The sequence below is a fragment of the Pteronotus mesoamericanus genome, unplaced genomic scaffold (assembly GCF_021234165.1).
Source record: "Pteronotus mesoamericanus isolate MK-2021 breed Mesoamerican mustached bat unplaced genomic scaffold, CSHL_Meso_final contig_166, whole genome shotgun sequence".
Classification (NCBI taxonomy): Eukaryota; Metazoa; Chordata; class Mammalia; order Chiroptera; family Mormoopidae; genus Pteronotus; species Pteronotus mesoamericanus.
In genome coordinates, this window is record NW_026555066.1 from 992,804 (window position 1) to 1,275,376 (window position 282,573).

General features: G+C 39.5%; 4 protein-coding genes and 4 pseudogenes across 4 annotated transcripts; 3 read left to right on the forward strand and 5 right to left on the reverse strand.

Annotated features, from left to right (window-relative positions):
- Positions 1-11,397: 11,397 nt before the first annotated feature.
- Positions 11,398-136,028, reverse strand: WNK3 (WNK lysine deficient protein kinase 3). Its single transcript, XM_054565693.1, is given in 23 exon segments — positions 11,398-11,727; positions 15,672-15,874; positions 23,649-23,657; positions 26,718-26,968; positions 29,003-29,625; positions 30,167-30,297; positions 30,707-30,938; positions 35,299-36,224; positions 36,583-36,720; positions 38,307-38,358; positions 38,440-38,595; positions 40,052-40,168; positions 43,168-43,315; positions 46,407-46,471; positions 93,541-93,678; positions 93,771-93,973; positions 96,711-97,005; positions 101,654-101,873; positions 104,978-105,066; positions 106,824-106,981; positions 107,688-107,908; positions 108,850-109,022; positions 135,504-136,028. Coding segments are annotated over 23 exon segments (5,403 nt in total).
- Positions 50,239-50,698, reverse strand: LOC129064552 (40S ribosomal protein S18-like; annotated as a pseudogene).
- LOC129064567 (protein L-Myc-like) lies at positions 89,698-91,428 on the reverse strand. The gene has a single exon (XM_054565703.1). The coding sequence runs from the start codon at positions 91,426-91,428 to the stop codon at positions 89,698-89,700; it is 1,731 nt and encodes a 576-aa protein (XP_054421678.1).
- A 30,078-nt stretch (positions 136,029-166,106) lies between the features above and the next one.
- On the forward strand, positions 166,107-166,557 carry LOC129064575 (transcription initiation factor IIA subunit 2-like; annotated as a pseudogene).
- A 13,168-nt stretch (positions 166,558-179,725) lies between these two features.
- Positions 179,726-180,341, forward strand: LOC129064576 (60S ribosomal protein L13a-like; annotated as a pseudogene).
- An 863-nt stretch (positions 180,342-181,204) lies between these two features.
- On the reverse strand, positions 181,205-181,732 carry LOC129064577 (FUN14 domain-containing protein 2-like; annotated as a pseudogene).
- Positions 181,733-222,680: 40,948 nt separating this feature from the next.
- TSR2 (TSR2 ribosome maturation factor) lies at positions 222,681-227,746 on the forward strand. The gene is made up of 5 exons (XM_054565730.1): positions 222,681-222,822; positions 223,007-223,097; positions 225,594-225,685; positions 226,260-226,430; positions 226,669-227,746. The coding sequence occupies exons 1-5, from the start codon at positions 222,694-222,696 to the stop codon at positions 226,801-226,803; spliced, it is 618 nt and encodes a 205-aa protein (XP_054421705.1). The 5' UTR covers positions 222,681-222,693; the 3' UTR covers positions 226,804-227,746.
- Positions 227,725-265,784, reverse strand: FGD1 (FYVE, RhoGEF and PH domain containing 1). The gene is made up of 18 exons (XM_054565731.1): positions 265,451-265,784; positions 248,639-248,812; positions 248,154-248,331; positions 247,588-248,029; positions 246,212-246,301; positions 245,382-245,530; positions 243,706-243,862; positions 243,461-243,599; positions 236,934-236,992; positions 236,651-236,797; positions 236,167-236,259; positions 235,925-236,004; positions 231,982-232,012; positions 231,183-231,284; positions 230,699-230,824; positions 230,360-230,521; positions 229,162-229,305; positions 227,725-228,625 (listed from the first exon to the last, which is right to left on the reverse strand). Exons 1-18 carry the CDS (start codon positions 265,755-265,757, stop codon positions 228,320-228,322), a joined length of 2,886 nt encoding a protein of 961 aa, XP_054421706.1. The 5' UTR covers positions 265,758-265,784; the 3' UTR covers positions 227,725-228,319.
- Positions 265,785-282,573: the final 16,789 nt, after the last annotated feature.

Here is a 282,573-nt window from a genome sequence, read left to right on the forward strand (position 1 = left end):
AGACACATCAATCAATTGCAAAGAATGGAACTTATTTAGAGTCTAATTTGAACAATAACTGTACAGAATAATTTATGAGAGAAAAATGCGAACACTCGCTGGATATTTGAGTACGGTAAGGAATTATTATTCCTTGATCTCATAATAGTAATGTGGCTATGTGGGTTTTAAAATAATTTTTATTGAATTTATCGGGGTGACATTGGTTAATAAAATTATAGGTTTCAGGGGTAAATTCTGTAATATATCACCTATATATTGTGTTGTGTGTTTACCACCCCAAGCCTCCTTTTATCACCATTTATTCCCCCTTTATCCTCTACTATCTCCCCCCACCCCCTTTCCCCTCTGGTAATCACCATACTGTTGTTCTGTCTATGGAGTTTGTTTTTTGTTTTTTGTTTATCAGTCCCTTCATCTTTTTCACCCAGTTTATAGCTCTTCCATACCCTCTCCTCTGGCAGTTGTCAGTCTGTTCCCTGCATCTATGAGCCTGTTTCTATGTTTTTTTGTTTAGGTTATTTTGTTCATTAGATTCCAAATATAAGAGAAATCATTTGCAATTTGTCTTTCACTGACTGGCTTATTCCACTTAGTATAATAGTCTTCAGATCCACCCATGCTGTCGCAAAAGGTAAAATTTCCTTCTTTTTTACAGCTGAGTAGTATTCCATTGTGTAAATGTACCACAGCTTTTTTTATCCACTCATCTGTTGATGGGCACTTGGGCTGCTTCCAAATCTTGGCTGTTGTAAATAACACTGATGTAGACATATAGGAGTGCATATACTCTTTACTGTTTCAGGTTCATTCAAATATATTCCCCGAAGTAGAATCACTGGGTAATTAAGCAGTTGCATTTTTAATTTTTTGAGGTAACTCAATACTGCCTTCCACCATGCCTGCACCAATCTACATTCCCACCAACAGTGCACAGGAGTTCTGTTTTCTTCACATTCTCGCCAACACTTGTTTGTTGATTTGTTGATGATAGCCATTTTGACAAGAGTGAAATGATATCTCATTGTGGTTTTAATTTGCATTTCTCTGATTAGTGACATTAAGCATTTTTCGTATGTCTATTGGCCATCTACATATCGTCTTTGGAGAAATGTCTATTCAGGTCCTTTGCCCACTTTTAATTGGATTTTTTTTTGGTGTCGAGTTTTATAAGTTCTTTATAAAGTTCAGATATTAACCCCTTATCATTGGCATATATATCCTCCCATTCAGTGTGTTGTTTTTTCATTTTGATAATGGTTTCCTTTGCTGTGCAAAAAACTTTTAGTTTTATATAGTTCCATTTGTTTATTTTTTGTTTCCATTGCCTGAGGTGATGTATCAGAAAACATATTGCTACGAGAAATGTCCAAGATATTACTGCCTGTGTTTTCTTTTAGGATTTTAATGGTTTCAAGTCTAACATTTAAGTATTTAACCCATTTGAGTTTATTCTTGTTTATGGTGTAAGAAGGTAGTCTAGTTTCATTTTTGGCACATATCTATCCAATTTTCCCAACACCATTCATTGAATACACCATCTTTATACCTTTGTATGTTCTTGTCTCCTTTGTCAAATATTAATTGACCATAAAGGTGTGAGTTTACTTATGGGCTATTCTGTTCATTGATCTATGTGTCTGTTTTCATGCCAGTATCATACTGTTTTGAATACTATGGCCTTGTAGTATAGTTTGATACCAGGTAGGATAATGCCTCCAAGTTTGTTCTTCTTTCTCAACATTGCTGTGGCTATTTGGGGTCTTTTGTAGTTCCATATAAATTTTTCTTATTGTTGTTCATCCATATATATTTTTGGAGTATTCTAGTTCTGTGAAATACACTGTTGATATCTTGATAGGAATTGCATTGAATGCAGGTTGCTTTAGGTTATATGGACATTTTAATGATGTTAATTCTCTCTATCTATGAACACGTACTACTTTTTAGTACCTTCTTCAATTTTTTTCTTTAGTTATAATTTTCCAAGTAAAGATCTTTTATATCCTTGGTTAAATTTATTCCTCGGTAATTTATTTATTTTTTGATGCAATTGTAAACGGGATTGCTTTCTTAGTTTGCTTTTCTCATAGTTCATTATTGGTGTAGAAAAATGTAACTGATTTCTGTGTATTTATTTTGTATCTTGATACTTTTCTGAATTCATTTATCAGTTTTTGCAGTTTTTGGTGAAATCTTTAGAGTTCTTTATATACAGTATCATGTTGTCTGCAAATATTGACCGTTCTCTTCTTTCCAATTGGATGCCTTTTACCTCTTCTTTTTAAAGATTTTATTTATTTTTAGAGAGAGGAAGAAGAGAGGGAAAGAAACATTAATGTGTGGTTGCCTCTCGCATGCCCCCAACTGGGGACCTGGCCCATAACGCAGGCATATGCCCTGACTGGGAATCGAACCAGCGACCCTTTGGTTTGCAGGCCAGCACTCAATCCAAGGAGCCACACCAGCCCGGGCTACTTCTTGTCTGATTATTGTGGCTAGGACTTCCAGTACTATGTTGAGTAAGAGCAGTGAAAGCAGACTTCCCTGTTTTGTTCCCAGACTTAAGAGAAAATGGTTTTAGTTTTTGTCCATTGAGTATGATGTTGGCTGGGGGTTTGTCATATATATTCACTCTTTTCCCACTTTGCTGAGTTTTTGTTATAAATGGGGGCTGGATTTTATCGAATGCTTTTTCTGCACCTCTTGATGTGATCATGTAATTTTTATCCATTATTTTAAAAATCTGAATGGTGGTTTTATTTTTGAGAGGGGAAGGAGAGGGAGAGAAACATGTGTGTGAGAGAAACACCAATCTGTTGTCTCTTGCACACCCATTCAGGGACCTGGCCTGCAACCTACATACGTTCCCTGACCAGGAATGGAACTAGTGAACTTTCGATTTGCTGGATGACACCCATCCCACTGAACTACACCAGTCATGGCAATCCTTCATTTTTCAAATGTGGTGTATCATGCTTACTGACTTGTGGATATTGTAACAGCCTTGCATCCCCAGAATCCCACTTGATCATGGAGTATGATCTTATGTATTGCTGGATCTGGTTTGCTAATATTTTGTTAATGATTATAGCATCTACGTTCATTAGGAATACTGGCTTATAATTTTCTCTTTGTAGTGTCTTTGTCTGGTTTTAGAATTAGGATAATGCTGGCCTCCTAAGAGCTTGGGAGTCTTCCATCTTCTTGAATTTTTTGAATAGTGTGAGGAAGATAGGTGTTAATTTTTTTGAATATTTGGTAAAATTCACCTGTGAAACCATCTGCTCCAGGACTTTTGCTTGTTGGGGGTTCTTTGATTACTGCTTAATTTCATTAATTGTAATTGGTTCAGATTTTCTGATTTTTCTTGATTCAGTTTTGGAAGACTGTTTCTAGGAATTTATCCATTTCTTCTAGATTGTCCAATTTTTTTGGCATATAGTTCATATTTTCTTTCAATCCTTTGTATTTCTGTGGTGTCAGTTTTTACTTCTCTTTCATTTCTGATTGTGTCCTTTTTTTCTTGATGATTCTGTTTAAAAGTTTGTAAATCTTTTTATCCTTTCAAAGAACAACCTTAAAACAATAGTGATTATAGTGATGGGATCCATACACTAACATTATTTTAAATTGTGGTCAAATATAGGTAACCTAAAACTTATCATTTTAATCTTCTAAAACAGTTCAGTAGTGTTAAGCGTATTCACATTTTTGTGCAACCAGGACTTCAATTTTTTAGTACTAGCTTACCAGGTGATTTTAATATGCATTCAGGGTTGAAAATATCTGAGCTAGAATGGGGGAATGGGGAAACCTTACAAATACTGGTTAAATTCCTGAGCCTATTTCCTCATTTGGAACATGCATGTGAGCTAGTCCTTTCCAACTCTTTATCTGTGTATCCCAAGGTCCTGATCCTGTGTGAACCATCATCTATGCTGTACTTCATTTCTATCTGCATTCCTGTCATAAGACCCACCTTCTTTTCCCTAACTACTATTCAGTGACTTCTAAACTGCTTAATCAGACTTCAATCTGCCATCTCATTCTTTCATGTAGTGGTGCTCACTAATGATGATACTTATTTTAAAAGATTTTATTTATTTTTAGAGAGTGGAAGGGAGGGAGAAACATCAATGTGTGGTTGCCTCTCACATGCCCCCTACTGGGGACCTGGCCTGCAACCCAGACATGTGCCCTAACCAGGAATCAAACCCACAACCCTTTGGTTTGCAGGCTGGTGCTTAATCCACTGAGCTACACCAGTCAGGGCTAGTGATGGCACATTTTAGTTTTATGTTATCACATCTGACTCTCACGTTATTACCTCATCTTGCACCTCTTCGGCCAGTACCTAATCTCTTCCAAGAGACCTCATGTAGACTCACAGGTTGGGCTCAGTTTTGTCACTTGTTTGACTATTTTGTTTATGTAAGGTCCCTTGAGCAGTCATTACTATTATCTGACCAAACCTATATGCCAGGCACAGTGCTAAGCCCTTTATTTGCCTTTTCATTTAGTCTTAAAACAGCTCCCCTGATGCAGTTCTCATTTTTACACATAAGGAGATTGAAGCTGAGAAGTTAAAATAATTTTCTTAAATTCACAAAGCTAGAATACAAATCCAGGTCTGCTGGACTCCAAAATGTATCTATATTAACTGTAATAAGAATCAGGACCCATTTCCAAACCAGCCTGATTTCCAAAATCTAAGTTTAGTGCGAAAGTCACCAGAGATGCATATCAATAAGCAGTCAGCAAATTAGGGACGGGGTGGCTGCCTTTACCTATCTCATATAATACAACCTTATTTTACAATGAGGAAATGGAAGTTTGAGAGGTCTGAGAATCAAAAACCCCATGATTGTTTCACTTTGTACCTTGTATCTTCAATAAGATAGAAAACCTGAGTCAGTGGGCCCATAAATCAAGGCAATTGTTTTTAAACACTAAAAATTCCTACCTGATCTTGAATATTTCTAGTAGGCCTTTTAACTCTTCTTCCATGGCTGTTTGCATAAACATATGCATAACTTTTCTACCTGAACTATGAAATGAACAAGTGATCCAATGTCATTTGATAGTCTCCTAAGCCACAGTAGTGTGGTGAATGAGATGTAGGAGGGAGATATCCAAATGCACTTTTTTCTAAATGTGAGCCATAGTAACTGTCAATATGACAGGAAATGAAATTCTCCTTAATAAGTTTGTGCAGAGGGCACATTTTGAATCCTTTCTTCACATATACTTCTCCTGAAATTATGAAACAAGTACTAGATATAACCTCATGTAAGATATGTAAAGAGTATATACTAATCCTAATAATTTGATGAAAATGTATTATACATGTATTTGTATTATTTTCATGCAGTACAATCTGAGAGTAAGGCCCAGGGTTTCTTCCATGAGCTTTGGAGTCAGACCTGGGTTTGGTTCCAGGATTCACCACTTACTAGTTGTGTTACCTTGGTAAATTCTTTATTCTCTCTGATCCTCAAATTTTCTCTGTAAAGTGTAGGTAGTAACAGACATAGCTTATATGATTGTTTTATGAAATATCACTGGTCAAAGCCTAGCTAACACAGTAGGTACTTAGTAAATCATAGTGACTCTGACAATTATCGCTCATTGACCAAGTGTGGAAAAGAACTTGAAATTTGTTGCCGGTATAAATCAAGAGGTAACACACAGTTTGGATAGTTTTTTCACCCAGCATAATCTACCGGACCAAATTTTTTAAAATCTGCTAAATTACATTTGGTAAATGAAGAATCAGTTTAAGCCAGATGACTGCAGTGACTCTAACAACATTTTAATAAGATGACATACTCATTTTATCACAGCCTTTATTTTCTGTTTGAAAACAAAATTTCCAGGAAACAAAATACTTAACAATGGTTGGGTACAAATGAAATAAAATCACAGTTTCGAAGAACAAAAATAAGACAACTGCTTAAAGGCAGATCACTTGGTTTAACCCCCCCCCAAAAAAACCCCATGAAAGAAAAAAAGTTAACGCCAAGAAGGATTAAAATTAACAACATTCTATATAATGCTACATTCCCCAATTAAGAGAGTTCACATATACAACTAAATGTTAAATGTAGAGAAGTGACTGAAATTCTGCATACTTCATAGTAAATTATGCATGAAAGTCTATTAATTGCATAAACTTCCTGAGTGGCTCCCATGCTGTACTAGGTCTACATGCTTAATACTCATTTCAAACAAAGCTTTATGTGATTGAGCATGACAGACCTTGAACAACTGCACTTTCTCATCAGTCACTATTTCTGCTGAGGGTATGTTCTGGACCACAAACCTCATCTGGAAATCTTCAAGATATTGTGAAAAAGAAATGCAACTTCAAGAAAAAAAAATGGAAGGATGACAAGCACGCATTTAGTCTATTTTACACTGGCACATTTTTTTCTCAAGAGCCCAGTTTCCCTCTTCCCTTCTTGCTTGACTTTCAACCTTTTTTTTTTTTTCCCTAATTAAAAGAAAACCTTCCAGCCCTGGCCAGGTGGCTCAGTCGGTTGGAGCATCGTCCTGTACACTGAAAGTTTGCAGACTTGATTCCTGTTCAGGGCGCCTACAGGAGGCAGCTGATCAATGTTTCTCTCTCTCTCTCACTCTCATATTCTCCCCCTTCCTCTCACTCTAATCAATGAGCAGATCCTCTGGTGAGGATTAAAAAAAAAAAGACGGGGTGGCACTGCCAGAATCCAGAAGCTGTGGTCACACGTAATGAGACCACAGGAGGAAGGTTGCTGGGCCAGAGCCAGGAAAGAGATGCCACCTGAGTCAGAGAGAGGAAGAAACACCTTTCTTCTTCCTTGGTTTCTTTCTTAAAAAAGAAAAAAGAAAAAAAGAAAAGAAAAACTTCCAGAATGGGAGCTGTTGGTCTATACACTCTTTTAGCCATCTCAGTTTAATATAACTTCACTGAAACCTAGTTACTATCAAGACATGACCAATGTTTGTGTTCATCCTTCACATAAAAGACTATGTCCAGGGTGATCTGAATGCATTTGGCTCCATAAAAATTTCATGCTCTTATAGACCAGGGGAGAAAATTTTTATAATTTCACTTCAAAGGATTTTAGCAAGTTTGACTGTCACCATTTTACAGTCTGTATTGTTTTAAAAAATCCAGTCCCAGAAATTACATTTACCAAACCAATGGCCTTTTCTATACCATCCCCCTTTCCTGTTTCATCTTCTAAACCAAGGGGGGATGGGGAAACAAGTCCCCAATAAACTGTAAAATGAAATATGAACAATCTATTCTAGAAAATGACCTGCATATCATTTCAAATATCTCAAGTTTTTCTGATCCAAAAAGATTAAAAAACTAAATCCCAAACTGATGGCAAATATACCTCAAGAGTGTACTTCTGCATGAAGCCTGAAATACAGTATTGACTACCATTAAATATGCTGCAGTGTTACACACAGTAAACATGTGAAACAATGAACTGTGGTTTACAAACATTTGCTGAGTTTTTTGGGAAAAAAAAGGAATGTATCATTTTCATCACTCAGAAAAGACAGCAAAGAAGAAAATCAATGCCTCCGATAAACTTTAGAGATTGACTAAAGTTACCACTGACTACAATTCAACTGAAAGCATACAGCTATTTTAAGGTAACAAAATATCTTTGCAAATATCTAGCAGTATGCTAATATGCTAAATGATAGGCCATTGCTGTAGGATTTGTCAACTATTTTCACTGTGGTAGTTAAAACAATTTCAACCCCTAGCCCTTTAGGCACACAGATAAGAAATGCATCTTCAATAAAAGATGCAAAGTTACAGGCACTGGACTGTCTAATGTAGGTATTTTCTTATCATTTGTTTATTTTATAACTAATTCCTACAACTAAGTCCTACATTGCCACCAGCTGGGTTTATTTCTCTTCTCTCCTTCCCCAAATCCCTAAAGCTTATTTCACAGAGGCACGTGGCTCTCATCGCTTAAACACAGATTGGTGGCAGAGTGATGGCCCCCTCATCTCAAACTCAATCGTTAATACTGGGACAAGGAGGCAGGCCAGGTTTATAGCCTGAAAGAATACTGAGAATCAAGGCAAAAAAAAGCAAGTTTCACAGGCAGTGTTTACTTGTGCACCCTAAAACAGCACTGAAAACGAGGTAGATAAACAAAAGTAACTGGACTGGAATTAAATCTAGGGTTCTAAAATGATACATCCCATCATATTGTACACTCAATACATTCTTCACTGAATCTAAAATTCGCAGTGGAAAAGTGCCTTTTAAACTTTCACAGATAATTTTGCTGTCAAGCCATTAGAGTTCATGCTCAATATAAAATTTGTAAGAAAAGGATGAAAACAGGATGGATACTTTTTATATTCTAGCAAATTACCTTAAATAGAGATTCAGGACTGCTACAAATATACATAGTGTAATTTTCATTAGATTTACACCAATACTGGTTTCATGTTCTTATGATGTTATACCCAACTTGACAAACATAGCAGCAGGTAATTCATGATGAAATGCTCACATTACCACATATGGGAGATACAGTACTATTCATCAGACTTGCACTTTGAGAAGTAAACATGGTGGTTGGACATACAGACTACCCCCCAAATAAACTTTACAAGCAGGATGGCTTAATACAACCTTTTTCTCTTCTAAAAGAAGGAAAATGAAAAGGACAGTTTGTATATTCTTTTTTTGGGGGGGGGGTAATGGGTAGAAGGCCCTTGTTATACAGTAGGTTCTTTGTTAAGTAAGAAGGGAATTTCTGAGCTTGATCTCAAGAATTAATTATTTCTGGGTTGGAAAAGTACCTCAGCAAGGATGCAAACAGCACTATTATATGATTTAGCAAAAGTTATGAAATAATGCAAAATCCCTAGGTAGAAAACTAGCCAATATTTACAGTCAAAGTGACTATAAGCTGAATCAAACATTTAAGTAATGGAAAAAAATAAATAAAAACCCACAGTGATGTGAATAACACTGTTTTCTTCATTTCAGCACAAACTCAGCTTTTCCATATTTTTAAACTTACACACATTACATATACATAATGTATACATAACATATATGTTAACCCAACTACTGCAGTCAGCATGGAGACAGCAGTACACTATTCACCAACTTTGAACTTTAGACTACTTTTCTTTCCAGCAAAAAATCTGAAAAGATTCTAAATATTACAAGGCACTGCAAAAGTCTGCAGGCAAATGAATGATGAATTATACATAAAACAGGTGGTGGCAAAATGTGGGACACATGATATAGAGCAGCCATTAATAAACGTAATTGTGCATGTCATCCATGGAACTTTTTTCATCTCGGGGTACACTGTCTAAAAGGGTTGTGACTACAGAAGAAGGGATCTTAAAACCTGCAGTATTTTCACTTTATAGGTTATAAGTCTCAATTTAATCACACAAAGCCAACTCTTATAATGAAACATGAGCAGCTTTCAAGAATTACAGATTTTAGGCACATTGTTTTTGTATACAAGGTAAAATAAACACTGGAATGCAAGCATTTGCATTACACTAATGTCCTAAAATTCAACTTGCAAACCAATATTGTAGAAGAAATTTGAAGAATCTGTACATAAGATTTAGAAAGACTCATCCAAACTAGAGTGTTTTATGAAAAGAAACTTTGGCTCTTACCAACAGCAGTTTTAAATGCTGCCCTACATGCCCCAAGTGATAGCAACAGAATCTTCATGATGTTGAGTGTGAATCTCAGGTAAGTATAAGACACATTTGTTTTGAAAAAGGGTACTGAACATCTCAAAGTAGACTGTGCAAAAAAAAAAAAAAGTACACCCATTAAATTTTTTTCATTACCTGGCAAGCTGATGGGGTAAAGTTTTAGTGGAATATGGAGGAAAATCTATGAACAGAAATGTTGGGTGATAATTTGGAATGTTTACCAGTAGACAGAACTTGTTATTAAGAGAAATGTGTGCTAGAAACAACCTTGAAATCATCAGAGGGTAAAGTAAGTATTTTAAATATGTATATGTAGTGGTCAATAAGTATCATTTAAGAATTCTGCTTGGGTTTCACAGACTGAGCATTAGGTAACTCTGTGAATAGCCTTTTAGGATCATTATAGTTAACCTTCCTGAAAACCAAGTGTTTATTTTGACATTGCCTCCCCTCCTCCTAAAACTGGATAAAACCCAGTAAAGTGCAACTTGACAGTGATATCTCTCTCAGATTCTAAAGAGGCTGCCAAAATCATCTAAGATCTAAAAATAAGATGCTATAGATACTAACTAGAAATTATAACAACTAAAAAAATGGTAGTTAAAAAAAAGGTAAGGGCAACTTAAATAGTATACTTCAAGGGTCTACTATATCACTGCAGGACAGTGTATACCCCACATCTCTTAGAACCCTGTAAAGCCAGTGTTTCATGTGTAAGTCTTAAAACCTACAAAACCTACTGTGTCAAGTAAATTTCATTTCGGAAGAATGGGTCAATAGAGGTGTAACTTGAATCCTCTTTGTTAGGAATACAAAGATTCCCCTCAAATGAGATTCATTTCAGCTGCAATATATCCCTTGCAAAAGAATGCAAGCCAAACCAATGCCTCTCAGATGCTCAAAAACAATGTAGTGTGCACAAGAGAAACAAGGAGATAGCTGCTTTGAATTACTATCAAAATCCTAAAACAGCTACAGTATCTGCAGAATCAAGGAACTGTTACAGTTCTGTTTTTTCCTTTCTTTCCGCCTCACCTAAAACAAAGCTTCACTCCTACAGCTGTGACGACGGGAAGAAAATCACATTAAAAAGGGCTCGTGTTCTCTATTGGTTGACAAAGTTATTCTAATTTTATATACCAAAATGTTTCCTGCAGCATTACCCTGCCTTCTGTGAAAGGTAAACCTAAGATAAACATGTGAAGAATCCCATAAGACTCCAGCTGTTGGAGGGTCACACTTCATCGACATTTGGGGAATATCAATTTAAATAGTTTTTTATACATTTTAAAGAAAAGTATCATCCAGCTGCAGACGGCAGCAGTAAAAAAATGGAAGCTTTTCAGCAATTTATGGAAAGTGTCCTAGAAATGGTAATGCTCAAGCTGAGCTTATTTAAAGCATTCTCAACAGTATTTTTAAAAAATCAAGTATCAAAGAGGATAGGATTTGAAGTGAAAAAACATTTCTGTGTGCAGTGTTCTATGTACAAACTGCACAGTTCTACAGAATGACGAGCTATATCAAATACTACATTGGAATAAAAAAAATACAGTGGAAAGTAAACTCAAATGATGGAAAATATGGCAAAACTCAAGAAAAGGAGTTTAATATCTCAGGTGCCCCAAAATAATTCTGAAAAAAAAAATCTCCCTATTCTTCATCATCTACTCTGATTCACTTGGGACCAGGAGGGATGGCGGATGGATTCTGCACAGATGAAGCTGGAAACGCCTGCAAACTCATCCCCGGCTGGAACGGTCCCCCAGGTTGGGTAGGAATTACTAAAGGCTGCTGTGGTGCTCCTGGAATTCCTACCCACTGTACTGGGTACCCTGGCCCCCCGACAGCATTGTACTGACAGACATGGGGCATTCCGTAGGATGACAATGGCCCAGGAAACGAAGGGAGTGGGAGTCCTTGTGGCAAGGAGGTTGGGACAGCTCCACGGATTTGGGACAGAGAAGAAATCCATGTTGGTGTGTAGCCCAGAGTAGATGGAGTAGTCTAATGAAAACAAAAATAAAAACAAAAGATCAGTATATCTGGTAGATGCTTCTATCCATCTATATATTCCTTCCTATTTTTTTTTTTTTGGCTAACTACTCCATTATTACTATGAGTGACTACCATTTTTGCAGCACCATTCTGTGTGCTAAGCATAGTTACATACCTTATCAATTTCATCTTCATAACTGCCTTGCAAGGTAGACATTTTCAGATGAGGAAACAGAAGCTCAAATTTGATAACACCTAACAAACACGCTATGCAAATTAATAGGTGAGGATCTGAACACAGTTCCAGCAAACTCCAAGGCCCCCGCTAAAAACATCTCTGTTCATTTTATTGTCTCCTTTCCTCAATCTAGCAGTACTTTTCTATTACCTTCTGCATTCTTATTCAGCACCACAGACAACAGCCTATCTTATTACAGTACGTAATTCTCTGGAGACAGAGGAGCATGATATAATGTGGCATGGGGGAAAGAGCTCGGCATACAGTAGGTGCTTAAAAAATGTCACCTCCCTGCCTTCTTCTACTCACTATCTTAAATAAAGTCTGACATTTCTGTTACATTTTTGGAAATTTAAACTCAAGAAAATTGTTTTTGGCAGTATTGAGAAAATACATTCCTGTCTGACTTACCATATTGTATTGTGATTGTGCGTACGTATACTGAAATCTTATGCATATGGGAATAAGTAGTCTAATGGAAGTAAATAATTCTCACTTAAAGGAGAGTTTGGTATCAGCCCCAAATGGTTAGTTCTTCTAGATTGAATGATCAAGTTAAAACCCTTTCAACTAAAGTTTCAAACTAAAGTTAGGGTAATTGAGCTTGACTCAAAAATAAATGACAATATTTCTTGACGTGAAAAAAATTTATTTAAATTTCAGCAATCCCTTCTTCATATCAGTGTTTTTGTTCTGTTCAAGTAAAATTAAATTTAGCCCTGGTTGCTGTGGCTCAGTGGATTGAGCACCGGCCTACGAATCAGAAGGTTGCTGGTTCGATTCCCAGTCAGCGCACATGCCTGGGTTGTGGGCCAGGTTCCCCAGTTTGGGGTGTGCGAGGCAACTGATCGATGTTTATCTCTTCGTCTTTCTCCCTCCCGTCCCCCTTCTCTGGAAATAAATAATAAAATCTTTAAAAAAATTAAATTTAATACTTCTGATTCAAAACAGCACGTATAGTATGATGGCATTTTTAGAAATGTATTTCCATGAATCCATATACAGACATAGAAAGATACCTGAAATGATGTTTATCTAAAATTAGTGACAATTATTTCTGGGTGGTGGGATTTAAAGGCATTATTTTTAAATTTGTGTTTTTCTGCACTGATTAAATTCTGTAACAAACATTATTTTACAAATAATAACAATGTGACTTTAATTTTTAAAAGACTGAATTGGAGATGACCTATTATACTTAACTTCTCTGGGATATTGCCAAAGGATCTCAGATTCATATGACCAAAACCAAACACAAGATCTTTCCTCTACCAAAACATATTACCTGCTCATATTCTCCATCTTGGTGATTGGTATGCTGGAATGATAGACACCTCCCCTCTGCCATACCTTCATTCCATCACTAAATATGGTCCCTTTTTATCTCTTAAACATTTCTTAGAATCTGTCTGCTCTTTCTATCTCAACTTCTCTTGATCTGAACTACTGTCACTTAACTCCTAATTGCTCTACCAACATCTTCCCTTACCCCCAATTTCCTTGTTTCATGCTTTAAGCCGGAGTGATCTTTTAAAAAAGCAAATCTAATCATGTCAGCCCTAGGACTTCAATGGCTATCCAACTTCCTTGAAATAAAGATAAAGTTCCTTATTTATCATTGCCACTTTTAAGACCCTCCCTACCTCCTTAGATTGACTGCGCACCAACTCCTCTCTGCTCTCTTCATGTAAGCCAAACTGGCCCACCTTCAGTCCCTTCATCCTCCCTTTCCCCATACAGGGCTTTTGCGTATGCTGTCCTTTTTGCTTGGAATCATATTCCCTCCTCCTTTCACCCAGTTAACACCTACTCATCCTTAAGATCTCTGCTCAATCATCACTTTTTCTGGGAAGTTTTCCTTGACTTACCTTTACTGGGTCAAATGTTCCTTACTGTATCTCCATTGTAGTCCTTATTATAATGTCAATTTTATATTTATTTATACAAGTCTATTCATGTCTAACTGTCCCACCAGAGTATAAGTTCCATGAGAACAGGGAACATATTTGTTCTTGCTCATCAGCCCAGGGCCTAGCAGAGAACTTGGCACATAGTAAGGGACCTGCCACATAATTGTGACAACATTTTCAAAGTAAGGCTACAGAACAGGAACATGCAAGAACATCAGATAGTGAGATGGACTCTCCACACAAAGACATAAGCAGCAGAACCTAAAAATAGTTACCATATAGTGTACTATTACGTGATAGTACTTAATAGGTGTTACATCATTTAATCCTCACAGCAATCCTGCAAGGCAGGTAGGTATTATCCCTGTTTTAAAGACATGAAGACTAAGGCACCGATCACTTGTCTAAAGTCACACAACCAGTTAATGACTGAGCTGACACCAGAATCTAAAGTCTGTTTAAAGACCTTCACCAACTTCTTTTTCACTCCATTTTCTACTGACTCTTCCTTCAAATATTCCCCATTATACTGCAATAAACCACCCTCCCGCTAGTTAACAAAAGCCTCCATTCACAGAGTACTAGGATGCCTGAATGGCAGCACAAATGTATTTATGCCTTGAAATTTGCCTCTAAAGGCTTCTAGTTTTTACAATGGTGATACTATCTGTGTATAAATCAATGCCAGGAATAAGATAAAGATACAGAGCCCCTAAGCATATACACTGTTTACTAGTTTGAGAATCTAGGCTTTTGAAAATTTTTATTCAACATTAACACTGAATGTATTTTCAGACTTTCTTTACCAAACTATATGCAATGACTATACATACATACATACATATATGTACACAGAAATAACAAACACACAGATATATCTTTTTCAATGATGAGGATACAGATTTGAAGCCCTGATTCACATTTTAATAGACCTAGTCGTGAAAAAATGATACTTACTTTAAAACTTCAACACTGAAAAGCACAAATTAAATAAGGCCCACAGTCCACCATCCAGCATACTGTTAATGTCTTCTCCTATCTCTATGCATATACACATATATCTAATATATACAATTATACACAAATACTATAGTATATATATATGTCTGTTCTATGAGCCTCTGTTCTCCCCACTCCAGAATTCACTGTGGAGATTTTTCTGCATTTCAATTGCATGTGTACCTGACTAAGGCCATATGCAATTAAGTAGGATTCGTGTCCATAAACTCAAGATGTCTTTAAAAACATTCCCGCTTAAAGAGCATTAAAATTCTTTTTCACACTGATTAAGTGAACTTATTGGCTCTAAGAATGCTGATGTAAACCTTAAGGTAACTTTCTGAAAATTAATAAACTCTTCTTTCACCATAGGATGGAATTAACTAACCCTCACTCCAGATGATTTCTTTTTTGATATTTGACTTTTTTTAGATATACAGTCTAAAACAGGGGTCAGCAGTCTAAGGCCTGCCACCTCTTTTTTGCAAACTGAATTTTGATGGAACAAAGCCACATGTATTATTTATATATTGTTTATAGCTGCTTTTGCACTAAAATGAGAGTTGAATAGCTGCAACCCCAAAGCTCGAACATAACTACTGACAACTTCGCAGAAAAAGTTTGCTGACCCCTGGTCTAAAAGATAATTTGTTTAAAATACATAATGAACCTAGACAAGGATGAAAGTCTGCATGCTGTCAAGTCACATCACTCTATCAATATTAACTATAACCTTATGCCTAAGCAAATAAACTTTTATGGTTTTAATTCTTATAAATAAAGAGGATTGGGTGTAAACAACTTACTTCATGTACTCTGTTCCAGTTATCTGTCTCTAATTTGTGTTGACTCTGCTTAAGTTGGTTTAAACTTGGCTTAATAAGAGAATTTCCTACTGTTTCCTTTGTCCAGTCATCCACCAGTTTGTGTAAGTCATCTGTGAACATCCCTTTTTTACTAGCTGAAGATTGCTGGCATGGTGTTGTATTACTCTCCACACATAGTGGATCTATAAGAAAAAAACAGGAAAACCATGAAAAGGAATTAAAACTGATAAATCAATAACCTTCCTTGGAGAGCAATGCAATTGACAGATAGGGTAACCAGACATTCTAGTTTAACTGGGGCAGTTCTGGTTTAAAGCTGTTGTCCTTGATTAATTAATTACTAACAGTACTCCTTTCACCCTCAAAAGTTTCTTCTTGTTTGGATGTCAAGTTATGGTCACCTTAGGTATAAATCAAATATAATAAATAGTATCTCTTAAAAATTAGCATCAACCCTAATGTTTTCATCAGTTTCCTAAGATAGATACTTAGAAGAGTTAAAAAAGTCTTATAATGTTAAAAGTACAAAGAACCTTAGAAGTCTAATCCAAACCACTCATTTTATAATGGAAATATGAGGCCCAGAAAAAGTAAACTAAAATGTCTGAGTTCTTGCAATTAGTTACCATCAGAACCAGGCCTGGAACTCTGAGGTCAAGATAAGGACTCTTTCTCTCTTTTCAGTATACCATACTGACTTGCAATAAGCTTCAGAAAACTAGAATCTTATTTAATTTTTTAACTGATATTTCTATTTGTTACAGATAAAAAGATGTATATCTAGATAGCAGAAACAAGGATGTAGATAGTTTGTGAGCTTCATGGGGTCTGGAGGACAAGATGTCCAAAAATATGAAAGGAATCAATTACAGATACCTACATCAGTGAAAAAATTTTTAAATCTGAACATCACACTAAGTCTTTAAATTATTTAGTACTTGTTAACCAATGTCATTCCAATAAATTTAATAAAAAGAAAAAAACAATTTAGTACTATTATACAAGCTTACTAAATCATTCACATAGAAAAGATTCATGGAGTTCCAATTCCTTTGATTGCAAGCCAAAACTTACAGAGTGGGTGTAAAATGAATATTAGGAAATACAGCTGTGAAATTTAAGCACAATAACATTTCCAAGGATTTAAGTAAACAAGCATGTGAAAACTTCTTGTCTATTTTTTAATTGTAAAAAAATACAGAAAATGCAAAAGATAATGAAAGAAGCCTCCATATAACACTTTCAAAGTACTTTATCTAATTTGAAACTCATAACAGGTCTGTAATACAGATTCAGCAAACATCACTCTGTTTTTTTTGGGGGGGTGGGAAGATAAGGATCCAGGGGGTAAAAAACTAGGGTTACACACGGGGGCTAGAACTGAGGTATCCTCACTGTTAAGGAACAGTGCCGTCCATTGCACCATGTGAACCCCTCCAAGAAACTGGGAAATGGATGCAGAAATTGCTTAATAAGGAAGAACATGATAATTTCAATAATTCCTTATATATATTCTGTAATTCTCTATGAACACTACAATACTAAAAGCTTGGATTCAAGGAGATTAAATATAAATAGAAACATAATAGTAAAAATTGCTTAAGAAGAGATTGATGAATTAACTAAAACATTCACATATACAAAAGTTTTATAAAAATAATGTTTACTAATTTGGGGCAACCATGACATTCCAAAATGATATTCCAATCTTGTTGTAATTCCTATTTTTCTTCCTAAGACTTAAAACTCAAAGACACACAAATCAGTCTGTAATAAAAATGCCACTTTTCCTGGTTATATCTCAGCACATTCATTTAATTCTCTGCCAACTTCAGTAAGGGAACAAATAGCACAACAATGTTGGGAAGACTTTGGAGCTAAAGCTTTTATATTGTATTCTTACCCTGGAAAAATGTCAGCAGGTAGGAATAAAAACGAGAAGATGGCCAGAAACATATACACACATTAGTGCCAGCATTTTTTGCCCACCCAGTTTTTCTTTTTCAAAAAAAATTTATTTATTTATTTATTTTAGAGAAAGGGATGAAGAAAGAGAGGGAGAGAAACATCAATGTATGGTTGCCTCTTGAGTGCCCCCAACTGGGGACCTGGCCCATAACCCAGACATGCGCCCTGACTGGGAATCGACCACCCAGCTTTTCTTAAGTAGTTTTGTGCTCATTTCCTTCGGTTCCTAAAAAATGTGTTGCATAGAGCTACGTTTGAATGTCATTCATTTAAGTACACCATGGACAAGATACCTAAGCTCATCAGTAAAATGTGGGTGACAACAGAATATCCCTCACAGGTTTGTTATGAGGATTAAATGGGTTAATGTGCATAGTGTTTTTAGAGCAATACCTTTTGCATACTAAGTGCTATATAAATGGTTGATAAATCAATCATTTTTAAAAAGAAAGGAAAGAACACTCTGCACTAAGGGAAAACCCAGCATCAGCATTCTTGTGCACAACTCTGGTGGAACAAGTGATCTTGAACTCTCAGTTGGTAGTGAAAAAGGGCTGCTGCACTAGTGGCACAATAGCCAACAGCAGAGGAAGAAATAATGAAAAAAACAAAACAAGGATTTAAATGAAACAAGAGCGGAGGCAAGACTACTCATAAGCAGGCAACTGAAAGATAGATCTATACACATATACCTTCCAAAAGTTACCAAAAACAATGTGCCATGTGAGAAGGAAAAAATGTTATTTGAATGTTATTCAATGCCTAACTATGTTTTACACATGGAAAAAAATCAACTAATTTCCTTTAAAAATTATTCCTATTGTACTATAAAATACCACCGTAAGTTCACAAACCAGAAGAGCAAATTTTTTTTTAATTAATCACACTGTCTTTATTTTTTTATATATGAATTTTTTCTTTTATTTTTATTTATTTATTTACTTTTTAAATACATTTGTCTCTGCCTCCCCCCCACCTCTTTCCCTTGCCCCCTCCCACCTTCCCTCCCTCAGCTCTTCCCCTCAGAAGAGCAAATTAATGCACATTAAAAGTACTCTACAAATGTGTTTTATGATAGATAGTAACATTATTTATCAACTTCAAAGGTGCTCTTCAATATTTATTTCTTATTGCTGAAAAGAATAAAAACTGAGTTCAGTCCTTGGTGGTTTTTATTCCCCCCTCAAAATGATGCTTACATTCAGATAGTTCCACGATCACCCAACTGCAAATGTTTCCATCTCTTATCTCAAACCTAAAACTGTATTCAAACCAATTTCATAACCAACTCTCAAATGTGTTTTTCCAGTTGGATGTCAATAAGTTATTTAATTCAATATACCTAGAGTCAAACCTACCATTGTCTTGGCATGACAATTTGCTTAAATGTCTTATTTCTGTTAAAGATACCACATTTTTTTCCAAACCACCCAGACTCAGTTCCTTTGGATTTCTCCACAAACACACACATATCCAGTTCATCAGCACCTCATGGCAATTCATCTTATATAATACCTCTGTCTACTTTCATCTCCACAAACCTCTAAGCTCTTATTTATATCATACATGGACTGCAATGATCTAATCAGACTCACTCCTTGGCTCTAGCCAGTACATTCTTCACAATGCCACCAGATTAATGTCTGTTAAATTCTGTTTTCAGCATTTTATTCTTCTGCTCAAAAATAACTTTTTGTCCTGGCCAGATAGCTCAGTTGGTTAGAGCATTGTCTTAATAATCCAAAGCTGTGGGTTCTACTCCCAGTCAGAGCACATACAATAAACAACCAATGAATACATAATAAGTGAAATAACAAATTGATGTTTCTCTCTTCCTCTGAAATAATTTTAAAAATTAAAAAATAAAAGCTTTAAATAGTTTTAATAGTTTCTTTTTTTAAAAAAATATTTATTTATTTATTTTTAGACAGAGGGGAAGGGAAGGAGAAAGAGAAGAGGAGAAACATTAATGTGTAGTTGCCTCTTGCGTGTCCCCCCTACCCCGCCCGGGGACCTGGCCTGCAACCCAGGCATGTGCCCTGACTGGCAATTGAACTGGTCATTCTTTGGTTTGCAGGCTGGTGCTCAGTTCACTGAGCCACACCAGCCAGGGCAATAGTTTCTTAATAGTAACAATAGTGAGTTTTCAACTGGTTTAGGAGGCAAAATCAAATCCTTGGTAGCCATGGTTGTCTTTGCAGAACAAATATTTATTATCCTTAAACAAATATATAATCTAATTTATTAGGCTTAAGTATATAATTATGTGTTAGGTCAGATACATAATCTTACTCCAAATTGTAGCACAGTATATCTGTGGCAGTGGCCAAAATATTAAAAAATGATTCTTTATTCATAAACTTGATGCATGTTTATAAAATTGACTGTACATTGATAAATAAAGCTGCAATAACTCACAACAATCAACAACTGAAGCAAAAAACAAAAATAAATTAAGCAAACAACTAGAACAGGAACAGAATCACAGAAATGGAGATCACATGGAGGGTTATCAGCAGGGAGGGAGAGGGAGTGTAGTGGGGGAAAAGGTACAGGGAATAAGAAACATAAACGTTGGGTACAAAATAGACAGGGGGAGGTTAAGAATAGTACAGGAATGGAGAAGCCAAAGAACTTATATGTATGATCCATGGACATGAACTAAGAGTGGGGGGATGCTGAACGGGGGGTGCAGGGCGGAGGAGGATAAAGGGGAGAAAAAAACGGGACAACTGTCATAGCATAATCAATAAAATAGACTTAAAAAACAAAAAGAAAAAAACAAAAAAGATAACTAAAATTACAGTTGAAAATGTATCAGAATTTTGTAGACTCTTAGAGATTCTTATATAATCTCTAGAACATCTACCTTAATAAAACTATGTATATACAAAAAAGAAAAAAAAGAAAGAAAGCATGTCAAATGTGCAGCTATCAATCTGCTATGACCCTGGCCAGGTGGCTCAGTTGATTAGTGTCATCCCATACACCAAAAGGTTGTGTCCCCCAGCCCTCCCCTTGATGCCAGACACTTCAGATCCTCCCCATATGCCACTGATGCCTTTCAAGCTGCTACCCTGGTGCCGGAGGTCAGAGGGAGTGAGTCTGAGTAAGTCATTGTGTGGGTTCTTTAAGAGGAACTGCTTGGGACTTGAGAAGTTTCTTCCACTGACTCAATCTCCACTGATTTTTGCAGCCAGAAGTTATAGGGCCTTGTTTTCCTGGCACTGGAACCCTGGGTTGGGAGATCTGGTGTGTGGCTGGGACTCCTCACTCCTGGATATCCCACCCGAATTTTTATCTACCACACATAGATGTGGGACCAACCAGTTCTGTGTCTCCACACCTCCTGACAGTCGGGATGGATGTGGTTTCTTTAATTCCATAGTTGTCAGACTTGATTCAACCTGATTTCTGACAGTTGTGAGTGATGGTTGTTCTATGGGTTAGTTGTAACTTTGATGTGGTCGTGTGAGGAGGTGAGCTATTGTTTACCTATACCACCATCTTGACTGGAAGTGGTTCTGAATATTCCAGTTTTTATGAACTTGTCATTTAGCCTCTTTGGCTGTTTTCTCACCTGATTTTGCCTGTTTGAAAACACTGCCATAGTAGAAAGCAAGCTGCCTCCAGTTCTTGCTGCTCCCAATTTTTTTTTTAAGTACAGGAAAAAAATCTTCTACTGTAAACCGTCTATGTCACTCAACTGATATATTCCTTTCTCCCAAATAACTCTTTCATTTTACCACTTCATGCCTTTATCTCATGTATTTCAATTAACAATACTCTTCCCATTCCATCAATTGTAATGCAGTCTGTCCATTTATTCTTCAAGACCAACTGAACTCTCTCTTGTATGAAGCAGTACCTTCCATTGCCTCCTCTCAACCCACTGCAAACACAACTTGTGGTACTGGGAGGCAATGCAGGATAATAGTAAAAAGCTAAGGTTTTGGATTCAGATATATATGGATTCCCTCTCTTATGAACCGAGTTTCTAGGGAAGTTGCTTAATCTCACTAACTTTAGTCTCCTTGCTTAGAAGAGACAGGAACTAAGTTCTACCTAAGAGTTGTTTTGAGAATTGAGTTTATGTAACATTATGTTTCAGGATCAAGAAGACCACACACAGACTCATGAATTCAATAGAAGATCTCACAGGTCTTAGCATATAGTTGTATTCATAGCTAAGTTTATAACGAAAAAAAGGATACATAATAGGATTGGCAAGAAAAAAAGACACAGGAATACAGAGAAATTCATGCATAGATTTCCTTATGTTCTCTTCCTATTGTGAAGGGGCACACTTGAGCATGCTACTTTCTCACAGCAACATATGTACAAGTTTCTGTCCAGGGAAGCTCATGAGAGACTCAGTGCCAAATGTCTTTATTGGGAACTAGTCATTTAGTCACCTTTCAACTAATATGTACCAAAATTCCAGACTCTATAAAGGAAACCAGGTGTTCAGCATAAATCACATTATTTGTACCAACAATCCAGGCAAAGTGAACTACATTTATCAGCTAGGGAAGAGAATCAAACCAAGTTCATACACATCAGCCAGGGGCAAAAATTTGGGAAGCAAAACTTTCTAAAGACAGCAGTCTTTGTACCTTTGGTTCACAGGCGGGGACGCAGTCCACTGAGCTACACGAGCCAGGTAGAACACAGCAGTCTTTGTGCCTGCTATGTTCTCTTTCCTGCACAGCTTAGCACAGTGCTCATGTTTTAAGGCAACTACACATCTATGTTGTGAATACCATTACACTGCAATACCAGACACCAGTTCACATTTGTCACAGAACAGACATTAATTTTGGGCAGGGAAGGATGGGTGTGGATCTCTGTATATATGTTAAAGCAGTGCTTCTTTTTTAAACAAAATTTAAATACTCATCCCAAGATACGTTTATTGATCAGGGGTGGGAGGTGGAGATGCGAGAGAGAAACATCAATCACCTGCATCCCATATGCTCCCAGACCGGATATCAAACCCACAACTTAGGTTTGTACCCTGGATGGGGATCGAACCCATAAACTTTTGTGTATGGGGTACCACTCTGACCAAGTGAGACACCCTACAGGGCAAGGCAGTGCTTCTTAAAATGTGTTTTGGGCATGTCATGGTGGGGAGAGACACACACCAGGCCTGTAACTTCTTTAGTGAAAGGTTTTCAAGCAAGCCCTATCCATTGTTCTTGTACATCTAGGTTAGTACAGGTTTGAAATGTCATTCATAATACCACTCGATGACATAACTACTCTGAAAGACAGCACATAATCTTAATTATCCTGTAATCCAATTCCTGCCTTGCTTTCAACCACCTTCATGTAAACTTCCTTGTGTTCCCTCCTTAATTTCAAGCACATAAAAGGAATTAAAAACTGTTATTCTCTGGAGCGCTTTAGATCTTGCTCCCCAGCAACTGTCTTCAGTTTGGGCTCAAATAAACTCTTAATAAAAATTCTTTAAGCGTTTGGACATTTCTTACATCAACACTACATACATGATTAAATTGATGAAAGTGTTTTTAGGTAAGGAATTTTTAGAATGAGAAATTGGAAAAGAGTAAACTAAACTTAAAGCAAGTAGGAAGAAGTAAATAATAAAGATTGGAGTGAAAATAAATGAAATAGAGAAGAGAAATGCAGTACAGAATCAATGAAACCAAAAGTTAATTCTGTGAAAAGATCAACAAAATTGACAAACATATATCTAAACTGACCAAGAAAAAGAGAAGACTCAAATTACTAAAATTAAAAATGAAAGAGGGGAAACCATTACAAATATTATAGAAGTAAAAAGAATGATAAGATAACATTATGAACAACTGTATGCCAATGAATTAGATAACTTACATGAAAGGGACAGATTTCTATATAATTGAAAACAAGAGAAAATCTTAATAGACCTTTAACAAGCAAAGGCTGAATTAGTATTTTTAAAATTTCCAACACATAACACCAAGACCCAGATGGCTTTACTGTTTAATTCTACCAAACATTTAGGAAAGAATTAACACCAATCCTTTATAAACCCTTTTAAAAAACAGGATACAAAAAAAGACAAGACATGTATAGACACTTCACCAGAGAGATATAAATTGCCAATAAGCACAAGAAAAAAATGTTCAACATCACTAACCACTAGGGAAATAAAAATTAAATCCACCATGTTATACCACCACACACCTAGTAGAATGGCTAAAATAGAGAATACCAGCCCTAACCGGTATGGCTCAGTTGGTTGGGTGCCGTCCTGCCAAGCAAAAGGTTACCAGTTCCATTCCTGGTCAGGGCACATGCTTGAGTGGCGGGTTCAATTTCTGGGCAGGGTGTGTACTACAGGCAACTGATAGATATTTCTTTCCCTCTCTTAAACTAAACTAAACTAAACTAAACAGAATTCCAATAATACCAAGTGTTGAAGAGTATCCAGAGAAACAAGAATTTTCATATATTGCTAATGGGAATGGAAAATGACATAGCTGCTTGGGAAAAGAGTTCCACAGTTTCTTAAAACATTTAAATGTACATACTGCATGTCTCAGCAATTTTGCTTCTGGGAATTTCATCCACATGTACTGAATACTTACGTTCACTCAGAAAAAAAAACTGTACATGAATATTTACAGCAACTTTATTGGTAAAACCCAACATTGGAAACAAATCAAATGTCCTTGAATAGGTGAATGGATTCCGTGGTACATCTATACTCTGAAATCTTACTCAGAAATAAAAAGGAACAAGCTATTACAAGATAAAGTAATTTTAAGAATTCAAAGACAATGTTCAGAGTTCCAATGCTTGTGAGTCTCAAAGAGCATGGTAACAATGAGATCCCTTGCCTTTGGCTATGGTTGATTAGAAAGAGCTGGTATAGTATAATTGCTTGAACATTAAGCTTCTGATTACTGAGGCATCCATTTCAAAGACATCCATGTCAAATATACACAGTCAACCACACAATTAGATAAAATATCATGAAATGAAATACCACCCATGAAATACCTTTTTTAGAAATCCCTGGTTGACCTAGCTATCTGATCATTTGAGTACTCTGCTTTTCCTTCCTGTACTTTAATTCCCACTCTTATGTTTTAAAGTCCCCAATGAAGAGTGAACCTGCAAAACCCTAAGCACCTCATCTTAGACCCTAATAAAGGCAGAACCACAGGTCTGCTTGAGCTCTCTCCCCGCTCCACCTCTTCCGTGGTGTACCCTTCAGGACCTGTGAATAATGACCTTTGTTTTTCAACATTCCCTGACTATTGTTGCTGAGGTGTGTCTTGCAATCATACTAAGAAACACAAGAGCTGGCTAACCCACAACATAGGCTCCAGTAGGGGCAAATGCCTGGATGGGCTTCCTACAAGCAACATGGGCCCAGGTGAGTGTCCTCAGGCATTCCTAGTTGCTAGCATCCCTACTGTAGGCTGAGACACAAGAAAGAACTGACTGGAGAAGAGTGATCACGGAACGAAAAAGATGAGCAGGGTCAGTCAAATTTTCTATATCTGGAATCTGACAAAGGCCAGTTAAGCAGTGACCTGAAAGTGAAAGAATGCTTTGGAATCATAACGACCCAAAGCCACCTGAAATTCAAAGTGCTGAAGAACAGAAACTACATAAAATGAGCAAGTCATTTGGGAACAAAACAGAATAAAATAAAGTATAGCAATCCACTGTAGAACATCAGATAGAACGTCCATATGCTTTTGCTATTAAACCTCCAAAGGTGCCCTCAATTCTATTTTTCAGTTCGATCTTTTTTTGTGGATCATCAAAGTACACTTTCTGTTTTTGAGTTCTGTGTTCATTTCTTATTGTTGCTGTAACTGATTACCACAGATTAGTGGCTTAAAACAACTCAAAATTTTAATTTTATAGTTCTGTAGGTTAGAAGTCTGACATGGGTCTTACTGGGCTACAATCAAGGTGTTGGCAGGATTGCATTGTCCTTCTGGGAGCTTTAGAGATCTCTTTCCAGGCCTTTTCCAGCTTCTAGGAGTTGTCCACATTCTTCAGTTTGTGGCCCTCTTCCTCCACCTTCAAAGCCAGCAGTATTCCATCTCTCTGACACTGCTTTCCTCCTCACATCTTCTCTCCAACACTCTCTTCTGTTTCCCTCTTCTACTTTAAAGGACCCTTGTGATAAGCCAGGAAAATCTCCCTATTTCAAACTCCATTGACTGGCACTCTTTTTTTAAATTTTAAAAAGATTTTATTCATTTATTTTTTGAGAGAGGGGAAAGGAGGAAGAAAGAGAGGGAAACATCAATGTGTGGTTGGCTCTCTGTGCGCCCCCTGTTGGGGACCTGGCCTGCAACCCAGGCACATGCCCTGACTGGGAATCAAGCCAGTGACCTTTTGGCTCACAGGCCAGCACTAGTCCACTGAGCCACACCAGCCAGGACTGATTAGCACTCTTAATCCCATCTATAACCTTAATTCCCCTTTGCCATGTACATGAACACAGTCACAGGTTCCATGGATCCATACACAGATATCTCTGTGGGGGATGATTCTTCCGCCTATCACAAATTCTGTTGAAGTTTCATATATAACCTTACAGTTCATCTTCAACCCCCACCTTGACTTTGCACATGTAACCAAGGAAGTCTGAGTTAATTAACCATGTCTTAATTAGTTAAGTAGAGACTGATCTTTTTGTAAAAAAAAAAAAAAGGTATGTTTTCTAATATTCTAATAAATAACAAAGATCTTATACCAAACTATATTTTTAGGATTATCTTTGTTAACGACAAACTCTTCAACAAACTCTAAATGTTAGACCAGCAGTTCTCATTTTGCTAAAATTTCATAATTATTCTGGTGATTGAAATTGGGCCTTCAGGTATTTATTTTCCAAATAAAAACATGAAACACACTTATCTGCTCTCAAAAACCTCTCATCTATCCTCACCATTATTTCATAAAAGACCACCACCAAAAAAGGTATAAAAGACTCTCAGAATGTGTATACATCTTGAAACCATCTTAGCTTAATAAAAATATATTATCATTATTTTTCTAATTTTGGTGATCTTTGACCATTTTTTAAAAAAATCACTTTCCAGATAGATTTACCTGTAGCAACTGCACCACTGTCCACATGTGTCAAGGACTGGGGGCGGCTTCGAAGTTTGCTTTTGAAAGATCTTGGTCTACGTGGCGGTGATACAGGTGGAAGGGCAATCTCTGAGGACTGGATTTTGCTATTTTTAATTGCTCGAAGGCGATCATAGAGATCCTGCAGCTCCTTATTCTGCTGGGTTTGAAGATTTACCACCTCCTGAATATGTCTAAATAAAAATGATGCAGAAATCTTTTTAACGGTACTGGTACCACACAGATGAGCTAAAAATACTACCCCAGTACAAGTAAAATTTAACATGGAATTTAGGTTAAGAATGTGGACATATAGAATTTTCCCAACAATTTTAAAATGGGAAATGTCTTCTTAAGCATACCATTAAATTGGTCAGACATAAAAGAAAAAGGTCAACAAAATGACAGGAACAAATTCCTAAAACTTCAATATAGTGAAAGACAGGAAAACAAAATTTAAAGTCACATAGCATTGATAATATTAACTGTCTCTTTATTATATACTGCAGGTATAAACAGGAAGTATTTGCATCATATAGTAAAGGGTTAATACTTAGAATATATAACTACCTTAAAAATCAGTAAGAAAAACAACCTTATAGAAAAGAGGGGAAATTATACGGAAAGGTGACTCCAAAGGAGATGAAATACCAATAGTCAATGAATATGAGCTGATGCACAATCTTAATTATGAGAATACAATTTTTAAAAAGTAATTAATCTGATTGTAATAAAACTGAATGGATCAATAATATCCAGTCCAATGCTGTTAAAAAGTAGAAAATAGACGCTTTCATATATTTTTGTTTGGTGTGCAAAATGGTATAATGGTATTTGACGACAATTTTAGCAATATTTATTAATTTAAAATGTGAACATCTTTTAACCCAGCAATTCTACTTTTAGGTACTGATACTATAAAAATAGTTGCATAAATATGTTAAAAATGAGGATGTTCACTTCAACATTGTTTACATAAGCAAAACATGGGATAAAACTAAAATGTCTATTAAGGAGAGAGTAAACAAACTTTAAATGGCTACATGCAATTTTAGTGTATGGAATAAAGATTATTTGTGCTAACACACATATATATGTGACAATGTTAAGTCAAAAAAACTAGAATAACATGTATATTATGATCTTATTTTTGTCAAAAGCAAAAACTATGTATTTGTAAATACACAGAAAAATTACAGGCAATATACATACACCTAAACAGTCCATTGTGGTTGCCTCTGAAAAATAAGATTAGGACACAAGAAATAGGAGGTTGTTTTTTGTGATTTTTTTAAGGTTGTGATTTTATGATTTATAATTTAAAAAATATATATACATGGTCCTTTTTCCCTTTTACTGGCACACAGCTCCTAAAACTCTTGCAATTTCCTAAGTGATAAGAGCAATAGGAGAATCTTTTGTTATGTTATTTGATTTTTTGTCCTCAAATAACTACAGTTCCTGAAATAGGTCCAGAGTGATAAATGGGAAAGGAGTGTCTTGTCATTTATAACAAGAGATGATGTACAACCTCACACTGGAGTCTAGGTTAATGAGTGACTTTTGGAAAAGCCCCTAAGGATCAGGGTTGGTTGCCAGAAGAACCATCCAAGTGATTACAAGGTGGGAATTTTCAGCCCCTTCTCTTCCACCCCTGATAAAAGCAGAGGTTGGAAGATTGAATTAATCACAAATGGATTTAATCAACCATACCTATCAAGATGAAGCTTCCATAAAAATTCCTGAATTACGAGGTTCGGAGAGCTTCCAGGTTGGTGAACACATAGAGGTGGGCAGGTGAGTGGAACTCATGAGAGGGCAAGGAAGTTCCATGCCCCGTCCCTTATACCTTGTCATCTGGCTGTTCTTGAGTTATATCCTCTTACAATAAACCTGTAAGTCTACTAAGTAAACTGGTTTCCTGAGTTGTGTAAGTCACTAGCAATTAATCAAACTGAGGAAAGATCTGTGGGAACCTCCAATTTATAACAGGCTAGTCAGAAGCATACGTAATGCTACCTGGATTTGTGATTGGCATCTAAGGGGCAGCAGTCTTGTGGGACTGATTTCATAACCTACTGGATCTGACGCTATCTTGGTAGTTTTGAATCATAGAAAAGTTTTCAGTCATTAAAATGTCACCAGTCCTAAATTAGCTAACAATCAAACACCTACTTCTATAAAACCCAGGGCAACTAGACAGGTGACAAAAGAGAAACTGTTCTTACTTTTCTCGTAATCTTTGAAGTTCCACCTTTAAGTCCTCATCCTCTATTTCTGATTCATCATCACTGCTCATTGGGGAAGATGGCGAATAGAAAAGTGAGCTCTGTCTTTGAGCATAGGCTTTTTCTTCATGGAATGGTAAGCACTGATCACTCTCTGGACAAGGTTTTGCCACTGAATGCCCTCTGCCAGCAAGAGAGGCTGAAAATTCACTATCAGAGCTAGGCTGTTTCCCAACAGTAAGTCTTTCTTTCTCTTTAGACCACAGATCAGATCCAGACTGCATGCTACTTCCTGTGGCTGAATTTTCTTCCAGTTCCTTTTCTGGGGTTACTGAAGATACATCAGTCTCACAAGCAATGCTGAAAGATGAGAAGTCGTCGCCTTGTTTAGGAATTCTTTTATCTTCCTTAAAGGTTTCATGAAGAGTTTGTAACTTCTGAGGAGAAAATAAAGTTTGTGGATTGTGTGTGGCAGGTTCCATTTCTACCAACTGAACCTTTGCTGCTTCAGTAGAGGCTAGAGTTTCTTCACTAGAATGGCTTGTCATTTCAGTGAAGGCTGGTCTGTGTTCTATCCCAAAAGATGCCACTTTCACTGACTGTTGCTGAGGAACTGTAATAACCTGAGATACAAAAAGGCAAAAGTGGCTGGCTCCACCTAACTAAACAGTAAACCCACAAAGAAATTCCATATTAATATATGGCACAGACAGTGGATGTTCTGCTTGTGATGTACACATATAGATAATAACAAAACTTTAAAATCCCATCTTTACTCCCCATATTCGAAATCTTTCAATTGGTCCGCTTGGATAAAGAGAGTTGGCTTCATATTGCTTACATTTAAGAAAATTCCACAATTAAAGATGCCAAGATTCTACAAGACATGAAATTATATTTATAAAAAAGATGAAATTGTATTTATAAAAAAGATGACCCAACCTCCCACAGAAAGTTATGATCCATTTCTGCCCTCTCTTCTAGCTACTAAAATCCCCATTTCTTTAGACACCTTTACTGGGTGGCTTCAGAAGGTAAGGGGATGCAAATTAAATATGAGAATGCTCTACATTTAAAATAAGTATCATCTACAGACCAATGTCTTCAATGCTGTTAACCTGTTCTAATGCCCCTGTAGATAAGGATTCAACCAAAAACACAAACCTGGAACCGACCCCGCTGAAATGGTCCACTCATTGCTTTACATCTACTCAAAGCCCTAGTATCAGCTGTAGACTCTCCTGTCAGAGGAATGGGATCAGGAGCAACTGCTGATCTCATATCTTCTGTTTCCACTGCAAGTTTTGCCAAATTGTAAGCAGAAAAGAGAAAATTGTTTAAGACTAAATTTGTTTACATTACCAAAAATGAAGAAAAGTAGAAAAAGCTGAACTCTGACTAGACAATTAAAAACTGTTAATGTAATAAGCAACATTATAGAAGCCCCTAACTCTAAATGAGACATTGCAAGATTTATCCCGAGACTTAGTATCTATATGAAATGAATAACTGTAAAAACAAATTATTTATAAAAGGAAAAATAAAAATGGCAATGACATTTATGGGATGTGTCACATACATGGGCTATGTGGAAATAGTGACAAGATTTGTGTATGAACAACAACAAAAAAACCCAAAAAACAAAACAGAAGTAAATGAAAAGTGATGTTACCTAGTCTATGTCCCTGACTGTAAGCACACTACCTTGACGGACTTTTGATCTCTTGAAAAAGCTGGTTGACTGCCGTAGCCTGTATGCCCAGCTTTTTAATTTGCGAGTCCAGGATTTCTTGCTAATAGGATTTTTGAGACTAGGACAAGTAAAGCTTAGGCCAAAATATCCACCTCCTGTCTGCAGACGAATGGCTCCACCTCTTGACACATCAGCAGGACAGGCCTCTGGATCCCCTGGAGGTGAAGCATCTGAGGACATCTCCTAATGGGGACAGAAAGAGAAAAACCAAAATGACAATAAATTAGGTAAGGTATAGCAGTTGTTTAGACCACTGCAATTTCCTGTATAGACTAATCAGCAATTAAAAATAAAATGCTATGTATACTTGCATTATAATACAATTTCAGATTCAATCTGAAGTATTCACTTATAGGAATTAAGTTTTCCCCTTACTTTAAAAATATTTAGATTTCAGATAAATAAAAGAACAGAATATTAACCTTCTACCTTAGAATATTTTCCTATAGCAAATTTGAAAAATTAAAATTATTTACTTCGCATGCACCAATTTTCTAAAAAAGGTTGCTGAAGCCCTATACTCAAACTGAAAACTTATATTTATGCTTGTTATTTAAGGGAGTTAAAGATGCCTGACATAAATGACAACATAGAAAAACAAGATGACTATACATTTAGATGTACAGGGAAATATTAACAAATCAAGTTTCTTTATGTAAGCACACAGAAATTTACAATGGACCTCAAAATTATTCCAATTATTTCAAATTCACACTCTAAAAATCGTTAACATCAGGTCATGGCTGGCAATAAAATCACACTTCCCTCTTCTTTTTTTTAGGGGGGTCCCCACTTTGGGCCCTGGGTACTGTGTTCCTGCCACTCGCTGGGCTCTGGGATTGGAGAGTGACCATTACACATCCTATGTATCCTTTGCACATCTCACTGAACTTTTTCAAAATTGCTCTTCCTCATAGTTTCTAGTCATGCACTGAATAACTATAAACAGTAATATGGGATGCTTTAAAAAGTGTTCGTATTGTATACCTCAGTGTGTACAGACCACATATATGCTTTGCAGTCAGGCACTGTATGTTTTTGGTATGTGTAAATTCTCATAGGAAAGACTTGGAAGAAAAAATATGTTGGGTGGTATCAGTAACAAGGATGACTCCCCTGCTCCCTCAACCCAGGGGTCAGCCTAAGAAAGTCTGGTCTTCCCCCTGATTGCGCCTGGTCCTTTTGCCTTTCTACAGCACTGCACTCACGGGCACTCCTGTACCTGTGAAGGTAGCTTCTAATTGCAGAAACCAGTAATGCTCTGGTCACTCCCCCCTCTTCTTGTCCTCCTATCCTTCCACTAAAAAAGGCAGAATTAACTGTTGTATTCTAAATGAGCACTTTAGAAATAAATTCCCTATAATAGGTAATATAAAAATTTAATATATACAATCAAAAATACTTTAGGAAACATGAGAATGGTCACTACTAATCTAGAAAGTTAAGAGTATTTAAGCCCTGCCTGGTGTGGCTCAGTGGATTGAGCACCAGCCTGTGAACCAAAGGGTTGCTTGTTCGATTCCCAGTCATGGTATGTGCCTGGATTGCGGGCCAGGTCCCCAGCTGGGGGAGTGCGAGAGGCAACTCATAGCTGTTTCTCCCACATATTGATGTTTCTCTACTTTTCTTCCTTTCTCCCTTCTCCTCTCTCTAAAAATAAATAAATGATTTTTTAAAAAAAAAGAATATTTAAACACCAAGGAATAGGACTTATCATTTCTCTGAAGGAAGACAGCCTAAGCGACACCAAGTATACTACAGTCTTGGGTAAGGACTATTGATACTTAGGGTAGATCAGCAATTATTGAAAATAAAATTCTGAACAATCAGTTTTTATTTTCCAAAGTCCCATTTTTGAATAGTAATAATACTACCTTCATGAAGAGGAAAAATATTATCAATAATGGTACAATTTAGAAAGTGTTACATTGGTCCCACTGAAATACAGAAAGATTTTTCATAAGTAATACCTATATCAATAAGTTCAACACAAGTTCTAGCATCCTTTACCAATTCAAATCCATAGACATGACACAAAAAAGAGACGTAGACTTATACATATGTAATTAAATGAGGAAAACACAGCCTATGACACATGCAGGAACTGTTTCAAAATGCTACAGTTTGAGTGGCAGATATGGGCAGCAGGAGAGAGTCCTGACCAACCAAAAGGATCAGTGGTTGGCTAGAATGCTTAGAAAGTTGTACATGATCTGTCTCCTACTGCCTCTTTAACATCATACCGTAACACCCTTCTACATATTGGCTTTATTTTGGTTCCCTGAACAGGTCTCCAACTGTGAATGTCACCACCACATACAAGTCCTTTCTTGACCACTGTATATAAAGTAATCCCCTAGTCTTTTTATCATAGCCCTGTACTTCAGTTACTTTATATTTTTAGGGTCTATCTTCCCCCACTAGAACGTGAGCTCCACAAAAACAGATCTTGACTTATTCACTGCTCAGTAGATATTCACTGAATGGAAGAGTGAACTGCTTGGGTACCAAAGAAGGAACAGCCAGACAGTTGAGGTCCTTCCCTCCCCACCTTCATAGAAAACAAAAGACAGCAGCGGTATCTGCTCCCAAGTAAGAGTAGTAAGATGAAAATGTCTGTGGCCAAGACAAAGGCCAGCAATGTAGGGAGGGGATAACATCCAGGAGGAAGGGGAAGCTCTTCTACCTTTGAAGACTAGCTACTGGGCCACGCTCCAGGCAGCATTACAGACAAGGTGCAATCCAATGCCAGGAACCATGTCACATGCCTTCCTTGAAATTACTGGAGGAAGGCTACAGTAACTACATATATTATTTACAGTGCAAAGAACAAGAAATCTTATGGGGGAAAAAGAAAAGATGAGCATGAAACTAAGAATCACCAAACACAGGAAATCAGTACAATAAAAAAGAACTCCACTAAACTCAACAAACAGAATAGCAAAGGACATACCATTAATAACATAGAATAAGACTTTAATATCTTCAAGAGATGTGTGAATATATGACATCCATAAGAAAAAGAATGAATTATAGTTACTAGAAATTAAAAACATAATCACCGGCATAAAAAATAGCTGAATAGGATATTGGAAACAACTTTAAAAAATGAGAAATTCTTCCACTACAAAAACCAAAAGGGACAGAGAAGGAAAGCATAAAATGAAAAGTTAATAGATAAGAAAAACAGGAAATGAAGAAATAAAACTACTACTATTCATAGATGATATGATCTTATATAGTATATAGAAAATCCAAAATAATACACCAAAAGCTCTTAGAGATAATAAAGAAACCCAGTAAAGTAGCAGGATACAACTTAAAACTAAAAAAAAAAAATCAGTTGTATTTCTATATACTAGCAATGAAAAATCTAAAAAGAAAATTAACAAAACAATTCCATTTATAACAACAGCAAAGAATAACAAGTGGTGCTGGAACAACTGGATAGCCATATACAAGATAAGGAAAGTGGACCCTTATCTCATAAAATATACAAAAATTAACTCAAAATGATCCTATCATATGTACTTAATCATGTGTGAAGCAAATTAAAGACATTTTTCACATAAAATAGTTTTATTGATACATGTTTCACATACTCTAAAGTTAACTCATTTAAACTATATAGTTTAGTGGGGTTTTTAAAATTGAATTTATTGGGGTGACATTACAAAACATATAGGTTTCAATTGCACAACTCAACAAAATATCAAGATTAAATTAAAACCATAATATTCTTAAAGAGAAAAATAATAACAAGCAGTTTTAAGTGGAAATTTAAGAGTACACTCTTCCATCTCTGACTGGTGTGATTCAGTTGGTGGGGTGTCATCCTGCAAAGCAAAAGGTTGCCAGTTCCACACCAGGTTAGGGCACATATGAGAGGCAACTAATTGATGTTTCTCTCTCATATTGATGTTTGTCTCCCTTCCTTTCTCCCTTCCCCCTTCTCTCTAAATATAAGTTAAGTTTTTAAAAATTTTTTAAAAATATTTTATTTATTTACTTTTAGAGAGAGAGGAAGAAAGGAAGAGAGAGAAACAGCAATGTTTGAGATACATGGTTGCCTCCTGCATACCCACAACTGGAGACCAGGCTTGCAATCCAGGCATGTGCCCTGACTGGGAATTGAACCTGCAACCTCTCGGTTTGCAGGCTGGCACTCAATCCACTGAGCCACACCAGCCAGGGCTAAAAATAAAGTTTTTTAATAAAAATAAATAAAATATAAAAGTAAGTTCTTTGTACCCACTAAAACTAAATCTATAAATTAGTCCTGTTCTTGTCATTAATACAAAAATAGACATTGCTCGCAAGTTCCTAGCTAATTCACCAGAGGGTTCTCTTACCAAAGATAAGTTCTACCATCTTTATTGAGAAGTTCGGTGCATTTGCACCTGAGTCAGGGCCTCCTTAAACACCTGTGACATCAGAATCTTGTGGCATACACAGCCTCATTCCAAATAACAAAACTTTAGAAAAGAATGCATTTCTTGAAAAGCGTAAGGATAAGGAATTGGTTAGAAAAAAGTATACTTACATGTAAACATAATTCGCTGGGTACAGAAGTTATCACATTCAGGTCCCTTTTGAACACTGATATGATAGCAGGCTGACTGGCAGCCACATTGGACAGAATCTTAGAGCCTGTCTGCTGAAAATTAGGGGACTGTGCAGGAGTGTCATGAATTCCACAGTGACTGATGGCTATGACTTCTGGCACTGGACATGAGACTGTATCTTCAGCACAGGAAGAAAAAGGAGAGTCTATGCTTTGGGTATCCTTCTGGCTCTCAGGATAGATGTTAGTTATGCTATGCTCCTGATAGAGCAAGTTTCTTAATTTTTCATCCAGAGTTTTAATTCGGTTATCTGCAAACTCCATTTTTGGAGGTCTTTCCCCATCTGATTCCAGGACAGTAGTGGGTAGAAAGGTAGTTGGTTCAAGGCTGGTGGTCTGAGTGGAAATGACCATCTTAGGAGAACTTGCTTCAGTGTTCACTGTGGTTTCTCCTTCTTGGGATATAAACTCTGCATCTATGGTTGGCTGCTGCTTCTGATCAGACACAAATGCTGAAGTTCTAAGAGAGTTACCAGCAATATGAGTTGACTCGCCAGCAGGTGCCATAAGTACATTAGGCTGACTGGCAGGTTGGTGACATGGATACACAGGTAGAAATATTCCTGCTTGGTTGGTGAGCCCCTCACATTCAGCTGGAACTGTAGGAACTGAAATAGCAGTATAAGTGGAACTACTGGCAACAGGTACTGCTATATGCCTGTCATCTTCCACTTGATAAAGTACAGCTGGCTGCCTAGTTTCTACACTGGCACATTCAGAAATCTTACCATCAACTACATCCTTGTGTTCTGAGTTGGAGGTAAAATGTACATGCTGGCATGGATTATTTTCTAGAGTAAGCAGTGTGTCCTGTGATATTTCCTTATCATTTATTTTTCTTGGACCTGGAACAATAACAAAGAATGGATAAGCATGTATTGGTAAGTACAAAGCATGCACTACTACCCAAACCCAAAGGGGACAGGAAAAGCAAGGGGCAAATGAGAACTTATGTGAAAGTACTTCTGTAAGACTCAAAATGCACAGAATTCAAGCTGTCAAGGAAAAAAAAAGTCTTTTCCTTTTTTACATAAATATTAAATAAAAATGGTCTAAGTTACACCCTGGTATTAACATCTTGAAAAGTGCTTATGAAAATTCTCATGCGCACAAAATACCCACATAAACAAGTTGAAGTATGGTCCATATTTTGCAGCCCTATTCTCCAACTTTGGATAAAGGTGGCAGGGAATAAATGCTTACTAGAAAGTGGATATAGCCCAGGAACTGTAGACATGGACTGCTGAAGAGAAGGAGGAGATTGAGCCTCACGGTTTCGTATTGTTTGATTGATACAAAATCGCCACCGACCAACTGGGGATGATTGAGGAACAGGTTCATCTGTAGAAAGAATTAGCAAAATGGAATATGCTAAGCAACTGTCAGTATGTTTACCTTATTGACTAAAGAAATCAGGTTAAACCACCAATTTCTCTTTTATCTCCATTTCCAACAGCACTAGGATGTGTGTAATTTATTAAGAGCATGCCTGCAATCCTGACAAATACTCTGAAGAACTAAGTAAGCATAAGATGTCGTTAAAGGAGGATTTTAGATTCTATGAACACAAACATTATATCAATAGGAGTTAGAAGCAAGGCACTTTTAGGGGGAAAAAATGGAAAGCACATTAACATTAAGACCTGCATTTCTTGTTCTATATGCCGATTATGGTGATGCCTACAGAAATCTACATGAGTATTAAATTGTACAGAACTGCACACCAAAAGAAAAAAGTCAATTTTACTGTATGACAACTTAAAAAATTAAGTAAAATAAGCCCCTACATCTTTATTCCTGCATTGTAAACTTATTCAAATAAGTAATTCTCCTTTAAAAGATACCATAGCTTGTCAGTCAGATATGTGCTCAGACTCCTGCTAATGAGAAAAAAGAACATAGAGGAAGACCCTGGCATTGCAACACAAATTACATTTCAGGGTAATGGTATCTGGTTCCATGACTCCCACACCACCTGTTGCTTCTTCATGTTGTTAAAATTCCTTCAGAGGTCCTCATCTGTCTATGTCTCTCCTCCCTCTCCCAGATACTCTAAATATATCTATGACCAGAGCTGAGAAGAATGGAGAGAGAAAGTCATCAGAAAGAAACAGAGGACCCCATTTTTAGTCCTTAGGTGTTTCTCTGGTACCTGACTTACAAAACTTAGTGATCAGAGCAAGGAGAAACATATAGCTGGTGGAATAAAATCACAATACCAATGACTATTAGAACATGAGGCAAACTTAGAACATAATAATCTTAGTTAATATTTCTGTCCACCCTGTCCAGTGTGGCTCCGTTGGCTGGGGCATGATCTCATAAGCTTTAAAAAACAAACAAACAAACAAACAAACAACTGCAGATTCAATCCCCAGTCAGGGCACTTGCCTGGTTTGTGGGTTTAGTTCTCAGTCAGGACACCTATGAGAGGCAACTGATTGATGTTTCTTTCTCACATCAATGTCTGTCTGTCTGTCTGTCTTTCTCTGCCTCCCTCCCTACCTTCTTATCTCTCTCTAAAATCAATAAGCATGTCCTTGGGTGAGGATAGAAAAAAAAATGTTTCTGTCCATTTCCTATCAGGGGTAAAAAAAAAAAAAACTTACCACTCAAGTTCAAACAGTAAAGCCATTAAAGCTACATCAGTACTCTGACTGCTTTTCAGGTAACATACCATGCAGCAACTCAGAAATAAATTAATCAGATAAAGAACAAACACCTGAAGAAAATTTAGAGAATGGTTTTACTTTGTCTATACTTTCTCCTAGGCTATAAAAGTCCTTTAAGGGGGCGAGAAAACCTACGTTAACAATTTATCAAATTCCTTTATTGGCTAACACCTTTGCAAATGAAGATGTGTAAATTCAAGTTTCCAAATGTCTCAATTCAAATGCCAAGTGGTAAATTTTATTAAATATACTTACTGCTGGTTTGAGTGGATGCAGAATTTATCTGTACTTGTTCAGATGATCCTGTCTGAATTAAAAATGAATAGATAAATGAAGAAGTTCCTGATACATATCCCAGAACACCTATTTGCTAAACAATTGATCTTACTTGGCTACTGTTGGGCTCCACAGTAACAGAGTCAACTCCAGTTGCTTTTTCTGCAGAACAGTGGACATGAAGAATCTCCTGGGCTTGACCTATGATAGCCCTTAATTCTTCTACAAATTTGTCTTTCTCACTTTCCAGCACAAAGTTATCTTCAACCTGCCCAAAAATAAAAGTAAGTCTATTTACAAGAGTGAATTTAGTTTCGTCAAAATAATAATATTGTACCAATGGTGTCAACCCTGAAGAAAAATACATTAAAATGAAATATATATCTCCCAGTGCCACAAGAGAATGAACAAAAACCAGCAATAGAAAGCAACATAACATATTAAATTAGTCTTTCTATTTTCAGACCACTGACATTTGTCAGGTTTGCATTACCTATAAGAAGCCACTATTTTAAAAACAATCTGGCATTCTATTAATTGTTTCTCATGAAAAATATAACTGAAGTAATGTTTATGCTTAAAACTAGATGTCCAAACCCAAAAGCTTTTAAATCACAAATCACAAAATGAAGCATCTCTAAAGATGATAAAGAATGGACTGGAGACAATTCAGAAAATACTATGTCAGACAAGAAGCAGACCTGACAAAATATTTAGTTTTTTTTTAATCTAGGGGTTTTAAAAGAGATTATTTATTTTTTAGAGAGAGGGGAAGGAAGGGAGGGAGAAAGACAGGGAGAGAAGCATCAATGTGTGGTTGCCTCTAGTGCATCCCCAACTGGGGACCTGGCCCGTAACCCAGGCATGTGCCCTAGACTGGGAATCGAACCAGAGACCTTTTGTTTTGCAGGCCGGTGCTGAATCCACTAAGCCATACCAGCAAGGGCTAAAATGTTTAATCTTTAAAATATTGAATATTGCTTGGACAGAAAAAATGTATCTCTAAATAAAACTGGCAGGAACAAAATCATTATGGCCCTGGCCATGTAGCTCAGATGGTTGGAGCATTGTTTCGATATGCCATGGTTGCAGGTTTGATCCCTGGTCAGGCCACATACAAGAAGCAACCAATGGATTCATAAATAAGTATAACAACAAATCGATGTTTCCCTCTCTCTCTAAAGTAAAATAAAAAAAAATACACCTACTCTTCCTGCCACCCTAACCTATCCCTATTTTTTAAAAGTGGAAAATTCTACCTTAAGCCTAACAATTCAAAGAAATATGAAAACTGAATGAAATAATGAATATTACTTAAATACCTAGATACAAGATGTTCTATCAGCAGCTAACACATTAGAATTACCTGGGGAACTTTACAAATGATAGATGCTTAGGCCTCATGTCCAAAGAGTCTGATTTAATTAAGGGCTTAGGGAATTGTTTTTTAGAAGTTCTTCAGGTAATTTTAACACGCATCCAGGGATAAAAACCACTGACCAAAAACATCTCTAATGAAACAGCTTCATATTTTGCAGATAAATATACTGAAACTGGAGAAGGTACACTGACTTCATCTTGACCATAACCAATTTAGTCCTGTACAATCTTTAAAAAAAAAAAAGCCCTAAAAAGAAGATGGCTTTGAATAAATGGGGGAAAGAGTTAGAATGAAAAAAAGAGCAAACACTAAAAGGAAACTGATTTAGTTTTATTGTACTTACCATATAGTCTACAATATCCTCTGGTGCATCACCATCAACATCAAACTTGAAGGTGACCATCTTGTTATTGTGTGTCTCCAGTTGACACTCTACCATGTTGTCTCCAGAGGTTGACACCTAGGCACAAACATTTCACCACCAGATTAAGAATCAATCATTACTGGAATAATCAACATAGTTAAAAGAGCCATCTTAACTAACAAAAATACAGATTTAATGTGTTCCAGTCAAAAATCCTACTGGCATTTTTTAAGGAAATAGAATAAAAAAGATCACCAGATTTGTATGGAACCACAAATGACCCCAAATAGCCAAAACGATCTTGAGTAAAAAGAACAAGGCTGGAGCTATCACACTCCCTGACTTCAAATTATACTACAAATTGACAATAATCTATACAACATGGTACTGGGGAAAACAAAACAGACACAGAGACCAATAGAATAGAATCGAGAGACCAGAAATAAACCCACATGTATATGGGCAAATACTTTTTGACAAATAAGCTAAAAACATACAACAGAGAAAAGAAAGCTTCTTCAATAAATGGTGCTAGGAAAAATGGAAAAGCCACATAAAAAAAGAATTAAACTAGACTGCAGCTTGTCACCATAAACAAAAATTGACTCAAAATGGATCAAAGATATACATATAAGACCTGAAACAATAAATTACACAGAGGAAAACATAGGTATTAAACTTATGGACCTTGATCTTAGAGAGGACCCTATGACTTTGACTTCAGAGGCAAGTGAAATAAAAGCAAAAATAAATGAATGGGAGTATTTCAAACTAAAAAGTTTCTGCATAGCAAAAGACACCATCAACAAAAACAAAAAGGAAACCAGCTGACTGTAAGAATGTATTTGCAAGCAATACCTCCAATAAGGGGTTAATATTCAAAATATATAAAGAGCTCATAAAACTCAACAAACAACCCAATTAAAAAACGGGCAGAGGGCCTTAACAGAAACTTCTCTCCCAAGAAGACATACAAATGGTCAACAGATACATGAAAAGATGTTCAATTTCACTAGCTATAAGGGAAATGCCAATCAAAACTATAATGAGCTACCACCTCACACCTGTTAGAATGGCTATGATCAACAAGGAAAGTAGTAACAAGTGTTGGAGAGGTTGTGGAAAAAAAGGAACCCTCATTCACTGCTAGTGGGAATGTGAACTAGCACAGCAACAATGGAAAACAGTATGGAAATTCCTCCAAAAAATTAGTAATAGAGCTATGGCATCTTATGAGTACCTACCCCAAAAATTTGGAAACATTTATTTACATAGGTATATGTACCCCTATGTTCATTGCAGCATTATTCACGGTGGCCAAGACATGGAAACAAGTGATGTGTACCCCAATAAAAGACTGGATGAAGATGTGGTACATAGAGACAATGAAATACTACTCAGCCATAAGAAAAGATGAAATACTGCATTTTGTGACAACATATAATATCATGCTAAGTGGAATAACTAACATAAAAAAAGTCAAGAACCATATGATTTCCCCCATATGTGGGGTAAAAATCTAAAAGCAACAAACGAACAAACAATAACTCCTAGATAGAGACAACAGTATGGTGGTTACCAAAGGGAAAGTGGGCGGGGGTAGGTAGTAAGGGGTAAAGGGGGTTAAATACATTGTGATGGAAGGAGATCTGACTTTAGGTGAACACACAAAGCAATATACAAATGATGTATTATAGAGTTGTACACCTTAAACCAATATAATTTTATTAACCAATGTCACCCCTATAAATTTAATGACAAAATTTTTCAAAAGAGTCAATCATTGTCTTCTCATTGCAAACAGTACAGGGAACATACATTACATGGGGAAAATGGTTTAAGTTGCCGAGAATCTAAAAAGACTGTTTTTCCCTTGCTGAAATACTGCCTACATAACCACTCTATGACAAATCTAAGTCTCAAATTACTCAGCAAAAAGTAAGTTACAAATGTGACCTGTGAGGAAGAAAAGAGAACACAACTCTCCTAAAAAGGCAAAAAAAAAAAAAATTATAATAGTCACTAAAGCTATCTGCAATGCAAAAATCTAAATTTTGTCATTCATTTCCAAAATTTTCTTAATCTCACACAAATGGACTCTTTAAATCAAAAGAAAATATACTGCTAAGGGAAATGTAAACTGGTCCAACCTTTCTGGACAGTGATCTAGCAACACGTAATCTTCATACTCTTTGACCCACTAATTCTACTTCTAGAAATCTAACATAAGGAAAAATCAGGGATAGGTATAAAGATATGTGCTCAAGGGTGTTTGTTGCAGAAATGGAGATAGAGAAACAGACAGACAAGAAGAGAAAAAGTAAGTTAGAAAAATGACCGACTGAAAGAAAGAGGCAGACAAATACAAAGAAAGAAACAACCTAAATAAAGAACAGAAGGAATGATTAAATTATTATATGTCTATAAAAGGGACTAAGGGAGCCATTTTAAATGTTATTTAAAAATTAATGATACAGTAAGTATATGTAATATATTAATTTTTTAAAAGGCAGGATATAAAATTATATATAAGGTTTTGCATTCATCTGAAACCTGTACTATATTGGATAGAGATATGGGCTTTAAAGTCTGATCTTGATTCAGATCTGATTATGGCTTGGTAGTTGAATGACCTTAAATTCTCATTTGTAAAGATAACTATACTACCACCTACCATACAAAGTTACTAAGAGATTAAATGATAATGATTCAATAAATAAGAATTTAAAAAGATTAAATGATAAAAACAAATGTATATGGTTTGGGGGGTCTACCACAAAATAATGTAATAAGTTTTCACTATTACTAGTACTCTTATGATCTTAATGTAAAACACTACACATATGTACAAAATAAGAAATGAACCAAACTAAAACATCAACAGGAACTGTATCTGAGAGTACAAGTGATTTTTATTTTCTTCCTTTCCTAAGTTTAAGAATTAATACATAATATTATCATCAGAAAAAATTGTTAATGGAGGAAAAGTTAATTTAGTTTCACAATACTCTACTTTAACAATAACAATGCCCCTCCCTCATCTCCCCGCCTCGAAGACCTCAACACACACTCTTAACCCATATTTACACACTGACCTGAAGAACAGTAAGCTGGAATTTAGTCCCTTTCTCTGGTCGAGGACAGGAAGCTCTTCTCTGTTTGATCCGATCTTGTTTGCCATTTCCACTTGGGTTATCAGAGGTACTGGTGTTTTCCTTCACAGCTGCTGCATCATGTTGCAAACTAGTAATTAAAAACGCAAAAGCAAAAGCAACTTGTATTCAGTTTCTCAGAGCAGACATTATTCTGTGATTCTCAAAGCCCAATATTTAACCCAAATCAGAGTTAACATCTGAAATTCCTTCATGGCCAGAGTCATTTCATTATGATAAAATTTTAAGAAAACCTCCAAATTATAAAATCAGAATTTATGAAAAACAAATAAGTAGTAGCTCAGTTGGTTAGAGCATCATCCTGATATTCCACAGTTGCAGGTTTGACCCTCAGTCAGGGCACATGTAAGAATCAACCATTGACATAAATAAGTAGAACAACAAATTGATGTCTCTTTGTCTCATCTCTGTCTGTCTCTCAAATCAATCAATAAAAAAAATTTTAATTTATGATTTCACAACTCTGAATATACTAAAAGTCACTGAACTGTATACTTTTAATGGGTGAATTTAATGGTATGTGAACTGTATCTCATTAAAGCTGTTTTTGTAAGTTATAAAAAACTGAGATTACATTGTATTTGTTTGAGAGACATTTTCTCACAGTAGTGGAAGACAAAAAAACTGACAGTGACAGGCCTCTATGGAAAATTTTATCAGAGGACCCTCTTGATTAATTTTATCTTGTTTGAATTTTCTTATTAAGATGTTCAAATAAAACCTCTAGAAATCAATCCTCACTAAAAATATACCTTTTTATGCAATGACAGACCAGGTGTGAAAGACAGAAATAGTACAGGAGGGCAGAACAAGAAATGGAAATAATATAAAGAAAATATGGTATATATTATACAATGAAATATCCGGTCATGAAAAAGAATGATATCTTGGCATTTGCAACAGCATGGGTAGACGTTGAGTGCATTATGCTAAGGGAAATAAGTCTGAAAAAAGAAAGACAAATACAAACAATCTCACTTATATGTGGAATCTAAAAACAAAAACAAAACCCAAGCTCATAGATACAGAGAACAGATTGTTGGTTGCCAGAAGTGTGTGGGAGGATGGAGGGATGAGGGTCGGAGGTAGGCAAAATAGGTAAAGGGAGTAAAAGGGTACACACTTCCCGTTACAAAACAAAGAAATAAGTCATGGGGATGTAATGTGCAGCATGGTGAGTATAGTTAATAAAACTGTGCTGTATATTTCCAAGTTGCTAAGAGAGTAAATCTTAAAAGTTCTTATCACAAGGAAAAAATTCTATAACTATGTGAAGTGATGCACGGATTTATTGTGGTAATCATTTCACAATATATACAATATTGAATCATTGTTATATACTTGAAATATAAGGTTGAGCATACCTCCTTATCAATCAAACGCACCAAAATTTTGGTTAAAAAAATGAAAATGAATGATGTCAAAAAAGTTTAACATGATTAATTGTAACTAGTTGTATTTTGCAGGTTCAAGTCAATATGATTATGAAAGGGAAGACTAACTTTCAATTTATCCATGTCAAGAACACTTTTCAGTTCTTTAATAACTTTGAGATTATTTCAATAAATACAACTGAAGCAAATAAGATCTATAAGCACCAAACAGATATATTTTAAATTAATTTTTAGGTAAAGACCTCCTAAATCAACTCATGAAGTATCTGCATAAAGATATATAAGAAAAGATAAAAATAACTCCTAATTTTTTTCTATGTCCATGTGAAAAAAACATGTTTCATAAATACAAGTGGTAGTAGAAGATGCATTAATATTGCTTAGTTTTTTAATACACAAAGAAATAGCAATAACATATAACACATTCAACAGTTAAAAGGGACATAATACTAGTCAGTAGGGCTGTATCATTCATTCACATTGCAGATTTATCTTAAAACACTAGTTTAGGATTTGGGACAAGAGAGCAGAAATTCATCTCTTCCTGTTTCTCTCTTCAAAATACAACTAAAAAATATGGAAATGTGATAGTAGACAATCACAGGATGGCACCAAAGGGTGAAAAGGTTAAGGCGGACTGGCTAGGGAATCCCCAGGGCTTAAGGAAAAAGATAATAGTTTGGCATCTCCTGATTACTCAGTGACAGAAGGTAGTCCAGACTCTGGGTCCAAAGGCAAAGGCAACCCACCCCCTGTGGTCTCTTGACCCCCAACCCAGCATGAGAAAATGGTTCAGGTAAGCCATTTCTCCCCTCTGCTCACTCTGGTGGGAACTCCACCAGCAGAATGTGACCAACTTAGAGAACTATATTGAGGCAGCAAGCCTAGAGAAGTGCTCTTCAACCCTTCCATAGAGAGGTGGGGCCCAGGTGTGCAAGGTGTTCCAAAGAAACCAGAGTACTCTGAAAACTAAATGATCATTACAACAGGGTGACTGCCAGATAAACTGTAATATTTAAATACAGAGTCTTCTAACACAGTATTCAAAAGCTCCAAAAGACAAATGAAAATTCCTTGTCATATCAAAAACCAGGAAAATCACAATTCGAATGTGGAAAGACAGTCAACAGATGCCAACACCAAGATGAATCAGATGTTGGAATTAACTGACAAGGATTTCAAAGCAGCCATCATCAAAATGTCAATAAGCAATTACAAATACTCTTGAAGTAAAGAAAAAAAACTCATTACAAATAGAAGACATTAAAAAAAAGAACCAAATGGAAATTATAGAACTATAAAGAACAATCATTAAAAAACAACTCATTGAATGGGCATAATAAATAAAAACAAGAAAGAACCAGTAACCTTGACAACAGAACAACAGGAATTACCCAATCTGAATAACACAGAAAAATATTAGTTTATAACTACCAAATAATAACACAATTATATATACATCTGGTTATAATTTATTTCTTTAGATTAGGTAGCATTTTATTCTACACTATTTATTTCCTTTTTTAATTCTTCTGAGCTTTTCTTAGGAACAGAAGGTTATAATGAGAAAAAGAAAATGGTCAATAATATCACAATCTATACGATCTTTATTAAAATAAGTAAAAATAATGCCTATTTTTATTGAACATATACATAAATACAAGAATGCAAAATCTTCTCTAGTCAAGATACAATGAGTTCCCAATTAATACAAATACCTCAACATGCACTTATCATTTCCATGGTATTAAATTTGAGGATACTCACCTTCTAACTAAATCCGGTTTTAGAAGAGTTGCTTGTTGTTCAACTCCAACTGGTTGGGATGTAGGCTGTAAATGATATAGAAATAAAAAATGATATGATAACAGCAAACTTTAAGCTAAAGATGAAATTTGCTATTTTGGGAAACATACTTGTGACATAACATTTTGATTACCTCACAAACCAGGTAGAACATCTACACTACTGAATGTCTATATCAATCTCATTATTGATTTTACTACCAAAGATAAAGAAAAATAAACCATAGCAATACTCATATTCATTAACATTTTTCATTAAGAAAAGAGAACATTGTTTTATATGCTTTTGCTCGTGTTATTTTTCAACAGAAAACACTGACATTCAGCTTCCAATCCTGGTTATAAAACTACTCCTAAAGGAAGAGTTACTGCCATTACACAAACAGATAAATCAGTGACACAAGCTTTAAATATTGTGTGGTCTCATAATTCTTGCTCTCTTTTTTCACAAAACTACTGCCAATTATCCCTTTGGGGTGTTAGTATTGGAGAGCTGGAATACTGATTTCAAGGAGAAAAGTATAAACCCCCTAAGAAGGCAAATGCGAACCCTGCTGGAAAACAATTTAGGTTCTTTTGGATGGCAAATAAAAGTCCTCAGTGAACTACTACTCCCTGCCTCATTCTCTAGCCTCTTCTCTGCTCAAAGCCACACTGAAGGACTTGGACTTTTCCATATACTGTGACTCTACTTCTGCTCCTTCACCTCCCTGGATTACTACAACTCCTCCTTAAGTCCTGTCCATTTAGCAAATATCTAGGTGGAACTCCTATATAAAAAAGCCTCTATTACAGTGGGTTCCAGACACCAACAAAATCACCTTGGGGATGCTAAAAAAGTTATGCCTTAGTTCATATCTTGGTTTCTAAACTAAAAGGGATGAAGGTTCCTTACAGAAATGGTTGATTTTGGTGTTGGGGCAAGGAAAGTTACAGATGAACCCGGATCATGTTGCTATACCAAAAAGTAAAGAACTGCTCGAAGGATGATGGGAACATATCAAAGGCAGACAAAAGCCAGCTTGAAGGGGTTCCCACAGCCCAAAATTTGGGCATGAAAATAAATAATGATAGTAACAGAATATAACCAATTCAATAAAATAAGAATCCATGAAGTCATACTAATACAAACAAAAAAGGAAAGCTCTTCCAGTACAAGGCCAAGTAATAAATATAAGGACTAAAGAAGTCAGAAAATCATCGATGGATGATAAAACTAATGGGTAAATGTTGCATGAGGAACAGGATATTTACAGTTTCAAAATATTTCCTCATAGATTGTTTATTAATTACAAAAGCAAAAAACAAAACAAAAACAAAAAACGATCACTTTACAGTAGAACTTGGCAGGCCCAACCTTAACCAAGTAATCATATTTAACCCCAGCAATATAGGGACAAATGGACATCACATGCCTCCTAATATGACATGATGTGCAAATAACACAATATTACGTAACATGTTATTCCTGACAAAAATGCATGATCTGAATCACATTGTATAAAACAGCTGACCTTCATTTTTCAAAAATACCAATGTTGTGAAAGACACAAGCTGAGAAACTGTGTCAGATTTAAAGGGACAAAACAAGACAAACAATACAACTAAAGGAAATGCATGATCTTCCATTAGATCCTGGATTGCGGGAGGGGGTTGCCATTAAGGACATTATTTGGATAATTGGTGGAATTTTAATGTGAAGAACATATTAAATAGTACTATACTAATGTTAAATTACCTGGACTTGGTCATTGTATTGGATTAAGAAAATGTCCTTGTTCTCATACAGAAATATTTACAGGTAAAAGGCATCCTGTTTGCAATGAGTTCTCCCATGCTTCAGAGGGAAAGTCATATGAGGATGAATAGTAGATGTATCAACGGATGGACAGAGATGGACACAACAACCAATAGACAGATCACCATTCAGTTATGTCTTTTATCATGTCCCTCTTACGTCTGACACCAGGGATTATGTATAATTTATCTTTGTATTCTCTGTGCCTCCTAACACAGTGCCTAACACATTTTAGGCTTCCAATAAATGCTTGAAAGGACAAAGTAAGAAAACTGACATAAGAAAGAATGTGCCATGAAAATGTTTGTGATCCAGTATTACCAATCCTTGGCATCAGTTTGGAAGAAATACGAAAAAAGAAAAAAGTACAAAGTATCATAGTAAATGGTGACTATGTCTGTTTTTGTGATATTACATATAATAAATATTGCTCGGCTATGAAAAAGAAGAAAATCTTACCATTTCTGACAGCATGGATAAACCTAGATGGTATTATGCTCAGTGAAATAAGTCAGTCAGAGAAAGACAAATATCATATGATTTCACTTATATGAGGAATCTAAAGAACAAAATAAATCAACAAACAAAATTGAAACAGAGTAATAGACACAGAGTAGACTTATAGTTGCCAGGGGGGAAGGAATTTGGGGGATTGGGTGAAAGAGACACAGAGATTAATAGTACAGACTGGTAGGTTACTAAATTGTTATGGGGGTGTAAAACAAAGCACAGGGACTATAGTCAATAATATTGACTATATATGATAACAGATGGCTATGAGAAATATTGAGGGGAACACTATATAAACCATATGACTGGCTAACCACTAGGATGTACACCTGAAGCCAATAAAAAAATAAAACTAAAAAAAAAAAAAAAAGAAAAAAACTGATAGCTAGTTAGTTGTCCAGGAACAGGGAAAGAGGTAATTATGAATACTTACTGCATTAACATGTGACCATTGAAAATCATGTATTAAAAATGCCATCAATTTGAGTATTGATTTTGTACCTGGCTACTTTGTTGAATTCATTACCTCTAGTAGATTTTTGGTGGACTCTTTAGTTTTCTATGTACATCATATTTGCGTTGTGAGTTTTACTTCCGCCTCTCCCATTTAGATGCCTCTTATTTCTTCTTCTTGTCTGACTGCTGTGGTCAGAACTTCCAGTACTATGTTGAATGAAAAGTGGTTAAAGTAGACATCCCTATCTTGACCCTGATCTTAAGGGGAGATGCCTTTACTTTTTGCCAACTGATTATGATGTTGGCTGTAGGTTTTTCATTTATGGCCTTTATTATGTTGAGGTATCATTCCTTTATTCCCAATTTCCTCAAAGTTTTTATCATAAATGGGTGCTGGATTTTATCAAATGATTTGTCTTTCATATTCTTTATGTGATGTATCACATGATTTGGAAATATTGTACCATCCTTGCACCTTCAGGATAAATCCCACTTGATCATACTTTATGATTTTTTAATGTATTGCTGGATCTGATTTGATGATATTTTGTTGAGCATTTTAGCATCCATGTTCATCAGGGATATTGCCCTATAATTTCCGTTCTTTGTTGTGTCTTTATCTGGTTTCGGAATTAGGATATTGCTGTCCTCATAAAAAAAAGTCTGGAAGTCTTCACTCCTCTTAAATTTTTTGGAATAGTTTCAAAAGGTGTTAGTTCTTCTCTGAATGATTGGTAAAAATCGTCTGTGAAGCCATCTGGCCCAGGACTTTTGTTTGCTGGGAGTATTTTTTTTAATTACTGCTTTAATTTCATTAGTTGTTATCTGTCTATTCAGGTTTTCTGATTCTTCCTGATTCAGTTTTGGAAGATTGTATACTGCTAGAAATGTATCCATTTCACTGAAGTTGTCTAATTTCTTTCTTTTCTTCTCTTCTCTTCTCTTCTCTTCTCTTCTCTCTCTCTCTCTCTCTCTCTCTCTCTCTTTCTTTTGTGTATAAACTATTTACTGACAGACAAGGACTACAGATTTATTTCTTCTTGGACACACCCACACTGCAACCCTGGCTGCCTGTGGTCTTGGTGTGCTGGCCTCAAACACAAAGACCCCAGAAGTGGCACAAGCCTCTGTGGGTGCGAATTTTCTTCAGCCACTCCAGGTCTTCACAAAGCTTGTTGTCCAGGCCATTGGCCAGGACCTGGCTGTATTTCCCATCTTTCACATCCTTCTGTCTGTTCAAGAACCAGTCTGGAACCTTGTATTGACGTGGGCTCTGCATAATAGTAATCACCCATTGCATCTCATCCTCTGTAAATTCTCCTGTCCTCTTGGTGAGGTTGATGTCTGCTTTCCTCAACACCACACGAGCATTATCTTTGCCCCACACCGTTAATTGCAGTGATGGCAAAGGTGATTTTCCATCGCCCATCAATATTGGCATTGAGTACTCGCAAAATGTGCTCGAACTTCTCAGGAATCACTAGAAACATGGCTGTAGAGGTGTGTAGGTCTCCTGTGGAAGAGCTGAAGTTGTCCAATTTCTTAGTACATAGTTGTTCATCATATTTTCTTACAAACCTTTGTATTTCTGTGATATCAGTTGTTACCTCTCTTCTTTCATTTCTAATTTCATTTGGGTCCCCTCTCTTTTTTACTTGATGAGCCTGGTTAAAGGCTTATCAATCTTGTTTATCTTTTCAAATAAACAGCTCCTAGTTTCATTGGTCTTTTTTTAAATTATATTTTATTGTTTATACCACTACACTTGTACCAACTTTTTCCTCATGGGCCTGCCTCTAACAAGCTCACCCCCACACACTCCCCACACCATTGTCTGTGTCTTCGTGTCATGTAAATATGCTTTTAGGCTAATCCCTTCACCTTCTTTCATCCACTCTCCAACACCCCTTTGGGCTCCAACAGCTGCCAGTCTCTTCGATGTATCTATGCCTATTTCTACTTTGTTCATTACATTGCACATATAAAAGGGATATATGGTATTTGTTGTCTTTCACTGACTGGATTATTTCACGTAGCATAATAATTCCTAGGTCCACTTATCTTTTGTTTCAGCCTCTATGTCATTTATTTCCTGTCATATGTTATTTCCTCTTTGATCTTGATTATTTCCTTTCTTCACCTGACTCTGGGTTTTGTTAGTTGTTTTTATGGTTCTTTTAGGTGTATGGTTAGATTGTTTATTTGAGATTTTCTTGCTTCTTGAGGTACACCAGTAGTCCTATTAACTTCCCTCTCAGGACTACTTGCACTGTGTCCCATATATTTTGCCTTGTTGTGTGTTCATTTGTTTCCAGATAATGTTTAATTGCTTCCTTGATCTCATTCATAACCCATTTATTATTTAATAACGTGCAATTTATCCCTTATGCATTGAATATTTGGGTTTTTTCATTGAGGTTGATTTCAAGTTTTATTCCATTGTAATCTGAGAAAATGCTTGATATGATTTCAATCTTCCTGAATTTGTTAAGACTTATTTTCTGTCTTAATATCTAGCCTATCTTTGCAAATACTCTATGTACACTTGAGAAGAATGTATATTTTGCTGCTTGGAGATGGAATGTTTTATAAATATCAACTAAATCCATTTGATCTAGTGTGTTATGTAGAAGTCACAGTTTTCCTGCTGATTTTTCATATGGAAGATCTGTCCATTAATGACAGTGGAGTGTTAAAATCCACTGCCATAACTGTATTTCTGTTGATCTCTCCTTTTATGTCCACCAACATTTTCTTTATATATTTAGGTGATTCCTATATTGAGTGCATATATGTTTACAACTGTTATATCCTCTTGCTGGATCAACACCTTTACTATTATGTAGTGACCTTCTTTTCCACTTGTCATGGTTTTTGTTTTGAAGTCTATTTTGTCAGATAGAAGTATTACTACCTTAGCTTTTTTTGTTTGTTTCCCTTTGCATGGAATATTTTCCTCCATATTTCACTTTCAGCCTGTGTAAACTGTTGTTCTCAGGTGGGTCTCTTGTAGACACCATATATATGGGTCATGTTTCTTATTCATTCAATTACTCTGTGTCTTTTGACTGGAGTATTTCTCCATTTACATTTAAGGTTATTATAAATAGGTACTTATTTATTGTGACTTTTTTTCACTGGGCTTATCTTCCTCTATTTCTTCTTCTTAAAGCAGGTCCTTTAACATTTTCTGCAATGCTGGTTTGGTGGTAATTAACAACTTTTAACCTTTTTTTGGTCTGGGAAGTTCTTTATTTCTCCTTCAATTTTAAATGATAGCCTTGCTGGGTGGGTAGAGTATTCTTGGTTACAGGTCCTTATTTTTCATCATGTTCAATACTTCATGCCAATCCCTTCTGGCGAGAGGCGTTTCTGTTAAGAAATCAGCTGACAGCCTTATGGGAGCTCCTTTTAGGCAACTGTTTCTTTCTTGCTGACTTTAAGATTCTCTCTCTGTCTTTATTCTTTGCCACTGTAATTATGATGTGTCTTGATGGGGGTTTCTTTGGGTTCATCTTGATTGGGATCTCTGTTTTTCCTGAATTTGTGTGACTTTTTTTCTTCACCAGATTAGGTAAGATTTCCGCCATTATTTTTTTCAGTTTCTCTATACCTTGCTGTTTTTCTTTGCTTTCCTATACCCCTATGATGTAGATATTTTTACATATCATGTTGTCCAAAGACCCCTTAAACTATCCTGTGTTTTTTAATTCTTTTTTCCTTTTGCTACTCTGTTTGAGTGCGTTTGTCTACCTCATCTTTCAATTTGCTAATTCGATCTTCTGCTTCATCCAATCTACTGATTATTTCTGCCAGTGTATTCATTTCAGATATGTTACTCTTTTTTCTGCCTGGTTATGTTTCATGGTTCCTACATCCTTTTTCTTTTAACAGCATTTTCTTTTCAACAGCATTTTAAAGATGCTGTTGAGCATCTTTATAAACAGTACTTTGAATACTGAGTCTGATAAATTGCTTAACTCGATTTCATGTAGTTCTTTTACTAGAATTTTCTCCTGTTCTTTCATTTAAGGCCTGTTTCTTTATTTTCCCATTTTGGCTGTCCCTTTGTGTTTGTTTGTGTGTATTAAATATAACTTCTATGACTCCCAAAATTGGTGGGGTGGCCTTCTGTAGTACTTGTCTTGTGGGACCCAGTGGTCCACTCTCCTTGATCACCTGAACTTGGTGCTCTGGAAATGACCATTGGGTGAGTTATGTGGGCCCTCCTGTTGTAATTCATTCTTGATTGCTATTGTCCTGTTCGTGGGATATCTTAACTCTCGGGCTGGTTGACTGTGAGGTTCAACAAATCATTGCACAGGTGATGACCAAACAAAACAAAACAAAACAAAAACAAGTCAACAGAAAAAGAAACAAACACCACCAACAAAAAGAATCAGAAATGAAAACCAAGACAAAAGAAAAAAAAAGAAGAAAAATAATAGAAATAAAGAGAAAAGAAGAAGAATGAAAGAAACAAAAGAACTAGAGAATGAAAAAAGAAACAGAAAAGAGAATATGAAATAAAGAAGAGGAAAGAAATTATTATAGCTAAAAATAAAAATAAATATATAGGGAAAGACCCCTGGCTGGTGTGGCTCAGTGGACTAAGTGCTGGCTTGCAAACTCAAAGGTCGCCAATTCGATTCCCAGTCAGGGCACATATCTGAGTTGTGGGCCAGATCTCCAGTTGGAGGTGTGCAAGAGACAACCACACATTGATGTTTCTCTCCCTCTCTTTCTCACTCCCTGCCCCCTCTGTAAAAGTAAATAAATAAAATCTTAACACATATATTTTTATGTTAAAATATATATATTTATAATATATTATTTCTATATTTATAATATGTTTTCCTTTCCATATTTACAGAAAGGAAAAACTAACTAAAATAAAGAATACAAAAGGAAAAACAGGAAGAAAAAAGAATAAAAAATAGGAAAAAAATAAAATGAGAATAGGAAAAAGAGAATAAGAGATATGAAGGCAAAAAAAAAGAGAGGGAGAAAGTGAAAGAAGAATAGAACAAAAAATGAGGGAGAAAAGAGAAAACAAAGAAAAGATTGAAAAAGAAAAGGTGTTGTTTGCCTCAGCAGTTTGCTGTGCCTGGTGCGATCAGCCTCTGGGTACGCTAAATGTGGAGTTTCTTGAATTCTGCTGTGTGGTTTTTGGAAGCTGGCCACTTGCTGGACCAGGTCAGGGCCACCCAAGAGGTTTACTGTTGCAAGTCAATGTCAAATGCTGTCTCTGCTGCCCTGCTCTCTGCAAATTTTTCAGGGCAAAGTTTCTAGTAGACCAGCTTGTGGGGCTTCCAGAGCCTAGAGGTTGGGTCTGCCTTGGGTCTTGCCCTTAGAATCTTTCCACTGTGAGTTGCTGTCCCTTCTCCACTCAAAGGTGCTCAGTGGGGGTAAGCAAGACCTGGAAGGGGTGATTAAACAAACTCAAGAGTGAAGCCCTCACTCCGTAGGAGGTGGGGGTGGGCACTTCTCCTTCCTGTGACTGCGCTGTTGAACTCACTGGGAAGCTCAGCTCTGCTTCCACATATAGAAGCCACAGTGCAAAGCCCCTGCCCATCTGCCTCATGGATAAAAATCAGCCTCGGGATGCAATCGCAAAAGCCAAGCTCTATGTGTCTTGTTGGCACCTCCACAATGCCCATTCATGCAAGAGGAGATGAAAGAAAAGAAAGGAAAAGAGGGAGAAGGAGAAAGGAAGGAAGGAAGGGAGGACATATCTATGTGGTCAACCACAAAAGGGCTGACCAAAACTCCCAGCTCTCAGGGCCAAATGTCCCATTCCTCCACACAGTGTAACTGAGCAGAGAGGGGTAAACATTTCCAGTCCAGCACCACCATATTCCTTTGCCAAGGGGCTGACACAATATCACCCAAGGTGGAAGAGTGTCATGACCTAGCGCTTGATGTAGATGAGAGCAGTACTCTTCCTCAAGCCTCAATGCCCAGGCTTTGACTGGCTCTCTGCCCAAAGGCCTTCAGGAGAACAGAGAACTGCTGGGTGTATGGATCAGGTCACTCCTCCATAACTCCCAAAATGCTGCCTGGCCCTCCCAGCAGTCACAGATGAGGCAAACTCCCCAGGCTGATGTTGTAACAATGGGCTCTATCCTTTCCTGGGATGGTGCACTCAGAGCCTCCCAGGTATACTGAATCCCCATTGCTCCACACTACCCAACGCTACACAAGCTCCCCTTCCCATCTCTTATTGCTCTGGTTTGGGAACCCCTGAGTGCGGCTGAGACTGCACATTCCCAGGGGAACAGAGTTCCCCTTCCACAGCATCCCTTACCTTCTCAGTCTCCATATTTGTGTGAGGGGGCTCATCCTGGCCTCTCTTCCCATCTTTCCCTGTGTTCCTGTTTATAAATTTCCAAATCAACTATACTTCAACTGGTTTTTTTTTAAATTAATAATTGCTCTGAAGTTTATCTGCAAGTGCAGTCCAGGTCTGGAAAGAAGCAAACAGAGTTTCCAGCTACTCTGCAGCCATCTTGAAACCTCTCCCCATTATTTCAATGCACATTACGGTAGTTTTAGACAAAAGAACGAAACATTTCACTGAAATTGAAAGACATCAGTAAAAATGCCCCTGCATGTATTTGTAAATGTTAGTTTTGAAACTCCAAGAAATATTATGACAGGCCTTAATTTGAAACCATCATGTAAAAAAGCAGATAAACCAAACCATTAGCCATGATTCTGTGGGCTAAAACAAGTAGCATTAATAATCCTGTTAATAATTACAAGTCATTATAAAATACAATTCCAGGTTGTTGTCATAACATTTATATTTTGTTTCTTTTAATATATAGGCTTGCCTCCAGATTTATGCTTCAGGACACCATGTTACTGCTCCATCTTGCTAGGACCCACCATAATTCTTTTAAAATTCTGCAATACAAACATTTGTTATGTTGGCTATATTTTGTTGACTCTTGCATGTACAAAAAAAATAAATCTCTTAGCCCAAGTAATTGCTTTCAATGCTTAAACAATGATTATATCAAAGAGTTAACTACCTAAACTATAATTAGAAGCTAATATAATTTATCCACCAAAACCCCCCCTCAGTATGGGTTCACTAAGATGGAGGAGAAAGTAGAAGGTAGGAATGGTATGTTGTATTAATCTCTCCCTCACCTCCCCACCTTCAAATCCAAATGAAAGAAATGGGACCAATCTATTTTCCTAAGGAGACCATGGTATCCGGATACCTGAGACCTTGATAACTTTCTAGCAAAAAGTTCAATAAAACTAAAATACCTCTGGACATTCTCAGACTGAGGACAAGGCCAAAATAAGAAGAAAAACTAGGCCTAGATTCCATGGGCCACACTATTCTCTCCTCTCTATCTTGGCACTTGAAGCTCTCATTTAAACTTGCTTCTAGATCTTTCTCACAAATGATACTGGGTGCTCTTGGAGAGGAGAAGCCATATGTGTAAGATTTATCATAATATTTCCAGTGCCTAACCAATACCTAAAAAGGAAATGGCTGCTCAAAAACACCTTTCATTATTATGATGTTCTTGTTTTTATTATAGAAATAAAACAACCACTATTTTGAGCATTTATTAAGTACTAAGAACTTATATGCATTATTTAACTAAATTCAACTCTTATGACAACTCTAAGTGGTAGGAATTATCTTCATTTTTCAAACAACGAAGCTGAGGCTATAAAAGATGGAGGTAAAAACTGAGTTAGTAAAAGAAAATGAATGAATAAATAACTCCACAGAGTTCTGAAGCATAGCAGGGGCTTTTCTGTTACTCTCTGTGGGTTCCTAACACTTCTTTCTCCTTTATTATTATTTGCTCTCCTTCCTGCAGTGGTTTTCCACCCTGGGTGCACTTTATAATATTGAGGGAAGGAAAGGAGGAATAGAGAAAGGGAGGAGGGGCGGAAGAAATAGAAAAAAGAAAATCCAAGGTCACGTACAATATTCCAGAGATTCTCATTCAGTTGTTCTGGAGTGAATGAGACCAGTAAAACTAGGAAGTACTTTTAAACATTTCATAAACTGCATTATTGTATGATCAACATTATAAAGCATGTCTCTCCCACAAAGAGACAACCACTATTTACTGAGCACTTACTACATTCCAGGCATTTCTTATATATATCTCATCTAATCCTAATAAGCCGGTAAGATAGGCATTTTTTTCTGACACAGAAGTTAAACAATTGTTCAGTGAAAACCCATATATCCAGCACCCACAGACTACAGCATTTTACTAAATTTGTATTAATATGTTTATCCAGAAATCCATTTTAGGTTTTATGCATTTCAAAATAAGTTCCAAATGAAAGATATATTAAAACTTCATTTTATAAATTGAGAGGGCCAAAGTTAAAAAAAGTTAATACCCTTCAAAGAGCCAGAGTTCAAACTCAGGTCTAACTAAAGATACAAACTGGCTCAAACCTATAGTGTATGCTGCGTATACTTTTTAACAGTGAAAATATTGCTTATTTAATTAAAGAAAGTTATTACTGTGCATGAATGCCCACTTTAATATTTTTATATTTATAAAGAACCCTTCAGCCCTGGCTGGTATGGTTCAGTGGACTGACTGCCGATCTGTGAAGCAAAGCGTTGCTAGTTTGATTCCTAGTCAGGGCACATGCCTGGGTTGTGGGTCAGGTCCCCAGTAGGGGGCATGCAAGAGGCAACTACACATCGATGTTTCTCTCCCTTTGTCCTTCTCTTCCAATCTAAAGATAAATAAATGAATGAAATATATTTTTTAAAAAGAACCCTTCATCGATAAAGTAATTGTTTATCTAAGCCTAATTCTCTCCCAACCTTATATTCTGAATAATGAATTTACCCTAAGAAATAACTTATCCACAGCAGAGTTCCTTAGATAGACTCACATAATGACACCGAGGCTATTAAAAAGGCAAAAAAAAAAAAAACCCCAAAAAACAACATGAAAACACAACAGTACCACAAATACTGACAGAAAAGAGGGATAGAAACTATAAAGAAGTTTCATTAATTATAAGGCAGACAGAACTGGACTGGAGAAAAAAAATTACCTGGGCTTAACTCCGAGGTCTCCCTGGGATATCACCTCATGAAACGGAACCTAACTGAAAGTAGACTTATACATCACACTTTCCCCGTATCTGCCCTCAGCTGAGTTATCAAGAATCTGTAACAACCAGCAAATTGACCAGGCACTGCTCTTGTCACAGCCCTCCAAGCTTTCTACAGTAATTTAGAGAGAACAACAATTTTTTTTAAGTGGCAGGAGTGAGTGCATATTGGAGATGAAAAAGAGGGAATTAACTGAGCCATTTGGCAGTCTGGGAAGCATACTCCCTACAAATAAAGCCAAATTATCAATAAAAAAGAAATTCTTTAAAAAGCTGGGATGATCCTATTCTAATGAAATAAATACTAAAAATGCCTTTGTGTACATGCATAGAAACATGTCTGGAAAACATTAAATGTTTTGTTTCTGAGACATAGGATAACAGATGAATTTCAACTTTCTACTTTTCTGTATTTTTAAAAAGTATTTATTAGAAGAAAAATTATTTTTAAAAAGCAACTGTAATAAGAGGAAATAACCTTACCAACACATATAAAAGATACATAACAAATTTTTTCACTTATGAGGAAAACAAATGCCAACTATAAACACTTGGGAGGAAAAAGGAAGCAAAAGTCTGACTGACTGTAGGCTTCTCTTCTGAAGCATTAACTAGAAGTCAACAGTACAAAATATCTTGTAGAAGGAAAGAAAAGATGGTCAACTGATATTTTTTCTATCTAGCCACATTAATTTGCGAATGTATATGAAAGGTAAGTTTCAGATACCCAAAGAATCAAAAATAGCACACCGAAGTAACCTTGAAAAATTCCACAAAGCCGTTTTCTAAACTACAGTTTCACTTAGAAAAACTTAAGAATCAAAAATAGGAAAGTTGTGGCTTAAAAACTGGTGCCATATACTAAAACCAGCAATAAGTATTGTCCAAATTGTTAAAACTGTTTCAAAATTGACTGTATACATAAAAACTGAAAATTTCACATGTATAGTATAAAATAAAAAAAAACACCTTTCATACTATCCCCCCCAAACAACTGTTTCCTTTTTCCTTAAATACTTTATAATAGCAACCCACAGATAATGAGACTCTTATCTCATTCCACCAATCTCCTCAATTAAAGATTTCAACTGTGTTGTTATTTCATAGGTTGGTTCCTTCGTGGAGAATGAGATCAACCAGAAAGGTTCCCATTCCTTCAATATCCTCAATGCTTTAATTAATTTACATTAGAAAAGAAAGAGGGCTGGAAAATGTCCCTGTAAACTAATCCAAATGACTGATGACCCTGGACATTATAAAGCTATACTAAGTAACATGGGCCTTTTGGGAACATTTTTTGGACAATGTTCGGCAAACATACCTGATACTTAGACTAATTTCCCTTTGATTAGAGTAAATTAATTTCACATAAAACACAATTGTACTAAATAGCATTTTTACATAAATAGCCAGAATCACTCTCTCTAGAGAAACAAGGCATCACTTTAATCCTCAATTTTTACATAAAGATTTTCATTTAATAGAATTAACTACTTTATAGAGGAAGTTACAGAGAAGATTAAATAAGGTGACATTGTCTGGTCCTCAATGTCAGCTCCCTAAATATGAGATTTATTCCTTTAGAATATCTCAGAAAAATGGTTGCATGATATATTAAAACTGTCTTTACCAGAATAAACTTGATTGTTTTAATCATATTCACACACAGTAGGCCCAAGAGCGTTTCTCAACAAAATGAACATAGAGATTCTTTTGCCTATTAATATCAACATTATAAACATCAACAAAGTCCATTCTTCATATAGTTTCTGTACTGTCTTAAAAACAGTAGAATAGAAACATAACCAGAGACAAAGTAAACATCTCAAAGGTACTACTATCTTCAATAATTACCTTCCTGGGCCTTAAACATACCTTGATAGAATTAAAATCACTAAGTGTAAATCATAAAGATATTAATTACTTCACTGATTAAGAAAGTGGAGCTGAAATTTATGTTACTAAGATCAGCTATGAAACAGTAGTAAAATAGGAAATGCTAATAAGAACTGAAATTTCTAGCCCTGGCTGGTGTGGCTCAGTGGATTGACCTGTGAACCAAAGGGTCGCCTGTTCGATTCCCAACCAGGGCACCTGACTGGGTTGCGGGCCAGGTCCCTGGTGGGGACATGCAAGAAACAACTCAAACATATTTCTCGCACATCAATGTTTCCCGCCCTCTCTTTTTCCCTTCCTTCCCTTCTAAAAATAAATAAACAAAACCTTTAAAAAATGGGTAGAGACCCTGTACAGACACTTCTTCAAGGAGGACATAAAGAGGGCCCATAGGTATATGAAAGGATGCTCAACATGACAAGCCATCAAAGAGGTGCACATTAAAACCACAATGAGAAATCAACTCACACCAGGCAGAATGGCCATCATAAACAAATCAACAAAAAACAAGTGCTAGTTAGGATGCGGAGAAAAGGAAACCCCAGTGCACACTGTTGGTGGGAATGCAGACTGATGTGGCCACTGTGGAAATTCCTCAGAAAATTAAAATGGAACTGCCTTTTTACCCAGCAATTCCACTGCTGTGATTATACCCTCAGAACCCTGAAACACCAATTCAAAAGAACCTGTGCACCTCAATGTTCACAGCAGCATTATTTACAATAGCCAAGTGCTGGAAACAGCCTAAGTGCCCATCACTAAATGAGTGGATCAAAAAACTGTAGTACAACTACGCAATGGAATACTATGCAGCAGAAAGAAAGAAGGAACTCCTACCCTTCGCAACAGCATAGATGGAAGTGGAGAGCATTATGCTAAGTGCAATAAGAAGGCTTTGAAAGACAAATACCATATGATCTCATCTATAAATGGAACCTAATCAACAAAACAAACAAAAGAGCAAAATAGGCCCAGAGGCATGGAAACAAGGAACAGACTGACAGCGATCAGAGGAGAGAGGGGAGGGGAGGTAACAAGGGAAAGGAGGGGAAGGGTCTAGTCAAGGAATATGTATAAAGGACCCATGAACATAAACAACTGGTTGGGGACTGACTCTGGGCGGGGGGCAGGGGAGAGCAATGGGGGAAAATTGGGACAACTTTAATAGGAAAAAAAAAAAGAGCACCATCCACAATCTGTAAAAGATGGACAATATCCAAGGGAACCGAAACCAACAGATGACATCCATAGGGAAACAGAATCTATGGAAAAACTAAAACATAGAAAAAGATAAGCACCAAACTAACAGAGATATATTAGGTCTTTGGGAGAATGAACTTCAAGTAGGTACTTAATGCTGCCTGGCAATCTTACTACCATTCATTCTACCATTCTCCTAGAAAACTACTTTATACCTTCAACTCTTTCCTTAAACTTTTCATACCCACTCCCTTCCCCAAACTCATGCTCAGAAGATGACCCTGCATCTATTTCAAAGGGAATATAAAAAGCAACAAAGAAGATATTGTCCATAAGCTCCCACTATCACATCTGCTCACTAATAGCATCTGCGCCCATACTCTCTGCCTTTGCCTGTATTTTAGAAAAACCTGTCTGGGCTCCTATGCTAAGGCCAATCCCTCTATTTAGAAACTAAACTTGTAGTTCCGCTCACCTTCTTAAGGACATCTCTCCAGTAATTCTCCTTTCTCCTATCTCACCATTTTTTCTCTCACTCCTAAATCATTCCTGTTATAAATATGAGATTGTATCTCCATTAAAATAAAACATTTCAACCAGAGCTTATTGAGATATGATTAATTCTGAAGCTGGGGAAGAGAGGAATAGGATAGTTCTGGAACATCTCTGTGTAAAGCTAAATCCAAAGCATTATGGGGACAAGTCAAAAGGACGAAGGAACCAGCTTGTAGAGGATCTCACTAGCCAAGTCTGAGACTATTGGTGCATCAAAATAAATGATACTAATTAATTATAATGCATAGAATAAATCTATCATTTTATTTAAGTACATAAACATAAATAAGTAGTAAGAAATAGAAAGCTCTATTCCAAAAAATACATATGGGATTCGAAAACCACAATTTGGCAATCACCAAAGTAACAAATGTTACAGGCAAGAACCTTAAATGGCTGCAAAAACTATGGGTAAAAGTATTATGATAAACATAATCTCAAAGTAACTCTCCACAAATTACTTAATTGCAAAGTGAAAAATAATAACTTTTCAGTGGAAAAACCTGGTAAGACACCACCTTAACCCAGTTATCAGAATTAATATCACTACTAGGACTACCGGCAAAGATGGAGGCTTATGTAGATACACTTTACCTCCTCGCACAACCAAAAGAAGGATAAAAACAAATTTAAAAACAAAAAAATAACAAGAACTATCAGAAAATTGAACTGTATGGAAGTCTGACAACCAAGGAGCTAAAGAAGAAACGTTCATACAGACCGGTAGGAGGGCAGAGATGGGAAGCCGGGGCAGAAAGGATGTGTGGCAAGGCAGTGGCTGACAATCTGGGCAGTCCCACATTTGCGTGGGGATAAACCCTGATGAAAAGCTGGGGAGCGAGACAGGTTGCGCAATCCAGGATTCCGGCATGGGAAAAGAAAGCCTCAAAACCTCTACTTATAAAAATCTGTGGAAGTTTCAGTGGCAGGAAAAACTCCCAGCCTCATAGGAGAGTCCGTGGGAGAGACCCAAGAGGTCCTAGAACATACACAAACCCACCCACCTGGGAATCAGCACTAGAAGGGCCCAATTTGCTTGTGGGTAGCAGGGGAAGTGACTGAAAGCCAGCCAAGAGCAGAGCAAGCAGCATTTCCCCCCTCTCAGACCCCTCCCCCACATACAGTGTCACAACTCAGTCACCTGGGTTGCCCCACCCTGGCAAATGCCTAAGGCTCCGCCCCTCCCAACGTAACAGGTGTGCTGACACAAAGAAATATGGCCCTAATGAAAGAACAGATCAAAGCTCCAAAAACAAAACTAAGTGATGAACAGAGAGCCAACCTATCAGATGCACATTTCAAAACACTGGTAATCTGGATGCTCACTGAATTGATTGAGTATGGTCACAAAATGGAGGAAAAAGTGAAGGCTATGCAAAGTGAAACAGAAAAATATACAGGGAACCAACAGTAAAGGGAGGGAAACCGGGACTCAAATCAATGATTGGGAGCAGAAGGAAGAGATAAACATTCAAGCAGAACAGAATGAAGAAACGAGAATTCAAAAAAATGGGGAGAGGCTTAGGAACCTCTGGGACAACTTTAAATGTTCCACCATCCAAATCATGGGGGTACCAGAAGGAGACGAGGAAGAGCAAGAAATTGAAAACTCATTTGAAAAAATAATAAAGGAGAACTTCCTCAATCTGGCGAAAGAAATAGACTCCCAGGAGACCCAGGAAGCTCAGAGTCCCAAAGAAGTTGGACCCAAGGAAGCACACACCAAGGCACATCATAATTAGGTTACCCAAGATTAAAGATAAGGAGAGAATCTTAAAAGCAGCAAGAGAAAAGGAGACAGTTACCTACAAAGGAATTCCCATAAGGCTATCAGATGATTTGTCAAAAGAAACCTTCAGGCAAGAAGGGGCTGCAAAGAAGTATTCAAACTCATGAAAGATAAGGACCTACATCCAAGATTACTCTCTCCAGCAAAGCTATCATTTAGAATGGAAGGGCAGAAAAAGTGCTTCTCAGATAAGGTCAAATTAAAGGAGTTCATCATCACCAAGCACTTATCAAAGGAAATGTTAGGGGACTAATCTAAGAAAAAGATAAAAAACTATGAATAATAAAATGACAAACTTACAACTATCAACAATTGAATCTATAAAAACAAAAACAAAAACAAAAAACAAGCTAAGCAAACACCTAGAACAGGAACAGAATCACAGAATTGGAGATCAGAAGGGAGGATGAGAGGGAAAAATGGGGTGAAAGGAACAGGGAATAAGCAGCCTAAATAATAGGTATAAAATAGTTAGGGGGAGGTTAAGAATAGTATAGGAAATGGAGAAGCCAAAGAACTTATATGTACAATCCATGGACATGAAATGAACTAAGGGGTGGAGGGAATGCTGGGGGGAATGTGTGGTATAGGATGGGGGGGAAAAAGAAGAAAAAGAAGGTAATATCACTACTCATAAGACAATGAACATCATGTGCTTCCTGATATGAACACTGAAAAGAACCCAACATCACTTTTATGGTATTCCTGCAAGAAATGCATAACCTGAATCTAACCCTGTGGAAACATCAGACTAACCCATTTTGAATAATACCTTACAATATAACTGGCCTATACTCATCAAAAACATCAAAATCATTAAAGACAAAGGCTCAGTAAATTGTTTTAGATTATAAGAAACTATTTAGGAAGCATAACAATAATGTGGAAACATTTGTCTTGGGTTGGATCCTGAATCACAATTTTTTTCCATTAGAGTATTAAAAATAATATTGATATACTTAGAAGAAATCTTTGGACAGGAGTTAAATGTTAAGAATCTCAGAGACTTCTAGAACACTCCTTAAACATCTCACACAGCACTGCTAACTACAAAAGATCTCATTACTACTTCAGGCATTCTAAAGATGTGAGGTGAGTCACGGTTAATCTAAAAGTCACAAAGCTTATGAACTTTAATTAAGAAATGTCAAATCAGCCACCAATGTCCACCAATCAGAAGTTCATTTTAAATTTTAAGAAACAGCCAGAAAATTATTAAGCATGGGAGGAGATTTAGCAATCACAATATAAATAATACTCTATCCCAAAGGAATAGAACAGGAATGCAGAAATAAGCAAATTATTGGAAAGAATTCAATTATACATGAATGGGAGAAAGGGAAATATGAATAAGCTAGAGCTACATACATCAACATGGATGAATCTCATAAACAATGTTGAGTTTTTTAATTGCAGAAAAATGCATATGCTAGGATACCACTTACATAAACTTTTAAATCTTACAGAAAAAAAATTAAGTCTCCCAGGGACTGCAAATACACTGATAATTTTTTTTTATCTTAAGCTGGGTGATGGGTATGTATATATGTTTCTTGTATTGTTCTTGATATCCTTGTACATATCATAAAGATTTTGGTATAAATATTTTAAATCAAGAATGCAGGTTAAATACTGAAATATTTTAGCAATATTCAATCATCTACATGATCTACAGAGCTTTTACTCATACCAATAATGTAATCCTCAATATTTAAAAAAATGCACCTGCCTTTAAAAATAAAAGAAACTATCAATATTCTCATCAGCTTAAGTCAAGATCGCCACCAAATAAATTTGGCAACAACTGCAGGAAAATTCTTTCAGTATCTAGAGACTTTAGAATTCAGGTATTAAGGACCTACAAATAGGAAGAAATAGAGAAAGCCACAATTATAGGAGGATACTTCAATTCGGTTTTTCTCAGAAAGTGAAAGAGCAATTGAACAATAAAAGTTAGGATATCAAGAATTGGAACATTATCATTAAAATGTATGATGTAATAAACATACAGAAAACTTAGAATACTCCCCCCAGAATAGAAAATATGAATCCTGCCCTGGCTGGTGTGGCTCAGTGGACAGGGCGCCGGCCTGCAAACCAAAAGGTCACTGGTTTGATTCCCAGTCAGGGCACATGCCTGGGTTGCGGGCCAGGTCCCTGGTTGCAGGTATGAGAGAGGCAACCACACAGTGATGTTTCTCGCCCTCTCTTCCTTCCTTCCCATGTCTAAAAATAAATAAATAAAATATTAAAAAAAATAAATCATTAACAAATAGAGCACAAAAATATCAAATTCCAAAAAGTAGAAAGCATGGTCTGACTATAATGCCATAAATATAAAAATTAACAATAAAAATCTATCCAATTCAAAATTAAACATTAACCTCTGTTGAAGAGGAAATCAAAGCAAAAGTTTTAAACTTCTTATAAATAAAGAATGAATAATTATAAAACTAGATCATTGGTATAAGAATAAAGGTCAAAGGAAGAAAACAGTTGAGAAATGACCAAAGAATGTATAGTAACCTCAGATATGATAGAGATGGCATTTCAGATCAGTGTGGAAACAGTGGACTCTTTAATAAATATGTTGTGAGAAATGTCTATTAACTTTGAAAAGAAACACAGCTAGATCTTTCTCACAGCTATCACACAACCCACAGAAAGACAAAAATCCAAATGAATTACAGAACTAAGCAAAGACAAAATTAAGTATCAGAATAAAATACAGAAGACTATTTTATGTTCATAAACCTTCCTAAGCAAGACACAAAATAAAAAAAAATGAATATATTTGATGTGCTTGAAAAGGATAAATGCTTCTCTGTGACAAAGACACTATAAGCAAATTAGAGACACCCTTGGAGAAAGGATTGCCAGTTCGATTCCCAATCAGGGCACATGCCTTGGTTGCAGGCCAGTTCCCCAGTAGGGGGCGCACGAGAGGCAAACACCCACTGATGTTTCTCTCCCTCCCTTTCTCTTCCCTTCCCTTCTGTCTATAAATAAAACCTTTTTTTTTAAAGGAACTACTCATACACATAACTTTAATGGATGTCAAGTCGATTTCAAAGGGTTACATATTGTATGATTCCAGTTATATAACATTCTTGAAAGGACAACAGATCAGCGATAGCCAGGGGTTAGAGGTGGAGGGATGACGATAAATGGATAGCTCCAAGGAGGTTTTTTGCGGTGAAGGATCTGTTCTGTATCCTGATTGTGGCGATTATAATATAAATCTATACATGAAATAAATCCATAGAATACAGACACACAAAATACGTGAATGTTTGTGAAAATTGGTAAAAGCCAAATAAGGTTTGCAGTTTAGTTAATAGTATTGTTCCACTGTCAATGTTCTGGTTTTGATGATTGCTATATATATGGGAAAGCTGAGTGAAGGGTACACAGCATCTCTCTGTACTATTTTGGCAAGCTCAGTGAGTCTAAAATCATACCAGAAAAAAAATTAAAGATAAATAAACAGTGAAGACATGCTTATTATCTCTAGTAATCAGGAAATGCAAATTAAAACTATATTATTTCTTAATCATCAGCCTGACCAAAAAAAAATCCAAATTATCATATATTGACAATAAGATTATACCGCTGGCTCATGAAAATTTAAATTGGTCTAGTCCTTTTGGAAAGCAATTTGGTAATATGTATTAAAATTAAAAAATGTGTAGAACCTATGTTCTAGTGCTTTTGCCCCAGTGTCTCCTCTACCATGATCTACTACTGTAACATTAGCTTAAATGGTGAAAAGTTGGAAAAAGCCAAAATGTCCATTAGTAGGAGACATAGCTAAATAAGCTACAGTGTGGTCTTACAAATGAACACTATGGGGCAATGACATAAAATCAAGTATTATCTCTATGTAATAAGAGACATATTTGTAGGACACATAATTGAATAAAAAACACAAAGTGACACATATGGTATGATCTCTTTTATGTGCTTAAAGACAAACAACAAACCAGAAAACAATACTAAATGGTCTAAGGGTACATAACTACATATGTAACTACACTGAAAAAAAGTCTGGAAGGACACACACCAAACTGATAACAGAAGGCAACAGGACATAGAGAGATAAGGGGTGAAATAAGACTTTTCTACATTGTTTCAAATTTTTTCCAGGAGTATATAGTCGCATATTATCTATGTAATTAAAGAAATCAGAAAAAGTTTTTAAAATAACACAAATATTGTGGTTGAGAATTAAAGTAATATTCAAACACTGTACTGAGTATGGATAAAACTGTAAAGAAAAATGCTGAGGTTTAGTATTTCTCTCCAGAGGCTGAAAATGAAACCTTCTAAACAAATGTTTGATCAGACCACAAAGTCAACTGAAAAGGAATCAATCTCACCCATCAAAAGTACTAATGGACTACTGATAACACATCACAGAACAGGAGGTTAAAAATGCTGACCTCAGTGGTAGATAAAAAAATCAGAATAAGTGGTTTTCCATATTATTGGACAAAACAATCAAAACCACAATGGACACATCTGAACTCATGATTCACTTTCTGTCTCTTATATGCACTAGTCCTTTCCTACATAGAGAAATAAAGTGCAGAAATACAAACAGATCTTAAGTTGTCCACCTATACAGGTTCATTATCAATTTAGAAGTCCTGACTAGGCAACAAGAATGGTAAACATCAACAAAGGATCCTTACTTACAGTAAGACTGGTTGACAGTAATATCTATAGCCAGTCTTATTTATTAATTTATTCAACAAACATGTCAAGAAGCAACTGTTTGTGTGCAAGGTACTAGGAATAGAGATAAATCAGTTATAGATCTTGCTGCAAAGAACTTTCAGTTTTTTGGGGGACACAGACACAAAATATAAGAACAGTTGCTACTTGAGCTCAAGTGTCTTCTTCCCTTTCGCTAGGCAGAAAAAATAATCAGAAATTCACTCCATCCTTTTGTCATCTATTCTTCAGGGATTACTGATAGGCATATAGAGCTTCCCTCAATTTTAAGTCAGGGATGACATTTTGGAAGAACAAAAATTAGGAAACAAAGGTTCTACTTCTGGTAAGGATCCCATCAGATCAAACCCCTGTAGATACCAACAAAAAGTGCTGGACAAATATATTTTAAAAACTGACTGAAGGCAGCCCTGGCTGGTGTGGCTCAGGGGATTGAGTGCCGGCCTGCAAACAAAAGGGTCGCCAGTTGGATTCCCAGACAGGGCACACGCTTGGGCTGCGAGCTAGGTCCCCAGCAGGGGGCGCACGAGAGGCAACCCACACATCGATGTTTATCTCCCTCTCTCCTTTTCCCTCTCTAAAAATAAAATAAATAAAATCTCTTAAAAAACTGCCTGAACTCAAACAAAAGCAGATAGAAACTGGTAAGAAGGCACCACTCGGACAGTGGATGAATTTACCATTTTTAGGTTTTTCTCCTGGGGAAAGCCTTATAAAAGCTAAAGCTCAGGAGAAACCCCGTATTCTTACAGGATTGAAGAAAAAAAGGAAGCAGTCTGGTAGCACAGAGACTTCCAAGCCCAGGAAGCTTAGGGTGTTCCACCATTCAGTAGAGAAAGGTCCAGGACAGGCATTCCCTGACTCTTTACCCAAGGACAAAAGGCAACTCAGAGCGTTATGTCCCAAATCTCTACCCAGTAGTAAAGAGCCAGGCAGGCTCTGCAACTGCTGATGTTCTAACCAGCATTGGATGGAGGCCGGTTAAGTGCTTTCAGTACTTCCATAGCCCTACTGCCCATATCTAACACTTGAAAGCACAAAGGAGCACCTCCAATCCTACAGGAAGCACCAGTAGGATACAGTGAGTGCACAGCCAGAGCCAGAAGACAGAGGAGACCTGAATAACATTACAAGAGCTCAGAAATCTAAATTAGCATTAGAACTACAGCCCACAAAGTAGGATAAAATCTACAGGCGAAATTTAACAGGGCAAGTGTCTGCTAAAATGGATTTAAATATGATAAAAATTCTCTAACTGTATCCAGAAGATTCAGGATACAATAAAAGTCACTTGTCATACCAAGAACAAGAAATAGCACAACTCAAATGAGGAAAGAAACTCAACACACTAATACCAAGATGATTCAGATGTTGGAATTATCTGATAAGGATTATACAGCAACCATTAAAAAAAAGACTCTGAGTAATTATTATTTATCTGGAAACAAATGAAAAATAGAAAACTTCAAAAACAATTGAATTAATAAAAAATATAGGAACAGTTAAACTGAAAAATATAATAATGTAAGTTTAAAACTGCCCTGGCTGGTGTGGCTCAGTGGGTTGAGCATGGCCTGTGAACCAAAGGGTCACCAATTTGATTCCCAGTCTGGGCACATGCCTGGGTTGCAGGCCAGGTCCCCAGCAGGGGATGTGCAAGAGGCAACTACACATTCATGTTCCTCTCCCTCTCTAAAAATAAACAAATAAATAAATAAAAACTTTATTAAAAAACTACCTGGGCGGGCTAAATGGTAGACTGGGAATGACAGAAAAGAGAACCAGTGAACTTGAGGACAAATTAATATTTTTTCTACTCGATTGGAACAACAGAAGGAAAAAGATTGAAAGAAAATGAACAGGGCCTCTTAAACCTGTGAACAGCAGAAAAAGGTTGAAAATTCACATAATTGGATCCCTGGAAGGAGACAAGCAAGAATGTTGAATAAAAAAAAAAAAGCAATATTCAAAGAAATAATGGCTGAAAACTCCCAAAATTTGGCTAAAGACATAAAACAGATTCATAAAGCTAAGCAAACTTTAAATAGGATAAATCCAAAGAAATCCATGGCAAGATACAGCACAATGAAACTACTGAAAATCAAATTTTAACATCCACCAGGAAGTAAGAACATATAACTGATAGGGAAACACTAATTTGAATGACAGCGAATTTCTCATCTGAAAACATAGAGGCCAGAAAGAAGTAGCAAAATATTATTCAAATTCTGAAAGAAAATAACTTTTAACCAGGAATTCCATATCACCCAAAATATATATTAGAAAATAAATGAGAAAGAAAAGATATACTCAGACATAAGTAGAACAATCCATTGCTATCAGATTTATCCTTAAAGAATGAGTGAAGGAGGCATTCCAAAAAGAAAGGAAATAATAGAAGGAAGCTTGGAATTTCAGAAAGAAAAACAATGCAATGGGTAAAACTGAGGGTAAAATGCAGTCGGCTATTTTCCTTGTAAGTTTCTTAATCATATTTAATGGTTAAGACAAAATTTATAACATCTTCAAAGGGGGACCCAAAAACCTGAGAATTTATAAATAAAATATTCTCTATTTATTCTTAAATATTTAAACTTCAGTCACCATCAAAGCACTTTCCATTTGACTCTATACACCTGTCATGATGTTTTTTCTTTTCTTTTCAATAATGTTTATTCTAATAATGTCTCAATTTTTCCCCCTTTGCCCTCCTTCACCCATCCCACTCCGCCCCTCTCTCCCACAGTCAATTCCCACTCTGTTGTCCATGTCCATGAGTCATTCATACATGTTCTTTGTTTAGTCCCCTCTCCTTCTTTCCACAATTTTCCTCCTTCCCCTTCCCCTCTGGTCACTTTCAGTCTGCTCCATGTTTCAATGCCTGTGGTTTATTTTATTCATTAGTTTATTTTGTTGAATAGAATCCACTTATACGTGAGATCATATGGTATTTGTCTTTCACCGACTGGCTCATTTCACTTAGCATAATATTCTCCAGTTCCATTCATGTTGTTGCAAAAGGTAGGAGTTCCTTCTATCTTTCTTTTGTAAAATATAGATTGATTTTATTTATTTTTTAAAGGTCAAAATCCATTATAAAATATTTAAAAATTTAAATCCATTATAAAGTCTCAGCAATTCAAGAACATGACACCAGCGCAGAAATAATCAAATAGATGAATGAAATAAAATGAGCAATCTAGAAACAAATGTATATATCTAACAACGTAATATGATTAAATTGGTATTTCAAATAAATGGGGAAAATAAGGTTATTCAAATAAGGTGCATGAACCAATATAACTTGAAATAAAACAAATATAGAGCTCTATTTCACACATACAAAATATATTCAGGTGAGTTAAAAATCAATATGTAAAATCTAAGGAGTTTTCGGAGAAAATACATAATAATATTTTTCTTACTCTGAAGTAAAATATTCAAACCCAGAATCTATAAAGTAAAAAATTGACAACATGACTATATAAAACATTTAAGACTATACAGTAATATACATATAAAAAAAGGTAAAGGACTAGTAATAGAATAAGAAAGTATTTGCAACACATCTAAAAAAGGGTTAATAGATTTTGGGGGTTTTTTCAGGGGAAAAAAATCTACAAACATTTAATCAAAAATGGTTAAGAATACCAAAACATCATTGAAAACTTTTTTAAAATAATAGAAATAGGCAAGAAATATGCAAAAACAGGTTTAGTTTCAACAAATAATAAATTAACAATTAAAATAACACATCATTGTCACAATCATATTACTAAGTATTAAAAATATTAGTAATATCAAGTATTGGTAACTGTGAAAGGAACTGGGCATTTATAGATTCTTTTTCGTCATCTTCTTAATGCGGTCCCTTGAGCATATCTTTGTATGCTGGCTTGGTGGAGGTGTATTCTTTTAGCGTTCTTTGTCTGGGAAACTCCTTATTTTTGCCTTCCATTTTAATTGAGAGCTTCGCGGGGTAGAGCAGTCTTGGTTGAAGGCCTTTGCTTTTTATTACCTGGAATATTTCTTGCCACTCCCTTCCGGTTTGTAGTGTTTCTATTGAGAAGTCAGCTGCTTGCCGAAATGGGGCTCCCTTATAAGTTACTACCTGTTTCTCCCTTGCTTCCTTTAGGATTCTCTGTTTGTCTTTGATATTTGCCATTTTAATGATGATGTGTCTTGGAATGGGCCTCATTGGGTTCTTCTTGAGTGGGATCCTCTGTGCTTCCTGGACTTGTGTGACTTTTTCTCTCCTCCAGTTAGGGAAGTTTTCCATCATGACTTTTTCAAAGAGGTTCTCTATCCCTTCCTCCTCTTCTTCTCCTTCTGGTATCCCTACTATATGGATATTATTGTGTTTCAGGTTGTCCTGCATTGCCTTAAACGCCTCTTCATTCTTTTGGAGTTTTTTTTCATTTTCTTACCCTTCCTGGAAGCTTTTTTCTACCTTATCTTCCAGCTTACGTACTTGTTCCTCTGCTTTATTAAGCCTCCTTTTGATTCCTTCTACTGTGTTCTTCAGTTCAGAAATTGTATTCTTCAGTTCAGAAATTGTATTCTTCATTTCTTCTCATCTCTTATTGATAGTTTCTATGTCCTTTTTCATACTGATAGAGTTCACAGTAAGTTCCTTGTAGTTTTTTGTATTTCTCTCTGAGCTCACTGAGCTCACTGAGCTCATTGAGCTTCCCCATAACTGTTGTTTGGAACTCAATCTGATAGCTTACTTGCCTCTATTTCATCTAGTCCTCTTTCTGGTGATTCCTCCATTCCTTTTGACTGAGAGGTGTTTCTTTGTCTTCCCATTACTTGTGAGACTCTCCTTTTCTGCTTCTGCTTCTTAAATTGATCTGTCTTGATTTCCTGACTTTGTGGTATGAACTTCTATGGTCAGAGACCACTGTTTTCTCTTTCTGGTTCCACCTCTGATGATGTCAGATGTTGACCCTAATTTTAGTCAGTCTGTTCAAGACTTCCAGGAATCTGCTGTCTGTGGCTGTCTCTTTCAGTTGTTAATATAGTCACTCTGAACTCAGCAGTCAGGCTTAGAAACCACAGGGCAGGGCGGAGCCCCTTCTGGGGGTGGGGTTATTGGGTCGTCTCATGCTGCTGCTACTCCGGGGAGTGGTCTGCCTGAGCAAGATGGCTGCTGATGTACAGGGGAGGATTCCACACCAGGTTCCCGCTGGCTACTCTCTCCGTTTGCTCCCTAAGGCCTTCTTCCGCAGTCTCTCCTCAGGTGTCTCTAGCCCACTCTGTCCCTGCCTATGCCAGAGACTAAGGTAAGTGGCTGCAAATAAAAATTTATGCGGTGGCCCTTTAAAAGGCTTTTTGTATTTCCAGCCTCCCGTCTCTGGCAGAGAGCAACCCTGCTGCTTTTTGCAGATGGCTGTTATCTGCGTATTTTTTGAGCTCTGGTGCTATACGATGGAGATCCCCACTTATGGTTTAGATCCCGCTCTTCTCAGGGGGATCCAACTGACCATTTCAATATCCTTCTTGTGCTGCCTCCTGTGGGAACCCCCCCCCACCTTCTTGCATCTCTAATGCACTCCTTACCAGTTAGGTTGTGATAAAGCTGATTCTTTTGTCTATCCGATATTATAAGGCTCCTCTCTCGCTATTGTTCAGTTGTTTGTTCCAGGTGTTTTTCCACAGTTGAGTTGTAATTCCAGATTGGTCCTGGGAGAAGGTCAGTGTGACTTACAGTTATTCTTCCGTCATCTTAATTCTTCAAGACATTTTTTTCTCACTGTTCAAAACAGTCCTTGAACTCATCGATTTTGATGCCTTTTAGTGCTTCTGCCATTTTTTGTTTTGCCTCTTTTACATTGGCAAAACCTTTCCCTTTGAAGAATTTTTTCACCCAGAGAAGCTTGAGTAGGGAGGGTGGGGAGTGGGGTCATGCCATTTTAGGTCAAAAACTGCTGAACACTCAGCATGGTGTGGGCAAGTGTGCTCCTAAATCACCCATCATGAAATGGGCAAATACACTGAAATAGTCTTCAAAAAAAAAATATTTCACTGAAGCCACACAAAGCCCCTCAGAACAACGCCAGCAGATGCCCTGATACAGATGTGTTCCTAAAACACTTTACCTAGCAAGGAAAGCCAGTACTACATAGGGCCCTCCCTCCAGAAGATAGTTCCTTTTTTTTGCGGGGGGTTCCTCCCTTGTATAATGTGCATAACATATGTAGAAGTAATACTTCAAACAATTATATATTTTAAAAGTGGGAAGAGTAAAGGGATCTAATGAAAATAATGTTTCAATACTTAACTTGAAGTGGTAAAATGTCCATACCAGTAGAGCGTGATAAGTTATACCTAAATCAACTATTAAGTAAACTATATAACACAATATACTCAAAACAGTATCAATATAACAAGAAAGAATCCTATGAAACTTGCAAGTATTTCACAGGAAGGCAAGAATAAAAGAAACAGAGGTAAGAGAAACGAAGGAAATAAACAAAAAGCAAATACTAAAATGACAGACTTAGTCCTAAGATATTAATAATTATTTTAAATATAAGTGATTGAAATATACCAATTTACAGGGAGATATTGGTAGAGGAGATAAAAGCCAACTATATGCTTTTTACAAAAAACTAACTTCAAACACAAAATAAATAGGTTCAAAGTAGAAGTACAGAAAAAGATATGCTAACATTATTCAAAAGAAAGCAGGAGTATGTCTACAATATCAGATAATTTAGACTTCAGAGAAAAGAATATTACTAAGGATAAAGAGGGACATAATATAAAGATAAAAAGAACAATTCACCAAAAAGACACAGCATCCTAAATGTGGATGCACCAAACAAAAAGGCCATCAAACAAGTGGGAAAAAAACCAACTGACCTAAATGGAGAAATACATAAATCCACAATTATAGTTAGGAACTTCAACCCTACTCACAGTAATTGGTTGAGCCTCTAGACAGAAAATTAGCAAACACATAGAATAAATGAATTACTGACTAATATCTATGATGAATTTAAGATTAGAAAAATTCCTAAAAAAAATTAGTAAATTGGATCCAACAAGGTATACAAAGACTAATATATTATGACCAAATGGGTTTATTCCAAGGATGCAAGGCTATTTCAACAGTCAAAATAAATCAATGTAACCCACTTATTAATAGGTGAAATAAAAATCATATGATCACATTAACTCAGAAAAGGCATTTCTCCAGGAGTCAGGAATAGCGGAACTAACTCAACTTGATAAAGAACATGTATGAAAAATGTATAACTTATATCATAGCTAATGGTGAAAGACTTAATGCTTTCCCCTAAGTCTGGGAACAAAGTAAGCATATTCATTCTTACCACTCTCATTCTACATAGTGATCATAATTCTAGTCAGCACAATAAAAGAAAAATAAGAACTAAATGGCATACAAATTAGAAAGAGATTAAACTCTCTCTACTTTGGAGATTACATGATTGTCTACCTGAAGAAGTCCTAAAGATTCTATCAGGGGAAAAAAAAAACCTTACTCGAACTAACAATAAGTTCAACAAGATCATAGGACACACACACACACGGACACACACACACACACACACACAAATGAACTGCATTTCTATGTACTAATAATGAACATGTGGAAACTGAAATTTTACAATCCCTCCTAAGAAAATTAAATACTTAGAGATAAATTTAGCTAATAAATCAAAGTAGACCTCAATAAATGGAGAGACATATACTGTATTCATGTACTGAAGGACACAATATAATGAAGATGTCAGTTCTCCCCATTTCATATATAGAATGTAATTCCTATCAAAATCCACACAAATAAGCCCCACTGATTTTTCACAAAAGCGTAAAGAAGAATTCAACAAATGAATAGTCTTATCAACAAATGGCATGGCACTGGAACAATTGCACATGGATAGGCAAAGAAAAGGAAAAGAAAAAGAAAAACTCTCAATCTAAACCTTGCAACTTATTTAAAAAAATGACAAATTAACAGAGGTCATATAGTTCATAAATGAAAAACCATAAAATCATAAAACTTTTAAAAAACAGAACAAAATCTCCAGGGTCTAAGGCTAAGCAGAGTTAGACTTCATATCAAAGGCACAATCAATACACAATCAATACAAAAAAAACTGAAAGTGAAATAAGCCAGTCGGTGAAAGACAAATACCACTTATACGAGTAATCTCATGAACAAAATAAACTAATGAGCAAAATAGAACTAGAGGCATAGAAACATGGAACAGACTGACGGTGGCCAGAGGGGAGGGAGCAGGGATAATGGTGGAAAGAAGGGGAAGGGACTAGTCAAGGAACATGTATGAATGACCAACCCATGGACATGGACAACAGGATGGGGACTGACTGTGGAAGCAGGTGGTGGGCTGGGTAGAGGAGGGCAAAGGGGGGAAAACTGGGACAACTGCAGTAGAATAACAATAAAAAGGAAGTATAAAAAGAAAAAAATTGAATTTTTCCCTTTTAATTTCTTGAAAAATGCATGTTTATATAAGGGAGAAATTATAACATTGCATTGTGTGGTTTATAAAATCTATATGAAATAACTATAGCTTAAAGCCTGAAGGGAATAAATGATTGTTGCATGATTCTTATATTTTACATGATACACTATGAAATATAATATTAAATCTACATAAAAACAGAAGAGTTAAGAATATAAATTAAAATCCCTAGGATAACCACAACAAAAAATACTGAAAATGGACAAGAAACTTTTGGGGGCTTGGGATATGGTCACTACTTTTATTGTCGCATGTATTTGTCAACTCATTGAATTGTATGCTATAAATACATGCAACTTATTGTAAATAAATTATAGCTACATAAAGTTGGTTAAACATGGAAAGATCCACAGCTAAAATCATACTTAATGGTTAAAGACTGAAAGCTTTCCAACTAAGATCAGGAACAACATAAGGATACCCCATCGCACCACTTCCATTCAACATGACACTGGACATTTTAGCAAGAGCAATTGGCGGGGGGAAAGAAATAAAAGGTATCCAAATTGGGAAAAAAATTAAACCACATTACCAGATGATGTGACTTATATACAGAAAATCCTGAAGAATGACTCCCAAAATGTATTAGAGCTAATAAACTAATTTAGCAAAGTTTCAGAGTACAAGAGCAACACACAAATATAAGTTATACTTCTATAATTAGCAATGAAGAATCCAAAAATGAAATTAAAAAGATTCCATTTACAAAAATATAAAAGGTATAATTTAGGTATAAACTTAACAAGGTGGTATAATAAGTTTTCTATGCTGAAAAGCACAAAATGTTGCTACAAGAAATTAAAGAACACCAAATTTAAGGAAAAGTCATTCAAAATTCATGGATTGGAAGACTCACTATTATTAAGAGACAATACTACCTAAAGCAATATTCAGAGTTCACACAATCTTTATTAAAATCCCAGTTGACCTTTTGGAAAAAAATATAACAAGATGGTCCTAAAATCATATGAAAATTCAAGTGATCAGGATAAACCAAAACAGTCCTGAAAAAACAAAACGAAGCCAAAGATCTCATAGTTTTATCGTCAATTAATTTGCAACATGGGTGTCAAGTCTATTCAAAGGTCTTTAATAAATAGAGCTAGGAAAACTGGATAGCAACATGAAAAGAATGAAATTGGACACCTATGTCAAACTTTATATAAAAAATAACGTAATAAATCAAAGGCCTAAAACTTAAAAACTCTTTGAAGAAAACAGGAGAAAATTTATATAACCTTGGATTAGGCAATGGTTTCTTAGATATAACCACAAAAACACAGTAAAGCAAGCAAATATAGATAAATGGAATTTATCAAAATTTTTAAAAATTTATGCTGCGGACATTATCAAATAAGTGAAAAGATAACCCACAAAATGGGAGAAAATATTTGCAAATCACATATCTGATAAGGGTCTAGCATCTATAATATATAAAGAACTCTTACAAATCAACAATAAAAAGACCAAAAAGAAAACCCCCCAAAAAATGGTGAAGGTTTGGATAGCTACTTCTCCTAAGAAGATAAATATATAAAGGGTCCATAAGCATATGAAAAGATGCTTAACATCATTAGCCTTCACAGAAATGCAAATAAAAACCACTAGGAGATACCACTTCACACCCACTAGGATGCAACAAAGAAAAAGACAAATAACAAGTGCTGACAAGGATGTGTAGAAACTGGTGGGAATATAAAATGGTATAGCTGCTCTGGGAAATTTGGCAGTTGCTCAAAAAGTTAAACAGAGTTGCCATATGGCTCAGGATTTTACCACAGAAATAAATGTTCACACAAAAACTTGTACAAAAATATTCACAGAATCATTATTCATAACAACAAAAAAGTAGAATATATCCAAATATGATCAAATGACAAATGGGTATACAGAATGTACCATAATCTATTCAATGCAATATTATTTGGCAATAAGAATAAAGTACTGATAATTCTACTACATAAACCTTGAAAACTTAATCATAAGTGAAAAAAGCCAGACAGAAATGGCCATATACTGTATGATTTCATTTACGTGAAATGCCTAGAACAGGCAAATACACAGAAAGTAGATAAGTGAAAGCCGGAGGCTAGGGAGTTAGGGATCAAGAATGAAGAATGAGTCCTGGCTTGTGTGGCTCAGTGGACTGAGCATTGGCCAGCAAGGCCAGCGAGCAACCGGAAAGTCTCCTGGATGATTCCCAGTCAGGGCACATACCTGGGTTGCCGGCCAGGGCCCAAGTAGGGGCTTATGAGAGGCGAATGATCGATGTTTCAAATATTCTGGAATTAGTGGTGATACTCACACAACTTGTGAATACACAAAAAACCACTGAACTGTATACTTTAAAAGGGGGAATTTTATGGTGTATGAATTATATTAGGATAAAAAAAGCCTAGATAAATGTTTGGATAGGAATCGTTAAAACATAAAAGCATATATTGCTAAAAGAGCTAAAAAAATTAAAAGTGTATTCTTAAAAAATTTTTACCCGCCCTGACTAGTGTGACTCAGTGGATTGAGCATTGGCCTGAGAAACAAAAGATTGCCAGTTTGATTCCCTGTCAGGGAATATGCCTGGGTTGCAGGATGCGAACCCATTTAGGGGAGAATAACAGGCAACCAACTGATGTTTCTCTTCCTCTCTTTCTCCCTCCCTTCTCTCTCTGAAAATAAATAAATAACATCTAAAAAAACCCCTGATATTCTTAAAATTTTTTTCCCAAATAATAATAATTATAAACAGAAGGGCAAAGATAAAACATTAAAATGGTATGTGTAAATCTAACCATATTATTCATGCCATATCACCATTTCAGTAGATACAGAAAAAATATTTGATAAAATTCAACATCAACATTATCAACAAGATAAAAATTCTTAGCAAATTAAGAATAAAGGGAAAATTCCTCATCCAATAAAGAGCATCTAGAAAATCCTGTAACTGACAACATACTTAATGAAATATTGAGCATTTTCTCCCTGATATCAGAAACAAGACAAAATGTCTAGTATCTTCTTTACTATTTAACACTGTACTGGAGTTTGTGACCAGTGAAATAAGGCAAAAACAAAAATAAAAAGCATAAATATTGGTAAAGAATAAGTAAAACTGCCACTATAGGCAGATTATATAATCGTTTACATTGAAAATCCCTAGAAATAAAAAAAAATAACAAGAAGTAATATTGAATACACTGAAGTTTAGCAAAGTCATAGAATACGGGAACAATACACAAAAAACAATTTTATTTTATACACAAATAGCAGAAAAATAAATTTAATTTAAAAAGCAATTCCATTAATAGTACTGTCAAAACAAAACATTCAGAAGTAAGTTTACCAAAATATGCCTCTCCATACACATGCAAAAAAAAAATGTGCTAAAACCTAAATATTACAAAATATTGCTGAGAAATTAAAGAAATCATAAATAAATGGAGAAATATGCCATGTTCCTGTGTTGGAAGGTTCAATATTGTTACAATATTCTTTCTCCTCAAATTGATCTATGGATTTTACATAACCCTTATTAAAATTCCACCATTTCTTTGTAGAAATTATACATCTGATTCTAAGACTTACATGGAAATACAAAGGTCCTAGAATATCCAAAGAAATCTTAAAAAAGCAAAACAGAATATAAATATTTGTACTACCTAACTTCAAGACATACAATAAAGCTATGGCAATCAAGACATTGTGGTACTGGCTTATAGGTGGACAAATAGATCAGTTCAACAGGATATACAGTTCAGAAACAGATCCACATTTATATGGTAATTTGCTGTTGACAAAGCTGCCAAAACAATCTGATGGAAAAGAAAATATTTTCAACAACTAGAGCTTGAACAATGGGATGTTCATATCGAGAGAAAAAAGAACTTTGATCCCCTGCCTCACATCATTCATAAAAACTAATTCAAAATGGACTACAGAGTTGCATCTAAAACCTAAAACCACAAAACAGGAGAGCATCTTTGTAATGTGGGTATAAACAAAGGTTTCTGAAGCTACAGAAAGCAAGAAACACAACAGAAAATTTTGATGAATTAGACTTCACCAATAATAAACACATTGTCTCATCAAATGAAACTGAGGCAGAATAGTAAGAAGCTAGGAAAATTCCTTCACAAGTGGAGCAGGGAAACTGAGACAGATAGCTGGACAAAACAGTCAAGCTATTTACAGCCAGGTGCAGATGGTCACCTGCCTAGAGATGACAACATCTAGGCCTCAGTTGTATTTCAGCTCCAGGGCCAGCTACAATGACTAATGACCCCCTGCCCTATCACTGACCAGTCAGTAGGGACCAAGATCCTGAAAGGGTGCACATGCAAAACTGCTGAATATTCTGCTGAACCCTCCCCCTGAGACCTCCCCTAAGATTCCCACCTGCAAGAGAGAGAGAAAAGCCTCAAGACAAAGGACCCAGCACAAGACACCAAGGCGAGGTGAGATCTCCCTCTGAGGAGCAGCCTGCACTATTCCCTTTTCCCCCCTTCTTCACTCTCTTCTTCACACAAAGGCACACATTTCCTAACAATAAGGGACCCAGAGACTTTCAATCAGAGAGCAATGGGCAACAGCAGCTCTTCCCAGACTAATCCCCTGAATCTGTGCCCTAGGCCTCCCAGTGAATTAAGGCAGCCCACCCTAGGCTCTCCTGTTGCTTCTTCTATGCTAATAAGCCCTTCCTTGTTTTGCTGTCCCCCAGCTTTAATAAACATACCTTAATAGTCACCTGGATTGGTGTTGTGAAATCTTCCCTACACAAAGTCAAGAACCCACACACTACCCCTATCCCTAAGTAGACCCCTTTAGGGCAAGGTCCCCTCTCTGGTAAAAAAAAAAATTACAAAAATGAAAGCAATGTACAGACAGGAGAATATATTGTAAAGTATTTATCTGACAAAGAACTAGTACCCAGAATATATAAGAACTCCTATAAGTCAATAACAGCAAGGCAAACAACAAGCAAAATAAAATGGGCAAATGCCCTGTAAAGACACTTCAAAAAAAAAGATTTATCAATACAAAGCCAATAAATACACAAAATAGTGTTCAGCATCATAGTCATTAGGTATATGGAAATGAAACCACAATGAGATACCAGTATGCACCCACCAGAACAGTTAAAATAATGTTGGTGAGGGTGTGGAACTCTCATATACTGCTGATGTTAGTGTTAAATGGTGCAGCCAACTTGGAAAACTGGCTATTTCTTTAAAAGTTAAATAACTATTCTAAGACCTAGCAATACCTACTCTTAGGTATCATCCAGGAGAAATGGTAACATAACAAAAAACTTATAAAAGAATGTTCAGACCTGGCTGGTGTGGCTCAGTGGATTGAGTGCCTGCCTACGAACCAAAAAGTGGCTGGTTCGATTCCCAGTTAAGGCACATGCCTGTGTGGTGGGCTAGGTCTCTGTTAAGGGGTGCATGAGACGTAACCACACATTGACGTTTCTATCCCTCTTTCTCCCTCCCCTCCCCTCTCTCTCTAAAAATAAATAAAATCTTTTTTAAAAATGTTCATAGCAGCTTTATTCATAACAGATGAAAACTAGAAAACTCAGGTGTTCACAAATAGTAAAATAGATGAAAATTTTGGTATATTCATACAATGGGATAATACTGTGTAGTAAAAAAAATAACAAACTATTGATACACACAACATAGATCAATCTAAAACGTGCTGACAGAAACCTTACACGAGAGTACATATTGCATGATTCCATTTGTATGAAGGTCTAGAACAGACTAATCTATGGTGAAAAAAATACACAGTTGGTGGCCTGTGGTAGGGACTGACTGGGAAGGGCATGAGGGAACTTTCTGCAGTAATGGCAGTATTCTATATCAGGTGGGCAAACTATATACAGCCTGCAGGACAAATCTGGCCCACCACCTGTTTTTGTGAATAAATTGTATTGGAACACAGCCAAAGCCATTCTTTTACATTGTTGCCTATGGCTGTTTTCATGCATACAATAAGAAAGTTGAGTCCTTGTAACAGAGACTCTAAAGCCCACAAAGCCTTAGTTAGCCTTAAAGGTCTAGTTAAAGCCTTAAAGGTCTACTATTGTAGACCTTTAAAGAAAAGGCTTGCCAACTTGATAGTGGCTTGGGTTACACAGGTGTAATCATTTGTCAAAACGCAGTAAATTAACCCTGGCTGTTGTGGCTTAGTGGATTGAGTCCGGCCTGAGAACCAAAGGGTCACTAGTTTGATTTCCAGTCTAGGGCACATGCCTGGGTTGCAGGCCAGGTCCCCAGTAGGGGGCGCGTGAGAGGCAATCGTACATTGCTGTTTTCTACTCTCCCTCCCTTCTCTAAAAATAAATAAAATCTTTAAAAAAACTCAGTAAATTATAATTTGTGCATTTTACTGCACTTAAATGTAAACTAAAAAAAATATAAATACTGAGTTTTACTCAATGATATGAAGTATTTTCAGGATGAAGCATACTGATGTCCGCAACTTTAATTTTGAAATGTACCAGAAAAATAAAGTGAACTGATAAATGCATAAAGGGATCGCTAGAGCAAATACAGCAAAAGCTAACTGTATAATCTAGTTGGTAACTATATGGCTATTCACGCTACAATATTTTCAAGTTTTCTGTAAAATTTCAAAAATTTCTTTGAAATTTTTCTTAATAATATTTTGGGAAAATTCTTTTAATTAGGTAAGGAAAGGATATAACACATGGCCACAGAAATGAATATTCCAAAACAAAATACTCTGTGAATAACTCTATTCAAAAGAAATAAATCCCAGAAAAACATGCCTTGTCTGGAAAAAGTGATCATCCCTGTTAGGAATCAGCACACACACATAGGAATTCATTATAATTTATGCCAGCGATTTTCAACCAGTGTGGTGTGCCACAAGAATTTTGAAAACATGAATTGAGTATTTAGTCGAGGCACTGACCTTTTTTCCCTTAGACTGTCAAATAAAAAAATAACAACAGCCAACACAATAGCCATGCAGTGTGAATGAATCAAAATAATTCCTATTTTTTGTCCGATTGGAAAAAAAACATTTTTTGGTATACTGCAGAATTTTAGTAATTAGTTTATGCATGCCATCAAATGAAAATGGTTGAAAATGGCTGATGTATGCCCTTCATTAAGAGGGAATTTTATAAAACACACAGTATTTGAGATAATAGCTCTTTGTAACAATATATCATCATTAAAAAACTCTTATAGTACAGCATACCTTTTATCTAAGAACCTCAAGCATTTTATTAGCCAAACTCAATAAATTCGGGGACTTTAGGGTTATCTAAAGCATAACAGAAGATCAAGAAAGGAGTGAACTTAAATTCTCAGTTCCTTCCTTTAATTATTTCAAATCAATCACCCAAGTTAAAGACATCTCACTGAAGTCATTATACCCCTTTTCTCCAATTCTGGCAGAAAAGATACGATAGCTATCTTACAAAGATAGCTATCTGAATGGTGTAATGATTAATGCCACAGCTTCTGCAGCCAGGTAGTCTGAGTTCAAATCCTGACCCTCCTGTATGACATTGGGAAAGTAACTTAACCTCTCTGGGCCTCAGTTTCCTCACCTGTAAAATGGGGGTAATGACAGCTACTATTCATAGGGTTGTTGTGACGATAGTACATGTCAAGCTGTTAGAGAACAGTATTTGGCACCTAGGAATCACACAATAGTGATCATTAGTATCATTTCAAAAAGGCAAATGCTTTATTATAAATGTAGAACAATAAGATAGGCTCCTAACATTTTAGGACTAACAAATATACTGGCCTCCTTGCTATACTTCAAACATGCCAGACATACCATATTTTGCCTTGTATAATGCGCTCCCGTGTATAATGTGCACCCACGTTTTTGGCCCAAACTTTCAGGAAAAAAAATCTTTCATTTTAATTTTTGATTCAATTTTTATTTATTTATATTTAGAAACAAAACTGATTATCATATTCCAGGATATTATTTTGCATACGGATATTGTTATTGCTTTCTAGAGTTACAATTTTAATGCATAAGCATAAATAAAAGAATTAAAACATTTATATATATGTGGAATTAGTACTACCCATGTATAATGCACATCCTTATTTTTCCCTCAAAAATTTGGACAAAAATGTGCGCATTATACATGGTAAAATACAGTACCTCGTACTCCTCCCTCAGGACCTTTCCACTGATTACTGCCTCTGCCTGGAATGTACACTGTGGGCTCCCCCTCACACCTTCAGGTATTTGCTCAAAAGTCACCTTTTCAATAAGGCCTAACCTGATCACCACCTTATTGAATATTGCAACCCACTTTCCTTCTTACCCTGCTCTACATTTCCCTGATATTCTTCTACAATATTACATAACTTACTTTTTATTATGCTGTCTCCCCTCGATTAGGCAACTTAACTCAGTGATAGAAAGTAAATAACATTTTTGTTGTTTTTTTAAAACTTTTGTTTTTTATTCACTGACATATCCCAAGTAGGTGCTGAAATTTTTTTTTTGTTATCATCATTGGGTCTAATCCCTTCACTTTACAGATAAGGAAAATCCGAAGAGACTTTGATCAAGGCCACCCAGTGAGTAAGGGAAAGAGCCAGAAACAGGGACTGACTCCCAGTTCAGTGCCATTTCTACCATAGCTCACTATCTCACTGACCCTTGAACATTACAGAAAAATTACAATCATCCACCATTTTTTCCCCCAGGAGAATTTACCTTTGGAATGTCTTGGCTTTGCAAATGCTGCTGTGTCTGAAACAAAGAAATGCTTTGAAAGGCAGTGGAAGCCTGTAATGGAATTCTAAGTGTTGATAGATGAGCAGAGAAGACGGCTGATTTAGAAGGGCTATCCCAAAGCTTTGAAAGAGGGTCTGCTGTTGTAATTCATTTTGATGACCCAGAAACAAGTGCCAAGTTAGAAGATGGTTGACACTGGCTAGATAGCAGAATGATGCTATCCATACATGCTAGCTGGTGCTGTGCTAGGTTTTTCTGCAGGAGAAAAGACTGAGGACTGCTCTCTAATGCCTGAAGAAATTGAGGCTGCTCTAAAATTTGTATTACATATTGTGGTTCCATCCCTGCTGTTTGTAACCATTGTTGCAAAGGAGGTGTAATCTAGACTGTGTTTGTAATGGTCTTTCGAATACCTGGAAATGCATGAACTTGGTTAGGTGCCTGTGAATGAGGTACCTGCTGCTGGAAAACAGCATGTCGGCTACACAAAGAATGCTGTTGATTTATGTGACCTTCTTGAGTAGACAACTGACGGCTTTTCTGTGTTTGTCCATGAGGTGAATGAATTATCTGCTGATGCAGAATGAAAGCTGACTGAGAAAGCTGGCTTGGTGTTAGATGTGACTTGGAAAGCTGTGCAAAGAAGTATGAAGGCTGGATCTGGGCCTTAACGGGGCCTGTTGAATGAACGACATTTGTGCAGGGTGTTGAAACTGGCTTTCCATGGCCCTCTCAGATGTAAAGCTAGTTGACTGGACTTTTAGCTACTGTTGTCCTAAATTGATGTCTACTTGGAATGGAGCTTCAGAATGCTAGAAACTAAACAAAAGCTCTGTAGAATGTGTCTGTGTATCTAAGGTTGATGTTAAGTATGTCTTTTGTTGAAGAATTATTACCTTGGGGCTGTGTTAAATAGGCTGGTTGTTCAGATGTCTGTGCTATACAAGGTGTACCTGAGTATAACTTCTATTATTTTAATTTACTCCTCACTCAAGGACATTCTTTCACTGCTCTTATGGGGTGGGGTGGGGGAAAGGGGGAGAGAGGGGGAGAGAGGGGGAGAGGGAGAGAGAGAGAGAGAGAGAGAGAGACAGAGACAGAGACAGAGAGACAGAGATACATTGATGCGAGACAGAAACATCAACAGGCTGTCTTCCATATGCACCCGGACCAAGGATTGAACCTGCAAACTAGGCCTGTGCCCTGACCAGGAATTGAATCTGCAACCTTTCAGTGCATGGGACAAAGCTCCAACCAACTGAGTCACAGTGGCCAGGGCTGAGTATAACTTCTGATTGGCAGAGTTTGTAATTAATATGTACCTTTTTACTATTAGAAGGGTTCACTGTGTATATCTGCAGGGTTATGAAGGTTGTCTGTTCAGCTGTCTGGATGGTGGAAAGTTTGTCCTGCATAAGGGACTTGCTTCAGATGCAGTGCCTGGTAAGCAGGCTGTTCCATAGGTTGCACAGTGTAAGCTACTTGGATCCCATGTTGGCTGGTCTAGAAAAGATGTCTAAACAAGAGGTTGCACTGGATAAGCAGGCTTCCCTTGGGTTCGGGCTGAGTAAGGGGGCTCAACTGATGAGTGGACATGGATAAGAAATCTGCATATGGTCAGTTGGCTGTGATCCTAGTGGTTGCACAGTATAAAGAGAATGCTCTGGGGATGGCAGTGAGCAAAAGGGCTGTGCTGGAGTCTAGACTGGGCAAGTTGATTATGATGAGTAAGAAGCTTGTTCTTGGGGATGTATCACAAAGGGCAGCTGCTCAGGAGTCTTTAATAGGAAGGATGGAATTTCTGTAGGTGGTCCTAGGTAAGAGCGTTGAACAGAATAAGATGGCTGTTCCAATTTTTTAAAAAAAGTTGCCCAAGAGGTTTTTCCTTGTACAAAAACCAGCACTTTGTAAAAAGTATACAAAAATACAATATATAAAAGAAAAAGACTGCTCTCAGCATAAACCCAACAGCAGCTTATAAAACATAAACTATTCAGGTGAGACATCACTATCCTACTTCCCACCGATTCTCCAAAGACAGTTCCAGAAGTCAGTTGGCTACTGAAAACCATATTCCAGAAGGTACAGAGGCTTTTTTCACATTTCCACAGGGGTTTTCTGGTGCCAAGAAGCAACCTCAGAAATAGACCATCATGCACAGTAGGTTTAGAAGTTGCAGGTGGCTTTCCAAGGCCACAAACAGTCCTCTAACATCCTTCTTCCCCCGCTTTCAAATCCACAGCCAGCAGATACCTGCTGTCCTGGGCAGAGTTCTGGAGGAGGGCTGGTCCCTCTTACAGAGTCAGGGCTCCTGAGGTTTCCCACAGGACACTACAGGGTTGGCTGCCTTTTACAGACTGGAGGCTGCACCTGGAATCCACTTGAAAGTGCCCACCTGGGGCAAAACCAATCATGGTCCACTAAGCAGAGTTCCCACCATGAGGCTAGGCCACCTTTTGGAAGACTGGATGAGTACCAGCAGCTCTCCTAGTAAAAACTTCAATAAGACCCAGATTCTGGGACAGGGATCTGACTCATTCCAGGCTGGCAGGTGGCCCAAGGGTGGCTGCAGAGACAGCAAGCTCCTTGGAGTTGCAAGAGAAGGGACAGGTTTGCATGGTTCTAGCAGAACTTCAAACTTAGCCCTCAGGGACTGAGATGAGAGGGACCTGAGAAATAAGAACTGGTACGTGCAGTTCTCCCTCCTGAGGTGCCTGACATCTGCCTTGAGAAAAGATTCCAAGGTGGAAGACACCTGAGTAGGGAACAAATCCATAGCCAGGACCCCAAGCCATCTCCAGGCTATGACCCATTTCCCTGTGTCTGGGAGAAACACTTCTGATTTGTGGGAAAGGGGTGCTGTAGAACCCTTTGCATAACAAAGGTGGAAGGAAACATAAAAAGTCCCTTATGAGGACAGAATGGTCTCTCCCTCAGAGGAAAGGGCCCAGAGGGCTTTGAGACAAAGAATCTAGAGGCTAAGCTCTTTAAATATTCTCAAGGTTGCACGGCATTGAGAGTGGGAGGAAGGGAATCATCTAACGTCATAATATATATGCATATATTAAAAGTTTCCAACTCCTCATCTACTGTAAAGTGTCTGACAGTAAGGTAACGGTCCATGTTGATCAAGTCTGTGAGCTTGTCTTCACCCAAGACAGCTCGTATGTCTCCTGGAAAAAGGAGCCTCACGGACAGAATCCAGGCCCAGCTGTCCGATCATCACCCCAGAGACAGCAGCAGGAACATCTTTTCCCAGACTAATGCTCATCTGCAGTGTGACATTTCATGCAGGTTAGAGGTCCTGACCACATCCACCACCTGCTACATAGCATCTGTCAGACTTTTCTCCAAAGCTAGTAAACTAGGTAGACTGCAGGGCTCCCCAGTCAGCTACCTGCCTGAGAAGCCAAAGGCACTAGAGAAGACCCAATGCTCCCATGAGTTAGGGAAGAGGGAGAGCCAGGGTTCTAGGTTTCCAAGAATGCAAGCCCTTATTGTGTGCACCGGCTGCAAAGCATCCTGAGATCTATTGTCCAGACTTTCCTACTCATAACCAAAATGTGCAAATTACTGAAGGGGGAGAAAAGGTTAAAAAATAAACTCCAGCCCTGGCCGGTACAACTCAGTTGGTTGGAGTGTTGTCCCATGAACCAAAAGGTCCTGGTTTGATTCCTGGGTAGGGTACATGCCTAGGTTGCAGGTTTGGTCCCTATTAGGGGTACATGCAAGGCAACCAATCAATGTTTCTCTCACACATCACTGTTTCTCTCCCTCTCTATCTCCCCCCTTTCCTTCTCTCTAATATCAATAAGCATGTTCTCGAGTGAAGACAAAAAAAAAACTTTTTTAATAAAAAATAAAAATAAAATTAAAAAATAAAATAAACTCGTAAGAAAGAGCAGTCAGGCTTTTTGGTCTGTTAGTAGCTACTGAGGTATGCAATTCTTTTCTGCAGCTGCTGCTGCCGGGATCGGAGCTGCCTTTTCTCTGTAGCCAATCTCTTCTCGGCCCCAACCAGGGCTTGCACATATTCCAACGCCTTTCTTAGGATCACCACTTTGGGAGCCTTAGAGCAGCTGGCCAGGGCAGGTATCTGGTTCCTCAGGGCCAAGAACCTCCAACGAAGGTCATTCCGCCTTTTACGCTCCAGGAGGTTGTGTTTCTCCCTCTTGGTCACATCCTCAGTATCAGAATTGAGAGGTTTGGGATGGCAGGACTGGGGAGCATCACTTTCTATAGCCAGGGGGCTCACAACCTCTTCAAGTACCTCATCTTCCTTTTCCTCTGGATCATCTCTCTCCAGAGCCTCTTCTTGGGGACCTCTCTTTGGAGCCCCTCCATCGGAGCAGCTTTCTGGAGGCAAACGGGCAGCATAGTTGTGTTGTTGCTGATGGACAGAGATGTGGAAGTGTCTCATGCAGGGGTCCAAAGGGTCTGCTTGCACCATGATGGTGACCGGTTTCCGTACATCCAGGGGCTGTTTCTGCTTCATTGTCACAACATCATTTCCTTCACCCTCCAAGTCGCTAGGGCTCTCAGACCCCGAGCAAGCCTGGGTCTTGGGCTCGCCCAATGGACAAAGGGCAGTGGGCACTGGGTTGCCGACTTCATGGCTGGGAGTGCAGTCCGGGATACCGGGCACCTTGGATGGGTTCCCCCGGGGCACACCAGTGGTGAGCCTGTTGCTCACCACTCTCTCTAGCCGTTCCAGGGCTGAGAAGCCACTCCACATGCAGTCACGGCGGATGATGGAGGCATAGTTCCTGCCCCAAACTTTTGAGTGGCCCCGGGATTCTGCCTCATCCCCTGTGCCCCCTCCGGGCCACAGCTCTGTGGAACCAATTCCAGGGGCCAGGTCCCTGGCACAGGGACCTGCACCCCAGGACGGCAACGTAGGGGGTGATGGCACCAGCTCGAATTTCTTCCAGATGTCTTCGCTGGGCAACCTGGAACGGTAGAAATCCTCCCCGCAGTCATAGTCATAGAAATAGTGTTGGTACGAGTTGAACTCCACATCCTCTCCCTCACACCTACCACCTGCCACCGGGAGTGGACCCACTCCAGGTCGTTGAATCACATTTTCAGTACCACCCTTTGGCTGCCGCCGACTTGCGTGAGCTTCAGACTCCCACAGAATACAATCTTGCTGAACATTTTTCTGTGGTGATGCCATAATCTTAGGTTGTAAAATTAATGACTGCTGCTGAACAGAGGCTTGGAAACAAGGCTTCTTGAAATGCATAATTTGACTTTGTGGCACAGAAGAACCTGGAGTTATAGACTCATGATGTGCTACTGGGTATGGCTGGGATACTGAGTGTATCTTTTGTGAAGGCTGATGGGCCCCTGAATGGCCCTCAATGGAACTAGAAAGGAGCTGTGCTGTACCAGCAGCATTCTGTGCACTGCTCACATATTGAGCAGAAGAATGATTTGACAAAACTTGAGGGTGATTAACCAGTAAGAAATTAGAAGTCTGATTGGCATCTGGTGATTTCGTTAATGCCTGATTCCAATTTCTAGGACCAGGCTCAAGTTGAAGACCAACTGTTGGATGCTGGGAAGTAACATGTGTAGCAGGCAATGTGTGAGGAGAAACTGCAGAAAAGACTGGTTGTGGAACTCCAGTAACTGGCAAGTCTAAAATCATAGGTTGGGATGAAGTTTGTCCATCTGCTCCATAGCTCAGCTGTAGTTCCTGGTGCTGGTGCAAGGAAAATTTATATTATGAATGCATAGAACAAGCCCATTTTAATGGGACTGTCCCAGACAAAATGATAGATGAAATAATGCTATGTTCCAAAAATTTCATCAAGTTACCAAAAAGATGCTGGACATAACATTAATCCTATAAAAATCCCAATGCCATGAGTAAATATTAGTTGAATACACTAATGAGCTGAGACCAGTCTCAGCAATATATGTTCATGAATTCCCATTTATTGCAACTGCCACATTACTCATTCAAAACCTGGTTGAGATTCAGTGTAACTGAACCTGACATCATCACACACCATACAGTGGAAGTTCCAAGAAGAGGCTCAAAAGGATTTCAGCATAATAGCTAAAATGAACATAGAAGATCACTTAAAAGGACAGGGAAAAGTTGGATGAATAAATATAGGTTCGCTGCAATGAGTCCTAGAACTTGAACCACTACACTGATAAAAGACCCCCAATGGCCCTGGCTGGTGTGACTCAGGAGATTGAGTGCCGGCCTGCGAACCAAAGGGTTGCCAGTTTGATTCCCAGTCAGGGCACATGCCTGGGTTGCAGGCCAGGGCCCCAGTAGGGGTGTGTGAGAGGCAACCACACCTTGATGTTTCTCTCCCTCTCTTTCCCTCTCTAAAAATAGATAAATAAAATCTTAAAAAATAAAAGATCTTAATGGTCAAAGTGCTTTCTTATGTGGCTTCAACATAATAGGTGGAACAGGCAGGCTACAAAATAGTATGTGATGTTTGTGCTTAACAATAGTATATATGTATACATAGAAAATCTACCCCCAAAATGTAAAAAATAAATTCTCCCTAATTAGAGGGATAAGAGGTGATTTTTACTGTCTTCTTTACAACTTTATGGGCTTTATTTTTTAAGTAAGTAACACCTTTAAAATAACTTTTTAAATATTTTTTTTAATTTTGGAAACACATTTTAAAATACACATAACTGTATAGTTAAGTGGTTGAACCTAAATTAATTTAAATATCCACTCAACGCACTTTGCATTATAGTCTTAGAGACAAATCAAACCACAACATGAGCTCAGTTACAAATATGTACCATATCACGTACAAACACTATCAAATACCAGGCACTGTCAATTATATCAAATTAAATCTGCCCCTGGCTGATTTTAAGGGTATCAGGCATTTGTCAAATATGTGTATGCTTTCCCCTACAAGACTATGAACTCCTTGAGAGCAAGGACCATTATTTTATTTTTATTTTATTTCTTTTATTTCCTCAGAGATGGCAGTCATTAAAAGTTTATTGATGAATTATGACAGACCATGTATCAATCTCTTAAAAGAAACAGATGAACAAGCTGCTAACTAAATCATATACAGAGAATGCCTACTAGCTTAGACCATCTCATTCCCAAAAGCAGAAGGCACATGCACACAGGGGATGGTGAGGTTGAGGAAAGAAAATGAAGTGATGGCAAAGAAAAACCCAACCAAGTGTCCAGGGCCCATAAAATAGGGAACCAGGATATAGTCTGGAAAATATGAACTCTCACAAAGACTGTTTACTTATTGCCAGAAATGAGTAACACTGACTTTGAGAATGTAAAAGACAGAAGCACTTATTTTTCCTACAGAGATAAACATGAATCAAAAAAGTCAAGAATTTATAGGAAAGTGCTAAAAATTATAAGAGGCTATTAAAAATACTATTTTTAATCTAAAAGATATCCTCCCACATTCAAACCGGGCTGGCAAAGCCCAATACAAAGAACAAACAATCATTACCAAGAGAGAGACATCTAAGTCCTAACTACATTTTGTTATCTCATATACACAGTTCAGTTTCTTTTCCAATCATAAAAGCAGTGTCTCAAGAATCTAGTTACACAATGTTAGTTTAGGTACATCCTCAAGAAAAATGTCTTAGGTGAAGGAAAGCATAAATAACTTAGCTTTCAGTGACTTTTATATAAACTATGGTGAATTTATGAAAGAAAGCCTTTGCCTGTCAGAAAATCTAGGCAGTGTTAGATATGTTTAACTGAATACAGAACCTCCAAAGTGTATCTTACCTTTATCTGTGAGACCTTCTGGACAGTTAATGGGGACACCAGGGGTTGTGAGACAACTGGCGGTCCAAGGACATGTACAGGCAAAACAGTGGACTGACCTTGAGCCAAAGGCAAAATTTGGGGCTGAGTCAGCTTTGGCTGCTTCTGCAACAATTAAATAAGAAAAAAAGGTTAAAGATAAACTCTCCCATTTACAGTAAATATACTGATTATATATTTAAAAATGTAACAGCTCATCTCACCACTGAAACCTGCTGGTACTGTCCTACAAGCTGCTGGGATGGATAAATCTTCCCTGGAACATTTATTTCAGCCTGTGGGATGTTAGAAACCATTTGAGAACCCATCATCTGGTCTAAGGAATAGGCTGTACTGGGCTGATTTGTATCTGAGTGTATAACAGATCCAGCTCCTGCCTCCAACAAAGTGTCACCTACAACAAAGAAAATAAGCAACAGGTAGAAGTAAAAAGTTGAAGCACCAGGTCCAAATGGTAAGTGTTTCTTTACTTTTTTTACACTAATAACCTGAGACATCTTCAAATAAAATATGTACACTGCAGAATTAATTAAAAACTATCATGTGAATTCTCTATGCTGACACTATACTATAACAAAAATTTTCTTACTACAGCAAAATGTAACAACAAAGAATCACATAAAAATTCAACTCCATTTGCTGGCCATTTTATATATATCCCTAATTAATCTATACCTGGCATTAGGATTTCAGTAAAATCTAATTATCATATTCTTTCTCATTCTCCTAGAAACTGGCTAGAGAATAATACTGTCTTTATACAGCAATTAATTATTACTATGAAAATACTATGTCCTTCTAGAGAAGAGAATGCATTACAACAGAAAAAAATTAGAGAAACTGTGTTAATTTTATACTGGAGTCCAAAATACAAAGGGTCTAAAAGTCTAAAATATTCCTTCTTGAATACATTATAGCTTCAGTTCCTAATTTTATTTTTTAAAGGATTTATTTTATACTCTTAAGATGGTAAAAATAAAACTATTATAATCCTTATGCCACTAGCACCTTGGTCAATTCACTTAACAGAAGTTTAACTTTAAAATAAAACTAGCGGATCACTTCTCAGTCTTCTGGTTCTAAGATCAAGTGTAAAATAAAACTAGCTGGCTGGTCTCTTTCAAGAATTTTGGGATTTTTTGTTTTTTTAATATATATTTTATTGATTATGCTATTACACTTGTCCCATTTTTTTCTCCCCTTTATTCTCCTCCACCCTGCACCAACCCTCCTCCCAGCATTCCCCTCCCCTCCCCTTAGTTCATGTCCATGGGCCATACATATCAGTTCTTTGGCTTCTCCATTTCTTACACTATTCTTAACCTTTGCCTGCCTATTTTGTACCTACAATTAATGCTGCTTATACCTTTTCCACCATTCTTCCCCCTCACTCTCCCCTCTGATCTCCATTTCTGTGATTCTGTTCCTGTTCTAGTTATTTGCTTAGTTTTCTTTTGTTTTTCACGTTCAGTTGCTGATAGTTGTGAGTCTGTTGTCATTTTACTGTTGATAGTTTTTGATCTTCTTCTTTTTCTTAGATAAGTCCCCTTAGCATTCATATAGTAAGGGTTTGGTGAAGATGAACTCCTTTAGCTTGACCTTATCTGGGAAGCACTTTACCTGCTCTTCCATTCCAAAGGAAAGCTTTGCTGGATAGAGTCATCTTGGATGTAGGTCCTTGCTTTTCATGACCTTGAATACTTCTTTGCAGCCCCTTCTTGCTTGCAGGGTTTCTTTTGAGAAATCAGCTGATAGTCTTATGGGAACTCCTTTGTAGGTAACTCCTTTTCTCTTGCTGCTTTTAAGATTTTTTCCTTATCTTTAATCTTAGGTAACCTAATTATGATGTGCCTTGATGTGTGCTTCCTTGGGTCCAACTTCTTTGGGACTCTCTGAGCCTCCTGGATCTCCTTGAAGTCTATTTCCTTGATCAGATTGGGAAAGTTCTCCTTCATTATTTGTTCAAATAAGTTTTCAATTTCTTGCTCTTCCTCGTCTCCTTCTGGTACCCCCATGATTTGGATGGTGGAACATTTAAAGTTGTCCCAGAGGTTCCTAAGCCTCTCCCCATTTCTTTGAATTCTTGTTTCTTCATTCTGTTCCGCTTGAATGTTTATCTCTTCCTTCTGCTCCCAACCAATGATCTGAGTCCCAGTTTCCTTCCCTTTACTCCTGTTTCCCTGTATATTTTTCTTTATTTCACTTTGCATAGCCTTCACTTTTTCCTCCATTTTGTGACCATACTCAGTCAATTCAGTGAGCGTCTAGATTCCCAGTGTTTTGAACTGTGCATCTGATAGGTTGGCTCTCTGTTCATCGCTTAGTTCTGTTTTTGGAGCTTTGATCTGTTCTTTCATTTGGGCCATATTTCTTTGTCTCCACACGCCTGTTACGTTGGGAGGGGCGGAACCTTAGGCATTTGCCAGGGTGGGGCAACCCAGGTGACTGAGTTGTGACACTATACGTGAAGGAGGGGTCCGAAGGGGAAAATGCTGCTTGCTCTGCTCTCCGCCAGCTTTCAGTCACCTCCCCCGCTACCCACAAGCAAATTGGGCCTTTCTAGTGCTGAATCCTGAGTGGGTGGGTGTGTGTACATTCTAGGACCCTGTGGGTCTGTCCCACGGACTCTCCTGTGAGGCTGGGAGTTTTTCCTGCTGTCACAACCCCCACAGATTTTTGAGGCTTTGAGGCTTTCTTTTCTCGTGCTGGAAACTTGGATTGTGCAATCTGTTTCGCTCCCCAGCTGTTCCTCCTTGTTTATCTGCACACAGCTGTGGGACCACCCGGATCACCAGCCACTGCCTTGCCGTGCATCCTTTCCGCCCCTCCTACCTGTCTGGGTGAATGTTTCTTCTTTAGTTCCTTGGTTGTCAGACTTCCATACAGTTTGATTTTGTAGCAATTCTGGTTATTTTTTGTTTTTAAATTTGTTGTTGTCTTTCTTTTGGTTGTGTGAGGGGGCAAAATGTATCTACCTATGCTTCCGTCTTGGCTGGAAGTCCTCTTCCAAGGATTTGTAAAAAGACTGATAAAATGATAGATAACATAATGCTTTGAAAAATATAAAAGTACTATTTAAAGATAAGGGAACATAATTACACATTTGTTTTTATAAGTTATAACTGTGTTACCTATAACAGAGGAGCAGTGCTGTTGTGGTTTTCTTTGTAGAAGCTGTTGCCGAACTTGTTGATCAACTTCAGTTTCTTCACATTCAGCCACAGTGTGCTGAGCAGGAGCAAAGGACAAAGTTGTACTCTGGGGTTGAGGAAAAACATTCCCCACAGACTTGCACTGAGAATCCCTGCGTTCTTCCAAACAGCCAGCTGGTTTCTTCTCTCTTGTCTTCTTTATCAGGGTAACCCGGTCTCTAATGGACTTAGCAACAGCTTTGGAATCACTTTCATGGAAGAATCCTGACTTGACCTACAAACAAAACATAATAAGCAAACTACATCTTTAACATTTAAAATTTTAACCCTTTTATTACTCGTGGAGTTACTTTATGCCCCCAAATTCCAAATGTTATTAAATAACAGTCTCTATGTTCTTCTTAATCAGACATATGTAAATGTCAAGACTTTAATCAGGATAAGAAAAATAATATCAAGCATTGCTGAAATAATTCTGGCCTTAAACAAAACAAGCAAATAGCTTGACGTTTCAGTACATGCAGTCTTATTACAAGTCATTTATGACTGCCATTAAGTTTTGTGAAAGATTAAAATTTTCCTTATTCAGCAACATTAAGTGCTTACAATTGACTCCTTGTAATTGGTGACACACAGGTGATTAAGTTGGCCCTTTGTCCTTTATGAGCACAAAATCTTGTTGTGAGGGATGGACACAAATTTAACTTAAAAGGAAATAAGAGGTAAAAAATGAGCGGCTGCAAAAGCCCTAAAGGAGCATATGCATCTCTGGAAGGAGTAGAGAAGTATCACAGAGGAAGGTAAATTCTGACCTGGATTGAAACAAACAAACTAAAAAAGGAACTAACATATTACTAAGTGTAGCAGTTTAGAGAACAACACTATAGGCAGAGAGAAGTATGCTAACAGCAAAGTACTACAGCTTACTAGGAGTTAGTGGAGTGAGAAATTAAAAACTTGTCTGAGAGAACCAGGGCTGAGGAGCAGAAAAGACTTGAGGAGGTACCATGGCATATCATTCTCAGTCCTACAATCTGTTTTTTTAAAACATGTCATGGGGGTGTGCAGACTTTGGGAAATTTCATGGTAGTTGAAAAATGATTAATATTTAAATGGACCCCCACTGGTGTGGCTTGTTTGGGAGTTGTTCCACAAGGCAAGGGATCGCCCTTTCGATTACTGATGAGGGTATATGCCTGGATTACAGTTTCAGTGCTAGGTCTGGGCACATACAAGAGGCAACCGAATGACGTTTCTCTCTTACACTGATGTTTCTCTCCCTGTCTTTCTTCCTCCCCTCCCCATCTCTAAAAATAAATAAAGGTTATTTTTTTTAAAAAAGGTCAGTTTTCTTTACAAAAGCAATGTTAGATGGAGTCCAAATATTTAATTTCACACCCTTTGAAAGTGCCAAAAAAGAAACCCAAAGTAAATGGATTTTTAAGTTATAAACCCACACGAACAGGGAGAATAAGACAAAGACGACGACAACATTTTGGACTCTTTCAAATATGGAAAACAAATGGGTAAATAAAAACTGACCTAGCAGACCTGAAAAAGGTCAATTAGAGAAAACTGATAATCATTCCCATATGCTGAATAATGGTCATGAAACACAGGGACTGGTAGTACCAGGTACTTCCAAAACTCAGTAAAGTCAAAAGAGATGACTAAAATAGGGAAGACTAAGTGAAAGCATTTTGAGAAGTAGATATTTAGTTTCCTGTGCCCCACCCTCCATTCCACACCTTTCAATGATTACTTCTCTCCTACCAGGGAAGCCTAAAGTTTAGTCCTCTGGAGAGGGTAAAAGTTCTCTGGACTATGGAACACCACGCATAGTAGAAGATATGGCTATCAAGTGGAAAACAAAAAGATTAAATGACCATATGCATGTTGAATGCCATATGCAGAAACTTCCAGCCTTCTTTCCTACTTGGCTACCAAAATATCAGTAACCAGACCATTACCCTCCAGGAAGGACATTGAAAGATGCCACCCTAGGAAATCTGAGCAATCCAAAAGGCAAGACCTACAAATATTGACATCAGAGATTCCCCAAATAATGGCCCATCCAGATACCCTACAGTAGAGGTCAAAGTTAGTAAGTCCGACACAAGCAATCATACAGTCAATTGGCTTGTTAGTCTCCATGGTAGGAGAAATTGTGACCCCTAAAAAATGTCTGATCCTAATCTTTAAACCTGTGAATGAGATGAGATACCAATGTGCTATGAACAGTTGACCTTAAGGTAGGGAGATTTTCTGGGTGAGCCTTTTACCAGCTGGTGATACTAGAAGGATTTAACATGTCATTGCTAACTTTGGGATGAAGTAGGGGCATGTGAAAGGACTGAAGAACAGCCTCTAAGAGCGGAAAGTGACCCCTAGCTAACAGCCAGTAAGGAAATAGGGACCTTAGTCTTAAAACTGAATGGAATTACTAGATGAGCCCAAAAGCAGATTCTTCCTCAGAGCCTACAGATAACAGACTAGGCAGCCAACACCTTGACTTCAGCCCGTGAAACTCCAAGCAGAGAATCCAGTGAAGTCCGATAGGACTTCTGACCTACAGAACTGAGATAATAAATGAGTGTTATTTTAAGCCACTAAGTTTGTGGTAATTGGTCACAAAGCAATAGAAAACTAATACAGTCTCCCACTATTAATCATGAACAGCTGGTGAAGAATTACAAAAAATATGAGGAAAACCTTTAACAAGAAGGAGGAGCACAAAACTAACAGAGGAAAAAACAGCAACTTGGAGAAAATAGACTGCAGGGAGAAAAAGAAATGTCAAAAGCATTCCCTTTATGAATGTTATAAAAAGATACAATAATATTGTATCCACAAAACAAAGAACAAGATTTTTACTCTGAAAAACAGACAAAAAATAAAGGAACTCAAAATTAAAAATATGATAGCAGAAATGAAAAACTCAATGGAAAAGTTAGAAGATAAAAGTGATAATATCTGCCAAAAAGGAGAATAAAAAGACGAAAAAGATGAAAATTAGAAAAGATAAGAAGATTGGAGAAACAGTTCAAGAGGTCCAACATCCACATAATAGCAGTCCAGAAAGAGAAAACAAAGGGAAAAAAAATCATCAATAAAATACTTCAAGAAATCTCCCAGAACCTCAAGAGTATGAGTTGACAGATTGGAAGGGTCCATTGAGTGTCCAATGTAGTAAATGAAAATAGACTCAAATCAAGACACATCATTGTGAAATTTTAAAATACTAAGAAAAAAGATTACAAGCTTCCAGAGAGGAAACAATGGGTCACATGCAAAAGATCCAGAAAACAGAACCCTGTGCTTCTCAATATCAATACTGAAAGTTAGAAAAGCATGGAGTAATGACTCTAATTTTTTTTAATCACCAACCTAAAATGCCTTAACCAGCCAAATAATCAGTTAAAAATAAAGATAAAATAAAGGCACTTTTAATACATGCAAGTCTCAAAGAATTTATCTCCCATGTACCCTTTCATAGAAGCTAACAAATGAAGCCATGACTGGAGTGGCTCAGTGGGTTGGGCATTGACTTGCAAACTGATAGCTCACTGGACAGGGCACATGCCTGGGCTGCAGGCCAATCCTCAGTTGAGGGACGTGCAAGAGGCAACCAATCAATGTTTTTCTCACACATCAAAGTTTTTCTCCCTCTCTCCCTCCCTCCCTTCCACTGTCTCTAAAAAAAAATAAATCTTTTTTAAAAGAAGCTAACAAAGGAAGTATAACACTAAAACAAAAGAGTAAGCCAAGAAAGAGAAAGACGTGGCATTTAGGAAACATTAAGTCCAATACAGGAGAGAGGCAGAGAAGTCTATGAAGGCAGTAAAGGGAAACACCAGGATGATAGTTATGTACCAGATGTCCAAAGATAATCATTCCAGAGTAGAACAGTGTGACTACAAAGACAGATGTGTTAAAGACTTTCATTTCCAAGATCCCCACTGTCATTGTATGATTATTCTTGTTAACTTCAGGATAGAATTCCCGGGTTTGCTGCTTCACAGTGTCTGTACTGGGCTAAACTGGAACACGTGCTGCTGAAGCTCCTGCAAGCCCTCCCTTTTCAGCACTGCAGCAGCCTGGATCCGGGGTGGACACGCATTCTACCCCACAGAAGTTATCTGCTGTCATCTGCTCTTGGGGGGAAGAGGTTAAGGTGAGATTAGAAGTAGATAGAGGGGCCCACTCCCTGTCAAACCATACTGTTACCAGACAACTCGTTTCTGGTCCACACAACAGCCCCGCCAGTGCACTGACTGTGGTGAGCCAAGTGTTTATTGCCCTGGACTCACACATGACCTCACCCACTGACTTCCTCAGAAGCAGCTCTTGCAAACCCTTCGGGAAGCTGAAGTCAGACTGTGACTGAGAGACTCTGTTCAGCTCATCCTCTCCTGGGCATCTTCACCTAAGAGTAACTTCAGTAACCAGCACGGTGTGTGCATGCCACTCAGGTTTTCAAAACAAAACAATATATTACTTAGGTAAATTATAATGAAAAGCAAAGGAATGAATAACACAAAAGTCAGAATAGATATTGCCTGTGGTGATGAGGAAGGGGAATGCAACCAGGAGGGGAACATAGGAGGTTTCTAGGATACCAACTGCATTCTATTTCTTGTTTTCCTTTTTATTGAATTTCTTGGGGTGACACTGGTTAACAAAATTATACAGATTTCAGGTGCACAATTCTATGCATTCTATTTCTTAAGAAAGGTAGTATATTATCAATCTCTATATAATACATACAAATTTAATATACTCTGCTGTAGAGATACATTTCATAGTAAAATATCAATTTAAATAAAGAAAAGGAGAAAGTAACAAAGAAAGGAATGAGAAAGAGAAAGAAAGTCAATCCTGATACTATAGGGGCAGGAGAAATAGCAGTAGAATTCACTTACCATTTCATATGCAACTTCCTCAGGTGTATCCATTTCTAAATTAAAACAGAATTCAATAGCTTCATTGTCTTTGTGCTTGCCTTTCAATTTTTTAGGGTCCTCCACCCACAGTCTTAAAGCCAGGGATGAATTTGAGCAATCATCTTCTTCTGCTAGCTCCACCCTCAGTCCAGTATCCTCAGCAAAAAATGTGTGGTTAAGTAGGTTCCTGATAGACAACCTAATAAACAAAATTCCTATCTCATTATCAATTCTTCCAATCATAAGATATAGAACCTTTAAAATTAATTGTATCAAAGTAAAAGTCTTATTTTAAAATTTCTTTTAATTAAACCATTATTCTTTGTCATAAAAACAAAATATTATATCTAACTTATTGCTATCAAGGATGCAAAAATTTCCAACTAACATGCATTTGTAGTGACATTAATTAAAGATTATTATTAGTAATATATCTAGATACTGAAGTTTAACATACCTAAAAGTATGCCTAAAGAGAGTAGGAGAAGTGCTTCAGTACATGCTATGTGGACTGAGGAGTTTCCCTAAACCACTGGCTTAAGTTACTAAGACTCAAACAACAGATTCTGTGCAAAGAAAATAAAAACTTTTCAAAATATGTAAACCGTAAATTGAAGTTAAAACTCTTTACAAATGTTACAAATTGAACTCGTAGACTTCATTAGGAATAATCTCATCACTGTATGTCACTCTTTGGAGAGTTCCATGGGTGAAGCTAATTTATAATTTAGTTCAGCAAAGTCCCATGCATGGTTTTCTTAAAGTATTTCTGTCTAATGTTTTAGGCCAAAGTTTACATACAATGGATACAAGACTAGCCTAGTATCAGAGATTAACCATCTCTGAAAAGAAAAAAGTACAGGGGTTCAAAAGATTCTTTTACAAGCTGGGGCAGTTAATTTCCTCTTCTTTGACCAACTTCTAAAACAGATATATCTAATCTATCTGTATTACAGGCTAGAGAGAACTAAAACTGATGTATTCTATAATGTCTGTGTAGAAAGCCCCTCCTTTGCTATTTATAACAGATAACAAAAGTCATCCTGTAAATTAAGGATTTAAACCCTCTACATTTTTAGTGATCGAGAGACAAATACTTAACTGAGACAGTGTTATAAAAAAGAATAATCTTGCTCAGACTAGTTTTAAGGTTAAGGCGAGATGTGTTCAAGAAAGCACAACCAAGTTAAGCCCTCTGACTCACAATGAAAATTTTACGTATTTTACTAAGGAATAGCTATAGAAACAGCAGCAGAAGATACCATTCATTAATACTTATTACTGTTAGGTTATTTTATATGTTTTCATTCTCTTTTTACTCATAAAAATAATACCTGTTTTGAGTAACAGTTAGGTAACATCCTCAATATCACACTGGCTAAGTGACTCCAGATTTGAATCTTATTCTCACATTGAAGCCTGTGCTCTTTCCAATAAATTAATATGGCCTATTGAATATTCCAGTATTCTTCAGTAATCAATCATAATTAGTGATGAGATTGTATAAACAACAATCAGAATCCAAACTGAAATGGCTACTTCAACATAGTATTTTTAGCCTTGCTTAAAAAAAAAGCATGACTAAACTCCTGTAACTCAAAAAGAACAACAAAAATAAATGAAACAATTTTTTTAAAGGGCAAATGACTTGAACAGACATTTTTCAAAAGATATACAAATGCACAAAAATATACTCAACATCATTAGTCATTAGGGAAAAGCAAATCAAAACCACAAGGAGGTACTACTTCACAACCATTAGGATGACCATTACCAAAAACAAAACAAACAAACAAACAAAAACAGAAAACAACAAGGGTTGGGGAGGATGCCGAGAAATTGCAACCTTCCTATATTGCTGGAGGGAATGTAAAATGGTACAGACACTGTGGAAAAAGCTTGGTGGCTCTTCAAAAAATTAAACATAGTATTACCATATGACCCAGTAATTCCACTCCTATGTAAACACCAAAAAGAATGGAAAGCAGAAATTCAAGCAAATATTTGTACACCAATTTTCATGCAGCATTATTAATAATTGACAAAAGGCAGAAATAACCCAAGTATCCATCAACAGATAAATAAACAAAAGGTGCTATGTGTGTGTAATATTTAGCCTTAAAAAGGAAGGAAATTCTGATACACACGACAACATGAACCAACCTTGAAAACTATGCTAAATGAAATAACCCACACACAAAAGGAGAAATATTGTATGATTACACTTACATGAGATACCTTCAATAAACAAATTCATAGAGACAGAGAATGGACTAGAGGTTACCAAGAATTGAAGAGAGAATGAAGTTGTTAAATGGGTACAGAGTTTCTGTTTGAGATGATGAAAAAGTTCTGGAAGTAGATAGTAGTGATGGTTGTACTGTGAATGTACTTAATGCCACGGAATTGTAACACATAAAAAAAGACTAAAATGATAAATCTTATGCTATATACATTTCACGATAATAAAAACAAATATATACCTAGATATAGCCTGTTGGTATAGACATTAATAATGTTCTATAATGAAGCTATAATTAAACAGGCCTTACCTTAGTGGCTTTATGTATTCTCAGAAAAGCAACACTAAACTCAGATAGAAAAATAATAAAAATAGGAGATAGTCAATCAAATGCTGGTAAAAATAATTTCTATAAAGGGCCTGTCACCTTTATTAATCATAATCAATTGGAAGGTAAAAACCAAATGATTAATCCTTTAACTTGTCAGCACCTGTTCAAAGCTCAAATTGAAGAGAAATACAAGCTAAAACTAAAAGGAGTTGTCCACAACAAAACCACAAATTGTGATACAAATAATCTAGAATACTAATTCTTGAACAAAAATAGCCCTATCAACTTTACTATCATAATACAAGGACATATTGTAAAAAAAAATCCGGTGAGTTGATGATCACTTTTTATTAACTATCATAAAAAACCATTTAAATGGTACTTACCTGAAGGTGATACTACAGAAGCTCTCTACTTCATCAATTTTACTAGCAAGTTAACCTGGGGGGAAGGGGCCCACTGACTTAATCGGAGGCCTCAAAGTGATGAAAGCTTGTCACAAAACACACAAACACAACTCAAATTTTGCTTCAAGGAAAATTCAGCACATGATTATCAAAGTCTAAAATTGCAAACAAAATGCACCAAAATACACTTTACTAAAGACAGTATGGTTTGTCTTCCACTCAAAATCATACCAAGCATAATTCAAAGGTCAAAAAATGACCCAGTGCAAAGTAAGAGAAAAATGCATCTATCGGTTATGTCACTTCAGTACATTTGCACCCACCTTTCAGATTTGTTTTGACGAATACAACCTTCAATGATTTCTTTCACTTCGGGATCAGTGACTTTATTGAAACTAGCTGGTTTTATGCCCTAGGAGGAGAAAAATGGTTTCCAGTCACATATTAAGCAATTGAAAGCCCCAATCAACATGACGTTTATTAACATAATGATTTTTACCACTAAACCATATTCAAGTTTTAAATGAGATATACATAATATAAGTTTAACAGCTTTTTTGACAAGGATTTTGTTATAGTTCTACAAATAATAGTGAAAATTGTAAATAATCTAAAATCAACAAAGTGTATATATTAGTGTATATATTAGTGTAATATGTATTACTGTAATATATACACTAACATGCAGAAATTAAAAATGTTCTCAAAAGCCATTAACAACATGGAGAATTCTCACAGTGCAACATTAAGTAGGGGAAAAACTAGGATCCCAAAATGTACATACAGCATAACCCCAATTAGTAAAATACAATAAAAAAGTATTCTTTGAAACCAGAAAAAAAAGTTATTTAAAAACCTTTTTTTATCCTCACCTGAGGACATTTTCATTTGCTTTTTTACAGGGAGAGGAGAGGGAGACACATCGGTAAGAGGGAAGCATCAATTGGTTGCCTTTGCACACACCAAGGATCCGCATTGGGACCAGGGATTGTAAGCATCCAGCCAGGGATTGCACACACCTGCGCCTGAACCGGGACTGAACCTGCAACCCAGGTATGTACCCTGACAGGGAATTGAATCTGCAACCATTCAGCTATTGGATGATGCCCCAACCACTGAGCCACACCAGCCAGGGCTATTTAAAAACTTCTGAAAATCCCTAAGAAGTGTTTCTCTATTGCAAACATTCCAAATCAATATTATTTCAGTCTTCTAGAATGGCTAGAAGAAATGAACAAATTGATTTGTTAGAGAAACTAGGTCACTTGTCCTATAGAATATCCCATATTCTGAATATCAGCCTTATTTCTTATGTCTTCCTACACAAACCTCTGGAGTCAGACTTGGAGTCAAAATCTGGCATTACTAGTAGCTGTGTGAATTTGGATAACTCACAACCTCTGATTTTCAGTCCCATCATTTATAAACTGAAGATAGCACCATCTTGCAAGGATATAAAGATGAAAGCATGCAGCATACATTTAAAAACAGTACCTCTTAGCCTTAGTTATCTGAAACACTCTAACAATCTTCTTTCCAGCCTATCTGAGCCACCCAATTGTGTATGAAGTATACCTCTTTTGAATAATCCTAGCATTTTGCTTCTACCACCCTCATGTCCCTTTACAATACTTCCATCCTCTTATTTTTATGGATATTTGTGAATTTATATTACTGTCCTACTACAAATGTAAGCTCTTTGTGGGTAGCAGATGCTTTTTTCTTCATCCATGCACTCCTTGTAATTTCTTAAAAACTACACATAGCAAGAATCAAACACTGTATCTGTTGAACTATATTTTGAATGCCCTTTTACAATCAGGCTTTTAGAACTAAAAGAAACCTTCAAACCATTTAGCCAATCTTTATTATTCAAATTAGGAAAATAAAATCCATCATATAAATATCTAAAATTTCTTTACAAACAAATGCATGTGCATGATATCTCTATGTTTCCCAAAAATACTGACACACAGCATTTTATATGACTCCAATAGAGTATAGGTATATATTACAGCCTAAATCTAAAGCTTGTTTCATTACAATTATGTAAAATTTTGCACTGTTATACAAAGCTAAACCAAAATTGAGTTTTACTGAGTTGACTTAAACCAACTTCAACATGAAATATGGCAATTTGTGAAGTAAAAAGAGTAAAGTTATACCTACACTAGTTACTTTACGGTATATTTGAGCTGCATTTTGGCACTCAGAATAAGGGTACTCCGAAGTTGCCATTTCCAGCATACACATTCCAAAAGCATAGACATCTACAGATTCATCATAGTGCTCTTCATACATCTCTGGAGCCATAAACTCAGGAGTCCCTACAAAATAACACAACAATATTTTTATTAAAAAAAAACTGTATTCAACAAGGTTACTTTATTTTTGCCATAAGGACTACCTGAGTTAATTTCCACTCCCTAAAAGAAATTTTTAAAATGTAAAAAATTTGTTGAATATTTGATCTATCTAATATAAAGCATTTAAAGAATTTCCTTAACTTTCCATACTGACAAAGTACAATCTATAATGTTCAAGATTAGGTAATGATCATTAAAATGTCTTTATTTCTATCATTTTTTTTTAGTTACTGAAATTTTTTCATAATTAGTAAATTCTCTTTCTTAATCCTCAGAAACTTTCAATAATCTTAACTATATCCCACAAAAGAAATACACGAGGATGTCTCCAAAATAAGGCAATATAGAACACGTATTGCAAAGCTAATTCACATTCCACGCCAGGGATCAGCAAACTTCTCTGTAAAGGGCCAGATGGTAAATATGTCAGGCTCTGCCATCCATATATTCTCTGTAACAACTATTCAACTCTGCCACTGTAGTACAAAAGCAGCCATAGACACTACATGAACAAGTGGGTATAGCTGTGTTCCAATAAAGTTTTATTTCCAAAAATAGGCAGCAGGGCCAGATTTGGCCATGAGCTGTAGTTTGCTGCTCTCTGTTCTAGACATATACAATGAACAACTCTCTTTACTCAACTAATAAACTATAAAATGTTAATCACCAATGACACTCTTAGCAAATGATGTGCGCATTAATGTGGCTAGGCCTAGATCACCAATCTTCACAGATCCAGTAGGTCCCGTGATGAAAATATTGTCACACTTCAGATCCCGGTGAATAATTGGAGGAGTCCTAGTGTGCAAGAACTGCAACCCTTTTAAAATTTGCCTGCACCAGCTCCTTAGGACCTTTGGTTTCATAACTTTAAAACGTTTTAAGTACCTATACAAAGAAAATAAAAAGACCACGTTAATAAGAATACCTAACTTATATGAACACTACACAAGGGTAAATAATTTAAGCTAGCAGATATTATACATGCTGTACTACGACTGCCATCACTAAGTTGTTTTTTCATTGTTTGTTATGGCAAATCTAAGATCTCATTCTTAAAGAAGACATCTTACCAAGTTTAGTATTTTTAATTTACAACAAGAATCATTCCAATCAGAGTGGCCTTTTGTGAAACAGCAGCACAATTTAAAAAGCCCTTCTCTACCTCCTGAGTCAGCAGAGGGTTTAACTGTGTAAAATTGTAGTGTAAAAATGGTAAGAAACACAAAATGTATACCCCACATTTAACAGAAATAAGTGATTATGCTATCAAATGAAAAACTGTTGCCTGAGACAAAACAACAGACTAAATATGTGAACCTAGGCACACCACCAACTTTTCAGTGTCTTTTACAAAATGACAATACATTATCTCTATAATGATTTCTAATTCCATAGTCCTATGCTATCCCACAAATATTAATTTCTAAACATTGTATTTTCTTTTTTAATTGGTTTTAGGGAGAGAGAGGGGAAGGGAGAGGAGACAGGGCAAGAAAGAAAGAGAGAGACATCAGTTTGTTTTTCTACTTTATGCATTCATTCCTTGCTTCTTGTATGTGCCATGACCTGAGAAGAGATCTAACCCAAAGCCTTGGTGTATCAAGACGATGTTCTCACCAACTGAGCAGCCAGGGCTTCAACACTGTATTTTCTAACAAATTTTATTGACATCCTACTTCTTTAACGTGCCCTGAAGTATAGTCACTAGATTCAGGATTCTACAAATTCTTTAATCAAGTAGTGTTATTTTACAAGCAACTTTTATGACTGCTGAAAATTATTTGGAAAAAGAACCCCAGTAGCAAGCACTATCAGGGTGAACTTACGTCTTTAATGTTCCTGATGTCATAAGTTCGGTCACTAATACAATGCATTTCTTTCCTTTTAATATAGACTCCCAGGAATCATAAAACCGAACTATATTGGGATGTTGGAGACCCTTTAACATCTCTGCTTCTTCCTTGAACCTTTGCTGCTCAGCTTTGGTTAATTTCCGGTCCTGAAATGTAGGAAAAAGTTCCAAATTAAAGCACAGAAATTTTCATGCACATTTCTAATACCAATAAAATGAGTGCTTTACTGTATTGTATTTATTTATATATGTATTTATTTTTATCTGGCAACTCTTTTCTCAGGACCTATGTAATCACTGATATCCTCTGTTAGTTACTTTGACTCCTCCCATACAGCAATGCAGCAGTTTCTAAATTTCATAACTATGTTATAAACCCACCTACATAATAAATCAATACCTTAAAAAACATCTTGGAAGTTAACTTTTACTGAAAATCATTTTGATAGATATATTAAATTATGTTGTATACCTCAAATTTATACATTGTTGTATGTCAATTATATCTCAATGAAACTGGAAAAATAAATGAAATTTCCATTGTTTAAAAAGAAAGTCATATCTAGGGAAGGGTCAGGTCAAGGATCATATATAAAGGACCCACGGACAAAGACAACGTGGGGAGGACTGCATGTGGGAGGTGGGAGTGGGTAGGGCAGGGGAGAGTAATGGGGGGGAAATGGGGACGGTTGTAATTGAACAACAAAAAAATTTAAAAAGTAAATCATTATCTAAAAATGAGAAAAAGTAATAATCAAAACAAATAATATGAAAGGTTCCTTAAGAAACCACGAAATTTCTACAACTAAAAGATCTATAATGTCAAGACAGGAATAATCAAATGTTAGACACCTAAACATTTATTCTGCTCAAATATATTAATTGCCAACATATTTCCAAACAGAAATAGAAGGTTACCAACCAATGAAAGAAAGACCTTCTAAGAGGATTTGGATCTCTAATATGCTATATTAAATGCTAGAAGTCAAAAGAGTAATGTTCGAACCAATGTCACCCTAATCAATTCAATTTTTAAAAATCTTATTTTGAGCCCTGGCTGGTGTGGCTCAGTGGATTGAGTGCCAGCCTGAGAACCAGAGGGTCTCCAGTCTGATTCCCAGTCAGGGCACATGCCTGGGTTGCAGGCCAGGTCCCCATTGAGGGGTGTGTGAGAGGCAACCACACATTGAGGTTTCTCTCCTGTCTTTCTCCCTCCCTTCCCCTTTCTCTAAAAATAAATAAATGAAATCTTTTTTTTACCCAATTCTGAGGGAAGACTAAAATTCTGAACCCAGATAAACTATCAATCAAGTTTATAATGGAAAAGTACACACATTTCCAAGAAAACCAGGACACAGAAAGTATAGGACACCACAATCCCTCAAACCTTTTCTAAAAATAAGTCAAAAAATTTCTATTAAAATGTGGCCAACTAAAGTCACTAGAAAAGAAGGATGTGGCATACAATAAGTAATAAGACATTTCCAATAATGTTTATTTAGAGTTTAATTTAAGTAATTGGGGCTTATGTGGCTGGTAAGTTTCAATGAATTTTCTAAACAGGAATTAAAATAGAAGATATATAATGCAAAGAAAACAGTCTGGAATTGAAATTCCAGATTACTTCATTAAAATATGATAGACAAGAAAGAGTAAAAATTTTTCTCTCCTGCAAAGGGGAGCAGGAGAGAAGGGAGTGACGACAGAACTATTTTAAGTTTTGGTGTTGATAGAGAAATAATCAAGTACACTAGTTAAAAATTTAGGTATGATTTCCATTTCAAGATGGTTGACAACATATTAAGTTCCCCTACCTTCCTAAATCCCAACAAAATGAAAAGAAATATATAAACAAATCCATAGTAGTGATAAGAATTCAAACAAAATATTTTTTAAATGTAAAGATAAATATTTTGATAGGATATTTTTTATGAAACTGAAGAGAGTAAAAGAAATGGCAACTTGATAGAAGCAAAAGACTTCTTTGATAGAAGCAAAAGACTTCTGTTACAGACTTTTGTTAATACATAACAACAACCCTTATAAAGCAGCATAAAAGAGCTCTGGCAATTTTATTTTTGTTTACTGTTTTCATTCTTTGATGGGTATACTCTTTGATGGGTATAAGGAAATATGTAAAAGGATATTCAATGCAGCATGGTTTATAATTGTGAAAACTTAGACACAACCAGAATGTCAATAACAAAGTTTATTACATGCTAAGCACTTTTCATTTCTGTACATGCAGTATTTTCATTTAGATGGTTAATCAATTGTGCAAGTACCACTTAAAACTAATTCTTTCTCACTGGTGTAAAGAACATGTTTTTTGTATATTAAGCTTCCACCTATGTTGGGTTTTGCTTCCTTCCACCAATCTGTCTATTCCAGGGGCTTCCAGTAGATTTAATAATTGGTAAGGCAATCAAATTTCCTATTCATTATTTTATTGGCTATTCTCACCTATTTTTATTTCATATAAACATTAAAATCCTTTCTCCAATTAAAATAATAGTTTGCAATCTTATTTGTAATTATATTAAATATATATATTAATTTGGAAAAAAGTAGTATCTAAAAGCAATCTAAGAATCTGGAACATATCTTCCCATTTGTCCAGAGTTTCAGTAAGACTTTTTGTGCAGGCGGGGTCAGGGAGAAGTGAGCTGATACTCTCTCAACTTCTTTTTTTCTGAGCCACATATTTAATTTTTATTTATTTTAAAATTTACATTTAGTGAAGTTAACTCTTTTTGGTGTACAGTTCCACAAGTTTCAACAAATTCGTAGTCATGTAACTACTGCCACAATTTAAATACAAAACAATTCCTCCATCCCTTTATAATCAAACCCTCTCCTCACTCTTACATTCTGGAATATGTAATTCCTAATTTTGCCTTTTCCAGAAAGTCTTATAAATGGGAAAGTGGGTATCTATATAGCCTTTTGAGTCTGGCATGTTCCACTTAGCATAATGGCTTTTAAATTGATTGATGTTGCTGCAAGTGTCAACAGTTTGTCACGTTTAATTGTTGAATAGTATTTCACCTGTGAGTGTTCCAGTTTGCCTTTCCATTCCCTGCATGAAGGGCATTTGGGTGGTTTCCTGTTTGGGGCAATTACAATAAAGCTACTATAAACCATTCAAGTATAGGTGTTTGAGTGAACATAGGTTTCCTTGGGTAAATATCTCAAGGAGGATTGATGGGTCATGTTTAACTTTCAGGAAACTGACAAAGTGAAAAATAGTTCTAGATTTTGTTTTCTCACCAACAACATGAAGCCTATCTGGATAAAGTCCAGCTGTTGTTAATATAACGAGAAGACTTTGCACAACATCAATGTTGCCTGGCAGCCAAGGAGAGTGGATTGAAATGCACATGCATGAACAATGACGACTTCACTATACTAGTCAGTGGGGGTGGTAGATGCCACTGACTGAGCATGTATGCTGTGTGGCCACCGCATTCAAAATGACTGAGCGAGCAGAACAAAACTGCATCAAATTTTGCATTAAGCTTGAACATTCCTCCCCATAAACTGTTGGGGGTGATTCAGAAGGCTGCAGCTATGGGCAATTGATGATTGGCAGCCCACTCATATATCATGAATCGTGCAGTGTTTTTTGATGAAACATCAAATCACCCAGGTGACTCAACCCCCCTACAACCCAAATTTGGCATCCTGTGACTTCTGGCTCTTCCCAAAACTAAAATCACCTTTGAAAGGGAAGAGATTTCAGACTGTCAATGAGATTCAGGAAAATACAACATGGGTAGCTGATGGTGATTGGGAGAACTGTATGAGGCCCCAAGGTGTCTACTTTGAGGGGGACTGATACATCATTGCCCTATGTACAATGTTTCTTGCATCTTCTTCAGTTTTTCTCATTACATGGCTGGATACCTTCTGGGCAGACCTTGTATAAGAGTTTCTCCACATACATCATTCTCACCAGCAGTCACGATTTTTTTGTTTGTTTGTTTGTTTGTTTGTTTGGCTGGTTGGTTGGTCGGTCGGTTGGTTTTTAGCCATTCTAATAGGTATATTGGGGGTATAAGATTATAGCTTTAATTTCCACTTCTGTAAAGACTGATGGTATTGAGCATTTTTTCATGTGCTTACTTGCCATACATCTATCTGTCTTTAGTGAAATGTTTGTTCAAATCTTTACTTTTAAATTGGCTTTTATTATCCAGTTGTGTTTTGAGATTCTTTATAGATTCTCGATATTAGTTCTTTGTCACATATGTGATCTGAAAATAATCTCTGCCAGTTTGTGAACTGTATTTTCATTCTCTTAACAATTTATTTTTTTAATTGCAATTGCATTCACCATGAAATTTTTAACATTTTTATTGAACTTATTGGGGTGACATTAGTTAATAAAACTACATAGGTTTCAGGTGTATAATTCTAGAATAAATAATCTGTATATTGTAGTATGTGTCAATTTATTTTTTTTCTTTTATGGATCATGTTTCTGTTATTTCCAACAACTCTTTACCTAAACAAAAATCAAAAGAATTTTCTCATGTTTTCTTCTAGAAGTTTTACAATTTTGTTATACTTTTAGGCCTATCATCTATTTTGAGTTAAACTATTATATGTGTAAGAGTTACACTAAGGTTCATTTTTTTGAATACGTATGTCCAATTTTTGCAGCATCTTTTGTTGAAAAGACTACCCTTTCTATACTGAATTGCCATCACACCTTTTTTTCTTTTTTAAATCAGTTGACTATATTTGTTTGGATCTATTTCTGAACTCTATTCTGTTCCAGTGATCTGTGTACCTATCTTTCTGCCAATGCCATACACGTCCTAATTACTGCACCTTTAGAGTAAGTCTAGAAATCGGTTAACACAAATTTTTTAACCATGATATTTTTCATCAAAATTGTTTTAGCTATTCTAATTCCTTGCTTTTCTATATTAATTTTGGAATCATATTGTTAACATCTATAAAAATTCCTACTATGATTTTGATGTAATTGTCCTGAATTTCTAGGTCTTATGGAGAGAACTGACAACTTAACAACATTGTCTTCCAACCAACCAACCAAACCATTAATTTAGGTTTCTTTTGATTTTTTAAATTAGTTTTGAGCAGATTCTGCACATAGTTTTTATATTTATACTTATGTATTCTATTTTTGGCACTATTATAAATGGTGCTTTTTAAAAATTGCAATTTCCAATTATGCACTGCTAGTGTATAGAGATATAATTGGTTTTTGTATATTATCCATGTATCCTGCAACCTTGCTAAACTCACTTATTAATTCCAGGGTGGTTTTTGGATTCCTTGGGATTTTCTATGTAGGTAATCATGTCATCAATAAGTAAAGAATTTTATTTCTTCTGTTCCAATCTACATTCCTTTTATTTCTTTTTTATGCCTGATTTCACTGACTAGAACTCTAAGTATGATATTGAGAGCATCATAGTGAATGTAGTAAGAGCAGACATTCTTGCCCTGTTAGAGAAAATGCATTCAGTCTTCATCATTTAGTAACAATGTCAGTTGTAGGACATTAAAAAAAAAAAAAAAGATGCCCTTTATCAGTTTAAGGAGGTTCCCTTCTATTGCAAGTTTGCTAAGTTTTTTTTTATTCTTAAGTGGATACTGAATTTCTTCAAGTGCTTTTTCTGCAATGTTTAAATGATCATGTTTTTTCTTCTGCAGTCTGTTAATATGTCAAATTACATTAATTTTCAAATGTTGAACAATTCTTGCATTCCTAGGAAAACCCCACATAGTCATCAAGTGTTATCCTTTTCATATATTGCTGGATTTGATGTGCTAGTATTATGTCAAACATTTTTTTCATCTCTGTTCATGAGGGATATTGGTCTGTAGTTTTATTTTCTTATAATGTCTTTATCTGGTTTTGGTATTAAGTCAATGGGCTTGGGCTTGATTCTTGCTCTGCTGTTTTGAGGCAATCACTTCTCTGAAAATGAGAAGTGGCTTGAGGCCCACTTTGTCATCCTCTACTTTCCAAATTCCTTCCCAGGAGTCTTCTAGAAAGGATATATTAGAGACTGAGATTTTCCAGTAATTAAATTTTATCATCAGCAGGGAAGATAAAAAATTATCTTTCTCAATGTTTATACTGTTAATTTTCTCATTTATTAATTTGCTAAAATATCCACAGCAATAATGGTGAATGAAAAAATAACAGTCACCAGTGCCTTTCATTGTATTTTAATAAAAATAGCTGTATTATCTCATAGCTTAGAATGTTTACTGAGTTTTGTTTGTGTTTTCGAAAATAGTTTAACATGTTGAAGTCATTTCCATGTACTCCTACTTTACTTTTGTTTTTTAATGAGGAGTGGCTGTTGAATTTTTATTAAATGTTTTCTCGGTACCTACTGATATGATCATATGGATTATTGATAGGTAATTGATACAGGCCTATTCTTAAAATCTTAAAACAAAGCCAACCTAGTTGTGGGATATTATTCTTTCGATCAATGGTGAATTCTATTTGCCCATAGTTTGTGAGATTAAGAAGTTTTAACATTTGGCATTTGACTTCACCTGGGGGAAAAAGACAGTAAGAAGAACCAGGTCTCTCCTGTCAACAGAATTGGTGCTGAAAACCTGGACTTAGACTTGGATCTCGCCCTTTGTCTCCAGCTGTTGGGAACGTTTGGGACGCAGGTGAAGCCGACTTGTGTTGAGGCAGACCTCTCCCCAGACCAGCAGAGGAATCCGGGCTCCACCCACACTGACCCGGCGGATGACCTCAAGCTGCTTTTCTACAGGACTACTCTTGTGTCTGATAAGTTGCTTTCTAGTTTACCCCTTAACCCCTTTAGCTTATGTTCAGCCATTGGAACCAGCACAATGGGGAACCGTCTCCATTACCCTGGACAAAAAGACTGTATATTCCAGTCCATGGGGCATTATAGCTACTCAGAACCTTGCTAAGCTATTGCCCAGGACTTGCTCCCCTAGCAGTCAGCGCTCCCCTAGAGGGTCTGTGTTGTCTCTCTTAACAAACCATCTTCAGGTCAGCTACCCCTTCTGTATCGTCAGTAACACTCCAGGAGGCACGCCCGTGGGAGAGCTTGCTGACAGCCAGTGCCTACAAAAGTTTCTAGTCTCGGAGCCCCCTCTCACAAACACCACTTGTGGAATTCCCCTCGCGGCAGTACCCTACATCTCTGGGGGCATTCCTAACCCGGGGGACGAAACGAACTTCATACACACCTGCTTTCCAAAGCCAGCTGTTCCTAGCCCGCCTTTGGACAAAAACACCAAGAACAGCTTACTTCCAAGGCAGGCGGTCCTACCCAGTTAATGAATTCCTCCCACAGGAAGAGGAGGACTGTATCATTCTGCACCACAGCTCTCGGGCTGCCCTACACTTTGGAATGAAGAGGGGCTCTCTCTTTACTGAATTTGTACATAAACCAGATTTCCACAGTCCCATAATAGACGCCCTGGCTGCAGCCTTGCTGGTAGCACAAGGATTGCAATGATGGGGCACTAAATACCCACGGACCAAATAGCTAGTCAAAGGCAGATATGCCTCTGTAGAAACCCAGCCGGTCAAGCTGGCAGAGATCACTCTGATGGCAGAAACACCCAATTCAACAAGAATCTATTGGATCTGTGGGTTCCACGCAGACCATACCCTCCCTCCACAGTGGAGGGGAATCTGCTCCCTCGGATATGTTTCCAAAGGGTCACTTCCCTGCACCTTCTCTGACCAACATGCAGCATCCCTGGCGGTCTCAGACATTCTTCTCCAGCTCCCAGACAGGACAGGGCAAGTGTTTCATGGTTCTCAGCAGGCAGAGTCAACTGTCCCTCCAAGCCTGAAGCAGCTATGGAAAATGGACCTTCAACCCTCAGCAACCCGAAAAGGAATTTTTGAGAACCATGTCTCTCAGGGGGAAATGAGGCAGGAGATAGCACAGGAAGAACTCTGAGACCGCGCTGCTGTTTCTGGCCAGCGGCTGGTGTCCTGGTTGCCAGGGCACACGTTTTATCACTTAGGCAGAATGAATAGCAAACCAAGGCAGGGAGGAGGGAGCTGTGTCTCCCTGACTAACTCAGCCGTCCTGAGCCTGGTCTGGTAATATTGCCATGTAATCCAACAGCACAAGAAACTCTACGTTAGCAAGGAAGGAGGAAAGTCCTTGAAATTCAAAGTAGTGTTTTCATTATCTGGGGAAGAAAGCCTTGAAACTGTGCTTTCATCCCAAGGTCTGAAATGCAGGAGAGGGCCCATAGTGCCCAAAGAAGAGGCCATAAATAACTTTGGGTAACTGCCCCAACTTTATTAACTGCTCCCTCTCATTTGTCTGTTTTACAACAAGATGAACAAATGGGGTCTGGAGGTACTGCCCACACCTACCTAGTTTGGGCACTCATGTCCCCCTGGGAAAGCTGGCACCACATTTACCTGTCAATCAATATGTAACTTTTTTGTAATCCACCAACTGTGTAAGTCCTTGGAGCAAAGGGCTAGCTCTCTGGGTGCTCTTGGCTCTCTGGCTGCCCGGCTGCAGACCACCCAGGGGCTGGCCACCCTGGCCTACAGCCACCCATGCTTTTTCCGCCCTGCTTTGCCCTGAACCTCTGCCCTTAACACCCCAGCCCTAGTGAGGCCCGTTCTCTCCCATGGGAACAGATCGCTAATAAACTGATTGCACGCTACCAGATTTGCTGACTTGTAATTCTTTACATGGGTCCATAAAAAGAACCAGTTCTCTCCCATCAACACTGGGACCAGAAGGGTGGAAAAGTGAGAGCAGGTGGGACTTTGCAGATGCCCTGTGAGACAGGAAGGTAAATGACATCCCACTACGTCTACCCATCATCTTTCTAAAAAGGTTTGTGCAAATGAGCCTTTCATCTTTTGAAAGAAAAAAGGAAGTAGGTTATAGAAAAGTGGAATGTTGGAGTTCAAAGTCCTTAATTGTAAAGGTCCTTTTTGCTAAGTTTTTATTAAAAAGTACTCCACTCATTTAAAAAAAAGTTTTAACATTGGGCATTGGGATACCACTTCATACCAGTCAGAATGGCCATCATAAACAAATCAAGAAACAAGTGTTGGTGATGATGTGGAGATAAGAGAACCCTAGTACATTGTTGGTGGGAATGCAGACTGGTGCAGCCACTGTGGAAAACAGTATGCTATTTCCTCAGAAAACTAAGATGGAACTGCCTTTTGAACCAGCAATTCCACTGCTGGGATTATACCCTAAAAATCCTGAAACACCAACTCAAAAGAACCTATGCACCCCAATGTTCATAGCAGCACTATTTACAAAAGCCAAATGCTGCAAGCAACCTAAGTACCTATCAATATATAAATGGATCAAAAAAGTATGATACATTTATGCAATGGAATACTATGTAGCAGAAGGAAAGAAGGAACTCCTACCCTTCCCAAGAGTATTATGTTAAGTGAAATAAACCAGGTGGTGAAAAACAAGTACCATATGATCTCACCTATAAGTGGAAACTAATCAACAAAACAAACAAGCCAGCAAAATATAACCAGAGACAAGGAAGAAAAAAGAATGAACTGACTGTGACCAGAGGAGAGGGGTGAGGGGGATAATAGGGAAAAGAAAGGGAAGGGTCATCAAGGAATGTGTATAAAGGACCCATGAACAAAGCCAAAGGGGGTGGTAAGATTGAAGGTGGAAGGTCGAGGTGGGTGGGGCAGGGGAGAGTGGCAGGGGTGGGGTGGGGAATGGAGACAACTATACTTGGACAACATTAAAAAATAAAAAGAAGTTTTAACATTGGAATCACTTGTCGTTTAAAGGTTACCTAGAAATCAAGCTCTGAATCAACTTGTTCCTGGTAGGATTTTTTCCCTCTATTTTTAAATTTTAAAAAAATCAGACACAAAGAATAGCCTTAGCTGGTGTGGTTCAGTGGATTGAATGCTAGCCAGAGGACCCAAGGGTCACCAGCTGGATTCCCAATCAGGGCACATGCCTGGGCTGCAGGCAAAGTCCCCAGTAGGGGGCATACGAGAGGTAACCCACACATTGATGTTTCTCGCCCTCTCTCCCTCCTTTCCCCTCTCTCTAAAAAATAAATAAATAAAATCTTTAAAAAGGAGAGAATAAGGTACTAACAACCAATCTCTTTTTGACATTTTAACAAGTTTTCTTCCATCTTAACAAGACGTTACCAATATAGTTGAAGTCCCCTAGATATCCCTCCTTGATTTTATGTGTTCTTTTGCAAATTATTTTGCTCAATATTATATTCTAATACTAACCTATATGTATAGTTATAATTTAACTATTGTTCAGTATCTCATCATATAGCTTACCACAATTTATCCCTTCACCTATTGGTGAACATTTAGGTTGTTCATGTTTTCTCCATTATCAACAATGCTGTACTACATATTCTTGGATGCCTCCCTCTTTTGGTGTCAAGAAAAAAAACTTAAATCATTGTACTATATCTTTTATAATAAATGGCCTATTAAATTTTTCTTTTTCTTGTATACATTTTTGACATATTTTGTTTAGGAGTAATCCATTACTTAGAATTTCAAATGTGTGATCAATGTTAAAGGTAAAATCTAGATGGCAGGTATTAAAGATTCTCAGAAAATCTTTCAACTTTTCCCTATATTTGAAATGTTTCATACTTAAAATGCTAGGAAAAATATGTTTTCAAAGTTGCAGATGGTATTCTTTTATTATTCTTTTCCAGAGCATAATTACGTTTCATTTCTCATTTCTTCTCTCATTATTTTGCCCTCTTATTTTTCTTCCTCAGGTTCATTAATCCTTTTACAGAGAGCCAAAGAGATTTACTCTGTTTTTATGTTTATAATTTTTATTAATTTCAGTTATCTTTATTCCCTCTTCCTTTATTTTGCTTTCTTTTCCTGTTATTTCCCTAATGTCATAGAATGAGTACTAAATTCCTCCTAGGTGTTATTAATTAATAATGAAGACATTTTAGGAGATACATTTTCTTTGTTATCAACTTTTACAAGGACTTATAAGTTTTGTTGTAATGTGTTCTCTTTTTCATTGTGTTCTAGATAGTTTATAATTTCAGTTTTGATTTTTCTTCTTGATCCAAAATTTATCTAGGAGTGTGGTTTCTAATCTCCAATTAAAAATATATCTTTGGCTGTGGCCGGGTGCTCAGTTGTTAGAACACTGTCCTGGAAATGCCAATGTTGCAGGTTAGATCCCCTCCCCAGTCACGGCAATACAAGATTCAACCAATGAAATATATCTGCAAGTGGAACAATAAATCTCTCTCTCAACCTTTCTCTCTCCCTCTCTCTCAAATCAATAAATTAAAAAAATATTTTGGTCACTTGTTTCATTATTTATTTACAATTTTATTGAGAAATGGATAATATATGATCCCTTTTCTTAAACTGAAGGTTTTCTTTGGGTCACATATGCAACGAACCTTTTTAATGGCTTATAGACTATAAAAATATATGTCCCCTATTTCAAATATTTAAGGATATATATAACATATATATACACACACACATACACCCACACATACACATCAAATGGAGTTTATGGATTATATTACCCAATTCCTCTATATTTATTCACTTCTTGTTTGCTAGATCTGTACTATTTGGAAAGAAAGGCACCTGAAATTTCCTACTATAGCTAATATTTATCTCTTTTCCTTGAATCTATTAGAGGTTCTAAGTTTAAATAATTAGCAAAAATGTTTTTAGTGCCTACAGTTCTTTGATAAAACTTCTTAATCTGTTAAGTAAACAACTTCATAATATCCTGTTTAATGCTTTAACTTTATTTTCTTCCTTCTGAGACAGATATTAACATTGCCATTCCTGCCTGTTCTTTGCTTGCTTATACCTTTATCTTAGCCTTTCTTCATCACTGTTTTAAGTATGTTTTTATAAACAACACATACAGGTTTTGTCTTCTAACCCCATCTGACGTTCTGAGTTCTTTCAACAAGCAAATGCAATATGTCTACATTTGATATAGCAAATGATATATTTAAATTTTACTACTTCCATCTTATTTTAGGTTCTTTGTTGTTTCCTCTGTTCCTGTTAATTTAGAATTATCATATTTTTTTACTAGTGTTTGGCTTCCTTTTTCTGACATTCAAAATCAAACACTAATAAATTCAGCAAAGTTGCAGGAAACAAAATCAATACAACATTTAAAAATCTGTTATATATCTATACACTGAAATAAATAATCCAAAAAGGAAATTAAGGAAACAACTCCACTTAAAATTGCATCAAAAAGAACAAAATTAAGGAGACAAAAGACATGTAACACTGAAAATTACAAAACATTGCTAAAATAAAAGACATAAGTAAATGGAAACACATCCTGTATTTATGATTGTTATACTTAATATTGTTCAGATATCAATGCCAAAAAGATCTGTAGATTCAGTGAGATCCTTAATAAAATTCCAGTGACATTTTTCTCACAAATACAAACAATCCTAAAATTCATATGAAATCTCAAAGAATTTCAAAGACCCAAAACAATCTTGCAAAAGAAGAAACTTCAAGTTCCTGATTTCAAAATGTACTACACAAAGCTACAGTAATCAAAACAGTATGATACTGGCATAAATACAGACATAAAAATCAATGAAATAGACTACAGAGCCTGAAATAAACCTTCATCTATATAAGCAAATAGATTATTTTTGACAAGGATACCAAGAACATTTGATGGCAAAAAGATATTCTCTTCAACAAATGGTGGGGGAAACGCGTATTCACATGCAAAAGAATAAAGTTGAACCCTTACCTTATACCATATATAAAAATTAACTTAAAGTGCATCGAAGACCTAAATATAAGAGCTAAAATTGTAAAACTTTTGGAAGAAAACATAAGGGAAAACGTCATGATAGTGGATTTAGCAATGAATTTTTTGATATGATACTAAAAGTACACAGGTAAAAGATACAATAGCCCTGGCTGGTGTGGCTTGGGGGATTGAGCGCGGACTGCCAACCAAAGGGTCTTTGGTTCCCAGTCAGGGCACATGCCTGGGTTGCAGGTCAGGTACCCAGTAGAGGGCGTGCGAGAAGCAACCACACATTGATGTTTCTCTCCCTCTCCCTACCTCCCTTCCCCTCCCTCGAAAAAAAATAAAATCTTGAAAAGAAAAATAGATAAATTGGACCTAATTAAAATTAAAAACTTTTGTGCATCAAAGGCATATTAAGAAAGTGAAAAGGCAATCTATAAAATGGGTGCAAGTATTTGCAATTCTTATCTGATTAGTGATTAATACTCAGAATACATATATAAAAACTACTACAACTCAAGAACAAACAGACAAACAACCCAATTCAACAACTGGCAAAGGACTTGAATAAGTATTTCTCTAAAGAAGAAATACAAGTTGTCATTAAAAAAATGAAGAGGTTCAACTTCATTAAGAATTAGGTAAATGTAAATTAAAACCAGAATGAGATACTACTTCACACCACTTAGGGTAGCTATGAAAAAAAGGCAACAAATGTTGACAATGATGTGGAGAAATTGGAGCCCTTGTGTATTGTCGGTGGGAATGTAAAATGGTACAGCCACTGTGGAAAAGTGTGGCAATTCCTAAAAGATTAAACATAGAATTACCATACACTCCAGTAATTTCACTTCTAGGTATATACCAGAAAGAATTAAAAGGGACTTGAACAGATATTTTTGCAACAATGTTCATAGCAGCATTATTCACAATAGTCAAAAAGTGGAAATAACACAAATGGCCATCAGCGGATGGATGGATAAAACAAATGTGGTCTATACATACAATGGGATATTATTCAGCCTTAAAAAGGAATGGAATTCTGATACATGCTACTACACAGATGAATCCTGAAAATATTTTGCTAAATGAAATAACCCACAGACAAAAGAACAAATACTATATGATTGCACTTACATGACGTACCTAGAATAAATTCACAGAGACAGAAAGAATAGTGGTTACTAGGGGCTGGGGAAAGTGAGGAAATGAGAGTTGTTATTTAATAGATATAGAGTTTCAGAAAAAATTCTGAAGATGGATGATAGCGATGGTTGTACAACCATGTGAATGTACTTAATACCACTGAATTGCACACTTAAAATGGTTCAAATGGTAAATTTTATGTTACGCACATTTGACACAGTAAAAGATATTTTTAAAATATTTGAGACCCCGGCTGGTGTGGCTTAGTTTGTTGGAGCATCGTTCCCTAACCACAAGGTTACAGGTGCAATCCCCAGTCCGGGTGCATACAATTGCTGGTCCAGGCACATATGGGAAGCAACCAATCAATGTTTCTCTCTCACACTGATGTTTTTCTCTCTCCTTTCCTCTCTCTAAAAGCAAGGAAAGCCCTGGCTGGTGTGGCTCAGTGGATTGTGTGCCGACCTGAGAACCAAAAGGTTGCCGGTTCAATTTCCAGTCTAGGACACATGCCTGGGTTGCAGGCCAGGTCCCCAGCGGCGGGGGGGGTACATGAGAAGCAACCACACAGTGATGTTTCTCTCACTTTCTTTCTCTCTCCTTCCCCCCCTCTGAAAATAAATAAATAAAATCTTTAAAAAATAAAAGCGAGGAAAAGAGTGTCTTCAGGTGAAGATTTAAAAAAAAGGGGGGTGGGGTTTAGGGAACTCATACAGTATTTGTCTTTATCTGTTGGACTTCTCACTTAGCATGCCTTCAAGATTTATCTTGCTGTTTTCCTTCTTTCTCATAGCTGAAAAATATTCCTGTGTGTGTGCATATCACATCTTCTTTCTCCATTAATCCACTGATGGACACTTAGGTTGTAGCCACTTAGGTTGGCTATTATGAATAATGCTGAAATGAACATAGGTTGGAAGGTATCCCTTTGATAAACAAATACTGTATGTTATTTATGTGTGAAATCTTAAAAATTTGAAATTATAAAAGCAGAAGTAGAATAATAGTTACCAGGGGCTGGAGGGTGGGGGGATTTGGGAGGTGTTATTTAAGGATAGAAACTTACAACTACAGTCAAACCCTCAGTTATTGAATGTCTCCCATCTCGAATAATTTGGTTCTCAATCAAGTTGTTCACAGAAAAAAATGCCTCAGTTGTTAAATAAAACCGGTTCTCAACCTGACAACCCTTTCACGTTGATACCCGTATAATCAGTCATGCGTCTTGGAGGTGACAAAGGAGATTCAGTTTTCAAACAAATCACTTCTTGAACAGCCTTCTGGAACAAATTAAGTTCGAGAACCAAGGTTCCACTGTAGTAAATAAATAAGTTCTGGAGATCTAATGTACCATATAGTGATTATAGTCAATAATACTGTATTAGAAACTTCAAAGTTGCTGAGACTAAATGTTAATTGTTCTCAACACACAAAAAGTGATAATTATATGGCATGGTGGTGATGCTAGCTAATGTTCCATTGGTAATCAAATAGCAATAGATAAAATACATCAAATCAACATACTGTATACCTTAAACTTACACAATGTTATATGTTAATTATATCTAATTAAAAAAGGCTTAAAAAGAATTAAGGAACTCAAAGAACAAACGCAAGAAATACTAAACTTGAGATTTAATGACAAGTGTTTATGATTTTCTATCTAACCTATGATGACTAATAAGTCCTAAGTGTCCCTATAATTAACTAGAAGGCCTCCCCTTGTGATAGATCAGCAGATCTTCTCTGAAGAATAGTGAATGAATTTTGATGCTCTCTAATTAAATTAGTAAATACTTAGTAAATACAAGTCTTTCCTGTGTCAAGATAAACTACTTCATTTTACCTTTTGATCCTATGGTTAAAAGTAGTCAGCACTGGGAATAAACAACTTAAAAAAGTTAAGAACTGCTATCCCAGACATATTGTTGGAGGTAAAAATCCACTAAAAACGTACGGTCACTTCTAACTCGGTGAGTCAAAAGTAAACCTGTCAACCTTGCACCCAAATCCAGAGGAGAGCTTTCAGCTAATATAATAACCCTCCTTTAAGCACAGACAGACACACACACACTGTTGTATAAATGATAACCACTTTGATAAGGTAACTTTCACACATTGTCAGAGTTCTCACACAACAAAGGGATGATGAACCAGAAAGGGCAAATGAGAAAGCAGTGACAGCTAATGGAGTTGACACAGTCAGAAGCCAGGAAAATGATAGTCTACAAAAATGATCCCTTAATCTTACTGTCTCTAGGTAAGTGCACCTCCCCCCAAAAAACATCAAATATCAAATTTTCAGTGTTATAAATATTAACTTATATGGATGATAAATATAATAGAGGTCAAATAAAAATTTACCAAATAGTTTTCAACCACTACACCACTACTTTAAAAAGATTTACTATCCTTTTATAAATGTTAACTAAATACAATCTATTATAATATATGGCATGCTAAAAATGTACACAAAACCTTTCCTGAGACAAGGCACAATACCAACATGACTAACCTGCATATGTATTTATTCAAGATAAGAAGCATTTCATTTCCAAAAGGTAAACTATGGCCTTATCAGCTATGTCTCTTAATGCAAACACCAACAATGAAGAACAGAACCAGGTCAGAGGGTATATAGATCTGTTTCTGCAAACATGAAAGGAGGAAGAAATGAACAACGTTATAAAAGCTGTATTATAAAATAACTTGTTCAAATAAGGATGAACACTGTGAAGGCTTCAAAATAGTGCTTACTTTACAAAGCAGTCTATCAATGACTATTTTGGATAAACATGAGGTTGCTCAGTATTTTATCACTATCACTTAATGAACATTCAAATATGTACCACATGCTTTATAAGCATTATCTCTAATCAACATTTTGTTTCTGAAGCTGAGTAGTAGGTACACAGGTTCCACTGTGCTAGTCTCTATTCTATTTTTTGTGTTATCAGAAATATTTATTATATTTTTTAAAAGTGAAAAACTAGCCCTGGCTGGTTGACTCAATTGATTAGAGTGTCGTCCAGTACACCAAAAGGCTGTAGGTTCAATCCAGTCAAGGCACATGCCTAGGTTGTCAGTTCAATCCCCAGTCAGGGAGTGTATGGGAGGCAACCCATAGATGTTTCTCTCAAATCAATGTCTATCTGTCTTTCTCTGTTTCTCTCTCTCTCTCCCCCTCTTCCTCTCTCTCTAAAATCAATAAACATATGCTTGGGCCAGGATTTTTTTTTAAGTGAAAAACTATCCCTTCAAAATGTTAAGTAGCTTAGCTTGCCCAAGGTACCTAACTGGTACAGGCAACACTGGAACCCAGGTCTCCTGTATTCGGATACCCAAGCAATCTCCAATTCATCACTCTACCTCTCAGAGACAGAATTCACAGTGATGACTGAAGATACCTCACTAAGAAGCCACTTTCCATGGAGAGGCCATGTAGCCCCCAGAACTACAGTTAAATAAAATAGTCACACACTCAGGCAATGGCAATTTGTAAATGATAACACCAAAGAATTAACCAAGAAATCAACAACATATGGCCCTGGCTGGTGTGGCTCAGAGGACTGAGTGCCAGCCTGTGAACCAAAAGGTCGCCAGTTCAATTCCCAGCCAGGGCACATGCCTGGGTTGCGGGCCAGGTCCCCAGTTGGGGGTGCACAAGAGGCAACGACACATTGATGTTTCTTTCACACATCAATGTTTCTCTCCCTCGCTTTCTCTCTCCCTTCCCTTTTCTAAAAATAAATAAATATTTTTTAAATTAAAAAAATAAAGAAATCAACATATAATAGTCATAGTCTGGCAATAGCATATTAAAGCATTTAGACACCCATGGTATTAATAACTAAAGAAAAATGCTCATCAGCAGTGGTCAGGATAATACATGGAAAAGGGAATGAAATTCATACAGAACCAGGTTCACCTGTCTTCCAGTACTGTTGAACAAAGAATATGTCCTCATCCAGTCAGGACCTGACCCTTCAGTTCATTTGGTTGGTCTGCTGTCTTAGCAGGAGGACACAGAGAAACATCTATTTCCTATATTTACCAAGCCAGCTTCTGACTGTAGTTGTTTCTCATGCATCTAGCCTACAGCTCAGCAAGCGCATTTTACCTAACAACTATTCTTCATTGTGAATTAATAAACTTGTGTCCTAGATATAAGCCTTTAAGTTAGCACGTGTCAGTCCCCAATGTGTCCAACACTGATAAAAGATGAAGGCCAGACTTTGAACCATGGCAACACAACAACGAAACTGTTCCTCAAGCCATGGAATGTCCTTAAATGACATTATTAATTAGTACCCCTTGAGCTTCACCAGTTTAATGTTAAGATCCTTATTTTAGCCCTGGCCAGTGTGGCTCAGTTTGTTAGAGCATCATCCCATACACCAAAAGGCTGTGGGTGCCGTCCCCAGTTGGGGAGTATATGGGAGGCAGCCATTGATGTTTGTCTCTCACATCCATGTTTGTGCTTTTCTTTCTCTCTCTTTCCCCACTCCTCTCTTTCTCCCCTCTTCCCCCTCCTCTCTCTCTAAAAGGAATGAAAAAATGCCCTCAGGTGAGGATTAAAAAGAAAGAACCTTATATTAAACAGGGTTCATTTAAGGAATAATTTGTTCAAAAATGGTTTAAAAACGTAAAAGAATGATTTGCTCAAGTAACTAATGAGGGGGAATTTCGTAAGTCATCTATGCAAATGTTTTATATATAACTGATGGACTATAAATTCCTGCTCTGCCCCTCTGGGCAAGTTACTTAATGTATCTAAACCTTAGTTCTAGCATCTGAAAACTAATCATCCCTACCTAATGTAACTATTGCAAGGATTAAGCAAAATATTCAAATTTAGTACCTGTATAAGTGCTCAATTAACATTAATTTTGATAAAAAGAAAGCGTATGTACAATTATTAATAACTTAAGATATACTAAAATTTCTCAACCACAAATTCCCTAATTTGGGGGTTTTCAGAAACTCAACAGTCATATTTAGGAAGAGACCACATAAAACAAAGAGGTAATTCCAATTAATAGATGTAGAAGGAATTTGGGAAATAGAAAATCACCATTATAACACCAGAGTAATACTCACTACAGGTAAAATACACCAATGGCTGTCGAAACAATGGGGAAAACTTTGAGGAGAAACAGATTTTTGCATAATCTCAAAGTATCTACACCCAAGATATTTATTATCTACAAAGGGAAAAATATTTAACAGTATAAAACACCTATCATATTGCTACCCTAAGCAACTGATCAAGGTAATAATCAGCAGTAACCCACATAGACAACATGTATACCCCCTGCTACAATGCGCTGAGAAGGGTGCATCACTCCTGTGGTATCTTTGCCACAATTTACAACCTAAATCAAATCACGAGAAACCGTAAGATAAACCCAAATTAAGGGACATTCTACAAATTAACTGAGCAGTACTCCTCAAAAGCTCAAGATCACGGAAAACAAGGATAGACTAAAGAAGTATTACATCTTGGAAGAGACTAAGGGGACATAACTAAACGCAGTGTGGAACCCTGGAGTGAATCATAGCAATGAGAAAGGACATCAGTGGAAAAACTGGTGAAATCCAAATAAGACCCATACTTTAGTTTATAGGGTTGTGCAAACAATAATTTCTTACACTTTGATAAATAACCTCTGGTTAAGATATTAACATAAGGGAAAACTGAGTGGCGGGCATACAGGAACTTTTCTATGTTATCTTTGAAAATCTTCTGTTAGTAGCAAATTATTTCAGAATAAAAAGTTAAAAAGAAAAAAACTAAGTAGTGAAGGAGTGGTATCCCTGTTGCCTGCTCCTCACAACCCTACCATTTCCTTCAAACAAACCTGTATTTTAACAGCCCTTTCATCTGATTTTCACTAATTCCCATCTCCAAATCTTCTCCTTACTGACTATAAACTCCCTCTACTTACGCTATATGAAAATTGGGCATATGGCTCCTTTTTCTCCATTATGTCCCTATCACTAAGCACAGTTCTGGCACATTATAGACACGAAATATTTATTTGTTGAATGAATGAACAAATGAATGGCAGCTGTGTATACTGTATTCATTTCCTATTGCTATTGTAACAAATTACCAGAAATTCTGTGGCTTAAAAACAACACAACTTTATTACCTTCCAGTTGTGTAGATCAGAAGTCCAAAATGAGTCTCATTGGACTAAAATCAAGTTGTTGGCACGGCTGCATTCCTACTGTACACTTTAGGGAAGAATTAATCTGTTTCCTTGCCTTTCCCAGCTTTTAGAGGTTGCCCACATTCCTTGGCCTATTTCCAACAGCTGCATCACTCCAATCTCTACTTCCATCAGATCTCTTTCTGACTATGGCCATCCTTCCCACTCTTATAAGGGCCCTTGCCCAAGCTAGATAATCCAGGATAATCTACCAAAATCTTTAATTGCATCTCAAAGTTCTTTTTGTAATGTAAGGTAACATTCATAGGTTCCAGGGATTAGGTCACGGTCATCTTTGAGGTGCAATTATTCAGCCTGCTAGATGTATCAATTTGTTATCTATCAAGCAGAAAGCTCAAAACTCACCCTTTGAAGTAACTGGGAAAATGAATATTTCAAACCAAGTCTGTCTCCTGGTGCTCCCATCCTGTCATTTTATGAAAGTGTCTGCCTTTGATTTATACTTAATAAAGTTATTTGACTAGTTTTGTTGGTTTTTTTGGAGATTTTATTTATTTATTTTTAGAGAGAAGGGAAGGGAGAAAGAGGGATAAAAACATCAATGTATGGTTGCCTCTTGAGCACCCCCTACTGGGGACCTGGCCCACAACCTAGGCATGTGCCCTGACTGGGAATCGAACCAGAGACCCTTTGGTTCACGGACCCACACTCAATTCACTGAGCTACACCAGCTTTTAAACAGAAACTAGAAGGTACATATTTAAGCAAATTGTATCCCTTTACTTCAATGAGAGTATTACATTTTGAAGTCTGGGTCTAGGTAAGACAATGGGAAATCAAATTGAGTAACACTTTTTGGGGTGTGAATATATGAAATGAAGCATTTTCTTGTATGGCTCAAACAGAATCTGGAAACATTTCCAAGAGGGTCATAACAAAAATGTTTTGATAGCAAAAAACATCCCAGAGTGATTACTTTGAACAACAATATGTATTCAGAAAGAGAAATTCCAGCATGTATTTTTTAAATTACTTTTTTGTTTATTGGAAACTCAGCTATTTTCGTGTTATTATCTAATTCTAATTTCACAATTAAATGTAGGTTTGAGGTCTAAATATATGCTTCTCAATGATTTTGATAGAAGCTTTCATTGTAAAAGTATGAATCTTTAAACTGTTTCTTCCATTGCATTGCTTTGAATATATTCACTACTGTAATGAAAAGTGTCAACATATCAACCTGTTAAGTCAATTGTGTCTTTTTTTCCTTTATTTCTATTATTGACACTAATACATGCTCCACTTTTCCTCCTTTCCTCTGGCGATTGTGTCTTTTTTTAATCTTTCTTTCAGTGATGTTTTGGTTGAATTCAGAGACTATAGCTAGACTTTTTAAAGAAGGCCTGTTTAATTACCCCAAGAAGCACACAATCACATGTGACCCTACCATGCAGCTTATTGCAGATGCATTCAGTTATATGTTAGAAACAAATAAACATTTTCAGATATCTATGATGTTCTTTCATTTAAAAAAATAGTCCCATTAAATGAAACTCAGTTCCATCAAGAAAACAAATGACAACTGTACTAGTGGAAATATTTTTCCAAGTTATAGCAAAGTAAAAACTGGTTGTCTCCATGTGTAAAAGCAGAGTGCTGCTGATTCTGAAGTTGCTAGTGGAGGAGAAAACTATTAAAAACTCTTGTGATTGACTTCTTCTAAGTTGGTAAACAGGCCTTTCAGTAACTTCTGACCAGGTCTTTCAACATCATGAACTGAAATAACGTCTTTTAAATAGAAATTATGACTTATTGCCCTCCCTAACAGTAAATTACCAATATAGCAAGGAATTACCAACTAATTTACTAAATTCTTTACAAAGAATAGGTCAAAATATTTCCACAAATGTGTAAATAATAAAGTATGGAAACCATAAAATATGAAATGCAGATGTTTATGACCTAATCCTAAATCTAATCTACATCAAAGGGTTTGTTTGTTTTTGTTTTAACATCTTCAAATTCAAATATCAGCAGTAAAATCTCTATATTTGTTCTTTGCACTGCCATAATACTCTAAACAAATGGATATGGTGCTTTTAAGAATTGTTACACAAGGCTCAAATATCCACAAATGACAGGGGTGGTGGGGGGGAAGCCATCAAGAGAAGAAGGTATAAAAACCTTTTGTAGAGCTGTGAATTTCAAATAAAACATATAAAATAATATTTAAAAAGAACAGAGCAGCCTAATTTCAGGGCAGAAGTCTAAGCAAGAGGTGGTGTGAATGTATTACAGTTCACACATTTTAATGATGTTAATAAATACATATCAAACCCATTATAAGACAGAAGTATTGATGTATCAATTTTATATAATACATGTACATAAACAAAAATTGGAAGAGAACCTAGAATAATTTAAACATTTAAACTACTTGCTGTGGTGTTTATCTACAAAATTGTTTAAATATATAATAAAGAAGACTTTATGAAAAAAATACAAGAAATTGCCCATTACAAGCTACATAATACAGTAAAGTAATTAAAAGGATGCCCTTATCTTTCTGGGATTCTCAATAAGTTAGGTTTTTTTAAGTATATTTTATTGATTATGCTATTACAGTTGTCCCATTTTTTTCTCTCCCCTTTATTTTCCTCCACCCTGCTCCCCCCCCTTACCAGCATTCTCCTCCCCACTTAGTTCATGTCCATGGGTCCTACATATAAGTTCTCCATTTCCTGTACTATTCTTAACCTCCCCCTGTCTATTTTGTACCCACCATTCATGCTTCTCATTCCCTTTTCCCCCATTCTCCCCCACCCCGCTCCCTCCCTGCTGATAACCCTCCATGTGATCTCCATTTCTGTGATTCTGTTCCTGTTCTGGTTGTTTGCTTAGCTCGTTTTTTGTTTTTAGGTTCAGTTGTTGATAGCTTTGAGTTTGTTGTCAATAAGTTAGTTTTTCTTAATTCCAATTTAGCAGAAAATGAAATCATATCCAACATTTAAATCAACTAAATCCACTAATTCTGATATTCCTTTCATAATAGAAAATTGCAATTGTTGTTCTCTGTATAAATTAAAATGTACTAATTTACAGCATCTGCTCTACATGAGCGAGTCCCAAATCTGGCTACGTATCCAATTACCTGGGGAACCCTTTATTTTTTTGCTTTTTTTTGTTTTGTTTTTATTGAATTTATTGGGGTGACTTTGGTTAATAAAATTATATAGGTTTCAGGTGTACAATTCTATAATCTACCATCTGTATATTGTATTGTGAATTCACCACCCCAAGTCAAGTCTCCTTCCACCACCATTTATCCCTCCTCACTTCCTTGTGCTTCCCCAACCCCTCTTCCCCTCCCCCTCAGGTAATCACCATACTATTGTCTGTGTCTATGAGGCTTTTTTTCCTCTTTGCTTAATCCCTAAACCAGTCAGAAAAAGACAAGTACCATATGACCACTTATAAGTTGAATCTAATGAACAAAATAAACTAACAAAATAGAAACAGACTGACAGCTGTCAGAGGGAAAAGGTGATGGGGGCTGCGTGAAAAACGTGATGGGGAACATTTAAAAAATAAATTCTTAGCCCTAACCCATGTGGCTTGATTGGTTAGCCATAGTCCCACAAAGTGAAAGGTCACCGGTTAGAGCCCAGGTCCTGGAACACACCTGGGTTGCAGGTTATGTCTCTCATCAGGGCAGGGCATATAAGAGAGGCAACAAATTGATGTTTGTCTCTCACATAGATGTTTCTCTCCTTCTCTTTCTCCCTCCCTTCCCCTCTCTAAGAAAATAAATATATAAAATCTTTAATAAAAAAATAAGTTCCTGGGTCCCATTTCCAGGAGATTATGATTTGTAAAGTCTGGAGTAAATGCAAGGAATCAGTATTTATCATATAATATAGAAAAGGTCATGTTAGTGTACTCATGGACTTCCTTCTCTGGTTCAGCTAGTTCTTGGGCCCGTTCCCTTATTTCAGGGCTTTTCAAACTCTTCTGTACATATAAACCACCTGCAGATGTTATTACCAGGCAGACTGTGATTCAGTAGGTCTGGAATGAGGCCTAGGAACATGCAATTCAAACAAGCTCCCAGGTGACAGTCCATGCTGCTGGTCCAGGGACCACACTTTGCATAGTGAAACCTTATGGGAACTTTCAGTTTTTCCACAGGTGAATAATAGGTGGCAGGTGTTATCACTTAGACTATTTTCTTCAAGTTTTACCTAACCATAATTAAGCATAGCTAGAGTGCACAATCTGTAAACTACTTGACCTATCTTTACTATGGAGCCATCTACCAAGGGAATGGAAATGACTTAAGTGTTACCACTGTCATGATGCAGAAGTGAAATTAAAATTTACATAATTTCCAGTATATATACAAGGATGTTGACCACAACCATAGTTGTAATAGTAAAATACTGGAGAAAAATCTAGATGTCCAATAATAGAAGACTGATTAAATAACTTATAAGGGCATCTATTAAAATAATGATGTAAATGTACAGTTAATGGTAATGAAAAGATGTTAGTGGTGAGTTTTTTTAAAAGGTTTTGTAAAACCTTATAGTTTGATTCCACTTTGTAGGGGAGAAAATATACAAAGAGTCATATATATATTCATGCAAAAGAATCCAGAAAGATTTATACTAAGTTGCTTAAAGCATCCTCAAAGTAGTAGAATTTCAAGTGGTTTTGATGTTTGTTTCCTCACATTATCTAATATTTCCACTGTGACACAGATCTTATAAAATTCTTAAAGGGTATGAAGAGGGCGAGAAGAAAATCAAGCAAACTGCATACCTGCATACACCTTTCAAAAACTACTAGAATGGCTCTAGCGCTAGGTAATTTGCATTCCACAGAATCTTCAAGGGACTTCCTACATACAAAGCACTTTGAAAGCCTGTTAAATTGTTGTTTTGCATCTCATCCAGACTTACTGAGCCTGAATCTCTGACAATAAACTCTGGAATTTGCATATGAAGCAAACAATGACTTTTACACAGTAAAGTTTGGAAACCAGGTGTTAAAACAGCTTCCTTAAAATGCAGGGACTTGAACTAAATTTCAACCTGCCTAAATGGCAACCTATAGCATATTCAGAGTGGGTGAGATCTTGTACACCCACATGCAGAGACCACTAGAATTTGAACAACCTGCATTGAACTACTGGCTTTATTCAGTGTTAATTTTAAGCATCTCATGTGAATACTGACTACTTCTCACAGGCTGAATGAGGTCACAAATGTTTTCTTTATATTTGATCTACACCTGTCTGAAACTATTCATATTATAACTCCTTCTATGATACTTGACCCCTGTTTTGTCATTCATCAGTTAGAAGTCCACATAAACATTTATTATGGAACCAAATACCTAGGTGACTTAACTACAGTCCTGTTGGTTTCATTGCTCCTTTCTAAGCGCATTTCATTTGACCAACAACCCCAGTAGATTCTGCTGATTATTTCTTCAAGAGAACTTCTTTGAGGTAAACTCAAAGGTATGGAGGAGTTTATATTAATAGAAGTCAAGAAGAGCATTCCTTGAACTAAATAACATTACATGAACCCCCCAAAATTTGTTCAAAGAAAAAAGAAAACGGAGCATTCAAGAAGAATCAAGAAGAGCATTCCTTGAACTAAATAACATTACATGAACCCCCCCAAAATCTGTTCAAAGAAAAAAGAAAACGGAGATTTCACACAATATACAGGGTCCGGCAGAAGTAACACCACTGAGTTGTGGTTGATAGGAATGTCTCATGTGAATGTCTCACACGAAATAAGATAGCATTTTGAATATTTCACCTAAAATGTCATATGATATGCTTGAGTGTGATATTGTTATCTTACAGAATTACATGTTTATGATTTTGTAATAAAAGGCTTTTATGTAATAAAAAAGGGGCGTTATTTGTGCTGGGCCCTGTATTTCTAACATATCACAGTCTAAAGTACTTATAAACAGTCAGCTCATAAGGCATAAATTTAGAAAAAGTTTTCAAAAATGAGACTTTAAGAGTTTCAGGAAATTTCCTGCCCTAGCTGGTGTGGCTCAGTGGATTGAGCACTGGCCTGCAAACCAAGGGGTTGCCAGTTTGATTCCCAGTGTAGGGCAAGTGCCTGGGTTGCACGCCAGGTCCCCAGTAGGGGGCATGCAAGAGGCAACCACACACTGATGTTTCGTTCCCTTTCTCCCTCCCCCCCTCTAAAAAAATAAATATTTTTAAACAAATAAATAAATAAAAGAAGCAGTTTCCCCAAAGAAAGCCACAATAAAGCCCCACCCTCTCAAAAAAGAGGAAAAAGCAACAGGAGAAAAAAAGTTGGGGTGAGCTCCCAAGAGGATCCAGAGAGGGAGCATTAATCTCAAAAAGGTTAGAGACAAACCCTTAATTTTATTTTAATTTGTGATAAATTTTAATCCTGGATCACTCAGAAGTCCAGGTCAACTAAAACAGGAATTTACTAGAACCAAGAAGATTATATACCCACCTGCAACTCACACCAAGCAACCTCAACCCATGTTTCAGTGTCCAATCCTTTATATACTGTTTTAAACGCTCCTCTTCCCAACTCTATGTCGAATTTCAGGAACCTTCCACTAGGAGAAGTAGCTACAGCCTTCATTTCTGCTTCTTCTTCCATTTCCTTTTCATTTTTCTCCTTGAAACACTCTTTTGAGGAATCGGAAGCTGCCTTTGAACATTGCGCATATTTAACTTCTTGCTCACCTCTTAGCACATTTGTAGGAAGCTTCTCTACTCTTGGAATGTTTGTTGCAGTCTTTGTCCTCTCATCTTTGGAAGAAGAGTCAATGACTTTGTCATCGACACTCTTTCGGAAAAATCTCTTCCTTTCTACAGTTTCTCCAGCAGCAGAGATGTTACTGTCTTTTTCCTTTCGTCTAGTTTCCACTGTCAAAATTGTTGCCATCTGATGAACTCTGTTTTCAAATGAAACTCCATCAGGTTTCTCAGAATCCTCTGTGCTAGCTGGCTCCCCTGAATCAGTAGCCATTGTAATTAAGGATGGCACTAATTTTTTTTCCTGTTCTACTCTTTAGTCCAGTTACATCTCAGGTATCAGAATTATGAGAATGGACTTTCTTTTATGTGGTCATGTTTCCATAGTAACCTAAAGGAGAAAAAAAGGATATTTTTAAATCACCCCACAAAGGAAATCATTAAGGAGAAAACAGGCCACCTGATTGTTTAATCCATTTTTTCTTAATAAGAAGTTTGTTCTTTTTTCTGTCCAATCTTAGCAACCAGCAGACTCCAGGGACTGTGTCTTACTTATCTTGTTTACCACTGTAGTCCTCAGTGCCTAGCAGCAGGCTGCTTGGCACATAGCTCAGTAAGTCTTCATACTGAATGAATGTTGGTTAGGAACCTAGTGCTCAGTCCCATCTATCAATGCAATCCATCATATTTAAAACAAGTATCTAAACCCTGAGTTCACTTAGCGACAAGGTAACACACACAGTATGTAAAACAAGTACATAATTTCTCAGTGGTGGTTTTTGTCTAAAATTCTGGAATTAACTCAATAGGTTTTTTATTGTGGTAAAATATACTTATATCAAATTTACTATTTTACCCGTTATCAGTGTACAATTCAATGATTTTAAGTTCATCTACAATGGTGTGCAATCATCACCATGACCTATTTCCAGAATGCTTCATCATCCCAAATCGAAATTTTGTATCCCTAATACAGTAACTCTTCATCTCCCCAGTCCCTAAGTAATCTCTATCCCACTTTCTGTCTCTATGAATTTGTTTATTCTAGGTACTTCATATAAGTGGAATCATACAATATTTTCCACTTTGTGTCTGGCTTATTTCACGCAACATAGTGTTTGCAAGGTTCAGTGATGTTGCAGCATGTATCAGAATTTTGTTCCTTTTGAAGGTTGAGCAGTATTACATTGTATGTATATACCACATTTTGTTTATCCATTCGTCTGGTTAGTGGACTGGGTTGTTTCCACCTTTTGACTACTATGAATAATGCTGCTATAAACATCCAGTAGTTCAGAGTAATACAAATACTTGTTTATGAGCTTGCCTTGAGATTTTAGCAGAAGCTACTGTAAAATATGAATGCATTGTACTAAAAAATTAACACACTATACTAAATCTTTTAAGAAAGGCGTTAAAATATGCATCCTCTTGAACCAGCAATTCTACTTCTAGGAACTTGTCTTAGAAAATAGTCAATTGCCCTGGCTGGTATGGCTCAGTGGATTGAGTGCTGGCCTGTGAACCAAAGGGTAATTGGTTCGATTCCCAGTCAGGGCACATGCCTGGGATGCAGGCCAGCTTCCTGGTGGGGGGTGCACAAGAGGCAACCACACATTGATGTTTCTCTCCCTCTCTTTCCCCTTTACTTCCCCTCTCTCTAAACATAAATACATAAAATATTTTTTAAAAATAAAATAGTCAATTTGTGCAAAGATTTAATTACAAAGACATTCATTACAGCACTTATAATTTGGAGTAACTGTAACTAAACACAAGCCTAATAGGGATTTCATTAAATATCTCAAAATGAGATAGGATACAGTATTTAAGAAAAACACTTGTTTTTAGTGAGATAAAGAGACATTCCATACACATTATATGGCTAAACAAAATATATATAGGAAGCTTCCATACATACATATATACACACACATGCAATATTAATTCTGAAAGGTGTAATTATGGACTTTCTGCTTTTCTGTATTTTCTAAAACGTTCCACAAAGAACACATGGAAATATGTGAGAACAGATAAGGAAAAAACTTGTATTAAAAATTTTTTTTTAAGATTTCATTTATTTATTTTTGACACAGGGGAAGAAAAGGAGAAAGAAGGAAACAACAACGTGTGGTTGCCTCTCATATGCCCCCTACTGGGGACCTGGCCCGCAACCCAGGCATGTGCCCTGACTGGGAATCAAACCAGTGACCCTTTGGTTTGCAGGCCAGCGCTCAATCCACTGTGCCACACCAGTCAGGGCTACTTTTAACTTTTTTTAATTTTTATTTTTTAATTACAGCTTACATTCAGTATTATTTTATGTTAGATTCAGGGGTACAGCCAAATATTGAGGGGACCATTTTGTAAAGTACATGATTGCCTAAGGAAAAAGTTTGTCAAATGAATCGTCAAATCACCAATAAGAAATCTCTTCTCACCACTAACATGCATCGCAAAGTCTGTATACCATTATCATGTTATATACCTTAGAAGGCATAATTTTTCATATCAAAAATATACACAGAAATATCAAATTTGAAAAACTGAGAACAACCATTAACTAAAAGAAACAAAATGAGGACAAATGCCCCAAATTGTTCTATGTATTCAATACAATTCCTACCAACATCCCTGCTGGTTTATTTGCAGAAGTTAACAAACTGATCCTAAAACTCAAAAAAGTTCAAGGGACCCAGAATAGCCAAAGCCATACTTCCCAATTTTAAAACCTACCACAAAGCTATAGTATTAAGATGGTGTGGTAGTGGCATAAGGATAAATGGAAAGAAAATAGAGAATCCAGAAATAAACCCACATATCTATTGTCAGTTGATTTTCAATGAGGGTGCCAAAACATTTCAGTGGGGAAAGAACACTCTTTTCAACACATGGTGCTGGGGCAACTTGATACCTATATGCAAAAGAATGAAGGTTTACTGGGAAAAAATGCTGGAATTGAGTCTCAAATAAAGAAATTGGCTGATACAAGCAGAGGGAAGATAACAAAGTCATGAAACAGCATAAAGTAGGTATACGAATGGTACCGTGAACAGTTTACTTGCGTATTAGAAGCAGGCAGAAGAGGACAAAGGGACAGATAGTCACCACGGAATTCTACGCCATACAATATAAAATAAGACCAGTTAGAAATCTACTGCAATAATCCAGGAAAGAGATACTGAGGTTTGAATCAAAATATTGGCAAGGATAGACCCAAGATACAATAAACAAAGTTCTAAATTCAAGATTTACTGCCCGAATGAGTATGGTTGTGAGGGGAAAGGAAGAACCTGTAACTCCCAGAAATTTGCCTATAAGATGGCAATACTAGGACAAATCTGTGTTAATACCAGGGCTAAGAATTATAGTCATGTATTTCATAATGACCTTTTGGTGAACAACAGACCACATATATCATATAGCCGAGATGTCTAGTAGACTATACCATTTAGGTTTCTGTAAGTACACTCTATAATGTTCACAGAGATGAAATTGCCTAACGACACATTTCTCAGAACATATCCCTGTTGTTAAATGGTACATGACTGCAAACTAAGGACTCATGAACCACTTTATGAGGTTACATTGAGAAATCAATATATTTCTAAAGTCACAGAATAAGACTAGTATTGCCTGGAAGTAAGAAAAGGTAACTAAAAACGTCTCAGGTGGAGATTTTTTCTTTAACTTATTTTAACAAAATTTGGACTTGGAAAATAGTATACAAAGAATCCAATATACTCTTCACTCAAATTTCCCCAAAATGTTAACATTTTAGGTGACATTCTTAAGAATAATATTATTCACTTCACTTAACTAAAGGTCACTTATCCAGAAACCTCAAGAGTGGAGGATCCATAAGACAAAAGGACATCTAAAAAGACAAAAATAGGTAAAAGCAGAGGATTTAAACTACAGAACCTCTTATTTTTTAATTTTTAAAAATATTATATTTATTTATTTTTAGAGAGAAGGGAAGGAAGGGATAGAGACAGAGAGAAACATCAGTGTGCGAGAGATAATTGATCAGTTGCCTCTCACATGTCCCCAGCTGGGGACCTGGCCTGCAACCCAGTGTCCCTGCCTGGGAATCAAACCAGTAACGTTTCAGTTAGCAGGCAGGCACTCAGTCCACTGAGCCACACCAGCCAGGGCAGAATAACCTCTCTTTTAAAAAATGAAATCTTACTCAGAACCCTAATATAAAAATAGAGGGGCAAGTAGTGCTGCTCTGGTATAATTCTAACATGTTTGGTCACCTGGTTTCCCAAACTATAGGGTAAGAAGCAGAAAATAAGAGAGATCGTGGAAAGAAGTGTTCCCTCAGTCTTTTAAAAACCAACCATAAGAGGAGGGGAAGACTGGAAGGAAAAAAGTGAAGGGATTCGCCAAAGAACATATATGCAAGGACCGCAGACAAAGACAGAGGTGTGGTGATGGCCTGAGTAGGGGGGCAGGGGCTGGGTGGAGACTGGAAAAGTAGGGAAAAGTGGGAACAACTATAATAGTGTAAACAACAAAAATAAAGAAAAAAAGAAAAAAGCGGAATACAAAACTGAATCTACTGTGTAATTGCAACTATAGAAAATTTAGTATACATGCAAACAAGATTGGGGGGTGGGAATACAAAATACGATTTGTTAAGGAAGTAGAGTGGAGGAGTGTCTTTTTTAAAAAAAACTTCTATATTTCTTATACCATTAATTGTACAATTTTCAAAAATATTAAAATTATTTTGGGGAAGAAAAAAACTAACCCTAAGACAAAGAGTTATTAGAGACATTTTAAAAGTATTCATTTTGTAAGTATGAAAAGATTAATTGATCAGGACAATGTAACAATTATATACATATAACAACAGAGCCCCAAAATACATTAAATTAAAACGGACAAGACTGAAGAAATAAACAATTCAGTAATAACAGAAGATTATAATACCCCACTCTCAATAATGGAGAGAACTAGACAAAAGTAGCAAGAAATCTGAAAAACTTAACCAATAGTATCAACCAGCTTGACCTAACTACCACCTATTTAACACTCCACCCAACAAAAGCAAAATACACATTCTTTTCAATTACATATAGAAAAATCTCCAGCACAGATCATATACTATATAACAATAAATCTCAATAAATTTAAAATGACTGAAATCAGTTTATTCTATTACCACAAAAGAATTAAATTAGAAATAAACAGAATAAGAAAAATATATAGATCAATGCAATAAAATTGAGAATCCAAAAGTAAACCTTAACATTTCTGATAAATTTCTTTTCACCAAAGATGCCAAGACCATTCAATGGGGAAAAATAATCTTTTACACAAAAGGTGCTGGAACAACTGAATATGCACACAGAAAATAATGAAGTTGGACCCCTACCTCACACCATACAAGAAATATACTCGACGTAGGTCACAGACCTAAATGTAAGAGCTAAAACTATAAAACTCTTAGAAGAAAATATTCAAGTAAATCTTAGTGACACTAGGTTAAGCAATGATTTCCCAGATACAACAACAAAAATACACAAATGATAAAACAGAAAATTGACAAGATAGACATAGTCAAAATTTAAAATTTTGTGCTTCAGAAGATGCTACCAAGAAAGTGAGAAGCAAAAAGGCTTAGAGAAAATATGTGTAAATCATATATCTAATAAGAGACTGGTATTCAGAATATATAAAAATTCTTATGAATCAATAATGAAAAGACAATCCAATAGGCTGAAGATCTGAGTCGACATTTCTCTGAAGAAGATATACAAATTACCAATAAACACATGAAAAGATGTTCCACATCATTACTCACTAGAGAAATGTAAATCAAAACAAAAATGAGCCCTGGCTGGTGTGACTCAGTGGATTGACTGCCAGCCTGAAAACCAAGGGGTCGCTGGTTTGATTCGCATTCAGGGCACATGCCTGGGTTGCAGGCCAGGTCCCCAGAAAGGGGCATGCAAGAGGCAACCACACACTGATGTTTCTCTTCCTCTCTTTCTCCCTCCCTTCCCCTCTCTCTAAAAATAAAGAAAGAAAATATATTTTTTGAAAAAAATGAAATACTACTTCATACTCATAAGGATGGTTACAATGAAAAACGTAAACAATAACAAGTGTTGGTGAGCATGTAGAGGAAATGGGCCCCTTAAATATTGCTCCTGGGAATGCAAAATGGTGCAGCTGCCTTGGAACAGAGTATGGCAGTTCCTCAAATTAACAGAGTTACTATTTGATACCATCTACCCAAGTGAAATGAAAACACAAAATGTCCATACAAAAAATTGTACACAAGTGTTTATGGCAGCTCTATTCACAATAGCCAAAAGATGGAAATATCTATCAGTTGATGGCTAAACAAAATGTGTTATATCCATGCAATTGAACATTATTCACAATAAAAAAGAATGAGGTATCAATGCCTACTACTAGAATGAAACTTGAAAACATTATGCTAAGTGAAAGAAGCCAGAGGAAAAGACCACATACTGTATGGTTCCATTTACATGAAATGTCTGGAATGTGGCAATCTACAGAGACAGAAAATGGATTAGTTGTTTACTGGGGCTGGGGCACATCAAGAGCACTAACTTAAAACCAGCACAAGAGATCTTTTGGGGGTGATGGAAATGTTCTAAAATTAGATTGTAATCAAGGTTATACAACTCTATAAACTGACTAAAACTCATTGACATTTATAGGTGAATTTTATGGTAATGTAAATTTATCTCAATAAAATATGATGTCCTCCTTTAAGATCTTAAAATGTTTTGACTAAAATCAAAGCCATCAGCCCTGGCTGGTGTGGCTCAGTGGATTGAGTGCCGCCTGTGAACCAAAGGGTTGCTGGTTCAATTCCCAGTCAGGGTACATGCCTGGGTTGTGAGCCAGATCCCCAGTTAGGGCAGTAAGAGGCAACCACACATTGATGTTTCTCTCCCTCTCTTTCTCCCTCCCTTCCTCTCTCTAAAAATAAATAAAATCTTTTAAAAAATCAAATCAAATCAAAGCCATAATATAAAATATGACTTTTTAAAACTATATTCTCTACCCCCTGCTTCTGTCTACTCTCCTCATCTTCAGCCTGGCCTCCTGGGTTGAGAATCACTGTTGTGAAAGGAAAAGACCTGACAACAATATAATGTAATAGCGGGTAGCTTAAAGGTAAACAACAAAAAAGAGAAAAAATTAACTGGGCAAGAAATTCACTAAGCATAGTGTATCTGGGGCCTTTTCATCATGGGTCCACTAGCTTCTTGAACATAAAACAGAGTTTCAGAACACATGCTTTGGAGTGGGAGAAAACCTGGAATCAAACCTTGGTTCTGTCTCTCACTCCTAAGAGAAGATTTGAGGCAAATAACTCAACCTCATTAATTCTTGATTTCATTTGTGAAATCTCACAGGACTGATATTAAAATATACATACAAACTACTTAGCATGGTGTTTGGCACAATGTAATAATCAATAAATGTAAGTGTTTGTTTCCTATCTCTTAATAACCCTAGCAACAGCTCTATATTAAAGCACTATTCAACAATACTCAAGAAAATAATGATTTTCAGGAGATTCTATTCAGTAAGGTCAAAAAGTATATAGCACATTCTTTTAAAGCTTTCCAGTAATAAACCATGTTGGCACTGCTAAAGGGCTACACTGCAGTGACTACGATAATATCTCTTCTACATTCAGCAATGCAGAAACATAGCTCAGTGAAATAATCTACAAAAATCAGGTCTCAAACAGGAACTCTTACTGAGTTCAACACCTATATATCATAACCTATGTGTAGCCGTATTTTCTTTCATAAAGTGGTGACACACTGCTCTAAGACCTATGGATATGTACAAAGGTAACTGCCAAAGCACTTCTACAGACACTGAAAGTACAGGAAAAACCTCACTAGTTTGTACCCAATATCCACTCCTTCAACATATTTGATATATAAGCTTTGAGTTGAGTAAAAAGTTTAAAATAATTTTCCCCTGTAGTTTATCATGGTTTTCTCCATGGGAAATCCAGCATAGAATTAGTACTTTGTCTAATCAATAGGTCAAGAATTTCTTCAGCCCTGCATGATGTAGCTCTGTGGGCTAGGGGATCGTCTTGCAAACAGAAAGGTCTCCGGTTTGATTCCCAGTCAGGGCACATGCCTGGGTTGAAGGCCAGGCCCCTGGTTGGGGGCATGTGAGAGACAACCAATCAATCAATGTTTCTCTTACACATCAATGTTTCTTTCCCTCTCTTTCTCCCTGCCTTCTTCCTCCCTCTCTAAAAATGAATAAATAAAATCTTTTTAAATTTTTTTAATTTAAGAAAATAAAAAATAAAGAATTTCTTCAACTTTTTGGAAGCAGCAATTGAAAGAATGCATATTTAGTCAAAATTACACAGTAAATTTTCATATACATGTTCATGCCAATAAAAATTTACCAAATGCCAAGCACTGTGTCAGGGTCTGAGGATAAAAGAACAAAATTCAATCCTTGTCTTTGAGGAGCATACAAATTTATCCAAGCTTAAGTTATACTACTGTTGACTTCTGATTCCAGAAGGTGAATTGAACACCTTTAGCACTTGTACTTCCCAAGACCCTGGAAAAGTGATGGCAAAAGAGTACAAAAGTATAAATCATGAGTCAGGGGACATGAATGGAAAACATACAAGATTTCAACAATTTCTGACAAAGAGCTGACAGAAAAGAAATGGCTGATAACACAAATCAAAGGATGCTATAACCTCAAGTATGTTAATAGAAAGGGTTCCAACACAAGAGGAAGTGGATTTGCAAGGCAAGACCCCAGAGGGGCTCCACATGCAAAGACTGATCCTAAAGAGGGCCAGGGTGAGAAAAAGGCTGAAAACGAGGATTAACTGATGATCTGAATTATGACTCAGTTGATGAACTCTCCCCCTGAAATAAAGAAATCCCTGCATGCAGAATACCAAAATCAACAAACTAAGAAGAACAGGGGCATCCAAGGTCAAAGCCCTGTGCTCTCTGGCATTTGGGTCCTCCGAATATAATAGCCAGCTACCCACCCACTGACCCCCAAAATAAAGCCTACCTAGGTACAAAGAATTCCCAATCAGCCCCTCTACTAGCTCATTTTAAGTAAGAAAAGAAGCAAGAGGCAGCCGTTTGAAGAAAACCTGTAACACAGAAGGGAAAGAAAAAATATCCTTGGAGAAGCTGAAGTAATTCAAGAAACCATTTTTAACTTGATTTTTAAAAATATAGTAAGATTCAGAAACCAAAGAAAGAGGTATGCAATGGACAAGTTCACTCCCAACCTCGTTTCCCCCACTCCCCTAACAAGTAACCACTCATTAAATTCTTGTGTAATTCTCTGGAGTTTCTTTAGGCAAAAGAGAAAATATAAATTATCTTCTCTTCCTTTCCACACAAAAAGTAGCATAGTACATACTAAGTTTTTTTTATAGTCACAATAGTCACAATACTTTTCCCCTGTCAGTACACAGAGGTTCCTCATTCTTACTTTTACTACTATATAGTATTCAATTATTTGTTATGACAGATAACACTGCATATTTCATTTTGCATACATGTGTATACATATATGTAAATTTTCTGAAATGGGATTCCTGGATAAAAGAAAATTTGTATATTTATAACATATTGAAACATACTAATATATCTGGAAGGGTACATATTATACAAAGTGTATCGTAATATAATGCTGCCAAATTGCCTTCCATGAGCATCGCACCAATTTAAAGTCTCACCTGAAATGTGAGTGTCTTTTATTCCATGGCCTTGACAACAGAAAAAGTGTTATCAAACTTTTTCATTTTTAACACTTTTTTTAGGTTTAAAAAAGGAATCTCTGTATAGTTTCAATTAGCATTTATCTTATAAGTGAGGTTAAGCATCTTTCACATAAACAATAATTAAAGTCAGGAATAAGCCAGGAATCCCTATTATCAGTGCTGCCACTTAAAGAAATACAAGATCTACAAATATTGTAAAGTAGGAGACAAAACTCAAAACTTGCAGACTATATGATTATCCATCTAGAAAATCCAAGCAAATCAACTAAAAACTATAACGGAAACTAAACGAGAGCTCAGCAGAAATGCCAAAGACAAAATCAACAAACAGAAATCAACAGCTTTCCTAAACATCAGCAATAATCAATTAGAAAATGAGACAAAAAAACCCAACTATCTTAAGGTGAGGGCGCAGATGGGGAAGAGGGTACAACTGAAGGGCTTGGTCAGAAAGGTACCCTGGAAGGAGGGTGGATGAGTGCGATTTTTTAAAAATATTTTTAAAAAAGTATCCTGTTCATAAGAGCAACAAAGCTATAAAATAGTCATCTAGGAATAAATACATGAAGAAATATGCAACACCTATGTAAAGAAAACTGTAAAATTTTACTAAAGTACATGAAGTACACTTTTCCTTGGTATAAATATCCAATATCAGCATCTTTACACACTTCCCCAGTCCCAATTATTCGAAGACAATGAAAAGCCAATCAAAATCTCATATATTTTTTGTCCAAAATTGAAAAGTTGATTCTAAAAGAATATGAGGGAAGCCAAGAAAATCTTGAAAATGAACAATGAGAACTTGCCTTACTAGATGTTACATATAATACAGTAAAATAACAGTGTAGTTTCAGCACAGAAACGGACACATTATGTATGGGTGTGTAGTCTATGGTAAAGATGGCATTTCAAATTTGTGAAGAACAGATAGAATAATAAATGGTGTCAGAATAACTGGCTACCCATTGCGGGCGGGCGGTTACAGCCCTACTTAAGACCAGTCACAAAAATAAATTCCGGGAACATTAAAGAGCTAAATATAAAAAACAAAACCATAATTATTAAAAGAAAATATGACAGTATATTTCTAACCTGAAGACCTTCTTAAATAGACAAAATGCAAAGACCATTAACAAAAAAGCTAATACATTTGGCCATTTGACCATGAACAAAATTTAAAAAGATGAGCAACACACTGGGAGCCAGCACTTGCAACATGTATAGCAAAGCATTAATATTCAGAATGTACGAAGAACTAAAAAAAATCAGTGAGAAGAAACACAAATGGCCAATACATGTATGGTAGAAGGATAGCTCAAGCTCTTTAGTAAGCAGAGATGCAAACTCAAATAATTCAATATAACATTTTGTCCACCAGATAAGCAAAATAAATCTGTTAATATCATGTTTTGAAAAATGTATGAGAAATTCTGCGCTTGGTAGGTAAACTGGAATAGCCTTTTCATAGGGCAATTCCACGTATCTAATGTGTACTTGTCACCCAGAAATTCTATTTCTTCGTATTTACCTGAGAAATATTCTTGTATGCGTACAAATATATTATATACAGGGATTTTTTTAAAATGGAGTATTGTTTGAAATAGCAAAAAAAAAAACCTGAAAAAAACTTAAATATCTTTAAAGGAATGGTGAAATAAACAGTGATATATCTGTATTGTTTAATAATATGCATGTTTTTAAAATAAGAGATGGATATATAATAATCTACACATATATACTGAGAAAAGCAAGTTGCAGTACAACACATAAATTACATCTATACAGTGGCAGCTTGGTTCTCAAACTTCATTCGTTCTGGAAGGCTGTTTGAGAAGTTGATGTGTTTGAAAATCAAATCATTTTTTCCAATTAGAAATAACATAAATTGAATTAATCCATTCCAAACCCTCCAAATGATTCCCTTTTTTAACCTTTTTTATATACAGTACATGTCTAATGTACTGTTTAATCTATAATACTTTTTAAAAGGACATGAAATGTAAATGAAAATTTAACAGAAAAGGAAATGTACAGTGAAAAATGAAAATTTACATACACACTAGAACTCACCTTTAACGTTGAGAGATATTCCTGACTAAATTTAGAGAGGAGGGATGGAGGAATGTTACTGTTTGGAAGGGGAGCCCCCTTCCATAAAAATGTCAGGTGACTCTGATTGTACTGGAGTTCTTTCTTTTTTGTCTCTTGTTCCATTAGAACTTGCTTCAGGCTCACTGGCCCTCTGGCCCTCTCTCACTAAAAACCTATTCAATGATGTTTGTTTTTGCCTGCATTCTAACACTTGCCTGAAGTGAAACACTGCATTATCATTGAAAAAGTTTATGCTAGCTTTGCTACTTCTTTGAAAACTTTGCATTTCTCCCCATTACCCAAGCATTTCCTTAATTAGTGAAGTAGGAATACCCTCCCTTCCCTCTTTTTCTACCTCTTCAATTGCAAATTGCATGAAGTTCAAGAAGCGAGGTCAGGTCAACTTTATCAGCGCCGAAAGGGTTGTCTGGTCAAGAACCAAAGTTTTGTTCAACAAAGGAAACATTTTTTTCTCCATTAACAACTTGGCCAAGCACCAAACTGTTTGAGATGGGAGATGGGAGATGTTTGAGAACTGAGGTTTGACTGTGTCATTTCTGTAAAAAAAAAAACCCTCACACAAAACTTTATATCCCTGTATGTCTGTATGTACTCGTGTGTGTGTGTGTGTGTGTGTGTGTGTGTGTGTGTGTGTGTGTGTGTGTACTGGAAGGATTGATATGCTCTAAATTGACCCTAGTGTTTAAAGAAGCATGTAGTATGAAATACTATTAATCATTAAAAAGAATGAAGTGAGCATATACATCCTGACATATGTACATAAAGACAGAGAAAAGGGACTGTACAAGTTCACCGTCAACTCTTAACAGTTACTCAATGCATTCAGGGCAGGAAATTGGGTAAAGGGGAACCTTATGGCTTTAATCTACTTCTATATTATTTTAATCCTTTAAAGCAGAATTGTCCATCAACAACCTTTATAAAAAAACCAGTTAAGATACAAATTTTTTAAATAACCAAAGAACCAAATTAATAATTATGTACAACATATATTCAAATGAATATTATTAGTTTACACATATTGAGTGTTTTGTGTCTAGCACCGTAAGCATTCTCTCAGGTAATCATCACAAGAATGTCAAGGTAAATAATATTTTTATTCTCATTTTACAAATGAGGAAGCTAGGCTCAAAAAATTAAGATCACCTAGCCAGTAAAAACCCAGGCCAGATTTCAACCCAGGCATCTGACTCCCAAGTCCACTTTTAACTACTCATAATAGGGGGCCATGAATAACTTGGAGCTAGATGTACACATTATCTACAACCCTGAATTGCATATATACATATACTGTACAACCACATCACAGTCCTTAAGAATGTATAACACTAAAACTATTTTCTTCTTCACTTCCATCCTCCAGTTTTCCTTTGGCAAGGTCATTTCCTCCATTAAAGATGTCCATTTTATGTGAAAAAAAAAGTATGGGTCCAAATTAGAAAAGGGGTTGAAATCATCTCTATCTTCTTTCATCATCATAATCTAACAATCTGTTTATCAATCACCCACCCTCAAATCCTTAATTAACACCTTATTCTGCCTAACCGTTTATAACAGTGGTGGCCAAGCTACAAACAGCACCCAAGCCAGACCTATCTTCACCTTACTGCCTGTTTTTGCGCAGCATGTGAGCTGAGAAAGATGTTTATTCTTTTAAATGACTGGGAAATAATTAAAATAGCATTTTATGACACATGAAAATTATTCAAAAATAGTATTTCAGTGTTCATAGTTTTATTGGATTACAGTCACATTCATTAATTTACATATTGCTTATAGCTGCTATAACAGCCACCAAGTTGTTGCAACAGAGACTCCATGGTCCACAAAGCCTAAAATATGTGTTATCTGGTCCTTTACAGAGAAAGTTTATCAAAACTTGCTTTATAGTTTCCAAATGAACTTCATCTATTTAACTCAATTATTCCTAACAAAAACCCTGAGAACTACTTGGTATTAGCCTGAATTCCAAAAATTAGCAAGGCTCAGAGAAGTTTTGTGTCTTGCCAAAGTCATAGAGTTAGAAAATGAAGGTGATAATTCTAGAACCCTGGTTTTCTAGTTCCAAATCCAACATACTTTCTACCACACTACCACTTTCTAAGAACCCAACCCATTCTGATTAATCAATGAGTTTAGACATTTAGTACTAAAATTTACCAGATAGGTAGAGACCAAGAAGCTTTAAATTGGTGGGAAAACATTCATCAATTAAGAAACTTTGACTCAAAAATATATTAATAGAATGCAATGTATTTCATATGTATTTGTATAATTTGTAAAGTATATTTTCTCATTTAATTAGCACAGGAATCCTAAAAAATAGATAGGGTTTTTATTTTGTTTAGTAGCAATTATGGAAATAGATGCTTTGGACTCATGCAAGATTATACTGAGGCCAAGACCAGAAAAATCCAGGTTGCCTCCTACTCCAGTGACACTTCCACTCTGGAACACAATGGTTTCTCCTCCTAAGGAGTGTACCTGTTTTTCCTCCTTAAAAACAAAAAGCAGTAACTCACACATTTTAAATAAAAGACTTTCATAAATACCTAAAGTATTCTTTTAGAAGGGATAAATTAACAATTTAACAAAATAATGATCAGAAAGAATAGCAAAAATTTCTGGTCTCTTAACATTTGGATCTCTGTTTGAAATCAACTCCTCAAACTGACCACCTGAGCCCAATAGACTCATCCCCAACATCCCAACAGCCTTTTACAATTTTCTTTTTAGCATTTATTTTCTGAAATTATGTGTTGGCCGTCTGTCATCCTCCTCTGTAATGTAAGCTCAAAGAGGGCACTGCTTGCTTTGCTTCCTTTGCATCTATTCCCAAACACAACATCCTAGCTCACTGGAGGAATGCAATAAATATTTGTTGAATGAATGGTAGAACCTACAAATTCTTTGGATAAGTCATACTCTACAATTCGCTTGAGCTAACAGCTTCAGAGTAAGTTACCAGTGCATTTGAAAGCTTCGTTAGCAAATGAACCGGAAAGGGTTTTTTCTCTTGCCAGAAACCTTCAAAGGCTAACTCTGAATGGAAATGCCACAGTACCCCAGCAGCACAAAAATTATTCTCTGGGCAGCAGTGAATAAAATCAGACCTGAGCTATCACCTCATACATCCTGGGGCTGATCAAGAGGGTTTTCCCATTCTTGTAGTAAAACACATCACCTAGTTTTTTTAAAATTTCAAATTAATGTCATTATTTTAATTATACTTAACTACAGGCTGAGATTTAGGAACCAATTGTGCTGCACTAAATTTTCATCCTCATTTTTACAAGTAACTAAATTAAAATAATCTTAAGTAAACAGAATAACATATGGTTAATTATAGCCTAAGCTGCAAGTAAAAGGTCTCCACAAAGTACTGATTGATACACATTTTGGTCAACAAGTTGGCTCACAATCATAAGCTATATAACACATAAAGATGATTTTAGGATAAGTCTAATACCAACTTCTGATTAATTACAGTCTACATGTGCTTTTCCCCTAGTTTTAAGTAAGGATTTCACCCTTCACAAACAATGTAAAAACAAAAACAATATTCTTTATTTTAAATCACTTATGTAACTTCAGCATAAGGATAGTCTAGCTTGCCATAATGAATTTTCCTGACTTTCATAAAGACCTTTGGAATATCCCACACTTCAAATATAAGGCATGGCCCTGACCAGTGTGGCTCAGTTGGTTGGGCATCGTCCTGCAAAACAGAAGATCGCTGGTTCGATTCCCAGTCAGGGAGCGAGCCTGGGTTGCAGGTTCGGTCCCCTGTTGGAGTACATACAGCTGAGGCGCATACAGTCATGAGGCACACGAGAGAGGCAGCCAATCAATGTTTCTCTCTCTCTCACATCAATGTTTCTCTCCCTTTCTTTCTCCCTCCCTTCCCCTCTATCTAAAAATAAATGAAATCTTTTAAAATTTTATTTAAAAGATGCACATTATACATGGATAGTACCTGAAATGCCTTGTATCTCTGTTCTTGTGTTTTGTAATTATTTGTTACAGAAAATTTCTTGGACCATAATATGTTCAAAAATAAATGCTAAAATTCCTTTATAATACAAAAAAAGTATCTAAATATAAATAAATAAACAAATAAATAAAATTTTTAAATCAAAACAAAAGGTTTTTTTCCTGAAAGTTTGGGCAAAAAAACTGGGTGCACATTATACGTGGGAGTGCATTATACCCGGCAAAATACAGTAACTAATATACACATATAGTATTGTGCACTATGTATTTTATAGTTTAAAAACATTAAGTTAATCCACTTGTGAAAGAATGAAGCTGGACTGTTACTTCATACCATATACAAAAATTAACTCAAATGGATCTAAATAGACCTAACTCAAAGACCTAAATATTAAAGCTAAAACTATAAAACTCTTCAGAGAAAACATAGGAGTAAGTCTCCATGATCTTGGATTTGGCAACAATTTCTTAAATAACAATAAAATGATAATCAGTCTGATTTGAAAATGGGCAAGTGACTTAAAGAGACATTTCTCCAAAAAAGACATTCAAATAATCAATGACCACATAAAAAGAAATGCATCATTAAGTCATTAAAGAAATGCAAATCAAAACCACAATGAGACACTGCTTCACACCTAGCATGGCCATAAAGCATGCACACACACAGAAAGTAACAAATGGTGAAGATGTGGAAAAATTGGAATCCTTATACATTGCCTTTGGCAATGTAAAATGGTGCAGCCACTGTGGAAAACACTTTGGTAGTTCCTTAACAGGTTAAGCATAGAATTACCATATGAACCAGAAATTCCACTACTCAGTACATACCCAAAAAAGTTTAAGACAAGTGTTCAAACAAAGCCTGTACACAAATATTCATACCAAAAGAGAGGGCTTCTGGTCAAGATGGTGGAGTAGGTAAACAATACTCTCATTGTCTCCCACAACCACATCAAAATTACAACTAAATTGCCCAGGCTAGTGTGGCACAGTGGATTGAGCACTGGTCTATGAACCAAAGGGTCACCGGTTCGATTCCCAGTCAGGGCACATGCCTGTTTTGTGGGCCAGGCCCCCAGCTGAAGGTGTGCCAGAGGCAACCACACATTGATGTTTCTCTTCCTCTATTTCTCCCTCCCTTCCCCTCTCTCTAAAAATAAATAAAATCTTTTTTAAAAATTATAATTATAAAACAACTATCATTAAGAGCCACCATAAGTCTAGCTGAACAGGTCCTGTAACCAAGGATATACAGAAGAAGCAACACAGAAACTGGAAGGATGGGCAAGATGCCAGAACAGGCTAGTCCCACATCCACATGTGTAGTTTAAAAATTGGGAGGGATACCTCAATTGTGGAAGTCCCCTCTGAAGAGCCCTGGTTCCCAGCCCCACACTAGGCCCCCCAATCCAGGATTCCAGTGCCAAGAAGAGGAATCCCCATAACTTCTAGCTGTGAAAACCAGCAGGAATTGTGGCTGAGTGAGACGGCTTATGGAGTCTAGGCATTCCTCTTAAAGGGCCAGCAGACAGACAAACTGGGACTCACAGAAGCTCAAAAGGTGCCAGGGACATACAGGGTAGAACTGAATTGTCCAGCAAGGACTGAAAGGGCAGCTTCCTCCCAGAAAGAAGTGCTGGCAGAAGCCATTGTCCCTTTTCTGAGCCCTCTTCCCACAAAGCCAGCAGCCTGGTGCTTTATCTGAGTCTCTATCAACCTGGCTACCTCTGTTCACCCTGGTGATTCCCTGAGACCTCACCCCACCCAATTTACCAGCCCACCCAAGCCATTTTCAGTGGCCTTTCCATATAAACAGCCAATCTTGGCTCATGCTGTGGACTTTCTTAAAATATCTCAAATAAGCAGCATCTGCTGTCTGCATGCCCTGTACCTCTTGCTAAGTGCCTCCGCCAAGCCTGGCACTATAGTATCTGGCCTTATTCAGCAGCTTGGTCTTTCCTGGACACCTCCAAACCCAGCACAAGTAGCAGCCATCTGCAGATCACTTTGTACCTCTTACCCAGTGGCCCAGAGCAGGGCACAGGTGGCAGCTGACCTTAGCCTGCACTTCCCAGGAGGCCCCAGAGCCAGCACACACAGTGGCCAGCTTCGGACTATGCCGAAGCACCACCCAGCCATCTTCACACTCAGGGGGATGACTTAGCAGGTACCAGAGTCTCAGAGAAGCCAGTCCTTCTTCGTGGGGTTGGCCCCTACACAGCAGATCCTCCATGGTGATCACGACCAGTTCTTGTAGCCAATCAGCTTTGGGGTAAATCCCTCCCATTGGGATACCAACATTAATCAAGGCTCAACTGCCCAAGGTTGGTGGGGGGAGGCACACTTGGAGCACCAAGCTCAGGTGACCAGGGAGGCTACACCACTGGGCCCTACACAACAACTACTATGTAAGGCCACTCTACCAAGACGAGGAGACATAGCAGCCCTACAGGGAGGCAGCCAAAATGAAGAGACAAAGAAACATGTCCCAAATGAAAGAACAGAACAACTCCAGAAAAAGAACTAAACAAAATGGAGACAAACAATCTACAAAATGCAAAGTTCAAAACACTGGTTATAGGAATGTTCAATGATCTCAGTGAGAGATTTAACAAAGAGATAAGTAACATAAAAATAGAGATAAAACATTAAAAAAGGACCAGTAAGAAATGAAGAATACAATAACTAAAATGAAGAATACATTATAGGGAATCAACATCAAAGATGAAGCAAAGTATCAAATTAGTGATTTAGAAGATAAGGAAACAGAAAACACTTAATCATTAACAGCAAAAAGAAAAAGGAATCAAGAAAATGAGGATAATATAAATAGGAATCTCTGGAACAACTTCAAGTGTACCAACATGTACATCATAGGGGGTGTCACAGAAGGAGAAGAGCGAGAACAAGGAACTGAAAACCTATTTGAAGCCCTTGTCGGGTGGTTCAGTTGGTTTAAACATCATCCTATACACCAAAAGGTTTTGGGTTTGGCTCCCACTCAGAGTACATATCTAGGTTGCAGTTTCAATCCCCAGTCAGGATGTGTATGGGAGGCAACAATCAATGTTTCTCTCTCATACTTAAGTTTCTCTCTTTCTCTCTCGCCCCGCCCCTCTTTATCTCTCTCTAAAATAAATAAAAACATATCCTCATGTGAAGGTTTTAAAAAAAAAGAAAAAACCTTTTTGAAAATATGATGAAAAAGTCGTAAAATAAAGCTTTGACTGGTGTGGTTCAGTGGACTGGACATCCTCCTGCAAACCAAAGGGTTGTCAGTTCAATTCCCAGTCAGGGCACATGCCTAGGTTGTGGGCCTGGTCCCAGTTGGGGATGTGATAGAGGCAAACGATAGATGTTTCTCTCCCTTTCTTTCTCCCTCCCTTCCCCTCTCTCTAAAAAAAAAAAACAAACAAAAAAAAACAACTTTTTTGAAAACTCATAAAATAGTTTTCAAATATACAAAATCCAATGAAAATAATATATTTCTATGTATTTTTAATAATTTTTGCAAATAACAGTTTAACACTTTAATCATTAAAATGACATGGAAACAAAAAGTCAAAAGACTGAAAATCCCAAATGTCTATGAACTGATGAACAAACAATATGTAGTATATACACACAATGCAATATTATTGAACAATAAAAAAGGAATGAAGTACTGATACATGCCACAACGTGGAGTGACCCTCAAGAATATGCAAAGTAAAAGAAGCCAGACACAAAAGGCCATGTATGATTTCATTTATCCAAAATATCCAGAATAGGCAAATCCATAGAGAAAACATATTAGTGGTTGCCAGGGGCTGAGAGAAAAGGGCAATGGGAAGTGACCGCTTAATGGGTACAGGGTTTGCTTTTGGGGTGATAAAAATGTTTGGGAACTAGATGTGCAACATCATGAAGTACTTTAATGCTACTGAACTGTATGCTGTAAGTGGTAAATTTTATATAATGTGAATTTTGTCACAATAAAAAAGTTAGCAGACAAAACACAGGAAGTAATGTTACTGTATTTCTATTTTTAGAAGTTCATGAAAAAATTATATAGCCCGGGAAGAAAGGGGCATTAAAGGCTCATTTCTGTAATGAGTTAATTGCAATGTTTTTAAACCAATTATCTCATGACAAGCTCTATTAAACAATTAAAAATGGCATCAGATTCTACGTTTGAAACTTTGGGAATTTCTGAATGAATGCCTTATAGATGACCCTTACAGTCACCAAATATCTCCTATCAGCACCATAAATTTTATAATTTCAAACCAAAATGGAAAAGACCCACCCTTCTGAAAGTATTCTGGTTTTTAGCAGAGACATAATCAAGCATATCTGCAAATGGAGCTGGTCTACTTATATTAAGATGGGAGGCTGAGAAAGGAAGGTTTTTTTCCTTACATACAACCCCCTCCAAATATACACAAAAATTTTGGCCTTCTGTGAATTATTTTTTAGTAAATTATCTGATTAGGAATCTGATAGTAATATAACAGTTCTCATTTTCTTTGCTCCTGACTGTTTCCTTTACTTCTGACTCTGATTCATTGTAACCATTGGCTTTATCATTTACTGGCTAAATGATGGGATGCCCTAATAAAAAGAAATCCCTCCACTTTACAGAAGAAAATTAAAGTCCACATTACAGAAATTCAACTCCTAAAACCCTACAGAATAATTACATCAACAAATGTAGACTTGTGATATTAGGATCAACATTGTTCTAGAAGTCAGAACTCCAGGGTCTACCACTTGCTTTACTAGGGCAAGTCTTATTTTTCTGAGCTTTATTTTCTCTCTCAGGTATAAAAAGGAAAATAACTTTTCTGCTTGTCTCCCAGAAGAAGTACAGTAATAAAAATATGTACAAGGTGTGTTGAGACTACTAAAGAAGGGCATGTAACCTAGCCTGCTGTATGCCGCCGCCGATAAAAGGATAAAAGGGGGGAGCAGGAAAGGCTTTCAGGAATAGCTAATGAATTCAAATTCACAGGGAGGGGAAGAGAGAGCATTCCAGGTGGGGGTAGGGGGCATGAGAAGCAAAGACAATGAGATGAACACCACAAATCTGCTCTTGTTTCTCCCCTTCTTAAACATTCAAGGGCTCCTAAGTCTTCAGTGCAGTCCTTCACCCTGGCCTCAATCTAAGATTCCAGCCTTATCTCATTCTACTCCCCAAATATACAATGCTTACTCTTTCCAAATACTTGAGTGTTCTTCTACTCCAGGAACATCTAGTTCAAAATTGGGAGAATACCTTGTCTGTGAGAGTGCGTGCAACACTTGCAGGCTGCCACCATGCTTTGATACTTCTACTCTACCTCCTAATAATGAAGTATTTGTCTTAACCCTAGGTAGCCAAAAGCAAGGATTATTCTTTCCAACATCAAAGCAGAATGAAAGGAAAAAAGCCTAAGGATGTTCTCAAATTTGCAACATTTCCAAGATAAACAAATATATGTCAGTAAATTTTGTAAAAAGTAATCATGAAAAATGTAAAGTCCATAAACTATTAATCTCTACCCAGAACAGAATGAGACCATCACAAGACATCCTTACCAGATAAGTAATGTATTCCAAGAACAAAGTGTTCAAGTAATCTGCTATAATTTAAACTCACATAAAAAAATCAAGTGCCAATTTTCCAAACACCATAAATTCAGAGTGACAAAAAAATCATGTATAATTCTTTAGCACTCAAAATCAGCTTCAGTGGATTTTAGCTACTCTTAAATGCATGGTAACTTTCTTTTGGACTGTTCAGTTTAAACAATTTTTAAACTCATCAGTCCAGAGTATAGAGACTGTCTAAAAGACACCTGCCGTTCTGTGTCATATACTGAGACCTCTTCAAAAGTTTTCTTGGTATCACAATTTACTATATATGAAAAACAGGTAACAATGCCTCCCAAAATTGAATGCAATCACTATTGTACAGAAGATTTTCAAAACTTTAAACACTATTATTCATATAATTGCTTCAGTAAACAGTAACTCAAGAAGGGCTAGCCATACCATTCCTATCTGTTTTGAGGGTTCAATTTCATTTTAACAAGGTCTATCAACTCCCAAGATACGGAGACACAAACGTGCATATTTCCACCCACACCCCACTACATAAATGTTTCACGACTCTTAACTACTCAAACAAAACCTCTTTCAGTACAGTGAAGCCAGATCACCACTTTTATCCAACACCATCATACCATCTCCTCCTCATCCCCAACCTGTCAGTCACATAACACACCACCCGGTCCCAAATAACACCTCTCAATCTCCTTGAACCTATCCCACTTACACAACGAGCCAGCAGTAACCCTTACCCCGATCCATTCCTACCGACCTTCACACATTAACTGAATCTCTAAATTAAACCCACTTTCCCCCACCCCATTACCCACTGAAACCCAACTTCCCATACCCAGAGCGATCTTCCCTTTCAGTAACCTCAATCTCATTTAAAAGATCGCTCAGTCCTTTGTCAACCGTCTCCGCCGCCCCCATGTATCCTCCTCACCTTTTCTGTCCCCTAGGTCTTTCATCAACTCCCAAAGTTGCCACCCCCAACAAAAATAAGAAAAGACAAAAAAACGCATCTCAACCTCAAACCTGCCCTACCCCACTTTCCCCTTCTTAATTTTCCTCTCCGCCTGTTTGCTCACACCGACAACAGCTCCGACAACCCCTAAGACCCGAGCCCGGCCTCATCCCATACCTCTTGGGGACCGCAATCACCTCGTCTCGGTCAAACCGCCCCCCACTAGGGCGCTTACTCTTAACAGACTCTTGGCCGCCGCTGCCTCCCTCCATTCATCCCCAGCCCATTCATCTCTCAGCCCGATCCCAGACACGCCCCCCGGCCTCCTCCCTCTCTCCGTGCGCTCCAGCCGGCCCGGGACCCTCACCAGATTAGAGGCTTTCACAGAGGGAGACTCGGACTCTTTTCCCTTCTCCTTCGTCCTCTTTCAAGCCTCCCCTCGCCCCTCGATGAGCCACACCGTAGAACATACACAGACGCACACGTCGCCTCCTCCTCTATCGCCTCCGATGCTTCTTACTCCCCTCCACGATGTCTGGAGCTCCGCTCCGCGTCCTGTGCGCGTGCGCGCGCGAGTGTCTCCCCACGAGCCCACCGGGCCAACTACCGCCGGTAGGTAAAGAGCGGGCGGGGTTCGGGGAAGCGGGGAACGAGCCCAAGCTCGCGCTCGCCTGGGAGCTGAGCAAGCGCACGCGTACTCCAGCCAGTGAATTTAGCTGGAGAAGAGGGGGGGGGGTGGAGGGGGCGGGGTAGGGAGGGGAGGAAAAGAAAGGGGGAGGGGCGGAGAAAGCCGACGGAGCAGCCACTACTCCTAACGGCCCCGAGCGCTGGGAAGTGCCGAGCGGCTAGCCAACTAGAGCGTGCGCGCTCCTCCCCCGCCCTTTTCAGCACAGCGGGAGAGAGAGATGCGCGTCGAGGAGAACGGTTCCTCTCCTTTCCAAGAAGAAAAATCTCAGTGAAGAGCCACGCGTGACACCCCCTGTGTGTTCAGAAGCTCTCCACGGGTGCTTTATCCTCTTCCTTTCAGAAAATAAGTCCAAGCATACACAACTTCAGCCACCCACCACCCACTCTCAGTTTTTCACATGCTTCTAAATGCGGTAGCTCTGTCGAAATTTGGTACCCTCCCGCACCTTTACAACCGGCACCCCTAACTCCCTTTTTCCAACTCCCGGCTTTTCTCGCGAGACCCATACCTGCCGGCTTTGGGATTAGAAGTCGAAGCACAGATTTACAAATACCGGTCTCTCGGTTACGTTGCGAGGGCAACGGCCACGGCATGTTTCCCCCACCACCCAGGACTGCAGTGCGCGCGCGCGGGGGCTGGGCAACAGCGAAAGCAGGGATGGGAAAGGGAAGCTATGAAAGGGATTTTTGACGGCATGTAACCGCTAGGCCTAGGCACGTGCCCTGCGCCTCGCGGGCAGGTGCAGTGTACCCTGGGAATTGTAGTTTTTGTTCCCACCTCCAGTTCCACTCCCACCCTCAGCTTTACTTAGGCCTCTGGCCGGGAGGGGGATTACCGACGCCATTTTGCCAGGAACAATGGCCCTCGGCCCAGGCGGTGGAGGGTGGGGGAGGGAGGAAGGTTTTAAGGGTTCAGTTAACCTCCCTTGGCCCCTCGGTGCCATAGCAACCCCTTCAGAGACCCAGCCCTGCCCCCTCGCTGCTCCGCAGGGCTCCTAGAGTGTGAGCTTCCGGACAGGCCAACTCCCCCTGAGGCTGGCTGTCACCATCTCCTACCATCCACCTCCCAGATCTTTTGGTTGATATGAATGGTACCTCCCCAGCTTTTGCTACACGTTAACCTTGGTGTAGCAGCTTTGTTTAAGAACTGCTTCCCGCACTCTATGAGGCGCAAAACAAAATTGTTTCTGCCATTCTTACAAGAACAATCCTGGCTCCACAGAAGAAGAAACTGAGGCTCAGGAAAGGAAAATGAGCATGACCTGCTCAAGTTCACACAACTGTGTGTTCAAGAGTCAGAACTTGCACCCAAATGTGTTCACTTTAGAACCCATGCATTTTCAACCCACCAGGATGCATCTGATGTTACAGCCCCAGATTCCTTAAGGTCAGGATTTCTTTCCCAATGACCCTCAAGCCTTAGTAGGATGCGCTGAGGATAGGAGATTGGTAAATGCCAGGCTAGTATTTTCAACTGCACAGCCTAAGGGCCCTATCACTGAGTCATACCAATCTCTCTTTAACACTTTTTTTCTATTCCTACTGTAGGCCTCAGAACCTCAGCCTTTTTCAGCTCTTCAAAAAACTATCAATAAATTTAACTTTCTAGAGTCCAAATAGAATGGAATGGTGGTCCTGCATCTTGTCTCTGCATCTTTCCTCTCAAAGGTCACTTTTTAATCCCAGTATTGCCAGAACATGCAAGGAAACCAGACTTTACCCTTAATAAATTCAAACCCCTGTTTCTCGATTTTGACAATGGAGGGAGACTCTGAGGGAACAAAATTCAGGGTTATGAGATCCAGCTATTCCACCTTTGGAGATCTTCCTTCCTGGCTAAATTTGAAAGAACATGTTTCTCCAAATAGTGCCACCACCCTACCTTAGAGGTCTCTGCATTCCAAATTAGCTGTAGAATGGATGAGGTCTCCCCAATTCCTTCTTTTCTCACTGCCCCTGAAGATTCTCCCTTTTCCTTGTTGAATTGTTGACTACTGTGAGGCAGCATAGCCAAATACCCACTTAAGGACAGTATCAAAGGTGATCAAGTTATTCCAAGTTGTTGCAGGTCCTGACTCCCACTGGGATGGTAACTAGAAACTTGTGTTGACCATTTCTATATTCCAGTGTCACTCAACTCCCACCACCACCACATACAGTCCGCCTTTAGGAAAAAAGTAACAGGTACCTCTCTTGGGGTTGTGACATTCTCATCTTTCTTTGTTTCTGAGCCTGATGATGTAATCAACACAGAACAATACTTGGAAGCATTATCCCTTCAACCTGCTCAGATGTGAACCCTTCTGAGAAACCCTTCTTTGACAGTCAAACATTTGCTAAATAAATCTAAAGTAGGTTACTTTTATAAACTTCAGAAATTAAAAAATCAGACAAGACTGCTCCCCATCAAAGCACAGGCCTTTCTCAATTTAGGCCTTTTATTGACATATGTGCTCTTCTGTTTAAAACAACCTGTCCATAGCATAGCACATTTGCCACTATAGACAGAAAAGGTAGTTGGCAATTATAGCTAGTCAACAAGGACCATACAGCAGAGAACATTCCCTTCTTCTCCACTGGTTTCCACTGTTTCTGTTCATCAAATAGAAAATTTGGCTTATATTAACCACTCGTATTTGGCTTTAAATTATTCTAGGGCTCTGGTGCCAAGAAATTAAAAAAAACTTCACTGAATCCATTTTTAGGCCCCACATTCTTCAGGAATGGAGATGGGGGGTTAGTTTCATGGCCCTGCTAGCTGCTGATCTTTTCCCTACCACACAGGATAGTAACTCCTTAAGTCAAGATGGAACCCAGATGAAACTCAAAGTTAACAGTCAGCTGACTACTGTAGCCATTGATAAGAGTTGTGACTATTTTTAGAGCCCAGTTTTTGACCCTGATATCCCTCTTTTTACCAAGTTATTGGGAAAACAAAATGAATATTCTTGATGTTCATTTCCTTTATCCCAGGTGATGTCATATTTTGGTGATCTTATGTAGTGCTCAGGCACATGAGTGGGTGGAGTAAATGTATCTGCTTGCAGATCCTTAGATTTTGTCAGTTACTGCTGAGCCCTCTTCCCACATGAGTCTTTTCAAGTGCTGTGGTCCTCTCCAACATCTCTGACACATTTAGGACAGAACTCATTGCCAAAGTCACCTGTTGGTCCATCTACCTAGACATTCCATACAACCCTTCCTCTCTCAAGTCTTCCTGCCAGCCAAGGGTTGCTTCTGCGAGTATATGCTGTTTGAGCTCCCACAGAATTCTCTCTGCCTCTTCTCCCAAAGGAGAAGAGAGTGAGAAAGAGAAGAATCTTTTTATAGGCTTATACAAATCTTTCTTCCTTTTAGTTTTCTGGCCCAGATACTTTGTCTCTGCCCCTACACCCTTAATCCCCTTCCTTAGGGCTTACAAGTTTGGAACAAAAAAGCAAGAGAGACTGGCAGAGTATTTATTTTCCTTACTTACCACCTCCTTACCCTGAGATATGCCACAAAGCTGACAACTTTGGGGTGGGGGTGAGAGTCAGAGAAAAGGGGAAAAGACAAAAGAAAAGGATTCATTTATATATCAAAATAATATTGTAGCCACATTCTCCCTCTTTAAAATTTTAGTATCTCAGCAAAGAAAATTTACTTCTCATCCAGATTCCCCCTGCTCAAGACAGTAACTGCAAGGACTCATATCTTTTTTCCAGTCAAACCTTGACACTGAGGGAATTTCCACCTGGATCATCTAAGGGCTGTTAATGTCCTCCCAGGAGGCTCTCTCCTCCCGGCACAAGTTGCGTGTCCCCTGAGTAATAATAAGCATCTCCTACCTCAGAAGTGAGCAGCTATCTTTGGTTTAATGACTGACTTAGAAACACTCCACCTTTCACATTGGACAGTGGAATTTCTCAAGCCTTGCTATGGAGTCTGAGCTCCTCCTCCTAGACACAGTCTTTTCTCATGTGGTCCAGGTAATATATCTGGAGCAGCAGAGGGGGGCAACCGACTCTTGGAGAGCCTAAAAAGTGTAAGTCCATATTGTTTCTCTAAAATATGCTAAGCGACAGAATCTTAACTTCTCTTTTAAGTCCTCATGTGGACAGAATACAGAGCCTGACTTGAGGTTGCTAGAAAACTCTTTTCCTCTCCAGGAGATCGGTTCTTTAAAAAATGTACAGTATAACAGTATATTCTTCTAGGAATCAGAGAATTCAGTCACCTGGGATATCTAACAAGGCTGCATTTGCCTGCCTCCCTTTCCTTCTTCTCTTATTTCTTCTCTCCTTTCCACTAACCCCTCTGAATTTGTTCCAACATTCCATAATAATTTTTCAAAGCAGTCTTGCTACAAATCCTTCATGTAGCGGAAATGAATCAGAGTCTGCCACTAAGATGTATAATAATAATAAAAATAACTAATAATTAAATATATTTACTACGTGATTTATATAATGTAATTGAATGCTGTGGAGTAAGTGCCATTATTAACACCATTTTTCTGTTTGCTGTAACACACCCACCCCACTAAGCCACACCAATCAGGGCTAACGCCTTTTTTCAAATTGGTAAACCAAAGCATAAAGAGGTTAAGTAACTTGCCCAGAGTAGCACAGCAAATAGGATGGCAGAGCCAGATTTGAACACAGTTTATTTCAGAGCCCATGCCCTTAATCACTTTACTATATCTTTCTTTCTTGCCTATGATTCCATTTTATTATTTTTTTACTCTTCAGCCAAGGATATGTTTGTTGATATTTTAGAGAGAGAGGAAGTGGGGGTGGAGAGAGAGAAACATCGATATGAGAAAGAAACATCAAGCAGTTACTCCTGTAAGTACCCCAACCAAAACTGAATCTGCAACCTACGTATGTGCTCTGACTGGGAATTGAATCTGGAACCTTTTGGTGTATAGGCTGATGCTTCAACCAACTTAGCCACCTGGTCATGGAAATTTTATTTATTTTTTATTCCCTTTTTATTTTCAATTACAGCTTGCATTCAATTCTGCGGAAAAAGGACAATTTGTTTACTGAAATGATGCTTTCAAAATTGGTCATCCAGCTAGAATAAAGCAGAGATCCCTACCTTATGCCATATACTAAAATAAATTCCAAATAAATGTCATTTCCCCACTTCCATCCATTCCAATAGAAGTATGGCTCACTACTACCTTTTCTTTCCCATGGTAATCTGGAAGAATCTAACAAAACTAAAAATCTACTATTGAACATATGTCAAGTGCCTACTAATATGCTACATACTCCTGTAGGTGTTCATTTATCAGTATTATTATCTGTAATTATCTGAAACATACAGATATTTAGCCTTTAAATGAAAATAAATGCCAAGGAATTGGCGATATCTCTTCAAAAATAATTAAAATTTACATTATCAGTTCAGAATGGTTTGGGCTACAAGTGACAGAAAATCTGACTAATAGTGGCTTAAACAAGTAGAGGTTTGTTTTTCTTTCTCACATAATAAGAATCTGAAGGGGCACATGCTAGCACTGGATCAGCTGTTCAACAAGGTCTCAAGAATGTAGGCTTTTTCCATTCTTCTATTCCACCGTTCTTGACATGTTGGCATTTTGTGTTTAGGCTTTTTACTTCCCTAGACTTGCAAGATGGGCTGCTGGATCTAGATATCACACCTGCATTCAAGAGCAGAAAAAGGGAATGACAGTGGCCAGGGAAGCAAGAGAGGTGCCACTTTCCTTTTTTCAGGGAAAACATTTTTTTTCCAGACATCCACCATCAAACTTACACATATGTCTCTGTTGCCATAACTGAATCACATGTCATGTACAGACTGGGAAGTGGAACCCCCTTCTTTGATATTGGGGTTCTTTGCCTCATACCTGCACAAAATTAGCATTCTCTTGGCAGGAAAGAAGGGGGAAACTGTCAGCTGATTAGGCAACCAGTATCTGCTACATATACTTACCCTTTGACCAAGCTGTTCGGAGTCTATCCTACAGAAAGAAACCTGCATGCCCATCAATACAATCATGATTGAATAAATTGTGCTGTATCCACCCTAAAGCATATTATGCAACTATTAAAAATCATGAGTTAACCCTGACCTGTGTGACTCAGCTAGTTTGGTGTCATCCTACAAATCAAAAGGTCACCGGTTTAATTCCTGGTCAGGGCACATACCTGGGTTGCAGGTTTGATCCCAGTTGGGGTGTGTCTGAGAGGCAGCCGATCGATGTTTCTCTCTCACATAGATGTTTCACTCCCTCTCTTTCTCCTTCCCTTCCCCTCTCTCTAAATAAATAAATTAATTAAATCTTTTTAAAAAATCATGAGTTATATTTATTTATGTTGACCTGGAGAAAATTGTGAAAGAGTCCACAGCATAATTTTAGTAATGGTTACCTCATTTCGGATTTTGTACAATTAGGGATAGTTAGCACATGTTATTATATAGCAAAAAATTTATCTAGCTGAAATGGAAATGGCATAATGAAGTCTTGTACCATAATTCGTTGATAGAAAATTGTGTTTGATTTGCACAGTGTTAAACCATGCATGCCTTTTCAAGAATACATCCTTGTATATACAAAGGAGTACTTGTAATTACCTTAGTAAACTTTTTCTATTAATGTTGGTTAGAGGTATAGTTAAAAAGAGTATTGGAGCCCTGGCTTCCTGGCTCTGTTGTTTGGAGTGTTGTCTCACACCAAAAGGTTGCAAGTCTGACCCCTAGTAAGGGCACCTACCTAGGTTGTGGGGTCCTAACCCTGGTTGGGGCACATACGTGAGGCAACCGCTCAATGTTTCTCTCACATCGACGTGAGCATGTTAAGGAGAAAAATGAAAGATATTTTTAAAAGACCCAAATTGAACTTCCAGAGATAAAAAAATTCATTGTGATGAAAAATACAGTAGGTGGGATTAATAACCTCATCATTTTCCAACAAATATTTGCTCACATCCATAGGAGAGATACCACAGTCCTTGAAAGTACAGTGCTTTCAAGTGTAAGGTTTACTTGTGAAGGGAACTTCTGTTCCCAGTAGGTTACATTGTCTTCAACAAGAAGTCTGCTATCATCCTTATCATTGTTCTGTACATAAAGCATGTTTTTTTAAAAAACAGGCTGCTTTGTTTGTTGGCCAAATTCTGCAGTTTCTGCGGCTGTGGAAGAGGTGGTGGGAAAAGAGGTGGACATCAATGTCAGACTGCATAAGAAAAACAGTTTATTCCTCCTAAGTTATGGTATATCAGTTATACAGAAATACCACTTTGGTAAACAGTCTTCAGGAAAGCCTCGATGAGTTCATAGAGTCCCATACAGATTACCCCACAACTTGCCCTTTAAGTTCTACTTCAGTTTGATAAGGCTATAAATTCAGCATTGGCTTAGAGGGTCAGGAACAGAGTCAATTTTAGGGGCTCTCTAAATACATACAGATTCTGTGATAATGTGTGAACATTTGTATTGAATGATGTTAAATTCAGAAAGGTGACAGAACTTATTAAAGTGGATAAGGTGAAAATTGTAGCCTGTGATAGTAAAAGTACTAGCTCCATAACTACCATTTTCTGTTATTACTCATCACTTTTTAAAGAGAAGCATAGAAGAGACTTTTTATTTATTCTAGCATTGCAGAAATCACTACACTGTGCTATACTATCAGAGAATCCAGTAGAAAGAAACTTCTAACTTTGTATATTCTTATACTACATGAAGAAACAGAACTTTTTTAAATGACAAATAAAAAGTTGTTGTCTTCCCAATAACATTCTTTAATAAACTCATTTTAGAACTCAAAATACTTTTTAAAAAGCTGTTTTAAGATTTTCTGGGACATTGGACATATCAGAAGAAAATATTAATGTCCTTTAAAACACAGTAATAGAAACTATCCAAGATTAAACCCACCGACAGACTGAAGAAATGGACAGAGCATTAGTGAACTGTGAGACAACTTAGAGGGGCCTTAATAGAACTATAATTGGAGTCCCAGAAAGAGAGTGGAGGCAGAAAAGAATTGGAGAACTATTGGCTGAAACTTTTCAAAATTTATTGAAAATTAGGAAACCACAAATCCAGGAAGCTTGAATTTTAAAGCTGTTTTAAAAAGATATTTTATGCAGAGAACAATAAGAATGATGGCAGGCTTCTTCTTGGAAACAATATAACCTATTGGAAACAGAAATCTCCCTTCACAAGTAAGCCTTACACTTGAAGCATTGTACTTTGAACAACCGTGTTATCTCTTCTATACACCTCAACAAAATATTTGTTGGAAAATAATGAGGTTCATTTATGTATTACATTCATTATTTTAACACATTTTGTGCTCAGCTAAAGTGAGAAACCAGGACAGAAGGCTAAGCACTTGATCTTACACTTTAGTCAGGGCCCCCCGAAAAAGATCTGTGGTTTTATAGTTTTCAACATTTTGAAAATTTTTGGTTATTCTTCAAACATTTTTGGTCTTATTTCTGAGAAGGATTTGTTAGATAATGACTTTCAAAAGATTGAGAGGAAATTTTTATGTTGATTTTGAGGTGTCTTTTCAACTCTTTTGACAAGTTTGTCCAAAAGAAGTCTAACACCAGCCTTCTTTTTCATTTTATAACATTGTATGTAGTAAATTGTGCCCCAGTCAATAACTCTGTGAAACTGTGAAGATCTCTAATTCTGGGGGGAAAAATATATATCAGTCCAAAATCTAAACAGCAAAATGTCTCCATTTCCTTTGTCATTACACTATAACTTTTTAACACAATTTTCCTTTTTAATTTAATTTATAGTGGTGACACTGATTAATAAGATCATATAAGTTTGAACTGTATGATTCTGTAATACATTATCTGTGTATTGCATTGGGAGCTCACCATCCAAAGTTTAGTCTCCTTCCATCACCATATATTTGACCCCCATTACCTTCTTTAACCTCTCCCCACCCCTCCTTTTCCTCTGTTAACCCACCATATTGTTGTCTGTGTCTATGAATTTTGTTTGTTTGTTCATTTGTTGCTTTCTGTTTTATCCCACATGAGTGAAATCATATGGTTCTTGTCCTTTTCCATTTGACTTATTCCACTTAACATGATACTCTAAAGATCTATCTATGTTGTCACAAATGGGAGCATTTCATCTTTTCTCTCTTTTTTAAAGATTTTATTTATTCACTTTTTAGAGAGAGGGAAAGGAAGAGAGAAAGAGAGGGAGAGAAACATCAATGTGCAAGAGATACATTGATCTGTTGCCTCTTCCACACCCCCTACCGGAGACCCGGCCCTCAACCCAGGCATGTTGCCCAAACTGGGAGTTGAGCCAGTGACTCTTCGGTTTGCAGGCTGGCACTCAATCCACTGAGCCACGTGAGCCAGGGCTCATCTTTTCTTATGGCGGAGTAGTAGCCCATTGTGTTCCCATACCACATCTTTATCCAATCATTCATTGAAGGACACTTAGGTTGTTTCTGTATCCTGGATACTGTGAATAATGCTACAATAAACATAGAGTACATATAATGGAGAAAAGAAAGCTTCTTCGGTAAATGGTGCTGGGAAAATTAGAAAGCCACATGCAAGAGAGTGAAACTAAATTGTTATTTAACATTACACACAAAAATTAATCAAAAAATGTATCAAAGACCTAAATATAAGGCCTAAGGTAATAAAATACATAGAAGAAAACATAGGTACTAAACTTCCAGACCTTGGGACACTGGCTGGTATTTCAGTTGGTAAGAGCATCATCCTGATAGCCAAGTTTGTGGGTTTGATTCCTGGTCAGGGTCCATGCAAGAATCAACCAATAAATGCATAAATAAGTGAGAAATTCTCTCTCTCTCTCTCTCTCTCTCTCTCTCTCCCCCCCCCCTCCCTCTCCCTCTCTCTCTTTCCGCCCCTCACCTCTCCCCTTCGCCCTCCCTTCCTCTTTCTCTATAAAATCAGTTTTTTAAAAAAGTAAGAATCTTGGTCTCAGAGAGGATTTTATGAATTTGATTCCAAAGGCAAGGGAAGTAAAAGAAAAATAAAGGAATGGGACTACGTCAAACTAAAAAGATTCTGCACAGAAAAAGAAACCATTAACAAAACAAAAAACGCAATCTACCAAATGGTAGAAGATATTTGCAAACAATGCCAAGGGGCAAGAAGACATACAAATGGCCATCGGATCTATGAAAAGATACTCAATTTTACTAGCTTTAAGGGAAATGCAAATCAGTACCACAATGAGATATCACCTCACACTGTTAGAATGGCTATTATCAACAAGACCAGAAATAGCAAGTGTTAAAGATGAGGAGAAAAAGGAGACTTCATACACTGCTACTGGGAATGTAAATTGGAACAGCCACTATGTTAAATAGCATGAAATTCCTGAAAAAAAAACTAAGAATAGAGCTAGCATATGACCCAGAAATCCCTCATCTGGGTACCTACCCAAAAAATTGGGAAACATATATTTATAAAGAGATGTTCACTCATTTTTCAATGCTATGTTTTCTTTTTTTTTTGCATTGATATATATTTTATTGATTATGCTATTACAGTTGTCCCATTTTTTTTCTCCCCTTTATTCCCCTCCACCCTGAACCCTCCCCCTCCTCACAGCAATTCCCCGCTCCTTAGTTCATGCCCATGGTTGTACATATAAGTTCTTTGGCTTCTCCATTTCCTATACTATTCTTAACCTGCCTGTTTTGTACCTACTGTTTACGCTGCTTATTCCCTGTACCTTCCCCCCATTCTCCCCGCTCACCCTCCCCTCTGATCTCCATTTCTGTGATTCTGTTCCTGTTTTAGTTGTTTGCTTAGTTTGTTTCTGTTATTTTTGGTTCAGATGTTGATAGTTGTTGAGTTTGTTGCCATTTTCCTGTTCATAGTTTTTGATCTTCTTTTTCTTAGATAAGTCCCTTTAACATTTCATATAAGGGCTTAGTGATGATGAACTCCTTTAGCTTGACCTTATCTGGGAAGCGCTTTACCTGCCTTTCCATTCTAAATGATAGCTTTGCTGGATAGAGTAATCTTGGATGTAGGTCCTTGCTTTTCATGACTTTAAATATTTTTTTCCAGCCCCTTCTGGCACGCAAGGTTCCTTTTGAGAAATCAGCTGATAGTTTTATGGGAACTCCTTTGTAGGTAATTCTCTCCTTTTCTCTTGCTGCTTTTAAAATTCTCTCCTTATCTTTAATCTAGGGTAATGTAATTATGATGTGCCTTGGTGTGTGCTTCTTGGGTCCAACTTCTTTGGGACTCTCTGAGCTTCCTGGATCTCCTGCAAGTCTATTTCCTTTGCCACATTGGGAAAGTTCTCCTTAATTATTTTTTCAAATAAGTTTTCAATTTCTTGCTCTTCCTCGTCTCCTTCTGGTATCCCTATGATTCGGATGTTGAACATTTAAAGTTATCCGAGAGGTTCCTAAGCCTCTCCTCATTTTTTTGAATTCTTCTTTCTTCATTCTGTTCTGGTTGAATGTTTCTCTCTTCCTTCTGCTCCAAATCATTGATCTGAGTCCTGTTGATCTGACTTCCCTTTATTGTTGATTCCCTGTATATTTTTCTTTATTTCACTTTGTATAGCCTTCGCTTTTTCCTCCGTTTTTTGACCCTACTCGACCATTTCAGTGAGCATCCTGACTACCAGTGTTTTGAACTGTGCATCTGATAGGTTGACTATCTATTTATTGCTTAGTTCTATTTTTGGAGTTTTGATCTGTTCTTTCATTTGGGCCATATTTCTTTGTCTCAGTGTGCCTGTTACGTTGGGAAGGGCAGAGCCTAGGTATGTGCCAGGGCGGGACAACCCAGGTTGTTGTGTTATGGTGCTGTCTATAGGGGAGGGGTCTAAGAGGGAACAATGCTGCTTACTCGGCCCTCAGCCGGCTTTCAGTCACTTTCCCTGCTATCCACAAACAAATTGGGCCCTTGTAGTGCTTGTTCCAGGGTAGGTGTGTTTGTGTGCATTCTAGGACCCTGTGGGTCTCTCCAATAAACTCCCCTGTAAGGCAGGAAGTTTCTCCTGCTGCCGCCTCCCACACAGGTTTTTACAGGCAGAGGTTTTGAGGCTTTCTTTTCCTGCACTGGAACCCTGGATTGTGCGGTCTGTATGACTCCCCAGCTGTGCCTCCCAGTTTAATCTGCATGCAAATGTGGGACTGCCTGGTTAGTCAGCTGCCGCCTAGCCTTCCCAATCCGCCAGCCACCACTTTGTTGCATGTCCTCTCCACCCTGCCTGCCCACCTCCGCCCCTCCTACCCCTCTGGATGAATGTTTTTTCTTTAACTCCTTGGTTATCGGACTTGGTTGTCTGGCAGCTCTGGTTATTTTTTGTTTTTAAATTTGTTGTTGTCCTCTTTTTAGTTATGCAATGGGGCAAAGTGTATCTACCTAGTCTCCATCTTGGCTGGAAGTCCAAAGAACTCAATGATATATTTTCAATCATCTGTACATATTTTTACCTTTTTTTCCTTAAAAATTGAATCCCCTGTTGACCAGCTGCTCTAATATGCTTATCTCAAGAGTCACAACTTTTGACATGTTTAATGTTATTAGTCTGTCAAAATTGTAGTATTAGACTTTTTACTATTTTGCTTTTCCATTTGTATTTTTATAAAATAATAAGAAAAATATAGTAAAATGTTTGAATCACTGCAAAATCTGCTCTATCAACATGACTTCATTGTAGGAACTGGAGGGTTGGCTGGCAGGATAGCTTGAAATCTTTGTTGTATGATGTATTCAAGTCCAAATTCAGCCCAAAGGAGATGGTTTGGATATATTAATATATAATACATGACAGTGGAGATTTTATAAAAGTCTAATGTATAAAAGTAAAAAACCTCCTGTGAAATCAAATAACTCTAATACAAAGTAGATAATAATGTGTGCTATAAAAAGATATCTAACTCAGAAGAGCTAGGGGAGTTATGGGTCATTAGGTAGAGACAACACTCATGAGGGCCTTGAAAGATTTAGACAGGCCAAGATGGTGGGAAAGGACATTCTAGGTGGAAGCAAAGACTTGGATATTGAAAGTTTGCAACTTACTTGGGTTAGCGGGGAAAGTTCAAGTTTTCCTTATGCCCACTTATTCCCGATACGAAGATCTTGTGATAATGTTTAAGGACATATAAGTGAATCACTTTCATGGGGTGGAGTTTTATGAAGTAAGAACTGTAAGCTTAAAAGATGTTGCTGTGGGGGTCTCTCCTTTGGCATAACTTTATCTTCAGCTCTCCCTTGCTTGGACATCTTTCTCTCTCTAGTTAAGCTGTTGGATTGTGCCTTTTTTCCTTTGCAGGTGGTATGGTAAACATGCCCGTTCCTGGACTATTATTCCTCACTGAGCAGACTAAGTGGGAACTCAGATGGAGTCCAAAAGATTGGAGGCCTGGAAATGGGGAGTATAAGTAAGGCATGTTCTGCTCTAAACTTTTTAAGCCAGGATTTCTCAACTTCAGTACTATGGACACTCTGCTGTAGAGGCTTTTCTGTGCATTACAGGATATTTAGAAACATTTCTGGTCTCTACAAAGTAGATGCCAATAGCATCTCCCCACACACACTTGTGAAAACCAGATAATGTCTATAAGCATTACCAAATGTCCTCTGGTCATGGAGGGAGGGGAAAAAATAGCCCCGGGATGAGAACCACTGCTCTAAGCCTTCTGAAAGATTTTTTATGCCTGCTAGTGCTCATAGGCTAGGCAATAAATTTGAAAGGGACAGAATCCAGGGTATGAGTCCAGAGGAAAGGACCAAGGAGCTTAATTGTCCAGTCTCTAGTTTGGATTTTAAGCTGGAAAGATTCATCCCTTTTATTTACTTATTTTTAATATTTTATTGATTATACTATTACAGTTGTCCTGATTTTTCCCCTTTGTTCCCCTGCACCCAACACCCCCTAATATCCCCCCTCGGGCTATCCCCTCACCCTTTTTCATGTCCATGGGTCATGTATATAAGTTCCTTGGCTACTCCATTTCCCATACTGTACTTGACATCCCTATGGCTATTGTGTAACTTCCTCTTTGTATTTCTTAATCCCCTCACCTCTCACCCATTCTCCCACACCCACCCTCCCATCTCATTATCTTTAACCTTCAACATTTTAATTATGATAAGTCTTGGTGGGCCTCCTTGCATCCATCTTGCTTGGGCTTTTCTGTGCTTCCTGGACTTGCTTGTCTACTTCCTTCACCAAGTTAGGGAAGTTTTCTTTCATTATTTTTTCAAATAGATTTCCAGTTTCTTCCTCTTTCTCTTCTCCTTCTGGCACCTCTATGATGTGAATGTTGGATTGCTTTAAGTTATCCCACAGGCTGCTTACACTATCCTCATTTTTTTTTATTCTTTTTTCTGCTTGCTGTTCTCATTGGTTGTTTTTTGCTTCTGTATGTTTCAAATCATTGATTTGATCCTTGGCTTCATCCACTCTGCTGTTGATTCCCGGTAAATGGTTCTTTATTTCAATTAGTGTATCCTTAGTTTCTGACTGGATCTTCTTCATGCTGTTAAGGTCCTCACTAAGTTACTTGAGCATCCTTATAACCAGTGTTTTGAGCTCTGTATCTGATAGATTGCTTATCTCCATTTTGTTTAGTTTTTTTTTTTTCCTGGAGTTTTGGTCTGTCCTTTCATTTGGGCCATTTTTCTTTATCTCCTCATTATGGCAGCCTCTCTGTGTTTGTTTCTATGTATTAGGTAGAGCTGCTTTGACTCCATGACTTGGTAGTGTGGCCTAATGTAGCAAGTGTCCTGTAGGGTCCAGTGGCTCAGCCTCCCCTATCGCCCAAGCTGGGTACTCAAGGAGTGCCCTTCATGTGGGCTGAGTACACCCTCCTCTTGTAGTTGAGGCTTGGTAGCTGTTGGCAGGTCAATGGGAGGGATTTACCCAGGCCAGTCAGTGGCAAAGATTGACTGTGACCACTGGCCACCAACCTCTGCCCTCCGTGTAGGATTGGCTGTGCAGCGACAGGGTGGTGGTGCTCTGATGTAGTCCATAGCTGTCCACTAGGTGCACAGGTCCTGGGGTTTCCCAGGTGGTGCAGGCCAAGATCAGCCCCCACCTGTGTTTTGCTCAGGGCCACTCTGCCTGAGTTATAAAACAATCTGAGATGGCCGCTACTTGTGCTGGGCTTGGAGATTTCCAGGCACAGCCAAGCTGTGAATGTAGGCTGCTTCGGGCCTGGAGCTTACTGAGGCCAGCTGCTGCTTGTTTGAGAGGATTTAGGAAGTTGTGAAGCATGAGCCAAGACCAGCCACTCTTATGGAAAAGCAGCTTGGGTGGGCCCATAAACTGGGTGTGACGGAGTCTCTGGGTATGTGCAAGGCGGGTCAAACAGTGTTAGCCAGGTTGGTGAAGACTCAGATATGGCACCCACTTGCCAGGTCTGTGGGGGGAGAGTTTAGAAAAAGGGACAATGGCCTCTGCTCTCCTTGAGGCCAGACTCTTCGGTTCTTCCCTATATAACACAGGTGCCTTTGAAGCTGCTACTCCAGTGCTGGAGCTCAGAGAGAATGAGTCTGAATAGGTGAGTCCGTGTGTGGGCTCTTTAAGAGGAACTGCTTGGGGCTCAGAAGTCTCGTCTGCTGACCCAATCCCCATCTGCTTTTGCAGCCAGAAGTTGTGGGGACTTACCTTCCTGGCACTGGAACCCGGGGCTGGGGGGCCTAATGTGAGGCTGGGAGTCCTCCTGAGATACCCTTCCTGAATTTTTATCTACCACAACTGGGCGAGGTTCTGTGTCTGCGCCCCTCCTACCAGTCTGGATGGATGTGGTTTCTTTAATGCTATGGTTGTCAGACTTCCATTCAACTTGGTTTCTGACAGTTCTGAGTGATGGCTATTTTAGTTGTAATTTTGATGTGGTTGTACAAAGTGGCAAGCCATGTCTGCTGCCCATGCTTCCATCTTGGCCAGAAGTCCATGAAGTGCTGTGTTTAGGTCAATTTTCTAATGGATTATCTGCATTTTTCTTACTGATTTGTGAGACATTGTATATTCTTTTTAAGCTTTTATTTATTGAGTTTTAGAGAGAGGAAGGAAGAGAGAAAGAGAGAAATATTGATTTGTCGTTTCACTTATTGATACATTTATTGGTTGCTTCTTGTACGTACCCTGACCAGAGATCAAACCCACAACCTTGGTGTATTGGGGTGATGCTCTAACTATGGTACCTGAAGAGGGCTAGGGCATTATATGTTCTTAACATGAATCCTTTGTTGGATATATGTATTTCAAATCTCTTCTTTTTGTCTTGCCTTTTCACTCTTTAAAAACAAGTTTATTTACTTATTTTTAAAGAGAGGGCAAGGGAGGGAGAAAGAGAGGAAGAGCAAATATCAATGTGAGAGGGAAACATCTATTGGATATGTGCCCCGACCAGAACCAAACCCACAACTCAGGCATGTGCCCTGTCTGGGAATCGAACTGGCGACCTGTAGGTTTGCGGGACAACACCCAACCACTTGAGCCATACTGGTCAGGGCACATTTTTACTTTTTTAAACAGTATCTTTTCCTAAACAACGTTTCTTTATTTTAAGAAGTCTAAGTATTCCCTCTATGATGAACAATATTTCGAGTCCTATTTTAAAAACCTTTGCTTATCTCTGGATAATATTTTGAAGTATAAGGATTTTTTTTCTCCTTGAATTTCACCTTTTTCTTTTCTCCCTTTCTGGCACATAGCAGACTCTGTGCTTCATTGCTTTCTAGGAAGTATGTGGCTGATCTGAAAGCAGATTAGCTTGCAAGTTATTCGAGCTTTCTTTTCTAAAAGTTCAAGTGCATTAAGGAAAATTGTATTCTTCCACCAAATGGGACTTCCACCAAATTCAAAAAAATATCCCTTGAGCTGGGGTGAGAGAAAGTGGAAGAAGTCAACTGGGACCTGGGCCTTGCTTCCCACAGCCTCCTGATGAGGCCCTAGAGAGGAATAGTTGCTTTAATGAACTTGAGGGATTGAGAGGCAAGACCAGGGATTGCAAACATTATAAGGTACTTCTGTGTCCCAAGGATGCCACAGAAGCCACAAAGAGACTGCCAGTCTACAGATGACAATTGGACAATATTCCCCAGTAATAACCTGTGAGAATCCTTCTCAATTCCTATCCAAGGCTTGGCATTACATAAACCCCAGAACCAGTTAAGGAAGCCCCAAGAGTATAACTTAGACTGACCCCCTTCTAGCCCCAACAGAAGTAGCTCTATCTACTTCCTTATATGGCAGTTTCTGAAGTTTGAGATTAATTTGAGAATGGAGAGCATTAAGAACTATTTAAAGATGTAGATACAGAACATGGATGGAAATTACTTGATGTGAACTGCAGGTGAAAGTATAATCTTCTTAATAAATTCCAGTTTTAGCCAGCATTGCTTCCTGAATGATCTAGGATTAAAATAATAACATGGTTTAAAATGGAAGATTTTTTTCTTTTTCCCTGAATTGTATTCCTTTTCTTGATCCTCTTAGGAGCTCACTAAACTTTTCTTCCTCCTGTATTTTTCCTATTAGAAAATGAACTTTGTTGCTTTCTTTAGATGTAAAAACACTCTTAATTTTCCATTATAAAAATTAAAATACTAAATAATTTGTAAAATACTTTAAATGAAGTAACATTTGAGTACAGAATAATATTTATAACTTATGTTTGTTATAAAGCTTAATAATGAAATAAATACCCATGAACCTACCACTCAACTTAAAAATTAGAACATTATCAATAACTTGCATTTATCTGAATATTTCTCTCTATCTCATATTCTGCCTCTTTACATAACTAACCACTATTTTGAATTTTATATTTATCATTTGTTTTAAAAAGTTCTATTTCCTATGTATGTTTTCATAAAAAATATATTGCTTAGTTTTTCTAATTTTTAACTTTATAAATATATATGCTCTACATAAGCATCTTGCTCTTTTCACTCAACATTATGTCTAAGGTTCAACTGTTTTGTTATATATATATAATTGTAGTTCATTCATTTCCAAAGATATATAATAGTCATTAGTGTGTACTTATCACAATTTATTTTTATCTCAGTGGACATTTGAGTTCTTTTCATGTTTTTGATATTACCAAAAATGTTGCTATGACTGTGTCTCATAGTGCATACATAAAAGACTTTCCAGGATATATACCTAAGATTGGAATGTCCTGGTTGTAGGATATGGGCATGCTCAACTTTATTAGTTAGGTAATACCAAAATGTTTCTGAAGTGGTTGTCCCAGTTTACATTCCCACCAGCAGTATATAAGCATTCTTCTTCCTGTCATTTTGTAGTGGCAGACTTTTTAACTTTTGGCAATCTAATGAGTGAAAATGGTACCTCATTGAGGTGTGAGTTTGCCTTGTTCTTATTCCTAATGAGGTTGAGTGTTCTTTCATATGTTTATTTAACATTCCTGTTTCCCACTCTGAAATGCCTGTCCTGGTGTTTTGCCTATTTTTCTACTGAGTCATTTTTTTTCCCCATTTTGATCTGTGGAAGTTCTTGATTTATATTCTGGCTACCAGTCCTTCATCAAGCATGTGTATTGCAAATATATATTCTCTTCACAATTTACAGGATTGTGATTTCACTTTAATTACATGTCTTTTAATAAACAAAAATTCTTAATTTTAATGTGGTCTGTATTAGTTATTTATGAATATGCAATATATTACCTTAAAACTTAACAGCTTAAAAAATTTTATCTCACATTTTTCTGAGGGTCAGGAATTCAAACATGGTTTAGCCTCTGGCTAAGGTCTCTTATGAGATTGCTGGGAAGCTGTCAAGTGGGGTTCATCTGAAAGACTGAGTAAGGGAGGACCAACTTACAAACTCATTTTTTCCTTATTATTGAATTTATTGGGGTGACACTGGTTAACAAAATTATACAGGTTTTAGGTGCATTATTCTACAACATATAATCTGTACTGTATAATGTGTTCAGCACCCCAAGTCAAGTCTCCTTCCATCACCATTTATCCCCCCATATGCTCCTCCAGCTCCTCCCAGCTGGCCATCACCGCTGGCCATCACCACTCTGTTGTCCATGTCCATGAGTTTTTCTCTTTTTTTTGCTCAATCCTTCCACCTCCAAACAATTTATGTGGTGGTCAATAGACCTTGGTGTCTTGTAATGAGTGCCTCTTCATAGAGCTGTCTCAGGACAGTAACTGGCTTCTCTCAGGGTGAGCAATAAGAGAGGGGGAGGAGAGGGGGGAGAGAGAGAGAGAGAGAGAGAGAGAGAGAGAGAGAGAGAGAGAGAGAGACTGATTAGCCAAGACAGAGCCACAGAGTATTTATGACCTAATCTCAGAAGAAACATCCTATCACTTATGCCCTATTGTATTCATTAGAAACAAGTAACTACATCCAGTCCACTCCCAAGGTGGGGGATTTTACAAGAGTGTAAAAACTATGAGGAGAGAATTATTGGGACCACCTCAGAGGCTGCCTACCACACACTCAAATTTATCAATTTTATCTTATATTGTTAGTGCTTTTGTGTCTTGCTTAAGAAATACTTCATCACCACAAATAAAATATATTCTCCAATATTCTCTTCTAAATGTTTTTAAGTTGTCAATGGCTTCCAGCCAAAGACCTCCAATAACACATCTGTAGTTTAACAAGTTGGGTTCATTACCATTGTATAAGGAAAAACACGCACCATGAGGAACCAAAGAGTATCTCAGTAAGACTATATTAGAAAAGACCTTTAATTGGAATTGAACTTGGGTTGAATGATTTGGAAGAGGGTCTAAAAAAGTGGAAGTTGGTCTAGATTGGATGCTATCAGAAGTTAGGGCAATTCTATGATCAAGTATCTCAATAAATCTTATTTATGGGAAAGGAAGAAAAGTATAAGGCTAAAGCTATAATTGGTAAAGAAGTCACTCATTTTGGCCAAGAGAAGAGGTGTTTGGTACTTTGTGAGTGGCACAGTACTTATATGAAGTGACCTTGCTTTTTCTCAATTTATTGTGGTCTCCAAGCAACCTTGTCTAAGGTTGGTATTCTATGTTTATGTCTAAATAAGAGAATAACATGACATAGATACATGTGCCAGGCCAGCTTATTAATATCAGGGACTGCTCTTTTTTTTTCTTTCTCAAAATTTTGCCTTATTTTTAAGTGTCTAATAAACCTGGAGTTAGATTTTATATATGAGATATATATAGTATAAGAATCCAATTTTATTTTTCTTTTCAAAAATATGTTATTTACTTATTTTTAGAGAGAGTGGAAAGGAAAGAGAAAAACATTATCATTCAGCTGGCTGCCTCTCACACATCCCCAACTGGGGACCTGGCCCACAACCCAGGCATGTGCCCTGACTGGGAATCAAACCAGCCACCTTTCAGTTTGCAGACTGCACCCAATCCACTGAGCCACATCAGCCAGGGGTTATTATTTTCTTATGTATAACCAATTGTCTAACTATTACTTGCTGCCAAATTTCTGGTCTTTAACTCCCTGTTTTGAGAGCTTTTAGTAAAGTTGTTATGGGTTTATTGTTTTACTAATACTTGAGTGTGTAATATATTAGAGATATCACACCACTTAGCAATTGGCTAAGTCAGAACCAGGCAGTGTGACTCTAAAGTCTGTCCTCTTAATCTGTATGGTATTATACATTGCCTCCCAAGAAGAAACAAAGATCTTGGCTAATATGCACTGATCTTGCATGGTGCCAGGTGGGATTGTAGAGCTGATGTCACATTCCTTACTCTCCTCAGCCTATTATAAGTAGGTACTACTCCCCACCTATCCAGTGAAATTGCCCTTGGCAAGGTCACTGATGAACTCTAAGTTGCCAACAGCGTTCCATACTTCTTTATCCTTTCCAAGGCAGCTGCAGAAGATGGCAGAGGGGCAGGTCCTGGTGCTTGATGGCCAAAATCATCGTCTGGGCCACCTGGCAGCCACTGTGGCCAAGCCACTGTGGCTAAGCCACTGCTGCTGGGTCAGAAGATGGTGGTTGTGCACAGTGAGGGCATCAACATATCTGGCAACTTTTACAGAAACAAGCTGAAGTACCTGGCCTTCCTCTGTAAGCAGATGAACACCACCCCATTGTGCAGCCCTTACCACTTCTGAGCCCCCAGCTGTATCTTTTGGTGGACCATGCTGCACCACAAAAGCAAGCGAGGCCAGGCTGCCTTGGACCACCTCAAGGTGTTTGATGGCATCCCGCCGCCCTATGACAAGAAAAAGTGAATGGTGGATCACATGGCCCTCAAGGTTGTACATCTGAAGCCTACACAGAAGTTTGCCTCCCTAGGGCCCCTGGCCCATGAGGTTGTCTGGAAGTACCAGGCAGTCACAGCCAGTCTGGAGGAGAAGAGGAAGGAGAAGGCCAAGATCCATTACCAGAAGTAAAAGCAACTCATGAGGCTATGGAAACAAGCCAAAAAGAAGTGGAGAAGAAAATTGACAGATACACAGAGTTCCTCAAGTCTCCTGGACTCCTAGCCTGAGCCCAATAACATTGACTGTTAATTCCATACTTCTTTATCCTAATTTTACTCAATAATTTACCAACTTAACAGTTGGACTGAATGTTTATGGTCCCTCAAAATTCATATGTTGAAATCCTAAGCCCCAATATATGATATTAGAAGGTAGGCCTTTTGGGGGCTGATCAGGTCATAAAGATGAAGCCCTCACAAATAGGAATTGTGCTCTTGTAAAGGAGACCCCAGAAAATTCTCTTGCCCTATCCACCATGTAAGGATATAAGGAGAAAATAGCTATCTGCTATAACCCCAAAGAGGACCCTCACCAGAACCCAACTAAGCTGTCTGCCTGCCTGATCTTGGACTTCTACCTACATAACTGTGAGAAAGAAACAAATTCCTGTCATTTGTAAGTCACCCAGTCTATGGTATTCTGTTATTTTTTTCATGCTTAAAGGCAAATGTATCCATTTCCTTTCCATGCAACACATAATGTGGTAGCTATGTGTTTATTATGCCTTTTCTAAATTGTTTGGGACAACCTTTGAGGATCCACTCAACCACCACAGTGAGCCATTTTGCAGTATGTTCTTGTAAGTATCTTATGTAGGGTGAAAAGGAACGTTGTTGCTGACCTACACATTAGTCAAATGGGGAGTGTTCTGGGAGGAGAGTTAATATCTATTGCCTCTCCCATTGTTGTCATGAGGCTCACTGCAGGGCTGTATCAATTTGTACCAACAGATGCCTATAGAAGCCATTCAGACATTCTGCAGCAGGGAGGAAGGCACAGGAAAAGAGGAGGAGGAAGAGGAGACTCAATGTCCTATGATGGAGTGAAGAGGCTGCTAGTTGGAAAAAGCAGGGACAAAGAGCTGCCCTCCTTAGGATGCCATGCCTCCAGTCACTAGAATAGTCTTCTTCACAAATGACACCATCTCCTCAGCTTTGCCTTTCACCTCCATTGATAAGTGGTTGCTCTTATGGATCTTCATCTGATCCTTGGCTCTCTTCATGTCCTTCTCTACTTGTTGCCATTCAACTTTGATGTACCCATTATGGTTTTCAAGCTGAAGGAGAAAAAAATCCTTCCATAGCTGTTGCAGCCAACTTTCCAACCTGCTGGGATATAAAACACGTGCACGATCCAGTGACACCTCCAATTAACAGCTGGGTTGCCATGCTATTCTTTTCAGCTGGAGGCGCAGAATCGTGGCCAAACAGCTCACACCATCATGGCTGCTTTTTAGCAAATTAGCAAGGTCCAATGAGTCAAAACTTCCTTGACTGGATGTAGCCAGTTCAACAATCTTGTCTTGTGATACCCGCAGAGGCTTGGTGCTGTAGGACACAGAGTAGCGTGCTATTGTTGCCACAAACTGGCTTCTGGCACATGGGGCAGATGATTCCATTTCCAAGGCCACAGTAGAAAAGGCATAAGGTAGCTGAATGGTTAAGAAAATATGACCTGTATATATGCTGTCTAGAAGAGACCCACCTCAGAACAAAAGATCTATACAGGCTGAAAGTGAAGGGTAGGAAAAAATATTTGAAGCAAATGTTCATGATAAAAAAGTTGGGGTAGGAATACCTTTATCAGACAAAATAGACTTCAAAACAAAGGCCCTAACAAGAGACAAAGAGGTCACTACATAATACGTAAGGGAGTTGTCCATCAAGAGGATATAACCCCTGTAAACATATATGCATCCAACATAAAAACACCTAAATATATAAAGAAAACCTTGGAGGACTTTAAAAACAAGATCGGCAGCAATATGGTCATTGTAGGGGATTTAAACACCCCACTATTAACAATGCATAGATCGTCCAAACAAAAAATCAACAAGGATATTGTAGCATTCAATGACACTCCAGATCAAATGGACTTAATTGATATTTACAGAGCATTTTACCCGAAAGAAGCAAAATATACATTCTTTTCAAACGGATATGGATCATTTTCAAAGATAGACCACATGGTAGGACACAAAACAAGCCTCAACAAATTCAAGAAAATTGAAATCATGTCAAGCATCTTCTCGGATCACAGTGGCTTGAAACTAGAAACCAACCTCAATGAAAAAACTCAAAAACATTCAAATACATGGAGGCTGTATAACATGTTATTAAATAATGAATGGGTTAACAATGAGACCTTCCATTCTTACAATACTTTCTTTTCTTAGTCTTCATGACACTAAAGCTCATAGTGTTCCTCTTATCTCACTGGCTGGTACTTCACACTGTCTTATGCTGACTCCATTTTTCCCCCAGCCTTCAAACTTTGGAGTGTTTAGGGTTCAGTCCTCAGACATTTCTCTCAGTAATCACATCTGGTCCTCATGCTTTAACTATCATCTCTATACTAATTTCTTTCAAATAGACATCCCTTGCCTCATATCCTGAACTCCACATTTGTATATTCAATTGCCTGCTTGAACTTTCCACTTGGATGTTTTTAATTTAGCATATCCAAAATAGAATTTTGGTTTTCCCACCACCACAAACCTGCTCCTACTGCAGCCTTCCCCATCTTGGTTAATGACAACTCCATTTTTCCAGTTGCTCAGACTGAAAACCTAGGAGTCATCCTTGATACCTCCCTTTCCTTGACACTCTACATCAAATCCATCATCAAGTCCTCTCAGCTCTATCTCCAAAATATATCCTAAATCTAGATTCTCACCATCTACACTGAAAAATCTTGGGAATCATTGATAAGAAAAGTAAAAGAAGGAGCATTTGTATTTTCCCTAATCAGAGAATAGCACATTCCTCATACACATGGCAAATGAGCCAGGGGTGGGGAATGAAAAGCATCAGAGTGTCTCCTGCCATTAATAATAATTGAAGTCCACAGTGTGATAAGCTCTCTATTAGTCTCTTTGTTCATTTATTCAAAGGAATATTTTATTTTTCCTGATTTTTAAATTGTGTTTTTCAATTATATTTTACATTCAATATCATTTTGTATTAGTTTCAGGTGTACAGCATAATAGTTAGGCAATCATAAACTTTACAAAGTGATCCCCTCGGTAGTTCCAGTGCCCACCTGGCACCATACATAGTTATTACAATATTGTTGACTATGTTCCCTATGCTGTACTTTACCCTGCCCCTGTGATTATTTTGTGGCTACCAATATGTACTTCTTAGTCCCCTCATCTTTTTCATCCAGTCTCCCAAACCCTCTCCCCTCTGGCAACCATCAGTCTGTTCTTTGTATCTATGAGTGTGTTTCAAGTTTGTTTGTTTGTCTGTTTGTTTTGTTCTTTAGATTCCACAAATAAGTGAAATCATAATACCCCTTAGGTCCATCCATGCTATTGCAAATGGTAAGATTACATTTTTTCATGGTTGAGTAATATTCCATTGTATATATATGTACCACAACTTTTTTATCCACTTGTCTGTTGATGGGTACTTGAGTTGCTTCCATATTTTGGCTATTGTAAATAACACTGCAATAAACAGGGGTGCATATATTCTTTCAAATTAGTATTTTGAGTTTCTTCAGATATGTACCAAAAAGTGGAGTTTCTGGGTCCTAAAGCAGTTCTATTTTTAATTTTTTGAAGACCCACCATACTATTTTCTATAGTGGCTACACCAATCTGCATTCCCACTAACAGTGCATGAGGGTTCCCTTTTCTTCAAGCCATATATATATATATATATATATATATATAAATATATATATATATGTATATATATATATGTATATATATATATTTTTTTTAACCCTTACCTGAGGATATGTTCATTGACTTAAGAGAATGAGAGAGAGAGAGAGAGAGAGAGAGAGAGAGAGAGAGAGAGAAACATTGATGTGAGAGAGAAACATCGATCGGCCGCCTCCCGCATATACCTCAACTGCGGATTAAACCCCCAACCTAGGTTACATGCTCCAACTGGGAATCGAACCCACAACCCTTTGGTGTATGGGACAACATTCCGACCAAAGTAGCCAGCCAGCTAGGTCTCAAAGAATATTTTTAAAAATCCTCAGAAGCATCACACACCTTGCCCTCTAAGGAGTTAAAGAGTGTTCTTTTGCCTTTGTCTATTTACATGTGTTCTCTCACCTGCAATTTCCTCCTCATACTTGTCTGTATAGCCAACTCTTAAGTTTTCCTTCAAGTTTTAGTCCAAATTTAATTTTCTCTAATAACTATTTATTAAATGGTATCTAGAAACCAGTCTATAGCTTTAGGTGTTAGAGAGATAAAGATAAATAAGATTCTGTCTATTTTCAAGTAGTTTCACAGGTTGGTACAGAAAAAAAACAGATAAGAATAGATGTGACAAGGAGTTGTAGATGCTATAACAGAAATCTAAATAAAGTTCAATATAGTCATGTCCCAATTCTACCTGAGGGTATCAGCTGAGTCTGGAAAATAAATCGATTTTCACCAGGTGCGGAGAGAAGTAAGAGAAGAGATACAAAGGTAGAAACATCCTGGTGAATCCAAGACTGTTGAACCATTCAAAATGAATAGGACATTAGGTGGTAGTTTGGGTCGTTTGATGAAAATGGTAAAGTCTGAGATGAGTTTGGTGAAGCCTTTAATGACTAAATCACACACACAAAAAAATTGTGAATGCTGATCTGAAGAACATGGGTTTTATCTTGTGGGTAAGGAAAAGTCCTTGAAGTTTTCATCCAGGGAGGGACCTGGTCAAATCTGCATGTTACAGAGATTCAGTTGTGCCAGAGGTTTTCTGGAGCTAGCTCCTACCAGTTACCAAGAGGCAGTTTCTTAAAATTTCAGGAACTTTGCAAGCCAACTTACATGTTAGTAGCTTGAAATCAGTCATGATGGGAATTTTTACATCATGGAAATCAGCAAATGCTACAAATCAGAGCTCTTTTCCTAGAGAGCCTGTTGTTAAACATTCACCAGGACACAACTGGTCAATGCAACAAGGCGGGTGAAGGAGGAAAATTGGAGTGAAAGAGGCAAATGCAAAAATTAAGAAGAGAGTGTTGAGTTAGGAGGGTGCTGTGGGAGTAGAAAAGAGGGGAATGGTTTGATATACCTTTAGTTGTAGAGTCATCAGGACTTAATTGGAGGAACTGGACAAGGAGCAAGAGAGACAACTGCAAAGTTCCTGGCTTTGGTCATTGTGTGGATGGTAATGCCACCAGTTAAGGTAGGAAATGTGAGGAAAGAGTTCTGTGAGACTTGTTGAATTTTAAGTGCTTATGATATATTCCCAGGGAGATGTTCAGTAGGCAGTTGGAGATCTGGGCCTGGAGCTCAGGAGCAAAACCTGGGCTGGAAATAAAGACTGGGCATCATCTGCATGAACAACCATGATCTATGGCCTTTGTTCTGTTCCCTGACTTCTTTAAGAATCTCATGCCAGCTCTGGACTTTAAGAAAATGCACATTAACCCTAATTTTATGTATTTAATTTTTCTTAGAAGAATGAAGAAAATTAATCTTTTCAAATAATTATCTTTCTCACTCATTTGTTATGCAAAAAATAAGGCCAAGTTTCTAGGGGTATGGGTTGGGGTAGAAAGAAAGTAAAAGTAAAGAAATCAAAGTTCTGAAATTAAAACAAATACAAAATATCCTCTAATTCTACTCAAAAGTCAATTTAAACCAACAATGTATAAAAATAACTACAACCAGGACTCAGTGGAATTTATTTCAGGTATTCATGGCTGGTACAACATAAGAAAATAATCAGTATAATCTATCATATCAACAAACTAAAGATGAAAACTCATATGATCATATCAATTGGCACAGAAAAAGCATTTTCAAAACTCCAACACCCATTCATGAAAAAAACCCTCAGTAAGCTAGGAATACAGGGGAAGTATCTTAATTTGATAAAGCAAAAGACCCCTCTGTTTTATAGGTGCCATAATTGCCTATCTAAAAAATCACAAGCAGTCTATCAAAAAAGGAGCCCCAAAACTAATGTGTGGATTCAGCAGCAAGGTTGAAGGATATGAGAACAACACACAAAAATCAATCACATTGCTATATACTAACAATACAGAACCCAATATTAAAAATACAATATGACTTAAAGTCATTCCAAAGAAAATGAAATACTTAAGAGATACACTTAATGAAACATGTACAATATTTCTGTGCTGAAAATTATAAACTACTGATGAAAGAAATTAAAGAAGACCTAAAATAAAAGAGAGTAATACTATGTCCATGGATTGAGAAGCTCAATATAGTGAAGATGCCAATTCTCCCTAAATTAATCTATAGGATTAGTGCAATTCCAGTCAAACTCCTAGTAACACTTTTGTAGCCATAGACCAGCTTATTTTAAAATGTATGTAAGAAGGCACAAGCTAAACAATAGCTTAAAAACCTGGAAAAAGAATAATAAAGTGAGAGGAATCAGTTTGCACAACTTCAAGGCTCACTATATAGCTACAGTAATCACGACTCTGTAGTATTGGCAGGATAGACACATAGATCAATGGAACAGAATAGAGAATCCAGAAATAGACCCACATAAATATACCCAACTGATTTTTGACAAAGGAGCAAAAGTAATTCAATGCAGAGATAGTCTTTCAACAAATGGTGCAGGAACAATTAGATATCCATACACAAAACTGCAAACCTTGACTTAAGTGTCACACCTTATATGAAAATTAACTCAAAATGAAACATAGATTTAAATGTAAAGCATAAAAGTACAATACTTTTAGGAAAAAAATCTTTGAGATCTAAGGCTAAATCAAACTCTTAGATTTGACATCAAAAGTACAATCCATAAAAGGAAAATCTGATAAATTGAATCATCAAAATTAAAAATGTTTGCTCTTTGAAAGTCCCTGTTGAGAGTGTATGGAAGGTGCTGAGTGGAGGGGGCGAAAGGGGAAGAATTGGGACAACTTTAATAGCATAATCAATAATATATAATAAAGAGTATATGAAAAGAAAAAAAACAAACAAAAGCCCCCCAAACACAATAAAAGAGTATATGGAAGGCGACTAGATGACAGGTAGTGAACATACAATAAACATACAATAAAGTATATAGATGGTGTATTACAAAGTTGTACACCTGAAATTTACATAATGTTATTAACCAATGTTACAACAATAACTTTAAAAACTATAAAGAGTATGAAAAGACAAGCTAGAGACTGGAAGAAAATATTTGCTATCCGCATGTTCAACAAAGAACTAGTATGTAGAATAAAATAAAGAGCTCTCAAATCGCAGTAGTTAAAAAACAAACAACAAGGAAAAATACGATTCAACTAGAAGGTGGACAAAAGATGTGAGGAGACATTTCACTTAAGAGGACATAGAGATGGCAAAGAAGCACTTGAACAAGATGCTCAGTGTCATTAGCTATTAGGGAAATGCAAATTAAAACTACAGTGAGGTTTTACTGCAGATCTATTAGAATGTGTAAAATAAAAATGGTGACAATATCCCTGACTAGTATGGCTTAGTGGGGTGGGCATCATCCTGCAAACCAAAGGTTGCTGGTTCAGTTTCCCGTCGGGGCACATACCTGGGTCGTGAGCCAGGTCCCTGGTTGGGGGTGTGGAAGAGGAACCCATCAATGTTTCTCTCACCATGCTAGAAAAAGAGTTGGGCCGTCTCTTAACAAAACTAAATATGCAAGTTGCCTATGACCCAGTAATTGTATTTATAGGCATTTATCCCAAAGTAATGAAAATTTATGTTCACACAAAAACCTGTACATGAATGTTCATAGCAATTTTATTTTTATTTTTTAAGATTTTATTTATTTGTTTTTAGAGAGAGGGGAAGCAAGGGAGAAAGAGAGGGAGAGGAACATCAACATGAGAGAGAAACATCCATCTGTTACCTCTCAGAGGCACCCTGACCAGGGACCCAACCCACAACCTGGGCATGTGCCCTGACCTAGAATCAAACCAGCAACCTTTCGATTTGCAGGATGATGTCCAACCCACTGAGCCACACTGGTCAGGGCCAACTTTATTTTTAATAGCCAAAAGCTAGAATTAATCCAGATGTCTTTCAGTAGGTCAATGATTATATTAACGGTGGGACAGTAAAAAGGAATACATGCAACAACTTGGATGAATCTCCATGGAATTATGAAGAGTGAAAATAGCCAGTTCCCAAAGGTTATGTACTGTATGATTTAATTAATATAACATTTTTCAAATGGCAACATTTTATAATTGGAGGGCAGAGTAGTGTTTGCAAGAGTGGGAAAGGGACACAGTAGGAAGGTAGGGATGGTTATAAAAGAGCAACATGAGAGGTCCTGCAGTGATGGAATTCTTCTGTACACTGACTGTGGTGGTAGGCACATGAACCTACACAAGTAATAAGATTGTATAGAATTTAATCACACAAACACATAAATGAGTATTAACAAAACTGAGAAAATCTGAATAAAATCAGTGGATTGTATCGATGTCAATATCCTGAATGTTGTATTATATTATAGTTTTGCAAAATGTTGCCATTGGGGGAAACTAGACAAAGTATATAATGGATCTCTCTGTATTATTCCTCACAACTGCATGTAAATCTACAATTATGTAAGAACATTTTTCAATTTAAAAATGTTTAAAGTAAATTTAGTAAGAATGCTGTTGCTGTTATTTGTCATAAGTTATAGAGTGATCTTCAATATGGCAATCAATTCTAACTTTTTTCATGAAAACAAGAAGAAAAACATAAGCCTAGCTACAAATGTAACCAACAGCTCAGAGCTCCCACAGCTCACTTTGCTAGATGAGAATGCTATGTCAGGAGAAAGCAGCTTCTCCAGGCTTTTTGGACTGAATTCAGTTTGGACTGAGTCTGTGTTGCTCAAATAAATGAAGTCTAAATTTGTATCAGCAACAAAATGATTGCAACTTCATGTTTCAATTTTTAGGCTACCTGGAAGAAGTAAGCTTCAAAAACACTTACATAGCATTTGCAGGTGACTGTATAATTTTTTTAACCAGAGAAATCAGCTGGGCATTGCCACTCTCAACTCTAGCCTATGAATACTCATCAACACTAGAAGCTTAGCAGGATTATAGATCTCAATCTGCTGTAAAACAAGGGAATTGTATGATTCTTCCTGAAAGCCCAAACTAACTGTAGGCTACAGAAAGTGATGTAGGCAGTGGATATTAAAAATTAAAACAGTCTTCTGAATAGCTCAAAAGAATCTTGAAAAAGAACACAGTTGGGTACTCACACTTCCTGATTTCAAAACTTACTACTATACTACAGTAATCAAAACAGTTCAGCATGGGATAGAATTGAGAGTCCAGAAATAAACCCATACATCTGGGTCAATTGATTTCCAACAAGGTTTCCAAGCCCATTTGATGGGGAAAGAACAGTCTTTTCAAAAAATAGTGGTAGGCCCTAGCTGGTGTGGCTCAATTGGTCAGGCATCAACCTGCAAACTAAACCAAAAGGCTGCCAGTTTGATTCCAAGTCAGGGCATATGCCTGGATTGCAGGTTTGGTCCCAGGCTGGGGCACATATGAGAGGCAACCAACCAATGTTTCTCTCCCTCTTTTTCACCTTCTCTTCCCCTCTCTCTAAAAATAAACAAATAAAATCTTTTAAAAAGTGGTGCTGAGAGAACTGGACATTCACATTCAAAAGAATGAAATTGCTCCATTGCCTCACACCATACACAAAAATGAATTAAAAATGGATCTGAAGCCCATATAAAAAACAATACAACAATTAGGGGCAGGGGAAAGTGGTGGTGGGTAAAGGGAGACAAATGTATTTGAACAATAAAAATTAACAGAAAAACCAATATAACAATTAAAACTATAAAATTATTTCAAGAAAACATAGGAGGAAAACCTTTTAACCTTTGAATATAGCAATGGTGTCTTAGGTATGACACCAAAAGCACAAGCAACAAAACTTAAAAAATAGATATATTAGACTTTATCAAAATTAAAGCATCATCAACCGTCCCCTCCACCCATGGAACAGTTGACTTGTCAGGCAAATACTGGCAAAGAAGTTCCACAGAGATGACCACAGGAAAAAAATTAAAGCATCAAAGAACACTATCAGGAGAGTGAAAAGACAACTCACAGAGTGGGAGAGTAAATTTGCAAATCATGCATCTGAAAAGAAACTAGTATTTAGACTGTATAACAAACACCTGCAGCTTAACTGCAAAGACAAATTACCCGATTATAAACAGGCAAATGACTTGATAGACATTTATCCAAGGAAGATAAACAAATGCAAATCCAAACCCCAATGAGATACTACCTTCCGCCCACCAGAATGGCTTTAATTAAAAAGAAAGCAGAAATTAACAAGTATTGGTGAGGATATGGAGAAACTGGAACACTCTTATATTTTTGGTGGTAATGTAAAATAGTGCAGCCACTATGGAAAACACTTAGGTGATTCCTCAGCAAGTTAAACACAGAATTACGATACGACCAAGAAGTTCTACCCCTAGGTACATACCCAAAAGAGCTGAAAACAGGTTTTCAAACAAAACCTCGTACACCAATATTTAGAGCACCAGTATTCACAAAAACCAAAAGGTAGAAACATCTCAAATGTCCATGAACTGATGGGTAGACAATCAAACTATAGTATATCCATATATTGGAGTATTATTCAGCTGTTAAAAGAAATGAAGTACTGATACCTGCTACAATATGGCTGAAACTTGAAAACATTATGCTAGATGAAGAAGCCGGACACAAAAGGCCACATAGAAAAAAGAGCCACATAGTGCATGGCGTATGATTCCATATATAAAACATCCAGAATAGACAAATCCAAAGAGACAGAAAGCATATTTTTGGTTTCAGCAGCTGGTGGGGAGAAACCAATTGGGGTGACTGATTATTGGACATGGGGTTTTCCATTTGGGGTAATGAAAATGTTCTGGAAATAATGGTAATGGTTGTACTTAATGCTATTCAATTGTACACTTTAAAATAGTTAAAATGGAAGATTTTATGTTATGTGTTTTTTACCACAATAAAAAATGGGGGAAAAAAGAAAATACCGGAGATCTTGCCGACACAGCTAAACTAAACATAATTGTCCCCTAAGCCACAGTACAGAATGGTATGTGACATACCAAATAGGGTAAACAATGGTCCAGAAACTTGTGAGTTCTTGCAGAGGTGGTAAAATTGACAGCATAAGCAAGTTTCAATGGTGTAAATGTGGAAGATATTCGTATGAAGATAGGACCATCCTCCTTAAAAAAACGACCTAAAAACACTCATGTATGTGCCAGAAACTGTTCTAAGCTGTTAACAAAATTAAACCCATGGTATCCTTATAACAACTTCATGAGGAAAGTGGTATTATTATCTCCATGTGGTACCATGTCTGAATTGATGATGAAGCCACTAAGTAGTAGGATTGCATTCATTTTCTATTGCTGCATAATAAATGACCATAAATTTAGTGGCTTAAAACAACATATACATTTATTTATTATCTCCAGTGTCTGTGGGTCAAGAGTCTCAGCATAGCTAAGCTGAGTTCTCTGCTTCAGAGTCTCACCAGGTGCACGACGGGTGCTGGCATCTTCAGAACCAGCAAGGGAGAGTTCCTCTGACTTCAGTCTTATAAGGCAGAGTCATGTATAACATTTTCAGGGGAGTGACAACCCATCCTTTTTGCCATGTTCTATTGGTTAGAAGTGTGTTATAAGTTCTGCCTGAACAAATGCACAGACATTAGAAGGTGGAATTTTGGGGAGACCATCCTTGAGTCTATCTGCCACGATGATTAAATAAATCAATACAATCCTGGGTCTCAGAGAGCCAAGACTTAAAAGAATTTTGAAGGATTTTTAAAATTAAAAAAATTTCAAAAGAAAAAAATTCCCCAGAGGAGATCTGTCTTCAGCTTGGTGACAGGAAGACTCTATAGGCCCTTTGCTTCCTTGACCAGTTTTGACACTTGCTCTGGTTTTGGCTTTGTATTTCCTGCCAAGGTGGCCATACAACCAGTACCTTTAAGGACCTCACCACCTCCCTTCCATGGCCTCATGGAAATTGTCAAGTGATTGCTTCAGACTGTCTCCAACGTCATTGTCTAAAAACATGACAGTTGTTGTTTTTAGGGCTATCCAGTTTCATACTTTCCACTGTGTGTAGTCTTAACAGGAGGGGAATTCCCACCACCTGCTTCCCACTGCTGGCTCCTGTTACAAAAGCCAATGGGGCCAGATCTTTTTATATTTTACCTCCCCTGGTATAGATACCATATAGGTACTTGACCCAAATTTGGCTCTCTTTTAGGACTTTGAATCCTGAATGAGTGATGCAATGATGAAGGAAACTTTGGAAATGAGAATGTTTGCTGCAATTCAAATGATGTTACAAATTTTTTTCCTGTCCACTCCTCAGGATCAATAATCAAAGAAACTTGTGCTCTGGGTACTAATGTGGGACTTACAGAACCGAGAGTATCCTACATCTGTTCCCTAAATATCAGCTTTGTTCCCCTGTAGGGGTGAGCATATTATATGAGACCCTCTAGCAGAGGCCACTTTTCACTGCCAAGGAAAAAACATAGATTAGTTCATTCAACATACATTTACTCAGCATCTGTTTTGGACCAGGCACTGTTCTAGATGCCGTAGAGACAATGAAGTACAAGGCAGATGTGGGGGTCAGCTCTAATTAGGTTGCTTACTGGTGGGTCAAGACAAATAATAAGTTCAGAGAGTAATAAGTTATGTGAAGAAAATAAATAAATAAAAATGTAATAAAGTGTAACTTGGAGTTGGAGTGGGAAGAACCATGTTAAGCAGTCAGGGAAGGCCTCTAAGGAGATCTGAGACCTGAAGGATGAGGAGTTGGTGATGGATATCTGGAGGAAAAGAATTCCAGGCAGAGGGAATGGTTTTGGTGTGTTTAAGAAACTGAAAGAAGTCCAGTGCAACTGGGTTAGAGTACCTAGAGGGTTGGGGGTTAGGAGTTAAGATTATAGACTGGTGTGGCTCAGTGGATTGGGCGGAGTTCTGCAAACCAAAAGGTGGCTGGTTTGATTCCGGTCAGGGCCCCTGCTGGGTTGTGAGCCAGGTCCTTGGTTGGGGGTGTGTGAGAGGCAACTGATCTATGTTTCTCTCCCTTTCTTTCTCCCTCCCGTTCGCCATCTCTAAAAATAAATTAATTAATTAAATATTTAAAAAAAATATTATAGTGGTTTCAGGAGGCCAGATAAAGTGGTGCCTACTAGGCCACTATAAGAACTTTGGTTTTGACTCTAAATGAAGTGTGAGCTGTGGGAGTATTTTGAACAATACTCCCACAGCTCAGGGTGGAGGGAGGAAAATGCACAAGGAGTACGCTGAGGAATCCTTAGCCCTGGTTCCCAGCCTTAGCCCTAGAAAGAATTTGAATGATATTGCTTCTCTAAAAGCACCCCTAATGGCCAAAAAACATGTAAGCTCAGACTCATTACAGCCCTAACTGACTCTTCCAAGGGAGGGGTTGGGGTTGTTACTCCGGGAGGGGGAGGAGCTTTGGCCCCCAGCAAGGATGACAGCCTTGGCTGTCTTTCCAAGGGAGTCCAGGGGCAGTTGTGCATCTCTGCAAATTGTGAGAAATGAGGATATTAATCCCTACTTAATGTTATAAGGTCGTTGTGAGAATAAAATATACTCGTATATTCAAAGCAGCTTAAGTGAACCCCGCACTTAGTAAGCACTAGGACTAAGTAGTCCTGAGGAATTTTAGACAAATCACTTTCTGAGACTCAGTTTCTTCATTTGTACAATGAATATACTATTTCCTGCAAAGACGAAGTTGATGGAGCAGATAGAATAAAACCCTGTATATGAGGGAAGTTCTTGGAAAGCTGGCCATGTGGTAACTGGTGGCATCACGTTGTTGCAGCCCTTCTTTCTCTCCTCACTGACCCACTAGTCTAGTTCTTGTCCCTTTTGCCAGGATTTCTGAAAAGGCCTTCTAGCTGGTTACTCCACCTTTGGTCTCCTTGCTGCCTGATCTAGTTTTCCTGAATCTCAGCTCTAGGTATGTCTGCCTTTGTTCCAAATCTACATTGGCTCTGTAAAGCCCAGTGAATTTGTAAGGAGAGGTAAGAGTTTGGTGCCCTACAAGGACTTGGACATGACAGAAATGAGATTGCTCTAAAAACATTTAGTGAAGTGGTACTCAGAAAATGGTAATCATTCCCCTACATGGGGGTTAGAAGAGCCAGTTCTACCCACTTTTCTTTACTCTTTCTGGTCTTCCTTTATTTCTGTCTCTACTTCTCTTTGTCTTTCTCTGAACTTTTCTCCTTCCTCCCCTCTCTTTGTGTTGCCCCTTTTTCTTTGCTGCGATTCAAATTTCTGCTTTTCTGTTTCTCTGTCTCTCTCTTCTCTTCAATGGATTGCTCTTTGGGTCAGTCTAACTCTTCACCCATCCCCACCCCCAACCTCACCCCCAACCTCACCCCCACCCCCAGCTCTGTCTCCAGTGTCTGCCCCACCCCCACTCTACCCTTCTTCCGTCCTCCCTGGTTTAAGGATGAGCAACCTCTGAGAATCTGGCGCTTCCGCAGCTGTTCTGAGCCACTGGGGCCTCCCACCTCCCAGGCCTTCTGAATAAGGCTGATCCTCAGGAGGGACCGAGGGGGAGGGGTAGCAGGAAAAAGGGGGCGTTGTTACACTTTTGGTTTCCTTTTTTGCCTTTTATTTTGGAGGGGAAGAGTGAAAAAAACCCAGGAATTTAAAACTTCCCCTTTTGTCTTGCCCCAAATGCAGTTAATGATGGTCTAAGAGCTTGGTTTGACTTTCTAAGAAAGAAAACTCCTCTAAGAAACCACATCATTTAAACACTAAGTTTGACTGGACCACAGCATCTGATAAGACAATCAAAACAGGAAAGGCTTTTAAAACCAATTTAACCCACACACAAATGTAATTCTAATGAAGAATCGATAGTCTGGTGAATTATTTTCCCTGTGACTCCTTGGAGAAGCTTAAAGAGATTCTCAATCAATGGGGTGAATAGTAAATAAAATGTTCTTTTTGAAATAAATTGAGTTGATTTAATGATAAACATTAAATAAATAATAGCCAAAGTGGTACTTGGTCTTGGCAAACATTCTAAGGTAGTTCTGCAGTGGCTGCTCCTTAGGAAACACTGATCTAATGAAATCAATATATAATAGGAGATGGCCAAATGCCTACACAAATTCACCAGGGCTATGAACACATCTGAAGGAAGAAGGTTCTACAGACAAGCGTGCACAGCCTTGGAAAGGAGAGAAGCAGCCTTGAGTGTGGCTAGTCATGTCTAGGGAAGAGAAATTTGAGGATATTACTTATTGATTTTTGGTTGCCCAGACCACTTCTTCACTTTCTTTCTTGTCTTTGCGGAATTCCCTCTGACCTACTGTACCAGGCCCTGTAAGTAGGCCCTCTTCTTCCAAGCTGTCAGGGCCTTGCTTTGGTTCCAGGGCCCACTCTTCTCTGTGACTCAGAACTGAGTCCTAATTGATTTAAGCCAGATGTTTTCCAAGTGTGGTCTGGAACTCTGGGAGGGGTACAGGTATCCCCAAGACCCTTTCAGACTGAAGTTCAAAATTCTTCATGAGGTTCTTTTCTTTTTCTCTTTTTTTATTCTTTAAGTTTTCCATTTTTAATGGGAAAAAATCAAAAGATATCTTTCAGAAATTTTTGTTGAAGGCAAATATTTATAACAAATGCTTTATGGGTTTTTTTTTTTTTGCAGTGATCTTCATTTTTATTTATTTATTTTTTATTTTTCTTGTTTTAATAGTTTATCTTTTATTATATTTTTCCATTACCATTTATCCCCTTTATACACTCTTCCACCTCTACCCACCCCCTTCCCCCTGCAGTCACCACACTGTTGTCCCTGTCCATGAGTTCCTTCTCCTTTTTGCTCCACCCCTCCACCTCTTAATCCCCTCCCCGCAGAGCTGTCAGTCTGCTCTCTGTCTATGGTCTGTCTTTATTTTGCTTGTTAGTTCAGTTTGTTCATTAGGTTCATTATATAAATGAAATCATACGGTACTTGTCATTCTCTGACTGGTTTATTTCACTTAGCATAATGTTCTCCAGGTCCATCCATACCATTGTAAAGGGTGAAACTCTATTTTATGGCTTAGTAGAAATGTATCAAGTCTGTTTTATCCACTCATCTACTGGGCTGCTGCCCATGTTATGTTCCTTTTTCACTCTCATTATTTCACAGGTATACGGTAGAGTTTTCCAGAGGTTATATGATATATCATGATGCCATCACTCTGACAGTTAATAGAACATGTTTGTGTATCCTCATATTTTATAGAACTCTACTGTTTAACATATGTTATGTGTTTTTACAGATTAATTCCATTTGATTATGGTATTACTGTGTTATTAGCTGTCTTCAGTTGTAGCTGCTGTAATCTCTATAACCGTATTATCATCCAATATATCACTACTTTTAAATCTCAAAGTTTTCCTTGTATCTACATGAAAACACACAAGTTATTATATTTTGTTGTTTTGTTTTGCAATCATTTTTCAGAATTTCTGTTTTAATTTCTAATATTATAAAAATTGGCAGCTATTGCTCATATAAACAAAAGCTCTTTGAGGTCCTCAATAATTTTTAAGAGTATGAAGACGTCCTGAGGCCAAGAAGTTTGAGAACTATTGGTTTAACCCAATGATGGAGGTCCCATTTCTCTTTTCAGCAATTGGATAAAGAAGAATGTGACACTGTCCTGACTCATAAGACAGAAAGAGAGGTCCACTGTAGAGTGGTATTATGGAAAAGGCTTCCTTGATCTAAAAAGAAAACACACAAGGAAGCAACCATTCCCTGATTTCTCTTTTGATACTGCCCTACCAGGAAGCGATGCTGAAGCACGACAGCCAGCAAGGCAAGGTAGCTTCTAAAAACAAAGTCAAGGCACTGAGTTTCACAGCCTGGCAAGGTATAAAGAACTGGGACCTTGAGGTACTAAATTAACCAACCTAGAAACCCCTGTGCCTTTGGACTTCATGTTTTGTAAAATAATACATTTCTTTGTTATTTAAGCCAGTTGAGTATGGTTTGAAGTTACTTGCACCTTAATAATTAATTAATTAATTAATATACCCATTGTATGTATATTTAGTGGGACACTAAAACCCACTATGAAACCTGAATAGGCTAGGTAATACCTTGTTTCTCTCTCGTGTGTTGAGGGGAGCATGCTTATAACCTAAGCTTAGCCAACCAGACGCTCTTTCCATTATGAGCAAAGAGTACAGGGATGAGGCAAGAGCATGCAGTTGCTCACTCCCTATAGCATTCCTGTGGCTCCATTATTTTCTGCCCTGACCTCAGCCTGATCCTCCAGTCACACATGGATTGTACAAGCACAGAGTTGATTTCTTTTGTTCGCAACCAACAACATTAGCAGAGATGCAAGGTCAGAAAGAGAAAAATACCAAGCACTAAGAAATGTTCTCTGTTTCATTTCGTTTTATCAGGAAAATACATCTTTCATGGCACTGGTTCTCTGCTCAGCCAGGCTCCATAAATTAATTAAATGGCATCTGTTTTGTGGTGTAATTGAGTGCACTATTTGCTTGTGTCACCTAGCTGAGTTGGATTGGGTCTGTGTGTTCTTCAAAGTCAGGTCTGAAGACCCATGTGGCTGAGGCTCACAAGTATTAGACTACTGAAGGTGAGGAGCTTGAGTCAGCAATGAATGGGTCATTCATTCAGACAGTGAACAAATGTTTACTGAATATCTAACTGTTCTAGGATAGTGATACAGCAGTAGCCAAATAGACACTCCTTGATTAGAGCAGAATGTGTGTCCTTGTGGAGTTGACATTCTAATTGGAGACATAGACATGAAACAATTGATTGCACAGGTATTTAACTGCAACCAACAATAGGAAGGAAAAGTACATGGTGCCTTAAGAATGTGCAGTTGGGCCTCAAGCTGGCCTGTAGTGTCAAGGCAGGGTTTGTCGTGAGAAAGGGACATTCAAAATTAGGCAGAGAGAGTAGCATCTTGTCAATGTCCACGTTGGTATGCTAAGGAACAGAAAGAAACCCCTGGTTATTGGAGCACAAAGTGAGGAGAAGAATGAGGGTAGAGAGGTGTCAGGGGCCAGAAGTGACTTTGTAGGCTAGCCCTTCTTTTTTATTTTTTAATTTATTTTTAATTTTTAAACTAATTTTAGAGAGAGAGAGGGAGAGAGAAAAAGAAATAAAGAGAGAGACATTGATTTGTTGTTTCATGCATTTATGCATTCATTGGTTGATTCTTGTATGTGCCCTGACCAGGGATTGAACTCGCAACATTCACATATCAGGACGACACTCTAAGCAACTGAGCTACCTGGCCAGGGCTGGCCCTTCTTTTTTAATATTTTAATTGTGGTTAAGGTACATCTTAACCACTAAGTTAAGTGTACAGTTCAGTGCATTAAGTACATTCACAATGTTGTGCAACCATCACCACCATCCATCTCCAGAACTCTTCCCATCTGGTAAAACTGAAACTCTATAGTCATTAAACAGTAACTTTTCACTCCCCCATCTCTTCAGCCCTGGCACCCACATTGTACTTTCTGTCTTTATAAATTTGCCTACCCTACATACCTCATAAAAGTGGGATTATACAGTATTTGCCTTCTCGTGACTGGCTTATTGCACTTAGCATAATGCCCTCAAAGTTTATCCATGCTATAGTATGAGTCAGAATTCCCTTAAACTGTGATTCAGCAGCTTCTTGGACCCACTTTAATTAGTAAGCTTGTAGGCCATGCTAAAAATCTCAAGATAAGATCTTGAAATCTTAACTTTTCTGCTTTTCTTATTTGCCTTACCTTTTCTAACTCTTCCACTACAAAACAAGAGCATCCATATTTGTATTAGCTTCCTAGGGATGCCATAACAAATATCATAAACTGGATGGCTGAAGACAACAGAAATTTATCCTCTCACAGTTTACAAGGCCAGAAGTCCAAAATCAAGGTGTCGGTGAGTTAGTTCCTTCAAAAGGCTCTGAGGCAGAGTCTGGTCCATGCTTTTCTCCTAGTTTCCAGAGGTTACTGGCAATCCTTGGTGTTCCTTGGCTTGTAAATCCATCACACCAATCTTTGTCTCCATCTTCACATGATCTTCTCCTTGTGTGTCTATCTTTTGTGTCCCTCTGTCTAAAATTCCCTATTCTTATAAGGACACGAGTCATAGTATCTGACTAATTCTGAACCTGTATGATCTCTTCTTAACTCGATTACACCTGCAAAGACCATATTTCCAAATAAGATCACATTCATAGGTTCCAGGTGAACATAAATTTGGGACGAAGAAACTATTCAATGCAGTACGTTGTTTCTAAGGGAATTTGAAATTAAGATTGTTAGAGAGGGAACATAAAGAGAAAGAGGTAGAAAACGTTCAGTTCTTTGTTTCGTTTTGCTCCTGATTTAGACTTTTATACAAAGTTAATGCACTTTGACTTTGTGCAAAAGAGAACTCTCTGATTGGAGCAGAACATATTATAATAAAGATTGGAAAGAGAGAGAGGGAAAACTGGAGGTGGTTTCTACCCCCCTCCAGTTTTTTTAAATGTGTACCTTAATTTCTTAATTATATTTTATTGATTATGCTATTATAGTTGTCCTGATTTCCCCCCTCCCCCCAGTATCCCTGACCATTGTTCATGCCCATGGGACATGTGTATAAGTTCTTTGGCTATTCCATTTCCTATTCTGTACTTTATATCCCCATGGCTATTCTGTAACTACCTATTTGCACTTCTTAATCCCCTCACCTCTTTACCTATTCCTCCACACCCTTCTACCATCTGGAAACCATCAAAACCCTTTCTGTATCCATGATTTTCTGTTCTTATTTGCTTAGTTTGTTTTTTAGATTCAATTGTTGATAGATATGTATATGTTGACATTTTATTGTTCATATTTTTGATCTTCTTCTTAAAGAAGACCCTTTAACATTTCATATAATAATGTTTTGGTGATGATGAACTCCTATAGTTTTTCCATGTCTGGGAAGCTCTTTATCTGCCCTTTAATTCAAAATTTAGCTTTGCTGGGTGAGCGGTCTTGGCTGTAGGTCCCTGATTTTCATATTTCATGCCAGTCCCTTCTAGCTTGCAAAGTTTCTTTTCAGAAATCAGCTGAGTCTTATGGGAACTCCCCTGTAGATAGCTAACTTCTTTTCTCTTGCTGCTTTTAAGATTCTCTCTTTATCTTTAACCTTTGGCATTTTAATTATGATGTGTCTTGGAGTGGGCCTCTTTGGGTCCATCTTGTTTGGGCTTTTCTGTGCTTCCTGGACTTGCTTGTCTACTTCCTTCACCAAGTTAGGGAAGTTTTCTTTCATTATTTTTTCAAATAGATTTCCAGTTTCTTCCTCTTTCTCTTCTCCTTCTGGCACCTCTATGATGTGAATGTTGGATTGCTTTAAGTTATCCCACAGGCTGCTTACACTATCCTCATTTTTTTTTATTCTTTTTTCTGCTTGCTGTTCTCATTGGTTGTTTTTTGCTTCTGTATGTTTCAAATCATTGATTTGATCCTTGGCTTCATCCACTCTGCTGTTGATTCCCGGTAAATGGTTCTTTATTTCAATTAGTGTATCCTTAGTTTCTGACTGGATCTTCTTCATGCTGTTAAGGTCCTCACTGAGTTACTTGAGCATCCTTATAACCAGTGTTTTGAGCTCTGTATCTGATAGATTGCTTATCTCCATTTTGTTTAGTTTTTTTTTTTTTCCTGGAGTTTTGGTCTGTCCTTTCATTTGGGCCATTTTTCTTTATCTCCTCATTATGGCAGCGTCTCTGTGTTTGTTTCTATGTATTAGGTAGAGCTGCTTTGACTCCATGACTTGGTAGTGTGGCCTAATGTAGCAAGTGTCCTGTAGGGTCCAGTGGCTCAGCCTCCCCTATCGCCCAAGCTGGGTACTCAAGGAGTGCCCTTCATGTGGGCTGAGTACACCCTCCTCTTGTAGTTGAGGCTTGGTAGCTGTTGGCAGGTCAATGGGAGGGATTTACCCAGGCCAGTCAGTGGCAAAGATTGACTGTGACCACTGGCCACCAACCTCTGCCCTCCGTGTAGGATTGGCTGTGCAGCGACAGGGTGGTGGTGCTCTGATGTAGTCCATAGCTGTCCACTAGGTGCACAGGTCCTGGGGTTTCCCAGGTGGTGCAGGCCAAGATCAGCCCCCACCTGTGTTTTGCTCAGGGCCACTCTGCCTGAGTTATAAAACAATCTGAGATGGCCGCTACTTGTGCTGGGCTTGGAGATTTCCAGGCACAGCCAAGCTGTGAATGTAGGCTGCTTCGGGCCTGGAGCTTACTGAGGCCAGCTGCTGCTTGTTTGAGAGGATTTAGGAAGTTGTGAAGCATGAGCCAAGACCAGCCACTCTTATGGAAAAGCAGCTTGGGTGGGCCCATAAACTGGGTGTGACGGAGTCTCTGGGTATGTGCAAGGCGGGTCAAACAGTGTTAGCCAGGTTGGTGAAGACTCAGATATGGCACCCACTTGCCAGGTCTGTGGGGGGAGAGTTTAGAAAAAGGGACAATGGCCTCTGCTCTCCTTGAGGCCAGACTCTTCGGTTCTTCCCTATATAACACAGGTGCCTTTGAAGCTGCTACTCCAGTGCTGGAGCTCAGAGAGAATGAGTCTGAATAGGTGAGTCCGTGTGTGGGCTCTTTAAGAGGAACTGCTTGGGGCTCAGAAGTCTCGTCTGCTGACCCAATCCCCGTCTGCTTTTGCAGCCAGAAGTTGTGGGGACTTACCTTCCTGGCACTGGAGTCCTGGGCTGTGGAGCCTAGTGTGAGGCTGGGACTCCTCGCTCCCAAGATATCTCTCCCATATTTTTATCCACCACATGTGGGTGTGGGACAAGCCCATTCCACATCTGCACCCCTCCTACCAGTCTGGATGGATGTGGTTTCTTTAATTCTATAGTTGTCAGACTTCCATTCAACTTGATTTCTGCCAGTGCTGAGTGATGGTTGTTCTTTATTTTAGTTGTAATTTTGATATGATTGTGTGAAGAGGTGAGCCATGTCTGCGTATGCCTCCATCTTGCCCAGGAGTCTCCACCAGTTACTACTTGAGAATCACTTGATCTGATAAGAGGAAGAAAAGAATAGTGACAGTGATCTTAGAGGAAGCCAAGAGTCCTAAGAAGAAAGGATTGAATGGCATCATCATGAAGAGGAACAGGAATGGTGTGAAAACAGTGCCAAGCAGTGTTGGTGGAAGCTCAGGGAAGGCTCCGGGGAAAAGAAATGGCCCTGGTGTATATAGCAACAAGAGTGGCTATGGTACCTAGCAGGGCAGCGTATAGTAGCATAAGGGCCCATAACAATTAGGAAATTTGGTCAGGATAAATGAGATTATTCTGCAAAGAATCTTTAAAGATATTGGGGAGATTCTGGATTTTCCAAGTGGCTAGGAATTGAGCCACTTTATGAGAATGTTAAAGAAGTGGAAGATCCTATCAGGTTGTAGTTTTTTGGTACCTCAATGCAGAAAGCATGTAGATGACTTTCGGGTTTGTCCAATGTGAATGCATTGTGTTGAAGCCACTACAACATCAGCACCCCATCACATTCATTTATTCAATAAATGTTTGTTGAGCACCTACTATGGATTGGGTTCTGGGGATGTAGGGATAAATAAGACAGGCAAAGTCCCTGTCGTCCTTGGGTGTTTTCTGGTTGGGAAGAGAGACACTCAATTAATAATTGAATAAAAATATATGTAAACTGTATGAATAAGTTTACAACTTTTTTTTTTGACAGATCCTGCCTCAGGTTTATTTGTATAAATACCACAGGAGGACATCAGCCCCGTGCATATAGCAGCTCAGGTGTCATACCAGTCCTTTTGTTCCCACATCAGCGGACAGAGGCCTCTATTCTGGATCCTGCACGGGGCCCTGGGCACTTTTGGGAGCCTGAACAAGAACCTGACCCAGAGCTGGAGCGTGAGTCACAGCAGCAGCTGCAGTCTGGGCCTTGGTTTGAGCCTTGGCCTTGGCTTCTGGCCAGCACAGCCAGAGGCCCATGACAATGCAGGTATGAGTATGTTTCTTAAGGTTGGGGGGAGCAATGTGAGCAATGTGAGTTTGTGGCTGCCATCCTTTGGGATCTTGGACTTGACTTCCTTGGGCTTTACCAGGGCCTTGATTGCCTTGGCATGTGCACTCATGGCCTTGGCATTGTTGCCCTGCATCCTCTTTAAGCCCTGTTGTTGCACTTGTTGGCAAGGCATGTGTTGTTCAGGAACTTGGGTTCTAACCCCTTAAGAGATTTGTGTCTTTGTGGTCGGGGTTTCCTTTTTTATTATATATATTTTATTGATTATGGTATTATAATAGTCTCAATTTTCCCTTTTCCCCCTCTACCTGGTACCCCCTTACTTCCAGCAATCCCCCCCTTAGTTCATGTCCATGGGTCATACGTGTAAGTTCAATGGCTTCTCCATTTCCTATACTATTCTTAACATCCCCTTGTCTATTTTTTTTACCTTTTTTATGCTTCTTAATCCCTGTACTTTTCCCCCCATTGACCCCCTTCCCCCTCCCAGTTGATAGCCCTCCAAATGATCTCCATATCTATGATTCTGTTCTGATTCTGGTTGTTGGCTTTTTCTTTTTCTTTTAATTCAGTTGTTGATAGTTGCGAATTTGTTGTCATTTTAATGTTCATAGTTTTGATCTTCTTTTTCCTAAATAAGTCCCTTCAGCATTTTATGGCTTGGTGATGATGAACTCCCTTAGCTTTACCTTGCCTGGGAAGCACTTTATGTGCCCTTGCATTCTAAATGGTAGCTTTGCTGCATAGAGTAATCTTGGATGTAGGTCCTTCCTTTTCATGACTTTGAATACTTCTTGCTGGCCCCTTCTTGCCTATATGGTTTCTTTTGAGAAATCAGCTGATAGTCTTTTGGGAACTCCTTTGTTCACCTCAGCTTTTCCCTTGCTGCTTTTAAGATTCGCTCTTTATCTTTAACTTTTGGCATTTTAATTATGTGTTTTGGTGTGGTCCTGTTTGGGACTCTCTGTGCTTCCTGGACTTGTATTTCTATTTCCTTTGCCAAATTCGGGAAGTTTTCTTTCATTATTTTTTTTTCAAATACGTTTTCAATTTCTTGCTCTTTCTCTTCTTCTGTCATCCCTATGATTTGGATGTTGGCTCTTTTGGAGATGTCCCAGAGTTTTCTTATACTCTCCTCATTTTTTTGAATTCTTTTTTTTTCATTCTGTTCCGGTTGAATGTTTATTTCTTCCTTAAGTTCCAAATCGTTGATTTGAACCTTGCCTTCCTTCCCTTCACTCTTGGTTCCCTGTGAATTTTTCTCTATTTCACCTTCATTTCTTCCCTTATGTTTTTGCCATACTCAGTGAGTTGTCTGAGCATCCTTATCACCAGTGTTTTGAACTTTGCATCTGATAGATTGGTTATCTCCATTTTGTTTAGTTCTTTTTCTGGGGTTTTGTTCTGTTCTTTCATTTGGTCCTTATTTCTTTGTCCCCTCAATTTGTCTGTATCCGTGTGTTTGTTTCTGTGTATTAGGTAGAGCTCCTTTAACTCTCTGTCTTAGTGCACCTGTTAAGTTTTATGGGGCAGAGCTTTAAGTATTCGCCAGGGCAGAGAACCTGCTTCACTACCTTGTGGCACTATGTGGGGGGAAGATGTCAGAGAGGGAACAATACTGCTGCCTGGATGCTGGAGGCTTGCTCGGTACTCTCCCTGTTTCCTGTCACTTCACCCACTTCCTGGATGTGACTGGTGCCATTCTAGTTCTTGCCCTGGTGGTGGTTCCCAGAGGATGTGGGTTTGTATACATTCTAGGATCCTTTGGTCCTTTTAATGAGACTCTCCTGAGAGACCAGCAGTTTCTTTCACTGTCCCAACCCCCACTGGTTTTTACAGCCAGAAGTTATGAGGTTTTATTTTCCTGGAGCTGGAACCCTGGGCTGTGTGGTCTGGCCTGGAGCTGGAATCACTCACTCCCAAGGTATTCCTCCCAATTTTTATCCACCATATGTGAATGTGAGACCTCCCGTTCCACTGCTGCCACTGCCTCGCTACTACTACATCACATTCTCTCTATCCTGGCTCCCCATCTCTGCCCCTCCTACCTGTATGAATGAATATGGCTTCTTTAAAACTTTGGTTGTCAGACTTCCATACAGTTCAGTTTTCTGGCAGTTGTGGGTGTTTTTTGTTTTGAGGTTAGTTGTGATCCTTCTTGTAGTTCCACAAGGAGACAAAGTATGTCTATCTACTCCTCCATCTTGATCAGAAATCTGTATCTTTGTAATTGGGGTTTCTTGATGCTGTGTCTGGGCCCTTTTTGGGACTGGTTATGCCTGGTGTGGTTCTTGGATTTGTGTGCACTGAAGCCCACAGCTCCCAAAGCACCCAGGACCAAAAGAGAAGAGGGAGGCTGCAGTGCAGTGTGGGAAATATGGTCATCAACTTTACAACTCTTGAGGTACAAGTATGGTTACATCTTTTGTATTTCTCCAGATTAAATAAAAACTGGCTCAAGCCTTCATGGGCCAGAATAACAAGAAGTTCAATACTACCCTCTTTGGCTCTTCTAGTCCTCTGGCTTATCCAGGAGTTTACATAGTCCACAAAGGAGGTTGACCTGATGGCCATACTTCAGTAGAGAAAAGCCTCCACTTCCACGCCTGCCATTATGCTTCATTGCCACAATGTATCACTAATGAACACTGGCCTGCTTCCATCTAGCACTGCTGGTCTACTCTAGACCAAAGCTTTACTGACTCCATCTTCTAGCATGTGCCAGTGAGGTCCTTCAACCGTTTCCCCAATTGCAGCTCTAAGTGACCAATGTTTCTGGGCATACACCCTGCTCTTCTCCTTACAGACCTCACCGCTTCAGAGGCTCTGGGTTCAGGTTGAATCAGGTATTTGCCCATCACAGACCCTCCTTCTTTGCATTTCCTATGGATTTATCCTAGGAGTTGAGAGGCTTTCCTCTTTAAGCCCATGAAAGGGAATTTATGGGGCTTATTCCCTTTCATGGGCTAAATAACCTCATGGGCTCAAAAGAGGGCCTGGATCTAATGAATACACAGAGCTTTGTTAACCCTTCCAAACATCACCTTTCCAATGGTGACCAAGGGTCGAAGTGCGTATTTATTTGATATTTGGCCACCCAGTATTCATTCTCCATTCTTTTGGTACTGGCACCCTGATTTATGAGTTTTGAATTATCAATTCCCCCATTGGGTATTGTCTGGCAGGAATGTCAATGATGATATCATACCTTCCTCTAGTCAAGGGATGAACACATGACCCAAATTATACCAGCTGGATCTCAAATAGGGAGGGCAGTGCTTCTTTGTACTCTAATGTGCATATTTATAAATCACCTGGGATTCGTGTACAATGCAGATTCTGAGTCAGTGAGGCCTGAAATCCCGTATTTCTAAAAAAAGCTCCTGGATGATGCCAGTGATGCTGGGCCACAGACCATCACCTTCTGCGTATTAAGGGAACAGAGTGAGCAAACAGCTGGAGTACTTTCATCCAGATGTCACAACCTTAAATAACCATCAGTCCAGAGCTGCTCTGGATCCTGTCCTCTCTGACCAGAATCTTTATACTTTCCTTTCATTCTGTATGTTCCCTATATCCTTATAGTAAATTATTTTTTGTATTCAAGGTGACAGACTTGATTTCTAATGCTTCAATGTACTATTGTCTCTCATATAGCTAGCACCTAGTTTTTAGCCTTTATGTGCTGCTGATGTCATCGAAGACATTCTATTTTATATGCGGTTTTGTGAGACTGTTAAGGCTCTTGGGCATCTTCAAAGTGATAGAAAGTTTCTTTGTCCAGCAACAATTGAAAGAAAGCATTGGGAAGCTATGTGCATAGATGCTTCACTGTTTATCTAGTTTTACTACTTTTGTAAAGAAAGAAGGTCTGCACATCACTGTGATTCTTTGCATTGATGTCAAAGTTCCCTCTAATGATTATTCTGGTTCATCAGGATGCTAGAAGGCCATGTTCAAAAGATTTGGCATTACAAGTCCTAGCCACAACAATCAGACAAGAAAAAGAAATAAAAGGCATCCAAATTGGAAAGGAGGAAGTAAAACTGTCACTGTTTTCAGGTGACATGATAGTGTACATAGAAAACCCCATAGACCCCACCAAAAAACTACTCGACCTAAGGTGAATTTGGCAAAACAGCCAGATACAAAGTCAATGTTCAGAAATTGAAGGCATTTTTGTACAGCAACAATGAAATATCATAATCAGAAATCAGGAAAATAAATCCCCTTTGCTATAGCAACAAGAAAAATAAAGTACCTAGGAATAAACTTAACCAAGGAAGTAAAAGACCTGTACACAGAAAACTACACAACACTGAAGAAAGAAATTAAGGAAGACACAAATAAATGGAAGCATATACCGTGTTCATGGATTGGAAGAATTAATATCATCAGACTGTCCATACTACCCAAAGCAATTTATAGATTCAATGCAATCCTTATTAAAATACCAATGATGTATTTCACAGATATAGAACCAACATTTCAGAAATTTATATGGAACCATAAATGACCCTGAATAGCTATAGCAATTTTGAGAAAGAAGAACAAAGTAGGAGGGATCACAATACCTGACATCAAACTATATTACAAGGCCACTGCCACCAAAACAGGCTGGTACTGGCATAAGAACACACACACACACACACACACACACACACACACACACACACACAGATTTGGCATTACAAATTCAGAACCTTATTAAAGGCTATGAGGCAGGAGAGAGATATGGTTATGGGGTGATCTGAGCTTCATGTCCCAAACTCACTGTTCTCACAATTACAAATGTATGACAGAGTACAAGTTTCTCAGCGTGTGCCTGAACGATTGTTACCATGCTGATAAGGACAATTCAGAAAGTTTCTCCTTAAAAAAATACATAAAAATTTGAAAAAAGGAGTTAACATCTCTGTGAGGGTTAATCTTTGAATAAAGCCTCCATATGAAGCCGTGGTTCCCAGAGATGGAATGAACGCCTGAGGACATAGTCATTACTATGGATGAGGCCCAGCAGCTGGGAATTCCAGGAACTATTCAGCTCTGGTTTCTCCCAGGCAACGTAATGAAACACTCTTATGGGATTTCCAGCCAGGGTCATATTTGGTATGAAGCAGATTCCATACTGGAGGAAGCAAAAATTTGAGTGAGCTTTGCTTGTCCACACTATTCTCACAAGCAATGGTCCCAGCCTGCCCAATATTTGGACCAAATGACTCTGTCTCCAAGGCTTCAGAGATTTTCCAACAGCTAATAGCTTGAGTTATTATGTCCACTGGCACTTTGGTTTACAATAGGCTTATTATGACATAGTAATTTTTAAATTTATTTTTAAATGTCAAAATCCATTATAAATTATTAAAAAAAATTAAATCCATTATAAAGTCTCTGCAATTAAAACAACATGACACCAACACAGAAATAATCAAGTAGATTAATGAAATAAAGTGAGCATTCTAGAAACAAACACATATATCTAACGATGTAATATATGATTAAATTGATATTTCAAATCAATGGGGAACATACGGTTTATTCAACAAATAAGGTTCATAGACCACTATTACTTGAAATAAAACAAATAGAGAGCCCTATTTCACACATTATACAAAACATATTCAGGTGACTTAAAAATCAATATGTATAGTCTAAGGAGTTTTAGGAGAAAATACAAAATATTTTTCTTACCATGAAGTAAAATATTCAAACCCAGAAGCTATAAAGCAAAATATTGACAATATGACTATATTAAACATTTAAGACTATACAGTAATATTATAATAAGAAAAGTTAAAGGACAAGTAATAGAATAGGAAAGTATTTGCAACACATCTAAAAAAGGATTAATAGGGTTTTTTTTTAGGGAAAGAAATTCTACAAACCTTTAATCAAAAAATGGATAAAGAACACCAAAAAGTTATTTAAAGCTTTTTAAAAATAATAGAAATAGGCAAGAAATATACAAAAACAGGTTTAGTTTAAACAAATAATAAAGGAATAATTAAAACAACACATCATTGTATGACATAGTAATTATTAATGTCTGCCCATAGGGAGCAAAACTTGAATCCCTAAGACTTTATTCATTAGCATTCAGAATGCTATTTGAGGGTATCCATTCAAAATCATTCTTATGAGGTTGGCAGAAGCCAAACCATATCTCCTCACTTATAACTGTGGGGTTTGATCAGTATTCTTTGGTTGAAAGTAATAGAAAGTTGGTCTGGCTACCTTAAGAAAAAAGGGAATTATTTCAAGGCTGGGGGAGAACTCACAGGATTGAAAGGAAGGCTGGACTGACAGAAGTCCTTCAGCTTGCAAGGAAACTTGATGATAACAGAAAATTATTAACAGGTTCTCCCAGGTACCGCTTCTGGTATGAATGAATGAATATCAATATTTCTATCTTTGCATCATTGGATGCAAAGCCCTGATATCTCAATTTAAAAAAAATAAGGATGGTATATGTATACACCATTCACAGAAAAGGAAATACAGTGGAGGAATGAGTGTTTGAGTAAACTGTAAGAGATACTAAATGAACAGAGGTGGTTCTTGCCCACAGGTGGCACTTATACTATCAGGCTGACTCTTCCTTAGGGCCAGACCCAGGTTCCACTATCCTCTTCAAGGGTCCCCATCAAATGCTTTGCATAAATTAGCTCCTTTAATCCTCATAACAACCCTGTAAAATAGGTATGATTATGCCCCATTTGTTCAACAAAGAAACTAAGGCTCAGAGAGGGGATGCGGCTGGCCCTAACTTGTCTAGCTAGGAGGTGGCAGAGCTGAGGCTGACCTCATACTGGTTATTTCCCCTACACATGCTGCCTTGGTTGCTATAAATGGTTGTGCAGTTTAGAGGATGAGTGGGAAATGAGTTGAAATCTAGTCTGTGATCCACTCCACAAGCCTACTGCCCCTTTGTGAACCTGTGTCTATGCCAAGGGGGTTCATTTTTATTTTTTTTATTTTTTGAGGTTAGTGTGTGTGTGTGTGTGTGTGTGTGTGTGTGTATAAATTTACTTATTATTGATCTATCTAAGCTTTTCTTTTTCTTTTTTAAAGATTTATTTATTTTTAGAGAGACAGAGGGGGAAAGAGAAAGAGAGAGAAAGAAACATTGAAGTGTGAGATACACATTAATATGTTGCCTCTCTCACACCCCCAACCAGGGACCTGGCCCACAGCCCAGGAATGTGCCCCAACCAGGAATCGAACTGGCAACCTTTTGGTTCACAGGTCGGTGTTCAATCCACTGAGCCACACCAGCCAGGGCAAAAGGGGCTCATTTTTAAAAAGTTGTCCATCCAGTTGAGTGCCTTTTGTACTACATTCAGAGGATGGCACTGTATGGGCTAGTAGCAGCCTAACCTGTGGTATCTCCCTGAGGCAGGCATATGGAGGGAGCAGCTGGTTAAGAAAGAGACAACATAGGATGAAAAAGGCTGTTAGCTTGACAGAGGTGGAAGGAAACTAGGTGGAACATTGCAGGGGGAAAAGAACCTGGTAGAGGCACAGCTTGTCCCTGGGATTTTCCTCAGGTCTATTTGAGTTTCTTGGTTCAATCTGGGGGCTTGATTTTGGAGACAGAAAATTTGTTGGGCTCTACCTCAGGATTTCAGGGCGCCATTTAGAGGAGCTCAGCTTATGAGGCTCCCCTGGATGGCTAGTTCTTGGATGTAGATGACTCCAACATTCTGGACTCTCAGTTCTCTGAACTCCTCATCTCAAATCTTGTCCTCCAGCCACCTCCACCTCCCACTTTCATGGTCACAACCTGGCCCTTGACTTTAGCAAAAACAGTACCTCCTCCCCAAATCTCAAATTCAAACACACCACTCTCTAATCATCATTTCCTGGTCCTCTAGCTGAGTTACTCTCATACTTGCTCTGCATAAGAATTTTTCAACCACATCTCAACCTCTAATTCTTTCACCCCACAACCTTTTCACTGCCCCTCACTCCCCTCATGATCTCACTCCCCTTCTTACCTTGTGTGATAGGCAGAATTCTAGGATGGCCCCATGATCTCTACCCTCCTGATGTTATGCCCTGTATAATCCTCTTCGCTGGAGTATGGGCAGGACTTGTGACTTGTTTCTAACCAATAGACTATGCCAAAGGGAGATTATCTATCTATCTATCATCTCTCTGTCTCCATCTTGTTAGTACACAAGGAACTTAACTACTAGCCTTGAGGAAGCAAGGTGCTATGCTGTGAGCTGCTTATGGAGAGGGCCACATGGTAGAACTTGAGGCAAACCCCAGGGTCTGAGAGCCTCAGTTCTGCAGTCACAAATAACTAAATTCTGCCAATAACTACATGAGCTTGGAAGAGAATATGAAATAATATATGGTCTCATATGAGACCGCAGCCCTGGGCAATATCTTGATTGCAGCCTAGGAGACCCTGAACAGAGAAATCCGCTAAGCTGTGCTTGGACTCCTAATACATGGAAACTGTGAGACAATAAACATGTGTTGTTTTAAATTACTAAGCTTGTGATAATTTGTTAGGTAGCAATAGAAAACTAACATGCTCAGTTTAGATATTATTCATCATTATAATTACTCTCTTGCAAACATCCTTACTATTCTAGCTCTTGTGGCTGGCAGAAACTAAAGTGACCCCCAGTGATCCCCAACACCTGGTGTTCATCCCCTGTGTAATCTCCTCCCCTTAATTGTGAGTGGAACCTGTGACTTTCTTCTAGCCAATAGAATACGACAAGAGTGATGGGATGTCACTCTCTTAAGACTCCATCTTAGCATACTAGAGTTAGAGAGATTCTCTCTTGCTAGCTTTGAGGAAATAAGCTGCCATTTTGTGAAAGAGCCTATGGAGATGGCTATGTGGCAATGAACTTGGCTTCTAGCAGCCGGGGGCCATCCTTGTCTGAAAGCTAGCAAGAAAATGGGGACCTCAGTCCAACAGCTTTAAGGAGTTGAATTCTTTCAACATCCTGAGGGAACTTGAAAGTGGATATTTTACCTAGTTAAGATCCTGATGAGCCCTAGCCAGATAGTTCAGTTGGTTAGAGCATCATGTTGATATGCCACGGTGGTGAGTTCAATCCCCTGTCAGGACACATACAAGAACTAACCAAGGAATACATGAATAAGTGCAACAAGAAATTGATATTTCTCTCTCTCTCTTTCTCTCTCTTCTACTCTCTCTAAAATCAATTTTTAAAAAAAGACTCTGATGAGAATGCAGCCCCAGTTGACATATTGAAACCTGATGAGACCCTGAAGGAAAAGACCAAGCTAATTTTTTTCCCAAACTTCTCATAGAAATTGTGAGAAAATAAATCCAAGTTGTTTTAATCCTCTAAGTTTGTGGTAATTTGTTAATAGTATAGAAAACTAACTAATACAGCTCAGTCTCCCATCTTTATGAGACAGGACAGTAAAAAGCTAGGAAAATGCCTTGGCAAGTGGAATAGGGAAACTGAGACAGGTAGCTGAACACATTGGCTGAGCAATTTACAGCCAGGTGCAGATGGTCACTGGGGCAGAAGGCCCCCAGTGCCTAGCAGGGGCCAAAACTGGGATAATAAGGACCTTGCTCCCAAAAGCAGCAAAACCAGACATACCACACAAGGCTAACCTCGGCTAACCTCGGAACCAGCTGCATTGAATAATGAAAATGACCCCCTGCCCTGGTACCCAAAAATCATCAGAGACTGACCCTGAGAGGACACACTGGGAAGACTGATGAATACTCTATTGAGATCTTCCCCTGGAGCCTCCTCTAAAATCCCCCCCCCCTTAAAAGCTTTTAGGATGGAGGACTGGGCTCATGCTCTCCCTCTTCCTCCCCGCAGGCACGCATCTCCTAAACTCTGGGGGACCCCACAAGGCTTGTAACCAGGGCAGCAAGGGATAGTGGCAGTTTGTCCTGGACAAACCTCCTGAACCTGTCCCCAAGGCCCCCTTTTCTCTGACTTCTAGTGAGCTAAAGCAGCCCTGCCCAGGCTCATTTCTTTCCTATAACATTTCCAGAGAGTCAAGGAAGCCCTGCTTAGGCTCTCCTGTTGCTTATCCTATGTCGAGCCCTTCCTTCTTTTACTCTTCCAGCTTTAATAAACATACCTTCATAATCACCTGGACTTGTGTTATGAGCTCTTTGCTGCATGAAGTCAAGAACCCCACGCTAAGAGCCAATCTTAGGCAGAAGACCCACTAAGGGCCAGGTCCCCTTTCCAGTAACATTTATACTGATCTGGCCAAGGACAACCCAGGTTAGTCACAATGCCCCACCTACGCCACAGGTGTATCAGAGCAGCTGAATGTTATTAGAGAAAACCAAAAACCACACAAGTGAATTGACTTCATTCTAAATTATTGATTGCAGACCCCAAATGGGCATTAATAGTATAGAAATCCTGCTATGCTCACTTCCACACTTTCAGAGTTAATTTCATACCTTCTCCTCTCTCCCCAAATTTCCCACATCTCAGCCTCTGTCCTCACCTTCAGCTGATGACCTCATGTCAGCCTTCATTAAGAAGATAGGACCCAATAAATTCAATTAAAAAGAAGATAGATGAATTCAAATAGGAATTTCCCTATCTCACCACCGGATCTACAATCCTCTTTGCACCCAGCTTCTTCTTCTGACTTTTGACATGGAAGATCTGTTTCTTCTCATATTGAAGACCAGTCCCTCTAATTCTACTTTAGGCACCTCTCACCTACTTAAGGACTTTACTCCTTCAGTTGCTCCGATCTCTACTGCATCCCCAGTTTCTCTTCATTTCGGCTATTCTCATCAGGGCATGCATATGCTTTATTAACTGCCATCTTTAAGAGTGTCCTTTGAATTCCAGGAGCTCTTCCTGCTACTGTTTGTTTCTGTTCCTTTCACAGCAAAGCTTCTCAAGACATAGGTTACACATCTCTTTCTCCACTTTACTTTCCAGTCACTTTTCAGCTATCTTCAGTCTAGTGTCACACCACATGCAACCTGATCTTGCCAAAGTCACCAAAGACTTCATGTTGTCAAATTAAACAGACAGGTACTATTCTTTTCTTGTCCTACTTGTCCTCTCAGTAGTATCTGACACAATCAACTAGCACCTCCTTCCTGAAACATGTTTATTTCTTCTTATTTTCCTTTGCTGACCTCTAAATGTTGGCATTCTCTGAACTTATAGACCCAATTGGCCCCTTGTCATCTCTACTTTAATATTTCACAGGCACCCCAAACTGAACATGTCTAAAAACGGAAGTCCTGATATTCCTCTCAAGTCTGTCTTCCTGCCACATTTCTCAATAGCAGTCATTGAACCAGAAAGCTTAGAACCATCCCCTTCCTTCACCACTTGCACACTTGGTAGTACTTATTACAGAGTACTACTGGTCTTAGCTCTAAAATTTATCTTGTATTTGTTTACATTTCCCTGTCTCCACTATCACTAACCTACACCAAACCACCATGTCTCTTGTCTGAACTACCATAATAGTTTCCCAATGGTCTCTGCTTTCACTTGTGCCCCTGTATATTTCCTTTTCAACACAGTAGCCAGGCTGGTTTTTCAAAAAAAGGGAACCATGTCATTGCATTCCCTTGCATAGAACATTTTCCATTGTATTTCAAATAAAATTCAAGCTTCTTGTCATGACTAATAAGACCCTTGTCTGTGTTACACACATCATCTCTTGTAGCTCTTTTCCTCTCATAATAAGTTTTGTTACCCTGGCCTTTGTGTGTGGAACCTTCTTCCTCAGGCCCTCCATTTCCTCCTATACTCCATTTCCTCATGAATACAGCTTAAATGGTACATACTTAGAAGCACTTTCCCTGGCCACCCTATTAAAAACTGTTCCTTTATCTCCTGTTATACTTACTCAAATGTAGGCCCTGTAAAAATAGAGCCTTTGTCTGTCTTGTTGGCACCCTAGTGCTTAGTGCAATGCTTGGCACATATTCGGCACTCCATCAATATTTGCTGAATGAGTAAATGAGTGAATGAATGAATGAATGAGGCAGTTTCTCTGAGGATCTGAGATCAATGTACATCAATGAGAGAAGACTGAGACTGGTGTGAAAGACAAAATTCACTAGCCAGTTTAGGGGATGATTTTATTCAAGTTGTTGCAATAGGAAGACTGTACACTAACAAGAAATATCTAAAAAAAAAAAGGGAAACTGGGATTGTATGAAGGAAAGTAGACAAGGGTAGATGATTTGGGAGTCTTATGATGTGATAAGGAAATATAGAGGCAGGTCTTCTCTGAGTAAATGAAGAAAGGAAGAGCTGTGTTTTACCTTGGAATATGTGGGAGCAGAGAAGTCCTTTGTAGTTAGCCCTTTCTCAGAGCACAAAAGGATGAGAGGATTTTTTACTACGGCTGTTTTCCAGGAACATAGGGCTCAGAAAAGTTTAAAAATTGTCACTGGTGCCCTTGCTGGGTGCTTAGTTGGTTGGAGTGTCATTTTGTACACCAAGAGGTTATGGGTTTGATTCCTAGTCAGGACACATACCTAGGTTGTGGGTTAAATCACCGGTTGGGCCACTTATGGGAAACAACTGATCAATGTTTCTCTCTCACATCTCACATCATGTTTCTCTCTCTGTCTCTCTTTCTCCCTTCCTCTCTCTCTAAAACCAATAAACATATCCTCTGGTGAGGATAAAAAATTGTCACTGGTGATCTCAGTGTCAGTGTAGGGGCTTGCTCTGAAGATTTCAATCTGAGGAATCAGTTTGGAGGCATAGTCTAGGCATTCCCTCTGGGAGCCTATATTTGGGTTCAACCTGAACAAAATGAGTGGATATCCTATGGCTATCATTGCAGGTAAGTCAGCCTGGAGCCTTAGCCTGAGGGACTCAATTTCAGGACTTCTATTTTGTAGATCAGTTTCAGGGAGCTTCAGCTACGAATTTTACTCTGGAGAACTCAACTTGGGACCTCCAACTGGGTGTCTGTCTACTAGGCACAAACGGCTCACTCTACATGTGACAGGCTGGTGCTTCATCCAGGGGTTCATTGTGAGGTTGGTGGCATGAGTTTCATTTGGGGAGGCTTAGAGTATGCCCTCAGTATTGAGATCTGAAACCTCATTCTTCAAATGGAACCTCTTGTACACAGCTTGGGGAGATTCTTTAGGGGGCTCCGGCAGGGTGTTTGTTCTGAGAATATGATTTTGGGATTTTGGTCTGGAAATTGGATCGTGTACTTTATTGGTTGCATTCTAGGGGCTCAGGCACTGCTCTCTTAGTATTGGGGATCAATCTCACTGTATTTGTTAGTCGGAAGCTCTGTCTAGATCGCTCATTGTTAGGTGCTCAGCATTAGGATTCAGGCTTAAAGCGCTGAATCATTGTGGCTCAAACATCAGCCCACTCAGCTGACATCAAATATGATTACATGTAAAAGAAAACTGCCAAATACCCCTGGGTGATGTGACTTAGTGGACTGAGAGCCAGCCTGTGAACCCAAGGGTCGCAGGTTCAATTCCCGGTCAGGGCACATGCCTCAGTTGTGGACCAGGTTCCCAGTTGGGGACGTGTGACAGGCAACTGATTGATGTATCTCTTGCACATCAATGTTTCTTTCCTTCTCTTTCTCCCCGCCCCCCTCAACTTTGCTCTAAAAATAAATAAAATCTAAAAATAAATAAAGTTAAGAAAAAGGATACCACCAAATAATAATGGTTTAAACAAGGTAGAAAGCTTTATTTCTCTCATGTAAAAATAGTCCCGAGGAACTGCTCCTTTCTTCCATTTAAATCTCATTGGCCAGATATTATATCATATGGTTATACCCAGTTGCAAGGGAGACTGGGAAATGTAGTCTTTCAGTTAGACTTAGGTCTACCCACATAAAAATATGAGTTCTGTTCCAGAGGAGGAAAGGAAGAGTGGAGTGTGGGGCTAACAGCCTTGTCACACAAGTGTCTTAGCTTGAGCCCCTGATTCTGTGATACCATTTTGAGTACTCATTCTTGGGTATGAACTGAGGGTCTGAGAGGTTAGAAACTCAATTTGTAAGAATCAGTTTTATGATCACAGTTGGGGGAACCTTAGTCTAGAAGCTTACTCTTAATGATTCAGTTCAATTTCTGAGCGTGTAGACAGTCTGGTAAATTCAATCTACAGATTTCTATTATCGGTGTTCTGTTCAGAGGGTGCCCAGTCTGGGAGTGCTCAGACTGGGGTATCATTCTAGTGTTTCAACATGAAGAGTTCAGTCTGGGAGCTTGATTCTTGGGGTTCTATCTGGGAGATCAGTGCAGGGTCTGTCTGAGCCTTTGTATTACCAGTCTGGTGCTTCATTCTGGTCTTTGGGTTTGTGGGCCCAGATTTTGGAGCCCTAATCTAAGGGAACTAGCTCAGTTTTGGGGATTAGCCTTCAGTCATTTTGGGGATTCAATGTGGCATCCTTAGTCTGGGTTGTCAGGGCCCCCCTCTCTGGATGCCTATCTGGGGATTCATTTTTGGCATAATGTCTTAGGAACTCAATCTAGGGGCTCAGCATGGGAGCTTCCTGAGGGAGGTGTCAATTAAATGGATAACCTAGGAGCTCATTCTGGGACACTTAGACCTGGGGTTCAGTCTTTGACATGTCAATCTGGTCATCATATGATGGCTTAATTTAGCCTGAAATGTTCACTTTAGAGTAGAGTCTAGAGTAGGAGTACTTAACCTGGAATGCATGGACTTATAAAGTATCATGCATAGAATCCAATTTGACTGTGTGTATTTGAATGCAAGAAACGTATATCTTGTTTTCACTAACCTCCAATGAAATTTGACATTTCTTTCAATAATGAATGTAGGCAACCCACCACAATAGTATTAGCAGTAGCTATGACTTTATTATCAATACAGATATTTTTCGTAGCAGATCTCAAAATATTGTTCACATTTATCATTAATTTGAAATTGCAGTACTGCAGCCATTTAACCTGTACATTGGTCATAGTATTTAATGCATTAATAAAGAAACATATATTACAATTCATTTTTGTAATATTTTGATAGCTGTATTTTAATATAATTGGTTTCCTCTGTAATCCTATATTTTATTTTATGCATTTAAAAACATTATTCCGGGTAGAAATATATTGGCTTCACCAGATTGTGAGATGGGTTCAAGGCACAGAATAAGTGAAGTACTCTCAATATAGTCAGCCTGAAATTCAGTCTCAAGGCTATCTCAGGTTTCATTCAGAAGCCTTGGCTTGTTGGAGCCCGAAAGGGGACTCCATGTGTGGGGATTTCTAGCAGGCCTACTGTGATATTGTGATTTATAGTAAGGCATAAGTATTTGGAATTTGGTCTTCCAACTCTTTTCTAGCGCAAAGCCCCTAATCCCCCTTTAGAATTTCCTAAGTGATAACAGTGGTGAAAGGTGTCTTTTGTTATGCTAATGAGGCAACTTTTGGAAATTCCATAGGTATCCTAAGGATGAGGGCTGGTTGCCTGTGGAGCCAACCATGTGATTGGAGGGTTGGAACTTTCAGTCTTATCCCTTGACCTCCTGGGAGGGGAGAGAAGCTGGTGATTAAGTTCAATCACCACTGGCTAATGATTTATTTAATTATGCCTATGATGAAGCCTCCATAAAAACCCCTCAAAACAGGGGTTAGACAGCTTTCGGGTGATAAACACATGCAGATTTGGGGAAGGTGGCATTTTCGGGAGCATGGACTCTCCATATACCTTTCCCATACCTTGTCCATGCATCTCTTCCCTATGGTTTTTGCCATTATATCCTTTTATAACAAACCGGTGATCTACTACTAGTAAAATGTTTCTCTGAGTTCTGTGGGCTGCTCTAGCAAATTAATAGAATCCAAGGAGAGGGTGGTTGGAACCTCTGATCTATAGCTGTTGGTCAGAAGCATAGGTGACAACCTGGATTTGCAATTAGAGTATGCATGCGTGGGTATAGGGATGAGTCTTACAGGACTGAGCCCTTAACCTATGGGATCTGATGCTAGCTCCAGTGAGATAGTATCAGAATTGAGTTGAATTGTAGGACACATCCAGATGAATGTGGGAGAATTGCTTGGTGGTGTGGGAAAACACCCCACACTTATTGGAGCTGGTAATCAGAATCTAATCACCATGCAAGTTTGAGGTCTCAAACCCTGGGAACTCAGGCAAAGGTGCTTAATCTCAGTCTCTTCATTTGGGCCTCTTTGAACTCAATCAAAATTGCTGCGTCTGCCAGAATGAGTCTCTGGAGCTGGGTAGGAGTTTATGCTTCCTGAGTTTATCAGTCTGGGAATGCTCATGATGCTCATCACACACCATGTTGTTTCCTGCCTCTGATTCTTTGTATACATTGTTTCTTCAGCATGAAAGGCTCTTTCTTTCTTTTAGTAACACCCCCACCCCTTGCAGAAACTCCCTATCTCCAGGCAAAATCCCACTTAAACTTTGCATCACCTCTGGCATCATCTCTGAGGCTTCTCACAACCCCCACCGCTAGGTCAGGGACACCCTCTGCTGGATTCTCTGGGTTCCTGTGCTCCTTTCTCCTATGGCATTGCACAGAGCTGGAAAACTAATGAAGTTTAAGTTTCAGTGTCCTGTGCTGACACAGGCCAGTTCCAAGTCCCTGGTTATTTTATTGAGCATTGTAAATCTGAGGCACATTTAAGATTTGTCACTGCACAAGAACAGTTAAAATAACTGGAAATGGTACAGCTCTTATGTAAAAGAAACTAGATAGTTTTCCCAAATTTGACAATAATGTTAAAATGTATATCACTAACAATGTTTTGAAAAGTTGAAGGTTTTCTAAATACCAATAATAAAAAATTTTGATCCACTGAATGGGATTGAATTCTTTTTATTTTCTCTAGGAAATGTTATTACTAAATAATTGTCATATTTATTTACAAAAGGATATAAAAAATGAAAACATTAGTAGGGGGTGAATCAGGCAATTAATAAGAATATTTTACTTTTCTGGATTTGAGGATGTTTGTGGCATTTGTCAGTTTAAGAAATTATAATTCCAGTTCTGGCTGGTGTGGCTCAGTGGATTGAGTGCTGGCCAGCAAACCAAAAAGTTATAATTCGTAAAATTGGAGATTTCTTTTGTAAATCTAAAGCAACATTCACTGTTGTACCTAAATCTGTACTATTTTTCTCAAACAGGGCTTGCAAAATTGTATCTCCTTCAGGCCCTTCAAAACTTAGGTGCAGCCTGAGCACTCATCATCCTCTAAGGTGCCTGGACAAATTTTGCATGCCAGACTTTGAGCTTCTTGAGCATCTGACCAAACCCCAGGACCCGACAGAATTCAGCACAGGGCCAGGTGCAGAATCATCAGTATCGTTTGTTAGCAATGGTCTAGTGCAAAGTTTGCAAAGTTTGCTCTGAGAGAAAGTCATCTATAATGCTTTTCCAAGAACAGCTTTATTGAAATATTATTTATAAGTTTCACTCATTTAACATGTATAATTCAATGGTTTTTAGTATCCACGGAGTTGTGCAACTATATTAGTTTGAAAGGGCTGCTATAACAAAATACTACAGATTGGTAACTTTAACAGTAGAACTTTATTTTCTCTAAAATGTGGAAGCTAGAGGTTTGAGATCAAGGTGTTGGCAGGTTTGGTTTCTTCTGAGGCCTTTCTCCTTGGTTTCCAGATGTCCACCTTCTCTCCGTGTTCACATGGTCATCTCTCCATGCATGCATGTGTCCTGGTGTCTCTCGCTGTGTTCTAATCTGCTCTTCTTGCGAGGACACCAATCATATTGGATCAGGATATACACATATGTACTCATTTTACCTTAATTATCTCTTTAAAGGCTCCATCTCCAATATAGTTCTATATTCTGAGGTAGTGGCGGTTAGGGCTTCAACATATGATGAGTTGAAGAGGGCACAGCTCGGCCCCTAGAACAACCATCACCACATGTAACTTTAGAAAATTTTCATCAACACCCCAAAAATCTTGTACCCATTAGGAGTCAGATACCATTTCCCCCCTCCTCAAGCCCTGAGTAACCATTAAACTATTTTCTGTGTACAGATTTGCCTATTCTGTACATTTCATATAAATGGTATTATACAATGTGATCTTTTAAAAATATATTATTTGTTTATTTCTAGAGAGAGGGGAAAGGAGGGAGAAAGAGAGGGAGAGAAAAATCTATGTGAGAGAGAAACATCTATCCAACATTGATCAGTTGCCTTTTGGATGCACCCAACCAGGGACCTGGTGCAATCCAGGCAGGTGCTAGTAGGGAATCCAACCTGTGACTTTTCAGTTTGCTGAACAATGCCAAAACCACTGAGCCACTAACCCGGCAGGGCACAATATGGTCTTTTCTGACTAGTCAGTAGTGGTGTCACCTTTTTCATTCCTGATCTCAGTAATTTTGAGTCTTCTCTCTCTCTCTTTTTTTAGTTAGCTAATCTAGCTAAATGTTTGTCAATTTTGTTGAACTTTTCAAATAATCAACTTTTGGTTTCATTGAGCTTCTGTATTGTTTTTCTATTTTCTACTCAATTTATTTCCTCTCCAATCTTTATATCCTTCTTTCTGCCTGCTTTGTGATTACTTTGTTCTTCTTTTTCTAGTTTCCTACAGTAGAAGGTTAGGTTATTAATTTGATTTGTCATATAGGCATTTATAGCTATAAAATTCCCTTTAAACATTGGTTTAGCTGCACCTCATAGGTTTTGGTGTGCTGTGCTTCCGTTTCTATTCAATTCGAGATGTTTTCTAATTTCCCTTGTGATTTTTTTTCTTTGACCCATCTGTTGTTTAGAAGTGCGTTAATTTCCACATATTTGTGAATTTCACACATTTCTTTCAGTTACTGATTTCTAATTTCACCGCATTGTGGTCGGAAAACATCCTTTGCTTGATTTCAATCCTTTTAAATCTATTGAGGCCTGCTTTGTGACTTAGCATATGATTTGAACTGGAGAATTTTCCTTGTGCAGTTCAGAAAAATGTGTATTTTGCTATTTTGGGTGCAGTGCTCTACAGATGTAACGATGCTTTTTTTTAATGCAGATTTTTAGGCTATGCCCTTTGAGGTTGATTCTTCTACCCCAAGGACTGGTATCTGTATTGTTAATAAGTACCCCACATCTTTTCTGAGCAGTACACACGGCCCAGAATCCAGGGGCTTGGAAACCCACGGCCACACGTGTCCTCCACTTGCGGCTTCCTTTGATTTAAATACTGCGCGCGAGTAACTGTGGTGGCGTCATCCATTGCTCCGATCAACGTTTCTATTGCACTAGTCTTGCTGCCAAGTAAGCTGTAAGAAGTCTGTTCTCAGGCTCGGTTTTCGATTCATTCTGTCTGGGCAGTGCTATGGAGGGATTGGTCTGCCTGGGGATCACGTGGCCCAGGGGCCAGATGATGGCGGGCGTAGGGGAAGATTTGAGAGCCCTCTTTGGAGCTGGCGTCCGCGCGGCGCTGGAGGCCTGGCCTGCCTTGCAGGTGAGAGGGGCCGGGGCCGGGGCCGGGGCCGGGGCCGAGGCCCGGAATGGTTTGGGCCTGGAGCAGAATAGGAATTGGCCGGGATTGGTGCTTGCGTCTCGGCGGCGTAAGTGGCGAACTCCCACGTCACCTCAAGTGGGCTCCCTCTCGGGCTGACGTGGTACACTTGGGCCTATGTTCACAGATCGCTGTGGAGAATGGCTTCGGAGGAGTGCACAGCCAGGAGAAGGCCGAGTGGCTGGGAGGTGCAGTGGAGGAGTACTTCTTCCGCAATGGTGAGTGTGAGGCGCTGCGACCTGTGTGTGGGGGTTGGTGAGGTTAGGGAACGAGGGGGCGAGGGGGTCTGGAGCAGAAGGCAGGTTGTGGAGAGTTGGTACCTGAGGGTGAGGTGGAGTTGTCGTTGGTACCTGAGGGTGAGGTGGAATGAATACAGGCTTTGGAATCAGAATCCAGAGTTCAGATAGATGCCTCACGGGCAGTTATCACCCTGGACGAGTCATTTTACCTCCCTGAGACTAATTCCTAAAATGGGTACAAGATCCACCCTCGAGTCACATAATGTTACTTAAAATTTTTCTGCAGCCACTCTCATAAAGTAAAAAGATGCAGGTGAAATTAATGGTATTCAAGTCAATACATCCAAAATATGTCAACATGTAATCAGTATAAAATACTATTAGTGATATCTTGTACATTTTAGCATTAAGTTTTCAAAACTTGATGCGTATTTTACAGTTTTAGCACATCTCAATTTGGCCTAGCCACATTTTAAGTACTCAATAAACACATTTGACTATTTGAACAACGGAGATCTACACCTTAGATGTGTCTTGAGGGTGATATAAGAAATAAGGGGCCCTGCAGAGTACCTTTTGAATAGTATTAGTTTTACAAAATTCTTCATTCAGTTTTTTAGTCGTGGAGATGACATTAGGCAGAGACCTTTCTCTCAGGAAGTTTACAATCTAGTGAGGGATCCAGATAAGTAAATAGGCATTTACACACAGGGTAGTAGGTGTTCTAATAAGGAGGAGCTCAGGGTCCTTGGGTAACATGAGACTTGGGAGGAAGCTTCATTTGGAGATTGTTGAGGGAGGTGATGATTGAGCTGAGTTTTAAGGGCTGAGAAAGAGTTAACTCGGTGTGGGAGAGCAACACTCAAATAAGTTCTGTGATATGAGGAGATTACGTGTTATATTTGGAAAGTGGCAGGGTGCTCAGTATTGGAGTGTGTGTGTGTGTGTGTGTGCGCGCGGGCGCGCGCGCGTGTTTGTGGGTGTGTGGAGGAGAGAAACGGTAGAGAGTGAGTTGAGGGGTAGGGAGGCCCCTGGAAAAGGATAGGATGTGGAAGGCCTTAGAAGTCTTTGATTTTGTCCTCTAGGCCAGCGTTGACCAAATTGCATGGTATGGGAGAGTAGTTCTGTTAGATGTTCAGTGAAGAAAAAGTTTCTCCAGTTAAATTATGTAAGAGAAACTCTTTCCTTAAGCTCTTGCTTGAGAGTCACAAGAATCATTAACATAGTAAAGGCTTGGATAAGGATAAGAACTAAAAAGAAGCCTGTTTACCTTTGTTTCCCATTAACTTTCTACAATAGATTCCTTTAAAACCCAGCAGGACAGTTATTTCCCAAAAGCAAAATATGAGCACTGCAGTAGGTGAGAAAAATTAATCTGCAGGTTCTAAGGTGAGTAATAGGATGGGATTTGCTGGCTAGGAAGTTCATAGAGTAATCAGTATGGAGCATGGACTGGAGAGGGAAAGATTGATGAGGAGGCTGTTTCTGTGTAGAAAACAATGAGGTCTGAACTAGGGCTTTGGTGATAGTCATGGAAAAGAATGGGTAGATTAGGGACTTGGAAATGGTTTGACTGTAGAGGGGGAAGGAAAAGGAGGCAGGTTTCTGGTATGAGTGCCTGGGTGGTTTAGGTGCTTTTCGCGGAACAGAGGAACCCTGTGGGATGAGAAGTAGTTTTTGGTTTTTTTTTTTTAGATTTTAGTTATTTATTTTTAGAGAGGGGAAGGGAGGGAGAAAGAGAGGGAGAGAAACATCCATGTGTGGTTGCCTCTTGCACACCCCCTACTGGGGACCCAGCCCCCAACCCAGGCATGTGTCCTGACTGGGAATTGAACAGGCGACCCTTTGGTTCGCAGGCCAGTGCTCAATCCACTGAGCCACACCAGCAAGGGTGAGAAGTAGGTTTTAAGGGTAAGGTGATGAGTCTGGCTTTGGATGTGGAGTGTCTCAGGCACCTGTAAAGTGTAGTCTGGGTTGGAGACAGGTTTGGGGGATATTAGGTTAGAGTGGCTGGGAAAGCCAGGGGGGTGAATGAGGTCTTCCAGAGGGAAAAGAGAGCGAGGAACTTTGTGAGAGACTTTCTTGAGTAATTTTGTAATTCAGAAAAAAAATAAGGACCCTTATCGTAACTGAAGCCCCAAGAGGGAAGCTTAGCCAGAGTCACGCAATAGGATGTTGATGTCAAGGCTATGGTATTTCATCATTGCAAGTGTTTATATCCATTTCTTCTTACCTATTGCACTGATCTATGGCCTCCTGTATCTGTGGAGCCACAGTTATGAAGGGTCTCTCCATTTTAAAAAAGGGATGTTCAAACCTGGGAGTGCAGTGCACTTCAGCAAATAAAAGGCTCACTGTTTGGATCCTTACCCACCAACCAGATGTGCACCCAGTACGTGGGTATTGAAGAGTACCAGGCAGGAGTGATGAAATTGCCTAGCCTTTGACCAAAGGGCCCTATTCTTTCCTACTCAGCTGACTTGGAGCTAGATGAGGTGGAGGACTTCCTTGGGGAGCTCATGACGAATGAGTTTGACACCGTTGTGGAAGACGGGAGTCTGCCCCAGGTGAGCTTGTCATGGGCACAACTGCCATCTCTTTGCCTGCAGTCTTTCTTCTCCCCAAGTGTTTATTTTAGGCTAAGACTCTTGGCTCTAATCCTTTTCTTGAGTCTCGCATAAGAGCCTTTTATGACTCTCTGTTGCCTAATGGGAAATCTGTAGTCTTCCAAGGCCTTTTCAAACCCTGCCTCTTCTCTTTTCTCTTGAGACATTATTCTCAGCCAGGTCTGTTCCTTATCCCCATCCCAGTAACTGGGCAGGTGAGGCCAGTTACTTTTTCACCCCTGCTCTGGTTAACATCACTCCCCCTACCCCCATCTTGCTGGGGTTGCCTTCCCTTTTAAATCTTCCATCTTTCAAACCCAGTTCTAGTGCCTTCCCTGCTAGGAGGCCCTCCTTCAATATTTCAGGACTTTATCTGAGCCCTTCATATGTGTTTCCTTCATTAGTGAACTCTTTGGGGAAGGAAAGAGCTCCATTCTCTTCTTGGAAAATCCAAACCCTTCCCCACTGTTGCTCCAAACATGGGCTGTTGTAGGTTCTCTAGAAAATCCAGGCTGGTTGAATGTTTTCTTGGTAGGTGAGCCAGCAGCTGAAGACCATGTTCCACCACTTCCAGAGGGGTGATGGGGCCGCTCTGAAGGAGATGACCTCCAACATCACCCAAAGAAAGTGCAAGGTTAGAGCCACCACGCTTATGACAGCCAGGGAGATGGATGAGGATGATGCGGACAGCGTGGAGGACATGGAGGTAAAAGGGGTGCCCCTTGGGTGGGGAGATAAAGATATTTTCAATTTCTGGGAGATCAGCTAGTTTCATAGGGAAGTGATAGAGGTGGGAGGGTAGCGGTTGTATTATCCAGAGCGGGCAGGGAACTTTCTTAAGTTAACACAGCTAATCCTTGCAAAGCTGGGAGGAGAGCCTGGGTCTCTCAGTGGCCACAGCTTGGAGGCGTTGTATTTAGTTCTGTCTTTTATTTCTCCTCCAGGTCACAGCTACGAATGATGGGGCAGCTACTGATGGAGTCCGCCCCCAGCCTGAACCCTCCGGTACAGACTCCCAGACTATTAAGGAAGAGGATATAGTAGAGGATGGCTGGACCATTGTCCGGAGAAAGAAATGAGTGGGTCTGGAAATGGTTTGGGCCCTCGTTTGCTAGTTGTTTTGAGATTTTTTTCAAGGCTTGTGGACCTTTGGACTGGTTATCCCATCTCCACCCTCTCCCTCTTCCCCTGTCTTGCTTCCTCCAGGGGAAGAAGAGCACTAGGGTCCTTGGTCTTGGGGTGGTGGGACCTGGTTCACCACATCCCCTTGGGCTATAAGTTACAATCTGAATGATGAATGATGAGGCCTGGTTTCGCAGCACAGTGCCTTAGGTGCAGTCAGTGTGAAGAGAGAAGGATGAGTGGGTGTAGCTGTGGCTGAAGAAGCTGAATGCTGTTTGAGAGTGCGCAGGTAGATTTATGAAGGGAGATGACCAGCAGAACCAATACTTCTGCGGGGTCAGGAATAGTGAGATGAACATACAGCTGGAAGAGAGATTCCTTGATGATGTGAATGAGAGTTGTGACACCTCTCCCACTTCCCTGCTACACACACACAGACACACACACACACAGCAGGAGCAGCAGCAGCTCTATACCCCTGTCCAGAAATTGGAACCTCCCAGGAACACTCCTTTCTTGCAGCCCGGCCTCCAGCCCTGGGTTCCTTCAGGAGTTCTAAGACCTTGGCAAGGTATTGAGCTTGGGTGACCTGGGCTTTGTTTTTTTGTTTCATACAACCTCTTTCCAAACTCTTCATCCAATTCCATCCAAGTCCAGGAATGAGGCATAAGACCTGAATAAATAATACCTTAATGTTTAATCTGTTTGCTTGACCTGTTGTAAATAGCCTTGGAGTCATCCTTCTGGAACCTGAGGTTCAGAGCTCAGCAAGGGAGCAGTTTTTGGGCCCATCCTAGCAGTCTTGTACTTTAGACAAACAGACAGACGAATGGAGCACAGCAGTGCCCTGAAAGTTTCCGTAAGCCTGAAATAAACTGTATTTTTCTTTAAAAAACAAAACCAAGAGTATCCATTGTTCTCCCCCGTTTCCCTGTCCTGCCCAGTGGCCCTGCCATGGGTCTGGACGATAAAATAATGGGTAGCCTTGGGGCTGGATAGAAGCTGTAAGCCTTGGAGAGGCAGGAAGAATCGTCACTGCCCCACCTAGCATACATGTGGAGACACTGGCTGCGGGGGCAGGGGTGGGCCAGGGCCATGAACTCAGTAGAAGAACTGGCACTTGACTCCAGGTCTCCTGCCTCTGGTACTTGGGGTAATTGGGTGGAGGCAGGATCTGCAGGGTATTGAGGGGATGGGGGAAAATGGCCTAATTCAGGCAGGTCTAGCAACAGTTCCCACCCCCTCCCAGGGGACAGGGATTAAAAAAATTTAACATCACTAGGAATATTTCTTTTAAAAGCCCACATTTTGTGAAAAGATGAATTAAAAAACCCAAGACCCAGCATTTGGGATTGCAAGTGCCCATGATGGGAGTTCAAGTATTGACTGAGCTGGGAGGGAGAGGGCTGGGGCCCCCAGTCGGACATGGGCAGCTAGAGTGTGGGGCAGGGGCCCCAGTTCTTCCCAAACCCTCTAGGTCTTGTCTCGGGTCTGGGGGGCTTCAGAGGGTTCAGCAGTGGCTCCTGAAGCTGCCACCTGTGCCTCCTCCATCTCCCTGTCCTCAGACAGTGTGGGCCCTGGGCAGAACGTGTCCCCACGGCCTGCCCGGCCAAGCACAGCCATCCAGCGCCTCTGCAGCTCCTCTGTCTCAGGACTGAAGTACCAGCTCAGGTGGCTCTGGGTGATCTTGAAGACATGCCGTCTGTCTGGCCGCTCCCCTGCCTCAGGAGGCCCCACCTCAAAGCCAATGAGGGGCAGACTGCGCTGGGCTTTCACATCCTGGGGAATGGACAGAGCCAGAGTCACCTTGGGGCTTGGCTTCTCACCGGTTTTTCACCCATTAACCTCCTCTTTTCCTTCACCTGCTCAAGAACCTTCTAAGGCTCCACTGGTAGCAATAGGAAAATGTCAGAACTGGGGCCAGGACTCAGGCTGGGTTCAAATACCTGTCTCCTACATCCCAAAACAGTTAGTCTAGTCATGTTAGTGTATACCAAAAGTTCTCAGGCCTTGCCTAGGCTGTTGCCCCCTTTTATATGTTCTTCCCCTTTCAAATGGGATCTAGCAGTACCCCATCTGCACTCTAGCTTCTAGGAAGCTAGACCCCTCCCGCAACTCACCCCACTTTCCCCACATACATTGGCCCACAATCCTTGTTTCTAGCCAGTCTTTGTCTTACAAGGGTGGGGGTTCTGATTTCCACTTAGGCTCCCCTAATTCATCAAGGCCAAGGCGAGGTCAAGGACTGAAGGGGAAGGGAGGGCAGCCTAGTTTTGGCAGGTGGCTGAAAGGACCCAAAGGAGTAGGATGCATACCTGAGGGGCTCCATAGATGTACAGCACCAACGGTTCATTCTCAGGGACCACAAACCATGCCTTGTGCCAGCCTTTCCCGCCCTTCTCCATGTAGTGCAGGAAGCTGCAGATGACGCTGTTCTCTGCAGCCACTGAAGCCTGTTTCTGTGACCAGAGACATAGGGGGCATCAATGTTGACAGAAAACCTAGCCTGGCTCCTCTGGGCTTCAATACCCTGCCAGCGTAGGTATTGCTATGCACATACTTCAGATGAGGATGCTGAATTGAGGTGGCCGTAGTGACTTGCCCAATGTCTCAGTGAATCAGGTCATGGCTGCTATCCCTACTAGTTAGGTGGGAGGGGTGTACTGCTCTTAGCAGGGGCACCTACGTGCCAGTCAGGCATTCTTCTATCAGTCCACTTATTCCTCAAGTGATTTATGCATTTATATCTCACCTGTTTGTCATTTTTTTGGCCATGTATCCATTCCCTACACTCAGCGAGAGGCAATCTAGCATTGTGGTTAAGGGGCTGGGGGCTGGGTAAGAAAGACTGGCTCAGAATCCCAGCTCTAGGTGAAAATGCATTGACTTGGAAAGAAAGCGTGTAGAGGTACTGTAAGGATTAAACAAATTAATAGATGCAAAGTGCTTAGAATAGTGCCTGGCATAGAGTAAGGGTTCTTTAAATGTTAAATAAATACCTCGATTTGGTTAAGAAACAAAACTAAAACATGCATGTGCCTAGCAAGATAGGAAGCGTGTTACTGGTTATCTAGTGGGTAGAAGAAATAAGGTGCTTTTATTATTTTTGTTTCTATTGTCTAATTTTCTTCAGTGCACATGTCCTACTTTGTAATAAGATAATTTGTTAATTAAAAAACATGCGAGCTCTGCTGCTCACTGGCTGTGTAACTTGGGTTAATAACCTCCTTGGGCCTCAGTTTCCTCATTTTTAAAATAGGGATAGTAATAGCATGGATAGATTAGTTACTGTGAAGATTAAATGTCTAAAGCACTTAAATAAAAAGTACTGGCTTTCATTCACTCACTCTTGCATTCGTTTTACTTACTCCAAGCCTGGATCACTTGTTCAGAGGATGTGATCCATGGCACCATATGGTTTCAGAGATAGCCAGGCCTCAGTCACTCTGGGTGGGTGGCTGGGGCCCATGTGGTTGGTGTGTAAGGGTTAGTGGTTATAGGCCTGGCTCTTACCTCCAGGATGGATCTCCGGCGCTGAGGTGTATGCTGGCTGCAGGCTGGGCTACTCCCAGGCACCCCGTGCAAGGCCACGTAGCAGTCAGTGCACACACGGTTGGAGCGGTTGTTGTCATAGATGAGGCGGGCCCGGAACTCAGAGCACTTCCCACAAACCACCTGGAGTGGCAAGTGGGCAAGAGATGCCTGATTCCAGAAGGCCTTCCCCTTCACTGTACCAATTCCCACAGCTGACTCATGGCCTCTTCCCCATGTGGACCATGCCCTCTGAGAAGTGGGCCTTCAGGCTGCCAGCCCATCCCCTCCCTAGCTCTGCCCCTGCCTCCCAACACTCACATGCCCACAGGCCTTGCAGTGGTGCCTGCGCTTGGTGATGGAATTGAAGGGCTCCTGGCAGCGCATGCACATGGTGACTTCCTTTTCTCGGATGGGTGTAGGTGCCCGCTTCCCAAGATCCACATTCTGGAGAGAGGGCCATGTCCCAGGTCAGAGACAGCTATTCCCCCATCCAGTTCAGCCAACCCTTGCTCCTGCCCCAGAGCTTGGTTCATCATTAGAAGGCAACTGATACAGTTAGAAGACCTGTCTTTGAGTCCTGCCTCTATCCCTACCTCATTGTGCTACTGAAGACAAGTCACTTCTACTTTCTGGGCCTCCATTTCCCCAGTGATTTTTCTGTGGTCCTACCAACAGAAGACTGTGCTTTTGAAGTCATGCACTGCCTCTCTGGTCCTTACTCTCTGGGAAGGGGAGAGGAGCATCTCAAGGCAAGGTGGGTACTCAGAGGCCTGCTGTAGAGGGAGGGGGTGGGGACTCTTACTGGAGAGTTAGGCGGTGTGTCTTCATCTTCCCTGTTTGTTGAGTTCAACAGTTTGAAGGTCTCCAGCGTCTGTTCATGCTTCAGAAGGGTAGAGTTGATGGCCTGGGGAGAAAGTATAAGAAATGAGAGGTCAGATCACCTCACAACCCACCCATTTCCAACCTCACCTCATTATCTTATGACCTAGCCCGGAGTCAGAAAAGTTGGGTTCTAGGCACAGCTCTGCTCCTTGCTAGTTGTACAACCTTGAGCAAGTCCCTTCCTATATCCAGGTCTCAGTTCTTTTTTTTTTTTTAGACAGAGGGGAAGGGAGGGAGAAAGAGGGAGAGAAACATCGATGTGAGAAAGAAACATCAATTGGTTGCCTTTCATATGTGCCCTGACTGGGGGCTGATCCGCAACCTAGGCATATGCCCTGACTGGGAATTGAACCCGCGATCTTTCCTTTTGCAGCACGATACCCAGCCAACTGAGTCATACCATTGAGGGCTCAGTTCTTATATTTGTGAAATGGGGGAGGGGGATCAGTGGCTGAAAAACCTCAGAAGGCCTTCCTAGCCACTGTCTGGGCTTAACTCACTGGGGTTACACTCTCAGAGGAGCCAGCTTTCTAAAGGAAGAATTTGTGAGTGTCTGCTTAACCTCTGGACCTCAGTGAGTTTATCTGTAAAATGGGGTTGGTAAAGTTTGTTGTCCAGGCCCATACTGGTCAGATGTGAGTTTTACGGGGGAGTTCACCAACCCTGAGACCTGTTAATACTTCTCCAGCCCCCTACCACAAAGCCTTCTTGGATGTTACCTGGACCCAGTCTTTCTTTTCCTCCTCAGTCCTTGGGGGCAAAAAAAAAAAAAAAAAAAAAAAAGAAAAGAAAAAAAAGAAAAAAAAAAGATGTTGGGTTAGGCAGGCCAAGCAAAAGCAACTGGAGTGGTGAAGAGCAAATGTTTTGGAGTGAGACCTGTGTTTGACCCTCTACTCCTTCACTTATAGCTTATATGACCTTAGGCACATCATTTAACCTGTTTGAGCCTTTTTATTCAATAGTTACTAATACTTTCCAGTCTTGGTGCTAGGAATTTGGGCCTCAGAGAGGACCCTACCCTCAAGGGAGAGACAGGGACAATACAGGGGTATCAGTGGTGTGACAGGGTGAAAATTGGGCTGAGGAGTCCAGAAGAGGAGACCTACCCCAGGCTGGAGTTTGGGTGAGGGCTGGAACACAAGGGTTTCCTGAAGGAGGTGTTAAGCTTCAGGTAGAGGGGTAAAGGTGAGGTGTGTATAAGAGTATGGAACATAAAAGAAACCATAAATAGTTCCCTCTTGCTGGAATGTCAAGTTTGAGAAAGAAGGGTAGTTTATTTTTCTTCACTTGTAAAATGGAGATGATAATTATCAGTCTGGGTTGTTCTGAGCAGTAACTGAGGTGACATGCACATGCCCAGCATAATCCTTGGTGCACTAGATGTTCAATTAATGTGAATTTCCCCTTCCCTTTGCCTTTCTTCCCCAACTCTCCTGTCTGCCCTGCAGTTTTCCAAGACTTCTGCCCTGGTTGCAGCCCCATCAAATGCTCACTAGGAATTGGATCCAGCCTCTTGGCTGATTGTAACTGGTTTCTTCTAATCCCCTTCTACATCCATACTCCAGACATCAAAAGTATTTTTCTACTATGGAAATCTAAGGGTATACCGTTAAAACCACTTCATGAAAAATTAAGGATGTGAGCCAATATGTAGCTAAAAGTATGTCCATTGCAATGCGATTTATTCTAGTGAAAAATTGGAAGCAACCTAAGTGTCTAACAGGGGATCAGGTTAAAAAAAATGGTATATCACTACTGAATGGTACATCATATTCACAACATGAATGAGATACAAAGCTGTTTGTAATATGTTAAGTGAAAACAACATATGTAAAATACACATAGCATTCTGTTTTTGTTTAAAAAAAAGTGTGTGATGTGAGTGTTTACATTTGTCAGAACTCATCCATGGTACACTTAAGGCCTATGCATTTCACTGCTTGAAAATTTTGCCTCAAGAAAAGGAGAGGACCTAAAACAAACAATGAACTTTAGTTAATGATAATACACACCAACTTCTTTAGGGGTGAGGTGTAGCAATGTCTGCAACTGACTTTGAAATGCATTTTAAAAAATCACATGGATTGGTGGATGGATAAAAGAATAGATCTGCGATAGAGTAAACATAGCACAGTGTTAACACTTGCAGATTCTATATGGTGGGTTTATGGGTGTTCACTGACAATTCTTTAAACTGTTCTGTACTTCGGAAATTTTTCATAATAAAACATGGAATAAAAACATTGTGTTTGTGTGTTTATACATACACATACACACACATGCACAAATATGCAAATAGAGGAAAAGCCTCAAAGGGCACTTGCCAACACATCAACACTCCTCTCTAGGTAGTACAGTTCTAGGGAATTTTACTTTACATCGATGGTATTTTTTTTTATTTACATTCTGTAATTTTTTTGCAGTAGAAAATACTGCTTTTCATTTTTAAGAACCACAAAAGTGTTTTTGGCAATGCATGCTGAATATATATATACATATATATATACACACACATACATACATATATATGTATATGGGGTGAAGTGTCATGTCTATAATTCACTTTAAAATAGTTCAGTAAAAGATGTACATGGAAAAATGTCAATAGTTGGTGACTTCTAGGTGTTTCTAAACCCTGTTGTACACATTAAAATCACCTGGGGAGCTTTAAAAACTCCCCATATTCAGACTACATCCCACACAAATTAAATCAGGGTCTCAGGGGGTGGATGCCAAACATCAGGTTTTAAAAAGCCTCCCAGCTGAGGTTGTAACCGAGGTTGAGAACGAGTTGTCTATGTGGTGGGCATATGGGTGTTTGTTGTATTTCTACTTTTCTCTGTATTTGAAATTTTTCATCAAAATACAGGTTCCAGCACAAATAACACCCCTTTTTATTACAAATGCTTTTATTACAAAATCATAAGCATGTAATTCTGTAACATGACAAAATCACACTCACTCAAGCAGGCATTACTTCTGCTGGACCCTGTATATTTTTTAAGGGCAGTAAAAGTGATTGCAAAGCAAACCATCCATGCCTTTCTCCAGCCACTAGGAGGAAACCCTACACTGTTCAGCGCACTCTTCTGGGTCCAGCATCCCTCAGCAGCTCTGTCTCTCGTCCTCCCAGTCACAGGGCTTATCACTCAGGCTCTTCTTAGGCCCAACTGGGCCCCACACCTGCCCTCCCCTGGATGTGCCAGTTGGCTTTACTCTCCTGTTCCTGGCTGCAGGCCTGCATGCTGCTCTGTCTCCCTGAGATTCAAACACACTCTAGAAGCCCATGTTCGTCTCTCTCTTGCCTCACTACAGTCCCAGCAATGAGGGTTCTGATTCTCATTTCTCACTTCATTGCAGCCTGTCAGGAACAGGTCATCTAGCCATGTGCATCCATTCTCCAGCCCTGACCATGACTGTGATACCTATGCCCATGGGCCCTCAGACAGCAGCATGGGCTCCAATCCCAGCTCTGTTCCTTTCTAGCCGTGGGATCTTGGGCAAGGTGCATAACTCTTCTGCACCTCAGTTTCCTCATCTGTAAAATGGGGTAGATGGTAACAGTAGCTACTTCAAGAGTTGTTTTCAAGGATTGAACTAGTCAATTTATACTTAAATTGTTTAAGTTAAAACAGTGCCTGGCATAAGAGCAAGTATGTCTTTATTAAATTTGAGCTACTATTATAATCATCCAAGCAGAGGAGAGATAAGAAAGAAGCCTCTTCGTTAAATGGTTGGGCATTACTTTTAAATTTGTTACTATTTAAAATTTTTTTCTTATGAAAAATTTCAAGCATACAGAAAAGCAGACAGTATAGCACAATACAATAAATATATACCCACTATATAGATGCAAAATTTTCTTTTTAAAAAATAAAGATTTTATTTATTTTTTTAGAGAGGAGAAGGGAGAAAGAAAAAGAGGGAGAGAAACATTGCTGTGTGACAGAAACATCAATCGATTGCCTCTTGTACACCACCAACTGGGGACCTGGCCTGCAACCCAGGCATGTGCTCTGACTGGGAATCAAACCAGCGAGTGACCTTTTGGTTTGCAGGCTGGTGCTCAACCCACAGAGTCACACCAGCTAAGGCTACATGCAAAATTTTCAAGTTTTTGCTATATTTACTTCATATATATTATTTATATATATTTTATATGTATGTAAGTATGTGTGTATGTATGTATATATGTATGTATTTTTGGTAGATAAATCATTTAAAGAGAATTACAGATATGATATTGATTCCTCAGCATGCATCATCAGAAAACAAGGCCATTCTCTTATATAACCCCTACACCATGATCACAGCAGTAATTCCCCAACAGCTAACGTTCAGTTCACATTTAGATGTTCCCTATTGTCTTGCCAATATCTTTTAGGGCTGTTTTTCTCAAACCAGCCTCACAATATGGATCAAGCATTACATGTGGTATTTCTCTTAGATCTATGAATGTACAATAAACTATCTGTGTTGTTGTTATTCATATTCAGATTACTATCTTCCCTCTCTTCTAACAAAACCCACCAGAAGAACAAGCCTGTATCTTTGGGCCCAACCTTTCCCTGGAACAATCTCTCCCCTAGGGAGGTAGCCTGATGTGCATGGCCCTACCATAGAATATCTGAAGAAAAGCCATTGATAGGCAAGGGCAAGTACCTGGCCTGGAGTTCCAGGGAGCGCTGCTTTCCTGACACCAGGAAGGTTCGAGGCAGATTGAGGTTGGAGCTTTCCTTTAGCTGAATGGAGGGAGAAAGAGGCTTTACGAGGCCTATGGTGTTCCACAGGGCCCTCATCCACATGCATTCACAGACTTGAGGCAAAGTGAGAACATTTTTGTTACAACCTCCCAGCACCAAGGCCCCACTTTGGGTCCCCATTTCCCACCTCCTGGTGCTTACCTCCATGCCATCTACATCAATGCGTGCCCGCACGCTAAACTTCTGGCCAAGGAGCCGCAGCCTGGGCACGCAGTAAAGGAGGCGGTCATTGAACTAGAAAGGAAAAGGTTTGGGATGTATGTGCAGATGACCCAGGAAGGCTGTGGCCCTGCTCTCTTCTCTTATAAGTGTCCTGAAGCTTTAGTACTGGGGACTCAAGGCAACAGATGGAGAAAACAGCCTAGACAGATCACAAAGGTCGCAAGGAAAGAGCCTAAGTATGAGAGTTACTTCATAGTTGGGTGACCTTGGGCAAGTCACTTCTCTCTCAGTCTTAGTTATATCATCTGTAAAGTACAGGGGAAAACATTCCTAGTGTAGAGAGTGAAAGTACAGTAAGTTAATGGAGGAAAGACTTAGTACCAGGACACATAGTCTTGAGTGAGTACCAGGTCAACATGTGCGGGGGGCATGGCCCACCCACAACCCCACATCCGGCACTTACTAATATGAGGTATCGGTCTTGAGTGGTCCCATTCTTCGCTGACAGCTTAAGGATGTGGCCTTCTTTTATGAGCTCTTTAGTGGGGCTGACAATGTCTTCCTCGCCCCCTAGCAGCTCATATACTTTCAGCAGCTTGTGCATTCGCTCCTGGTAAGAGACAGTGAGCAAAAGGCAGGATTGCGGTGCTGGCCTCCTCTCAGATGTTCACAAGTTGCAAGCCCTCCAGGACAGAGACACCACAGGTGGGTGGCCAAGGAAGGGCAGGGCTAGGAGGGTCACTCACCATTTTGCGGATGGCAGCATTAGAATGTTCTGCTGCTGTGGCTATCAGCTCCAGAGACTCTGCAGGCAGAGTGGGAAGGAAGTTAGATATAGGACTAGCAGAGGTGCTCTTGGGGGCATCTTTGCTTTCTGAATACCTCTCCTGGACTCACTACACCCTCCCCATTCCAGGAAGCAAAGATGTCCATAGCTACATCAAGTAAAATCAGAAAATGTCTCAATTAATACCACAGTAGCAGAATCATAATACATAGAATAGCTGGCAGCCAATAAAATCCAAGCTTAACAAGATTATTATTACCATTAAAAATAACAACAATAGTTATAAATGTAACTGGAAGGAAACATACCCATGTTTTAACCAGTTGTCTCTGGATGGTGGGACTACAGGTGGTTTTTATTTAGATTTCTCTGTGTTTTTCATTTTTTTTGTTTTTGTTTTTCATATTTTTGACAAAGATCATGTATTACTTTTATAATCAGAAAGTCACATAAAGAAGCAAAAAGATGATCCTATTCTTTGTCTCAATAATTCTGATTATAAGAACTATACTCAGAAAATAAATGTTGTAGGTACAAATGCATTTTGGTTGCAGCAGTGTTTATAACAGTGTCAAACTGGAAACAGATGGCCAACTATAGGGATTCAGTTAAATGAAGTAATGTGCATTCATATAATGGTCTACTAAACAAACTTAGCAAATGGTGCTTGTGTATGGTTTTTCATAATTTGGGAAGTGCTCAGGATATTTTAAGAAAAGAAAGGGATACAGACTTGAATATACCAAAAATTCTCAATTTTGCAAATACACATACAAAAAAAAACAACCCAGAAAGAATATGTCAAAATGTTCCTTGTGCTGATTCTCTGGGGGCTTATATCACAGGTGATATCTTCCCCCTACCCCTTTCATCTTTCCTTTAATTTCCATATTTTCTGTAGTAACCAGGTATCATCAGGAAAAAAAATTGCCATGAATTCCTATATATTTCCATACAGTAACAAATCCTGCCCACCATGCTCAAGGCCCAGCTGCACTGCACCCCATTCCTGTCTATACAGTGCTAGGTTTTCCCACTCAGGAAGTGTCTGTAATGGAGGGGTACAGGTGCTTCTGAAGTGGGTGCATATGGTTGACAAACTAAGTCTTACTTTCCTAGGAGGGCTTCCTTCCATGACCAAGTCTTGGTGCTAAAGATCTGTGGCCTCTTTCCAAGATCAGGCCTTTCAGGTGCCAGGCTCCAATTTCCAACCACTCCTTTACTCTATCTGCCAGAGGGAGCTTTCTTATACATGGCTTGCTGTCACTCCTCTACTCGTATGTGCCAATGGCTCCCCCATGCCTACAAGATAAGGACCCAGCCTTTAAGTCTGGCATTCAAATCCCTTGGTGATCTGGCTTCTGATGACCTCTCTAGCGTTCTCTACTTGCCTCTCAGCATGTCCTGTCTTGCCTCACCTGGCCAACTGCCACTTAGTCTTCTGGGTTCAGCTCACTTCCTCTAGTAAGTCTTCCCTGAATTCCCAGGCTGGGTTATGACCTTGTCTGGGTTCCCACATTCCCCTTAGCTCCACTCTCTGTCCTACTGGTCACACTGTGTGTTTGTTGTATGTTTATACGTCTGCATTTGTATCCTGCAGTAGACCAGGAGCCCCTAGGATGGAGTCAAGATCCTACCACCCTTTCCAGGGCTCCCCAACAGATGCTTTGCATAAATTAGTTCTTTCAGTCCTCACAATAACCCTATAAGATAGGTGTGATTGTGCTGTTTGTCCTGTGGGAAAACTAAGACTCAGAGAGAAGAGGTGGTGGCCTTAGATTGTCTACCTGGGAAGCAGCAGAGTTGACAGCAGAGCTGGAACTGCTCTTTCAGCTGCCCTTTCTCCTATACATTCTGCATCTCCTCCATCCCAGGGAAGAGGGCACGCTGGGTGGTGGATGTAGGGAAGGGGACAGGAAGAAGACTCCGGCAAGCAGCGAGCATACAAGCTCAGGCCTGTGCAGGCTGCTGGACTCTGACTAGAGGCTTTGGTATTGGGATCTTTGTCTGGAGATGTCTTATGTGGGAAACAGACTGGCATTTCCACAGCTCCAGTGTGTGCAGGCTCTTTCTGGGGGGTCAGTGTGGGGGGTCTCAGTTCAGGAATTCATTTGGGGGGTCTAGGCTAAGGAGCACAGTTTGGGAAGATTGGTGTAGGAGCTTGGTATGGAGGTTTTGGTGGGGCCTGGTCTGGGCTTGGCAGTCTGGGACCTTATTTGGAGTTCAGTCTTGGGCTCAGGGTAGGCAGCTCAGGCCAGGAGTTCCAGCTGACCTGATTTGGTGAGGCCAGTCTAGGGTCCAGGCTCAAGAATTCAGCCTGAGAAGTAGAAAGTGGGGGAGTCAGCCTGGGGGACCAGAGATATGACTCAGTGGAGCTCAGACCTAGAGGCACTTTCTGGGGTTCCACCTGGGGATTTTAGTCTAAGGGGAAAAAACAGGGAGGTCGGCTTAAGATCCTGGCCTGGGGAACTTAGTAAGTATATATTGGGCTGACTCTCATTCTGAGAAGCTCGGGAAACTGGACTGGGAAGTTCTTTGGGGAGGGGTCTCATCTTTGCGCTCAGTGTGGGGAGCTCAATCAGCCATGCTCAAGCTCTGAGGTTCAATCTAGGGACACAGGTAGGGTTGAGATTGGTATAAAACAGAGACTTAAGTTTAGTGAACTCAATCTGGGGACTGATTTTAGGGGTACTTAGTATGGAGGGTGTCAGCCAGGGCATTCAGTTATAAAAACAGCTAATATTTATTGAGCCTTTACCATGTGCCAGACACTGTGCCAAAAGCTTTACCTGGATTATCTCCTTTATTCTCAAGACAACTCTTTGAGGTAGGTATCATTATCATCACCACTGTATCAGAAAGCTGAAGCTGAGAGACTGAGGGGCTTGCCCAGGGACACACAGATGAAAAAAGGGACTCAATCTGGGGCTTAGTCTAGGGAGCTACACTGGCAGCTCACTTGGAGGGGGGTCCAGTCCATGGAGCTCATATAGAGCATTTCAGTTTGGAAATATCATGCTAGGGATCCAGTATGGAAGTAAAATTGCAGAACTCAGTCCTGGAACCTCAATGGGGACATGTGATTCTGTAGAATTCATGGGCTCTGAGCAGAGAAATGAGATGGGAAGCTTCTTGTGGGGACCCCAGTGGCAGTGAGGAGATCTAGGCTCTCAGGATGGAGCCCAACCTGGAGATGTCCATCTGCTATTCTCAACCTGGGAATCTCAATCCATAAATCCAAGTCTGGGAGGTAGGAAATGGCGGTCTTTGGGGGAAGTCAGTCTGGGAGTTGAGACAGATGATCAGACTTGGAGCTTGGCATGGCTAGCTTAATTTGGGGGACCTGGGCTAGGGAAAATGGTCTGGAGTTTCTACATGGAGCTCAGTCTGGGCAGCTCGATTTTGGGGTTTTCTCTGGGGTTCACACTGGGGAACTCTAGAAATCCATTCTGAGGGCTCAGTGGTCTGAGTCTGTGGGATGGGTCTTGAGTGTAAGTCTTCTGGGCTCAGGCTAGAAATTTCAGTCTGAGGGACAATAAATGGAGGGGTTAATCTAGGGTGCTCGGTTTGGCAATACCCATCTATAGAACGGTGGCCAAAGAGATCAGGCTGGGAGGCTCTTTCCAGGGAATCTCATTCTGGGACGTCAGGCTGAGGGTCAGACTGAGGGCTCTAACTGGGAACCCGAGTCTGGGGATCTCAGTTTGGGAAAACCAGTGCAGGGGATCTATGACTGGAACCTCAGACTGGTTCAGCCTGTCAGGATGCCAGTCCAAGGGAATCAGGGTGGAAGGTTTTTTCCAGAATTTCAGGTTATGTAGCTCATCTTGGCATCTCAGTGGGGGCTTTCATTTGGGGAGAAGAATATTAAACTTAGTCTGCAGATGTTTGTTTGTAGGGCTCAGCTATCAATTTAGGTGTCTATTTCTTTCTAGAGGTCCAGGCTTGGTAGGAAAGTGCCCCATCTTGTGGGGAGGAGAGGGCTCAGTTTGGGAAGTGGATATGACTGTCTGCTCCTGACTCTTGTGGCTTTCAGGACCCCACACTTTTCTGGTTTTCTTCCTACCTTTAGGGCTTCTCCTTCCTAAGTCTCCTTTGCTGAATTTACCTCCCTCAGCTTTGTCTTTTGGCCCCTGTTTTCTCCATTTACACTCATTCCCTAGGTGATTGTGTCCAGCCTTATGGCTTTGCATACTGTCTATGTGCCAATGACATCCAGATATCTCTCCCTGGGATCCTACACTCATCTTTGGCATGAGTCTAACTGGCAGCTCACTTTGAACAAGTCCAAAATCAAACTCCTAAGTGCATATTAGGAACTATTACCACCCGCCCAAAAATTTGCAAGTCATTCTTGACTCTTTCTCCTGAGCCACACCCATTCCACCCTAGTTCTTTCAGTGCTATTTCCAAATACAGTTGGCTCTGAACAACATGGGTTTGAACTGTGCGGATACACTTATACGTGGACTTTATTCAATAAATTCTATAAATGTATTTTCTCTTTATGTTTTTCTTAATGACATTTTCTTTTCTCTACTTTATTGTAAAAATACTGTATATAACACATATAACATATGTTAATCGACTATCATATGCTATCAGTAAGGCTTCTGGTCAACAGTAGGCTATTTGTAGTTAAGTTTTTGGAGAGTCAAAAGTTATATGTGGTTTTTTGACTACATGGGGGTTGGTGCCCCTAACTTGGCATTGTTCAAGTATCAACTGTATAATATATCTTGAATCTAACCATTTCTTACTACTCTCACTACTACCATCCTAGTCTTAGCCAACTTTTCTCACTTAAATTATTGCAAAAAGGCCTCTAACTGGTATCTTGCCTCCTTCTCTTGCTCACAATCAATAAATACCTCCTCACGACTACCCTCTGCATTCAGAATAAAATCCGTCTACTGATCTCTGTCTTCAAAGTCTTGCTCCTCTCTCCAATTCTATTTCTACCTTTCTCTCCTCACTTGTCATGCTCAGGTCACACTGGTCCTCTTGTTGGTTCAGAGATAAGCTGCCACCTCCTCCCCTAACTTCTGTCTTAGGAACTCTGCACCTGCTATTGCTTCTGCATGGAATACGGTCCTCCCAAATCAGTGCTCTTCCCCAATTGACACGTGGCTCCCTTCTTCTTGTTATTCAGGTTTGAATCAAATGCCTTCTCTTCAGAGAAGCCACCCAATCTAGAGTAGGCCCCCCTAGTCAGTTACCTCACCCTCTTATTCACTGAGTTACATATAGCACTTGTCTAATATTTTCCTGTGTTTTTTATTACAGTATGTCCTCAAGATCATCAACTGGTTCTTGGAGCTGTAGAGAAATAACGTATAATGAAACCAGTTTTACCATAGGCTAATTGATGCAGGCAAGAGTTAAGTTCCTATGGCATCTCATCAATGTTCTAATGAAATGGCATAGAAGGAAATGACATTATTCGAGGACCTACTGTACCTTTGTGTATTGTCTATCTTCCTGACTAGAATATACACTCCCTGAGATCAAGGACCTTGTCTGTCTTATTCATCTTCATATCCCCTGTGCCTAAGACAATGTACAGAACACAGAGGTGCTCAGTAACCTGTTATGGTACTGAAGGAACAAATTGAAATAAAAGCCTGGGGGAGAGAAAGTTGGGGAGACTCTGGGGAGCACTTTTTGGGGTGTGACACTGGGGTGAGTTTCATACTGGAGGAATCAGAATTAAACAGTTTTCTAGTGGTTAAGTGTAGGGAGGCGGTATCTCAGCTTAGAGATCTATATCTTGGAGCCAGAAAATATTGAGTCCAGTTAGGGATGCTCAGTTCTGGAGAGGTGTTTCTATGGGGCTCTGATCAGACTTGTAGTTTCTTTTGGGAGGTTCATTCTGGGCAGAGGCTGTCAGTTATGGAGTGGAGCTCTACATGTAGAGGATGGAAAATCAGAGGCTCAATGTGACAAATCTCTTTCTGTGGAGCTTAAGTGGAGATTCAGTTAAGAGGGCTTGGCCTGCCATCCAAATACTAACCAGGCCTGACCCTGCTTAGCTTCTGAGATCAGATGAGATTGCGCGTGTTCAGGGTGGTATGGCTGTAGACCAATTAAGAGGGCTTGGCCTGAGGGGTCAGTCTGGGCTCTCAGCCTGGTGGCTCAGCCCCTTTGGGCTTGGGGCAACTTTATTTGAGGACAAATCTAGGGGGTCAGCCTTGGAGTCTTGGCCTAGGAAACACATGGCTCCCGTTGTGGGATCATTCTGGGCAGGCCCCTCAAACTTTTGCCATTACAGTTGAAAACTTCAGACTGGGGACCTCCTGAATGTCCTGTCTGGGTCATTAGGCAGAGATCTCAACCTGGAGGTAAATCCTTGGTTCTCACTCTAGAGCCTCAATGTGGGCCTTTCAGCCTGGAGTTCCTACTCTGGGATTTCAATTATGTGCAATGGAAGGCTGACCCTGTGAAATAAGTCTTGGCGGGGGGCTGTGCCCAGGTGTGCGCACTCACTTTGGGCGTCCTTGCTGTCCGGTGAGCCATGGGGCAGTTTTAACAGATAGTCCTTGAGAAGCAGCTCATAACGTGGGATACGTTGTACGGGCTCCAGCATGTGGTGTTGCAATGTCAGGTTGCCACAGGCTTCCTCCTTCTGTGACAGATAGAGGCAGAGGGGCTCAGGTTCGGCCACAGAATCCCCCACCGGGTCCCTGCAGACCTCTCCTCCCTAGCCTACCCCATCCATCTTTACCACTTACCTGCACCTCATGGATGATCACTTTAAACTGGGTAGAGCGCTCTGTCCAGGTGTTGACCAGCTCCACGGCCCGGTCAAAGTTTTTCACATATTCGCCATACATCTTGAGGAAGGGTGCCAACTTTTGTAGGATGTCTCCAATGCGTGGGTAGCGGTCCCTGGGGTGGAAGCAGGGGTTGACACGGTTCTGTTGATCCTTGTCTCCCAACCCCGTTCCTACCCCATAGGTCTCCAGCCCTAGGCAGAGACCTATGGAGTCTCTTAGTCCTGGAAATCTACCTCTCTGCCAATCTACTCCTTAGGAAATTCTGCTTCTATCATTGGCCAATTAGGACAAAGAGGCTTTGCTTGACCGGAAACTATTGCCTGGGCTGCCACCTACCCCAACTCTGCCCTGCTCAAGCACCAGGAATGATAATTCTTGGAATACCTGTGCTGATCTAACTGCAAGGGCCACTTCAAATAGCAATTTTTATTTATTTATTTATTTATTTATTTATTTATTTATTTTTAAAGTTTCACCCAAGGATATGTTTATTGATTTTAGAGAGAGGGAGAGAATGAGAGAGACAGAGAGAAATATTGACATGAGAGAGAAACATCAATTGGTAGCCTCCTGTATATGCCCTGACTGGCGATTGAACTCACAACCTTTTGGTGTATGGAATGACACTCCAACCACTCAGTCACCGGGCCAGGGCCATACACTGATTACTGATTTTGCACCCAGTCCTGTGTTAGGTGATTGTGGGGACACAAATTAATCACACTTAGTGGGGCCCTGAGTGGGTAACAGTCTGGTATGGGAGGCAAAGTGACCCGGCCTGGTTGCACTCCTCAGGAGTCTCAATCAGCTAGGGGACACACAGGACCATGCCTGGGCCAGCCTTCAATGGTCACAGTCAGTTGGGGAAGTGTAGGAACTGGCTTCATGCCAGCTCCATCTGGTGAGGGACACATACTTTATCCTATGGGTGTGGGGAGTGTAGAGATGATTTTAGGCAGGAAATGACATGGTCTGACTTTGAGAAAGACCATTCTGGCAGGTGGTGTGGACTCTACAGGATGGATTGAAGAGGAGAGCCTGGAGGCTGGGAGGCTGCCTATCACCCCTGCACATCTACCTGAGGCCTCAGCTCAGGCATCACCTCTTCCCTGGATCCTTTAAGTTTGGTCCATTTGTCTGGATTCCCACAGCCTCCCATTCTGAGCTGTCAGAGCACTGATAAAAAAAAATAACAACAGCTCACATTCATTGAGCACTTATATACTGTTTTAAGCCCTCTACATGTATTGGCTAATTTAATCCTTAAAATATTCCTACAAAGTAGGCTATTATTACTACCCTTATTTTATTGAGAGGAAACTGAAGCACAGTAATTCAAGAAACTTAACATCACAAAGCTACAAATGGCAGAGTTGGAATTTGAACCCAGCCAATTTGGCTCTCAACCTCATACTCTTAAGGGCTTTGCTATTCTGTTATAATTTTCTGAGTCCTAGACTGTGTTTCCCATTAGTTTGGGAGGGCCTAGAAGGCAGATCTTGGGCCCGATTCTTTTTGTGACAGGTGGTAGGAGGAGAGGGCAGGGAGGAACGAACTCGTTCACATATCTAGCCTGGGCTCAACAGGCAAGTGGACAGGAGGGTGGGCAGCTTAGATCTGGGGCCCCTCACCATTCTTCCATGCGCTTCTCTAGCTCAGGCAGCAGAAATTGCTGGTGGAAGCAATATATGGAGCAGATGTTAGAGAAGATGCCGTGGACAACATCAGCCGGGAAGGAACTGCGGTTCCGAGCTTCTTCCAGCAGCCGGGCACAGAACACCTGTGGGACAGGAGTACTCAGTGCAGCTGAGCCTGGGGCTTGGCTAGGGAGGGGGCAGCTTGCAGGTGAGGGCAGTGTTTGTGGGCAGCTCTGTGGACCTTTGGGATCAGCATGGTCTTGAGACTGAGGAGAGAAGGAATGGAGTTAGGTTTGCATGTGGGGTTGGATTTCAGGTTGTCAAGGTTAGGACCCGGAGGTAGGCACTGGAACAATGACAAGTCAGGATCAGAGTCAAGGTCAAAATTAGATTCAGGGCCAGAGAGAAGGTTGGAATTAGATCTGTTCATTTAGCAAATATTTTTGAGTGCCTATTGTGAGCCAGAGAGTGAAGAAGGCAGACAACAGTCCCTACGCTTAGGGATTCTAATGAATTTGGGGTCAGGGTTAAAATGAGGTTCAAGGTCCGGTTTACAGCCAGGGCTAAATTCAGGATCTGGGTCAGAGTTGCAGTCAAGGCTGGTGTACCCTCACAGGGTTAGGAATGAGGGTTAGTACAAGGATCAAGCTTGGGGTCATAATCAAAGTTGACTTTAAGGACAGGAAGGGGTCAAAGTCAGAGAGGAGCCTTACCACCTCTAGATTCTGGCTCCAATGGTAGGGTTGCGCTAAGGCCCTATCACTTCTTTCTTGGCATCCACCTACCAGGTACTAGGGCCTCGAGACCCCTGAGGGGCTATTCACCTGATCCAGGAGATGGAGCCTAGAAACATAGGCCTTCTCAGTTTGCAGGAGCTCATTGGCAATGTGGAACACCTTCTGTTGCACGGTCAACTGGAAAGGAGAAGAGGCACCAGCTGATCCATTATCTTGTGCCCTAACACTCAACCAAGCCCCTGGAATTCTCAGAACAACTCAAACGCTACTCTAAGTCTCAGAGATAACCCTACCTCCCACTTCTAGACCTATAAATCCCATAGCTTCATCCCTGATTCTCCAGTGTATCATAAAAGCTACTCCTCAATTCAGATGCCATGCACTCCTTCCCTAGGCCACTCATTCACCCAGTGATCTGCTCTGTTCATTCAGTGTAGTGCAGTAATTAGGTGTGTGGGTGGGGAAGTCAGACTTCCTGGGTTCAAATCCTAGCGCTCTCATTCCTTAGCTTGCATAAATTGTATAACTGCTCTGTATTTAAGTCTCTTTATCTACATATTCAGATAATAATAGAGCCTAAGTTCATTTGTAATTGAGACAATTAAATGATTTAATATAAATAAAACATAGCAGACTACAGATTAAGTAGTCTAGAAATGTTAGTTATTTATTCACCCACTCAGCTGACTGTTGGCAAAGGCTTGCTAAGTAGCTAGAGTGGAAGGAAAACACCGAAGTCTAAAAATATATAAAACTCATTGCCTGTTGGCCTGGTTTCCTATTCACTGGACATATATTTGCTGAGTCCCTGGCCTCAGCTGCCACATTTAAGCTGGGTTCTGGTGAAGCAGGCATTTCTGGCTGTGTCCTAACTTCTGGGTATGACTTAAGGATGCCTTTAGAAGCAGTGCCAGGCTGCCAGGGCCCAGAAGGAGGTTTCTGCTGCTGAAAGCCTTCATCCCCAGAGCCTCAGGTCCCTGGGGGACTCTAGCTCTTGTGCCCCTCCAGAGGCCAGCTGTCGAGAAGTCTCTCTGGATGTGAGAGACTTTCCATTTTACAAATAAAGAAACTGAGGCTTGTGGTGGGGGAGCAGACTTGCTACACATCACATAGCTATTGAGTCATGGGATTTTCCAGCTAGAACAGGACTTTAAAAATCCCCAAGGATGCCCATCTTCAGGTTGGAAAAACTGAGACCCAGCCAGTGGTTCTTCGATGAGGGTAGAACAATTTTCCAAGTGGGCATTTGGAACTGTGCATGGTCATTTTGGTAGTCACAGTGATGGGGGGGGCGTAGGGGTTTACTGCTCACATTTAGTACTAGGGGACCAGGGAAGCCCGAGGTCCAAAGTGGAAACACGCTCTGTTTTGAGAAGTACTGGGCTAGGAGAAGAACCAAGCAGACCAGCTAGGCTCCTGGTTTCTCCACATGGTCCTGCCACTCGGTGAACATGGGTCAGTACCTCCACAGACTCCTGTCTCTCCATCAGGGGCACTGGGATTTCTCTGTCCTTCTCATCCTCCTCCTCGTCGTCCTCCTCCTCCTCCAGGTCACTATCAACCTCCTGGGAGCTGGGCCGGTGGGGGTCAGCCAAAGCAACAGGGACACTGGCCAGGGCAGGGGGCCCGGGACAGAGGCTGTGGCTGGGGGGCCCATCCTCACTGACGAAGCAGGTCTCCTCGCTGTTGGATGGCGAGCTGATGCTGTCAATGCCGCTGTCCCGGTTGGGCACCTTCTCACCGTCCCGGGGCCCGGGAGCCAGCAGGAACAGGCAGCGGGAGGCCTCACTCTCGGGGAGCTGGGGTGCTGGTGGCTGCAGGGGTGGCTGTGGCAACATGGCTGGCTCTGTGGGACCTGGGCTGGGGCCAGGGGCTGGCCTATCCGAGGCGACAATCACAGGCTCTCTGAGGTGGGTGGTGGACACACATGGAGGCAGGGTATGAGCTTGACTGAGGCCTGTCTTACAACTGTCCTTCCTATCCCAGGTCCACCCTTACCCCTACAGGGTCCCCCCGGGACCGGACTCACCTTTCAAATTTCTCAATCAGTGAGGATACTGCGGCAGAACTGGGGCTGGCCTCTGCCCTAGGAGCCAGGCCCTTGGCCACTCGGGGGTCTGCAGGCAGCGGGCGTGATGGTGGAGGGGGAATGGGCTCAGGTGGAGGGGGCATCCGGGGCATCTGCAGGTAGCTGGGCTTCGGGGGGACTGAAGGGATGGACAAACAAACGAGAGAGGAGATACCAATGATCTGGGTTTGTATGAGGCTGTCATGGCCAACCCACAAGCTCCTCCACAAACCCCCAGTCTGCACACCTTTGATCCTGGCGGGCACAGAGCAGGCCTGAGGTGAGATCCAGTGTGCATGCATTAGCTCCAAGCCACAGCCTTCTGCCCTTAGACCATGGTGCTTCCTATTCTTCTAACATGCCTTCTCCTCTGCCACTGGCCAAGCTTTCCCTTCCTCTGTCCCCTCTCCTGGCCCATTTCTCTGCCACTCTCTGGAACAACTTACCCTGTGGCTTTGGGCCTGGTGCCCGCTTCAGTGGTGAAGGACGTTGGCTGGGGGTTTCAGTGGGGGGGCCAGGGTCTGAGCGAAGCCTCTGGGGACCTTCTGGATGAGGCTCGATGCTCTGGCCAGGGTCAAGGGACAAACTTTTAACCAGGATCCGGTTTCCCTGGTGCAACCCTGCAGAAAGGGAGAAACTTGGTGTGAAGCAATGGATGTTACTGCGAAGGAGACTGGAGAGTAGCACATCTTAACAAGTATCTGGGGTGTCTTGGGCTTCCCTGAGTCCCTTTTCTAGCCACAGTGTCTTTCTGGGAAGCCCCTATCCCAGCCCTTGGATGTGTAGTTAAACCCAGGGCTGTGGCTGACAGTTTTTATCAACACACAAGACCTTTGACAACAAGACAAGAGTTCTTTGTGATCAATTCATTGATTCCTCATATGTCACTAGGCATTATTTACTTGGAAATTTAACCAGGTGTGGGGGTGGGAGTGAGCACCCTATAGTTTGCTTATGTGTTTACAGGCCTTGTTTATACAGATAAAGTGGGTATGCTGAGCTGAAACCATTCTTTACCCTTTTTCTTAAGGTTCTGAGGACATGTGGATTTCCTTGCCTACAATTTTATATAGCTGAGTGTCTGGCAAGTGTTAAAATTGTATTTCACGAACAAAAGTTTTGCTTCTTAAAATCCCAAATCCGCACTAATCTTAACTACTCTCCTCTATACTCACACACACATACCCAGAGTTCAGGTCACATGAACAGCTTTAAGATAGCAACAAATTCAGAAAATGGGAGGCCTTTTTACACTGTCCCTCTTGCTTCACTGTGGGCTCCCTGGACCCTCCTCTGTCTTTTGTTCTGGGGGAGATGATGATCACACTTGGGAGAGAAGATTTGGTCTGGCTGCAGTAAGGGACACCCCCCTCCCATCCCACCAGGGATGACATGCCCTCAGTGAAGAAGTGTGAGGCTCAGGTGGGCTGGACTGAGCAGAGAGCTGTGGGGGACCTCACATGATCAAGAAGTCAGTGGAGGCCAGAACAGAGAGACAAGACCTGGATGGCAGGCTGAGGATCAGGGTGACCATCCTGCGGGCAAAAGGGAGCCGCAAAAGGCCATCATGTAGGGAAGGATGCAGGCAAACAGGTTAGAGAACAAGAAAGTGAGCGGCAGTCAAGAGCTCCCACTTGTACATGGTGTCGGTTTTGCCGTGCCGCAGCCACATAGCCTCCTCACAGCCACAGAGGGTATGTTACCCTGTGACATACACTCCTATGGATGAGCAGTAACAAATGGGCCCACTCAGTCAGAGACACATGGTGTTAATTAGTGTTTCACACAACTGCAGAGCCACATAAATTCAAATAACCAATCGCATGCCGTCATGCTCCTGAAAACCTGGTCATATAGTCAGAAAGACCCACGGTCACAACCTCCCATATTATCACACAGTCCCACGGTATTACACATACTGGTAACCATGTTCATGTACAGTCACAACAACACAGTCACAGCATGCAAGCCTGCCATTTCACAAACATTCTCACACAACAGTCACCCATTTATCATCATATACCCGCTTATATACTCTTCACACATGGTTCCACTAAGTCACAAAGATACGCAGTGTCACTTATACTGCGTACCTTTGAGTATCATACCAGAATATGGTGCTATAGGTTCACATACCTGCAAATGGTTCACACAGTTACAAAGACAATAGCCACACAGGGTCACTATCTCAGGTCAGATTCAACCTCAGCACAAAGTGACACATTACCATGTACCCAGAAACACAAAGACACAATCATACACACATGGCATAACTTACTCTGTCATACACATGAAACAAGCACGTCCATGATGTCCCTGGCTCTTAGGGGCTCAGTCTCACACACACACACACACACACACACACACATTTGCCTCTTGGTCGAATCAGTCACATGGCCTCTGTTACAAAAACACAGCTAAACACACACACAAACACAATACAGGGTCACATAGGCAAAAAAAGAGTCACAGGGAAATTTAGGTCTCCCAGTCCTGGAGGGAAGGAGTAGCCCAACCCCCAGGATTCCAGCAGCTTCCCTGAGTCCTTGACACCACATTGGCCACAGTCTAGCAGATAGGCCTCAGAGGTCTCGGCCATGGTTCCCTCCCAGTCCCAAAGGAACACGGTGCCCCAGGCCCCAGGTTGAGCCCTCTTCCCCCACCCTGTACCTTGCTTTGGGTGCAGTTCCCTCACTTCCTTTCCCACCTGAGCAGGCAGGGCCCTGGCTGGGAGGGTGGAGGTGTTCCTCTCAGCTCAGCTGGGCTGCTCACCCTGCCCTGCTCAAGCACATCCTGGCCTGATCCTGCCCTGCCCTCCCCCCTGGGTGTGGGGTTGAGGAGGATGAATCACCTGGAGGACGGCACATACAGAAACACAGTTGGAGAGACACATCGCCAGGGAAATGAGAGACACAGAGTAGCTGACAGGGCCAGTGATCCGGGGAGGAAAGCCAGACACTTCTTCATGCAGAGACCTTGCTCAGAGGTACACACATAGGTGCTAGAGTCCCAGGTGCTCCTTGCCTGAATGAAATTCATAAAATTTGGGACATCCTGAGTCCCTGTGTGAGAGGGGCATGGATTTTCAGCCCAGTTTCTAATGAGGGGATGAAGACAAAGAGAGGGGCAATGTATTGCCCGAGATGTCACAGTAAATCAATGGCAGACTTTCCGCAGATTGGTCCTGGACTGCACTCCTTTCTTAACCATGTTCTCCAAGGTAAGTCTGGAAAGAAGGGGAACCAGGAGGAACAGGGATGGACCTCAGTGCTTCACAAAGTGGCGAGCTGCAGTGTGGCTGGGAAGAGCAATGACCCCGAGCCTGCCTACAGAGAGATGAACAACAGGGTTTCAGTTCAGGAACCTAGGCCTGGCCAAGAACGAGTAGTGGCTCCACTGAGGTAAAGAAGGTTCAAGATCCTTCCCTCTCCTATTTCAGTGCTTCCCCTCCCTGGCCCTCTGCCTACATTTCCCTGTCTTCTATGTTTTCCCTTAGTGGAGCCCTTGGCCCCAGGTGTTACTCCCTCCAGGTGGCTGCATGAACCTTCAGCTCAGGTCATGACACTTACCTGCACAGTAACCTTCTGTGACTCCCATGGGGAAAACAGGAACTTCTCAGCTAGGCCTCTGTGGCTGCTCATGACCTGCTGGACTTTCTAGCTTCCCTTGGGTTCCTTTAATCCCCCAAGTATTTCTGAGCTCTGCTCTGAGCCTGGTAGACTCTGCTGGAGAATATAAGCATCCCATCCCTGCTCTATGGGCGCTCCCAGGGGAGCTCCTCCCCTCCCTAGATACCACAGCTCTTCCTACTGCCCCATCTCTCTCCCACCCAGCTAGGACCTGCATTGGTCTTCTCCAGCTCATTGTTTATGGTTGATAATCCATGACAGTCTCACATACACACAAGCACACTTACATCTATATGCCAGACAGTGTCCTCCACCAGGACTGCTCCCCTCAACCACTGTGGTCACCAGAGTCCCTAGTGCCCTCTAGAGTAGAGGCCACAAAGGGCCCCCACCCCACCCCACCCCACTCTCATAAAGTCACACCACCAAACCTCATAACACTTTGGGAAAATGCACCCAGATATATATCAACTGTGCACAGTCCTGGAAGACTTAGTGAGAACTTCAGAGCTGTTCACATGTCCGTGTGCAACATGCTTGGCACAGTGTACACACATAAAACCACCGCTACCACTAGGGCACCTCCCATCATCCATGGGAAGTACACCCTGGGCACTGCCCCCAGAACTGCCGTGGGGTACGGGTGTGGGTCTGCACCCTGACAGAAGAAAAAAAAGATAAAAAATATAAACAATAAACTGGCAATAGCCCTGACTGGTGTGGCTCAGTGGACTGAGTGCTGGCCTATGAACCTAAAGGTCACTGGTTCAATTCCCAGTCGGGCACATGCCTAGGTTGAAGGCCAGGTCCCCAGGTGGGGTCTTGCGAGAGGCAACTGATCGATGTTTCTCTCCCTCTGTTTCTTTCTCCCCTTGCCTCTCTCTAAAAAATAAAAATAAATATAGTCAAAAGAAGGTGAAGGGATTAAGAAGTACAAATTGGTAGTTACAAAACAGTCACGGGGATGTAAAGCACAGCATAGGAAGTGTAGTCAATAATATTCTAATACTATGTATGGTGTCAGATGGATACGAGATTTATCGGGATGATCACTTAGTAAGTTATGTAATATCTAGTCATGGAAACTAATATAATAATGTATGTAAACTGTAATAGAAAAATTAAAAAAAATTATTAAACGGCAAACAATGTACACACACACACAACCACCACTGCCACTAGGGCATCTCTCCTCTTCCACCGGAAGCAAACCCTGGGCACTGCCCCCAGCACTACTGTGGGGCGGGGGGGTGTGTTTGCAACCTGGCAGGCCCTCAGCAGGCCAGAGGGCAATCTTGACCCTGGCCTTCAGTGAGCTCCCAATCTCAAAGACTAGAGACTCTCATTCAGGAGCTCAGTGTGGCTCAGTAAGTGCAAGGGAGTCAGCATGTCAGGGCCTGGGGAAGCTCAGAGGAGGGAAAGGCCAGCCACAGGTTGGCCAGATAAAATACAAGCTGCCCAGTTAAATTTGAATTTCAGAAAAATAATGAATAATTTCTTGGTGTAAGCATGTCTCATGCAAACTTATACTAAAACTTACTATGCTATACTAAAAATTATATCGGAAATTCAAATCTAATTCTACTTTTTTGGGTAAATTCCAGCAACTCTAGTCAATGAGGGCTTTAAGTGAATGAAGAAAAGCCAGGTTTTCAAGGTGGCACCTGGGAGCCAGGGCCACCTGGACATTTGTCCACTTAAGCCTCAGGCAAACCGTGGGCTCTACCCTGTTACCCTGCACTGTGTGCTTCTGAATACTTGTGAGGGTGACATTTGTTTCAGGGATAACCTTGCCTCTGGTCTTATTATTAAAAAATAAAGTTAATAGCCCTGGCTGGGTAGCTCAGTTGGTTGGAGCATCATCCTGTACACCAAAAGGTTTTGGGTTCAATCCCTGGTCGGGGTGCGTATGGAGGCAACTGATTGATGTTTCTCTCTCACATCAATGTTTCTCCCTCCCTCTTTCCCTCCCTCCCTCCTTCTCTCTCTAAAGTCAATAAACATATCCTTGGGAGAGGATTAAAACATAAAACGAAACAAACAAAGCCAATAATTAAAAACCTGTGGTACTTGGCTATTCCAAAGATGAATGGTGAGATCACAGTCACTGACTGCATGGCATAGGTTAAGGCACTTCAGCACCTTCATTAGGAATTGCTGGTTCAGGAATCACACAGATGGCAGTTAAATCCCAACACCCCTACTTACTAGCTATGTGACCCTGGGCAAGCCTCTCCAGCTATCTGAGCATAACTTTCCTTGCCTGGAAAATAGGATAATAATCAAGCTCTCTGGTTCTGGGAGTCCTCGAGACAATGAAGGGAAAGGGCATAGTGTCTCCCCATCCACAGAGTAATGTGGGTTAAACTTGAAAGTCAACAGAACTGCACATCCGCAAAGACGTGAAACTACTCACACAGATACACTCACACAGATATGTAAACCCACAGGCCACAACCCAACACAAAGCCATTGACTCTGAGAAACACAAGCAAGCCAGCCAGAGATAGACACTGAATGCAGTCCCACTGTCCACTGACAGCTTCTCACATCAGGGCAGGATTCCTACTAGAGTTAGTTGGCAGTGAACAGACAATGGTGCCTCATCTCCCCATCCCCCTTTCAAATTCAACTCAAGCTATAAACCATACAAAATTGCAAAAGAAGTGTTAAAATACAACGGGATTTTGAATTTTCCCATGACACCTTATTGTTATTGAAATAGCAAAATCATTCCAAAAATTGTTTCTGGTTGCTGCAAGTCCCTGCTTGGTAGGTGCCCTGAGCACATGCTTCTGGACTTATTGGCAGAGCTGGTCTACCCTGTAGCTGAGTTTGAGGACACTGACTCTGGTTGCCTATTCTCAAGGGAAACAGTCCTTGCTTCTCCCTCAGCTCTTTCTGGGAATTTCAGCTCCCAGCTTTCCCCCTCCCTGGCCTGAAGCGCCCCCTCTCCCTTTTCCCAGCTGTAGCCTTGGCTTAATCTCAAGACAGCTAATAGGGCCTCAGGCTGGACCTCAGCCAGCCTGTTAACTTCCTGAGTGATCTAGGGAGTCATTTCACAGCTCTGGACCCCAATTTCTCCATTTGCAGAATTAAGAGAATGTGTGTGCTCCTCCTCATTGTGAGGAACTGGTGAGATACTAGTATAGGATGAAGGCAGTCCCAGCACTCAGGCCTCCTGATCCCCAGTGCATGCCCGGATCTCTGCCTCTCCAGGCTGAGAGGTAGGCCCCAGGGACTGCTGGAATTCCTGGGGGTGGGGTGGGGTTGGGTAAAGGGAACTGAGGGTGTGGAGAAGAAAGAACAACAGCAAATAAAGAAAGTGCCTTTTGGGAAGCCAGCTCCATGGGGGGCAGGGGAGTCCCGCAGCTTGAGGCAAAAAAGAAGGGATAAAGGCATAGCTCCTCCACCTCTTCCCACCTGCCCTTTGAATGTGGGGTTCAGTCCAGCTGTGCCATTACGCTTTTGTGGCCAGACTGCTCCCAGGCCTTCCTTGACCTGGCAGATGTTCTCTGAAAGTTCAAACACAAAACTCTGTCAAGTGTGGAGAATGCAGGGGGTACCCTGTGGGTAGCTGGAGGGTTCCTTCTCTGAAGCAGACCAGTCTTCAGAAACATAAGGACTGCAGAAAAATGAAGCCACCTTCTATAGTGTGAAGGCACTTTTGGAAAGTGGGAGCAATTCTGGCACATAAAGAGCTTCCCAGAGTGCTCCCTCCTGCAAAATGGAGAAATTTTCTTTAAAATGGAGGTCTCTTTGATAAAGTGAGGTGACTTTTGTAAAGGAAGGAAGTTTCTACAAATGGAGGCACTTTCTTCAAAGTGGAGGGACATTCCGTAAAGTAAGGAAGAGTTCTATAAAGGCCCTTTTGTAAAATAAATGACCTGTCTGTAAATAAAAGGCTCCTTGACAAAATAGAAGAGTCTTTTGTAAAATGGAGGGACTCTTTTTTGCAAAGTGAGAACCTTCTATAAAATGAAGGATGTTTCTGTAGACTGTGGAGCCTTGTATAAAGTGAAGACCCTTCTGTCAAATGGGACAGTAAAGCAAGAGGGAATGGTGAGGATTAAGGTAATCTAGAGAGCACATGCCTCTCCTAAAATATGCACCTCAGCTCCTCCCCTCCATCTAATTGTTGCATTGAAGTAACAGGGCCCTGTATTTATTTTCAAATCTTCCAATATTTTCAGAGAATCAGAAATCCAGAATTTTATGTGAAATCTCCCAATTTAAAAAACAACAACAGCGAATAGCCCTGGCTGTTGTGGCTCAGTGCGATTGAGCGCTGGCCTGCAAACCAGGGGGTTGCAGTTGGATTCCCAGTTGGGGAACAAGCCTGGGTTGTGAGTGGGTCCCCAGTGGGGGGCACACGAGGGGCAGCCACACATTTATGTTTCTCTCTCTCTCTTTCTCCATCCCTTCCTTTCCGTCTATAAAAAACAAAAACAAACAAACAAACAAACAAGAAAACAGTGAATAGGCCAAATGAAACTTGTGAGCCAAACTCCACTTGGAGGCCACTACTTTGCAATATCTCACTCAGTTCGATGGTCCCTAAAGCCCCTTACACCTCTGCTGTTTACCACCTGTCCTATCTTCTGTGCTATAGCTCTTGGGTGGCAGCCTTAGAGGCCCCCTCTTCCAGCCTCTGGAAGACCCAATCTCCTCTTGACCTGAGAAGGCTCAGGGAGCTGGCTCATGAAATACTTGTCAGTCGTTTCCTGAACTAGAATCTGCCTTTTGTTCTATCTGGTCCATTTCATGGTCTGCCGTGGGTAAGACACCTGGAGAAGAGAGCAGAGGATTATAAGGACTTTCAGAACTCTCTGGAACTTAGGGTGTTCACTTTTTAGCGGAGAATATAAGGTATGGGGATTCAACTGCTTGTTGAGCACTTACTCTGGGCCAGGCATTGTGTTGATGCTTCCCTGTATGGCACCCTGCTAACAAGCCTTTGCGATATTAGCTCCATTTTATGGATAAGGAAACTAAGGCACGGAGAAGCAAAATCACTTGCTTGAGGATACACAGCTAGAAGTGGGTGAGCCGAGACTTGATCCCAAGTGTGTCTATGTCCAGAGTCACAGAGCACATCCTCAGTGAATGATTGCTTGAATTGGGAGAAAAAAATCACATTGGGGGATAGGGAGAGGACTTTATAAAGGAGGTTGGTTTTGAATTCAACTGTTCAGGATGGGGTGTGTTTTTACAGGTACAGGCTGACTGAGCACCGTCCTGCAGGCAAGGGAAGAAAAGTGAGCAAAGGTGTGGATACTAAACATGGGGAGGTGAAGAGTGTGTTTGAGGGCAGAGTGAACAGATAGCCTGTGCTTGCAAGAAGGTTCCAGAGCAGGAAGGGTTGGGAAAGGCCAAAAGACAGGCAGGCACTGCCCTCCCGGCATCACCCACCACCACCAAGATATTAGTGAGTATACAGAGATGGACTACAGCACAGAAACACACATATATACACAATATCCACATACAGAGACCCACACGACGACATATCTAGAAACCTCCAGAGGCTTAGACAGCGCCAAGGTGACATACACCTAGGCATACAGGAACATATGACATATACATACTCAAAGACACACATGGATATACAGACACACTCAAATACACACAGGGACAAACAGAAACAAGGACATCAAGATATAAAAAAATCCGACCCACAGGGACAAAGACAGCTAGGCAGCCAGGACATGTGTGTGTTCATGCACACACACATACACATCATACAAACACATGGGAATATAGGCAGCCCTTCCCTCTTCTGGTTGCTTGATTGCTGTGAGGTCCTGGCTACCTCCTCCCTGCCTCTCTGGACCTAAGGCCAGAGAAGGATGGGGGTGGTTGCTCCACCCTCCCGGGAGGGGCTGGGGACTTCAGAGGACAGGAAGGGAAGGGAGTGGAGCTGCAGCTGGGAGTACTGGGGGCAGTAATTACCCAGTGCTGGGACTGCCACGCTGGCTGGGATTTCCCTCTGGGAGAGGACAAAGCCACTATGGGATGGCTCCTGTGACCCTTGCTGTGTGTGACCCCAGGGACCCCGACACCCACCCATGTCCCTTCCTCTCTCACCAGAGGCCTGGTCAAAATAAGAGAGTTGGCGAAGCAGAGATTATGAAGGAAAGAGTGAGACACTGGGACAAAGACAAGGAGGGAGAAGACAGGAAGGGAGACAGAGACAGTCAGAGATGCAGGCCGAGGGAGGCAAAGGGGCAGGGACCAAAAGGGCAGGGGCGTTTGTCGAACACGGCTACACTGAGCCGTGATGAGTGCTGAGGGCTTTACCTGGGCCATTTATTCCTTACAACAACCCTAGGTGGCGGGATGATAACCCCATTTTCTAGATGAGTGAATGGAGGCTCAGAGAGGTGAGGTGACTGACCCGAGATCACATGAAGCTAGAAAGGGTCGGGGCTGGATCTCGGGGGGCTCTCACCACTGCCTGACCCTGCTAGAGCCATGGGGTGCAGACAGAGATCTCTGAAGGAATTCTCCAGAGACAGCAGTCAGAAGATCTGTAGGCTGGAGTCCCTAAGAGATGCACAGTAAGAGACCCACACCATCCCGGCCTGCTCCCGGCAGCCCCAGGGTGCGGGGGGGAGGGGCCCTGTCCACACCTGGAACACATTAGGCGGGGAGGCCCCGCCTAGGGGAGCCCGCTGAAGCTGCATGGGGAGCAGGGAAGGTGAAGGTAAAGGCGAAGGCAGCGCAGGCCTTGGAGGCCCAGAGGAAGGGCTTCTATGCCAGCTGCAGCTCCTTGGGGCCAGCCCTGCCAGTCCTGCCTTTCCCGCTTTCTCCAGGCTCCTTCCGTCCATGACTTAACCCCTTCCATGCACAGGCCACGGGGAAGCTCCCTGAGGGCTAGAAGCTTCCAGCACAGCGCAGAACCTGCTGCTCCCTCTCTGGGCCTCAGTCATACACCTGTGCTCCACACACCCTTCCCTGCCTTACGCTGAGGCGGGGATGGGCACAGCTGATCCCTATTGGACACCTAGATGCCCTGTTTTCAGGCTCCTCAGACTCTGCACCCTAAAGCATACACCCCTACCTCAGCCCCTGGATGGCTTCTCTTCCTGCCTCCCCCATCTAGGAACGGCACCTCCATCCACACAGCTCCCCAAGCTAGAGACTGGGCTTTCTCCATGACGCCCCCTCTAACTCAACTCACACATCCAGCCAGACCCCAATCCTGCAGACTCGACTTCTTAGTAGCTCCACAATCCATACCATTTTTTTTCCACTCCAGCCTAACTGGTTTCCCTGCCATCCTTAGAGCCCTCTATAAGGTACTCTCAGCACCACAACCAGCTTGTGAAAACACAGTTCCCTTCAATTCCTGCAGCCCTGTGAAGGGTTCCCTTTGCTTTACCTCCAGGGTGAACTCCAAACTCCTGAGCATGGGGACAAGTAAGGCTCAGCTCAGGAACACTTCCCCACCCCCACCCTCCAGCCACAATGGCCTCTTGTCTGTTCCTCGAAAGTGCTCTCTTCCCCCTGGGGCTTTGGCAGATGTCTTCCAGTGCCCTGAACGGCTTTTCTGCTTCTCCTTACCTCCAGAGTCCTATTTTTCCTTTAGGTCTCAATGCAAGTATCCTCATTTCCTTGCCCGCCCCCTCCTCACATGTTCCTGCAGCATTTGCACTTGGATCTAGTTGTCTTTGTATATCTTCCCTGCTAGAAAGGAGCTCCACCGGGATAGGGATTGTGCCTGCCTCAGTGCCCATCCACTGCCTCTCACATGGCCAAGCAAATAGTACGTACTCAATAAACGTTTGTTAAATGAAGAAATGCCCTCCTTTCTCCCCTCTGTCATTTTTTTTTAATCCTCCCCTGAGGACATACTTACTGATTTTAGAGAGAGGGAAAGGAAAGGAGAGAGACAGAGAGGGAGAGAAGAAACATTGATGTGAGAAACATGCAACCCAGGCCTGTGCCCTGACTGGGAACCTAGCCTGGGACCTTTCTGTTTAGAGTTTACTGGACGAAGCTCCAACCAACTGAGCCACACCAGCCAGGGTCCCTCCTGTCACTCTTATTTAACTGTTCACCAAGTATTTACTGACACTCTATTATGCCAGACAAATGGGATGCATGACTTACAAGGGGGAAACTGAGGCCTTCAGGGGAGAAAGGAAGCCTCAGTGAACCAATGGCAGAGCCAGGAGAGCTAAGGCTTTTTTGCTGCTGCCCTTCAGCCCTGTCTCCAGCCCTGTGTGCATTTTGAGGCACCTTTTGGAGGTGTGATACTTTCTAGGTCCAAGGAACTGGGTATGGGAGACTAGAGAGGCTGGACTCACTTATCCAAGGATATCTGCCCTTGGCTGATGAGGGAACTTAACTCTGTGGGGCTGGCCAGTGGCAGATTGCGCTTCCTGCCCTCAATCCAGACAGGTCTTAGCCCCACCCAACCATGGTCGGCCAGCTCCACATCTGCCTGAGGCATTTAGCTAACTGGCCCCCAGAAGGGCAAGGTTTGAGCCAGTGTGGGGAACTGTTAGCTGCCACTCCCCCTTGAGGCAGCAGGTAGCACCAGCTGGGTCCTTACTCAGGCACAGAGGCACCTAGGTATGGGGGTGCCAACCATCTGCAACTTGGAAACTTCAATTCTTTTAGTCCTGTCTGTGGAAGTTCTTTTCCCATCTTCCCAGAGTCTTTACATTTTGTTGTGTTTGTCTAGAAGGCCCCAGCTGACTAGAAACCAAATTTGGGTCTTTTCTCAGACACTCCCCTGGAATCTCAAACTGCTGCTCTCCAAATTCCCCAGCAGAACCCACCACCCCCTCCTTTTATGAGTCCCCCCCGTTCTCCTTACCTCAAGCAGCCTCCCTCTATGGCCTCTCAGGATGCCCTCAACAGGGAGAACATCTAGGGAGCCACAGGAACTTACTTTATCAACGTGTGACTTAGTTTTCAGGAGTGCTGCCTCATTTCTTTAGTGGCAATAGCCACTACCCTGGGTATATGTGAAATGGGTCTCTTCCTTATGAAAATATGCTTTAAAAACTCCCCCCCCCAAGGCATTTCTAAGGCAATGTTTGGGCAAGTGAGGAATGATCCACCCAAGCAAGGGTGACTGCTACCTCGCTATGCATGTCTTCAAGAGTAGGACTGGCTCCCAGAACCATGCAAGCTCTCTCCATGATTGGCTGTGTGGTCCATGGTATGTGTTGGCGGTGAGAACTCCCAATATCTCTGGCTAACGCCTCTTTTCTGAGCTTTCCAACCCTACTGGCCACCTCCACCTGGATGCCCCTCCCACCATGCCTCTCAAACTCAACTTGTCTCAAACACAACTCAGTATCTTTCCCCAAACTTGCTCGTTCTCTTACATGTAGATGGCCCCACCACTACCCATCAGACTGATTCTGGACTTCTCCCTCTTCCTCGGCCTCTCTATATAAGCCACCACCCCCAAGGCCTGCCCACGTTAGCACCTAAACACCTCTCAGATATTACCCTCCTCACCTGCCACTGCTGAAACCAAAGCTACCATCACCTCTTGCTGGGATGACTGCAACCCCCCCACCGCCTGTCTCCCTGGTCCCATTCTTGCACCCCTACCATCCACTCTCCAAATGCAGCTATGGGGATCTCTCAAACACTCACATCTGAGCATGTCATTCCCCTGCTTAATAAATCCTTCAAGGGTTCCCCCTTGCCCTCAACAAAAAGTCACTTTGGCAGCCTTATCTCTCCACCCCTCCCAATTCTAGCTTTAGTCCCCAGGATGCTCCGTGTCTCAGTGCCTTAGCTCCCACAAAACTTCCTAAACTGCTCTCCATGCTCCTCCTAGCTCTACAAACCTTGCTGACACCCCCCACCCCCAGAGCCCTTCTTTAGAACTAGGCTCTGTTCTGGGCACTGCTAATGCCAGCAGTTCCTCTGCCTAGAGTCACAACTGCCTTCCAACTTGAACTGCCAAATGATAACCACTCATGAGAGCTGGGCATAGAGGGTAAACCAAGGCAGCCAGTGTTTGTGTATATGCGAGTGAGGGGCTGACTCACTTCTGCAGCTTAGATCTCATGCCTCCTTTTGGGGTTGGGAGTGAGTGAGGCCCACAGAGGGCCCCAGGGAGAAGGCCTTGGTGGCGGGGAGCCCAATGCATTCTCTGGGTCCTAATGATACTGACTCACTGTAGAACCATGGGTAAACAACCTCTCTGTGCCTCCAGTACTCCAACTAGGCAATGGGCTGGACTAGTCATTCCTACTCTAGGCTGTGTATCAGAATCACCTGGGGAGCTCTGAAAATATATTCTTGGGTTGCAACCCCAAGATTCTGGAGGTCTGGGGTGAAGTCTGGGAATCACATTTATTTTTTCAAAGTCAATAAGGGATTCTGATGCTCATCTTGTTTGGGAAACCCAGAACCAGAAGGTGTCTAGGGCTTTTCCAGTTCCAATTCTAACTCCTGCAGTTTCTGAGAATGCCCCAAGCTCCAAATCAGAAGGAGCCAGTCCCTGTCACTGCCCCTTTCAATTGGTTCAGTCCTTCTGCTACCCACGAAAAAATATCAGGTACAACTCTTTTGACTGTGGTAGGGTCAGACTCCAAGCAACCCCCTCATCTAACATCTAGAAGGATATTCTAGGCTTTAACTCCGAGGAATAGGGTAGGGTTCTCCAAAAATCTCTTTGAGCAAACCTACACCTGAGAAGTCCTTTCTGACTCTCTCCAAGCTCTCTCTGGCATCTCACTGGGTTATCTCAGTAACCCAATGAGGCCGTAGGTTTTATCAATCTGGGAAATGGGCATATAAACGATTGCCTCCCCACACACACCAGGAATCAGGGTAACTAAATGAGAAAGCACTTTGAATCAATTCAAGGCTCTTCGCATGGATAAGATATAAATATTTTAAAAAGCTCCTTTGCCCAGGATGGGCCATTTGGTCCTAAGGATGATGATTCAATAAAGGCCTCAGCAGTCTGAGAGAGGAAGTCGGGAAGCACACAGAAATCTTAACATGTGGACCAAAATGTTTCAATGCTTTAATTGAATGTCTCTCTCTCTCTCTCTCTCTCTCTCTCTCTCTCTCTCACACACACACACACACACACACACACACACACACACACACACCCTCCTTTACAACCACCAACTCTGCCTTCTCTGGGCCAATTATGGGTGAATGCTGTGGAGAGAGAAGCAAGTCACTCGTGCCTACCCCTGGGCAGGCTGCACAGTGGGGGAGGCAGGCCTCTCACGCCCCATGCTGCTGTGAATCACATGGCCCAGCACCCGCCTTGCCAGGGCCTGAGTAATTCCTTTGCCTCCTCTTCAGAAGGTTTTTCTCTTATTTTTTAAAATTATTTCATTCTGCAGGCTTTGCAACCAGTATCTCATAGATGCCTCATGGCATTTTCTAGATGAAGAAATTGAGGCTCAGACAAAGGAAATCACTCACCCAGGGTCACACAGTGAGTCACTTATGAATGGCTGGATGGGAGGCCAGATCTTTCCCTGACAACCTTCTTAGTCCCAATCATCATCTTAGAGTTTAAAAAAACAAAAAGACAACCACCAATTACAGAGGCAGGGACTTCATTGGGGAAAGGATCCTAGAAACTTTTTTGGGGAGGAGAGGAGCAGTTCAGGGTGGCTATTGTGAAGGGTAATTGGGAAGGGCTGGGGGAGTGGGAAGGCAACTCAGAATCAGCACCATGTACTGAGCAGAGCCCAGGGACCAGCATTGTAGACGCTGCTTAGCTACTCAGTTGCAGACTAAGAGTATTTGGAGGGCAGGAGTTCAGTTGTCCTCCTCTTAGACTATAGTTACTGAGGGTCTACCATGTGCTCCCTTTGAATTTGTTCAGTCATCTGTTCAACCAGGATTTATTGAGCACCTACTATGTGCCAGGCACTGCACTAGTCTTGTGGATACAAGAATGAACAAAGCAGATCCAATCCCCTTGACCTCACGGAGCTTGCATTCTAGTGCAGGGAGATGGGCAATAAACCAGAAGACACGTACAATGGGATCAGTACAGACTGCACTAAGTACGAGGATGGTAGCACACTAGCAACTGCAATGGAGACTCATAAGTGGCCCTACCTAAAGTGGTCAGGGAAGGTCTCTTGGAAGAGGTGACATCTGAGCTGAGACCTGTAAGATGAGGAACAAGCCAGGTGGGAAGCAGGGGGAAGAGCTGCCAGACACAGTGGAAAAGAAGATGCAAAGGTCCTGAGGTGGATGTAGCATGTTTTGGGATCTGAAAGAAGGTGCTGCAGTAAAGTGGGTCCACATGGTAAGTCTGCTCCACACAGTGTCTATCAGGGGGACTGTTGTCAGCAGGATATCTCTAGCCCACACTGAGGGAGCCCCTGAAAACTACCAGAGGTTCCATGACTAGCCAAAGTAATAACAGCAGCAAGGAATCCATCTTGTTTGCATTTTATGCTTCACTACTGCTACCTGGTGCTGGGCTACAGTCCCAAAGACCTGTGGAGTCTGGGATGTAAGCGCCGAGGGCCCCCAGGCGCTCAACAGCTCCGTCAGTGTAGCCCAGGAGACATGCACTGCTCTTCCTTTATGGCTTCTAAGCTCAGGTTCACAGAGGGATGTCCCCAGGTGGGGGAAGTCCTGCTGGGCTCCTCAGACACTCGGGTCTGTGCAGCGTAAAGGACTCTCCAAGCAGTGGTCGGTAACCTGACCAAGAGCTGCTCCACCTCTGCAAATCCAAGTTCAAGCATTTTCATTTCTCCTCACAACCATGTAGCCCTGCAGCTTTCCATTTCTGCTACAACTGGCTTCTGCCTACCCTGACCCTTCTGCTGTCTCCTACCCACCGGCCCCTCCAGTCCTCCCAACGTTCACTTCTTCCACCTTTCTCTCTCATCAGCACCTTCTATTCCATCCTTCCCTTGTTCTCCTCCTACACACACCTGGCAAAACCCCAACCCTGGATCAATTCGCCATCCTTCTTTTTTTCCACTCTTACTCCAGAGCTGATGAACAGTACAGGGGAAAATCACATAAGCAGAAGGCTTGGCATTACTTTCATGGTCTCCAACCTCAGTTTGGGGGAAGCAGAAAGACCACAGACTTTGGACTCAAATAGATCTGGTTTTGAATACTGACTCCATACTAGCTGTGTGACCTTGGGCAAGATACTTAACTTCTCTGAGCCTCAGTTTCCTCCCCTACGAAATGGGGCTAATAATACCTACTTTGCAGGAGGCTCTTGAAGATGAAATGAGAACCCATGTAAAGCACCCAGCCCAGTGCCTGGCACAATGTGGGCACTTGGCAAATGGGGGAGACCTTTTCTCCTATTCCCCCAAAACAAATCCTGTTTCACCAACCAAATGCCCCTTACTGCCTTGCAATCCTTCCCCTTTTTCTTGGAGTTCTCCCTCTCCCATTAGCCTCATCAGATAGAATAGAAGGGGGTCGGAGGGGTTGAGGGGACACAGAGGATAGAGAAAAGATGGGGGACAGAGGTTGAAAGGACTGGATGAAGGCCTAGGAAGGAGGGAAGGGGTTGGAGGTTGAGAAGATTCGAAGGGTTGGGGTTAGGGCCCCGAGGAGGAGCTTGGAGAACCCGAGAACAAGAACCCCCTCCCGATACCAGGCCCGTGGCCGGGCTCCCATGCTCTCTCGATCACTCACCAGGCCGGGGCTGCGAGCCCTCCAGGTGGTAGGAAAAGCGCAGGGCCCGGTGGTGCTGTGGACTGGGGCCGCAGGGCAAGACCCGGGGGCCTGGAGTAGCGCCGAGACTGGCGTCCGAGGGGCCGACAAACTGGGGATCCTGGGGTCCGCCGAGAGCCAAACCTGAGTCCCTAGGCACCGGCGGTCCCGGCTCCAAGACTCCAGGGTCCGAGTCGGCACAGGCCGGTGGAGCGGCGCCGGGGGAGTTCACGGTCGGGTGTTCGGGCTCAGAAGGCCCGGCGACCCCCAGGGCTCGGTGGCCATGCATGGCCCGGGCCTGGGCGCGGGGCCCGGACTCCCCGCTTGGCTCCAGCTCCTGGGGTGGAGGCGCGGGCGGAGGAGGCCCGGCGCCCGGCAAAGCAGTGGCTTCAGGCTCGGGGGGCGGGGCTGCGGGCTCGGCCCCACTTTGGAGCCTCGAGTCCCCGGCCCGGGCCAGCAGCCGTGGCAGCGGTGGCAGTACCAGCAGCAGCCGCGGCCACCGCCGCTGCCGTGCCAGGCATCGCCGGCCCGGGCCCCGCGCGGGGAGTGGGCTCAGCGGGGCCGGGGGCCCGCTGGGGAGCGCTGTCTATGCGGCAGCGGCCGGGTGAGGGTCGGGGGCTGCGCTGGGCGCGGGCTCTCCCGCAGGCGGCGAGCCACTTCCGAGGCCCCGAGGCGAGTTGGTCTGTTAGGAGAGCGGGGTCTCTTCTTTCTCCCGAAATGGGAATCGATCTGGGCTCCCCAGGCTGGTCGGAAAGGGTTCTTCCTCCCGCCGCAGCGGAGGCTGGGGGGCGGAGGGGAGGGCAGGGGAGGGGAGGGAGGGAGAAGAGGACGGCGGTGGCGGGGGGCGAGCTTGTGCGCTCCGCGCTTAGGCTGCGGGGCTCGCCCTCAGTCAATCCCTCCGGACGATGCTCCAGCCGCGGGTGCAGGGGGAGAGGCCACGGCCCGGCTCCACCGTCCTCCCCAGCCTCAGCCTGGATCTCCGCGGCGGCGGGCGGGAAGGAGCCCAGTGAAGGGGGGTGGGGAGGCGAGAGCTGTCTCTGAGGCAGCCGCAGGCTAAGCGGCGCTGGGACCCAGTTACCCGGGCCCCGCCCCCTCGCCCGGGATTGGGGCTTGGCCACGCCCCCTCACTGGGGGCCGCCTCACTTCTGGCTGTGACCGCCTCCAAGTCCCTCCTTCCCCTCCCTTGAAAATTCCCCCTCAGCCTGCCTTCCCCATCCGTTCCTGGTCCCACACAGGCAAGTCTCCTGGCTCAACTCCCTATTTGTGCCTTTCTGTCCCATCTCAGGTCTTCCTCCCTCCACTTGTCCTTCAATCTCTTTTCCAGAAGATTTTCCACAGGTTCCAGCTTTTCCCTATGGCTTGGCTTATAGAGGACTTGTCTTTGATACTCTTCACTCTGCTCAGACCAGACTTCATGGTCCTTTGCTTCGCCCCTTTCTTGCCAAATAGCCTCAGTTCCCAGGATTGTCGCTTATGCCTGGCAACATCCCAACCTTGGTAGAGTCCAACTATCCGCCTTTTCCATGCCTGTACCCAGGCAGTTAAACACTGCTGGAGAAAACTGTCCAACCTCACAGATTTGTGCCACTATAAATTCTTGGTCCCTAGCTTCTACCATGCCCTTAGTGCTGACCTACAACTCTACTATGTGTCCCTAAACAGCTCTCTCACCCATGTTCTACAGCAACCATTTCAAACCTCCTCTCTCCTCAAACACCCCACTTCTCCATCTGTTCCCTAACCCTCAACAGATGACCCCACCTCCTACTTCACAGATGAAACACAAGTCACTGAAAAGGAAGTTTTTGACTTTTTGCCACCAAACCTACGGAGCCTATCACTTTGCTTCTTCCCCTCGGCATCTAAACATATTCAGGTCTCTTCCATCTAAAATCAAATTAACAATTACCAAAAAGTCTCCCTCTCCAATCCCCTCCCTCTCCTCTCTATACACTTCTCAAAAGAGTCGCCTACACTTAACTGTCTTAATTTTCCCACTTCACACTTATCTTTCAACCCACTCCAATCTGCCTCCACTACTTCCCTGATACTGCTCTCTCATGAAGGTCCGCCATGGCCTGTGTCACTGAACCCAACAGAATCTTTTCAGAGGTAATCTTACTTGACATTTTGGTAGCATTTGACCCTGGTGACCGCTCCCTCCTCCTTAAGCCACTTCCGTGACACCACTTTCTCATTTTTCTCCTACTTTCTTGGTAATTCCTTTTTACTTTCCAGGCTCTTTGTCCAACCTTTAAATGTTGGTTTTATTTAGGACTTTGGCTTGAGCTCTCTTGTTTTCTTTCCCTACACTCTTCCCTTCCATTATCACATTCACTCCCATGGCTTCAATTATCATCTCTTTGCTGATACTGCAGGTCCAGATATTTCTCTTTTTTAAAAGTATATTTTATTGGTTATGCTATTACAGTTGTCCCATTCTTTTCTCCCCTTTATCCCCCTTGTCTTTGCACCCCCTCCCTCCACAATCTCCCCCCACCCCTTAGTTCATGTCCATGGGCCATGCATATAAGTTCTTTGGCTCCTCCATTTCCTATACTGTTCTTAACCTCCCCCTGTCTATTTTGTACCTACCAGTTATGCTTCTTATTCCCTGTACTTTTCCCCCATTCTCCCCCTCCCCATCCCTGCTGATTGCCCTCCCTGTGATCTCCATTTCTGTGATTCTGTTCCTCTTCTAGTTGTTTGTTTTGTTTGTCTTTTTTTTTTTAGGTTCAGATGTTGGTACTTGTGAATTTGTTGTCATTTTATTGTTTATAGTTTTGATCTTTTTCTTAGATAAGTCCCTTTAACATTTCATATATTAAGGGCCTGGTGATGAACTCCTTTAGAGATACTTCTCTTGACCTATGCATTCAACTGGTTACTAGACAGCTCTACCTGAATATCCCCAGAGACATCCAAAACTTTAGCTTCTTCCCAACTCAAAGCATTCTCTTCCCAACCTGTTTGTCCTTCTTTGTAGTTTTACCTTAGTGACCCAACCCCAGTCAAAGCAGAAACCTGAGCTACACCCAATTCTTCTCTCTGTTCAACCTCCCTGCGATCACCAATTCCTGTCATTTTTACTCCCTGAATATCTGCCAAATTTATTAACGTAGCCTCTTCATTTATGCTGCCACTTCCCTAGTCTAGGCCAGCATCATTTCTAACCTGCAGTGCTGTCACTGCCTTCCCATTTCAGTCTTGTTCCCTGGCATCTATTCTCCACACTGTAGGCAGTGTGATATTTTGAAAAGGTAAATCAAATCATATCACTTTTGTGTTTAGAACTCTTCAATGAATCCCCATTGGCTTAAAAGGAAACCTCCCTTCTGCAACAGGGAAGATTAAGTTGGACCCTGCATGACCTGGCCCCTCCCAGCCTGTCCAGGCTGCACACGAGTGAAAGCTGAAAGTCTTAGACCATTTCTTAGTCTCTTCAGCCTTTGCATATGCTGCTGCTTCTGTGTGAAAATGTCTCCACATCTCCCCAAGTCCATTTCATTTATTCTTCAGATCTCTACTGATTTTATGAATGTCTTTTGAGCACACATTATGGGCCAGGAACCATGTGAAGCACTAGACATGAACAAGACTGTGGTGAACAAACTTGGCCCCTATATTTTACACTCTGGTGCTGGAGGGACCATAGAAGTAAACACATATAATTACAACACATAAACATGCATAATTACAAATTGTGATAAAGCTATGAAGGGATAGAACAGGGTGATAGGAAAAGACAATAATGGGTGGGGCAATTTATCTTGAGGGACAAAAAGCTGAGACATAAAGGAGTAAGAGTTAGCAGATGATGAGTAGAGACAAAAATGTTTCAGGCAGAGGACACAGCAACTGGGAAGGCCTTGGGGAGAAAGGGAAATGGTATACTTAGGAACAGCAGGAAGGCAAGTATGGCTGGAGCATAGTGAACTGAGAGCAAGAGGGGTGGGATATAAGGTCGAAGAGGCAAACAGGAACCAGATTATGTAGGGCTTTATTGGCATGGTAAGAATAGGTCTTATTCTATGAGCCAAAAACAGGCAATGAAGCAGTCCATTGATTGATTGATTGATTGATTGATTATTTCTCATTCACAAAATGGAGTCTTTATTTCTAGGGCACGTTTGAATTTAGAAGTAGAAAAAGATTTCAGTTAGGTAATTAAATATGCAAATACACATGTATATAAGTATATGTGTATACATATACATGCATGTGCTTTTCTCCAATTAGTTAATTTATAAGTATTTTTTTCTTTATTTTTATTGTGGACACTATTACAGATGTCCCCATTTCCTCCCCCTTTGCCTGCCTCCACCAAGCCCCCGTTCCCCCTTCTCTCTGGCCATCGCCACTCTGTTGTCTGATGTGGGTCAAATTGCAGAAGAGACTTAAATTGATTTGAGAAAAGAATAGAAAAGATCAAAATGTATAATAGGCTCAGTAGCAAGAGTATGTTTCATGAAACTTTTAGTTTGTATCATAGATGAACTGAATAATGATGAAATAATACGTCTCTCTTTTAAAAGATTTTTATTTATTTACATTTAGAGAGAAGGGAAGAGAGGCAGAGAAACATGGATGTGAGAGAGAAACATTGATGGGTTGTCCCTCATACATGTCCCAACTGGGACTAACCTGCAAACCAGGCATGCGCCCTGACCCAGAATCAAACTGGTGACCTTCCACCTTGGGGGAGGATGCCCAACCAACTAAGCCACACTGGTCAGGGCAATAGTATCTCTTTTATAGATAAATACTGAATATACTACATTGAAAGGCTTTAAGCTTGGGATTGATATGATATAGGTAATGTTTCAAAAAGATTACTTTTGCTGCTGTGGACTGGACTGGAGGTAGACAAGATTAGGAGCCTGCTGCCATCAGATGATAAGAGAGTAGACTAAGGTGGTTGGGGGTTGTGGTAGAGATGGAGAGAGGTAAACATATTTGAGAGATATTTAGAATTGAAGGGGCTTGGTGTGGTGGCTTGGGGCTGGGAGGGAAAGGGAGAAATCAAGGATGCCACCCAGGATTCTAGTTGTATGGAGCCACATCATTCAGTGAGATGAGGAAGACAGAAAGAGGGACATGTTTTTTGTAGAAGATCAAGAGTTTAGTTCTACATGTCATTGAGATAACCAAGTGGAGAAGTCAAGCTGGTGGCGGTACATCCGGGGAGAGGTCAGGGTTTCAGATATAAATGAGAGTTGTCTGCATAGAGATGAGAGATGTTAGTCTGAAACAGAGCAAAGACAAAAGAAGAGGATTTTTGACTGAGCTCCAAGGAAATCAAACGTTAGAGGCTGGGTGAAGAAGCAGGAGGTGGCAAAGAGACTGAAAAAGAGGTAAAGAGATAAGGACATACTGGCGGGGGCGGGGGTGTGTTGGTGATGTTTCAAGAGTGCTGAGAAGTCAACAAGAGGAGGATTAAAAAGGGTCCTTTCAATATGGACCCCTGATAGAAGTAGTTTTGGAGGGGTGGGGGTAAACACCAGAATGAAAGAAGAGTGAACATATATACCACTGATGAGAGTGTAAATTGATACAACTACTCTAGAAAAAGTTGGACATTTTCTAGTAAAGTTGAATGATGCACATATTCTATGACCCAGCAATTATAGGTATATATCCCAGAGCAGTGGTCCTCACACTGCAGTCTGGGGATCCTGGGGACGGAGTGGGGGTGGTAGGATGGGGAGCCAAAACCACAATACTAGTAAGATGTTATTTGCTTTTTTTCACTCTTCTTCTCTCAAGAATGTAGAATGGAGTTTTCTGGAGGCTACATCATGAGTGATATCACAATAGATTGAGTGCAGAAGCAGATATGAGAATCCAGCTGTCTTCTATTAAGCCATACAGTAAAGAGATGTGCAGAAATGTAAAATACTGCCACTCTTCTCACTAAATTTTTTTTCATTTTGGAAAATATAGTTATTTTTCATAAAAATGTTATTTGTGTTAAATGTAATAGGTTTTTTTAATTGTTATTTTAAAATTAATATACTTAAGCTTTCTCAGTTTTCATTGCTAATACAGGAAGTATCAAATGATATAATCCAAAAAGACCAAAGCTCCTTGGGTCTGCAATGATTTTTAAGAATATCCTTAAATGAAGTCCTGAGACCAGAAAGTCTGAGAATTGCTTCCCTGGAGAAATCCTTGCACATCTGTACTGGGAGACACTACAAGAATGTTCACCAAAGCCTGTTTTTAACTATGAAAAATGGAAACAAGAGCATGGGATGAATAACTTGAGACATGTATTGAATACTATATGGGAATAATAAATGAATGAACTCTAGCTACATGTATCAACATGGATGTAACATAGGAAACCTAATGTTAATGCAAAAAAGTCATAATGTTTATATAAAGTAGAAAAATGTGTAAAATCACACAATATGTGGATGCAGTCATGTGTTGTAAAGCCATGGGGAAAAGCAACAAATAAAAAATAAAAAATTCAGGACAGTGTTACTTCAGGGAGAGGAAGATGTGACTGGAGAGAGCAGGCTACGCAGAGGGTTTTGCCATTCAAAAATGGTCAGTTTTTGCAGCTGGGTGATGGGTATACAGGTTATTTGTTTTATTATTTACTCAAAATGTACATATATGTGTATTCTAAAGTTTATAATGTATATCATGAAAAAGAAATAAATTAAAAAAACAGGAATTAAAAAAACTGGCTGGGTGGCTTAGTTGGTTGGAGCATCGTCCCGTGCACCAAAAAGTTGCAGGATCAATACCCGGTCAGAGTACGTACCTGGGTTGCAGGTTCGAGCTCTTCTTGGGGTGCGTATGGGAGGCAACTGATTGGCATTTCTCACATTGATGTTTATCTCCCCCATCTCTTTATCTCTCTCTGAAATCAATAAACATATCCTCGGGTGAGGATTAAAATTACAAGAAAAACAGGAATAATTGGATAGAGTGCTGGTAGGAGTAGCTTATTACAAGACCCTCTCTGAAGTCAGAGGGAACAGAACAACTCCCTCCATCCCACTGAAGTACAGCTATGTGTGTAGGCAATACCTTTGAGAAAGCTGGTTGTGAATGGGCACAGTGCTCAGAAGCATAATGTGATGGTAGGAGGATGGTCAAAGAATATTTGTTTTACGATGGGAGATACTAGACTATGCTTGTTTGCTGCTGGGAATGATCCAGTAGAGAAGGAGGGGATGAAGACATAGAAAAAAAAGGGAATAATGCAGGGAAAGGAGGGGCTAGGATCTGGGGCACTAGGCCTCAGAGAGGAGTTGAGGTCCTTGGCTCCTCATTGTAAAAGGAAGGAAAGAGGCAAGGATGAACACAGATACTGGGAGGTTTAGAGATCCAGTGGTAAGAAGATGAAGGCCCTGTAACAATTCCCAATGTCTGGGGGCTTCTATTTTGTCATTGAACCGTGAGACAAGGTCATTTTCAGTAGAGGGAACAGAAACAGTAATCAGTCTTTCTTCATAGCATGGTTGATGGAAATTTATTTTTCATAACTGATAGTTTAGAATAAGGTTTCAGCTTCACAGTAATGTACATTTTTTAGAACTGTTGTCAAATTTGGGATAATCTGTTTAGTTCCTTTCATATAGGAGCTATAAAACTTCAGGGCAGTTCAATTTTCTTGTACAGTGACAAATCTTCAGTACTCTTTGCTTTTTCACTGTTCATTAACCAGGGGCTTGGAAGGGACCTGTGTAAATGAGGGGCCCTGAAGCTTCATTGAGTTCTACAAAAATCTTCCTCTGGCCTCTTTGAACTGCCTCCTCCTGCAGAAAGCATTCTCATTTTCTCAAGCCAAGAGTCTCCTACAAGGCTTTATTCCTGTCACTCAGTGGACTTTTCCCAGTCTCTCTGAGCAAGCTAGGTCAGCCTCCTTAATCAAATGGAGGGAGCTCCAGAGAGTAAGGAGTCAGGACACACTTACCTTGGCCTGGGAGTCAGGCCGACTGGAATTTGGTGTTTTGCATCTTGGGTGCACATAGGATTCATCCTGATCCTTGGTTCATGACATACCAGTACTCTCACCATTGGTCCAAACTAGGGCTTCACTCTTAGCTCTTCTGTGTGACCTTCAGCAAGTTTCTCATCACTTGGAGTCTCAGTTTCTCCACCTATAAACTGGGGATGATACTAATAATACCTACTAGATGAGAGTTGTGAGGATTCAATGACATAATCCATGTAATGTATGCATAGTCCCTGGTACCTCCTGTTTAATAAAAGCTAGCCCTCCATGTGATTGAGATGGTATTGCCAGTGTAGGATAGAGTAGTAAATGACAAAGGCCCAGGCCTTGCTTCCTGAGCTCATAGTCTAGTGGACACCATACAGAACAGTGAAGCCCTGATATACTAAAATGGCTTCATCCTTTGTTTTTATTTCTCTTCCTTATTTTTTACTGTCTCTTTCCCCCTAGTTCACCATCACTGTCACCACCTATTAGATATCCATCTATCGCTGTCTCTATTTTGCTTTCTCTTATCTTTCTGTTTATCTCTCTCTGGCTGTTTCTCTTTCATGCCTCTAATAGTCTCTCTCAATCTCTCTCCCATTCTTGCTGTTGCTCTCGCTCTCACTATGATGCCTATGTTGGGGGGATCACCTTGTCTCCATCTAACTTATGGTCCTCATTTGTTCGGTGTCTCCATCCTCACATATATAATACATTTCCTCATCTGCTTTTGAATTTATGTGTGTTCTCAAATTTGTCTTTTCTGTTTCTCTTTCGATTTCCTTTGGCTTCTTGGCCTCTTTTCTGTCTGCCTTTCTGTCTCCATCACTCTCTCTCTATTTATTTTATCTCTGGCTGTTCCCCAGTCCTTGCCTATTTGTGTTGCTGCATTCATCTGTCTCTGTTCCCCACCTATCTTTATCTATTCTCACTTTTCTGTTCTAATCTCTGTGTTTACCCCCTCAATTTTTACATTTTTTTTTTGCCTCTGTTTCTGTCTCTCTCTTGCACACACACACCGATGTTGGTCTTCTTGCTCCCCTTTCCCTATTTGATTCTCATTTTTCTCTATCACCCCTTTTTTATCTCTGTTACCATCTTGCTGGGTTGCTCTCATGTGCCCGTTTCTTGTCTCCATATCTCTGTTCCTCCATGTGTTTTACCTGGTTGTTATCTTGTCCTCAGCTCCCTATCCCTCTTTCTCTATCTCTGTCACTGACTATGTAGTCAAGAGTATGGTTGCTCGCAGGCCAGTGCTCAATCCACTGAGCCACACCAGCTAGGGCTATTCTACATCTCTTTACATTGAAATAATAGAGATGATTGCTGAAAGCCAGTGCCCTCTTACAAATACGCTGACCCCAGCTTGGCTTTATTGATGCTGTCCTCAAAAGAGGGCCTGAAGGAGATAGCAGAATAGGAGAGAGATTCCATTAGCTGTCCATATTTAATACACAATTGGGTCGAAGCTACTTTTTAGGTAAATTTATATATGAATTTTTGGGCTTGGTCCCAAAAGGTAAAAGAAGAAAAGAGTATAGTTGCTTGTGTTAGATGGTTTGGATGCCAATCTGTAAAACAGGGATGTTAATGGTATCTGCTTCACAATATTACTATGAGCATTACATGAACTAACACATGTACAGCTTGTAGAACCATGCCTCAGACATAAATGCTCAAAAGTGTTAGTTTCTATATCATTAACCTCTTCCTCCTAAACTTCATCACCCTCTTTTTTATCTTTATCTAATCCCAGCCACTCCTGCTCTATCTACCTGGCTGCTATTATCTCTCTGTCCCATCTCTTCTCTTCTCTTTTCCTCCCTACATTCTTGCCTTACTTCTGTCAGTCCCTCTTTCTCTACACTGTCCACTCCATCTTTCTGTATATCTTTCTGTCTGCTCCCACCTTCCAGGCCCTATGTTTTGGTCTCTGTGTCTTTGTTCTCATTTCTCTATCTGTCCCTCTGTCCCCATATCTATCATTATTTATCTATTTCCTTTAAAAAAGTCTAATTCTGTTTCTTTGTCCTCATCTCTCTGTGTCTTCCTCTGGCCTCTCTGGACAATTTAGATTGGAATTGGTCTGGTAGATAATGTGGAGCTATAAAAAGGTTTAGGAGGAAGAAATGGGCCTGGCAAGAAGCAAGTGGCAGGGTGTGGAATTTCATGGCTCTGCCAAATCCTCCTGAAAGACATGGCCTCTGAGGTCAAGGTTAGCATAAACCCCTTCAACTCAGCCTCCTGAAGAAAGACAAAGAATGCTGCAGTTATTGGGAGGACCAGGAAGGGGTATTTTTCTGAGTGAAATTCCATCCGGAAGCTGGAATCCAGAGCATTTCCTGTTGTAATGCTTATTCCAGACTTGGAAAGTCTGAACTTGCCACGTAGCATGTGCAGTCTATGCATATATTTCTACAGTGAAACACAGAGATGCATACAGAACTCTCTGCCTTTAGAGATACAAATGTGTACAGAGACATATGGATACACAAAGAATCCCGAACCCTCACAGTTGCAGATACTCCAAGACATGAACAAGCACACAGAACAAATCACCCACTGGCTGAGATGCAGATGTCCACAGGGAAATTGAAAGACCCATGGAATTACCCACTCACAGCTCAGGGACCCAGGCAAACAGATACAGAAAAATAGCTACACAGAGAATCATCCAGCTACTTTCCCTTTGAAAAACTGTTCTTTTTCATTGTGATATTTTCATATAAACAGAAACATACCAGAGAATTATGTATAAACACACATTTATAGAAGTGTGAGCATTCATATGCAATCACAAATATCCAAAGCAACAGAGAATCACTCATAGCCATTGCTTTGCTGGAAGTGCAAAGACAGCCAATCTCCCTCTGGCCCTCAAATGACAGACATGCTGTCCTTTGGCACCTTCTTTTTGTGAAGGCACCACCAAGTACTCAAGCTAGAAACTTTACTATTATGAATTAGACTGAAATAATTGTAAAATCCAGGTAATTTTTTTTCCTTGGAAAATATAAAATGACAAAAATGGTATAGGAAGGCCCTGGCCGGGTGTGGCTAAGTTGGTTGAGTGTTGTCCTGCAAAGCACATGCCTGGGTTGCAGGCCAGGTCCCTGGTTGGGGGCATGTGAGAGGCAACTGACAGATGTTTCTTTCTTACATCGATATTTCTCTCCCTGTTTCTCCCTCCCTTCCCATCTCTCTAAAAATAATTAAGTATTTTTAACAATTTAAAAAATGCTAGAGGAAGTAGAGAACTTGAATACTAAATATTAATGAAAATGGAATGGTAGGCAAGGACATCGCTTTCCCCCAAATCTAGTCCCATGTGCACTTACAGGTGTATTTTGCCAGACTCTCAAGGATCAGTTACCTTCCTTCTTATATAAGTTATTGCAGAAGATGGAAAAGGAGGGAAAACTGTCCAGCTCACTTTATTAGTCTAGCATAATTTTTAAATCTTGATTCTAAAACCAGATAAGGAAAATGAAAGAAAAGAAAATTACAGGCTTATTTCACTTACTAATGTAGATGCACAAATCTTAAATAAAATATTACGTGATCAAATGTAACAGTATGTTAAAAATACATCACAATCAAATGAAGTTTATTCGAGGAATGCAAGGATAATTTGTTCAGCCTCAGAAGAATCTATCAATGTCATTTACCACATTAATAGAGGAGAATAATCATCTGATTATCTCAAATAATGCAGGAAAAGTATGTTACATGCCTATTTATGATAAAAACTCATAGTGAACTAGGAATAGAGGGCAAATTTCTTAACTTGGTGAAATTTACATACCCAAACTTTACATCACATTTTATACTAAATAAAAAAAACTTAAGATAATTTCCTTGAAGATTGAGAATGAAACCATATATTAACTCTCACCAACCACTGTTTAACATAGAACTGAAAATCTTGGTAAATACTATAAAGGGGGAAAAAGAAATAAAGACATGAGAAATGTAAGGATTAGAAGAGAAGAGAAAAAAGCAACAGATTCAACACAATTAGAATTAAAGAGTTCAGCAAGGTTGCCAGATACAAAATCAACTTATAAGAATCAACAGTATTTCTTATTTTTTAAAATTTTATTTATTGATGGGGGGTCGGGGGGAGAGAGGAGGAGGAGGAGGAGGAGAGAGAGAGAGAGAGAGAGAGAGAGAGAGAGATTGACATTAGACCTCAAGATTGTTGCTCCACTTATTTATGCATTCATTGGTTGATTCTTGTATGTGCCCTGACTGGGGATTGAACCTGCAACCTTGGCATATTGTGATGAGGCTCTAACCAGCTGAGCTACGTGGCCAGTGCATCAACAGTATTTCTTTACATTAGCAATAAACAACTAGAAAAAAAAGTAATAAAAAATAAGGTACCTGAAATTAATAATTTGACCAAATTAAAACCTTTTCTTTAGAAATGTCAGGATAACTAAAACCAAACAATACAGACTGCATGGTAAAATGCTTTTATTTTTTAATTTATTTTTTAAAAGCTGAGAGGGTGAAAGAGAGGGAGAGAAACATCAGTGTGTGGTTGCCTCTTGCGCGTCCCTCACTGGGGACCTGGCCCGCAACCCAGGCATGTGTCCTGACTGGGAATCAAACCAGTGACCCTTTGGTTCGCAGACCAGCACTCAATCCATTGATCCACACCAGCCAGGGTGGTAAAATGCTTTTAATATGTAAATGTATAACTAAAAAAGAAAAAAAAACTTAAAATAATATGACTGTATTAACACCAAAACATCTTTTGTATCGGTAAGCATAAATGGTCTTAGCTCACCTATTTAAAGAAAAACATTTTCCATTGGATCACTGAGTAAAACCTAACCGCTCTATTCAAGAGAGCCAACTAAAACAAATCTATTCAGAAATGTTAAAAATATAAGAAAGGATAAAGGTATACTAATCAAATGCCAATAAATAAAGCAGGGCTTGCAATCTTAATTATCAGACAAGTCAAAACTTCAGAATGAAAGGCATGAATTAACTGTCAAGGTCCTTGTAAACAAGGAAAGACTGAGGAACAGTCACAGATTGGAGCAGATATGATGACTAAATGCAATGGGGGATCCTCAGATGGATCCTGAAACAGGAAAAAAAGTTAAATCTGAATAAAGTCTGGTGTTTATTTAATAGCAATGTACCAATGCTAATCTCTTAGTTCTGAAAACGAAGTTATGTATTTACATGATGGGCAACTAGGTGATGGGTATGTCTTTGCAACTGTTCTGTAAATCTAAAATTATTCCAAAATAAAGAGCTTATTATAAAAAAGCATTAATCGAGGCAAAAAGGCTATGATTCACAATGAGAATATAGAGTTATGACTGTTTTTGTACCAAATAACAGCAATCTTCACAAAGCTGAAATGTTTAAAGGTACAAAGAGAAACAGAGAATAGATTGAAATACACTAAAAATAGGAGAAATTTAACTCATCTATTCATTTCAGGACAGGTCAAATCAACAGCAACAACAACAACAACAGACCATTGAGCATACAGAAAACCTAAACAACAAAATCAATATTAAGCCAAGAAGAAAATCTCAGTAAATTTCAAAAGTGGAACCAATACAATGTTTTCTGATCACAAGTGGATAAAACTAGAGATCAATGTAAAATGGATTTTCCATCTGAATATGTTCAAAACACTCTATCAAACAACTCTTGGGTCAAAGGGGAAACTCAAATAAAAATTGCTGAATTTCTAGACAATGATGATGAAAATACTACATATCAGAATCTATAGGTACAGATAAAGTAGTCATCAAAGGAAAGTTCACAGCCTTAAAATACTTATATTAAAAATGAGGGAAAAAGAAAAAAAAAGCATCTGACTCAAAATCTTAGAGAAAGAAAAACAATATAAATTTAAGGGGAATAGAAGGAAAGAATTAACAAAGAGGAAAGTTCAAATAAAGGAGTTAGAAAACATAACAGTAAAACTAATATATGAGCCAATTCTGTGAAAAAGAGATATATAAGCCATTACATAACATAATCGAGAAAAGGAGAAAGCACAAATACACAAATTCAGAAATAAAAAATTGGACATAGCCATAGTAAGAGGACATTTTAAACAGCATAAAAGATTTCCTCATACAACTATTTGCAAATTGTTTTTAAAGACCCAGAAGAAATGGAAAACATCCTAGGAAAATACACTAAAACCAAATCTTTTCAAAAAACTTTATTTATTTAAAAAATCCTCACACAAGGTTATGTTTATTGATTTTAGAAAGAGAGAAAGGGAGGGAGAGAGTGAGGAGGGGAGAGAGAGAGAGGGAGAGAGAGAGAGAGAGGGAGAAAGAGAGAGAGAGAGAAAGAACAATGATTTGTTGTTCCACTTATTTATGTATTCATTGGTTGATTCTTGTATGTGCCATGACCAGGAAGGGGATCAAACCCGCAACCTTGGCATATCCAGACGATGCTCTAACCAACTGCGCTACCAGGCCAGGACCAAAACTGATTCTAAAAGAGAAAAGTTCACATAGACCAATTTCCAAGGAAGAAATAGAGAGAGTTCTAAAGGGTTACCTTCCCCAAAAGCACCAGACCATGATGCTCTCACAGGGGAGGTCTACTAATGCTGAAACGCAGATAATCTGAATGTTACTTCTATTTTTCTGAGCCTAGATAAAGAAGGAACACTTTCAAATTCTTTTTACAAAATGAGTATAACATTGATACCAAAATCTGACAAAGATTTCACATGAAAAAGAAAATGACAGAGCAATTTTCACTTATGAATATTAATGCAAAATCCTACATAAAATATTAGCAAACAAAATCCATGACTGTGTGGGGTTAATTTCCAAGAATGCAAGAATCATTCAATATTGAAACTAATATAAAAATAATATTGCCTGTCAACTGTAACTGAAAAATAAATAAACCCCCTCAAAAATCATTCAATATTAGGAAATTCGTTAATAAAATCTAATACATTAAATCTAAGGAGAAAAATTTCTGAGATGCAAAAGAATCGCTTGACAAAAATTCAACACCATTCTTTATTAAAAAATGTGCAACTGCCCTAACTGGTGTGGCTTAGTTGGTTGGGCATTGAACTGCAGGGTGGAAAGTTGCCAGTTTGATTTCTGGTCAGGGCACAGTAGGTTTGGTCCTGGTCTGGGTGCATACTAGAGGCAGCCGATCAATGTTTCTGTCCTTCTCTTTCTCCCTCCCTTCTCCTCTCCCTCCTCCAAAAAAATTTAAATCCAACCAACCAATCAATCAATCATTGAAATGTTCAATAAAGGAGGAACATACGGTTTCTCCCTTGATATAATTACGTGTGTGTGTGTGCATGTTTTCATATGTCCCAAAATCCAGCTATCCATCATTTCACTTAACCAGGAAACACTAGCAGCATTCATATGCTAGAATCAAGACACCAGGTAAGGGTATATACCCTCTCCACTACAGTTTAACATCCTATTGGAAGTAGTAAGCATTGTAATTAGAAAAGAGAAAGTAATTAGAAGTATACAATTGGAATGGAGGTAAAGCTATCATTTATAGATAAGATTGTATAGACAGAAAACCCAAACAAATTGATTGAAGAATTACTACAAACAAGATAATTCAGTAAGGTAGCAGGATATAAAATTAATATATAGAACTCATGAAAAGGCGGCTCCATTTATTAGAGGAAAAGATAAAATACTATCTTAGTCCATTGGGGCTGCTGTAACAGAAAACCACAGACTGGGGGGCTTATAAACTTAACGGATATTTCTTTCTCACAGTTCTACAGGCTGGGAAGTCCAAGATCGAGGCATGGGCAGATTCAGTATCTGTTGAGAGCGTGCTTCCTGGCTCATAGGCTTCCTTCTTCTAGCTGTGTCCTCTCATGGTGGAAGGGGCAAGAGAGCTCTCTGAGGCATCTTTTCTAAGGGCACTAATCTCATTCATGAGGGCTACACTCTCATGACCTAATCACTTTACATATATCCCACCTCCTATTATTATCTCATTGGGGATTAGGTTTCAAAATATAAATTTTGGGGGTACACAAACATTCAGCCTATAGCAAATACTTAGAAACAAACTTAACAACAAATGTCCAAAATCTTTATGAGAAAACATTTATAAAACTCTGGAGGAACAAATGGAAAGGCATCCCACATCTTAAATAGGAGGACTGAAAGTTATGAAGATATCAAAATAACCTATAAGTTTAATATAAGCTCATTACAAATGTCATTTTCCCTTGAAACCACACAAGCTGAATTCAATTTTGAATGGAAAAATAACAAGCAAGCACGGCCAGGTTATCTCTGAAAAGGGCGAACAATGACGGAGGACTATTGTCACAAATATGCTGTGTAAAAAACCAAAATGAACATTTATGTACCAAAACTTAAGAATCTATGGGTCACACTTGGGAGGTTCTACAATCTGGATCAGGCTCTGTTGATCTCAAATGGGCTATTTCATCAGTTGGTGGCTTGGCTGGAGATTGGCTGCTATAGGATACCTTGGCTGGGAGGACCAGGCTCATTTCGACATGTGTCTCACATCCCTCCATATGTTCTAGCCTGCATGTTCTCATAGCAGTAGCAGGGGTCCAAAGAGAGGAAGCAGAATATGCAAGAGGTTTTTCAAGTCTCTGCTTATATCAAACTTGATACTATCTTGTTTGTAAAAGCAAGTTATATGGTCAAACTCAGAGACAGTATAGGAGGGAATTACCAAAGGGTATGGATAGAGAGACGCATGACAAATTTGGGTCTTTAATGCAATGCATTGCAAAACTATCTCCTCAAAATCTAGAATTCATAAAAGAAAACACAGATAACTTTTTACATAAAAATAAAATTACTTGGAAAAATTCAGTAGCAAAGAAAAGGAATGACAAACTGAGAGAAAATACTGACAAGTGATATCATTCACAGTTTAACATTCATATTGGAGGAAGTAAACATTGTAATTATACAAAAAGTTTATAGAAATCAAAGAAAGACCAAAAATCCAACAGAAAATGGAGGAAGTCTTTAATACTACACTTTGTTGGTGAGGCTGTGGTGAAACAAATAACCTCATACATCGGTGGTGAGTACAAAATGGTACACAAATCATGGGAAATTTTTGGCAATATCCACCAAAGGTACAAATGTAATTG

What these genes read in the sequence shown, in the direction of transcription:
- LOC129064567 (XM_054565703.1), bottom strand. Translation starts at nt 91,428, where the DNA reads ATGATTTTAGACTTGCCAGTTACTGGAGTTCCACAACCAGTCTTTTCT.
- TSR2 (XM_054565730.1), top strand. Translation starts at nt 222,694, where the DNA reads ATGGAGGGATTGGTCTGCCTGGGGATCACGTGGCCCAGGGGCCAGATG. An exon ending in GGAGTACTTCTTCCGCAATG is followed by an intron (nt 223,098 to 225,593) that starts GTGAGTGTGAGG and finishes TTTCCTACTCAG; the next exon opens with CTGACTTGGAGCTAGATGAG. An exon ending in ACAGCGTGGAGGACATGGAG is followed by an intron (nt 226,431 to 226,668) that starts GTAAAAGGGGTG and finishes TTTCTCCTCCAG; the next exon opens with GTCACAGCTACGAATGATGG.
- FGD1 (XM_054565731.1), bottom strand. Translation starts at nt 265,757, where the DNA reads ATGCATGGCCACCGAGCCCTGGGGGTCGCCGGGCCTTCTGAGCCCGAA. An exon ending in GAGAAGCGCATGGAAGAATG is followed by an intron (nt 243,863 to 245,381) that starts GTGAGGGGCCCC and finishes CTTCCACCCCAG; the next exon opens with GGACCGCTACCCACGCATTG. An exon ending in ATGCTGCCATCCGCAAAATG is followed by an intron (nt 236,798 to 236,933) that starts GTGAGTGACCCT and finishes GTCTCTTACCAG; the next exon opens with GAGCGAATGCACAAGCTGCT.